Here is a 252,918-nt window from a genome sequence, read left to right as displayed (position 1 = left end):
ATCGCGGAGCTCGTCTCGGAACCTCGGTGATGCTGTTCGGGTTTTTCCGTCAAAGGTCGAGAAAAAAAAGGAAAAGAGTGGCAAAACTTTGCAAGTGAAGGTGAGTAGCTGTGCTTTTTATTTTTATTTAATGTGCTGGTTCATTTAACTTGGCGTCCTCTGTCCGAAATAGCTGTTCTGTCCTTTATTTTAAGTTGTCAGTGTCACGAAAGCAGTGGAGATGTGGTGTGGACCCAATTGCAGAGATGAGGGAAGCCGGTATGCAGACCTCAGACAGATTTATTTTCCTCAGAGGAACCCAGGGAACTCAGAACAGACAAACTAAACTAAGGTACAAAATGATCCAGCAAACAATGAGTGAACATGAGTGGTATAAATACACAGGAAAAACCGAACGAGAAACAGGTGAAACAAATGAACCCAGGTGAACCAAATCAATGAACAGGAACTCTAAGAAGCTAACCAAGAACCAAGACAGGACAAACTACAAAATAAAACAGGAAGCCCAAAAACAAAGCACAGAAAAACCCAAATCATGACAGTACCCCCCCCCCCCCCTCAAGGGCTGGCCACCGGACGGCCCAAAAAGTTCAGAGTCCAGACACGGGTGGGAGGAGGGGGCCCGGAGGAGGGACCAAGGGAAAAAAAAGTGCAGGGGCACAGGACCGGGGGAAGAATCCAAACGGCCCAGCTCAGGAAACAGTCTGGGGGCAGCCTCGGCTCTGGAGGACGGCCGGGAGGCCCAGACGACGGGGGCAGCCTCGGCTCTGGAGGACGGCCGGGAGGCCCAGACGACGGGGGCAGGCCTGGCTTAGGATCCCTCACGTTGGACACTGGAGGCGGAGGAGAAGGAGCGACCTCCTCGCCGGACACTGGAGGCGGAGGAGAAGGAGCGACCTCCTCGCCGGACACTGGAGGCGGAGGAGAAGGAGCGACCTCCTCGCCGGACACTGGAGGCGGAGGAGAAGGAGCGACCTCCTCGCCGGACACTGGAGGCGGAGGAGAAGGAGCGACCTCCTCGCCGGACACTGGAGGCGGAGGAGAAGGAGCGACCTCCTCGCCGGACACTGGAGGCGGAGGAGAAGGAGCGACCTCCTCGCCGGACACTGGAGGCGGGGGAGAAGGAGCGACCTCCTCGCCGGACACTGGAGACGGGGGAGAAGGAGCGACCTCCTCGCCGGACACTGGAGACGGGGGAGAAGGAGCGACCTCCTCGCCGGACACTGGAGACGGGGGAGAAGGAGCGACCTCCTCGCCGGACACTGGAGACGGGGGAGAAGGAGCGACCTCCTCGCCGGACACTGGAGACGGGGGAGAAGGAGCGACCTCCTCGCCGGACACTGGAGACGGGGGAGAAGGAGCGACCTCCTCGCCGGACACTGGAGACGGAGGTGAAGGAGCGACCTCCTCGCCGGACACTGGAGACGGAGGTGAAGGAGCGACCTCCTCGCCGGACACTGGAGACGGAGGTGAAGGAGCGACCTCCTCGCCGGACACTGGAGACAGGGGAGAAGGAGCGACCTCCTCGCCGGACACTGGAGACAGGGGAGAAGGAGCGACCTCCTCGCCGGACACTGGAGACAGGGGAGAAGGAGCGACCTCCTCGCCGGACACTGGAGACAGGGGAGAAGGAGCGACCTCCTCGCCGGACACTGGAGACAGGGGAGAAGGAGCGACCTCCTCGCCGGACACTGGAGACAGAGGAGGAGGAGCGTCCCGACCTGGGACCCCCTCGGGAACTGGGGATAGAGGAGGAGCGTCCATCTCCTGGACCCCCTCGGGAACTCGGGACAGAGGAGGAGCGTCCATCTCCTGGACCCCCTCGGGAACTCGGGACAGAGGAGGAGCGTCCATCTCCTGGACCCCCTCGGGAACTCGGGACAGAGGAGGAGCGTCCATCTCCTGGGACCCCCTCGGGAACATGGAGCAAGGGATGAGCGTCCCGTCCTGGGACCCCCTCGGGAACATGGAGCAAGGGAGGAGCGTCCCGTCCTGGGACCCCCTCGGGAACATGGAGCAAGGGAGGAGCGTCCCGTCCTGGGACCCCCTCGGGAACATGGAGCAAGGGAGGAGCGTCCCGTCCTGGGACCCCCTCGGGAACATGGAGCAAGGGAGGAGCGTCCCGTCCTGGGACCCCCTCGGGAACATGGAGCAAGGGAGGAGCGTCCCGTCCTGGGACCCCCTCGGGAACATGGAGCAAGGGAGGAGCGTCCCGTCCTGGGACCCCCTCGGGAACATGGAGCAAGGGATGTGGACGAGCTCTGGGCGCTGGCGTGGGAGCCTGCAGCGCCGGACGGGTTCTGGGCGCTGGCGTGGGAGCCTGCAGCGCCGGACGGGTTCTGGGCGCTGGCGTGGGAGCCTGCAGCGCCGGACGGGTTCTGGGCGCTGGCGTGGGAGCCTGCAGCGCCGGACGGGTTCTGGGCGCTGGCGTGGGAGCCTGCAGCGCCGGAGACGTGGACCAGGGCGGGGACACTGGAGACGAGGGCCTCGGAGCAGGCGGGGACACTGGAGACGTGGGCCTCGGAGCAGGCGGGGACACTGGAGACGTGGGCCTCGGAGCAGGCGGGGACACTGGAGACGTGGGCCTCGGAGCAGGCGGGGACACTGGAGACGTGGGCCTCGGAGCAGGCGGGGACACTGGAGACGTGGGCCTCGGAGCAGGCGGGGACACTGGAGACGTGGGCCTCGGAGCAGGCGGGGACACTGGAGACGTGGGCCTCGGAGCAGGCGGGGACACTGGAGACGTGGGCCTCGGAGCAGGCGGGGACACTGGAGACGTGGGCCTCGGAGCAGGCGGGGACACTGGAGACGTGGGCCTCGGAGCAGGCGGGGACACTGGAGACGTGGGCCTCGGAGCAGGCGGGGACACTGGAGACGTGGGCCTCGGAGCAGGCGGGGACACTGGAGACGTGGGCCTCGGAGCAGGCGGGGACACTGGAGACGTGGGCCTCGGAGCAGGCGGGGACACTGGAGACGTGGGCCTCGGAGCAGGCGGGGACACTGGAGACGTGGGCCTCGGAGCAGGCGGGGACACTGGAGACGTGGGCCTCGGAGCAGGCGGGGACACTGGAGACGTGGGCCTCGGAGCAGGCGGGGACACTGGAGACGTGGGCCTCGGAGCAGGCGGGGACACTGGAGACGTGGGCCTCGGAGCAGGCGGGGACACTGGAGACGTGAGCCTCGGAGCAGGCGGGGACACTGGAGACGTGGGCCTCGGAGCAGGCGGGGACACTGGAGACGTGGGCCTCGGAGCAGGCGGGGACACTGGAGACGTGGGCCTCGGAGCAGGCGGGGACACTGGAGACGTGGGACTCGGAGCAGGAGGCAAAGGGGAGCAATGTTGTTTGCAGTCCCGCCTCCTCCTGGCCATCCCAGCAGTCCATTTAAGCCCTAGCGATGGAGGAGACCAAATAGCCAATCTGGACCCCCAGTATGGATTGGGTGCTGGCTTACCCCAGCTTGGAGAGTTCATAGCAGCCCGTCTGCAGAAGAGCTCATATGGGGTAATTTTCTCCGCTGGGTCCGCGTCTGGCTGGATCATTCTGTCACGAAAGCAGTGGAGATGTGGTGTGGACTCAATTGCAGAGATGAGGGAAGCCGGTATGCAGACCTCAGACAGATTTATTTTCCTCAGAGGAACCCAGGGAACTCAGAACAGACAAACTAAACTAAGGTACAAAATGATCCAGCAAACAATGAGTGAACATGAGTGGTATAAATACACAGGAAAAACCGAACGAGAAACAGGTGAAACAAATGAACCCAGGTGAACCAAATCAATGAACAGGAACTCTAAGAAGCTAACCAAGAACCAAGACAGGAAAAACTACAAAATAAAACAGGAAGCCCAAAAACAAAGCACAGAAAAACCCAAATCATGACAGTCAGAGTACGTAAACTTCTGTTAAGTTAGCGATCCGAAGACGCGATTATATCTGTTATGTTCGCGTTGTGTTTCCTTTATGCAGAAAACAGATATGTGTTTAAAATAAATAAATAAATAAATCGTGACAATTTTATGAGAGCGATAGTATTGTAATATGCAGTATTCGGAGTTAATGGTGTAATGTGCGTTGTGCAATGAATGAAACATGGCGGTCAGTAACGGGAAAAATGTAAACAACAGCTAAGTGAGATTGCGCTGCTTACAAATAAAGAAAAACAGCCCTAAGACTTAAAAGATATTCACGTTCCCTATGGAATTATGAGAAAATGTGTCTACATATTTTACTGGTAGTGTATATTACACATAAGAATCTTGCATCATATATACTCTCTGTATATGTATAAATACAGTTTTTGAGACATTTTACATCACTTTATAGTGAAAACTTGGCTCAAAATCCTGTTAAACACAATCTGATTCATGTCTTATGTCCCTTACTGGACACCCAGAAGCATATGATTACACTATAAGAATTTATACATATCACATGGTAATAAATGATAAATATCTCTACCACTTTTTAATGGGTGATAAGTCTAATTACACTTTGACTGCTGTGCCATAAAGAGTTAAAGAATTTAACAAATTTACAGCAAGTGTAAGATTTTCTTATTTTCACTGTATTCATGTTGTATTTTGATGAAGACATTATGTCTAAAGTCTGTGCTATCTTTAGATGACGACCAAGGGAAAATGGGAGATGATGAGCGGATGACTGAGGACCTTTGCCAGCACCGGAGCTTGGCCCCCAGGAGCCGGCAACAGGCCAGCACTACAACAACGCAAGTGGTATGACCTCTGGAGGTACAGTAAATGACATTTGGAGTTTTTGTACATTGCATCATCTGAAGAAAGCGGGTGCTGTGATGATACAGAGTATGCTCATGTCAGAAAGAACTGAACAGCAGGTTTAGTAGCATTTGTTGTTGTTTCAGATAGAGAAATGCCCCATGCAGGCCCGAGGGCAGTCCGGTCTGGCCAGACCAGGACCTGGAGCTGTGGGTTTCATTCCAAGGTGATCCAGTTTAACAATATAATCTCATTTGTAATCTGGCATCACGTATGTGCTACTGTGCTTTTGACACCCCATGTCACTTTTGTAGCCTGCTACCCAGTCATCTCCCTCGTCATCGTCTGCAGCTTCAACATCTGCTCCTGAGGACGCACCACGCACATTTATTCGAGCCCCTCTGAGTCTGTCTATGGTGAATATTATCTTGTTTATTACTGTTTTGGATGGATCATTCTCTGCTTGCTTTAACATAATTTTTATCATGTGCTCACAACACAGTACAAGTATGTTTTTATTCAGAAATGATGTGATAAGTAATTACATGCACTGTGTCCGTCTGATTTCTTTTTTCTTTTCCAGGAGAGCTTATTGGGATAGACTACATGTTGAGCCAGACTGGACAGCCCCTGGACAGGGTTTTGAGGAAGACCAAGAGTTGGAATTAATCACACCAACTCTTCTACAAGACCCAAGATTTTCAAGCACCTTGCCAGTCTGCTGCCCTTTCCACATCTGCCACCTTCCTCCTCCTCCTCAGCGGCTGCTCCATCCCTTCATCCTGCCTCCTCCACCTCCTCCTCTGTGGCTGCTCCCTCCTTGGACCCTTCCTCCTCGTCCTCACACACTGGTGCCTCTGGTGCTGACTAACTGCCCCTGCTGGATACCCCTTCAGCTTCCTGTGATCTTGGGGTAAATACAACCCACTGATGTCTCAGTAAATAAATCCACCCTGCCTGCTGACAGTCAGACCTCATAGATTTTTATTTGGTTTTTCAGGTTGTTGATGAGTCCAGCATTCCGGGCATGGACAGGGTTGGCAGCCTGGCAGAGTACCTGGTTGACCTGAGGAACCAATCCTCTTTGGCGTTCAACAACCAGCAGGTTATTCATTCATTCAGTCATTCATTTTCCGAACCGCTTATTCCAATTCAGGGTCGCGGGGAAGCTGGAGCCTATCCCAGCCGGCTTTGGGCGACAGGCAGGGTACACCCTGGACAGCTCGCCAGTCCATCGCAGGGCCACACACAGAGAGACGAACAACCACACTCACACCTAGGGGCAATTTAGAGTGACCAATTAACCTATCATGCATGTGTTTGGATGGTGGGAGGAAGCCGGAGTACCCGGAGAGACAACCAGCAGGTTATTAACATTTATTTTCTTTGTATGACATATGGAATTGGTTTAAAAATACTTTTCTGATTGTCATGAAAATACTGTGCCATTTTAATCATAATTTTTGTCTCTGGCTGATCTGATGGGCTGTTGTTCTGTCTCTGTTTAGGTGAGCAGCACTGTTGCTCTGTGGCAGAACTTTGGATTTTGACAAGCAGAAGGTGGCGTTTTCTGCCAGATACCAGAACAAGCTGGACACGGGAAGGTTTAGGTCACCCAAGAAGAAGCAGGAGTTCACACCATAGGTAGAATAAATGTGGGCAGTTTAGAACAGCAGCAACTGGGCACAGTCAATACAAAAGAGTTGTTTACTGCCTCTCTGTAGAGACTTTGCCCAAAGAGCAGTGGTTGGAGAACATTAAAAAAAAAAAAATGACTGTCACTTCGGTTCTGTACATAGTTCTGTTTGTTTTGCATGCATGTGTTGTTACTTATGTATAGATTTTTGTATTAAATTATGTTTGGTTTAATAGTTTTGTCATGATTTGGGTTTTTCTGTGCTTTGTTTTTGGGCTTCCTGTTTTATTTTGTAGTTTTTCCTGTCTTGGTTCTTGGTTAGCTTCTTAGATTTCCTGTTCATTGATTTGGTTCACCTGGGTTCATTTAGTTCATTTGTTTCACCTGTTTCTCATTCGGTTTTTCCTGTGTATTTATGCCACTCATGTTCACTCATTGTTTGCTGGATCATTTTGTACCTCAGTTAGTTTGTCTGTTCTTAGTTTCCTGGGTTAAAAATAAATCAGTCTTGAACCTGCATCCCTGTTCCCTCGTCTCCGCGTTTGGGTCCACACCACATCTCCATTGGTTTCGTGACAAGTTTAAAAAAATGAAAGAATGTTTGGTAGTCCAAAGCCTAACTATAGTAGTTTTAAAATAAAAATGTGTGTATATATATATATATATATATATATATATATATATATATATATATATGTATATATACATATATATATATGTATATGTATTTATATATATATGTATATATACATATATATATATGTATATGTATTTATATATATATGTATATATATATGTATATATGTATATATATATACTGAGTAGAAAACATGATGCTGTAATGTCAAGTATTGCTAACATGGGTAACATTCAAACAAAATCTGTTGTGTACATTCCAAGAGAAAAGGTGATTGCACCATTTAGTGGAGATTCCGGAAAAGATGCCTACACTGTAGATGAATTTATAGAGGAGGTAGAGAGGGCAATGAGAACCAGGGGTTTGCGGGGAGAAGAACAAACAGACTTTATTCTCTCGCTGCTAAAGGGTTCTGCCTTAGAGGAAGTCAAGTTACGTATGGGTGGGCAGGTGAGGCAATCCAGTGATGTCTTTTCATATTTGAAGGAAGCGTTTAGAGAGAAGCGCACCACTCCACAGCTCCTACATGCTTTCTATGCTCGTCGGCAACTAGATGGGGAAGACTTGCGAGATTTTTCACATTCACTCTCTCAGTTACTCAACTCTGCGCTACAACAGTCCCCTACCATAGTACCAGACACACAGCAAACACTCCGAGATCAGTTCATTGAAGGAGTGCGTGACTCCATCCTCCGACGTGAGCTACGTAGGCTTATTAGAGAGAGGCCTGAAGGTAACCTCTTTGATGTTAGGGAAGAAGCGATAATGTGGACTATGGAAGACCGCCCACGAAACACTAACGTGGCGAGAAATAGAAATATAGTAAGTGACCGACCAGATGACAGCCTGAACAAGACAGACTCTACAAGGAATGAACAGACAGACTTGACGTTTACTCTGCAAGAGGTTGTTAAGATAATTACAGAACAGGGTAAAGCAATAGGAGAGTTAACCAACGCGGTGCGAGGGCTCACAGCTCAAGTTGCCAGCTCGGAAGATGGTAAAAGTGTTAAAACTAAAACCAAACCCAAGTACACTAGAGATGGTCAGCCTATCTGTCTGCGATGTGAAGGGGTGGGACATATGGCCCGACACTGCAGTGCCCCATGGAAGCCCTCAAATCAGTCTGCAGGCATGCCCAGTTCTGTGGGGCAGGGAAACGGGAGCCCTCCATTGCCGTGAGCCGAGCAATGCGAGGCAAGCCAGAAGGCTCAAACGAAACTCTAACCAAAGAACATTTTCTGGAGCATGCTGTGGGACAGTGCCCTGAAGTAAATATCCAGATAGGGGGTATTCCCCTTAGATGCTTACTTGACACCGGTAGTAATGTAAGCACCTTGACCGAGAGCTTTTTCAGAGATCACCTCAATGGAGAAGACGAGGATATGCACTGTACTGCCAAATGGCTAAAAATCACAGCAGCTAACAAACTGCCACTCCCCTATTTAGGTTACGTGGAGCTCGATGTACAGGTGATGGGGCTTACTATCCCAGAGTGCGGGTTTCTGATAATCAGAGATGACAAAACGAAGAGGGGCAACCCCAAAGAGTCAGACCCATCCCCTCCTGGCATTATAGGGATGAACATTGCAAAACGGTGTAGACAATTGGTCCTTTCAGAGTTTGACACCACACTTGGTGGGGAGCTAGATTCCAACTGGAGGGAGGCCTGCCACCGCGTACAAGAAGCTGAGCTTGTGGAAAGGGTGTCAACTGCACGTGTTGCAAGTAAATACAAGGTGCATGTCCCCGCCTCATCAATCGCTACTGTTTTTGTACGAGGCCATCTCAAACAGTTCGAGAACATGTTGTTTGAACCAGGAAATGCTCCACTGCCAAGTGGGTTGCTAGTGATCCCAACCTTTGTGTCAACTAACAGCCTAGTGTTCCCAGTGCAAGTGGCTAACCTCTCCCAGGAGGATGTATGGCTGTCACCCAAGGCAAGACTAGGAATTCTCAGTCCGGGAAATGGTGTGGAGGGTGACCCCTATGAGGTGAAATTTGAACGTATTTCTGCCCACCACGAAGAAGTAACCCTTAACCAAAGAGAATGCCAAGGGACCAACAGTGATGTACAGGACTTGCTAAGCCGACTACACATAGGAGGTGAACCAGAACAGCAGACTGAGGTGAAAGATCTCCTGAGAAAATATGCAGATATCTTTGCTCTCAATGAGGAGGATTTAGGATACACTGATTGTGTGAAACACAAAATTTCTGTTGTAGATGAAGCACCTGTTTCTCAACCATACAGGCGTATACCACCTAATCAATACAAAGAAGTCAGAGAGCACATTTCTGAACTGCTGAGAAAAGGGGTGATTCAGGAGAGTTCCAGCTCCTATGCGTCACCAGTTGTTCTGGTACGCAAGGCAGATGGAAGTCTTAGGCTGTGCGTGGATTACCGCAGGCTAAATGCAAAGACCAGACGTGATGCGTTCCCACTCCCACGCATAGAGGAAAGCTTGGACGCCCTGGGTGGTGCGAAGTTCTTCTCCACCGTTGATCTGGCAAGCGGCTACCACCAGGTGGCAGTACACGAGAAAGACAGAGACAAGACCGCATTTACAACACCATTTGGCCTATATGAGTACTTGAGGATGCCTTTTGGATTGTGCAATGCACCGGCAACGTTTCAACGTCTCATGCAGGCCACATTGAGTGACTTGGTATTTCAGATTGTGTTGATCTACTTAGATGATCTGCTTGTTTTCTCGGCAACTTTCCAAGATCACTTCGTGAGACTGGAGACTGTCCTGAAGAGACTAAGAGAAACAGGACTGAAGGTTAAAGTTGAGAAATGCCATTTCCTTCAGCCCAAAGTCAAGTTCCTCGGCCATGAGGTCTCAGCCCAGGGCATAAGCACCAATCCTGACAAGATAAGTGCTGTGACCACATGGCCCGTCCCTACTGCGGTGAAAGAGTTAAGGTCCTTTTTGGGATTTTGTAGTTATTACAGAAGGTTTATAGAGGGCTTCTCTCAAATCGCCGGACCACTTCATGACGTGGTGAGTGTCTGTAATAAAGAGACCAGTCAGGTCAGGGCTAAGCAGCTGTTTGCTTCAGCCTGGACACCGCAGTGTCTACAGGCTTTTGAGCTACTCAAAGAAAAGTTGACTAGTGCTCCCACTCTTGGCTATGCTGACTTTAGCCTCCCTTTCACTCTGGAAACGGATGCCAGCAATCTAGGATTAGGTGCTGTTCTATACCAGACGCAAGGGGGGATAAAAAAAGTTATAGCTTATGCCAGCAGGAGGCTCAGAGGGGCTGAAAGGAATGATCAAAACTACAGCAGCATGAAGCTGGAGCTCCTGGCATTAAAGTGGGCAGTCACCGAAAAGTTTAGGAGTTATCTACTGGGCTCCAAGGTCACCATCATAACTGACAACAACCCACTGTGTCACCTGTCTACAGCAAATTTAGGAGCCATTCAGCAGCGATGGGTTGCTCAGCTGTCTGTGTTTGACTTTGATATCAAATATCGCCCTGGTCGTTGCAATACTGCCGCTGATGCTCTTTCCAGGAGACCAGCGGTGGCAGAGCCGGAACCCGACAGCGACGATGCTGAATATGATGGATGTGTGGCCATATGCAACATGCTCAGAGCTGATACAAATCTTGGTGTAGATCTAGTTGCAGCAGGAGTTGAGGTGGGTAGGGTTTGGCTTCTGCATGCATCTGAGGCAGATGAGGATGTTGTCATCAAGACTGTGCAAGACAACACTCCAACCATGCCTGGTTATTCTAACACAGAGCTACAGAAGTTTCAGGCATCAGATCCAACACTTGGTGTCTTGAAGGAGTTTTGGTGTCGTCAAAAGAAACCTACTTACCGAGAGAGAATGAGTCTGCCCAAACCTGTGCAATCCCTATTGAAACAGTGGCCCCGGATCAGGGAAAAGGATGGACTTCTGTACCGTGTGACAGAAGATGCACATCTTGGACAATGCCACCAGCTGCTATTACCTGTCTGTCTCAAAGAACAAGTGCTCAAAAGTGTGCATGATCAAATGGGGCACCAGGGAATTGAACGGACAATGGGGTTGTTGAGACAGAGATGTTTCTGGGGAGGGATGTATGTAGATGTGGAGCAGTGGGTGAAGAAATGTCAGAGGTGTGTGCTAGCAAAAATGCCACAGCCTAAAGTGCAGGCACCCCAAAACCCCTTTTTGGCTACTCGCCCCCTTGAAGTTGTTGCTGTTGATTACACCACGCTGGAACGCGCTGCTGACGGTCGCGAGAATGTGCTTGTAATAACAGACGTGTTTACCAAGTTTAGTCAGGCTTTTGCTACAAGGGATCAAAAGGCAGATACCACTGCCAAGCTCATCCTAAAAGAGTGGTTCATGAAGTATGGGGTACCAGAACGCCTTCATTCAGACCAGGGCAGAAATTTTGAAAGTGCAGTAATTGCTGAGTTATGCAGGTTGTATGGGGTGAAGAAGACTCGGACAACACCCCATCACCCCCAGGGTAATCCACATTGTGAGAGGTTCAATAGGACCTTACACAACCTTCTGCGCACGCTTCCCCCTGAGAAGAAGCGGTGCTGGCCTGAGCACCTGTCAGAGCTGGTTTATGCATACAACGTAACGCCACACTCAACTACAGGATACTCACCCTTTTACTTACTGTTTGGCGTTCACCCACACCTACCAGTCGATGCATTGCTGGGCCAGGAGCCAGTGAGAGATGACAAGCTGGACTGGTTAGCAATACACCGGGAGCGTCTCCAAGACGCACATGCCAAGGCCAGAGAGTATGCTGAACGGAAAGCTGCAGAGAGGGTAATTCAGCAAAAAGATAAGGTTTTCTGTCCACCTGTAGACGTCGGACAGTTGGTGTATCTCCGTTACCGACCACCAGGAAGGAATAAGATTCAAGATGCCTGGGCAGCCACCATGTACAAAGTGGTTGATATTCAGGGAACAACATATACAGTAGTGCCTCTGGAAGGAGGACCAGTGAGAAGAGTGCACCGATCTAACTTGAGACCATGTGTGGGGCCTGAACCTGGACCCAGGTCAAGACAGCATGGCAGGAAGGTTAACTCTGCGGATAAGTGGCAAGAGTGTGAGACTGAGGATGAACACCCAGAATTCCTACTGGTAGAAGAGGTGCAGTGCCCAGTGGGACAAGAAGCAACTCAGGAACCTAGAAGCTTGGATCTAATGGTTGAATCAGGAAGTTGCTCTAAAAATGGAACTGAGAGTGCGGAGAGTGAAGATCTGCAAAGGCAAGAGGGACAAAAGGGCTCTGATGATGAACTTGAAGAGGAGCCAAAAGAATACCTCTTCCCAGGGCCAGGAAATGCCAGCTTACTTGAGGAGGAGTCTCAAAAAAAACCTGTGGCAGCACCAAGGAGAGGGAAAGCTAAAGCCAGTCCACCCACACCTGCCCCACGCAGGAGTGTGAGAGAAACAGCAGGCGTACACTCAAATCCATTCAATCTACCCAGATCGACATGTAATGCTGTGTCCTTCAATCCAGATGTGCTCTCCCAGGTGTTGGCTGGAGTAGTTCTTTACAGTACCAAACTAAAGGGACTGATGGATGAGCAGGGAGTCACCGAGGACGTTGACTCGTGGCAGGGGAGAATGTAGCCAAGTGGACAAGTGTCATACCTTTTAGTATGAAGAAATAGTGCTTATTGCGTTTTTAACTGATTATTTCTTCACATAGATCTGTTTATAAGCACCTTTTGTGATGTCTTGTCTGGGGTATTTTGGTGACGCTGTCCCTTTAAGAGCAGCTCAAGGCTTGAGTATGCATGCGCACAGGTTCTTTTCATGCTGCGGGCTGCGAGCGGGAGTGTTACCACATTGTGAACCGCAAGCGGGTTTGTGTGGCTCGGAAATCGCCATTTTGCTGACACGTGCACCGTGTGTGAGGGTCTGCCACGATTGAAGCAACTCAGAAGAGCGGGTTGGCGTGAGTTATGGCGTCCGGTATATTTTAAAAGTCCATCTCATTCCTACATAATTTGTGCAGCTTGTGTCTCTGTTTGACTCAGAGGGGAGATATTTTGCTGCGTTGGTCCCTGTGAATGTGCATCCTGATGTACTCTGGCTGCATTCTCTTATGCAAGTGAGTTCATTGTTTCATTTTTGGGTGCATGGAAGTTTATGAAGGGTTACAGTACGTTTAATTTGTTAACTCAGGGTTATTCTGTAACTAATGCACACGTGAAATATGTGAAATGCACATGTGAAATTTGAAATGTGTAATATCAGGTCACATATTTACTTGTATTTTTGTTTTGTTTTCTATCTTTGTGTTAGAAAGCCACTACTGTTGTCTATCGACAGGTTTAGGTGTAACTAAAAACTATAAAATTAATACTGTGCTACTAGTGAGTACAGTCGGGGAATAAAAGACCCACGAAAAAAAAAGAATACTTTGTGTCCTGTCACATCCTTCCTGATTGGGTCACATATATATATATATATATATATATATATATATATATATATATATATATATATATATATATATATATATATACACATATATATATATACACATATATATATATATATATATATATATATATATATATATATATATATATATATATATATATATATATATATATATGGGATCTGTGCTTGGGGACGGCCACCAGCTGCTCCTGGCCTTCCTCTTGCCTGTGTGTGGGCGGGGCACATTGGCACGATCACTCTTCTCTGAACACGTTCCACTCTGTATGTTCTGCATGTGACACAGTCACTGAGTAGTCTGCAGGTTCATTTACTAACAACGGCTGGTTTTCTTCCTGTGTGTCTGATCTAGCTTGTGAGCTCTGGGTTTTCTTGATAGTTGATGGCTTCGTCCTCCCGCAGGGGGAACATGACTCCAGTGTGTATAGGTGTATGGATGTGTGTGTATATATAGGCAAGTGTGTATGTGTGCTTATGTACATGCAAATGTATGTAGGTTTTTCTCTTTCTCATTCTTTCTTTTTTTTCTTTCTCTATTTTTCTGTCTACAGGGTGTTTTTCTGTTTTCTCTTCTTCTGTCTTCTCTTTCTGTCTCTCTTCTGTCCTCTCCTGTCCGGTCCAGCAGTACAAACTTTGTAATACAAACAATTATGCAAAATAAATAAAAAAATAAAATAAGAATTCAGAATATCAAGGGGAGCATTATGTCTATAATTTGCCCAGCAGAACACAGCATCCAGAAAATCATTCTGCTGCTTAAATGCTGGACAAAAAAAAAAAAAGAAAAAAAAAAAAGAAAAAAGAAAATGAAGCAAAACCACTGGAAACCACCGGGGGCAGTGTTGAGTTGTATGGCTGACACACAACCAGCAGATTTATTTTACAGCTTTCTAGTATGCATCTGCGCTTCCTGTGGAAAACGAGAGATTTACAGGCTTACAATGGTAGAAGGAGGTAAATAGAAACAGATTTCTGAAATGAATGAAAGCAGAAGCTCAATATGAACTTATTTCATCCAGTAGAAGAATGTGAAGTAATAGAAACATATGTAAAACTTAAATGCAAAGATGCAAATGAGTTAATCACATATCGCAGTCAAAGCCCTCAAGCATGATGGAAAGTTGTTGTTGCCGTTCTTTGTTTTTCCAGGAGTAAATTCCATCTTGGTGACGCATCGTCCTGCCTGAACTTGAGACGTTTTCACTGCCAGACAGAAAGCCTGAAGAAAACCTCCTGAAACCAGAAGGAAGTCGTTGTGGATATCCAGTGTTTTACGTATGTACACATTCTATTTTTTCATAATGGTCTGAAAGATGTGCTGAGAGAAATAATGGTTTTATGTATTCAGTTCAGGAAGAAAGAAAATATTGTTAGTAGGAAGACAATGAGCAAACACACACACAAATGTAACCAAAGGAGGAGAATGTAAATGAAGTTAATGTGCAGAGCAGACGGTCATCACAAATAGCTTCTGAGAGAAACTCTGTAAAAGTCACTTTTCTACTCTAAGCTGCTTCCAACGCCGACCAGCTTTGACACTCAGCTAAAAGTCATTTCAAAACCTTGACATGAAAACTTCCTTTTAATAACATTCTTTTTTTTTTTTTTTTTTTGTGCAGACCAGTAATCAGGAACGGTACCAGCGTTGCTGCTTTAATGCGTCTGATATGATCTATTGATGATGCATTAAATGGTGAATCATAGAAGATCCTGCAGTACCACCTGTTCATTTCTCCTGCTTATGTACTGTCAGGTGGCGCCGAAACACCTTTAACACTACAACGACCAGCTTACAAAATGCTCGTAGGGCTGTGGTCTATTTACACCTCATCATCTACCTGTTCTAAATTTATGGAATGAAGACTTTACACAATTTGCATACATCCAGTTGGCTCAACCACCAGAAGACCCCTCATCCAGTTTCTACCTTTCAGATCAGCTGTTTGTTCATCCACTGAGTGCAATTATATGTGTAAATACTATAGGACATTCTACAGGAAACTACAGGAAATACAATATAATCCAGAAGTTATCTGCATCGTCAGATCTCTGTACCAGACTATGACGTCACTGCCAGCATGTATGAACAATTTCTTCATCTCAGTTTCAGAGTGAGAAAATAATGAAAATAATGAAATCCAATAGAAAACCTGAAATTCATCTAGGTATTATCTACGTACTACCAGGAATATCCAGGAACTACCGGGTACTTTCAGGAAGGGTGAGGGGCTGCCGGGTGATATGTAACCCTGCAGCTGAATCTGAAGAAAGTCGTTTCTGTCTTGATTGTTTCATTTGTTGAGTTGAAAATCAAACAGGATTTCCTACAATCAGGAAAATAACCTTCTCATGCTCTTTACATGTGCAGTAATAAAAAAGTCATGATACACGGTAATTCATGAAATAAGTTCTACAATAAAAACATCAATGAGTTGACATTAACATGTTCACAGTAGTGTAAATAAAACATCCACTGTGAGCTTTTAAAGACAGAAGTTACAGAAAGTATTCGTTAAGAAAGATGATAAGATCAAAGTCTCATTTGGTTAAGATTCAGCTGGTTAAGTCTTGGTAGGTTGGTTAGTTAATAGATACTTTACTACCATAATCTAGAGGGAAATCCAAGTGAGTAGCAGCTACATAAATACAAAACCAAAAAGGCCTGTTAGAATAAAAACCTAATCAGACCTGAACTGAAGGGAAAGTTGGGAACATCGTGTAATCTGGGTGGAGGAGCAACATGCAGACTAGTTTAAAAACAAAGTAAGTGCAGTAATTAACTATGGTAGCAGGAGGGGGGAAATGTAGGAGAACCAAAATCCTGTTCATGTCATGCTTTGGACTTTTTGTGTCTTAGTTTTACTGTTTTATTTAGTAGTTTTTCCTGCTTAGCTCCCTTATGCCTTGTTTAACTTTTGTTTCTGTTTTAGTTCACCTGGGTTCATTTAATTAATTTGTTTCACCTGTGTCTTGTTGTGTTCAGTGTATTTATACCCTCGGTTTCAGTTCTGTGTTTGCGGATTCATTGAGTTAGTCACTCCCCTGTGTGCCCGGTGTCCTGTGTTCCCGCGGCTCAAGAAATAAACCAGCCTTGACTCAGCATCTCCGTCTGCTTCTCTGCATTTGGGTCCACACTTCATCTCCACCAGCCGTGACAGTTCATTTTGGTGTTATACCTTCTTTTATTCCACTGGACACCTTTCTGCAGAAGCTGTTTGGGTTTCAGTGCACTGCTGTGAATGGCCCTCTGGGTGGGTTGTTTGCATATTTCCCATCCTGCTTTGTGCTTCTGTTCTGGACTGTGAGTTCAGCATTTGTTAGCCTTTTAAGCCTAACCCACGCCCATAAGTAAGATAAGACTAAGTGGTTGACTGTCAGCTCTGATTTCTCTCTCTGATAAACTCATGACAGGTCAGATTTACGTCAGTCTGATGTGAATCTAGCGGGGACATGTCTGTACACCAGTCTGTGCTGGGTTCAAACCATCCAATCCAGAACGTCACAAGTCAAAACACGGAGCTGCACAAAGTCCTGAAAACTCTGAAATTGGTGACCTGTGGCTGATGTAAGTAATAGTGATCATATTTGCACTTCTCCTTACATACTAAGTATTACAAGTAGCATCAATGAAAATGAATGTAGTTTTAGAAAAAGTCAGGGTGCAGCAGCGACAATGTGTTCTGTGTTTTAGAGAGCTGTTTTATTTCAGTTCAGCCAGAGGGACTGTAGTACAATGAGACTTTCTGATTATGCGACGGTATTAACACATCTCGTCCACATCAGAGCTAATAGTGTCATTTGGATGGTACAGTATCATGAGTCAGGATTCAAGTATTTTTACACCTGTGCTTTATGTTGTTGTTGAGTTTCCATGCAACGATTGTTGTGGGTCGGACCAAGTCAAAGTGTAAGGTAAATTTGTAGTCCCAGTCCATCCCTCAGTGGAAAAGCGATGGAAGGAAGAACAAAGTCTACATTTATGCCTGCAGCAGAAACCAAATGGCTTTGACAAGCAGAGCTGTGAAGTGAAACTGAAAGCATAATTTTTAACTGAGTTTAAAACGTGGAAGGTTTCCAGAACAGCCGAGAACAAAACTACACATAGAAAACAACTACGAACTGAAGAGATTTCTTTAAAGCAGGTCACCATGTTAAAAGAACTCATTCCACCATTATTTTCCTCAGTTTTATGTTCTTCTGCAGAGAACGGTTACCTGGAAGCTGGATAGGTTGGTTGTCTTGTTGTTGTCGCATGGCCAGTAATTAGTTTAGAACTGACTGACACTTAAACTACTAAAATCAATTTAAAAATGGTTAAAAAATGTATTAAAAAGACTGACAACACCAAAAATACAGTGTTGAGCTCCAGGGCTTTAACCTGCGGGTTCTTTTAAAAACCAGGGTGAGCAAAGTTAAAAATTGGTCAAAATACTAGTTAACAATTTATTTACCTGCGATGGACTGGCGAGCTGTTCAGGGTGTTCCCTGCTTTTCGCCCTAAGACTGCTGGGATAGGCTCCAGCTCCCCTGCAACCCTGAATTGGATTAAGCAGTTTGAATGATGGATGAATGAATGAATTTATTTACAATAAATTGGGACTCTGGAGGCAGCTTATGGGTACCGGCGGGCTAAGCGGCATGCGGCTTCGGCTGTCACCAAGGCAAAAACTCGGGCATGGGAGGAGTTCGGCGAGGCCATGGAGAAAGACTTCCGACAGCTTCGAGGTGATTCTGGTCCACCATCCGGCGGCTCAGGAGAGGAAAGCAGTGCTCCGTCAACACTGTGTACAGTGGAGATGGGGAGCTGCTGACCTCAACTCGGAACGTTGTGGGTCGGTGGAGGGAGTACTTCGAAGACCTCCTCAATCCTACCAACATGTCTTCCGATGTGGAAGTAGAGCTAGGAGACTCAGGGGTGGACTCTCCTATCTCTGGGGCTGAAGTCGCTGAGGTGGTTAAAAAGCTCCTTGGTGGCAAGGTACCGGGAGTGGATGAGAGCCGCCCGGAGTTCCTTAAGGCTCTGGATGCTGTGGGGCTGTCCTGGCTGACACGCCTCTGCAGCATCACATGGACTTCAGGGGCAGTGCCGCTGGATTGGCAGACTGGGGTGGTGGTTCCCCTTTTTAAGAAGGGGGACCGGAGGGTGTGTTCCAATTACAGGGGAATCACACTCCTCAGCCTCCCTGGTAAGGTCTATTCAGGGGTCCTGGAGAGGAGGGTCCGCCGGATTGTCGAATCTCGGATTAAGGAGGAGCAGTGTGGTTTTCGTCCTGGTCGCGGAACAGTGGACCAGCTCTATACCCTCTTTGGGGTCCTGGAGGGGGCATGGGAGTTTGCCCAACCAGTCTACATGTGCTTTGTGGACCTGGAGAAGGCGTTCGACCATGTCCCCCGTGGGCTCCTGTGGGGGGTACTCCAGGAGTATGGGGTACCGGAGCCCCTTGTACGAGCTGTCCGGTCCCTGTATGACAGGTAGTAAGTCGGATTCATTTCCGGTCAGGGTTGGACTCCGCCAAGGCTGCCCTTTATCACCGATTCTGTTAATTGGGGTTAAATAAAAATAACCGTTGAATCCTGTGAGTTCCTGCGCAGCCATTGTGTACAGGTTATTAAAATGTCCCAGTGACACTAGAAGCTATTCATTATGTCTTTAAAGGAGGACAGCTCGCTGAATGTTCTGCAGTATAGCACCTGGTGTTTGATACACAACACGTTACTGGTAACTTAATTCCCTTCAACAGTAGTTTAAAAAAATGAGCTTGAGAGAAGCAACTTTCAGAGCTTTGAAGCCAAACTGTCCATGTAAAAGACCTGTTCTGTCCATTTCTGCTGTAGAACTGCAACCTTATTTCTGCATCACTTCATGAAACTACGCAGACAGCACAGTACTAACCGCATGTTGAAAAGATGAATCTGTTAAAAGAAGTCTGTTTTGACGTGTTAGGGTTAACTTTCACAGCCCTACATGGAACCATACAAAACAAATGTAAAAGAAAACCCCAAGGTTCAACCTTTCCATTGAACAGTGAAACAAGTAAATCTAAAATTCCTACATTAAATTTCTATTCTATAGGATTATATTTCTATTATATAGGATTTCAGGCCAACATCTGCATTAGAACTTTAGGTGAACAAATTTCAGTATTATTTTATTTACTTTAACAATGCAATAGTCTGTTTTTACAGGACTTACATGACAAGTCTTATTCTTACCATTTTTTTAAGCAGTTTAAAGGCAGACTTTAAACCATTTAACAGACCTCCCACCAAAAGAAGATTACATAAATTCAACCAAAGTTTATCATCAAATGCACAACAGTAAACATGCCAAACACATTACCACATAACCCTAATAAACCTGGACGCACTTCTGTCAAACTGATAAAAATCTGATGTTACCGGCAGTCTCTTCATTAATGCAGGAAGTATTTCCATGTAGACTTCCTTCTCCTCAGCTCAGGTGTGCACACCAATCTGAGTGTGAGAACACCATGTCAAAATGAGTGTTGTGCACTTAACTGCCATGAAATTCTGCTCATCTGGTGTCAGTTCAGCATGCTGACAGGCGTATACCAGCCACTTCTTTTCCCCCACAACTCAACTGCTTTCAGGAGAAGGCTGATTGCAATGATGGGGCCTTTTGCCACAACACTGGATATGAAGTTTTCCTTCAAATATCACATTATTCTTCATTATTAAATCTCTTAGTTGCTGAATTTACATGAAGGGAGTAAAAGGATCAGCTGTAAACAGGAAAACAAGCTGATAAATGCAGTTTTTACCGACAACAGACATTCAAGGAACTGGACCCCAGGCATCCGGCTATCCCCCACGTGAACACCAAGGAATCACCCCCCATATATCTAGTCCACCCTTTAACCTCACCTAACCCCCTTGCCTTTCTGAGGCCTATTCCTCCAGCCACCAATCCAGATGTCTGTTAATAATATCAGGTGACATTAAGTCTGCAATGGAGTTCCAGTCAGTTGAATTTATGGACTAGATTATTTCCTGAGTGTGTATGCTGGGACTGATGTGTGAAACTCTTACTAACAGCTATAAACCAGATAAAAAAGATGACAGTTTTCCTGACAGTGCATTTAAATTCTAAAATGTACTTTTTCATATCGGACTTATGCCTTTTTTTTATTCTGTTTTACTTGTAGTTACCAAAATGAGCCAGTCAGTAAAGACATGGAGTACAGCGGACGTCCACCGGTGGCTGGTGACAGAGGTTCGAGTTGCTCTGGCCTGTGCAGACATTTTCAGACACGAAGACATTTCTGGAGACTATCTGCTCTGTTTTGAGAAGAAAGACATTTTAGACTTGGGGATAAAACGCGGTCCTGCTGTAAAAATCTCCAAATATTTAGAAAGTCTGAAAGCTGGATCGAAGTTTCAGTCAGAGTTTCCTGCATTTGTGGAAACATGGACAAAGCAGCAGGTGCGCCAGTGGCTGCTTGAACATGTGAAGGTTTACTACAAATATGCAGAACGAGTCCTTGAGGAAGACGTGTCAGGAGACTGCCTTGTCTGCTTTGGAAAGCAGGACTTTCTGGATCTCGGCGTGAAAAGTGGTCCAGTTGTGAAGATTCTGAAAGAACTCCGCCAGATGAACACAAAACCAGAACCGATGTTGCAAGCAAGTGTTCCGATCAGCACTGACCAGGAAGTTGATCCAAAACCTGCTCAAACTAAAGCCAACGTGGTTCAATCCAAAAGCAACCAACAGCCAGAAACCAGGGAGAAATCTCAACCAGAACCAGATGACACAACGGGAAGCAAATACAACAAGGCTCAGCTGCCAACTAGGGATCCTTCAGAGAAGGAAGATGTTCAGTCATCTACTTTGCAGAGCATCAGGAGGAAACAAGCCGTCAAGGTAATATCTGTTTCTCTTTTATGAAATCCAACCTGGTAACAGAGCCATTTGTAGAAGACATAAACTATTTCTATGTACTTTTTGCTTTCTGCAGACCACAGCTCCACAAGAGACCTGTCAGATCACTGTGCAGATCCAGAAAACTTTTAGCCACCTTAAACAAGAAGATTTTAAACTTTTTCAGTTTTACTTAGGAGAATCTGGTCCTAGACCAGTTTCTCAGAGTAAACTGGAAGGAAAGGACAGGATGGACACTGCAAAGATACTGACTGACCACTATGGGAAAGAAGAAGCCCTGCAGGTCACCATACAAACGCTGAAAGAAATTGGTCAGAAGAGCCTCGCCTGTCAGCTGGAAAACACAAGTAAATCAAACCAGACACGTGCACATCATTACTACTAGCTACATGTGAATTATCTGTTATGTTGAGCAGAAATTTTACCCATAAAATTTTACCGAGCAGCAGGATCTGAACATATTGTAGCCTTTCCAGGTGACAGGTAGACGCTGGCTGCTTTACCCAAGAATTAAAGTGACTTCAATCTTGATAGACACAGTATTTATTTCCCTGGTGGGCTGCGACATCAGACTCCAACGATGGGTTATGACCCTGTCAGTGGTTCTCTCAATGGATCTTTACTTTGAACACACACTGACAATCACCTTTACAGCTACACCAAAACTCTACTTTGGTAAAAGATTGGCAAGTAGATGCTAACTACTGCTAGGCTAATTTGTTTGCTTATTTATTACTGATTCACTGATTGCTTAGTGTGCTCTGAGGAAACAAATCACTTGTTCACAAATTTCCTGACTATAAAGTCAGTAAACAGGCTGTTTTTGACTGTTATTGATGTAGTTTTATGCAGCTTCATCTTTGCTTTTCTGTAGACTAGCAGTTACTGTAAACACTTACTTCAACAGAATTTACCAGCATTAAAATAGTTTTAACCAACTGTTTCCTTTCATCTCTAACTAACTATCAGAAACTGGGAGAAGGACTATCCTAAAGTATTTCATCTCTTAATGTAGCAGGGACAGGACTGCTACTGGCCCAAGCGCAGGGTGATGGCAATGTCATCATCCGAAGTGGACAAAACTCTCCATTTGCAATACAAAGGGATGCCATCAGACGGCGCAGGCATGCAGTCTTTGGACCACAGATGTTGGTGTTGCTGCATCATGGCCACATGGCCATGGTCTTTTGTCCATTTACAAACCCTTCAACTGGATGGAGTCTACAGACCCACTTCATGTCCATAAAGCCTCTTTTTGTCCATTTGGAATGGCTTGACAGGGCCTGTGCAAAAAGACTGGCAGTGGACATTTTTGCTGAATCCCATTTCACCTCTGAGCTGTACCACTTAGCTCTGCCCCTCTATTTTATTCAATTCAATTCAATTCAACTTTATTTATATAGCGTCAAATCCCGGCAATGCCATCTCAAGATGCTTTACAGACAGAGAAGAAAACATAATGAAAGCCAATTCATAACAGCCTATATAAGGAAACCAACAGAATGAGTTGGAGGTCCAACTCAATCTCCCATCCTGAGCAAGCACACTGGCAGAGTCAAATATTACTCCAAGGTTTCTCACTGGAAGCTAAAGTAATGCCATCCAGGGAAATTTAGCTCTGAGTTTTTCAGATCCAAAGAGAATTACTTCACTCTTATCTGAATTTAAGAGGAGAAAATTTCTAGACATCCAACTCTTTATGTCTATGAAACAATTTTGTAGCCTATCGGGCTGATTTGTTATATCTGAGTATCATCTGCATAACAGTGAAAGTTTATTCCATGTTGTCTAATAATTTTGCCTAAAGGGAGCATATATAACATGAAGAGTATTGGTCCAAGTACAGAACCTTGAGGAACTCCATGACTTACTGTAGTTTGTGAGGAGGACTTGTCATTTACATGAACAAACTGAAGTCTATCAGATAAATATGATTTAAACCAGCTTAACGCTGTACCTGTAATTCCAATCACCTGTTCTAGTCTCTGTAACAGAATGTTATGATCGACTGTATCAAATGCAGCGCTAAGATCAAGTAAGATAAGTATGGACAGAAGTCCTTTGTCTGAGGCCATAAGAAGGTCATTAGTAACTTTCACCAATGCCGTCTCAGTGCTATGATGAGCTCGAAATCCTGGCTGAAACTCTTCGAATAAATTATTTCTGCTTAGGTGGGCATGTAGCTGAGCTGAAACGATTTTCTCCAGAATTTTGGACATAAACGGGAGATTAGATATAGGTCTATAATTTGCTATCACCTCTGGATCCAGAGATTGCTTTTTAAGGCTTGATTACAGCAGTTTTAAATGATTGTGGTACATATCCTGTCACTAAAGACATTGATAAGATTTAATAGAGATGTATCAATTAAAGGGAAAATGTCCTTAAAGAAGCTTGTTGGGAGAGGGTCTAAGATACAGGTGGATGGTTTAGATGAAGCTATTATTTTAGTTAATTCAGAGAGTTGGACAGGACAGAAACTATTTAGACACAAGTCAGATCCTGGTTCTAAGGATGCTTCAGAGACCACAACAGGCTCAACATTATAAGTAGTAGGAAGAATATTGTGGATTTGATTTCTAATAGTATCAATTTTATTCCTGAAAAAATACATGAAATCATCACAGCTAAGTGAGAAAGGAATACATGGCTCAACAGCGCTCCGGCTCCTAGTAAGCCTGGCTACAGTGCTGAAAAGAAACCGAGGGTTGTTTTTATTTATCTCTATCAATGATGAATAATAAGCTGTTCTTGCCGTACGTAAGGCTTTTTTGTATACGATTTAACTTTCTTTCCAGGTTAAGCGAGACTCCTCTAATCCTGGTGATTGCCGTTTGTTTTCCAAACGCCTTGATGCCTGTTTTAGAGCTCGAAGCTGGGAATTAAACCAGGGAGCCTTCATAATCTTACCCAATTTCTTCTTCTTTAGGGGAGCAACATTATCCAAAGTTGTACGAATTGAAGCTGTTATAGTATCAGCATGTTGATCAATCTGAGCAGGAGTAAAGCTTAAAGGGGGACTCTCAGTCATGCTAACACATGGTAGAGGGGAAAAAATTGATTCAACACTGTTCAAAGTCACAACCAGCTGGGCTCCGCCAGACCCTCTGGTTCTGGGATCCCCGGGCCCCATCAGCAGCGGCCGGGTCCCTGTAGTCACATCTGCATATCAGGTCCTGCTCCAGTACTCAGAGCTGACACAGGAGGGAGGTGGAGTGTTGTAGTATGTTGTAGGGACCGTTTCTGCTCCAGTGTCCTGACTGACAGCATGTGTGACACCCAGAACTCTGCAGTAGCCCAGACCAAGAACTCCCTCTTCCCTAGTCCACCCCCTGAATCCCCCTCGGGCATGATAGACATGTTGGGGTCCCTGTGCAGACCATAGTGCATGCTGAAAAGGGTTAAAGGGGCGGTGAGCTGCCGTGGTCGACACCGTGCAGCAGACGAGCTTCTGAGGCTGCATCTGAATCATTTAGTCATGTGATTATAGTCTCATAATTATAATGTTCTTCTGTTGAATACTGTTGCAAACATATCATGTGGACCATGTTCTGTGCTGTGAAAATCCTGGACTCTGGATTATAACTGTATCTGTGTGAGACTATAGTGGCAGTGGATCCAGAAGTCAGTGTTTTCCTGGGAAAGCTGAACATGACCTCGCCAAGAAGATAACGTGATATACGCGAAGATAATGTGATATACATGTACAGAGTATCACCAAATTAGCAGGTTCTGTAGCAGCAAATTGGAGTAAAAATAAATAAATAAATTTAACAATATATGCATACCTTTATGTCATAGCCGAATGTTCATGTTACTTTTTTAATGTCTCAACAAACCTAGCAGTGTCCTGAGGTGATGTAAACTCCTTTGTGACACAGTTACTTGTAATCCTGAGGTGAGCTGGATAAGCGAGACTAAAGCGAATGCCTGGGATATCTTTGAGCTGGCGCCGCACTGTGTTAAAGGGGGCCTGGGCCCGAGCTGTCCGCGGTGTGAGATCTGGAAAGACAGAGAGTCATTTCTTGGATCTTGATGCGTTGTTGGGCTCTGGCGCGCTGGAAGATCATCATGCAATCCGCATAATAATGCATAATAATAATGCAGGCGGGCGATTATGGGGCGGGGACGGTCACCAGGTCTTGGTCTGGACTGTAGGGAACAGCGGGCTCAATCCACCATGGGTTTCTCATCCAAACCAAAAGCCTCTTTTAGCAGCGCGGAAACTGTGGCTGCATTAATCAGTTCGCTATAGTCCTCATCTACTCCTAAAATCCTGATGTTATTGCGGTGAGAACGCACCTCCAAATCTTCACATTTATTCTCAACTGCTATAAGTTGAGTAGATAGTTTGTCCACTTTGCTTTGCAGTGAGACAATGTCATCGGAGCAGGCTGACAGAGAGCCCTCCATGTCAGTCACAGTGCCTCTCAGCTCACTCACCTCCGAGTTGATAGCCGCTATGTTAGCGGTCAATTCGGCTTTCACAGATTGCAGCTCTGACTTGATTGATGATAAGTTTTCCGACATGGCCGAGTGAAGTTCTGCCTTGAAAAGTCGTCCCATTTCTTCCCACAGAGCAACTAGCAACTCAGTCTTGAAATCATCAGGGGAAACAGTTGGTCTCGCTGAAGCACCACCTGCAGCAGGTGAAGGGGAGTCACTCCGAGGCGGGGAATTGGTACGGGCAGCAGGCCGTGAAGGTGGAGCTGCAAAACTGCTTGTAGATTTGGATTTTGCAGGCATCTCAAGAAGTAAAAGTGAACAAAATGAACTTATAAAACAAAGTACATCCACACAGAGTCAGTTAAGGCATCCTAAAGGAGTTCTGAAGTATGTTTTGGAGGAGAGCCAAAAAAACACGTCTCACTCCATCAGTCACTAAGCCGGAAGTCCATTCTATGCTAATGTCATGTAGCAGACGTTTTTATCTAGTGTCTTACATCTGAGAGTGAGAAGAGCACAAGTAAGAAATAAAACAGTAGAGGACATTATAGGTAGGTGCTGGTCAGACTGGTGCAAGTCCAGTTGGATGCAGGTGTTCACATGTCGTGCTGGAGGTGGAGCAATCACAGAAACACAGAACAAGACACTAGGGAACTAAACAGGAAAGACTACAGAGTAAAACAGGAAACCAGAACTAAAGATACAAAACACACATTATGACAATATGACTACAAAATCATGTAACTGAGGCCTAGAGTGAATGAATCCCCTCAGACTAGTTCTTTCAAATACGATGCGCTTAAAAGTAAAAAAAAAATGGGGTAAAAAATGGGCAGAAATGCCAAGATAGTGGACACCCCGTTGCCATGGCAACAGGTGACTTTTTGCTTATCTTGGGGTGTTACACGTGTACCAAATTTTGTTGTCCTATGTCAAAGTAGATGTTCAAGACCTGGTCTGGTCCAGCAGAACCATGTAAATTCTGTAAAACAAACATTTATTAAAAATAAATAAGATTTCAGATTATGTTTATACCTACGAAATTCCTCTTGGCAAAGCAAATTTGATGGAAACATCACAGCAGCCAAGCTATACTGCTGCTTTTATGCTGGACAAGTATAACAACAAACAAACAAAAAAAAAGAGGTGGTGGGGCGTACACTTTAACTGCTGTTCAGTATGGGGATTTGGGTTAGGTGATAAGTATAAAAGCTGTCCGAAGAGCTCAATTTCATAAGCCTTTAGGCAAAAAGTCTTAGAGAACCAAGAAAAGGAAGTTGCTGTCTTTTTACATAATACCCTACATAAAACTCCATTATCCATCTTTTTGAGTAAAATAGAGAATTTATTCATTTTCATCAACTCTGGTCACTAGACTAAAGCATTCATTTAATGTACAAGATGTATAGTTTCATTCATTAAACTATTTCTTTTCATATTCATACAGGTCAACTGGAGCAGCAGCATCTTTCAAGACAAGTCATGCAGAAAGAAGCTAATCAGGGACACAAACTGAAGACTTTGTTAACTTGTGGTGGAAACTCTCTTGACAACTACGACAGATTTGTTGTTGTTGTGAACAGGAGCAGTCCAGAACAGGTGCCTTATCTCCAGTTTCTGAGTAAGCTGAAATTGTTCAGTGTTTTGGACTTTGACCCAAACTCTACTGTTCCAGGTGGACTCTGTCATTCATACAGGAATACGAGGGTAGCTAATCTGCACACACCAACACAATTTCAGGGACAGATTGAGGCAGTGAGAGAAAAACTTAACCTCTACAAACAGACCAGCTGGGTATTCTGTAATGGCAGAAATGACCTTAGTAGTGACTCCAACAAAGAGCTAGATTACAGAAACTGGTTAAAGAGGTCTTGCAAAGATGTAGAACAGTTGGTTTCATTTATCTGCAACCCAGATGTTTTTCTTCATGGTAGATGGCTGATCATATTCCTCCTCCTGTCCCCTGTGGAAACAGATAAAGACCCAGTTTTCATGACCTACATGTCCTTTGTAAAGCACACGGAGGAGGAAAACATCATCAGTATTTGTGAATCTCAGAGTACATATCTGAAATGGAAGGAGCTGATACAAGAAAAGTGTGACTTTAACATTGACCATCTGTCCATAACTGAGCTGACCTTAAGTGAGATAAATGGCACCATCATGGGTCTGGGACCGCTTAACCAGACTTCTGGGAGGTTGCTTCCCTCCTCTGGTTCCAGCGCTGTCATTCTGAGACAGAAGGATGAAGATTTACTCACAGCTCTGGATGTTTTATGTCTCAATCAGTGTGAAAACTTTTATGATGAAAGCAGCTCAGAATTTGATGAGTGGAAAATCAAAGTTGAGGAGGAATTCTACAGAGGTGGCAAAGTTCGATGGTGGAACTTTTACTTCTGCGACAAAGATGAAGAGAAACCATTTATCAAGAGAGACCAGTATAAAAATGTCAAGATGATGATCAGATTACAAAGAGATTCAAACAACACCTGTGTCTTGCTGAATCTGTTTCATGATCCAGGATGCGGTGGGACCACCTTAGCAATGCATGTGATGTGGGACCTCCGTCAGGAATTCCGATGTGCTGTTCTGAAAGACAACAAGCTTCCCAAATCAGAAGTTGCTAATCAAGTCAGACACCTGATGACACTGGAAAGTGAGAAACCATCTCCAGTTTTGCTGCTGGTTGATGACTCAAAGGAAACAGAGAAGAATTCTGATCTTCTAAACTGTATACTTCGGGAAGTTGAAGATTTCTCCAATGTGAATGTGGATAATGCACAAAACTGCAAAGTCATCATTCTGAACTGTGTCCGTTCCCATAATCCGAAAGACCAATACAGGCAGTCCGATCAGACACACAACCAATACATAACTGCGAAACTGACCCAACAGGAGCAGAAGGACTTTGAAAAAAAACTCAAAGAACTCCAAGAAACTCATAAGACACCAGAAAACTTCTACAGCTTCATGATTATGAAGAGTAATTTTGATCAAAAATACACAAAAGATCTGGCTCGCAACACGCTGGAGAACTTTGATTTTAGCTCAAAGGAAGGACGATTCTTTGCCTTTTTAGCCTTACTGAACACATATGTGGCTAAATCAGAGATAGCTCTCTCGCTCTGCGAAGACTTTTTTCAGATGAAGATGATTCCCTGGCAGAGAGAAAGTGTTCTGGACAGAATGAAGCCATGTTCAAACTTTCTCATCATAGACAAAGTTGATGACCTGGGCGGATACAAAGGAGTCCGAATTCTTCATCATGCATTAGCATCTGCCTGCCTGGATGAGTTGGACAGAAGTTACTCCCTGAAAGTCAGTGATATTGTGATGGAGATGCTTCAATGCAATCTGTTTTTCAGTGACCGAGTTGTTAAATACAGTTTGATGAACTCAATTCAAAGAATGTTGATTGAAAGGCAACAAAAGAAAGATAGAGCTGAGAGAGAACAGTTTTCTCCTCTGATTGACAAAATCCACAACCAGGATGGGAGACAAACTGTCCAAGAAATCTTTGAGAAGGCTTCATCCAGGTACGAGACAAGCGCCTCCATTCCTCAGGCATTGGCCAGATATTTGTACATCAATGTGCGCGACTTCAAGGAGGCTCTCGTTTGGGCGGAAAGGGCTAAAAACATTAAAGAAAACCCATACACCTTCGACACCATTGGACAGGTACATAAAAGCTGTTTGAGGTCTAAAATTGACAGAGAGAAGCAGGAGACGTCTCACAACCCAGAAGATTTGCAAAAAAGCATAGAGATAGCTAAAAATGGTATGAAAGCCTTCCAAAGGGCTCAGGAGCTGGCTGATCTTACAGATGAACCACGAGAGGAAACACCAGACGACAACTCAGAGGACTTTCCCAGGAAGTCTTACAATGTTTATGGATATGTGCGCATGCTCGAAATCGCTTTCCTGGTCTTTGAGATACTGAGCAGGTTGCCCTTCTTTGACAAACGGAATCCCATGAACAAAATGTATTTGCAGGGTTTTCTTAAAGGAACAATCCCGATCACCAGCGTCTCCAGAGAGGACAATGAGATCAACAACCACTACATCCAGATCATCACAGAACACCTGCAGTTTCTCCTCACACTAAAATCGAAAGTCAAGGAGTTGTTTGATTTCCTGAACTGTTACTTCACCTACATCAAAGGAAGATCTGAATTTGACATGATGAATCACAGAACCATGTGTGAACATTTTCAAACGTATGTTGATCTTTTCTGCACAAATGCAGAAGAAATGAAAACAGAAAAAGAAAACAAATCTACCCTGAGTTGGAAAATGGCTATACAGGAGCGTAAACAGTTTCTTGAAAGAAATCAAGCAGATACTTTCTCAGGAATACTTCAGTATCTTGACAAATCTGCTGAAGAGACAGAGAGGATCACTGAATGCTACACATTCCTGCATAACACATCCGTCACACACAAGCTGCATCCACAAATAAAAATTAATTATATATTGTCCAACATTGTTCTTTACCACCTGAAACCAAACCGTAAACATTTGAATATTCACAGTAACCTATCTGTTCGACTTCAGGATGTCCTACAAGATGTAGGACTTCAACATCCTTTCCCAGACCCGTACTATCTGGCCCTGCTGCTGTTCTGGCCGAGTTCTGCTGAGAAAAGCACTGAAATCTGTACATATGTTACCGCACTTCGCAGGTCATCCCAAAGGCACCTGTCCAAGTTGTTCCAGAAGAGAAGCACAATCGCCCATTTCTACCTTGGAAAAGAAGCTGGACTGAAGAAACTTGTCTCAAAACCATCACTCGATCAGAGTTTTCTCCCCAAGATGCGCCGCGATGCCTTGGCTCAACTTTGGTGGAACGGAAACATTTTCAAAGAGGAAGCAATCGTCCAGAGACTTCAGCGAGTCAGCGGCAGTGTCGAGCAGGGAGAAGTGTACGCTAACTACGGTTCCCAGAAGATCCCGATTCATCCGGCTCGCTTCAATAGCATCAGAAGCGGCTTCAGCACTGAAAAGGTCTCGTTCTACATTGGCTTTGCCATTAATGGACCTCTTGCATACGATATCAAGTATGAAAATTAGGATGTAAAACTCAACTAGCGGGTCCAGAATCACACAGTCCAGCTGCCAATAAATGACTCAAAAATCAACTTTTATGTAAATATTTACTGGTAAATCAAAATACGCTCATCTTATTAAATCATGGCCTTCTATCAACCACTTGAAGCGAGTTGTCAAATGGGTGATTTCACAGCTCTGTATCAAGAGGAGCAATGTGTCACCTAGCCCTGGAACTCATCATATCGCACTGCATTTTTCCCACTTCGCTGGTTAGTGTGTGGCCATAAAAGTCTTGACTCCTCACTTCTAAAAAGCAACTTACTTCCACGCCAGTCAGCCCATGGCAAAGAACAACTATACCAGGGTTAACCAGCATTCATCTAGCACTAGTTACTGCTGTGCCAGGTATGTTGTTTGAACTTTCAATCCGCAACTTCAGAACTTTGGAACTGCATCATCCCAACGCACATGTCAGTTGTCAGATAGCTTAGTCTGTTTCGCCATCCATGTCACATTCACAAATTCTCTTGGAAAAGTTTTATTTGGTCCCATACACATCCTGCCACAATTCCTCCCCCATCTACAGGTTCAGTTGCACTTGTGACACATCATCTGAGCACCAGTGTACTTCTCAGAGTTCTCTGCCACCAAAGGAGACACATCCCTCCCCAGCAACACTAGCTGATGAAACTTAAATACTCAGTCCTCATTGTTCAAAAACAAGAAATACTTGCCAGAGCTGAAGTGAACCTTAAAAAAAAAAAACTCCATCCAGTGGAGTTTAGCAGAAGATACCAGCTCTTCTGCCCTCCACTCAAGTATAAACACACACTCCATCTGTGTCATCTACATGGGCCAACCTATGCCGTGCCAGTATAAACTGGTCTCTAGTCAACCATTATACCTGATTTCACCAGGCTCCTCTTATTCCTATCCCCTATGTTCTCCAAACTTCTGGTCCTGAGTGACTTTAACCTTTACATTTATGCACCAAAATCCACCTTGGATGCAGAGTATCTGAACTTTTAAGGCTACTTCTCCATGACCCAGCAGTTAAATGGACCCACACATAAGCACGAAAACACTCTTGACCTTGACTGTAACATGTTGCCATCCACCCCCGCTTCTACCATCTCTGGATAAAGCCTATTCCATCCTCCACGAGAAGTGAGCATTTTTTTCTTGTTCTCGAGGCTCCAAAAAGAAAATGACGTCATTTTGTTCTCGCGGACGTGTTTGAAGACAGTTCTTGACACATCGGGCTGGCAGAACTTTTTTCTTGCGGGGCTCCGAGAAGTATCGTGTGATTGGTCGGACATTGGAGGTGGGCGTCGTTAACACAGAGAAAGCATGAAGCGGAATTGCTGCTTCTGTGTGCTTGCTGTTGCCGGCAAAACGGATTGTTATGATAAAACAGCTGATCGAGGTGGTGAGAAAGTACAAACATTTTTTACATGTAGCATTAAAACACTCGGACCCAGCTGCTCGTTAAATATGAAACTAGAAAAGCACGCAGAGAGCGGTAACCTCCGCCAAGCACAATGTTAAAGAATCCTTTTAAAACATTCCTGGATCTAAACGGTGATCCGATTAGATCCAGGAGATCACCAATAGAATTTAATCAGTTCTTCATTTTTACATTTCCAACAACTCTTGAAATATTCATAAAAATCCATCCGTAACCTTTTAAGTTATCTTGAGCAAAAAGACGCCGGGGAACACGACCTCCTCGGCGGAGGTAACAACCGGGTTCGCACATAAAAGCAGACATCGCCCCCCCGCAGTGATCCCTCCCCGCTGCAGACGTGCTTCTGCAGGATGGATGGACCTGCTGAACAAGACGTTTTTTCTTGTTCTTGCAGCCTCAAGAACAAGAACTCAGTTCTTGCATCTCGTGGAGGATGGAACAAGCTTGAGATGCTGAACTCCCACTGGAAGAATCTGTCCATGACTCCAACAGCATTCTGCAGGCCAGTCTGGATAAGTTTTCCCCACAAAAGAACCAACTGGTGTTCGTCTGCTGCGCTGCCTCATGGTACACTGCTCAGAGAACTAAAATCTGGGGGAAAGATTGAAGCCGGGTTTAGAAAGATTAGGCTAAGTTACTCATTAGCACTGAGAAGTGCCAGGGTGTCCTTCTACTCAGTTCTTATATATTCTGGCCACTCACAACAAAAGATTTAGTTTTCAACCATCAACCAGATACTAATGTCCAGAATCTCCTTTACTACTGACCCCTCAACTGATGATTACAATCGCTTCAAGGAATTCTTCAAAAACAAAGTTGAAACAATCAGAAGAAAAACTTTGTCTTGGCTATTTGGATTCCACACCCATCTATTCCCCCTATGCAGCTCCATTCCTCAAAGATTGCCAAGGTCACTCAATCCAAACTTTCCTTCATGGTACAGAAGATCAAATCTTCAAGTTGCTCCCTCAACCTCCTCCCAACATCACTCTTAAAGATGTCCCTTCCAGCCACTGTCCCCTCCACGACCTGGCTAATCAACCACTGGTGAAGTCCCATCCTTCCTCAAACTTGCAGCTAATGCCTGTGCAAAGAAAGCACAACTCGGACACTGACACTACGACCATTCCACTTCAAAGCTGCCTTTTTTAGTGGAGGTTTTGGAAAAGGTTGCTTCTAACCATCTGCATCAACACCTTGAGTCACACATTGCAGTCTGGCTTTATGCCTTCCCACAGCACAGAGACTGCACTGGTCAGGGTTCTGAATGACCTGCCGATGACTGCTGACTCCGGCTTTCCAGACTACTGATCCTGCTCAAACCTTTGACACAATCAGCCACAGCACTCTGTCAGCACCTCCACGAGGTAGGAGTTCTTCTGCACCTATTTCTCAGGGAGGCAGGAACTTGTTAAGCTAGGAAATCTCACATCCACCACCAGACTGGCTACCACTGGTCTCCCCCAGGGGTCAGTCCTGGGCCTCCTGCTCTTATTAATTTACATTTTTCTCTTTGTAGTGTTCCCTGAAGTCATGCCATCAGTTTTCATTCATATGCTGATGGTACTCAAATATACTTCCAGACCTTCCCTCACACTCCTCTCTCTCTAGTCAACTCAACATCTGTCACCGGATGTGCCAAAACTCTCTTCAGTTAAATGACAGTAGCCTGAGGCTATCCTCATCTGCAACATCCCTCCCCCCCCAAAAAAAACACAAGTTGGGATCACCACCCACATCACCTTCAACAACCATTCACATTTGTCACCAGCCTTGGTGTTTTCCTATCAATTTCTGCCCACATTAAAACAATCTGCTAAACCTCCTTCCATCAGCTGAGGAACGTCTCCAAACTCAGACCCTCACTCTCCAAACCGGATACCAAAAGACTAGTCTACATTATTACTACAATTGTAGTATTAATGTATTGTATTAATGTATTGTAACTCTCTGGTGGGAGGACTCCTCTCCAAACCAACCCACAGCTTACAATATGTCCAGAACAGTACTGACCATGTCCACACCACAATCTGAACATCTTACCACATCACCTGGTCCTCCATTCCCCCTCCCTGGCTCCCCGTCAGCCCCTTTGGCCCAACCTACCACCATGACCTTTTCTCCTTACAGTCCTCAACCCCACATCTTCACCATCCCCGCATCAAGTCATGAAGCCTTTTCAAAATCTGTGGAATCAGATGCCTGAATCAAGAAAACAGAGAAATCACCTCCGTTTCATTCCAAAGGAATCAATAAAACCTTTCACAGTGTTTATAACTCCGGAACTGAATAAAGGGTGAGGTGATCTCCCAGTTAGATAAGAAAGGGATATTAGACGCCTATGGTTTGAATAATGACAGCTTATTGTGTATAAACTCTTGTCAGAGTTGTTTAAATACTTACAGTAACAAGAGCTTACTGATGCTCCTTCATGATTTTACAGAATGTGAGTACCTGCTGAACTGTTTAATACAATAAGAAATTCATCTGTATCATATTTCAGATTTTATAACATTTATTTAATTTTTTTGTCAAAGTAAAAAGTTATACAGTTATTGAGTTTCCAAAACAAAAGTTATGTGTCAATGAAAATAGAGTAAAATGTAAAAACCTAAATAAAATAAAAGTTACCTCTTTACATTGAGGTTAGCAAATTAAAGCTATGTAAAAATCAAATTTAGATTAAAAATAATTTAAAAATTACTTGAATTACATTATAATATTCAAATATGCAAAATGTTACTCCTTGAAAAAAGAAGACTGAACTCCCACCAGGTTCACTCTGCCTTTGACAAATAGACGTGTAGCCGATCACTTCTACTGTTTTGTTATGAAATATAAACCTTTAATTTTGCAATATTAGAACTTTTATGTTTTATTATTTCAATTTTTTTTAACCTTTTTTATCATAGAACTGTGAAGCACCTTGAAATGTTGTAAGCTTTAAAAGTGTCCTGTACAAATAAAAATCTATCATTATTATTATTTACCTGCCACCTGAAGCAGCTGGTTGAATATTAACCAGCCACATCAAATTGTGAATTTGTTTAAGAAAAAAGTTTCATTAAAAACATTTTTATTGTTTTACATCCTAAAAATATTGATTTTTAAGGCATGAGTGGGTGAATTTAGTATTTCGGTAGTGAATTCGGTATTTAGTTATTTAGTAAAACTGTGCTTGTAAAACTACTTTGTTTTAGAGAAAAATGCTCCTGTTGTGGCTTCATGAGGAAAATTATCTGAAATTGTTTGTGTAGCTTGTTTTTATTATGTTTATTTACATCACAAACTCCAAATAAATGGTTTAATAGTTTTCTTTTCTTACTTATTTTTCTGTTGAAATCAAAGCAGTCTATTCAGACGTTCAGGTTTACCGAATGACCCACATGAAGGAAGACACAGAAATCTCCAGTTTGGGTTGCTATGCAAATAGCAACAGCTTGTTGAGCATGATGGGTTTATTTCACAGGGCAGAGTTAGCCAGATTGAAACTGAATCAAAAGGAGCTACATGAGGCTACAAGTTGGCTTGGCCCCTGACAGACATGAGGTGTGGCCAAGCAGCAACCTCCGCGGTAAAAAGTTAAGCCTATGCAGAAGTGCATAAAACTGCAGTTCCCCCTTCATCCACTAGGGGCTGCAAAACAGAGCAAATCCCCATAGACTTCCATGTTAAAAAGACCAGCTTCACAGCAGAAATAAACATGTTTACAGCAGGAATAAACATGTTTACAGCAGGAATAAACATGTTTACAGCAGAAATAAACATGTTTGCAGCAGGAATAAACATGTTTACAGCAGGAATAAACATATTTACAGCAGGAATAAACATGTTTACAGCTGATATGAACACATTTACAGCCTGGTACCAAAAATATTTTATGTTTAATAGGTCAGATTTATAGGTAACTTAATCTTGAAATTCAGCATAATTAGGGGCATCTTGTTTTGATTGAAGGTTGTAGAACAACCGCTGTTTTTAGCGGGTTAACAGCTGGATTTAGCTTTAGCCTGCTTACCTCCGTTAGTTGGTTAGCGCCACTAAGCTTGGTTAGGTCTTACCTACAGGCAGGTCTGGGTTCAATAGATGTCAATCATCCAACTCCACACTTACAGCCCTCCTCTCAGGTCTATCTCTTTTTGTATGTTCCGGGTGAGACGGCATGCGTGATGCTGCCAAGATGGCGACGGTGGGAACTGACGGTGGAGCTTTAATTCAGCTTTTCAGAAACCTTGCCATTTTTTTAACACTCTATAAGTGTTGGCACATTAATTTGGTAAATGTCATAATTCCATGTTGCATTCGTTATCAATATATGTTGCTGCAAATCAACAAATCAAATTTGTGCTCCGGGTTTACCTTTTTCAACTTTGTGCACCTGCCTCTCCAAAGGCCTCTGCACGGTCTTATCTATAAGACTTATTTCCCTGCTGCACTCCACCCCAACCGATGCCTTGGTTTACTTGTCTCTCGGTCTGACAGAGAAGCATCTTGGACACCGTTTTAAGATTCATCAGTTCACCATCAGCATCATCATCAAAACCTGGGTCCATTTTCTGCACACTACTTGCTGCATTTGGGACGTCTCCTAATTTATTTAAAACCACCACTTCATCCAGCTTTCACACTACTTCCTAAGGCTATCCTACTACTTCCTCCCCTCTATCCCTCTACTTCTACACCCAGGACAGGATGACGGCCTCAGGTGCTGAACTATTTCAGAAATCTGAGTTATGGAAACAGGCTCAAAACATTCTAAAACTCTACTTCCTCCAGCTATCCCCCTACTTCCTCCAGGTATCTAGCAACTTCCTAAGACTATCCCACTATTTCCTCCATCTATTATCGCATGTGAAAGATGTTGTTCCAAATCCAATCCAAACTTGTTTGAAAATATTTCAGTTTTTTATATTTTATTTTATTCTTTTTTGTTGAATCTTTTTAATAAATAAGGATACAAATCAATGGTCCACAGTTTTTTAACCTGCTTCCATGTTCATATCACTTGCGCCATTTTGAGCTCCAGCACGCTATGCATTGTGGTATATATTAACTAGACGGGTCCATATAGACCACAGTGTATCGATTCAATTCAATTCAACTTTATTTATATAGACGCTTTACAAGCAGAGAGGAAACCATAATGAAAGCCAATTCATAACAGCCTATATAAGGAAACCAACAGATTGAGTTGGAGGTCCAACTCAATCTCCCATCCTGAGCAAGCACACTGGGGCGACAGTGGGAAGGAAAAAACTCCCTTTTAACAGGAAGGAAATCTCCGGCAGAACCGGCTCAAGGACAGGCAGCCATCTGCCTCTGCTGTGTGGGGGGAAGAGGACAGAAAGACAACAGACAACAGGAACTGCTACTCCCACCCAGGGAGACCTGCTGAGACAGGAGACATAAGTGTTAATGATGCAACACTGTTATTGGGGCGGGGGGGGGGGGGGATAAAAGAGAGAGATAAAGAGAAAGAAGCTCAGTGTATCAGGAAATGTCCCTCAGAAGTCTAAACCTATAGCAGCATAACTAAGGGATGCTAACCATCTGAGAAGACCATATGAGGTCTTTGATATATAGTGGTGCCTGGTTGTGGAGGGCTTTATATGTAAGGAGAAGGATTTTAAATTCTATTCTAAATTCAACAGGCAGCCAATGAAGAGAGGCTAAAACTGGAGAAATATGATCTCTCCTGCTGGTTCTGGTCAGGACTCTGGCTGCAGAATTCTGGATCAGCTGAAGGCTTTTCAGGGCATATTTAGGACAGCCCAGTAATAGAGTTACAGTAATCTAGTCTCGAAGTACCTAAAGCATGAACCAGTTTTTCTGCATCACTCTGAGACAGAATGTCCCTAATTTTTGGCTATATTACGTAAATGAAAGAAGGCTGTTTTAGTAACCTGCTTAATATGTGGGCCAAAGGACAGGTCCGAGTCAAATATTACTCCAAGGTTTCTCACTGTAGCCCTGGAAGCTAAAGTAATGCCATCCAGGTTCATTACAAAACTGGAAAATTTAGCTCTGAGTTTTTCAGATCCAAAGAGAATTACTTCACTCTTATCTGAGTTTAAGAGGAGAAAATTTCAAGACATCGAAGTCTTTATGTTGATTTGGTTTTAGATGCTGGTCACATAGGAACCCCAGAAAGGCTAACCGTTGGTTGGTACCATAGACTGTATATAAAAGATGGACGGAGCCTCGGTGGTTAAAAATGAAGCCTGTGCGGAAGTGCATAAAACTGCAGTTTCCCCTTCATCCACTAGGGGCTGCAAAACAGAGCAAATCCCTATATATTCCCATGTTAAATTGGCCAACTTCACAGCAGTAATGAACATGTTTACAGCCTGGTTCAAAAATCTATTTTCGGTTTAATAGGTTAGGTTTACCTTGATGACAACTGTGGGGGGAGTCCATTTTTTTCTAACTCCCCCATTTAAAAGTAATTTAATCTTGAAATTCGGCATATTTAGGGGCGTTTCCTTTTAATTGACAAGCACCCGATCTCCCGCTTCAGGTAAGAAGAACATAAAACAACCGCGGTTTTTAGCTGGTTAACAACGTAGCTTAGCTTTAGCCTGCTTACCTCCCTTAGCTGGTTAGCTCCTGTTATCTCTGGTTTAGCTTGGTAAGCTCTTAGCTACAGGCAGCTCACAGTTCGCTGGATGTCAATCATCCACCATGACGCTCACAGCCCCCCTCTCAGCTCCACCTCTTTGCCCATATTTGTATTTTCCTGGCAAAACGACATGCATGCCCCTGCCAAGATGGCTATGGTAGTAACCATGGGCGTAGCGGACGCGGGGTACATGGGGGACATGTCCCCAGCACTTCCCGCATCTCTGTCCCCCGCACTTTTTACAGCCGTTATAACCACTTAATTACTTTTTTTAACATGCTGAAATGTGTTTTTCCGAGCCGCACCTTAACGCAACATGAGCAGGCAAAGCTACGGTGGCTAACAACAAACACCGCGTGGTAACAGAGAAGCCTGTCTTTGGTGTTATTCCCATCTTCTAACACAGGGGTCGGCAACCCGCGGCTCTGGAGCCGCATGCGGCTCTTTAGCGCTGCCCTAGTGGCTCCCTGGGGCTTTTTCAAAAATGTTTGCAGATGGAAAAAGATGGGGGAGGAAAATATATTTTTGTTTTGATAGGGTTCTGTAGGAGGGCAAACATGACACAAATATTCTTAACGTTTTCTAATGCTGTAAAAATGTGTAGAATAAATATTAAATTTCAACATTTCTGTTAAGGAAGATTTGCGTCATAGCCTGCAACACACGTAGACTATCTATCAGCAGGGCGGGATGTCAGGCAGGTGGCGTTGTAAAAAAAAACGGCAGTTGTGTATTGCGCTATGGAAACTCAAAGGGAAAAAGAGAAAATTAACCGAGGGATCAGAGGATTCAACGTTTCTTGGACCGAATCATTTGCATTTATTGCCAATGCAGAAGGATTGCCTGAATGTTTGCTCTGTAGCGAGAAGTTGTCAAATAACAAAAAGATTAGAAAGACATTTCCAGGGAGAGCATACTACATTTGCAGCCAGTACCCAGTTGGGAATGAGACAAAAAGTGCAATTGCATTACTTCTGGAGAAATTAGAGGAGCGCAAAAATAGATTTAAGAAGTGGATTGCATCTCCAAACTCCACTACTGCTGCAAGTTTAGTTGCAACCCGGGAGATAATAAAGCGTGGAAAACCGTTCACAGATGGTGACTACATGAAGGAGTCATTCATCAGCATATCAGAACACCTATTTGCAGACAGAAAATCAAAGACATGCCCCTCTCTGCTAAGACAGTGAAGGAAAGGGCCATTTAAATGGCAGGCAACATCAACGATCAGCAAATCAAGGACATTAATTCAGCACAAGTTACATCTTACATGCCTGATGTTGAGAAGCTGACCAGTGATGTCCGAAAACAGAAGTCACATTAAATGGGTAAGAACATAATCCTTCATACACACAGACTGAGTAACAAAGTTGCTGTTTTTATAAAATTATTTCTGATTTTTGTCCGTATATATTTGGAATGACACTTGGTAATGGTGCTCAGGTCGGAGGATAGCTGCGTTGGTTGCGTGTCTAAAGAGAAGAAGATGCTGCTGCGTTTTACCCTTGCACTGACTTGCATGGCATTTGCACAGAAATCAAACTTTATTAATTTGATTTTATATACTTTACCTTTTTAAAAGGCTGCTGGTTTATTTTTTATAAATGCAGTCTGCGTTTTATTGCACTCTGTTTGTTGCCCAGATAAGGGGCGCATTATGCACATTCCATTTTGTTTTTTTCGAATCCTCAAAATAAAAATGACATCAAAAATCGGATTTCTTTATTGCATTTCTTTAATTTCATCAAAGCAACAAAACATAACTCATTAATATAGTAATGAGGTTAAACATGAGACGGCATCGTACAACAGAGTAATCACGTGGTGCGTCATTCTCTACAGGATGCGCAGCGGGGAAAATAAACATTTTATCATTAAGGCTCATTATGTATTTGTAGCCAACTTAGGAACTTTGATAGTAGGCTAATATAGCTAATATAGATACATAAAGCATGTGTTGCCTTCATGATAAGGCTTATGTTAGGCTTTTAAATTTTTGTGGCTCCAGACACATTTGTTCTTTTTTTTTTTTTTTGGTCCAATATGGCTCTTTCAACATTTTGGGTTGCCGACCCCTGTTCTAACATGTTCACCAAACCAGCTAAGAGACAAAAAAAAAACTAACAAACCGCGTAAGATGATTCATGGCGCTGAATGTATACACTGTTCAGCTGAAACAGAGACGTTCTGTAATGTTTATGTCATGTGGATTTTGAAAGATGAAAGATAGATGTAAAGTAAATTAGCCAAGCTAACCAGTTAAGCTAGAGGTAGTTTCTACATTTACTTTAATAACCTTTCGAATAAATTGTACTATTGGCACTTGTTTTGTTGCAAAACTATTATTAAGTAAAAATAAGCTGCTCTTACTTAAGTAAAGTTAGGCTACTATTTAGGCCTCTCTTTGATTACTCACTTCTGGGTAGAAAATAAGAATGTAAATGTATTTTGTTCCTTTGACTGGTATATTTGTAAAGATTTAATTAATTTTTGTGGTAGTTAAAGTTTAACGTAAATGAGTTTTGTGGTTGCTGTTTATTATTTTGATTGAATAATTGGAATGATGTTATTTGATGAATAAAATCAGATGTTAGACTACACAGCATTTTAGTAGTTTTTTTTTTCTAGATACATTTTTTTTCTTACTCAAGTAATTATTTGGATGAGTACTTTTTACTTCTATGGAAGTAACATTGTTGTAAAGAAACAATATGCTTGCTTAAATTTTTGCTAATTTACCCCCCAGGAATGAACCTATTCCTTCTTCATTTCTGCACAGAAGTTGTTTTGCACATTTTTTAAATCTTTATACAGTAAAATGAGCAGGGTGAGGGTGGAGAAAGTGGTCCAGAGGCCAGCAGCAGGGATGGACATGGATGGTCTTCACAGCAGGAGAAATTATAACTAAAGTTCTGCCTTAGAATGACTTAGAATGATTTTGAGATAATTTGACAACAATTTCACTTGTATGTATAGTTAATTTATTTTTATTTATTTAGGTATAGCCCCCACTCAAACATAGACTTATTTATTTTGACCATATTACTGTTTATGCTAGCATGCAAAATTAAATTTAGAGCTCATGATATCATTTTGTAATAGTGTTTTAGCCTTTAGTCTTTGATTTACATGTTGATTTATTTTACCTGTACAACGCTTTGGTTGCTTTGTGGAATGTGACAGTGCTCTACAAATAAGGTTTTGATTGATTGATTGAATTGGAGAGGATGACAAATCATTCTATCGATCTAAGCAATTTGTCCCCCTCACTTCTAAAAGGATGACTACGCCCTTGGTAGGAACCGCCCTCCAAGCTTCAATTCAGCTTTTCAGAAATCTATGGGTGACGTTAATGAGGCTCCATCCATCTTTATATATACAGTCTATGGTTGGTACCTGTTGTCGAGGTTTAAACTGGAGCTTTATCTAATTTTCCATAAATTTGTGAAGCTTAATGTTGGGCTGTATCTGTTCATGCAACCAAAACTTGAATTGTATGTGTTTCATTTGCTGGCAAGGTCCACATCCTGTATGTCAAACAGTGGGCTGCACACTGAACCTGCAGCTGCAGGATGTGGTTGAGGTTGAGCTTGGCAATTTTTTTTTACTTTGCAATTGGATTATATAAAAAGTGCTTCAACATTTTTATGATATGAGATGTGCATCATGCCCAACAAGGAACTAACGATATTAGATTGTTTTGCATCTTCCAGCCCACTGCAAAGGGAAGAGACTTGTTTCCATAACTACGTTATACACAAAAGGGTTGCCAGTATCAAATCAAATCAAATCAAACTTTATTTGTATCGCACTTTTCGTGCTTAAAAACAATACAAAGTGCTTTACATTATAAAACAATTTACATCAAAATAGATAAAACACTAACACACATACACATCCCCTTTCACCCACCCACAACCACCCTCACCCATGCCCTATTTGCCCTGTAACAGTTAAAAGAAGATGAATGAATGGCCAGGTGCATTTGCACCAGATGTGCACCAGATAAGGAAACGGTATTCTCAGGGAGCCTCTACACAAAGGGCTACCCCCAACCAAGACCACCCAGGCCATCACCATGGGGGCCACCCGGGTCCGGGCAGACAGGACCCACGCCACAACCGTAAAGCTGCAGCGCTGGATCCCGACCCACCAGACAGGGACAGCCCCCACAGCAACACCCATGCAGTCAGAGCAGGGGCAGCCCTCGGCGAAGAGGACCCCGATGAGGAGAGAGCTGGAGTGATAACTAAACAAAAATAAAATCCATTAAAATAAAATAATAAAATCTATACTATGTAAATCAATATATAAAATATATAAATAAATAAATAAATAAAATTAACTAAAAAGAAAGATAAATATGGGTTAATATAAGAATGTTAAAACTTAGTTATAAGCTAAACTAAAAAGGTAGGTCTTGAGCATTTTTTTAAAAACATCAACAGTCTCTGCAGCCCTGAGGCCCTCAGGCAGGCTGTTCCATAGGCGAGGCCCGTAATACTGAAATGTGGCCTCGCCATATGTTTTGGTACGAACTTTAGGAAGAACTAAAAGGCTGGTACCTGAGGACCTCAGGGTCCGCGAGGGTTCATACCTTAAAAACAGATCAGATAAATAAGAAGGCCCAAGACCATTAAGACATTTATAAACCACTAAAAGAACCTTAAAATCAATCCTGAATTGCACGGGGAGCCAATGCAGCGACTTTAAAACTGGTGTAATGTGTTCCCGCCCCCTGGTCCTTGTCAGAACTCGTGCCGCCGAGTATGGGCAACAATTACTTTCCTTGTGTTTTGCTCCATATTTTTGATAAAGATCCCATTATTTTCTGTGGAAAATTTGATTAATTTTTATGGATTTCTGGCTCATTGGAGAGTAAAATAGTAATGCAGATGGTGCCTCGTGGCATGCGGACCCAACCAGGTGCTTTCTTTCGTCTTGGAGAAGGAAAGTTTGTTAATACTCAAACTGTTAAGGGAAGAAAATAAATATTGTTCATGTCCTGGTAATAAACCCATGGGTTTGTAAGTTTACACATGAAAATTTTTGTCTTTAATAAGGTGCTGCTGACTTTTAGAAAGGTAAGCGCTACCCTGGATGGATAGGTAGAGTCCCGGCTGAGTCCTGGCCAGCAGAGTCCTGGCTGGCGGCATGTCATGCCCCAGAGAAAAACTGAGTTATTCGCAAAACTTCCTCTACATCGGCTGTATATTTTATTCAATTGTTGATTCCTTTACATTTTCATTAAAACTGACTATTAGATAATAAACCGTTCAATGATGCATTTTGTTTTCTGCCACATCTAACCTCTTTTACAAAAGCTGAAATCCCCGTTTTCCTCATTTTAATCTTTTCACAGTTCAGTTTAGTGGAAAAAAGTCATCGAGAGGTGGGATCATGTATGAATGTAGTCAGTCTTCTCCACTGGGAACGTTTTGACAGGTCATTTACTGTTATGGGGGTTTCTCGAGGATTTCACCACACATGGCTCAACTTTCTTGTTTGGGTTATCGTGATGGAAACCTGATCCTTCTTGGCAGCCACAAGTTTGTGTGTTTAAGCTCTGAATTCACTTAAATGAAAAACAATAACGATGCAGTTTAAAATAAAGCAGAAGCACATCAGCTATTTAAAAACTGTCATGTTTCCTTCCTTTTTAATCGGAGATGATTCATCCTCCAAGTTTATGAGTGGAATCATGTAAGACTGTACTATTCTTTAAACTTCAGGGGTTAAACAAAATAATTAACTAGCGCTTCAAAAACTAATTTATTCCTGAAATATCACTGGGTTATGCTTCTGATTTTTCATATTAATCCAATATAGTAATTATAATTACAGTCTTTAAAAACAGCTCTGCATAACTGCTCCGTTTGAGAAATAGCTCAGGTTATATCATTCCTACATTTGGCAAAAGATAAAAATGGCACGCGTGCAGAGGTTGTTGTTCTTGGAAAGCAAACCAGACCTCTGAAGTGTTTTACAGTCTGATCTTTGTATTATCCCGTCCTATGATCCAAAAAATCCTATTGAGCATTTTAACATTGTACCAGGGAGTCTGAAAAATTAATAAATGAGAAAGATTTTGGAATCTTTTGAACTTGAGATTAGATAGCTTGTTGCATTTAAGGATCTGACTCTCAGAGCCACTTGTAGTCACTTCAGTAATGTCTCTGAACTGTGAAGCATTCGTGCCTCTCTGCGTGGTGCATCTCAAACTCTATAAACTAATAAAGATTTGTTATAAAAACACAGAAATTCAATAACTTCCCTTGCTTAAGAAAATACAGGGAATGTCCCACACTACAATGAAAGATTTGGTAAAAAATATTCATATTTGAAAACATTTACACATAATACTCCTCAAGACATGACAGAACAAGTTCCAAGATGTCTTGAGTTGACAGAAATTGTATGCTGCTGTGGTGAAGGATTACACAACATCCTGCTGCACCAGACTAAGAAGTGAGTGTCGTTGGACGGGAAAACACTGCTTTAATGTTCTACAAGCTGCTTGTGGAAAGGCCCCCAATTTCACTGAGACAAAACTGACTTCAAGTGAGGTAAGAAAGGTTGTTTCTTGTCATAGCATGTTGTGTGTAATTAAGGTTTTGAAGCTGGCAGTGCATTTTGCCCATCTTTCTAGGGGTTCAGGTTTAAATAAGGCTTGTATGAAAATTAGTTTTATGGTAATTCTGCTGTAGTGGGACATGCTGCAGGCGATCACAAAGTATGTGATGTTATCAAACATTAAAATACTGCCTGGAAGTTGACATGAACAATTCCACACTGCAAAGGTGTTTACAAGGAGCAAGCCTTTTCATGTAGTGTTCCAGTGTGTTTTACAGTGTGTTTTTACCGTGTGTTACAGTGTGTTTTACAGTGTGTTTTTTCAATGTGTTGCAGTGTGTTTTTACAATGTGTTCCAGTGTGTTTCTATCATGTGTTACAGTGTGTTAGTGTGTTTTTACCGTGTGTTAGTGTGTTTTTATCGTGTTACAGTGTGTTAGTGTGTTTTTACCGTGTGTTGAAGTGTGTTTTTACCGTGTGTTGCAGTGTGTTTTTACAATGTGTTACGGTGTGTTTTTACCATCTGTTACAGTGTGTTTTTACTGTGTTACAGTGTGTTTTACAGTGTGTTTTTACCGTGTGTTTTACAGTGCGTTTTACAGTATGTTTTAGTATGTGTTACAGTGTGTTTTTACAGTGTGTTACAGTGTGTTTTTACAATGTGTTAGTGTGTTTTTACTGTGTTACAGTGTGTTGCAGTGTGTTTTTACAATGTGTTGCAGTGTGTTTTTACAATGTGTTGCAGTGTGTTTTTACAATGTGTTGCAGTGTGTTTTTACCGTGTTACAGTGTGTTTTACAGTGTGTTTTTACCGTGTGTTTTACAGTGTGTTTTACAGTATGTTTTAGTATGTGTTACAGTGTGTTTTTACAGTGTGTTACAGTGTGTTTTTACAATGTGATACAGTATGTTTTTACTGTGTTACAGTGTGTTGCAGTGTGTTTTTACAATGTGTTACAGTGTGTTTTTACAATGTGTTGCAGTGTGTTTTTACAATGTGTTGCAGTGTGTTTTACAGTGTGTTTTTACCATGTGTTTTACAGTGTGTTTTACAGTATGTTTTAGTATGTGTTACAGTGTGTTTTTACAGTGTGTTACAGTGTGTTTTTACAATGTGTTGCAGTGTGTTTTTACCGTGTTACAGTGTGTTTTACAGTGTGTTTTTACCATGTGTTTTACAGTGTGTTTTACAGTATGTTTTAGTATGTGCTACAGTGTGTTTTTACAGTGTGTTACAGTGTGTTTTTACAATGTGTTACAGTGTGTTTTTACTGTACTACAGTGTGTTGCAGTGTGTTTTTACAATGTGTTACAGTGTGTTTTTACAGTGTATTACAGTGTGTTTTTACAATGTGTTGCAGTGTGTTTTTTTATGTGTTACAGTGTGTTTTAATATGTGTTACAGTGTGTTTTAATATGTGTTACAATGTGTTGCAGTGTGTTTTTACAATGTGTTGCAGTGTGTTTTTTATGTGTTACAGTGTGTTTTAATATGTGTTACAGTGTGTTTTAATATGTGTTACAGTGTGTTTTTACAGTGTGTTTTTACCGTGTGCTGCAGTGTGTTTTCACAATGTGCTCCAGTATGTTTTTAATGTGTTCCAGTGTGTTTTTATCATGTGTTCCAGTGTGTTTTTATCATGTGTTACAGTGTTAGTGTGTTTATATCATGTGTTACAGTGTTTTTACTGTGTTACAGTGTGTTTTTACTGTGTTCCAGTGTGTTTTAATATGTGTTCCAGTGTATTTTACAATGTGTTCCAGTGTGCTTTTACAATGTGTTCCAGTGTGTTTTTACAATGTGTTCCACTGTGTTTTTAATGTGTTACAGTGTGTTTTAATATGTGTTACAATGTGTTTTTACAGTGTGTTACAGTGTGTTTTACAGTGTGTTTTTACTGTGTTGCAGTGTGTTTTTACAATGTGTTCCAGTGTGTTTTTAATGTGTTCCAGTCTGTTTTTATCATGTGTTACAGTGTGTTAGTGTGTTTTTATCATGTGTTACAGTGCGTTAGTGTGTTTTTACCGTGTGTTACAGTGTGTTTTAATATGTTACAGTGTGTTTTTACAGTGTGCTGCAGTGTGTTTTTACAATGTGTTCCAGTGTGTTTTTATCATGTGTTACAGTGTGTTTTTACTGTGTGTTACAGTGTGTTTTTACTGTGTTCCAGTGTGTTTTAATGTGTTCCAGTGTGTTTTTACAATGTGTTCCAGTGTGTTTTTACAATGTGTTACAGTGTGTTTTAATATGTGTTACAATGTGTTTTTACAGTGTGTTACAGTGTGTTTTACAGTGTGTTTTTACCGTGTGTTGCAGTGTGTTTTTACAATGTGTTCTAGTGTGTTTTTAATGTGTTCCAGTGTGTTTTTATCCTGTGTTACAGTGTGTTTTTACCGTGTTTTACAGTGTGTTTTTACCGTGTTTTACAGTGTGTTTTTACCGTGTGTTGCAGTGTGTTTTTAATGTGTTAGTGTGTTTTTAATGTGTTTGTGTGTTTTAATGTGTTACAGTGTGTTTTAATGTGTTAGTGTGTTTTAATGTGTTACAGTGTGTTTTTACAATGTGTTACAGTGTGTTTTTACAATGTGTTACAGTGTGTTTTACAGTGAGTTACAGTGTGTTTTTAGTGTGCTACAGTGTGTTTTTAATGTGTTTGTGTGTTTTTGTCATGTGCTACAGTGTGTTTTTTGTGCGTTACAATGTGTTACAGTGTGTTTTGGCCTCTTTTTTAAAATTTAATTTGTTCAGATGTGTCCTTTAAAGGATACTTTCGTGTTTTTTTCGAGAGTGGTCACTTGTTCCTTTTTCAGCTTTCCGCTTCAACTTTTAGTCATGTTGGGAACCGACTGACAGTCAGACTGACAGACAGACAAACCAACACGGCCAAACATGATCTCCGACTTCAGATAGGTAGCAAAAACAAATCCCAATGGAAATGTTTTCAGAACTGATAAAGATATTTTAGGTCTATTTTTGCATCTCATACTCACGTTAAAACGTTTTTCTTCTTTCCTCATCAGCCTACTCACAGTTCTCCATGCCGATAAATCAAGAGACAACTCTGCTTGATAAAACTTTATAAAATACTTGTCATCGGGGAATGGCACAAAACTGAGACCTACGTACAAGCCATCGTGGTTGGCCTATGCTGACTTAATTAATGGCGCTCATGCATACTTTTCCAGTCGTATGAGACAAAGATAATAAATATGGTCTTAGTTAAACTTCTAAATGGCTAAATGGGTTCTCTGGCTGCAGTGCTGGTTCATCCAACACTGTTCAGCATTGCTCAGCTTATCACTGTTTTGCCGCTCCTCTTCTTTCTTCTCTGCAAGCGCCTCACTACCTTCAAAGCAGCCATCAATTCCCATGTCTTTACTAGCATCTTCTGTTCCCCTTTCTGCTGTAAGGAGGAGACCCCACACAAGCAAAACAGACCCAGAAAATCATGTAAACCTGATTAAAGCATAACATACAGTAGAATAGAAGCTTCTCGATGTTACTCAGATTCTTTAATCTGAATCAGCTTCAGATAAGTGATTGAAAACTGAATAAAATGACCACATCCATGTGCTTATCTTGTTTTACATCTTTAGTGATCATGTGGACTTGATGATGGACCTGCTGCCTAACTAAGACCCATGTGGTTCATGATGTTTGTCTTTGCTAATACTGATATGTTGTAATGTTACACTAGTATTGAAAGGTTAATATATTAAATATATTTGATTGCTAGGCCATAAACCATTTTCTTGGCTACACCAACAATCACTCTACAACAATCAATCTACTCTGAAACTTATAAGATGCATGCTCAGCAGCTTTCAGATTTATTACCTTCTTTTCCAGTTGGGGCATTGATTGAAGTACTTTAGTAATAGTTATAAGACAGACCTTTTTCAATGCCAGATATCTTGTATAAGATCAAATCTGACTCAAATGTACCATCAGCAGAGGTTTCACTGATCAGACTGCCTTATTTCTTGTTTGTTAATATTTGGTTATTTCAAAATGATTGTAAATGATTTGTTATTACCATTACAGGTTTTGAGGTTCTGGTGCATATTTTTTTCAGATAATGTGATGACAGTGGCATTTTTCATAATTCTGAACTTAAAAAAAAAATCCATCCATCCATCCATCCATCCATCTTCTTAACCACTTAGTCTAATTAAGGGAAGCTGGAGCCGATTCCAGCAATCACTGGGCGAGAGGCGGGGTACACCCTGGACAGGTCACCAGTCCATCAGACAAAAAAAAATCCATTCATACCAATTATGTTATGACTGATTGCTGGAAGATAGACTAAAATACTGATACAAAGTTGAATTTTATCTTGATATTCATGAAAGTCGCAAGTGGTTTGTGCAAGCATTACTAAACAGTGATGTTTACTCCCAAACCCACCCCCATCCAACAACAACACAACTTCACAGCTTGTCATCAAGCACTCAAGAAAAAGAATTTCACTACCTCTATTAACTTGAAATATCCATTAATATGAGCGTTACTTTATTCTGCTTCTATTAGTGGTTGTGTGAGATGCTACCTACTTCACATGTACACGTGCCAAATTCAGTGCTGCTGGATTTAATTATAAAACCCACAATCCATTTGTTGGAGGGCTCAAAGTTAAATGTGTTAGAATAAAAAAAAAAACATGCTTTGAGTTTAATAATTTTCAGATTTGTGAGATTGGTGAAAATTAAGGGAAAAACAGATTTATGGATCATTTCTCTACCCATAACACTAGACAAAACTAGAGGAAGTTTAGAGAAACGAGCAGATTTTCCAGATGTGACTCCAAAATGGGCATTTTAAAGATACAAAAATGGGACAACAATGGGACATCTGAAGGAACCTGGAGAGTGCGGTCTGTGTTAATCAGAGATGTATAAAGTAGAAGTAAAAGATAAAGTAGAAGTACTGCCATGTTTTTGGATCTACCAAACATTTAGAACAGATGTTTTCACTAACAGGCTCATCTACCTTGCAGTGGTGCTGAGCTGATTAAATTCACCTGGTTTAGTGACTGGTTGGAAAGAGCTGCCGGACAGGACTTCTACTTTCTACACCTCTGGTGTTGATACACTACCTAAAGAACTGCATGCTGCGATTGACATTAGGTGTTAAGACAACATGGCGTACAAATGCCAGCAACAGAAAACACTACAAAGAAGCCACAACTTCATTTGAGTCAGAGCTACAGATTAATGAGGGAACAAAGCCTACAACCAGGTTGCTGGAATAGATTATGAGACACTTTCACCATCCAGAAGCCATGAAATCTCTTCACTGCAAATAGCAGCACAGTCTGGTTTTAGAGTTACACCATGTAGACATCAAAACTGCTTATTTCCTTCTTTCTACTGATGGGGAGGGTTATGTTGAGCAGCCTGAAAGATACAGAGCCACATATTACACAGCTGGGAAACTAAACTGATTAGACTGACGACTCAGGAGATGGGACCCTAAAGAACCAGGAGACCTCAGAACTGGGTCAAAGATTTTATTGCCGATTACTGGGGTCGAGGAAGCCGATTCTGGAAGGACTTGAAGTACCCTTTGAGGATCCAAACTGGGTCTGGCTGGTGACGACAGGATGGTTAGTGGAATTGCACACAAGGAGAATCCAACTCCAGGGAGATATGATGTCCAAGAAGACAAAAAAAAAAAAAAAAAAAGGGAGTTCCTCTCACCAGAGATTATTGAGGGTTTGTCCAGTATCCAAAATCCAAATCCAAAAGTCAGTCCAAGGTCCATGCACCGAGTTGACTTACGAGGGGAAGAGATAAGGGAAAACGCCAGGCAGGTAGGTACTCGGGAGACGGAAAAAATGGCAGGAATTCAGGGTGAACAAGAGCGTTAATGTAGGCTGGGAACGAACAGAGCACATCCGACAAACTGACAACCAACAATCCTGGGCTTGTTGCTTAAATAGAGGGAGGTACAGGTGGAAACCATCATCTAATCAGCACAGGAGGATGCCTTCAGGGACAGCTGGGAAAAATCATGACAAAGACGAGTTGAGAGTAAAAGTGTTTTTGTCCAGCAGATCGCTGCATCCTGAAATAGCTTCATTTTGTGTGCTGCTGAAACTTAGACATTTTGCAGGCATAGATTTTATTTAGAAAGAAGTTGCAGCGGAACAGAATGAGGTCAAGGTATTTCGCATACGTGTCAAACTCTGGCCCGGTGTGATCATATTTGCAGGGCGTCTGGGCTTACCCTTAGAGATAGTGTGAGAAGCTCGGTCATCTGGGAGGGGCTCACGGTGGAGCCGCTGCTCCATTGAGAAGAACCAGCCCCTTGTGAAGAGGAGACCCTGAGGAAGATCCAGGACACACTGGGGGGATTATATATCTGGGATGCCTGGGAACACCTCAGGATCCCTCCTGATGAGCTGGCAAATGTGGCTGGGGAGACGGACGTCTATGTCTCCCTGCATAGGCTGCTGTCGCTGCAACCAGACCCTGGATAAGCAGCAGAGAATGGATGATATTTAATCTGACATCCTGTTTGTGTCACACCGAGTCTCCAGTTACTGCTTGTTACATCTGCTCCTCGTTTGAAATTATGAGAAAGCTGCTCATTGCTTTCTTTTGTTCATCACCAGGGACAGTTGATTTAGCTGAGATATGTTGTTCATCTTCGCTCAACTCAACTGTGACCTGGTTGCACAACAGTGGATAGTGTGCTATGTTATGACATAAGTTACCATGGAGATTTACTCTGTGGATCTTAGCCTGTTCCAGACCAGGCTAAGATCCAAGATCTATTAAATCTCATTCCTGATTTTTAGTCAGCAGTCAACACAAATAGAAAGTAATATTTATTCCACTTTCCACGACACAATGTTGTATTTGTGTGTTTTGCAATGATCTGGCAACCTCCTGAAAATATTTGAGAGAGGCTTCTGTAAATAACAGAGTCTGTCTATGTCACACACCTCATGTCTGCATACTGAAACACATGCAAGACAGATCCATACACAACAAATGCACAGACAGATGCATGGACGCAGTGGCCTCCCGGCAGGTCTCTATACACACAATACACAGCACACACACATCATAACAAGCTAAATCTAATTTAAATGAAATTCTCTGCCATATTCAACGCATACTTATCAAGTAAAATCATTGAAGACATATTGGTTTCTGATCAGTAGATCAGTGTTGTTATGCAGGAAGAAGGCAGCACTGTCCCAGTCCACATGGTGGCACTTTGGGGGTCTTTTCCTTCCTCAGACAGGCTACATGATGTCTCCTGCCTGGCCTGACCCCTAAGTGATGAAGACGCTGAAAGAGTGCCTTCTGTGGAGGTCAGAGGTCATTTTTACCATGCCGTTGTTCTGGCATGGGTATTATTATTTCCCTGATGTGCTTCCTGAGGATCACAAACCATGTCAGGAGAAAAGGCTGGCAGGTAAACCCTCAGAAAATTTACCTGTGATTCCAAAATGCCATAATCATAACCTCATTCTTGACAGCTGTGATATTAAAAGTCAGATCTCTTTGCCAATTAGCCAGTCAGCTTTGCAGATCATCTGAAATGATGTAGACCAATCAGTGCACATTAACTGGTGACATGCCCAGAGTGTACTCATCCAATGTTTGATGGGACAGGCGCCAACTTTCTGCAACACTGAACTGGATGGATGGGTGAACATCAGCACTGCATGTCTTCATTAACCGACTATCTCAGACAGTCATGTTTACCTGAACATGAATGCTGTGAAAGGATTTTAGTATTATTTTGATGTGGCTGCAGTCCAGCGCACCAGTGATGCAATGCGTCTCCTGCTATAACTCTTCACACTTGTCCTGTAATTGTCATTTCCCTTTTATTTGTAAGTCTATAAACATCCTCTCTGATGTCATGGAGACCAGGGAAGGAGATAAAGACATGTGATGGTGCTCTGATAGCCAGACACACACACTCACATCTGCAGTCAGTTTTACCTGCAGCTTCATAATCAGGAGACAGCTTTGTTTTCAGGGAGATGTGAATCACTCGGATTGTACTTGTGATAGTTTCAGCCGTGTGTACTTGTGCACATGCTTCTGCATGCAGTCCAAAATCTTTCTACTGACTCTGTAAACAATGGTCCTCTAAAAAGATTGTCACCGAGGATTAATGAGAAACAGCTGTATGTACTAATAACACGTGAGAAACAACTTTCCTTCCATAAAGACACGATTGCCTGTCATGCACACAAAAACTGGGAGGTCAAGGTTGTTGGACTAAAACATAACATTGTTATGAAGTTGTATCACTGTGAACTCGCTGCACAAAGGCAGCAAATGACCACATACGCAGTACAAGCCAAAGCATCCACCAGATTTCATGTTGTTCACATTGACTGTACTGAGTTGTTAGCCAGCGCGGGGATCACACATCATTAGTGTGTTATGATAGCATCCCCCTACGTACTAACAGAGCCGCAAGGCCACGCCTGCTGCTCTTCACATCTTCACACAATCCACACTTCAGTTAGATAAGCTCAAAGTTGCACATAACTCCACCATAACTACCAGGAAAAAAAAATCTGTAACTTCAAATGTCCACTACGGAGGACATTGCTTCAACTTTTAAATATTGTGGTAAAATATAGTTATATTTATCTAAGAAACGATTTAATGTCTTTATAAGATATTCAATGAAAATATAACTACAAAATTTCAAGTAAAAATCAGCACAAAGAAAAGTATTATGCACTTTTGCACTTCCCATAAAACATGCTGGTTGCAATGGAGGCCATTTTTCTTGAAGAGAGAAAGACAGTTCACAAAGCCCCCCCCCCCCCCCCCCCCCCCAAATGAGGTACCATTTAAAAGCACTAAATGTCCTCTTTAAAGACCAAAAGGTGTCAGTTCAGTAGCATTCAGGGAGATGAAAATTTGGTTTACAAAGGTCCTCCACAGAGGACAAATGGAACTACTGGTAGTCAGGAGGACATGCGACATGTCTCATCAGAGTTGTCATGTACGTATGTTTATGTGTAGATAAGCAATGAGAAACGCTTGTGTGTTCAGTTCAAACGTGTAAATGTCTGTATGTCTTAACGGTGCAATCATTTCAGCCCAAGTACATGCAGAGTTTAAAAAAGCAAACCAAGCAAATAATCAAAGCTTAGATAAGTTAAAGCTCCTGTCTTAAACCCACATTTAGCTTCTTTACTTATGGAATTCAGTCCTCTTTACTTTCACATGACTACATCTGTATATACTTGACATTTGAACACTGTATACACACATACAGAGACAGAGTTCTGCTGCAAATCAACCCCTGCAGGATTTACAGCTGTGGATAAACAAAGACATCACAGCCGAGCCTCGAAACGTGGCCATCATTCAAAGCCATTATGTAGATATAAAGTTTACAAATTGGGATGAACTTACTTTTATCTCGAGAACTTTCTACATCAGTGTTTCGGTTGTTTTCCCGACCTGCCCACAATTTCAGTGATTAACTTTGGTCTGAATCTCAGAAGGCAGGACATATGTAGCACTAACTCATTCTTTTTTCTCCTTCTTCTCTAGTGGAGACATGGGGAAAGGCTTCTACATCAGCAAAGCTGTGGCAGTAGTGTGTGTGGCTGCGGCCGTTGTGGCGGTGGTGATCATCATCGCCCTCTCTGTGGCGTATGCTCACGAGAAATCAAAGAATCAACAGCCGGTACCGACGTCAACTGCGAACCCCAGCACTACATCTACTCCAAAAGAGCCTTGGCATCACTACAGACTCCCACACACCCTGGCTCCAGTCTCTTACAATGTGACCCTGCGGCCTTGGCTGAAGCCCAACGCTGAGGGTCTCTACGTCTTCACCGGAAACTCCATGGTGGTTTTCACATGCGTGAAGGAAACTGACCTCATCCTCATCCACTCCAACAAGCTGAACTTCACCCTTTTTGACGGATTCCATGCCAGGTTGAAGAAGGTGAAGGGGGGGTCTACACCCAGCCTGAAAGCCACCTGGTTGGAGGTTCCAACCCAGTACCTGGTGATCCAGCTCAACAGCCCGCTACAGACGGGCGAGAAGTACGAGCTCTTCACCCAGTTTGATGGAGAGCTGTCGGATGACCTGGGGGGTTTCTACAGGAGTGAATATGTTGAAGACGGGGTGAAAAAGTAAGACGAATGTTTCTTTCTTTCTTTCTTTTTTTTTTTCAGAAATGTAGTTTAGGAAAAGTATTTAGTCGTAGTTTAGTCAAATTTAAATTATTTAAACTAACTTTTAAAATCTGCGATGGACTGGCGAGCTGTCCAGGGTGTACCCTGCCTGTCGCCCAAAGCCGGCTGGGATAGGCTCCAGCTTCCCCGCGACCCTGAATTGGAATAAGCGGTTCGGAAAATGAATGAATGAATGAATGAATAACTTTTAAAATGGCATAAATTAGTTTGTTTTCTACCTCATGATGTTGACGATTAAACAAGAGTGCTGTTATTCTGTTTGTAACTAATACTTGCAGGTTAGTGTAGCTGGAAAAACAGCTAGCAGGACACTGTTAACAAACTGTCTCACCATTGGTCTAAATGAAGTAAAACCGGATTGCTGCAGCCTTTTACATGAGTCAAAGGGAAAATGAAAAATGATCACTTGTGATGGTCAAAGCTCATGTGGTGTGACATTGTACATATTGGCTACTGTTAAAAACAGATACAAGCGTTAATTTACCTGCTTCCTTTCTACATATTTAATTTTTTCTGTATTAATTTTAGACTTTAAAAGGATATGAGGATATTAGAAAGTAGTTTCACTGCATGTTGTAAAATAACCATGAAACAACAGTTGTGTTATTGTGTGTTTAACGCATAAACCCTGATGTGGTGGGGTACAACACATGTTACTGTCCTACAATTTTTTCATTGATCAGCTGTTGTTTTACACGATACAATGTCTTATGACTAGGTTACAATCTAGGCTGCATGGTGGTGAAGTGGTTGGCGCTGCAGCCTCACAGCTAGAAGGTCATTGGGTGGAACCTTGACTGGTTGGAGTTTGCACGTTCTCCCTGTGTGCGTGGGTTCTCTCTGGATACTTTGGCTTCCTCCCACCCACAACACATGCACGTTAGGTTACTTGATCGCTTCTCACGTGTAGGTTGCTTTGGATAAAAGCATTTTCCAAAACTTACTTTAAATAAAGCAAAAAATTGTAATATTTTTTGCACGTATATATATTTATATCTCCTATCAACTGCAACACAAGATAGATTTTGTAGACTGATCCATCAGTACATAAAATAAACTGAGCAATTAAACAATAATGATGTTTATGGAGCTGACAAACAAAATTTTTCTCGACTACACAAGTTTTTTTATAGTTATAAAACAGTTTATCTGCTTTATCCTTTTGAAGTTTACACTGAGCAAAAGCCAGATAAAAATGTTTTATTGCTTTTTTTCTTTCCCTTTGGACAACATAAATAAGACCTAATGCTTTGTTATTTTTTTGTTATTTTATAAATCAAGTGGCGGACGGGTAGAGATGACTTCTACTGGTTAACATCTCTGAAAACTTTGCTTTTCTAAATGGCGGAGCAGGTCGTTAAAAGGTTATTTATGTGTTTTCACTGACAGAAGACAACAGAAGTCTTACAGGATGTAAAACAGACCAAACTGTGTTAGTTCCCCCTGCAGAACGGTTACACAGCTGCAGCGCCACTTTACAGGGTAAAAACTGGTTTGTGGTTGCAGAGAAGATGGCACTGCTGAAGAGAATCCACGTGAACACTTACAAAGCTTTTAACTAGCTTTTATTGCAGCTCAAAAGTTCATATTCCTGCTCTACAGATGACTGTCTTTATCAAGAACCAGAAATTACATTAACTTACTTAGTTTCCATTTCCACAACTAAGTCACCTTGAGGCATCTTTAAAGGTTCATCACATCAGCTATAATCGACTAAAATCTAGCTGATTTTAGCAGATTTTTAGCGTGTCTTGACAGATTGTCTGGTGTGCTTTGGGAAATCATTTTATTCAAGATATTTTGACAAGAACAACTTCAAATTGTTAATATAGGCTGCAGTATTTCATTTTTCCTCATTTTCTGTGTGCCCTGTGATCTTTTCAATGGAGATAATGGACACTGCATTTATCTACATTAGTCCAATTCATAGTAAAAATGTTTCCCCCCAAAGTAAGAGTCATAAACATTTTTTAGGGGAATAATTAACTCTAAGATGACTAAATAATGGTAAATATACCTGTGAGGGACCGAGCAAAAAAAAACAAAAAAACAGAGAAGCACGAGGAATATTTTTAGAAAATTATGATGTCTACATTTATTTAACAAAAATATAAAGATAAATCTTTTAGTGCAATAACTTTTGGCTCATAAAAGAGGTCCAAGAAAATAAACTTCAACATCGACATTGTCATCAGGAAATTAAACACTAACTGACTTACCCAACGACACACAAGGGACACATAGATACACTGGCTGATCAGGCCATTTTGACACACAAGGAGGGTGTGGGGGGGGGGGGGGGGGGGGGGGGGGGGGGGGGGGGGCAATACAATACTCTATACCACAGGTGTCAAACTCCAGTCCTCGAGGGCTGGTATCCTGCAAGTTTTTGTTTTCTCCATGCTCCAACACACCTGACTGAAATGAATGAATAGGTCGACAAGAAGCTTTTGGATCCATTTTAATTGAATCAGCTGTGTTGGTGGAGAGAAACAACAAAAACCCGCTGGGTACCGGCCCTCGAGGACTGGAGTTTTACACCCCTGCTCTATACAAACGATGACATAAACTTAACTAATCAGTGTAGAGTTACATGTAACCTGTTAAGAAAATAAACTAAACTATCTGAAATCCCCAAATAATGCTAAACATAACTGACAAACAATCGATAGAAGAACCTAAGCCCCTCCTACACTTCCCTCCCAAAAAGATGGTACTGCTCAATTAGGCCTCAGCCTGATTTAAGGAGCTCCAATGCAGCCAGGACTCTTTTCTTTGGCAGGCTTGGGAACTCCAAACAGGAACTGGTAGCTCGAAAGGAAAGTATATTAACTGAAAGCAAAGCAAATTGACAAGGTGACAAAATAAGTTAACTAAATGTGTGCACCCAGTTAGTTAACCCCCTGTCAACCCAGTTAATAAAAATATGAAAAGTGATAGAGTGGCTCTTTAAAGAGTTTACACAACTAATTGAAAAAAACAAAAAAAAAAAAGAAAGTTACCAGACCTTTACTGTGCAGCAGCTCATGCAATATGAAAACACTGTAGTGCAGAGTTGTGCTTCAGGAGGACCTGAAAGAAAACTGGTTTGCCAAAAACTATTTAATCACCAGCTAATTACCAGGTTTAATGTCGGTCTAGTCATCCATTTTCTGCCTTATCAGAGTTGTGGCAACAACTCAGATGCAGCCGACGGATGCCAGGAAAGCCTTCCCCTGCTTTGATGAGCCAGCCATGAAAGCGGTCTTCCACATGACTCTCATCCACCCTCATGACACTGTGGCTCTGTCCAACGCCATGAACCACAGTAAGTTCTGCTCTTCTTCCAGTAATCAACACAGATCAAATAAATAAAATATTGCATTTATGAAGCTAATTTTCCGACTGTTTGGGAAAGATTCCATTTAATAGCTGTAAATCAGGGATTTGATCATATCGTCAAGTCTGATAGACTTCCAATAAAATCCTCAAAGCAGGGTTGACATGTTTAAAAGCAGAATGATGCTCAGTCTGTCAGTGGCAATGGCTTATAATGGCAACCACAAATAGAAAATACTGCTCTGCTTTACTGGTTTGTTTTTTTTTTGTTTCTTTGTTTGTTTTTTTAAACAAAATTTTACTGACTAAAGGTCATTTCAAGATATAAAAGCGGTACAGAACATGAACAGGGATAATGATAGGTGATCAGAGAATAGAGACGATAGAGGAACATTCAATAAATGTTGAATAGCAGACATAAATCAGTGGTTTTAACAGCTTTCTTGTCTTTTGAATGTTTTATTGTTGGGATGTATTGTTTGAGTTCTTTTGTAAAGATTAAAAATGAGGGTTTTTTTAATTTGAGAATTTACATTTATGGATGTGGTATTTTTCCAGCAACAAAATTAAATTGGTTATATAATATTGGTTTGATTTGGCAGGGTTAAAGGAAAAACAGCCAAACAATACATCTTCATATACAAGAGTGAAGGTGATTTCACTGTTTTGGGAATTAAAATTTACACACAATTTGCCAGAAAGTTTAGGATAAATCACAGGGCCAGAATAGATGATGTATGTCTTCGTTAGAGTGATCACAAAATGAGCAGGTGATTTCAGTATCCTTTCTGTATCTGATAAAAAATGTTTACAAGAATAAAAGAGATGAATAATTTTCATTGAGACTTCCTTGATTTTGTTCACAATAAAATACTCAGAAGAAAGATGCCAAATATTTTATTTTATTAGTTATTCCAGTAAGACACTACATTTGGAATAGAGACTTTATCTCTCTATTTTTCTTTTTAGTGGAAAAACAAATTTGACCTGTACTGGTGTCAACAGGATCCCAGTTGGTGGCAGTGGTTACAGCTGCAGCAGAACTTCTGAGAAGCATAATGGCACCAGATGGAATGGCATCAAAACAAGAGCACATTCTCTTGGTTTTATTGGGATGCCGTAGGTGTCTAAAAGTTTTTAGTATGACATCAAAACAGCACTGGGATTGAACAGCTGTTTAACTGACAGGATTTCATGCTTAAACCTATTTCATACATAATGATTTGTGTTTATACAAGATTTCTTTGTTGTTCCAAATGAAGTATAGATGGGGGGAGAAGTTGTGTTTATAGATCAAGGACCAGGAGAGAAGTATTTGCTTATGGAAATCATAGACTGTATAAAAAGATGGACATAGCCTCCGTGACGTCACCCATAGGTTTCTGAAGAGCTGAATTGGAGCTCGGTGGGCGATTCCTACCGTCGCCATCTTGACAGAGGCATGTGCGTCGTCTCACCCGGAAAATACAAATATGGGCAAAGAGGTGGAGCTGAGAGGGGGGCTGTGAGCGTCATGGTGGATGATTGACGTCGAACAAACTCCGACTTTTCTGTACCTAAAAGCTAACCGAGCTAACCCGGAGATAACAGGAGCTAGCTAATGGAGGTAAGGTAAGGGAGATTAGTACCTGTCAATCAAAAGGGCACGCCCCTAAATATGCCGAAATTCGAGATTAAATTGCTTTTAGTGTTAGAATAAAAATCCCCCCCCCACAGTAAACCTGACCTATTAAGCCGAAAATGGATTTTTGAACCAGGCTGTAAACATGTTTATATCTGTGCTGTGAAGTTGGTCTTTTTAACATGGGAGTCTATGGGGATTTGCGCTGTTTTGCAGCCCCTAGTGGATGAAGGGGGAACTGCAGGTTTTTAGACTTCCGCATCGGCTTCACTTTTTACCGTCGAAGGCTCCGTCCATCTTTCTTATGCGGTCTATGATGGAAATCTAATAGCTTTATGGCGATTTTTTGTAACATTGTAGTTACAAAGTAATAAGAATTTAATGCCACCCTCTGCTTTGCTGTTATTCATCCCACACAGACCCTGTCAACATCACTGTGGATGGCCAGCATTTAATCCAGACCAGCTTCGAACCCACTGAGGTCATGTCAACCTACCTGCTGGCTTTTGTCGTGTGTGATTTTTCCCACATTAAGATGAATCCAGATGCAGATGTTTTGGTAATTACTCCTTAAAGCACACAGAATCACAAAAGGAAATAAGTGAATTTCAGCACAACATTCTTACCATTTGATCAGCACGTCTATTTTCAGGCTTGTTTCTGATGAATAGCGTAGAACTGTGAGCTTTCCAGCTGAAAACCACTGAGCTCTGAGCTGCATCGCAGAAGAAAGCGATAACTGCAGCGCTCCTCTGCCTCTGAGCTTCAATGAGTCCAGCTGAAGACGAGGTGTCTTCCCTCTCACAGTGATGTCTGCTCTGATATCTCACACATAGTTTAAGCTGGTGAAATCACAGCTTAAAAGAGAGAAACAAACACTTCAGGGATTTTTAGAGTCATTATGAAGAATCCAAAGCACTCCACAGCATCAGACAGACAGATTGATCCTGCATTTGCCTTCTCTTCCCTGGTGGGCTCTTTGTTTCTGTGCTGCCCTCTGCTGGATGGCTAAAGCTGTTTCTTCTCTGCACAAGATAAGAGTCTGGGCTCGCAAGAAAGCCATAGAGGAAGGTCAGGGTGACTACGCCCTGGAAAAGACCGGATCCATACTAGCTTTCTTTGAGAACTACTACAACTCTTCATACCCTCTGAACAAATCCGGTAAGAGTCCACACACTCACACAAGCACAGCAAATCCAATTACAACCCTCAAAGAGTTATTTTAGCAACTCATATTTCTGCAAAAGCAGAGAAAATCTAACCAACATGGGTAATAAATGACCTAAATCTGATGGTTTTAGACCAGGTTGCTCTTCCTGACTTCTTTGCTGGAGCCATGGAGAACTGGGGCCTGATCACCTACAGAGAGACCTCACTCTTGTTCAATCCTCTCGTGTCCTCTAATGGAGACAAGGAATGGGTGGTGACAGTCATCTCGCATGAGCTCGCTCACATGGTATCACAGCTCTTTAGTCTTCACTGAAAAGTCGTAATGAATGAGAGGGACGACTGAAGCCGTGTGCTTTCAGTGGTTCGGGAACTTGGTGACCATGCGGTGGTGGAATGACTTGTGGCTTAATGAGGGCTTCGCCACCTACGTGTCTTATCTCGGAGCCAATTATGCCGAACCCACCTGGAACATGGTGAGTTTTACATGGAGATGAGTTAAACATCCTTATTGTAAAATGTGAGGTGGTCATGGGCTCTGTTGGTCTGCTTCATTTCCAGGCAGAATTATTTGTTCTGAATGAGATCCTCAATGCGATGGCTGTCGACGCTTCTGCTTTCTCCCACCCTCTCTCTTCCAAAGAGGAGGATGTCCTGATGCCAGATCAAATTAGCTCATTGTTTGATTCCGTCACTTATAGCAAGGTGAGTGGGTGGGTCCTGAGAGCTGCAGGTCAGCGGTTCGAGTCCTGCTTCCCCACGCTCACACACACGGTCCCTGAGGGTCGGTCCCAAGCCCGGATGAATGAAGAAGGTTGCGTCAGGAAGGGCATCTGGTGTGAAACATGTGCCAAAGGGCGACCGTGTGAATGGGGGAAGCTGATGATTCGCTGAGATGAATGCATGGAGGAGTTTCTGTCTTTCTGGGGCACAAAATTTTTAATTCTGTTGATGTTTCTGAGTCGCTAAAAAGCTTTTTAGTGACATCTTTCATGTGGCTGCTGAAAGTCAGATTTCACACAATCAGCATTTCAAGATTAAAAACGTGATTTTCAGAGCCAGCTGTTTGCCGGTTCTGACCCTCTTCTCTTTCCTCTCTTCTACCGAGCAGAAATATCTCTAGTTCAGGTATCAATGAAGAGCTGAAATGCCTCCCATTTGCTTCTCTTTACAGGGAGCTGCGGTCCTGAGGATGCTCTCAGAGTCTATCACAGAAACTGTCTTTTCCCAGGGACTCCATGTGCGTAGGGCTTATTAAACTGATTCTCTTTGTTTGTGAAGAATATCAGACCAAACAATAGCGTTTAATGTCATTTATGTATCAATAGTAGAAGCTTATTCTGTTCTTCACAAATATATAACAGACATAACTTAGCTTGTTATCTGTCTACAGACGTATTTGGAGGAGTTCCAGTATAAAAACTCAGTCTACCAAGACCTGTGGAGACACATACAAATGGTAAGATAGTAATGTTTAACATGCTTCATTCTTTAGATACAACAATGCCTTTAGAAAAGGTTAGAAGTTAGTCTTTCGTGTCCCATAAAATAATGACCTCATTAATCTGCAATCAAGAGAAGCAGAGAATTTTTTTCCTTTTTATTTGTATGACATGAGATGACGTCTCACACGGTGTGCAGAGACCAAAATAAGCTGTAAATATCCAGCAGAAGAAATTCCAGTATTTACTGCTCTGTTGGGCCTGAAATGGACCAGAGATCGGGACCTGCTTTTCACCCAGTGCTTGCTGGGATCCGCTCCAGCTTGATTTGGACTAACCAGTTAGGAAAATTGATGGATGGACAACTCTCTCAGCTCTGTTCTGGTCTTCACCAGTTCTTAGAGAAAAAAAAACCTCTCAAATCCATTTCAACCATCCTCTCCTTTCCAGTAATCTGCTGTGTTTGAACAAGTCAGCTTGATAACATGCAGCATGTGAAAGTAAGAAAAGGAGCAGAAGTAAAACCAGCTGAAGCTTCACAGGCTTTGACTGCATCCATCCCTTTTTATTCCTGCTAACGAGGACAATGTGTCACTTTCATGACGTGTATTCTAATGATATGAATAGAAACATCATGCGGAGTAGCTTTGTATTGTTTCTAAGAGAATTCGTATGAGATAAGATCTAATGTTAGCAGTCTGGCATTGTAAATACCATACCATATACCATATTTATTTATAAAGCACTTTAAAAACAACATACAGCTGACCAGAGTGCTGTACAGAAACAGCAAGTGAACTTTTTAATCTTTTAGAGCTTTTAAAAATGATCTCTCTCTGTTTTTATGCCCCGTTTTAACTTGTCTTTTATTGTGTAAAGCATCTTTTTGCTCCCTACAATCACTATATAAATAAACTTCTTCTTTTTCTTCTTCTTCCTTTTCTTCTTCTTCTTCTTCTTCGGAGCTTTAACATTATTAGGTAAAGCACACTTGAAATAAATGCATCAAACTGTGAAGTGTAAAACACAATTCAGCTGCATTTGGGAACAAAGACCTTCTGTTCTTGTTATTAGGCAGTGGAAAAAGCTAACATATTGCTGCCCCACCCTGTGGAGGTTATCATGAACCGGTGGATCCTTCAGATGGGCTTCCCTCTGGTCACCATCAACACCCAGACCGGACAAATCACACAGAAACACTTCTTACTGGATCCAGAAGCTGAGGGGATCAGACCGTCAGAGTTCAAGTAGGATCTGGTTTCTGATATTTCAGCATTCGAAACTCCTTTTCTATCTGTAAAATGTCTTTATTCTGGTGTTTGTGCGGCTCAAGCTATGAATGGTTTGTCCCCCTGACCTGGATCAAGACCGGCGGGGCTGAACAGCAGTACTGGCTTCTTAGCAAAGAAGGTAATATCTATTTCACCTAAGTGGGTGACGATGAACAGTATTTATAAAAATGCTCCTTCGTGTTTCCATCCAAACAGACACAAAGACAGATCTGGTTCTTCAAGACACTGATTGGCTGGTGGCAAACATAAACATGAAGGGCTTCTATCGGGTCAATTATGATGCTAAAAACTGGGAACGTCTCATTGACAAGCTGATCTCCAAACATCAGGTAAAACAGCCGTCACGCCTCTTCAGCGTTTCTAAACAACAACCAAAACCGCCGTTTTTTGCTCCTTCACTGATCAGGACATCCCAGTGATCAACCGGGCTCAGATTATTGATGATGCCTTTAATCTTGCGAGGTGAGGCCATATTTTTTTTAGAAACTTTTTCTGCTAAATGCTGAAAGAGAAGTCTGAAAAGTGTCGCGTCACTTTCAGGGCGGAGATAGTCGACCCAGTTTTGGCTCTGAGGACCACTCAGTTCCTGAATAAAGAAGTTGAATACCTGCCCTGGCAGATACTCAGACGCAATTTGGATTTTTTTTACCAGATGTTTGACCGCAGTGAAGTTTATGGACCCATGCAGGTTTGTAATGAACAAATCCCTGATCCATACCTGATTTCAGATGATCATACCGAAGGCGTATCTGAAACAAAGTGGTTTTGGAGAGTTTTATGCAAAGTCAATTCAGTGTGTTTCATCTTCATCCTTTAGGCTTACATAAAAAACCAGGTCACCCCTCTGTTTCATTACTTCAGAGATCTCACGCGCAACTGGACAGAGATCCCAGAAAAGCACACTGACCAGTAAGGATGTTGACACGCAGCTCTTTTTCAATCATGTCTGCTTCATTCTGTGAAACGTGTACGTGTTGCTGTGACCTTCGGGAACGTGAAAAACTGTGTTTTCTTCTTGTGACGATGAATTTCAGTCACAGAGGTCCCCACCTCCAGTCTTGGAGGGCTACCATCCTGCAGGTTTTAGTGTTTCCCTGCTGCAACACACATGACCCAAACCAACGACCCATTAACAGGCAGGTGCAGAAGATGACGAGTTTGTTGCACCAGAGAAACACTGATGGTAGCTCTCGATGACTGGAAATGAAGACCCTGCTGTAAAACTCAGTAAACCACCTCCAGACTGTTAAAGTGGGAATGACATATCTAGTAAAGAATATATGATTCTCTGGAAAATACAGTCTTCTCAAACAGCAGAGTCTACTTTTTGTTTTTTCTGTTTGACAGATTTACAAATATACAAAACAAATGTGCCAAAATTTTGTGAAACAGTCAAAGTCTCACCAGCAACGTTACTAGGTACACCTTGCCAGCGCAGGGTTGGGTTTTCCTTCAGAACTGCTTTGTTTTTTCATGGCATCGACTCAACAAGCTGTTGGAATCAGAGATTTTCCTCCTGATTGACACGAAGCTTCACACAGTTGCTGCACATCCATAATAAAACATAAAAGCTGCTCCGCTGGACTGAGATCTGGTTGGAGTACAGTGAACTTGTTGACATGTTAATGAAATATAAAAGCAGATGATGATGATTTGAGCTTTGTGTCATGGTACATCATCCTGCTGGAAGATGGTACGTTGAAATCATAAAGAGATGGACATGGTCGGCGACAGTCCTCAGACTGGTATTAATGTCATGCTGGTCCTTAGTACACAGGAAAATATCTGAAACGCAGCAGCAGCCTGAATCCAAGGCAGGATGGGTCCATGTTTCATGCTGTTTCCACTCATTTCTGACCATCTTCCATCTGAATGTGGAGCTAAAATGGAGACTCACCAGACCGGGAAACGTCTTTCCATCTCTTAATGTCCAGTTCTGTTGAGTCTCTGTGAATTGGTCTCCTGTTCGTAGCTGACAGGAGTGGAAAAACAGTTTTCTAAACCAGACAGCGGTGGCAACCAGCGTGGTCTTCTGCCGCTGTAGCCCATCTGCTTCAGAACAGGATGCATCTTGTGTTCAGAGATGTTATTCTGCAAACCTTGGTCAGATTGTTTTTTTTTTAAGAAACTGCTGCTTTTTTTTCATCATCTACAACCAGGCTGCTCATTCTTATTCGACATCAGACACCGCCAAGCCAACTTCTGCTAGCTGGATATTTTCTCTTTTTCAAACAGGAAATCCTGGTAGATCAGCAGTTCATAAAATACACGGATCAAAGTCACTTAAATCTCCCTTCATCCTCGTACTGATGCTCAGTCTAAACTTCAGCAAGTCGTCTTGACCACGTCAACATGAGTACTGAGTTGCTGTCATGTGATTGGCTGATTATCTATTTGTAATAACACGTAACGCTCAGGTGTACATAATGAAGTATCTGGTGAGTGTTAATGAACACAGTATGAGGTTGCATTTCCTTTAACAGTGCATCTCAGAGTTGACAGAAAGATTGGAACGTCTTTTACTGAGCTGCTCTATGACTGTAAATCTTCCCTGATCCTGTGTGTCCGCCATGTCCAGGTACAATCAGGTGAATGCAATCGCCCTGGCCTGCAGTACGGGAGTGGAAGAGTGCACAAAACTGACTTCCGACTGGTTCAAACAGTGGATGAAGAACCCAGCCAGTAACAAGTAGAGCATTGTTAGCTGTTCATGTCATTAAAAAAATGTTCTTTTTCCGTCTATCGTTCTGTGACCAGACATTATCCCTTCAGACCTGTTCTTGTTTTCACTCCTACCTTTCCTCTCTCCCACCATTATCAAACTTCCCAGCATTAGTCCCAACCTGAGGTCCACGGTGTACTGCAGTGCAATTGAAGCAGGAGGAAAGGAGGAGTGGGAGTTTGCCTGGAACATGTATAAGAACGCCACTGTTGCCTCAGAAGCTGACAAACTTATGGAAGCTCTGTCTTGTACCAAAATGCCCTGGCTGCTGAACAGGCCAGTTGCACAGACATCACGATGAATACTGCATTTGCTTCCATCTCATTAAAAGAAAATACTGCAATTCATGTTGTAGTTAAGCTGCTTTGTGTGTTTCAGGTTCTTGCATTACTGTCTGGATCCTGAGAAGATCCGGAAGCAGGATGTGTCGTACACCATTACTTACATTGACAGGAATCCTATTGGCCATTCTCTGGCTTGGGACTTCGTTCGTTCCAAGTTTTCCGAGTGAGTTTTCTCTTTTTGATCATACCAATCTATGTAATTGCCTAAAACTGGCACAGTCTCTCACGAAGAAACACAAATGACAAACTCTGATACTTGTTCAAGTTCAATGTTTTCTAAAATTAAAACAAACTTTAAGCTACAATTTGCTGTAAATCTGTTCCTCTTCATTTAACTGGACTTTTCAGTGGAAACACTTTTCACCATCTTCACTTTGCAGCTTTATTGTATTTAGAAAATGCAAACAAATGAAGAATTTAATCCAACATATAAGTTTATAGAGGTAAAGACGGAAACGTTTATGGAAAATACGCAACTCCATTCTCATTTATTTATCCAGAATCATTTATTCCTGGTCCTCCTCTTCCGCTCAACGAGTGAAAATTCAAGATGGAACATTTATTCTGTGAGCATTTATAGACCAAATTACACTGGCATCCAATCTTCCCTGTTTAGTGCCACTCTTAGTGGAATCCTTGTTTGAGTCCAACGTTCGCCCGACCATTACAGTGTGTATATGTGTGTTAATTTAACCCATAAAGACCAAAGGATAACTCCAACATTTTTCAAATGAGATCTTTATTTGCTCTTTTACCGAAATGTAAAATAAAGTAGCAACATTGGGGATATTTACAATTTAAAATGTTAATTTTCTGGTGTCCATTAAGAGGCAGAAGAGAAAAATCACATTGTGTTCCACAAGATTTTGAGCTAAGGTGGTACCATAATGTGATGTCAAATATCACAAACTGCATATATCTGATATGTCACACTGGGTTCTTGTGGGTTAACATTGATTGTTCTGAACATTTGCATCAATTTATCCAATAAAATGGCATTAATTCCCTTCACAGTTGTCTGCAAAAATAATGAAAAACCTTCCATTTGTGTCTTCAGGTTTGAGGATTTCCCATTTTCCATTGAAAGCATAATTGAAGGACTGACAAAACGTTTCTCCACGGAGTTTGAGCATAGACAGGTACATAAACATAAACAGGTACATAAACATAGACATAGACATAGACATAGACATAGACATAGACATAGACATAAACATAGACATAAACAGGTAAATAAACATGAACAAAAACATAAACATGAACAGGTACATAAACATAAACAGGTACATAAACATAAACAGGTACATAAACAGGTACATAAACATAAACAAGTACATAAACATAAACATGAACATAAACAGATACATACACATAAACAGTTTTAAGGGGCTTGTATTTGTTTCTACATCAGCATTTGTGATGAAAGCTAACACAATGGGATTTGTCTGAAAAGGAATTGTTCACAAAGATGCAAGAACTGATTCAGACTGTCTTCCTCTCCAGCTGATGCAGTTGCAACATGACCACACATCCCAGCTGGGATTAGCACATTCAACTGTTGAGAGGCTCCTGAAGAGAACCAAGTCCATAAACATAAACATGAACATAAACAGGTACATAAACATAAACAGGTACATAAACATAAACAGGTACATAAACAGGTAAATAAACATGAACAAAAACATAAACATGAACAGGTACATAAACATAAACAGGTACATAAACGTAAACATGAACATAAACATAAACAGGTACATAAACAGGTACATAAACATAAACATGAACATAAACACAAACAGGTACATAAACATAAACAAGTACATAAACATAAACAGATACATAAACATAAACAGGTACATAAACAGGTACATAAACATAAACATGAACAGGTATATAAAGATAAACAGGTACATAAACAGGTACATAAACATAAACAGGTACATAAACATGAACATAAACATAAACATGAACAGGTACATAAAGATAAACAGGTACATAAACATGAACATAGACATAAACAGGTACATAAACATGGACATAAAGATAAACAGGTACATAAACATAAACATGAACAGGTACATGAAGATAAACAGGTACATAAACATAAACATGAACAGGTACATGAAGATAAACAGGTACATAAACATAAACATGAACAGGTACATGAAGATAAACAGGTACATAAACATAAACATGAACAGGTACATGAAGATAAACAGGTACATAAACATAAACATGAAAATAAGCATTAACATGAACATAAACATAAACAGGTACATAAACATAAACATGAACATAAACATAAACAGGTACATAAACAGGTACATAAAGATAAATAGGTACATAAACATAAACATGAACAGGTACATGAAGATAAACAGGTACATAAACATAAACATGAAAATAAGCATTAACATGAACATAAACATAAACAGGTACATAAACATAAACATGAACATAAACATAAACAGGTACATAAACAGGTACATGAAGATAAATAGGTACATAAACAGGAACATAAACATAAACATGAACAGGTACATGAAGATAAACAGGTACATAAACATAAACATGAACATAAACATAAACAGGTACATAAACAGGTACATAAAGATAAATAGGTACATAAACAGGAACATAAAGATAAATAGGTACATAAACAGGAACATAAACATAAACATGAACAGGTACATAAACATAAACAGGTACATAAACATAAACATGAACATAAACATAAACAGGTACATAAACAGGTACATAAAGATAAATAGGTACATAAACAGGAACATAAAGATAAATAGGTACATAAACAGGAACATAAACATAAACATGAACAGGTACATAAACATAAACAGGTACATAAACATAAACATGAACATAAACATAAACAGGTACATAAACAGGTACATGAAGATAAATAGGTACATAAACAGGAACATAAACATAAACATGAACAGGTACATGAAGATAAACAGGTACATAAACATAAACATGAAAATAAGCATTAACATGAACATAAACATAAACAGGTACATAAACATAAACATGAACATAAACATAAACAGGTACATAAACAGGTACATAAAGATAAATAGGTATATAAACAGGAACATAAACATAAACAGGTACATAAACATAAACAGGAACATAAACATGAACAGGTACATAAACATAAACATGAACAGGTACATAAACATAAACATGAACATAAACATAAACATGAACAGGTACATGAAGATAAACAGGTACATAAACATAAACATGAACATAAACATAAACAGGTACATAAACATAAACATGAACATAAACATAAACAGGTACATAAACAGGTACATAAAGATAAATAGGTACATAAACAGGAACATAAAGATAAATAGGTACATAAACAGGAACATAAACATAAACATGAACAGGTACATAAACATAAACAGGTACATAAACATAAACATGAACATAAACATAAACAGGTACATAAACAGGTACATGAAGATAAATAGGTACATAAACAGGAACATAAACATAAACATGAACAGGTACATGAAGATAAACAGGTACATAAACATAAACATGAAAATAAGCATTAACATGAACATAAACATAAACAGGTACATAAACATAAACATGAACATAAACATAAACAGGTACATAAACAGGTACATAAAGATAAATAGGTATATAAACAGGAACATAAACATAAACAGGTACATAAACATAAACAGGAACATAAACATGAACAGGTACATAAACATAAACATGAACAGGTACATAAACATAAACATGAACATAAACATAAACATGAACAGGTACATGAAGATAAACAGGTACTTAAACATAAACATGAACATAAACATAAACAGGTACATAAACAGGTACATGAAGATAAATAGGTACATAAACAGGAACATAAACATAAACATGAACATAAACATAAACATGAACAGGTACATGAAGATAAACAGGTACATAAACATAAACATGAAAATAAGCATTAACATGAACATAAACATAAACAGGTACATAAACATAAACATGAACATGAACATAAACATAAACATAAACAGGTACATAAATAGGTACATAAAGATAAATAGGTATATAAACAGGAACATAAACATAAACAGGTACATAAACATAAACAGGAACATAAACATGAACAGGTACATAAACATAAACATGAACATAAACATAAACATGAACAGGTACATGAAGATAAACAGGTACATAAACATAAACATGAAAATAAGCAATAACATGAACATAAACATAAACAGGTACATAAACATGAACATAAACATAAACAGGTACATAAACAGGTACATAAAGATAAATAGGTACATAAACAGGAACATAAACATAAACAGGTACATAAACATAAACAGGAACATAAACATGAACAGGTACATAAACATAAACAGTTTTAAGGGGCTTGTATTTGTTTCTAAATCAGCATTTGTGATGAAAGCTAAAACAATGGGATTTGTCTGAAAAGGAATTGTTCACAAAGATGCAAGAACTGATTCAGACTGTCTTCCTCTCCAGCTGATGCAGTTGCAACATGACCACACATCCCAGCTGGGATTAGCACATTCAACTGTTGAGAGGCTCCTGAAGAGAACCAAGTCCAACATTAAGTGGCTGGCCCTGAACAAGAAGCGGGTGCTGGACTGGTTCATCAGTGAAACCAGTTAAAATGCACTTATCCAAAGAAAGCACCCAGTGAACAGTGTTTAGATGTACAGTAGATTGTTCTACTAAATGCAAACATGTTTTTCTAAACATTATGTTTATTCTGATTCTCATGTTTTTGTGTAAAACTTTTCATGGATTAAAAGAATTGGATACTTTAACTTGATTTTGTGTGTGAAATAGATGTTATGTACTAAAGAACATCAGAAAAAATATCGTAATGCCTGCTTGCCGGCATTTTTTACATATTCTATGCATGCAAATATGTAAAATCAGGAAAAGATAAAATGTTAAATTGCACAAACAAAAAAAGTTGGGATCCATTCTTTGTTTTCCAACACAAGCCAGGTTTTACATGGACAAACGTCTCCTAAATCTGACTGAAATCAGTCAAGCAATCTGATTAGTTTATTAAGCTCATGATGCTTTTGCTGTGAACAGTGTGTGCTAATTCCAAATCGGTGGATTGTCATACATACATATATACTACTACCGTATTCTGTGCTTCCAGGAAGAGCTGTAGTGTTTTACCAGCTTGTTTGAGCGTCTGATCAGCATGTTTAAGCATTAAAGAAGACGTTCCTACAAAAAATAAGCTGCTTCAGCATTACAGAATTAACTTAAGGTAACATGTGCTGGGTGGAAGAGGGAAATGACTTATAGGCTATGGGCAAGTAACATTTCTAGCACTTATATTTTTATAAAGTATTTCTGATTCTGAAGCTCCAGATCAATTTATGCCCCACCTCACATTAATCTACTCTTTCAAACCTCCACGTGTAACCTGAGCATTTACAGAGAAAACCAGACTTTCCTGGAACTTTTAAGTATGTTACTGAGAAAAAAGGCTGTATGGTACCCATGATGATGCAATATGGAGATGAACTCAGTAAAATCACAGTGCAAGAAATTACTATTATTACTATATTATTATTATTCATTCATTCATTCATTCATTTTCCGAACCGCTTATTCCAATTCAGGGTCGCGGGGAAGCTGGAGCCCATCCCAGCCGGCCCTGGGCAACAGGCAGGGTACACCCTGGACAGCTTGCCAGTCCATTGCAGGGCATTATTATTATTATTATTGTTGTTGTTGTTGTTGTTGTTGTTGTTGTTGTTGTTGTTATTTTATTGTTGTTATTACTATTATTATTATTATTATTGTTATTATTATTGTTATTATTGAGTATGGGTCACAGCTGATGACTCAGTACAGTTCTGGATCATGTAAAAAAAAAAAAAAAAAAAAAAAAAAAAAAGATGGGATAATGTATTTTGCATTCTGTGGCAAAATAAGACATTATTTTCTGGTATATTTTTGCATTAAGTTGTCTAAAACCATCAGTCATGCTTCCACTGGATGGAAAAAGTGCAAACTGGCTGGTCTGGCTCCACTTGACACCTCTCAGTGGGGGTCTTTCCTTAAAGACTTTAGAGGGGATGTGCTCTCTATTTAGCACCTCATTGCCCTGCTGACAGCTGTTTGCATGAGGAAGCAGAGGCCAAACCCATGAGAGCATGCACACTTTCATTTGTGCAAATGGTCACATTTGGGGAAATGAAGGTAAAAAATGTCAACAAATGATCTTAAAGTAAATATTTTTTATTCTATTCACCAAATAAAGCTTAATAAATACAAAATTCTATGTACAGACGCAGTTATAGGATAAGACATGCTTTGTTCAAAACAACAAAAATGATAACTATTGTGGTGAGTTGGTTTAAAAGTCATTGTTGCCATGAAATCGACAAAGTGGGTTGGTCAACACTGTCCAGGAAAGGTTAAAGGTTGGCGTTGTTGCTGCTGCATCCAGTACTGCTCACTGTTCAGACAAACGCCTGAAACCTGACAACAGAATACAGTAAAATTAACAACCTGTAAAGAGGAAAGGAGCAGCTTTCTCTGACTGACAAACGTACCTCATATGTGTGCTGCAGAGACGACAGCTGCTGCTTGCCAACGGAGTCACAGCTGGATTCCTGCGGTGTGTAGCTGGCTGCTTGCTGATTCAGGAGCTGCCTGAGGGTTTCGTCCTGCTCTGCAAAACCTGAGGATCTATCCTGTTCCAGCACCTCCTCGCTGAGGCCCAGCTGGGCGGACAGGTGGGAAATGTAGCGAATGGTGAGGCGCAGAGTCTCGATCTTGGTTAAGGTCTGCCCAGCTGGTGCCACAGAGGGCGGGAGGTATGTCCTGAGCTGATGCAGAGCTTTGGTCAGATCCCTCATCCTCAGCTTCTCCCTTTCACTGGCGGTTTGGCGTTTTTTACCCGGATACCTGGACCTGGACTTCTTTGTGGTGGAGGCAGTTACGAAGGAGGATCTGGAGCAGAGTAGAGTTTGAGGCTCCACTGGTTTGCTAAAGAGAAAGCTGTCCATAGCATCCTGGTCATTTCCCACATTTCCCTGTAAGGAAACGGGGGAGAAGCAGAAGGAGTCCACAGAGGAGGTGGGAGACAAGCTGCTGACGGCGCTGACGTAACCGGGGTCTGATGCTGCCTCCTGAGCCGGAGGTTTGTCCAGCACAGACTCACAGTCAAGCAGAAAGGTGTCGTGGAGGTGGAGAGGAGAGCAGTAGGACATCTCCATGGCTGCTGCTGAATGTCAGAAGGCTCTTCGGAGAGTTGTGGTCAGGCGAAGCAGGAACACGACAATGCAAAGGGGGACTGAGAGGCTGCTGCATATATGGGGTGGGAGGTGTGAGTTTGCACCTCTGCTCCTGAGAAGCTCCTGGAAGTGGGGGTGACACCTAAGCTGGGGGTCCCATGGGAAACCGGCATGCTCCGGGACAAGGTGTGACCTGGCATCTCACACCGGGTTTATAATCTAAACAGGTTCACACTGTAGACTCCTACTGCCTGGGAATGGCGCCCTGCCATTACAAGACCAAGACCACAGAATCTGGTTTTAGAATAAAACAGAGAAATGCAAACAGATAAATTATTCGTTATAAGAAATTTCTCCAAATAGCAGAGAAAAGTTCTCATGTAAAAGTGTGTCATGACTGAATGGCTGGATGATTGAAAGAATGGGTCGTGCTTCTCCTCATTCTCCAAGTATAAACGCTGCTTGCTGAAATATGGGAGGTGTGTGTGTGTATACTTTTTGTTAATCTCGTCGTCTTTGTGTGTGTTGCTATGGTTTCTTTGCAAGGCCTTGCTGGTAGAAGTGTGCCGAGTCAGCTGGGAGGTGTGAGGACGTTGCACATTGGACTGTTTTGACAGCAGAGTTTTGGGTAACTGGATAAAAAACTTCACTTTCATGACTTTTGCCAGAAAGCAAGCATGAGACCTCAATATGCGAATCATGAATAAAACATGTTTAGCCTTGTCTGTCTGGAGAGCTATGTTACACTTCTCAGTAACTTATTGATCTCCTGTTTTAATATTCATTGCAAATAAATGGTTTTTTTTTTCTAAATATCTTACATTTCCTACCCTGCAGCTGTTACAATAATAAATGAAACATGTATTAGTCCCATAGTCAGGTCATGTGAATAATGCACATTGATGAGTTTGCTTTAACTGGTGCTGTGGAGCTAAATTCAGAGCAGCGTTCCCACAAACCGCCGCGTCGCTTTTGTCTCCTGCCTCCCGGCAGACGTGAAACTTCGAAGCAGGAGGTGTGAACTGCGCAGCCTTTCAACGCGACACTAATGCAAGAAAAACTGGGAATTTAATTAAGCAAAACATCCAATCAGCGATGGGATTCCTCTGGAAGCATTAAATCCGGGTGATGCCACACTTGTGCTTTGTGAGTAGTAAAAAAACACAATCTAGACCTCACAACTCTTAGTTCTTACTGCTTGGCTTCTATTTTTATTTTAATTTGTCTCCTATTTGTCTATCAGCTTTGCCAGCATGGAGAAGCTGCTTTTATCTTTTTTGCACCTTGACATGCTCTTATTTCTGTTTTTAAAACTTTTCTGTTCATATTTATGTTTGCAGCTGGTTGATTTTTTAACATTTTAAATTACTTTTCTTTAATGAAAGATTTATTTGTTTCAAATGAGATAAACACAACCTCAGATAAACAACATGTGACATAAAACACCAAGTCATCATTCATTTAACTGAAACTATGACAGAATACAGAAGGAGAGTCAAAGACTGCAAGATGTTGCTGATAAGGTGTATTTAACTGATCCGCAGTATCTCTGAAGGGGTTTTACTGGGTTACTGGTATGGAACTGGTCCATAAGATGCAATAAGATTAATTTTTCATGTCCAGCATGTTGGATGTTAAAGTTCACAACGATTCAAATATAACAAAGGAGAACAGTTTGGAAAAGTTACCAGGAGACTTTTCTTTCTACACAGTTTAGGTTTAAAAATAATGTGAATAAACAGATGAGATGAGACCAAAGTGGAGATGGATGTTTGTGCTTTTATTGGATCCATCTCAGATGTACAGCACTTTGTGTTAGGGATGGCTGGTGTTCAAGCGCTTTGTGAATAAACTGATGATGATGTTTGGCCGTAATGCGCAAACTAAGCAAAACATCAAGCCAACTACCCCACATAGAGGCGCAGGACTGATGACTTTCATCCACAAGACCTGGACACCTGACAGCCTCTGGATCAACCATCAACTTCTCTGTTTAGGTTCTTAAGATTCAAAAACTAAATCATCTTTCTGATGGTTAAAACTTGGCTGAAACTGGGACGTGAAACTGGGCGGCTACAACAGAGTGGCTGAATGAGGAAGAGTTAAGGTGCTGTGGTGGCCTCGAGTCCAGGTCTCAGCCAGAACAGGAGCTGGAACTCATGGCTCTTTGGCTCCAAAGAGCCCTTCAAAAGACGGACTCTGTTGTGTTTTGAATGAATGAAATGAAATGAAAGAATGAAAAATACTTTATTAATCCCCAAAGGGAAATTCAATATTGTAGTAGATAATAATTAATTTGAGGAGGTTTTGTTCCGGAGGCTGATGGCTGCTGGCAGGAATGATCTTCTGTATCTTTCAGTCTTACATCAGACCTGAAGAAGCCTCTCACTGAACACACTTTGTTGTTTCATCACTGTGTTGTGGAGAGGGTGTGAAGAATCCTCCATCCATCATCCTCATCATCTTGTGCATCATTCTTCTTTGGACCATCAGCTCCAGCGGCTCCAGAGTTACTCTTATGTTAGTTAGTTATCTTAGTTAGAGATCTTAGTTAGTTTTATGCATTATTTTAAAAGACCAATGATTTAAATACAAAACAAACCCTGGAGCGACTGATGCACTACAATTTTAGTCGTATAAAACATGTTGCTGTTCGTCAATTATTTATTGATCCAGACTGAAATTATCTTTTTTGTTAAGACTACACTTTCCATTTCCTTTTTATTGGAAAAAGTTCGTCCAAATCATCCTTTGCTTTCTTTGACTCATCTCTTCACTGGCCAACTCAGTCTGTTGCAGCTCCTCCAGTTCTCCTCTACTCCATGTAGAGAAAAAAACACTTCTTACAGGGAATCGGTTCCCATCGTTCGCTGTGAAGAGCCGTCCAACAGATTCAGTTCGTTCATAAAGGGAGCGGACCTGCAGAGAGCTGAGCGTTAAAACAAGAGCTGCAAATCTTGAAACTGAAACAGAAAATAATCGTGTCTTGAGATGTGAAACCTTGGTGCTGTAGTTCTTATCTTTACGTGATCAAATGACACACACTGCACGAGTCCTCTCACACCTTAAACCTGCAGCTCCCTTATATGTTGCTTTTTTAATTCTATTGAAAACAAAGAATCTCATCTGAAAAAAAAGGAACAATTTTCCATTTAAAACTAAACCAGATTGCAGCTGTCACCCCCCCCCCCACCCCGCCTCCTCCCAATCAGGTGGACTCACTCCCTTCTCCTAATCCGCATTAGCTCTGATAGTGTTTACTCTAATGTAATGAGTGAATAATCAGCACTGCAGCGCTAACCCTTTCATCCCAAACCCTTTTAGCCCACAGAGTTTATTAGCTTTACTGTGATGAAAGACTTAAGTGAGTATATTAGGTTTTGTGTTGGCTTGCTGCTTGCATATCAAATGAACTGCATGTATGTGGCAAACAAAACACTCACTCCTAATTCTCCAGCCTGATATGCAAAGCCACACTCCGCGATGAATATTAAAGTCCTCTCAGTTGGGTTTGTAAGTAATAAGGGCAGGAGGTGAGAGAGAGGGAGGAAAGAGCAGGAGGGGATTGCAGTCTAGACTTTGCGGTGCCAAGGTTGCCTCTGTGTTTGCAGTGCTCCATTTACAAGGAAACTCTAAAATAAACCAAATAAGTTGTTGGAGAGGCTGCTCTCTGGCCTGCAAATCTGGCTTCATGACTGCTTCAGTCAACAAGACAGAGATGGCATAACTTATGATGAATGTCATGAATGCTTGTGGCTCAGCTTTAATTTAATGTCAGTAACATGAGTATCAATTAAAAGATGGATCATTTAATTGGATGAACTGGTGGTGGGTCGTTTCTGATTATTGTGTAAAAAGAAAATCTAGCAAAAAAAAAAAAAAAAGAGACATCAAAGAGAATCTGCTGTAAGAGTAGAAGCAGTTATAAAGTTTAGAAATAAATCTCTCATCATAGAGTATCCCAAATAAATCAACATAGGTGTGTTGTAGAAAGCTGCCTATGGGTTAATGGTGACTTTCTGGGCTCTGAATCACAATACCAACCCCAGTTTATCAAAGCCACAGAGTTCATTCATACCTGCAGGATTCCTGGTCTGGATGGTTACTGGCATCTTTTTTCCTGATGGTCATTTAGCATCAATCATTTGATGTAGTGAGAGATGTTACCTACCGATTTCACAATTTGCGTGGTATTAGAGGGTACCCCCCCCCCCCATAATAAAAACAACTTACTGACACACACATTAAATGTCTTAGTCAGTGTTACACCTTGTTTTTTATCTATCTATCTATCTATCTATTTATCTATCTATCTATCTATCTATCTATCTATCTATCTGTCTGTCTGTCTGTCTGTCTGTCTGTCTGTCTGTCTGTCTGTCTATCTGTCTGTCTGTCTGTCTGTCTGTCTGTCTGTCTGTCTGTCTGTCTGTCTGTCTGTCTGTCTGTCTGTCTGTCTATCTGTCTATCTGTCTGTCTGTCTATTGCATTAATACAGTTAAAATATTATAGTTTTTCTCAGTCCCTTTGATGCACTTCTCACATCACTATTTACATTTGCACAACAGTTAATGCATCTCTCCAAACAATCAGTACAAACTGCAAAACCTTGTTGATAAAGTGTCACTTGCTCAAAATATGTAGTTCATTCCTCAAAAGGAAGTGTTCGTGTCAATGAAAGTGTCACTGTCATCAAGATGAAAAATCCTGACACCATTGTTTATGAACAAGAGAATCAAATGGCTTTGTCACGTTTCCATTATCACAGTTTACTCTGTAAATGTTTTCCGAGGCACAAAAGTCAGATCTTTGTGACACGACCTGAAAATGCTCAAGACAGCACTGTATACTATACCATATGAAAACTACAGGAAAGTTAGACATTACTGTGTTTAGTGAGGTAACTGAGTCCAAGACACTGTAAATGTTACATTTTACTGCATATGCTCTTTGCTATTCTAATTTGTTCACAACATTGTGCAAAAGAAAAAACACTTCCTTATTTACAACAAACATAAACTCCCTTTGGGTAGATCTGTGCACAACTGTAAACAATATTGCAGTACATATATTGGAACTGAACATACAGCATATATAGAAAAGTAAATCATTCATGCACATTTAGACGTTCCTCTCTGTCTGGCCACAGATTTTCATCTACATCACAGCAAATCTCTAGCAATGCAGCAACATTTCCCAATGAAATATTTGAATAATTGAATTTACGGTGCTTCTCCCATCATTTGGCTGCACCCTTCGACCAGCTTCAGCCATTGTGAGGCTGTGATTGACAACATGATCCGCAATTGTAGCCCTGATTTTATCTGGAATCCACCTATGGACTTGGCCTCTTCTTCCTCTTCCGCTGTTTTGTCCTCTTCCCATTCCTTGCCGCACCCTCACCCCTCTTCCGCGAGGCTGTCCTTCCATTTCTGTGTCACAGTATTGTATAAGTACACGCTATGTCCTGCTTAGTTCATATATGCTTGTGAAATTGTGGTTTATGGGATTCAGCTCTGACTGTAGTGAAGTGGCTCATCATTGGTTGTAACTAATGCTTCAGACACCCCTTATCATCAGTGAAAGCTGAGGTTCCCCCGAGAGAAATTGTATAATTTAGGAGACATTTTCAGGATTAAAACAATTTAAAAATACTACAATTTGCTTGACCGATTATGACAACTTGTTCAACATTTTTGTATGTAATGACTCAAGCAATGAAATGAGGACTATTAGTTTTATACAGAATGACTATTCAGCATTCACAAGTATAGTTAATTTTGACTGAAAAATACTAATGTTATGAAACAGCAGAGAGTTGTATGAAAGCAACCGATGCATGTCCAAAAGCATATGCAATTTGTTGGAAGGAATGAGAAACTGCTACTACAATGTGCACAAGGGACTAAATGTTGTGGAGGTTGAACTGTTGTGCAAATGTAAGATATTCTTCAGTATTGTCGGTACAAAAAGGAAGAGGTTAAAAAACAAACATGTCTTCATGTTGCCTTCTCACAATGGGATGATTTCTTCTTTGCACTCTGCTTGTAATGCAGAAACAAGATCTCACCAGAACACATGCATCATATACAAACATCCAAAAAAAAAATGAGCACATATCATTTTTGACATGTTCTTTTCATACTTTTCCTATTAGATGTTACATATTGAAAGAGTTTGCCACATCTGAGTATGTCTAAAGAAGGGTTTTGGATTTTGTTATTATGGTTTCTTTAAATTATCAGATTCAATTGAAGGAATGATTGAGACAAACAACCATTTTTACACTCCAAACATTTTTTTTTTTTTTTTTTAACACATAATCCTTTTAAATCTTACAGATACACGAGGTGAGGGGAGTAAATACACTGAGCCTACGTGACCAGCAGAGGGCGCCGGCTATATACAGTCACTGGACTGGGAGCTTGCCAGTATACCAGCAAAGATTAAGTGAAATAAAAAACTGTTGAAATGATGATAAATAAATAACAGAAGACTGTGGGATGTTCATTTGGGTGTTTTCAGCCGCAGTATCATGGTTGCTGCTTGTATGAACGACGACCAGTGACGCATTTTGATGATTTATTATAAATAGTGGGATAGGGAAATATAAAAATAGTTGTTACACATATTCACATTTACAAGGAAGAGTCTCAGTAGAAAATAAATAAAAGGCAGAATAAGATATATTTCAAATAAATAAACCGATCCACAGTGAAGCAGCAGAAACACTGAAGCAGTTTGTGTTTCTGGAGGACGATCCTTCAGCGATGGAGAGCTCAACCCCAGTACTCTCTCTCAACCAGTGGGATGCAAAAGTCGTTGCCGCACATCTGTGTTTAAAAAAGAAAGAAAGATGGAATATGTATTAATTTGTAAAACAAATCTCAGGCTTCACAAACGCGAGTCATGTGCACATGTGGGCGGTCACCAACCTGACAGGAGGGCTGAGACGTTGGAGGCGACTGCAGAACTGCGTTGGTGTCTCCTTGAGGTCTTTCGCTGTACTGCCTCCCTAACTGGTCCACTCCAAAACTACAGTCCCCAGAATGCAGCAGTGCTCTCTGGCTGTAACACTGGCCTGGGTACAGGTTCTGGCTCAGATTCTGGCTCTCCATCTGTCCTCCTGTGGAAGCGCTCTGGAAGTAGCTGATGACATCAGGAGAGGAAGGGCCACTGGCTGAGGTGTCTCCTTGTTCCCTCCTCTGAAACAGCACCTCCTCGCTGAGGCCCAGCTGGGCCGACAGGTAGGAGATGTAGCGGATGGTGAGGCGGAGAGTCTCTATCTTGGTCAGAGTCTGTCCAGCAGGAGCCACAGAGGGCGGCAGGTAAGACCTGAGGTGGTGCAAGGCCTTGGTCAGGTCCCTCATCCTCAGCTTCTCCTTCTCGCTGGCGCTTTCCCTCTGCTTGCTCCGGATCCGTGTGGCTCGGCCCATCTTCCTGCCACGTCGAGACAGGGAATACGGAGAAGATTTTAGGCTTTGGGAATATCCACTCTTAGCTGCTGTGGGGGTGGACTGTGGAGGCTGCTGGTAGGAAGGGGAGAGGCTGGAGTCCATGGAGTGGACCGGAGAGAGGGTTTCTGGAGAGGAGAGGCTGGAGAGGTCCGAGTCAGAGTACCACTGGTACTGAAGGCTGTAGTCAAGAAGAGGGACCGAGGAGGTATCCATGTTGTGTGGAGGAATCCTGTGTTCTGACTGGAAAAACTGGGAAGCAGTGAGTGCTGCTCAGCTCTCCTTCACTGGTTTATAAGTCGGAGCTAGGCCGCAGAGGTGTGAAGTGACACCTCCGCAGATTCTTACAGAACACTGTCTAAAAGCAGAGGCCACTGCCCCTCGGCACACACACACACACACACACACAGTGGGACCCCGACTCGGTCCCTCTCCCTCTGCTCAGTCTGGGAAAGTCCAGCTACAGGAGTGGAAGTGTGAATTTTAACTCCTGCAGAAAACAATAAACATTTTTGCTTTTGGAGGAAGCCAGATGCATTCTGCACATGTTTAAGATTTGTTTTGAATGATCAGATTTCTTTTCCATCTTTTTTCCACATGTGGACGCAAAAGTCAGCAAAACAAAGAGAAAAAGGTGTGAAAATCCCAGTTTGGGTTCACCACCATTCACACATACTGCCTAATCCTGTTTAAAGGAACCTGTCTCACCCAAATCAACAAGTTAGCAGTAAAATAAGGAGTAAAAAAAAAGGCAAACTGACTATAAGCAGCTGCTGAATACTGAACAGGCTGCTTTACAGACACACATTGGTCACCACTGGGATATGCAACATTCATTCCAACTTTGAGCCCTACACCAGTTCCCATTATCCTCTCAATCTCCTCCAGTTTGCATCCCACCATTTCTCACCAGCAAGTCAGACATGACATGAGCTCCTGCTCTTTCTTTATCTGGATCATGGATGTGAAGCTGAAACCTGCTGTTTGATGTGCTTGTGGGAAGAAAATCCACATCTGAAATGAGGGAAAATGCAGATATAATGAAGTTAAATGAAGCTAAATGAAGCCTGATGTTGTCTGTTCAGAGCAGAGGCGCGATGGTTTCACACTGATGAGAACTGATGAGTCTGAAGGTGTCGCTTCACACCTTGGCTGTGAGAATCAGGACTGCCGGACTGGCTCCCCATCTCTTCTGCCTTCTCATGGAAAAGAGTTGGAAGTTTTTATGAAAGCAGGTTTTAAGGTACAGTAGAAAGTTTTGGATTTACATCTTTGTAAAGTCAAACCCGAACACTTTAGAGGAAAGAAGTTCAGCCCGCTCCAGAGAAAAAAAAAAATGTTTAAAATGCAACACGGCTACACAAGGTTTTGCTTACGTGCACAGATTCCAGTGAAAGTGATGTTTTTATGCTGAGCGCTGTGGTTTCACTGGCTTTTTCCTAATTTAGTCAGATTTCCTGCATCCTTTTTTCCTTGTCATCCATCACTTTATCAAGGTTAAAAGCCATAAATAATGACACAAGATATCTGCAGAAACGGTGAAATTGATTACAAACAGGAAAAAGGAACATAAATGAAAGCATATTAAGTTGCAATGTGATTGAATGGGAAGTAAAACGGTGAAAAAGTGTTGAAACGTGTTTGCTGTGTCAAGCCGAGGGCAGAGTGAACCAGGGCTGAACCCGCAGCTCGACCCTGCCAGCCACCCTGACTGAGGCGAGGTTGTGGGAGCCTGGCTGGGAGTTTGGCACCTCTGGGTGGACGCCCACCCACAGCAGGCTCAGACTCTGCCACCTGTCTGGGTCTTCTCTGTCCGTCAACCTTACTGTGACCTCAAATCTGCTCCGTTTTCATGGAAGGAGATCATTTATGTCTGGAAGTTATACGATATAAACGTAAAAATCTGACAATCTGGACACTGGTTTAATGACCTTGTTTTATCATTAAAGGTTTGTACGGTTAATGTGAGCTCTCTGTATAAGTGGGAAGGTTAAACTGGACCCCGGCTTTGCCAGCACATCCCACAGCACATGAAATGGGTTAATGACTTCTTAAATGGAGTCCTTTTCATAAAGACACATCCTAGAAGCCTTGCTGCTTTTTCCTGCAAGCCATTATGGTGTTGATCTATAATTTGGACTCCTAGTAGTTACAAAGCAATGCTGTATGCTTATTTACCATCTTATATCAGTAAATTGAGATATAGGAGTGTTAGCTTTCTTATTGCTTATATGAAATTGAGTGGATGCTTTAATCCACAGGTGTCAAACTCTCATCCTTGAGGTCCAGTATCCTGCAGGTTTTTGTTGTCTCCAGGCTCCAACACACCTGACCCAAATTAATAAATAGGTTGACAAGTAGCAGTTGGATCCAGCTGACTTGAATCAAGTGTGTTAGAGCAGGGAAACAACAAAAACCTGCAGGATACCGGTCCCTGAGGACTGGAGTTTGACACCCCTGCTGTGGGACACTCCACAATGCCAATGTAGCCATGTCGGCCTCATCTACGATGAGCTGCATATGTTGGTTCCTGCTGAGCAGTAGCGTGCTCTTAATGCTTCCAGTTCCATGTGATGCATGATGGTCTCTTTAGATAGACGCTGTGCATTGTTTCTGCACGTTTATAACGATTTAAGAAGTGAAAGTTTCAACAGAAAACGGCTGCATTATGCACCTCGTGTTTGGACGATTTAAACGTTTAAACTCCGGTCTAATGCTGGACCATTTAAACCCCTGCAGTCCTGAAGTGGATAAGCACTACAGAAAATGGATGGATGGACAGTTAAGGTGATTTTTTTCTGGTATTTATAAAGCTGGAAGTGAAGTTTGGCACACAAACTGAACCAGTGTGCCGGAACAGACTGGCCATTGGGTATGATGAGCATTTTCTGAGGCTGACACGTTTTCTGTTTATTGGTCTGATTGAAGCATAAAACTTGGTAAATCTGTGACCCAACAAATACTGGGCAACCCGCTCAAATTTTTAATCACCAAACCTCTCCACTGTGGTCTTGTACCTGAGTAATTCACACATCCAACCAGTCAGCCCAGAGCTTTCAATCTGAACCAGCAGCCCATGAAAAGCACTGATCTGCAGCCCATTGGTTCTGCTCTGAACTGACTTTACCGATCAGATAAACTCCATTTGGCTCTAATCCAGCGGATGCAGCTACCTGCCAGAGCCGAAAGGAGAAAACACTCAGGAGGATGATAGCACGTCAATAAAGCAGCTGCTTCACTGCACCTTTGTGTCCTCACATTTATGAAATGATTTAATGACGTAAGTTTTCCCACCAGGACAACGGCTGGTTAACTGGTTGTGTTGTCTGGTTATACAGCAGATCCTAAACATTTATATCTTCCTGAACTAAACTGTCTTATGGAAAGTGAGAAAATGATTTACAACCATTGTTGTTCAACATTAACGGCAAGTCAGCATCCCTCTGATTTTATTATCATTTGCTTATTAGTTGCAGGTTGAGAGTCAGATGCTTTTGGGTTAAAATGTTACGGATGGTGGAAGTGTGGACCCAATTGCAGGACGGGATGCAGAATCAAGATGTTTTATTCCAAAAAGCAAGACAGACAATTAACTCAAACACAGAAGACTGAGGATCAACTAACACAGAGAAGCAAACGCATGAAGATAACAAAAGTACAAGAACCAGCGACTAGGAACATAAAGCCATGGAGGGAGTATCTGGGAAAAGGTGAATGAATCAGAAATCATACTAGGTGAGCTAAAGAACAAGAAACTAGAGATGAGGGAACTAAACAAGGAAAACTGCAAAATAAAAACAGGAACTAAAAAGACACAAGAAATCCAAACCATGACACAAAACGTCTTAGAGGCAGCTGCTGCGTAGCAGTTTATGGACAATATATGTCATTTTTATTTATCAAAATTTATACTTGTAAAATTTCAAAATGCAATGTTTGTCTTTTTAACAAAGAACCATTGATTGATTGACCACTGATGAAAATACAAGCCTGGTTTGGGGCTGTACAGTGGAAGAGTGGTTAGTGCTGTGGCCTTCTAGCAAGAAGGTTGCTGGTTCAATCCTCAGCTGGGGGGGAAGCTTAAACAGAGTTTGCATGTTCTCCCTGTGTATGTGTGGGTTCAAAGACATACATGTTAGGTTAATTGGTTAATCTAAACTTTGCTTCTGCAGTGAGTCTTAGTGGTTGTTTGTCTCTGTGTGGCCCTGGCGCGTTGTCCAGGGTGTACCCTGCCTTTTCCCCAAAGACCCTTTGTCTGACTAAGCGGTTATGATAATGGATGAATGATCCTAGTTTAACATGTCCAGAAGAGAAGAACAGCAGCAGACACAGAGAAACTCCTAACAGAGTTTTCATCTGATCCATCACGTCTCTCTGCTTTCTGCTTTCTTTCTCCATCAAACATCTCGAATGTTCATCACTGTGGTGGAGTTTACATGTTTATTTTATTAACAAATTACACTTTCTGGTATCATTTAAAGTGTCTTTTCTCACTGATTTCTGCTAACTCACAGCATGGTTTTAGTTATTTGAAGAAGTTTCACAGCTGATATTCAGATATGCGGTGTGTATGATTGTGGTTTGTCTTGGGACAAATAGCCAGCGATGATTTTTTTTTAGTCCTTGTCCGTCCCAGTCTGTGTGTGTGTGTGTGTGTGTGTCTTATATTCCTTGTGCACTACTTTTTGTTGCTTTGTATAAAAGTTAAAAACACAAATGGTGACTATTTTTACCTCTGGCAGAGCTGTTTTTTTTAAAATCCCAGCTTTTAAAGCCCTGCTTAGCTTGCTGTGGATGTGAATTTGTTCTTATTTAAGCAAAATTAACAGCAGAGGAGACGAAAACCAGTGTTGGGTCACCACCTGATACTCTTTGGGTGTGTGAGGTGGTCTTTCCGTGTAGGCACCTGTCAGTCTCGCCTATCGTGGATTATCTCCAGATTTAACAACATCTGTAAAGATGTGAACATGCTTGACAGGATCCTTACAAACTCATGTTCTGTGAAAACATAGAAAACACCTGACTTCAATCTGTGCAAAAAAACAAGGTCTAGATCACTTTTTTCTGAAGGACCGGTATCAGATCCATCTCTGGCTAACTGGGAGTGTTATGGCTGCTTGTTTTCTTGCTCTTCAGCCTCCTAATTCTGATAATCTTCAGCTGGGATCACTTGCTCAAACACAACTCTGATTGCTGCCTCCTGGCTGGGATTGGTCCTACCCGTCAAATGCTCATCTCTTTCCTGCTCATTGGATAATTGGAACTCCAATCACAGCTGCTTCCACTAATGGCTTGGACTTAAAAGACACCTGGAGTCCTTCTCTGAACGGCAACCACTGGCTCAGTAGTGGTCTGCCCTCAGCTTGCGTTGGCGTTGGCGTTGGCGTTGGCGTTGGCGTTGGCGTTGGCGTTGGCGTTGGCGTTGGCGTTGGCGTTGGCGTTGGCGTTGGCGTTGGCGCTGGCGCTTTGAACTGTTGTATTTCCAGAGGACTTTGATAGAGATGTATTGTTTTCTCTTGTTTTGTTCTTTTTTTGCAGTTCTTAAATCTTGTTTGTGGATGTGAAACCAGTCATGTTACATCTGTTAGTTTTTTTTTGTTTTTTTTTTGAATGGTTAAACTGGTGCTGCTTTTGTTTGGAAAACCACTTTGAGTTTGTTTTCCTTTTGGTTTGGCTATTTTGAGGCCATTTCTGGTCTGTTCTTCCCCCATTGGACAATGAATCTGTATTGGTCCATGTGTACACCTTCCCACAAGTCTTTCTTTTGTACGGCTCAGTTGCCCTAGCAGAGTGTGGGTCGTAACGGGGAGCTTTCACCATGTTAGACCTTTAGAATCAGAGCACCAAATGCAAACAGGTGGCTGAGAGTCATCTTTCATGACGTACGTAACTTTTAATGCAGCATTGTGTCACATGGAATGTGTAAAGATCGTATTTGGGCTCCATTTGATCTGAGCATGCTTGACAGCGTCAGAGTAGATCAGTTAACAGATGAGAGAGCGCATCTGCAACAAACCAACACACAGCGACACAGTGTGCACGGGAACATGGAGAAGGCATATTGTTAGCCATCTTGTGGGGTTGACGGGAGCTGACTTCCAGGGGGTGTGAGGGTGAGCATTCAGCAAATTGAGGGAACTTCGTGGAAGTAGAGAAACGTGGCTTTTCCACATCTCATGTCTGATAATGTTACATATTTATAGGTGTTGTAAGCAAAGCCACGGCCTTTAAACTAAGACTTATTTACAAAGCTTATTTAAAAAGTATTATGCAAGATTTTACTTTAACCTTAAATGTTGTTAAAGGACAGAAACAGGAATATTCCAAGGCCGGGGTCTCCAAGAGAAAGATTTGGATTAACCCTTTAAAGGACACTCAATACCTTGAAATTAGATATATTCACCTAAAATGGTCCGTCTGGTGTGTACCAAGACCTCCATTCTGTTACTTTTTTTTTATTATTATTATTTGTTTTATGCTGAATATGAAAGAAAATAAAGTGATCAAAAATAGTCACTTGCCTGATGAAGGATCAATGATAGATAGCCTAAGGTTTATGATTTCCAGAGATGAAAGAAGCAAAACGCCCATGGATTTTATATAATGATTGCTTTTGTCTGGATTAATCCAGTTTCTGGGCCGTGGTGGTGCAGCGGTGGCGGACTGCTTCCAGCTGAGTTCAAGAGGTAATGGGTCCAGATAACTATCTGAAATCCTTCATCAAATCAAATCAAATCAAATCAACTCAAATGAATTCATAAAGCACTTTTCATCCCAAACAGCAGCACAAACATGATAACAGTGACTAAATATCAGATAAAACATAAGCTTTCACATACCCAAGTATATAATTTAGCCAAATTAATAACACACACCTAATCATTCATTGTTACTCACACATTTATACAATTAAAGCCCACAAACATCTCCCCCTTCCACACCAACCAATCTATTTTACATGAACAAACTCCAAAACCTCATATCAGACTTGATGCTGCTGAGAGGAAACAATATCGACATGAGTGTCACCGTATCCATGACCACATGAACTTCCCCTATCATGGCTGACTGGGTCCCACATTGCACCCATTAGGCTGCAGAACAGGATCCCATAAACCACCCAAACAAAGGCCGCCACAGCAGCAACTCTGCAGACTGAGCAGGTGTAGCCCCCCCGCCTGTCTGAGGAAACATTGGTCTTAACTAGAAGATGAGAAAAGAGTCCAGTTAAACGTATGGTACCAAACAGAACCATAACCAGACTGATGAGAAAGCACCGGCATACTGGGAGCTGCTGGATGTTTCAGTTGAATTAGATTAAGTTTATATTTATCTTCATATCTGTTATTTTTCCAGAATCAATGTAGCTCTGAATGTGTTGTATTAATTCCACCAGGATGGATCCAGTCAAATGACAGATTATAAACAACTTGATGTCCTACAGCATCACAGCGTCAGTTCAATAACTCAGTTTATTGTTGTTTAAATTCTGCAGCTTAATTTAAAAACATCTTAGAAAGGAAATTAAGACTTTATAACAACATCATGAAACCTCTGCAATCCAACTCAAAAGTTGTTGTCTTGTGTTTTGTAAGGTTTTAACCTTAGGAAATGCCTAATGGCGACATCCCCTCAGGTGCACAACCAAAGGAAAAAGAGGAGGAAGAAACACAGAACTCCAATATTGGCAGAGTTCTGGCCTTTCTTTTTTTAACTTACATTTCTTGTCTGTTTAACATGCACCGACACCTTTCCACGGACACCTTTCCCCTTTCTTACAGTTCACATCCCTCCACCAGTATATATAGACTGGAACTATATCCACTTGTACCCAACACAGGACTGTATTCACAATTACAACCATTTAAAACATACAATACAGCTTAACTCTAAATACTAGGGCTGTGACGATATGCTTTTGTCCCGATTCGATTCCGATTTTTTGGGTGCCGATTCAATTTAAATTGCGACTCTCGCAATTTTTCGATATTGCTAACTTTTGTGGAATAACAGCAAAAGAAAAAATGTATAATACTTTTGTTTTTGCTCGTCATTTCTCTTGATTTATAGGGCTATAAAGCCCTAGATGACAAGTTAAAAGATCAATAAAAAAAATTTTTTAAAAAAGACAGAAAATTTTGTAATGGATTATAGTTATTTATTTGAAAAAAAATCATTGTTTTTTTTTTTTTGTTTTTTTTTTTACAAAAAATTGATTTTAAAATTGTGAAGCAAAATAATCCCGATTTTCGATTTTTCGATTCAATTTTTCTACCCCTACTAAGGACTATAGAAATTGGCTAAATTACATCACACCTTTTGAATTTACTTTAATGATCAAAACAAGAAACACTAATAAAGAAAATAAAGATTATTACTTCTTTCCCAATCCCCATCCCCTCCCTCGGGCCAAGGTCAAGGTTAACTATATTTATATAGCACATTTCCAAACAGTAACACTGCTCCCAAAGTGCTGAACAATATAAAAGAACACACACAGAAAACAGTACAGTAATACACTATTGTGACCAACTAATAAAAAAAAAAAAAAAATCAGCCTGAACGCTTATGCAAAGAGGTATGTTTTAAGCAAAGACTTAAAACTCTCAACAGAAGTTGCGGCTCGTTTGTGCAAAGGAAGATTGTTCCAAAGTTTTGGGCCTGCCACAGAAAAGGCTCCGTCTCCTCGTGTCTTTAATCTGGACCTGGGACAATGCAAGAAGAGCTGATCAGGTGACCTCAGAGAGCTGCCTCGGTTGGGCAAAGTAAGCAACTCGTTCAAGTAGAAAGGTGCCAAGTTGTGCAGAGCTTTAAAAACAAACAAACAACGAAAGTTTAACTTGAATTATAAAAGGAAGGGGAAGCCAATGGAGGGACGACCGTACAGGAGGGATGTGTTCCTGGCGTCTTGTCCCAGTAAGAAATCACGCTGCTGCATTTTGAACGACTTGTAGTCTGTGGACAGAAGGTTTGTCGAGGCTGTAATGGAGAGACTTACAGCAATCCAGGCGTGATGTTATTAAAGCGCGAACCTCTTTCTCTGTGATTTGATGGTTGCTGTTTTGGAGTAGTTAAAAGTCTAAAAGGCCATTTTTACTGATGTCACTCCTCCACAGTGTTGTGTTGAGGTTTGTTTGTTATTACTCATCTGTTTAATCCTCCTGATTTTGCATGAATTTACAAAACAATGCCGCATCTTTTTCACATGCTTTTATGTTTTTATTTTGCACCTACATAAAAGTACAATGATGCTTGTTTTAAAAAAGGTCTTTAACTTTTTATTTTTTCTATTCTGCTTCTATTCATTAAAGAGTTTTATGTCATCTGGTCTGTAAGAATAAAGCTGTGTGATCATTTTTCCTGTGTATCGTTGAAGTAATTTTGATAATTATAGTGTATTTATATACATCAATTTATATACGTATTAAATAATGATTTCTGCTTTAGTTTGTTGAGAAAAAAAGAAAATAATTTAATTTAATTATTTTAAATAAATGGTAGAAGAATAAATCTGTTTGCCTGATTTTCACAAAGCTATAAATTGATAAGATGCTGATTTGGGCCTAAAATAAAGGCTAAACTGCAAAGACAAATTAAACTAACTAGTTTGCAAAGCTAAATCTTCGCTGTAATTTTAACTTACGACTTTGTACGAAGCAGATTTGGAATTTTTTAATGAACTCAGGTGAGTTTGTAAGAGGTGAGAACTTCACTGACTTTCTGGACAAACCGAAGGCTGCAGGAAACATCAGACTCATTCACAAACTGGTCCATCAAATGGTTTTTATTTATACAGTAGTTACAGCAATATTAACAATTAAGAGAGTAAAATGTTGTTATTAATTATTGTTAATAATTATGATTAATAATTAATTGTTAATTATTTCCAGTATTTATGAAAGACCTTTGTCCAGCAGCTCTGACAGAAGCAACCTAACGCCTCACACACCAACGTAAATAACCAACAACACTGCTGAGTAAGCGTTCATGTTAATAAAAGATTTATTTTTCTTGTTTGGTCTTATTTATCTCAGGTGTGTGTGGCAATGCTGAGTATGTTACTGTGTATGTGTATGTGTGTGTGTGAGTGTGTGTGTGTGAGTGTGTGTGCATGTCTGTGGGTGAAGAGGGGGCTAAGGTGGACACATTTTGCACCGTCGGTGTGAAACATAGCTGGAACTGGAGAGGTCAGCCAGAGGTGGACAGTAAATTTCATCCAGCTGTAAAAGTGTGGCGTCCGCAGAAAACCCGAACAAATAACTGTGAACACAGCGTTTTGGTCTGAGCAAGAAGAGTTGATGAGTTACAGCACATCGGAGGAACTTTTCGTGTTTCCTGTTAACATAAAACCCTGATGAGAGCAGCAGTGATGAGCCGAATCCCACGGTGACCCAAGTCAGGATGAAATTTACACAATGCAGAAAAAAACCTGTCACTGGTCTCTGCAGTCATTAGACATCCCGATACGCCTGCTGGACAGATCAGCAGAGTGTCTTTCACACCTCTGCCAGAGTAAACACATCCTCCTACAAGCAGCTCTTGCTCACACTTGTGTGCTGCCATATTTTTACAAGTCCTCCCATCACCCAGCTGCCTCTGACATGGGAACAGTTTGGCTCAGCTCCTCCCGTTCAGATGCCTGACAAAAAGCACGCTCCAAGGAAACAATCTGATCTGCAAACAGCTCACATTTATCTTCAAATATGTCCTGATGATGCAAAAACAACCACAAAAGTTTATTTATATGCAGCTAAATTTATTTATCTACAATGTTGATGCTTAAAAATCTTCTAGTGTTCATTATCTTATCATTTGTTCATTATGTAAAGCTCTTTATACACTAAACCTCCAAGGACTGTGTGAGATGTTTACTTCTTAACTGGCTCTTGACATATTTACATCTCACAGGAAAATCCTGCATGGCTGCTAATTTATTCCGTTACACTTTTCTTCACTCATTTATAACCTCACATCCAGGGGAGGAGCTCAGTATTTTGGAAAATTCATTTATTAACCCTGTCGTCATGAATAAGATGAAACTTACACCACCACAACAAAGAACTAATCGTGCACATGCTGTTAAACGAAATTCGTAATTCAATATCTCCTCGTTCATTTCAGTTTGGCTTCAGAGGATCCAGACTTTCTTGTGGTTCTTTAAATTCGTTGCTTGAGTCTAATTATTTGAACTTTAGATCGTATCGTTGGTTGGTTGCATGGCCTGGTTTTTCCTTCCCACTGTCGCCTCATGCATGCTCAGGATGGAGGATCAGATCGAAGTCAGGATTCGATGCAATCAGTTTCTACTAACAAGGATATTTATAAATCGGCTTGAAGTGATGTGTCTATGAAGTGCCCTGAGACGACATTGTTGTGAAGTGGTGCAATGCATAAAACACTGAAATGAAACTGAACTGAATGATTTGATCCTGTTTCTTTCACTGCAGAAATCAGATGCAGTTGTTGCAGCTGCAGAAAAATAAATGCATGTGAAAAGAAAAAAAGTTTTTTTTCCTACCAACAGGGTGATTCTTTTAAAGAGTCAAGAGGCAAAACCTTGGCATGATAAAGCATGGTGTGCAGTTTTTCTATAAAATGTGAGGAAATAGGACATGTGCAGGGCAAAAGAAAATGTCAGTGGATGAACTGGGACTGGAAGAGATGTCTCAAAGAAATAAGAAAAAACAATCAGCAATGGTCTTTATAACAGAGTGGTTGTCAATCAAGAAGCCTTTCTGATGGAAGGAAAATGGCGAAGAAAAGGATGAGATATGTCAAATGACACAAGAAGTGGAGGAAAAACCAGAGACAGCAGGTCTGGACCTCTGCACTGTTGAAAAAATGTGGGATCATCTGGACAGAAAACAGAACAAAAAGCAGAAAACATCCAAAGAAAACATCTTTGAAAAGTTCTTTAAAATGCATGTTGAACCCCCTCACCGTCCCTTGTTTTACTGTATTTTCATTTATCACAGCAGTTTTCTTGTTTTCATGGCAAAACTTTGTAGTTTAGTTCAACGTCAACATTAGGTTTGATGATTATTACAATCATTAGAAAAAAACTTGTAGCGTCCAAAGAAAACATTCAGTTTCCGACAAATGCGTGTGAATGAGTCGTTTGACTCAAAAACTAATGAACATGCAAACAGGTGGAAGCGAGGCATGAAGTTACTGGTGCTGGGAGCTTTCTGGTGTCTGGCTGCTGTTCATGGGACGATTGTTTTTATTTTAATCAGTCATGTTTGAACAGTCGACATAATGGCTGCATGCAGACATCATGCAGAGTGAAAACAGAGTTTATTATCAGAAAACATCTGATGATGAAGTAGCTTTTCATAAACTAAAACTGGAGTCGTACCATGATGGCGACTGGCCCTCTGAACAGGAAGTTGTCTTCCTGTTGCCGATGTGTTAAAAATAAAGATAGACGATGAAAGTCTGAATTGATGAAAACACACAACATTTATCTTTTACCTTAACACACTTTTAAATCTCATTTTGGGGTAAAATGAGGTGTATTTTTAAAGCTTGGTATGGCTGCACGGTGGCGTAGTGGTTAGCACTGTGGCCTCACAACAAAGAAGGTCACTGGTTTGAGCTTCGGCTGGGTGAGAGGCTCAAACGGTGGCCTTTCTGTGTGGAGTTCGCATGTTCTCCCTGTGTATGTGTGGGTTCTCTACGGGAACTCTGGCTTCCTCACACCGTCCAAAGACATCCATGTTAGGTTACCTGGTTACTCTAAATTCACCCTAGGAATGGTTGTGGTCAATCTGTTGCCCTGACAACAAGTCCGGATTATCCAATGGGCATTATGGACAAAGGCCCACACCCATTGGGGGACCATGTAGGGCAAACATCAGCATTTTGGACATGAAACAAAATGTATTTTAAAGCCAGATAGTTACACCACAGTGTCTAGTGTATTGCTACTGGTACCACTGGCTGAGAGATGTTAGAAATGTCATTTCACTGTGTATCATTCACAATTTTCACAATGTTATGTTGTGGAACGGTGCCCCTGGAACTCTCTGGGCCCAGGGGTCTGTGCACTTTTATCCAGCCCTGCTTGGCGACCTGTCCAGGTGAACCCTGCTTCTCGTCCAATGATTGCTAGGATAGGCTCCATCTTCCTTCAACCCTGAAATGGACTAAGCAGTTCAGAAAATGGATGCATGACTTGGCTGTTTTAACTTTTTTGGCCTTTTTTTCATTTGTTCATAAGCAGTAACCCCTCATACCTCGCTTCTACAGACCCTCCATGCAATCAGATCTAAGGTTCAGTTCCCCAAATATCTGGAATATAAATATAAATCCAAAGTGTGCAGTTTGTACGTTTCATTAAGTAGGAGACTGAATCACAAGCCCTCAGCTTTATTCAAGTCATGATGCAGCTATTATGGTACAACTAATATACACAGGTCTATATGTACAACAACAAATACAGTATTGATAGTCAGACCGAGTGTCAGTAAAATTCACAGACGTGTGGATAAGAGCCATACACATTCACACACACACACACGCACACACGTTGCTCAATCGTGTCAAAAAAAAAAAACAAAAAAAAAAGTAACACGCTCCTTAGAAATCATGACACATGTTGTCAGGAACGCAGATTGTTCTGCAGCGCGGTTCTTCATCAGAACGTTAAAATGAGAGCATCATATCAAAACATCTAATCTCACACTTTTCCTTTTTTTTGTTTGTTAGAAAAAGACGAAAACAAGTCAAACAACAGTTCCTTACACTTTTTTCATGGCAGGTTGTGACAGACAAGACTCTTATTCTACATTATCAACCTACGAAACGCATCTCTACAGATGAGATACAGACACCGCGTCTCAGTCGAGGACAAGACAAACGCCTGGATGTGGATCAGCAGGGAAAACCTGAACACGGGCGAGTTAAATAGAAAAAATAAAGACTGTCTATGCTTAATAAACTGGTGGATCCAGGTTTATGCCTGGAGCGACAACTACAGAGGACTACAGACATCACAGGACTGTGCAGAATAAATAAAGACGGGGTGAATGAAAGAGGTGTTTCCTCTGAATAATAATACGTCGCTGCTGGGCCTCACCGTTAAGTACAACAGAAGTCTCACACAATTCAAGTTATCGCTATAAGTCCTCTCTCTTCCTCCAAGAGGGAATGAAATCAAAGCACAACATGGTAACATGAACTACATCACCATTCAACACAGTTTCATCTCACATTAATCTTTTACACAAAGCTCAGACAACACAGATGTGGCTACGCTGCGTGTGAGCACACGATGGGATGACGGAGGATGACAAAAAACTAGATTTGTATGATTTGTATCACAGAAACGCTGGGCGGCCGGGGCAGCCTCCTGGAAACGGAAAGCAAACCTCAGCTTCGTGTAGGCATCCAGACGGGTTTTCAGCTTTTATTAATCATACAGCTATAACACACTCACAAACACAATTCACACAACATAGCCTCTTTTTTCTTGTCTTTCTGTTTTCAGTTTCAGCTGATTCCTTCCCCGGAAACTGTTTCTCTTCCCCCCATTTAGCTATATTGTGTTTGGGGCACCGAAGCAGCAGGAAGTTTGGCTTTTCAAGAGAGGATTTTCTCCCGGGTTTCGGGCAGCCTCAGAGCCACCAGACCTCCACAGACCAGGGCGGCGAAGGCCAGGAAGATGGGGATGATTTTAGTGATGCCGACGAAGGCGGCGAAGATGAAGCTGGCAATGATGGCTGCGAACTTGCAGAGTCCGTTCAGGATACCAAACGCTGTCCCTCTGCAGAGAGACAAAATGGAGACAGATTAGAGCTCTAACGTGATTGAATAAGAGGACGACCGGTCTGATCACACTGGAGATTTTGGTGCAGAAAGCAGGGAAGATTTGTTTGTAGATCTTTTCAGATGTTACTGTAGTTAAAATATCTGTTTATGACCAAAACACAAAGAGTCAGTTCGATAAATATCCTGTACCATCCTGTTCACAGCCTTCTATTAGGTGTCATGAGAGGCAGCAAGGCTCAGTAAAAATGTGTTTTTATCCATTTAATGTGTTTGGTTAGATCAAGTAAAACTTATGCAGTGCTTGCATTGTCATTTTTTAAAATGATGACGCCTCCGTTTTGTACTGGAATCGATCGACAGTTTTCAGCTTCCAACCAGCAACCAGTTATTTTCCACTAATGAAATGAGCTGATTAGCCAGCGCTGACTTATTACTGAGGATGAGTTTTTATGGTTGCATCTGACAAAGTTCCAACAAGAGGTAGACATTGACCCCAGTGTTTGACTTGAACTGGAGCCTGTTAAAGCAGATGCAAACAGCAACAGACACTTTGAGGAGTCAAACACAAGCTGGTGCGCTATTTGCTCGTGTCGAGGAAATGAAGAGTAATCATTTTGTTCAACAATAAGAAAATGAATTAAGCATATCTGAAACCCTTTCTCTGACTTGTTTAAGGTGAATGAACCAAGCAGAGTCATCAGAAAATGGCCACGCTGGCTACGATGCTAGTGGTCGCCGTTCAGCAGACGTAGCTGCATTCAGTGGAAACAAACCTCTGGAGGTAAAAAATATCTACTGGGGTGGGCATCTGCAGGAAGAAAATCAAAAGAGCTCTTCTTACAGAATTGCTCTCATCTCTGTATATCTGCGATTTAGCATCATATCTGAGAAGTCACGCTAGTTTATAGTTTGTCGGCTCTAACTGGAAATGATTTAGGTCTTTAGCTGAGACATTTGCAAAGTTGTTTTCAGTTCATTTGTGTGGAGTCCTCCAAAAAATGCAAAAAAAATAGAATAAGTTAGACTTGCTTTCCTGTTAGTGGAGATTTTTTCGTTAACCTGTTATTATTATTATTATTATTATTATTATTGTTGTTGTTGTTGTTGTTATTATCATTATTATTATTATTATTATTATTATTATTATAATGATTATTATGATTATTACTTTCTCAATTCACCTGTCGTTATAATTCTGACCTCTACCAAACAGATGGTGATGGTTGTGTTTTTGCCTGTGTGTTTGCATGTCTGTTTGTTTGCCTGTTAGCAACTTTACATAAAACCTACTCACTGAACTTTCTTGCTGTGTTTTTTGGGGAATGGGTCTTGGTCTAATTTAGATTTTTTAAATGTTGGAAGTGATCCAGATCAGCATCTGGATCCAGAAATATTTTAAGGATTCTTTATTATTGCGAGATAGGGCCATTTTTAGTTTATATGCATATAACTTCGAGGTGAATGATTTGGGTGTTTGGCCAAAAAACACGAACGTTCCCAACAGGTTTTTACAGGTTTTTAAGATATTAAGGTAACTCATGTTATAAATACTAAAGATAGATCTGGATTCAGACAAAATTCTGGATACCACAATCCAGAACATGAAAAATTACAGAATACTTTGACTTTTCTTCACTGCAAGAGAAAAAATCAAGATAGAAACAACTTTTTACTATCATAGGAGGAGAAGAACTGTCCCATGCACACCACTCAAGCTCGTGAGTTAGAGAGCTTTAGATAAAGACTGCATTGCACCTCAGAGGAGGATATACGTACCTCTTAGAAGAGGGGTAGAGCTCCACCGAAATGACCTCTAGTCCGTTCCAGGCTGCCACGCTGACGGCATAGAAGAGACACTGCCAACATATAACTGCTCCTTGGCTGAAACTTAACAGCAGCAGGAAGGTGCAGGCAGACGATGCCAGCATAGAACCACCTAGACATAAACACACGTAGATCATGGATGTACTCACAGCTTTCACTGTTTGGTTGGATTTAGACAGAAATACTACTTCTTTAGATTAAAGGTGGAGTATGTAAGATTTTCAATTTTTTCAAAATAAATTAACTAATAAAATAACTACAATCATAATAATTAGAGAGTTTTTTTAAACATGTAGGTTCCAGTCTGTCCATATTTGATGCGTTATTAAATTACAAGTTTAATTAATGACAAATGACAAAAAACACTTTTTTTTACTGGTAGGCAAACATTTAAGAAGGGTCTTTGTCATTAATTAAACTTGTAATTTAATAACGCATCAAATATGGACAGACTGGAACCCACATCTAATTATGATTGTAGTTATTTTTTTAGTTAATTTATTTTGAAAATATCGAAAATCTTACATCCTCCACCTTTAAGGAAAAGATCATGATGTGGGTTTAAATAGACCCACAGACATAAGAAAATGTGCTGTAAAACTCTCCTTTTCTAGGTTAACATACACAACAAATGATGAAAAAATAAGCCTGGAATTGCTGTCATGTGCTGATGCTTTCTGCTGATCTCACCTATTATCCTGATTCTTCCTATCTTGTCCATGAAGAGTGCTGAGATGATGTTGCCAGGCAACACAGCCAAGCTCCCCAGGAAGCTGACCATATAGATGACTATGTCATTTTCCTCTTGGAAGTTTAAATGACAGCCTTTCTTCGGGTGGAGGAAGGTGGTGTTTTCCATTCGACAGTCTTTAAACTTTTCCTGCCACAAGTCTGGAAGGAAAACACAGAGTTTTAAAGGACTGGCGCGCCGTTTTCGGTGAGATATTCCTCTGGACTGAAGCTTTTCTCATCTTGTTGGTACCTGTGTTATAAAAGACGGTGTTTTTGATGGTGCAGTTCTCAAAGAACGTGTTGGTTGACTTAACATCCTCGAAGTAGCAGTTCTCAAAGAGAGAATCTTCAAACTTCACAGACTTTATCTCTATGTTTGCAAACCTGAATGAAAGAAGAGATGCAACCTGTTAACTATATTTGAGGACCTTTACGTGCGGAAGGAAAAGCATTAGCAGGTTGAGGTAACACACTTGTCGTGGATGTACTCTCCTTCACGATGGACTTGGTTCACCAGAGAGAAATTGAAGTGGAAGCGTTCCACTCGTTCTCGGTGAAACACTCGAACCTTGGACTCGTACTCTTCATACTGCATGTACTTGATCATATCTGGAAACCACACACCCAGCCCGTGGTAGCTGATACAAGCAGAAACATAAAAAATACGGGCCTGTTAAATCAAAGTGATCCAACGAGGTGAAACAGTGTGGAATTAGGGATTAATCTGTTCTACTTGTGAGCTGATCGTGGATGTTTCGCTACCTGAAGGCCATGCAGAACCACACGATAACCAGGAAAAGACCTTGAAGTCTGAGCTCAGGAGCAAATAAAGACATCACATTGGCCATCACCTTTAGGAGACAGAAACAGATGATCAGGCTTGGCATGTTTTGCTGAACCAGATCTCCCAGTAATATGAGAAAATAACCTTCATTTCTCCATTTTAAAGATGATCTTGTTTTCACGCCACTGTCATTCAACCCTCACAGAGCTTCCAACATCTAGTCATGAACCAATAAGGTCTTCTCAAGTGTGTGTGTGAAGCCGGGTTGTGTTAGGTCAATGGAACGGGAAAACAAATGCAAAGTGAAGCTCTGCTTTACCAGTTCAGTTGTGGTTTATTGGAACGGAAAGCTATTTTCAGACCTGCTGCAGCATGGTCATTTTTCGGACAGTCCAGCGCTGAAAGGCAGTTCCAGTGTCGCTCTGGATCTCGATGAACTCATCCTCCTGAGTTTGTGGAGTCTTGATGTTGGTCACCTGCACATTGAAAGAGGAAGATGGTCTTCAGGTCTGTTTCCAGGGCTCTTTGTCTGACTGGGGGGTTTGCAAGGCAACAAAAGAGACCATTCACTTTTCTCACTTGCCCAGAGCATCACACTAGAGCTGCATTTCACCTTGTGGAGCTGCATCTCACACCAGGAGGTGGACCGCAACACACCAGCACTCTCATTAAGAAATGCAAGGGGAACCTTGTAGCTCAGAGAGGAGGCAGGATGAAAGATGGATGCAGGATCGCTTTGAGATGTGAGAAATGACCTTGTAAGGCGGCTAAACTCTCCAAATGTGCATCTGTTGTGTTTAAGCTGCTTATACACTGCAACAACTGCAAAAACTGAAATCTTAGTAAGATTAAAAATCTTAAATTGAGTAAAGGTAAGATAATTCTTCGTTTTTATGCCAGAGAATTCCTCTCGTTTTAAGAGTATTTTTACTTTGTTTTGGGAAGTCTTTCTTCTTGTTCAGTTGGCAGATAATTTATCTTATTTTAAGCAACATTTACCTCATTTTTGTATATTTTTTCTTGTTTTTTTAAGGCTGAGTTTTTGCTCTGTATAAATACAGGATTAACAAAAAGTTAAACAAATCTAATAAAACTATCATCCATCCAACCATTTTACAGCAGTTATCAGGCGAAAGGCAGGGTAAACCCTGGCCAGGTCACTGAAGGACCAAAACACCTGAGCATATCTATATTCAGCTGGCTTACACCTGCTCTCCTCTGTCATGATTTATTTCATGGTTTTATTCATTTTGCTATGGGTGATGAATGAATTTCATATTTCTATCGTTGCCCACTTTAGTTATCTCACTCTCTGATTTGTTCCTTTCACATGTATTCTGTTTATTCCCAAAGCAAATCTGTGTGTTCTTGAGGTTTATATGAAAAGATTATCTTTGTTGTTATCGCACATGTTCAACTAAATTTAAGTGCAGATAAGAGAGCTTAAAGGAGTTGCAGCCATAAGCAGAAGGCAGGGAATGTGTGAATGAACGTATTGCTGACGGTAAACTGACAGATGACAAAAATGCAGCCGTTTTGCAGAAAGCATATGTGGAAAGCATGAACTGGCTCTTACACTTTGCTTTATGTTGTGTGAACTGTTATTTCTCCAGAGCAGTGGAGAATATGAGCGGACATTCATGTACTGTCCTATTTATTCTGTCCTTGAGGTGCCACTCAGGCATAGTGGCCATTGCGACGATAAACAACGGCTCATACTCAGGAAAAATAAAATGCAAACCCTGTAGAGCTCCATCTACTACGGATTTAGGGAAAACATCCTCCAAACAGACTGGAGTGTTTTAGTAAGCATGGCTAAATGTATAATAATATATATATATATATATATATATATATATATATATATATATATATATATATATATATATATATATATATATAATAAAAATTATGCATTTGTAAATATCTTTGTGTGCATCTGCAGGAGACCAGAAGGATCCTGTCTGACCCACCAGATGCTGTTACTTCCTGTAAAAACCCACTGATTCCCCTGAGTGCACTTAACCGTCATGATGGTAAAACTTTGGGTCAGAAATCCTTTCAGATAATTGATTGATGGTAAATTGAATAGACTACCAGGAAACGTAAATCATTTTTACACCCAAATCAAAACATGTAGAGTCACTGTTCAGTCTGTATGCTATGAATTTTATGCCTTTTATTTGGCTTACATAACTTCTGGTATTATGTTTCCTAACTGGGAATGCAAATGATGTGCTTAATGTTTGACTTCTTTTAGTCCAAATGAAGCAACTTGTTATTCCATCATATTTACACAAATGATAAGGTGCATAACTCTGGTGCTTTTAACATTTATAGGTCGGGGTGTAATCAGTAGGAGGCGGACTACGAGATGGGACCATCCACTGCATTTATTTTAAGGTGATGCTTTCAGATTGTTCAACTTAATGGTTGGAAAACTTGTCAAACTTAAGCGTTGGTGTCGGTGAAAAGCCTTACAGTGAAGACTCTCTCTGGCTCCCCCTTGGCTTTCCAGTTGGTGTCATGAACTTGTCGCAGTATCATCCACGCCTCATCATGTCGGGCATTCTGTAAACCACACAAACACACTTATATATAAATACACACACACAATTATACATATATGTATATATATATATATATATATATATATATATATATATATATATATATATATATATATATATATATATATATATATTTATATATATTTATTTATTTAAAAACCATCATGGCCTGTGGAAAGTGTTGCTGAAAATTACACGGTGCTCTCAACTATATTTAAGAACGACTCTTTTAATTACGGCTCGCAGTTTGATCAGTAAAACTTTCCCACATGCAGCTCTTCCACTGCCAGACACACCAGCAGACTATCAGCGTTCCCATTCCGCCTGCCTCTTATCAGACTGGGTGATGTGTGATAACTTGGGGGTGTGTTGCAGCAGTAACACACAAATACAATACCACATGTGATTCGGGGGTTGACATTGTCCTGGATGGGAAACAGGGGTGGGTGGCGTTCTGCTGATGTCTTAGCAGCTCTTTGCTACCTTTGCACAGCAGTGGGATGTTCCTGTGGTAGATGGTGACTCATCGTTCCTAGCCAATCACGGCTCGATGTCTAATACTGTGCATTGACAATGAATATTAGGATGCTGCTTCATTTTGGATGTGTTGCGGTTTTAATCTGACCTCCAGCAGGAAACGTGGACTCTCTGGCATGAAGACGACTCCGATGAGCGCAGCCAGTGCAGGGAAGAGACACACAAAGATAAACAGTCTCCAGCTGTGCATCTGCAACTGTGTACCGATGGCAAAGCCCCAGCCTGTAAAAGGTCGAAAACACAAATGAACATTTCAAGAAAATACATTTTAAGCAATAAAATCCAGGCAGATGTGGGTTTGACTTTAATATACAGATCAATATTGTTTAAATTTGAATAATTTACTATTGTACCAAATAACAGCTGTGAAAATGTCTCTATATGAGCCAGTTTGGCAAGAAGCAAGTAATTATTTTAATTCAGCTGCATCTTGCAGCTAGAGAGGGGGAAGTCCACAACAATGCTCCAGCAGTGAATTAAACTTGAATGAAAAGTGAAACAACAAGCTTTTCTTCTTTGTTAGAATGAAGTTGTTTTTTGCATATTGTGTTTGTTTTTGTTTACTTATGAGAGTTAGCGTCTTACCGTAGTGAGGAATGATTCCCCAGGCGGTGAAGGAGGCGTACAGGCCTCCCAGCATCCAGAACATGCAGAGCCAGCTCAGATGTTCTCCACGTTTATCCATCTGCAGGAACTCCGTGTAGTATGTATACACGATTGGGATCGAGCCGCCGATTCTGCAGCAGAGAAACACTTTTATTATCCCTATTTTCCTCAAATAAATTTCAATTTTATAATCCTGTATGTTCGTCGTTACTGCAGGTGTTTTGTCAGCTTTGATTTTATGATTCAGAAGGATTCAGTTTCCCCTCAGTTCATTTTTACTTCATTGACTTGAATTTATGTTGCTCAAAACAGTAAAATAAAGGAAATAATAACTATTTGGCTTCCTTGTGTCTTGATCAGCAAACATGTAAGTTATTACACTGAACGTGGAAAATAAAACATCTCGTATCCGGATTTATTCCAAAGTTAGAAGAGCAGTCATATTAGAAACTTACAGTTAAATTAATTTTGGTATTTAATGAGAGAAAAAGTACTGGTGCAAACTGAATATTTCATGCAGCATCAATGTTTGATTTCACGTCCATATTTCAGTCCAAATCTAAATTCTGTTTCTTCTTTCAGATGTTTTACATGATGACAGTCCCTGTTAAACTTTTGCTGAAGCTGGAAAAAGAAAAGAAACTGGTTTAAAGAGAATTTTTTTTTTCCATGTACGACTAAATACTAGAGTTCAAAAGCTCTTAACATCAATACCGCGCAACAGTTACCAAAGAAATGCACACAAATAACCTGAGGTTACACTTTTCTCATTTAGCACTAAAAAGAAATTTTGTGTCTATTTAAATAAGCTCTAATTTCTAAATTCAGAAATTAAAATGTCTAATTCATCCGATCAACATAGACTGAAAGATATGAATGCCTGCAGAGCTGCAGGATGTAATGCTGCATTCAGCTGCCTGGCTTCAGTCTATTTTCAAAATGACATAAAATATTGCAAATAACAGCCTTAAGAAACAAATAAACAGTGTATATGTGCGTATGTAGTATATGTGTGCTTGATTATGAATAAATATAAACAAATAAACCCACTGTTCTGGACATTTCTGACTAAAGTTTCCAGCATGCAGTTCCAAAACAATCATTCTGTTTTAATGGAAGTGCTGCCTCTCACTCTTAAACCTGTTTCCATTATAGGGTATATTCGTAGAAAAGGTCAGTCATTACAAATATCCAGCGGAGTTGCCATTTATTCAAGCTCTGCAAATACAAAGATGGGATAAAAAAAGTGCGTCTCACCCAAAACCAGAGCAGAACCTCAAGAAGAGGAAGAAGCCGTAGCCCTGGGCAAAGCAGGACAGGAAGGAGAAGACCAGGTCGATGGTCAGGACGTAGATGAGACACTTCCTCCTGCCCATTTTATCACACAGACCGCCCCACACCAACGCACCCACCATCATGGCCACATACACCAGCAGACCTGCAAATACACATGGTGATGCTTTATCACAGTGAAAGTGTCAGATTTTAAAGATCAACTCTGAAGTGAACTTGCTAATTGTCTCCACCAGGGGTCTCCCTTTACCCTCGTATGAAAACAGAAGAGCACACAAATCCTCCACCCTTCCCATTGCATATCAGTGTGATGCATCCTTTCATATTAGGTCTGATCAACATCGGATATTTATGATTATGTATGAAGAAAAATACATGTAGGCTGATAATAGCCCTCCCTGAAAGATTACAGAGAAAGAAAAGGTCACAATCATGTTGACGCATCTCCAGGAAGAGCGTCTCTGCACCTTCTTACAGCTTTATTCACATGTGACAAGTGTTGCTCCAGCTGTCTTTGTGTTTTCTGGGCTCTCTGCAACATTTCATTGTTGCCATGAATACGAGATCCTCTGAGTCATCGCAGTCTGTAGTCAGCGCCAGCATTCAACAGGCAGCTGGTCTAGTCTGGCACTCCTTTTGGTTTTAAGTCAACATTTAAAGGACAGCGATGTCTTCCTCCTTTTTTTTTTTTCTTTTTTTGTTGCGTCAGGATTTAATCACACAGCTTCGGCGGTCCACGCCACCGGGTTGTTTAAACCTTCAAACCCATACTTCCTGCCTGCTCCGTGTTTTTACTACACAGCCCTAATTACAGAGGGCCTAAGCAGCTTACCGGCACGTGGAGCCATAGTGTGCACCTTCCCTGCGGATTACTAAACTATCCAAATGCCCTAACGCTCCACACGCCAAGCTGCACAACCCATTCAACAAGAGACGTCTCGGGACAGCAGGAGCCAAAGACTCAAAGTCATCATGTCACCAAATATCATGGCCTGGGTGACGTCTGAAGGAGTGTGTACGTCTTTGGTATGTGCATGGACAGGCTCATAGGAAAAGCTTGCGATTAGCAAGTCTGTCCTTCTGGTGGAGGCCCAGAGTCTATCCCAGCAGCAATAAGCGTGAAAAAAAAAACAAAAAAAAAAACAGCATCCTTGAGCCCAGTGAGGATACTGAATACCTGAAGGGGAAGGAGAATTTCTTTCTACCTTGCAGTATTAAAAGTGAAAGCACTTTAAGTGCATTTATCACCTCTAGAAGAGGAGACGAAAAGATGCAACTGTGGCTGCATTAACCACACAGCACACGCTGAGTGAAGCAGCCCTGAGGGCCAAAACAGACACAGATATCATGATGATATAGATAAATATGTAACTCCGCTCACATTGATGATAACTTCCATTACCATGGCGATTATATTTATGAAAAACACAACGTGAGGGTTGGTGTCAAACATGAGCTTGATGGGTTTGTGATGTTAGAAAAATGAAATGTTTCACGCTTTCTTTCGCCTGCATGAATGCTGCCAACTCTGAAGTACGTTAACATGGGAGCAAGATCAGTTTCAAACAAGCAATAACTGTATGGAAACACAATTAACATAAAGCTAGAGTTAAAAATGGCTAATATCACCAGTAGGTTTAGGCTCTCAAATATTTGTTTAGAAGCTGATAAAATTAAAGTTTTAGTCGAAAGCCAAGGTTGAATCAAGTTTTTACACAAACCATCTGATATTGGAAGCTATTTTGCATCACTGTGGACGTTTTAAGATGCTTCTGTAAACAATACATTGGGTGTGAATAAGTTTCCGAGGTCATCATATGTTTATATTATTTTCACAGTTTCTGCTGAAATGTTTACAATCTTATATACAGCGGAAAAAACTAGTATTGTTTGTATCATTCAGGATAAAATATTCTGTTTTAACTCTTGTCCCTTTAAAGGAGCAGAATGTGACTAACCTTTAAGTAATTTTTATGGCACATTGATATTATTTATGTGCACTCCTGGAGTCACAGTTGCCCTATAGCATCTCCAGGCTGCGAAAAGATCATTTGCAACTTTAAGTTTCAACCTGTAACATCGCGTTACAGCTGAGTTTCACTTTCTGCTTCACAACCAAACACTGGCCCTTCATTAAAGAAATACAACAGCACATAATTAAAGGGAAGATAGGAAAAGAGAGAGAGAAAATAAGATGTAAGATGTGAGTCAGAATTGGGCTGACTTTTACTGAGTGGAGAGAGCTCAGAGTAGAGGAAGGATACAAGATGGATGCTCAATTAAAACATCATTCGGGGAAATATGACTGAGAAAATCTGCCAAAGTCCTAAAGTTTTTCTTTATGGACCAAAGATCTAGATATAAAGGATATGTTTCAGGCAGGTTTATTTGAAATAGAAAACTGTGAAAAGAAAAACATCCTCTTCAGGATATCTTGTATCTTCAGCCACAGTCAACCAGTATGAGAGAGACTGCATGTTACTGTGTTTGCCATGGTGATGTTTACCTTGTAAAAAGAGAGTTTTCTAGCCTGAATATGATTATTTCAAGTGATGCACCCAAGCTGTTACCCTGACCGAGAGTTGCTACTGTCTCAAGCCAACCAGGGAATGACAGTTTAATTGCAATGTATTGTTTATTTGTAACTAAGGCAACCAGCAAAACCGTGTCTACAAGGTGACTGGCACTTTATGGAAAAACATTAACAGTGAACCCTTGCTATCCTTAAACAAATAATGTTGTCTAAGCCTAAGCAGGAAGTAACAGGAAGGTTTTGATAAAAACAGACGTTGGCCTCGCTCCTATGTCACAGAAACACGCGCCAAGCATCCATTTTTCCTCAGTTTTTAAGCGTAAGACCCAATAATGATGTTTTACTTTAAAGTGAAAACATTCGTATGAGTCTTATTTTCCTCCTGCTGCTGTTTGCCAGGATTGTACTTGACAGTGCCGTGTTATGGTTTGCATAAAAGGCGATGTAAAAAGTTTTCATGGTTGTATCATTTGGAAGACTTGCTGATTATAAAGTGCTTCAGAAGGACGTTCACTAAAATGTATAAATGAAAGACATTGATAAACAGTGTGTGCTGGCAGCAGCTGCAGCAACAAAATCTCATAAAAGTGCACTGCTGCCTTTTTGTGAGCAAGGTGGGCGACAAAGTACAGCGAGATTAGCAGACACAGCTGATACTCTCGCTCTCAGCCTCCAAACCAGGCATGGTCCAGGTATTCATGGCAACCTAACAAGTGGGTTTTCCTAGAATTGGCTTGGGATGAAGAAATGGAGGAAGATCAAATAAGAAGTAAAGGCCAAGTATGTAGATGTGATAGTGGCGTGTTATTGGAATGGGTGGAAGGTGTCCCGTGAGTCCGTTTAGGTAGTTTCCACAGTGAACAATAAACCTTTGGTCCTGGCTCTTTTGTTGGTTCAGCTTCTGAAACGACTTATAAAATGTCCACTTATCAGAACCAAACAACATCAGCATAAACACAAAGCAGGAGGAATCCATCATAAAACCACCCTTTTGCTTCATTTCCTGGAATTGCCAGCTTGTTTTTCCCTATTGAACCTAAATTCTTTTGCCTGCTGCACTTTCTCCCACTGTTACGCTCTTTTATCTTTAGTCTGCAGAATAAACCATAAAAGCACCATTAAATGTAAACGCACCAAGCCTCTTGTCTTTAACAAAATGTTTGGGAGTCTATCTTCAATGCAAGACAAGAGGTAGGCTTGAAAACATTTCTGCTCCTGCGTGTTAGCTGAACAGAGCATGAGCATGCATCAAATACTATCATTCTGCAGATCTACTTCATATTCTCAGCCAGTGACCAGAGCACACACCTCCCGCCCTGCACAAACAGATGCTGGGATTTAATTTTCGCCAGGCCTTTGTCCGGCTACCACAGCCTGTCAGAGGCCTGAAGCGTATCTGACAGCTCTGCACCGGGCGCTGCAGGCCGCCAGGATCTCTGACTGCTGCAGCATGCTCCATATTAGCCTGAGAACACACACTGAATGCAATCACCTCCAGGTTCCTCATCAGTCTCTCGCAACGCTTCTTCCCAGGAGCCCGTTGTTAAGATGAAATGAGTGATGTGCAATCTGCCACCATCGCCTGGCTAAATATGAAGTCTGGGAAATAAGGTGAGCGACTTTAATTTGCAGCTTAGTTGTCTGTGCAGACGGCATAGAACAGCCACTTCTGAGGTACATTTCTCAGTAAGGTGCATCTATGCTGCATACAAATTTCTGCATCATCTTTTAATGTTTACTCTTTTAAATAAAACATGCACATCCAATAAGCCACAATATTCAACAAATGATCTATTTGTGCCTTAAGAGGAGCTAAAACCACTAAACAATGAAGATGTGTTCCTGTATGACTCCCTCACGTCGACTTAGAGACATTTGTAGCATCACTGCCAAGACTCAGTTGGGCTAATCTTGTTGCTCACGACAGACCAATTGTCTCTGAAAACACAATGGTGATTATTCTTTGTGTTTTGTGTTTGCCTGTAACGGATCCAAGCCTTTTCCTCGAACTTACAGGAGAAGGTGGAGGTTATTTCCATCTTACAGTCTGCAGCCATCAAGAGCTGGAAATGTGCAGGATTTTGTTTCAGCCAAGCACAACGACACATCGTTTCACTGATGAGTTCCTCCTCTCTGGGTAAACGCTGCAACTTACAGACAGATGACTGTAATTAGGGAGTACCGTGGGTTTCCTGAAGGCTGCATGTCTGTTTTAGAGAAACAAGTTTACTAAATTGATATTTAGCCATGCTAGCTAAATGGTTTAAGGAATGGTATATTAGCCTGGCAGTGTGTTGCAGGGAAATATCATCAACTGTTGAATTCTGTGTTAATTTTTTTTTTGTTTGTTTGTTTGTATTTTTATGGGGGGTTTTTTTTTTTTTTTTGGTAAAAAATAAAGGTGGGGGGTTGAATTTCTTTTTTCCCACTTTTTAAGATCAGGGGCTGTCATATATTTGTACTGACAGCAGTTATATCACACTTTCAGGGTTTTAAGTCAGAAACCTGGAGCTCTGGTCCAATCCCGGGCAGCCAGTTTGATTGAATAGCTGTGTCCGCACTCGGCCATGCTGGGATTCTGGTTCTGATTCTGATCAAAGACTGAGTGTTGCACTAAAGTGCGTAGTCTGCGCACTTCGAGGTGTGCAGACCCTGACTTGGGACCCAGCTATTTTCATATTGTAAGCATTTGTTTACTTTTCTGATCAAGTTTAGAATCTTGTATCATTCATTCATTCATTTATTATTCTAACCGTTTAGCCAAACAAACGGTCGCAGGGAAACTGGAGCCTATCTCAGCAGTCTTTGGGCAAAAAGCTGGGTACGCTTTGGACAGCTCGCCAGTCCATCGCAGGGCCACACAGAGATGAACAACCACTAACACTCACACTCAGTCCTAGGTGCAATTTAGAGTAACCAATTAACCTAATATGTATGTTTTTGGATTGTGGGAGGAAGCTGGAGAACCCAGAGAGAACCCATGCATACACAGGGAGAACATGCAAACTCCACACAGAAAGGCCACTCTCCAAGCCTTGCTCCAGCTGAGGATAGATCCAGCGGCCTTCTTGCTGTGAGGCCAAAGTGCTAACCACTATGCCACCATGCAGCCCATATTTATCTTTCATATTTCCATCAATGGTGTGCACTTGTCTCTCCATTTCTACTTTTCAGTTCCTTTTTGGTTAGGTTTAGGCAACCAAACAACAAAGTTAGGTTCAGGAAATATCGAATAAGTGATTTAACAAACATTTTCATTTTCTTTTCTTTTTTTTTTTTAGATTTGCCATACCATCTTGCAAGAGGGCTATAACCTGCAGATGACCTTTTTCTAAGGTCTTGTATCCTGAACGATACAAGAAGTTGTGAAGATAACAAGTTTAGCTTGAGATGTGCCAACTCCCTTGACAAACAACTAGTATTAACATTAAACCTGTCTGTGTTTTTGTGTTCTACTGCAGAACATTGTGGCTGACTGGAACACATGAACTTAGCAGAAACCACTGCTGTTTTCACAACTTTGCTGCTACTAACCCAGTAATCCTTTGTCAGCGTTGGATATGCACATGTCCTTTTCAGCACTGGGCAGGACAAAGCCCACCACAAAGCCGTCTACGCCATCAGCCATGAGTGCCAGGCCCAGCACAAAGAAGAGCATCCACTGGAAGCGCCCGTGGCCACAGTCCTCCATTATGGTCTCATACTGCTCAGGCAAGTTTTCCTCCTCCTCCTCCTCCTGCTGCGCAGCCAGACGGGCTTTCCTCCTGGCTTCCAACCGAGCTGCCCGCCGTGCCTCCTTGATCTCATCAGGGTGGGGGATGCCCTGGTACTCCCCTTCATACATTTGCTCATCGTCATCTGCGCCCTCAGTAGCATCACTGGCTGCATCCTCATCCTGTGGGGGGTAGTCTGTCTGGTAAGGGTAGCCGTCTCGACCTCCTCCGTCTTGAGTGTAGGTGTAATCCCCACCCTCTGTCATCTGCTGGTTCACATTGTTCTGATAGGGGTCATCCATACTTTCTGCTGTGTGTAAAAAGAGCAGGAATGACTTTGTCTTGTAACTGTGGTACGCTGAGGAAGCTCAACTTGTCAGCTATAATGGCATAATCCTCCCAAGGAGCTGAGGTACTCCCAGTGCTGCTGCAGTCTCCTGGATACCAAGAAACGGCAGGTCTTCTGTGGTTAGAGTGTCACCGTTAAGGCCTCACGAGCTGCGTTGATAGACTGTTACCTTCCTTGATTTACACAGTGCTGCATGCTGAACCTGAAACACAACGGAAATGTCAGTCAGCTTAACAACAAAGGATAAAGAACGTGTAAAGCAGCACATGGCTATGCTTCAATGCCTTTTGTGACCTGTCAAGTTGGGCCCAGACCACAGTTTTATAAGACTTCATAGCAACTGTGGGATGAAAACATGAAATTCACCTCAAACTAACACAAAAAAAACAAAAAAAAACAGAAAGAAATATAGAAAATAGGTAATTTATTGCTACATCTGTGTATTTGTTTCATTTTCCGTCCTCAGTGAATGTAGATTGTTTTGTACAGTTTGCTCTTGCCTGACATTAGTTTTATCATCATGGCTCATTTCATCATGATTGTTTTCACTTTGAACATATTTGCTGTTCCAATGTAAGCTCTGATTATTATTCCAGAAGAAAGAAAAGTGTTTTTCAGTAGGACAGAGGAAGTTCGGCGAGCTGGCTTCCCCTTAAGGCTCTTCGTCCTTCTGCACAAGCAGATAATCTCGTCCCCTCGTTCAAACGCTCTGACGCCATTTTGATCCATCACACGGCGTTGCTGTGACAATGACACATTCAGATCTGTCTTGGTTTTTATGGTGACCAGAGGCAGCCAATGCTGAGAGACTCACTGATTCAGATTCTGCAGCATTTTCAGACTTTTACTGTCACATCAATTAGTGGGAAGACTGAAGGACTTACACGGTAAACTCAGGAAGGAAAAGCTAGCAAAATCAAGCAGTATTTAATCTCCGGCTGCATTTTGCCTACTTGTTGACATGTTTTGCATCAAACAACAAGCAGTTCATCGAAATGCCTAATTCAGTTTGGTTCTCCATCTCTGAGAAGTTCCACCAATAAAGTATTGAATAACTAACTTCAAATTAACCTTCATATGATTAATCTGAACTAACTAATTTACATGAACTTTCTAGGAGTCTGCTTTGCTTTTGGTTTTTCTGTAGGAGATTATTACTGTCATTATCCTGTGACAAACACATCACATTTGGCACCTTCAGATGGGAAACAGCTTTGAGCCGCCATCAAAGCAGCTTAAATGCACCTTTACCTTTATGCTATAAAGCTATGGACTGTACCAAAGGGAAAGAACACCATTATTCCAAAAGATCTTTCCTCAATTTTGTTTTGATGATGGTTTGTTTTGGTGAAGAGTACTGTCTAAGATCTCAGAATAGAATCAGTCTTGATCATGGCTGAGATGTGGTGACTATGAAATCCACAGTACATGATTAATTTAATTTCCATAATTATCAAATTGTTTAAAAAGCCCAAACTTCCTACGGGCCAGGGCTGGAAGGGTTTATTGATGCAAATGAAGTGATTGTGAACAACATATTGGCAGTGACTTAAGTCTGATAACGTGGACCTAGAAAAATGTCCTGTTACAGTATAACATTCACTCAGTGCCCTCAGTGACTGGGCTAAGTATTCAGATGTGATCTGTATTTTTAATGGGAACCACACCTGCATTCACCTACTAGAATACGGTGACTCATCTGACCCTGTCACCTAATTCCACGCCTCTGTAGACCAGTGTTTATGGATTTTCAACCACTGAAGTGTGAGATGTACATTGACTTTTTTAATGAAGGGTGTACCCACTGCACCTAGTGAAATCCCACTGAGCAAATGATGTTCTTCCTGCAACTCTGCATTAGCATTCAGCTGAAGACGAGGTGCTCTTCTCTTGGAAATGTGGTGCACTCTCAGCCACAAATCCATGTTATCTGACATCTTTATCTATTTTTTTTCATCCAAATGTTGTTGTTCCTGTCGAAATGGCGGCCTACCTGTGTGACTCAAGTTTCTGCCATCCAACATTAAGCCACAAAGAGACTGAATTATTTTCCTCTTCAAATCTTTCTGCAAAACCAGAATCAGCTGAGCTTTTATCAGTAATTTTGTCAGAGTTGGAATAAAAACCTAATTGCACCATACAGCACACCTGCATAGAAACATTTGTTGTAGTCTCAATTTTCCTCATGCTTTATCATTATTTTGTCATCCTCCTGTTTATTCCACAAATAAAAGAGAACTGCATGACATCTGGTGGCTTGTTGACACCAGACCATTAAAAATAAGCTGTCTCACCAGAGAAAGCTAAATCTTAATCCATGTTCCATGGCACATTATACATGAACATTACTTTCTATGCTCTGCTTTCTGTTCCTGGTAATGTCACCTAAGGGCATTTTTCTGTACAAAACTCCTTCAGCTGAAGAACCATTCGCTACCACCAGGTCAAATTTTGCCGAGATTCTTGATACTCCTTCTGTTACAATTTTAGCAACAAAAACGGTCACCATTGAAAATTGTGCTAATGATATGTTGTCACAGTATGATAAAACTAAAAAGGTTACTTGTTGATATTATATCCTAATTAGTAATCATACCATGACATCACATTTTCATTTAGCTTTGTTCCAGCCCTTTAACCTCACCGGCTACTGTTAGCTCTTACATCCACATGCATGATCTTCACTGGGAATTTCAGCCAAATTCCCAACAAACATGCTCTTATACACATGTTTTTTCTCTTTCTGCTGTTGTTAGAGGATCAAAAATGTCTTGGTTTGACAGGAAAGTGTTCAGCCATCAATTCAAGGGATGTATGGCTTCTTCTACTGCTTTAATGAAGCACAGCATCATCTGACGAAACCACGATAAAGACACTCGTGCAATGCTTTTAACAATATAACTCGTAGCAAAATTTGAAATATTTTGGAATGTAATTGGTCTCTTTTTTTCCAGCTAAAATGGAAATAAAAGCTAAGATTAACTAAGGAGGTTAGCTTAGTTTAGCTAAGCTTAGTTTAGCTGTTTAAATGGTTAATTTTAATGTTGTTTTTGCCAAAAACTGTTGGAAGATTTTCACACAGTTAGTAGTTTTAAACATTATATCCCGAGATAAAACAATCAAACTAAGAATTTGTTGATATAACAAACACATAATATAGAAGCTGTAAGCTAACTAGCTAGCTAGTTTTTTGTTTAAGCATTGACCACAACTAAGACGTACTGACTGATCACGTCGTTTTGCTTGCTGTGATGTGTTAAAAATGTATTTTATTTCTTTCTGAAATAGTTTTGCTTCTTTGAAATGAGGGTTTTTATACAAATTTTTGGGATTTTAGGTAACATGGCTAAATGTCCAGCCGACTGAGCCTCTGAAACACAGCAGCTTCCACCAGAACTGTGATGCTTTTGGAGGTGACTTTCTTCCTGCTGCTGTGCACCAGAATTATCCTGCAATGTTTGGTTTTGGTTGGTTTGTTCTGGTTTGAAGCCAGCATGACGAACACTGTTATTTAATCCAGATTAAGGCTGCAGGTTTTTTTTTTTATTATTTTTTCCATTTCGCCCTTGGTGCTTAACTTTATTGTTTCATCATGAAAGTCATCAAGGTGGCTGATAGCTGTGGATTACAGAGTCTAAGCTGAAGTGTTGAAATGTATTGCTGCTCTCACTTGTGTGGTTTTGAAATCCTAAAGTCACCACTACAATGTATGCATGGATCAGTTTTGTTGCCTGGAGGTACTGGTGCTCCATGATATGATATATATATATATAAATATATATGTTTTTTTTTATTCCTTTTGTGTTAGTGAATAAAACATGAGCAATTCAGTTGAGAATTACACAAAGATTGATGCTCAAGTCTGGTTGAGGGAGCTGATGTTGCTTTCATCATCACACTGCAGCTTCTTTAAACACAGCTGGCACTTACATAACAGTTAGGCTGCCTGCACCCAGTCTTTTACCCTCCATCTCCCTCTGCTGTAGTTGTATTGATCCCTGTTTGTGTTCACACCCATAATACGCACACACTGATTCAGATGTCAAACTGGCTTTTATACCAGTTCAGATTTTGAATAGGTCATGAGCTGCGTTCTTCTGAGAGTGCCGAAAAGTCAGTGAGTCCCTTTGAAATCATGAAAATCAATGCGAGTCTGAAGCTGAACAGGAAACGAAGGACAGCATAATTTACTGAAAGCTATTTCAATTTCACAAGTGAACTTTTAATGTTCACATCATTTATTAGTTTGACGGAGCCAAACTCTGCTGTCTCTGCCTGATCAGTGTTTGTGTCTCATTCGCATATCTGGATGTACGAACATGCAAGCAAAAAGCTGTTTTATTTACTGCCGTAACACTGAAATCCAGAAACCAAACCTAAAGACAAACACACACAATTTTCCAGCAGCATTTCTCATCTTTAATTTAAGCTACCAGTGAGACTGCAGTCTTGTGCTGCAGGTCACAGAGCAGCTCCACATACGTCTGTTTAGAGGCAAACACCCTGCACATGAGCTGCTCTCCTTACTGATCTCCTTCAATCGTATTTTCTCAACCCGTCTAACCTCTTTCTCTTAGAATACCTTTAGGAGTCAGAGCTATGGATGCACAGTCTAAGTTACTTTAGTTATCTGCAGGGTGTCAGGAACCTTTTCAGACCTATGCTAACCTGAAACATGTACGTGGTTAAGTATGCATGCTCCCTTCTCAGCAAATTCTCTTTCTTTGTTCAGGGTGAGATGTTTCTTTCTTTTTTTTTTTAATCACCCCCTCGTGTTTACAACATCACACCTGCAGTTTGCCGTTTTTATATCTCGATGTACTCTCACTGATGTTTGCATCTACATATGAAATGAACTTATGACTCACTCAGAAGAGCTGATTCAGAGAAAAAGCTGTTTGATCCGAGGCTGGCAACCCCTTTGCTTCTTCGAATGATAGATAACGCAACATTTGTTCTGTTTAAAGAGGGCAGAAATGTTTAATTTCTTATCAAACTTTTTGACTTGATGATTAAAAATGTATTTTGGTGAGGGGTTTGGTTGCTATCAGAGATTAAATTAAAATGCATCATAGCTCTTGAAAATCTACAAAGTGCATCTGTTGCTGTAAATGTTTTTTTTTTCTTTTCTTTAAATAACTGGACCTTCAAGTGAGTTAGATTTAATCTGGGTTCTTCGGTGGTTTCTAGAGGTCAACGGACAATCTTGCATGATATGTGAAAAAAAGCCTTCCTGTTATCCTGTTAAATATATGGTTAAATAATAACTCTAACACTGTTGCTATTCCTGTAAAGGAGAAATCCCGCCAACAGGTAGAAGGTAAATATTAAAGCTGGTTTGAAAGGATTTTCCCTGCTGAAAGATCTGATTCTCAAGAAAAAATACAACTAAATTTGTTTCCTTTTCCCTTATGAAAGCTGATGCAACTTGACACAAAGCGATCATGGAGAATTTTTATACACTGAAATGATTTCAAGCTCAAAACAAGCTGTTACTCTGTTCAGATTGCTGTTGCAACATATAAACCATAAAACAAACCTTTTTTATTTGCGCATATAAAAGTATTAACTGCAGTTTTTTTTTTTTTCTATGTCTGTTTATTCGCTTCCTCACTTGTTGGATGAAACAACTTGTAAAACATCATCCTGCTGCAAAAGAATAAACAAAAATCAATAGATTTTCTTACCAGAGTTGGCATTCCTGTTAGGTTAAAAAAAAACTTGTAAAAGAAAGAAACAGGAATACATATATACATAGATGTAGATATATGTATATGTTTTAAAAAAATGTTAAAATCCAGGTAGCATTTTCAAATGTTCACAGCATACATGACAGTTTATCTCAAGGCCGTGCTGCAGCCAAAACCTGAGGGATTAGGATCCCAGCTCACGACCCCCCCCCAACGTCACCCACACACACACATACACACACAGGCCAAGTACTCTACCCCTCCTACACACAGCTCATCCCTACAGGAAACTCCCCGGAAGTAACCCCCCCCCCCCCCCTCCCTCTGGCGTCTGATGGTACAGTCCCAGAGGTTTAAATAGCAACAGGCTGTCCTGACAACTGCCTGCGAACTGTGTGGTCACTACAGGATGTTTCTGTCGTCTTGCTGATCTCTGTGAGTGATCCCCCACAAAGAGGTCAGAGGTCATTGTTTGCTGTCAGAAGAGACATTGTCAGTCTGTTTTAGTTTTTTCAGGGTATATGCTTGCTGTCATGGAAACTTGAGCATTGACCTTCAGTGGGAAACAAAAGGTCATCAAGTGTCCAAATTTCAGAATTCAACAAAACAATACAGCAAGTAGTTTTCCCTCCTGGTATCATATCAGGTTAATTACTGGCTGTAGAAGCTTTTTGTCCCAGAAGCAGAATAGATTGAATGGCGTGCCAGGGCGTCCTTGAGTGAGACATTGAATCGCCACGGTGACTGTTCATCCATCCTGAGTCTGTCTCTGGATGAGCACATCAGCAAAAAGGGCTGAAATATTCACCTTCCCTTGAAGCAGAAGGAAGGGGCAGCATTTTCATCTCTTTTGGGTGTGGATGAGTGTGGAGGTGATTATGGTTCTGTCTGAGTGGCATCTTGTGCAGGAGATGGATAACCGCAGCGCTCCTGCACCACCCATCACTTCTCCGGTTTACACACAGAAAAAATACAGAATATACAGGGCCGATGGCACAGAGAGAAAAGCAGTTATGGATTATGGATTGTTTAGGAGATTGATGCCAAGATGTTCCTAAAGGATAGTATATCACACAGTGCATGTTAAAAAGAAAAAAAATAGTTTTAAAATCACTGGTAAGTTACTTTTGCCTCAAGAGTCCTCTCCCCAGATCCTATCAACGGTCCCAGAGAGCAAAAAATACCTTCACATAGTGGGTGTTTATGCATCTTGTATGCATAAATGTAGCACTTCATTCCTCTAAATGTTAGGAAAACAGTAGCTTGTCTTTATGGAATAAACCACTGATATGCTAATTATTTGTTGCAAACATTTTTCGAATTCCTAAATTTCCCTTAATGACATATATTTTTATATGCATCGCTGGCAGAGTCATTAAGCTGCAGAACTCATACGTCTGTGAGATGGAACAATTTCTAAATATCTGCATCCTAACCTGCACCTGCAAGTTTTCTGTTTTAATTATAAACTCAACATAATAATTCACCAAAAGTGTGTGTGTGTGTTTCAAATTAATAATAATTTATTCTCACTCTCTGTAGTGCTTTGGATGAAAGTGGCTGGTATCCTCATATTGCAAGACATATAATCCCTTGCAAACACGCACAAAAATAAATGACTAGGGTTGTGTAATTAAAGAAATTATATGTATTCATTAACCAATGGATTTCCAATCCAGATTTGTTCTTTTCAGGGGTGCAGAAAGGTTGGAGCTTATCCCATCTATCAGGATGGATGCTGGACGGGTTGCTAGTCCATCATTAGACCAACACAAACAAGCAGTTTTCCGGTCAGTTTGGAGCCACCAAATAACCTGACATGAATGTTTTGTGACTGTGGGAGGAAGCTGGAGCACCCAGACATCTCTGACTTCCATGACAGCCTGAATTCTTTGAGGCATGAACTTCACTAATGGAAAACAATCTTCTTCATCAATCAGAGTCCAACTTTCTCATATAGTGGTTGACAGATCAGTTTTGCTGGATGGAGTCTTGTCATGGACCATTTTTCTCAATTTCCACCATAAATTTGCGACTGGATTGAATCCAGATTGATGTGTCACTGAGTTTATCAGCATTTTCTGAAGAACAACTTGAAAGGTCTTTGTTCTCTGGCAAGATGTTTTATCACCCTAAAAGATGACCTGGTCGTCCCCAACCCTGCTGTTTGTTCATGGACAGCAGAGGTAATGACTGCCATCTCCTCTGGTCCTTCACATGGCATCAAGCCCATGATTGGGAGAATTGGTTTGGTTTCTTTGGGCAATTACCATCATACCATTCATTTAAAATGCACCACAAAATATAAAACGTCATCTCTTTTCCCAAAGTTAATTCATAAATCATCATTAAATATCACATTTATCCAGTTAACAGACCGTGGCTTTAATTCATCTCAATGCAAGCCTGGTTTCTAGTGATGTTTTCTTTTTGTCTTTTATCTTTGTAAATCAAGTTTCATTCAGCTAATTTCACACAGTTTGGACATAAATACAAAATAATATTTCTTCCCATTGGTTTTTTTATTTCTTTTGTTGTGTATTTTGTATTTATTTGTAATTATTGAGTTCCCTTACCTGGTGCCTTAAAAACCTTTTACAGACCATCTGTATATGTCTGTCCTGCAAACCTCCCATTTAGTTTGTCATAAAGCTGATTCACTTTGCACAAGTGAAAAACCTTCAAGATAGAGTTTTATTTATTGAAATTGTGTCACTTCTTTTCCTGGCCACGTTTTTTTTTTTCTCTCAATAAGGGAAGTGGAAAGGGTGCAAATATTTCAGACTTTACACTCATTTGCATGTTTAAATGTGTCTTTTTCTGTTTTGGGTGCAAGTTACAAGGTGATTCATTGTCTTCTTTCTTCAAATTATCTAAAAAAAAAAAAAAAGGCCATAAGAGTTGTTTTTATGTGCTTTAAAGTGTGAAAACTGAGAAAATTACCATAATGTGTCTCGTAAAGATGATAGCTGAGAGGGAATGCATCTTCCTGCATTCACAGTGTATATCGTAACAGCGAGTATGCAGATAACACCCCCATCTGAGGACATGGTACGGCCTGCTGTGGACATCATTTTAGAGAGTAGATGTCTTGCATAGAGGCAAAGCTCTCTAATCCGAAGGCCAGATAATTCGAGTGCAAAGAGGATTAGCTCCACCCCAGCAGAGCCATTGGCTAAATTTAGCCCCCATACTCTCTGTCTTCACCAGTCTGTGTTTAACCCCTCCTCCAAGCCACGCCTGTCACTCGTGTTACCCCTCCATACAGGGACACCGTCTATAAATCACACCCTGCAGTTTATCATTGCCTTCATGACATTTTTCAACCAGCGCAGCCAAATAATCCCGTTTCTCTGCCCCACCTCCCATCACTGTTAATGATACTGCGCCAGAGTTGGACTCCTCAGTTGGAAAGGCCTTATTTTGTTGCAGTCATGAAGATGTGAGTGATTCTGTGGTGAAAATGACTGTTTGGGTTCAGTAATTCTTGCCTCTCTGTCCTCCATTTGCAGAGCTCTGTCCTCTGGCAAGCACACTGGGATTACAGTTGATGGAGCCTGCTATAGCCCTGCCCCAGGAGGAGGGGCAATCCCCCCGCAATGCAATGCAGAGACGTCTCATGCAAACAGTCAGGAAATTAATAACATCCAGGGGGAGGATTCTGGGAATGAGTGATAAACCACTGTCTACTACTTAGCTTTATTATTCTTCTGGCAGGGGAAACAATCAGAGCTGCTTCTCTATTTCTCTTCCTGATCATCATCAACGTTGTGTGAAAACTACCAAGTTTTCGTCATTAAATTTGGGTAGACTCTAGATCCCTTTTTTTTTTCTACAAAGCAACAAAATATAGCATTGATGAAAGCCTGAAAGCAGAATGTTTGCACTTCTCCCCTGTTTATTCAGACGTGTCTGGTTAAGGAAATGTTTTCTACTCCGTCATCTGTTTTTGTCTAAATTGAACAGTAGATGCTGTTAGTGGTTTGTTTACACCCAGATTCATCTACGATATTGTTTTTAAGTCCCTCAAGGTTTTCGCAGCACATCCTCAAGAGCCATTTCTTTTCAGTTCTGCAGTTTCATCTTGTTAAGTATCTCATCTTCTATATGTGGGCACAAAATAACTTGAAGATAACAAGGCGGACAAGAACGCAGCAAATAAAACCCTGCTGATACAATTACTGCTACTGTTTTGTAGCATTTGTCCTCTGCTGTCTGGACCTTGACAGAGCGAGCATTACATCGTTTAGTCTCAGGTTTAAAGCAAGTTCATTGTTGACATTTTGCTGTGGCTTATTTTCTTTTTCTTGCTGGTTCATTTATTTCTGATATCTGTGGTTTTCAGGGTCACAAGAAATACATTTTAAAAAAAGTAAGGAAATGAAAAAACTTCAGTATGATAAATGCAAATGATAATCCAATTAATTTTCTTTCATCTCCACTGCAGGAACATATATATACAGTTGTGCTCATATGTATTCATACCATTTCATTAAAGAAAAGGCTGAATTTACAACAGTCACTCAAATAAATGGAGACTTAAAAAAGTAACAAAAACAAAAAAATGTGCAAAAATATAATTCAGAAATATAAGACACTGGTTTTTTGTTTTTTTTTCATTTAATTGAGTTGAAGAAAGAAAAAAAACAAACAAACAAACAAATTGGTCCTGGACAAATTAGAGCACTTTTCTGTTGAACAGTGGGACAAAATACCTGTCAACAGGTGCAGAAGTCTGACTGAGAGGAACAGAAAACACCTGACTGGAGCAGAAACATTAAAGGATTGTTCCACTAAATATTAGTTTATGAGAGATGTAATATGTATTAAACTATCTTATTTGTTTGTTTTTTTAAAGAAAATATTTCTATTGAACCAGAATTAGAAAATAATTTCATGATTTTCATGAAATTTCTATTTATTATTACTTTAGTCAATTTCAGCTTATTTTATAGGCAGCTGTTTTTTTCCTTCTTTAATGAAAGGGTATGAATAAATATGAGCACAACTGTATATGTAGTGTGTGACGCTTCTCTCCTGCACTGAGTAAACATTGTTTGAAGAGGTATTTCATAGAAACCACTACATGAGTGTCTTTGCATACAAATGCTCGGATGAAACCCAAATCAGGAGCTGTCTGTTTATTTACCCAGCCGTGCTTCTTTTGAGCTATTACTGCACCTCCACACCTCCTGTTTGCCCCTAATTAAAGAGGAGGGATCTGAGGGAGTTAATCTGCCAAGCTTTAGTGAATGGAGGTGGGCTGTTGAGGTACGTGGGAGGCGACGTTGGTCCAACCTCCCGAAATCCCTCTCATCTGGTTGGATACGCCAAGATTGGCTTAAGTCACCTGACCTCGTCTCTGGCCCACATCCAAGCATAGTAGGCATGGACAAAGTATGCATAGATGTTTGGACAAAAGCTAAAATGCTGGTAAACATTTCATCTGAAGACAGGCAAACTGCCAACAGTGTGGGCAGCATTCAGTCTTAGGTTTGCAGCTCTAAAAACCATTTGGTTTCTTCCATTCTTGGGTCTGAAAGTGCTCTGATCATGTTGTCTTGCAATCCAGGATGATTGGTAGAACACGTGCACACACGAGTTTGTGTGATAGTGATTTGTACTGCGGTGGGTTTAGACTCTAGAGACGGTAAATCCTAACTGATGGGATCAACTGGACTTACTGACCTGCAGGACCGCACACACTGACATCTTGTGGATGTTTGTGGGACTGAAAACACTTATAAGTGCATTTAATTAAAGTCTCATTGCTAATTTACCTAACACTAATGTACAGTGAACTTATGTCAGACTGCAAAAGCAATACAATTTGATCTTTGTGTGGGAATCGATGACACAAAAAACTAAGATTATTCCAAGATTTTTTCCTTTAACAGGAGCACACACAACAAATGTGTTCTGACTGACAGTAGCGAGGTGGGTGTTACCTGTGCAATTATACCCCAGTATCATGATAATTCTGAGGTACGTTTTCGTGCTCTGAGATATTTTTGCACAGTGAGATGAAGAAAACGAGGAGCTGTGTGAAAAATCACACATCTAGAGTCAATTTAAAGTTGACAGTTACAGGGAAATGGTGTGAAATACCCCGAGAATTGTTGTACCTGTATGGGAAGCATGTAAAAGGCTGCGCTGTAACAAATGTTGGGTGGCAGCTGAGTGAGCTGTGCTGCCAAGAAAACAGACAGCTTCAGCCTAGAGGAAGCTTTTGTACAGCTTTTTTGATCTTTATGGTGTCAGAGCTTTTTAAGCTGAACATGTATCAACTTTGCCAAAGTGGCGATGATCAGAAACTTCAAAGTACAACACTCAGGGTATCCAGTTTCATGATATTTAGATTCAAGTCACATATTCACATAGAGACATTAATAGACTTTCAGTTAATTAAAGCTGCACTAATTGATACATTAGCATTAACAGTGGATCTAATGACTATATATAATGTAAGATGGATAATTCATAGTGATGAACCCACAGTTAATTATCACCCTGGCTGTGCAATTTCCCTCAGCTAAACTGTGATTTACCAGTTTTTACTATGTGTTTTGGTTTTATGGCCTCTGAAGTCCCTGCTTAGTCTTTTCAACCTGCCAAACACCAGCAGCAAAACAGCCATGTTAAACTACTTTTTGATACCTGACAAGAATTAAGTCATAATGCTGGCACAGTCGCTAAAATAGTTACTAAATTTAAGCTAAAGCTAAATGTTTTGTCTCTTTGTTTTTAGCAAAAAGTATTAAAGCTGTTTTAGGCCAAACACAACAGAAGCAACTCATACAATGATAAATACTCTATTTTTCATAGACAGGTAAGTGCTAACTGTGTTTTGTTCTTTTAGCTTGGAAAGATACATCTTACTAGCAGCTAGCATGCAGTAGACACAAACTGGGAGCAGCCCACCTGAAAATAACTAAATTACTTAGTAAACTTTGTTTACTCTGCACCCAGTAACTCTACCAATTAAACTCGTAGAGAAGAAAAATGCTCCAAACTAATGTTAATGTTCAACTCTGCCTTGAAAAGTTGTGAAATACTAAACGTGTGAGGTAGCTAATGTAGCTCGAAAGCTACATAGCATCAAAGCACCATAGCTGAATAGCTACATAGCTCAAATACTTCACAATAAAGAAGATGAGGGTTTGTGGAGGGAAGTTTATGTAATTCTATATGTCTCATGTGTGCAGAATAAATTTTTGTAACCCCCCCCCCCTTAGCCGGCCGTTCTGCAAAATGATCCATTCAGCCTTGGTGAATCTACTGCAAAAAGGAAATGGCAACTTTCTCCTATATTATTCATGCTCTCTTCTGATTTCTGACCAATCACCCAACAGCTGTCAGACACTGCAAGAGAAAAGTTATACCCAGATAGTGTGTCAGATAAAGACTGCAAGACTCAATCCAGGACGTCCGCCCCCACACAGAAAAAGAGAGGGAGACAAGACATCATTCTTTTCTTTCAGAGAACAAACTAAATATAAAATAAATAAATAAAATTTTTTAATACAAAATAATAAAAGAGAGAGAGAATAGGCTACTCTGTTTTTGCATAGTATGTATGTAGTCATCCTCAAATTTATTCATTCCCTCTAATTAAAGAAGAATAAAAGCTGCCTGTAGAATAAGCTGAAATTGACTAAAGTAATATTAAGCAAAAAATTTTTGAAAGTCATAACATAATTTTCTAATTCTGGTTCAACAGAAATATCTTTTTAAAAAAGCAAACAAATATAACAAAATAATATATGTTACATAATTCATAAACTAATATTTAGTTGAACAATCCTTTAATGTTTCCGCTCCAGTCAGGTGTTTTCTGTTCCTCTCAGTCAGACTTCTGCACCTGTTGACAGGTATTTTCTACCACTGTTCACTAGAAAAGTCCTCTAATTTGTCCAGGACCAATTTGTTTGTTTGTTTGTTTTTCCCCTTCAGCTCAATTAAATAAAAATAGTGTCTTATATCATTAAATTATAATTCAGCAAATTTTTTAGTTATTGTTCCTTTTTTCAGTCTCCAGTTTTCTGACGATTGTTGTAAAATCAGCCTTTTCTTTAATGAAAAGGGATGAAACAACTTGAGAACGTAACTGTAACTAGATTTACTTGCAGCCGAAGCTGAGGAGAGTAAACTCCTTATTGAGCTCTGCTTCAAGTGGCTGCAGAAGGATCACAATTAGCTCGCAGTTGACTAACAAACCATACATAATTTGTTTAGTTAAGGCAAAACACTTTTGCTTTTTTTCCCATGATGCTGCTTGGACTGCAAAAGTTTGCTGCTGCGGCAAAGAAAAACATCATCCTGGTCACTTGGACGGAGTGGGAAGAAATTCAGACCGTTAAGCTGAGCATAAGAAGCTTTCTTAACTGTGAGACATTATATTCTAAAGGTACTTCAACCAAATGATATGCCTCTGGTTCTTTGTAGTTCTCTCCAACGCTCCCCCATCTCTCCTTTTGCAACTTGTATGTTTTTGTCTCTCTATCCAAGTGTTTACCCTGGGTGAGGCGTTTTCAGAGCTATCTTCTCCATCCTTTTCCATCCAAGGCCTCTAACTTACAAAACCTCCTTTTATCACCACACAAAGGCAGCTATGTAGTTCTTTGTGTCTTGCTTGTTATCCAGTCTCACTTATGTTCTGGCAGTCAGCAGACCGCCCTGCTTCATCAGTCCCCCCTAAATCCCTCTTCTCATCCTCCAGACAGCAATAAAGCGTCTAAGTGCAGCTCAGCATGCTGGTGTGTGGGGGACCTTTTTCAGAGCCACCTGTCATTTATCTAACCCCCGGTTGGTTACAGTGGAGGGAGACAAAGCTCAAAGCTTCGATGCTTGTGATGGGTGGATGGCACAGTCACCTCCTGGGCCTCCAAAACAACTTTTCTATGGTTCAGCTTTGCACACAGCGATAGAAAGAGCACACCTGGCGTGTTTGTGACTGCGCGTGCCTGTGTTTGATGAAGTACCAGATGGCAGCCGGTGGTTCAGAAAGGTGAGGTTTAAGGACAGTGATACATATTATTTTGGTAACGTGCTGCTGACTTGCACAGAAAGTCACTGCTAGGTTTAGTAGGAAACATTTTTGCAATTTAGTCAGTCTGCGGGTTCAGAAGTTGTTCTTTCTTTTTTTTTTTATTATGTTTTGTGCAGACACCAGCAGAGTGAAGGAAGAACCAAAGATTTCCAGAGCAGGTAAAACAGAAAATCCTTTAGTTTATTTTGTGTCTCTGTATCTGTCAGACTCACCATGAGTCCTCTGTTGGCAAACACACCCCTGCTGAAGAATACACACATTTATTTTTCTTTTTTAAACATTCAAAAAGGCTAAAAAACAGCAGCAGAGCAATGTAATTTATTAGTGATGCTTTGGTCACAGATGTGGCCCAGAACACCAGATAGGAAGCTGGGAGAACAAACACTCTGTCTGTAAGTCTGTTAAGTGAGCAGCCATCAATCCCAACAACACACATGCCTCATAACGTCATCCAAACACAATACTAAACATTATTATTTGAATTATTTTTAATCAGGATGTGCAGGAATCGTGATTCCTTGTTTATCTCCCCAGGGATCTCTGGGACATCTGCAACAGTGATTTCATCTGGAAGTGTGAGCTCACATGCTCATGAGGCTCAGCTGAAAACCGCTGAATGTTTTTCTTTCTCTTTTATTCATACAGTGAATGCATAATGAAAGCTTAGTTCAGTTTGAGTCACTCAAACAGATCCAGAGAAGGATTTAGAGATTTTAAACACATCTGTTCAATCTGAAAAAAACTATTCGCAAGCTATAATTCCTTTATGTTGATGCACAGAAGGCAAATAAAACATAATTACTTATCTATACTAAATCATTCAAAGTAAGAGAACAAGAACTACTCTTCCCTGTGTCCTAGTTTACATTTATATAGTCCTCTATAAAAATTAGATAAATGCAACCTCATAACATTTGACCTCATGTCATTATTTCACTAAAAATGTGAGCGATTCAGAAGAAGTAAGAGAACAACAAAGCACATTCTTGCTGCTTCCATTTCAACTAAGATGAAGAAAGACTTCCGCAATGATTGTACAGATTCAATTCTTGCTTTCCATCATTTGTTCAAATGATTAGAAGGTAATTTCCAAACAATTTGTTCATCACTCCTCAGAGTCATGTGTGGGACAGCTGACATTCTTCCCACACTGCAAGTTAGATGAATAAATGAACACCAAAAGATAAACAACAGCTACATGTCCGACTCCACAGGCCTCAGTTAACATGTTGCATGAGAGAGTTCACGATTATCTCATCAGAAAAAGACTGAACATGTATCACTAGCGTGGAAGTGTTGTCAGGAGAAAGTTTTTTTCCCCTCTAAAATAAAAACACAGCGGCACAGCTGAGGTTTGCACATTTGCATCTGAACAAACAGCAAGACATCACGGACAAAATGATTTGGAGAGATGAAACCAAAGTAGATATTTGATCATTATGCACAGATTGCGTAAAAACTAATTGCGGCATTTTGCCACAAAAGCCTCAAAATGGAGGAGGGATGGTGATTTGGATTGAGTTGCAGGCATGGTACCTGTACACACTGCAGCCCTTGAATCAGCCATGATTCAAGCATACAACAGTCAGATCAACAGAAAGGCTGAGGAAGCAAGAACAATCAAGTCGTTGTAATGATCTGGTCAAATACTGTGGCTGGACCTGCGAGAAATCTGTTGGTAACATCTCGATGAACTTAAAAGTAACTTAGCAAAGAATAGTTGGTCAAAGTTTCTCCACAATAAGCGACTACAAACGGAAAAATCCCTGCTTCTACAGCTGGTTCTACATGCTACACTGCAAAAACTGAAATCTAAGATTGAAAATCTTAAAGTGAGTACACATATGCTTATTTTTTAAAGGTAAGATGATTCTTAGTTTTTATGTCAGATAATCCCTCTTGTTTTAAGAGGGTTTTTACTTGTTTTGGGAAGTCTTGACACTTTATCTTATTTTAAGCAACATTTACCTAACTTTTGTATATTTTTTTTCTTGTTTTTTAAGGCTGAGTTTTTGCAGTGTACTGGATCATGCATCTACACATTGATTCAGCATTCAGGTTTACTTTTTGTTTAGGAAACACAGAATAAAAAGTCACAGGTTGTTTCTCAATTTAAATTGTAGAAATCTAATTTAAGAGCCAGTGTGATTTTGCTGATCTTTAAACAATATAGTTGAAAGAAGGTATAAGTTCCTTCTTTGTGTGTCTGTGCCTTTGTATGTAACGTAGTTATGTTGCGTAATGTTATTTTAAACAGCTCATCCTTTAAAAACGCATACGCATCATACACGCAACGCAACAAGACGTGGTGTCGTCTTTGTACAGTTTCATCCTGCTGACAGATGACATGTGAATCTCATTTCATGGGCTGCAAAGAAAAACAAGCATTTAGGAGCTGCTGACAACTTGTTTTCCTCCTGAAGTGCAACAGTCTTTCTCTTGCTCCTGCTTTTCCAACATTTTGCGGCTGCATTTTCCAAAGATGGCAAATTGCATTGCGGAGTCATTATGGTACAAAATGTGTTGCCACTTATAGAGATCGTTGTGGAAGGCCGTCCATGCCAGCAGATGGCAGTTTAAGCCACAGGGTTTGCCTTTACCCTACTTATCTAGGCGTTGTATGCAGTCATGGTGAGACGTCAGTGAATGCTTCTTATAGTCCCATTCCAAACACCCACAAGTGTTTGCACCACCAGCCAGTGGAAGTATGTGATTCAGGCTTTAATGATGAGTGGTTATAGTTTCCACCTCTGCTTATACTAAAAGCTCCAAAGCATAAAGTACTTCATATTAAACCACAGAATATAGATCCATACTTTCATACAACATTTAAATTGTAATCAGGGGGATTTTTTTTTAAATTGGCTGGTTTACAGCTTGTGTAAAATTTAATATTACTACTGACAAAGTGTGCTGAAGAGTGAAATTTATAGTGATAATACAACATAATGCTGTATCCTGAGGTGATTTATAGAAGCTTTTTGAGAACTGAATAAAGTAGTTATCAGCAACGGTGGAAGAGAAATGTGCAGAGCTGGTGGAAATTGTTCAGCGGTGCTACAATGTGATGCCAGAATGAATATGAATAGCTGATAAAGGTCATTGTAGTTTAGTGAAGCCTTGACAAAGACTGAACAAAATGTGCAACCACTTCACAGTTGTGTTTCCACTTTTTCTCTTCCTTCTTTTCTTCTGGGAAGGGTGATAGCTCTCAGCAAGGGAAGCTCTGCTTTCACTTGAATGAAAAAGCTATGTTCTTCTGAATTAACAAGGTTATTTTTAAACAAAAAATTAAACAGAAATTATTAAAAAAAAAGTTTTTTTTTCTGAATGAAAGTGATTTAAAAAAAGAAACAAACAAACATATGTATGAGATAAGTGTTCTTTGTGGCTGCATCAGTAACAAGACTACTTCTAAACAATAATCTTTTGTTTCCCCCAGAGAGGCTGCAACATGCCCCGCTTGTTGAGTTTAATTCGGTTTACTTTGCTTTGGCTTTGAGACATTGCAAGACACTCTTATCTCTAGGTCATGTGGATGGTACTGTTATTAGTTTGTTGGCTTTGTGCAGGCACCTGAGAAGTTGAGGTTGTCCCCCACTATGATGCACAAAAACCTTAGTTTACCTACAAAATAAAACGCATGCACATAACAGTGCAATCAGCTTTCAAGCCATCTGCTGGGGCAGCATCATCAGAACCAGAGGCCTAAAGTACAGACAATAAGCTATTTCTGTGTTTGGGGATATCTCTGGAGTCACTGGAGATGATTGTCCAGAAAGACATGCTGCGCAAGCTGCTGAAAATACTGGAAGATTGCTGATCTACACAGCGCAGTGAAGGAACAACAATGTGTGTTCAGTAAGAGACTTCTTCACTTCCAGTGCAAGACAGAAAGGTACCAGAGATACCTTCTTCTTATCATTATAATTAATTATTAGGGTTTTTAAGAAAGAAATGAAGAAAAAGAAAGAATAAATAAAGTATTGTTTGGCAAAAAGATGTCTCCAATCCAATATTACTAATGTTTGCAGTACAGCACAGGAATAAATCACAAGACATTTTCACTTCTTGCATGTGAGAGAAGTGTTGAGTTTCTTCTTCTTGCTCTTTTGTTTTTGGTAAAATTATACTATTTATTTTAAAAGAAAACAAATAGATTTTAATGTATTTGTAAAGTTGTTTTGTTACTTCAGAAAATAAACCCTTTTTGTTCCATTACTTACATTTATTTGTGATCTTGATGACAAAAAAAGACCACAAAAAGTATTAGGGGAATAGGAAATATCTTTTGTGAAATTATCTAAAAAATATTATACATTAATGCAAAAATATTTTGTTAATTAATTATTAATTAATTAATTGATTTATTAATTAATTAATTATAAATAATTACTTATTATTTATTGTTAATTAATTATTTATTAATTATTTATTAATTTGTTAATTAATTATCAACATAATTCTGATGAACAAATAAAAAAAATTAGGAGAAAATTTATTTCATTAAGAAAAATCAAATGTTAAATATTTTTTGTAAGGTAATCTCATTAAAATATTTTTATTTATTTATTTATTTATGTATTGATTCACAAATCATTTATAACAAAATGTATTATTATTTATTTTTAGTCGATTGATTATTATTTTTCTTGCTGTATACCTTCTCGTCTCTCAGCAGATCAGTTCGTGGCTGGGATTTTTATGGTTTGGTGTAACGCCTTCAAAAAAAAAAAAAAAAATCAAATTCCAAAACAAAAGCTTAACAACATGTTTTTTACACAAAAGTAAAAAAAAAAAAAAAAAGTTAACTTGATACCAGCCAATTTTTGTTTACTGCAGAAAAACAATAATTCATAGTGAGTTGAAAAAAAGTGAAGAATTCACAAAAAGAGCAGCCTGTTTCGTGATTGAAGCCAAAATGTTGTTTAGTTGTGAAAATCCCAGACCGGAAGTTAATATTTAGCTAACTATATCATGATTCGTGACTTTATTCAAGAAAGACAACTTTTAACATTTCACGTCAAGCTGTTAGTTTGCATCTTTAGGGAGGGAAGTGTAGTTAAATGAGCCTGCATAACTTTAAATCAGGAACTTCCGGTCTAAAAGAGAAGTTTAAGAAAGGACAGCAAACACGTCCCGTGCAGACAGTCCTCGTGCAGACTCCTCCCAGTGAGTTGTCCTGGGAAACACTAACAACTAAGAAAGTCAGCGAGTCCTGTTCTTCAACCAGAGGACCTATGAGAAGGAGAACTACTCTGCCGGCCATTTACTTCACTTTTAAATTAATCTCGTTCAGAATAAATATAAAAACGGGACATTTTGACCCAGCTCCAAACACACTTTAGGAGGATTATTATGCGTTCAAAAGCTCCTGCCTTTTCACACTGAGCTTCAGCTGCTTGAGGTAAGAGGAGCATTTTCCACGCCTGTTTTGTGCTTTTTCTGTTTTCTTTAACTTTTTCCCTCAAGCAATACAACCTGAATATAGCCTTGTGTTGCTGTGCAATACATTACTGAGGAATTTACATTGAGATAAACAGTGAAACGCTGCTTGGCGCTGGGGTTTAACTTGTTGCTCGGTGGCCATGACATCCCCGCTTGGATCCTGCTCTGCTGGGCCTGTGTCGCTCCTTCTCACGTTTCTGTGAACTCACAGCTAGCTAGGAAGTCCAAGCACCCCTTCAAAATGTAAAATGATACTGTATAAAAGAGGGGAAGAACCATGCTTGCATCTCTTGCAACTTTCTTGTTTGCACTTAATGTTGAGCTGTTTTAAATAATCTCTAAGTGAGTTTGAAAGTAGTTATAAATGAGATTATTGAGAAAAAAAAATGTTCTAATAATATAAAAATCAGTTGTATATAACAAGTCATTCAAGGAAAACTAATACTGTTCTGTGAGATTAATCGGTCATAAACATCCATAACGTGACATGAAGTTACTTTTTACAACTGCAATGGTGCCCAGCCTCAACAGTTTACATAAGAATAATTACAATGACTTTGATCCAATAACACCTCCATTAAACACTCTGAAATGATTATAGTCACTGATGAGAAGCAGATACACAACTCAGATCCCCTTGTGACTGTTTTTTAAAGGAGCTCCAGCTGCAACAGTTAATATCGCCTCATGCTTTATTATTCATGCTTGTAAGAAGGTCTGCAGACTTGGAAGGGAAAACAGTACCCTGCTAATTCATTGACACCCACTTGACCTCATCCACTTAAACACGTTCAAAGGACCAGGCGCATTAACATGGCCGCCCTTTGGCTTCCCTTAGGTTTGCTCTGAAGTTTGCATTACAAACCTCATCTCCTGCACATCTATAGTTATCTGGGCTTAGTCCCCTCTCTGCCAGAACTTGAGTTCAAACCACAGCTGTGAGACTGATCTGTGGTCTGCACACACTGAGTCAGCCAAATACTTTAAGGAGGATTAGAAACTGTGTTACACGTTTCTGTTGTCTACTAAGATGATCTCCTTTCTCATCAGCAACACCACAGTGATAAGTGATTCTCTGTTATTTAAATACCAGTATTAGAGCCCATGCTGATAATATTTGATCCTATTGTGTTTCACTCAGTTTTAAGACAAAACAAGCAGTGCATCTCTGAGCATTTAGGCCATGCATTCATTGGGAAATATGACACTATGAAAGGAGGAAATTGATCTGTTTTGACTATCCTGAAACGTCTTACATAGAGGGTGTGTCGGTTTTGCAGTATCACTTCATCTATTCTCATAGCTACGGTTTAATGTCCGTGTTAAAGAGAAATTTGTCTAAGATTACAAGATAACTGTTCCAGGCTGGTGCCTATAGGTCACAAACACATAGGAGAGATGTGCCTTGGTCTTTGGCACTTTGGTCGTCAGCTGTACAGGCATTTTTTTTTTTTTCTTTTACAATGACACCGCCAACTTAAAGACAGCCCAATAAATTTAGGGAATTCAGGGACCACCAGCCTCTCAGCTTGTGAGCTTCAGCATGCCACATATAGATCCCACTTTTGGCCAGTGAATGCATGCTCTTGTGTCATTGATTTATTTAAAACCAACATATCAAGACCACTCCACTTAAAAGCTCCAAAGGCTTTTGTGTGGCTGAAAACAAAGTTTAGTTTAGAAATATTGTAAGCTTTAATATTAAGCTTTGAAATTTTCAACTCATTCTTTTTAAATTGAGAAACAAGGGTCTCCTGTTAATTCAGCTGATGCTATTAACCATCGCAACAGAATGTGAGCACATTTGGTCAGACTGCTGTCAAGTTGTTTGGCACTCCAAAGACCGGTAGATAACTATCAGCAATTATATTTCTGTTCACAATCCTGATGAATCAGGAAGGTTTTTGTCTGTTTACATCAGATAAAAGCTTATTACTCTGCTCTTTGTGTCTCTTGTGGCAAAATGCTGGCTCACTGGTGAGGCCTACCAAGACAGAAATATGTATTTAGCTCCAGTACAAGAGACAAATGAAAGAGGAGTCAGACTGGCTTTTTTGAGGACTGTAAATTTCCATGAGGATTCTGCTGGCTCCAAGCTGAACCCAGCCAATTTTTCATCTTCACAAACCCCCTAATTTAATGATGATGGAGGATACACACATTGTCGGCCTTGTAATTACACAGTATTTACTATAGAATAGAAGCATTAGAGCAAATCTTATAGGTACTAGTTCATCAAGTAGGGAAGTTGCACTGCATTATGGATTGGTTTTGGTATGCTTGGGAGAATGACTGCTGAATTCCCTGCTGATATTCACACTTAAGCCTTGACTTAGTTTTTGTTAAGATGGGAGTCGCTGGAAACCACTCAACACGCTACACAGCAGCTGGTCTTGTTGTTGCAAAGCATTAGCTATCACCACAGCTTCTTCAGACCTTTTGCTCTGGGGTTGAGTTTCTTTGCGCCAGGAAACATCAAGGACACCTTATTGTTTTTTTGTTTATACTTTAATTTCTTTTTTTTTTTTTTTATTTCTCACATGGCCATACAAAAGGTAAAATAGGACTACAGTACAAAAACAAAACCATACAGAGCACCATGCTTGAAAAGGAGCAGGAAAAAGAAAATTTCTTGTAATATCTGCCCCTTTTTTTTAATTGTTAACTTGCTTTTGCCATGTCCTTGATGGTTCCTTCCTTGACATTTAAATGATACGTTAAAAACCCTCTGGTTTCAGGGATTGCTGTAAAAGTTTTAAAATTCTGTCACATACTATAACCTATGCAATTGTATTCGAAGAAACAAATAATTTATATTGTTTAATGGCTAAATCACATAAGTTTTTACAAAGGTTTTTTTTTATTGTGTGACAACACAGACTCAATAGCAGGGCTATTGTTTTTAAGTGCAACTTTACATGAAAGTTTTAGTTTTGGTATCTAAGTGATGTTTATTGTGTAGGACTGATTATTTTATATTTTTTTATTTGTGGACAAAAATATTGAAAGCTCAGGTGTGTGTGCCACTTATGATAAATATATAGGGTGCGGTGGAAAGAGAATAAGCCACTCTTTTAGTTCCAAGGTTGTAAATAACAGAACATACTAAAAAAAAAAAAGTCTTTACTGGGTCAAACTCATCACATATTGAACTGTGACATCATTTATCTAACATATGAGTACACACTTGTTGTTTCACTTGATTAATTGAGAATCAACAAGTGTGAAATCTTTAAAGAAAAGCAGAAGCTCAGACTTTTAGAGAGTTTACTTGTTTGGAGTGTTTGCGTTGGTGTTAATGCAGTGTCAAGGAGGAAAGACATCAGCAATGATCTTAGAGGAGAAATACTTGCTGGCTGTTAATCTGGGAATGGTTTAGAGGCCACTTCTAAATAACTTGTAGTCCATCACTCCACAGTAGAAAAGTTGTATTTACAAGTGGAAAACCTCAAAGACAGCTGCCAGTCATCCCAGAAATAAATGTCCCAGCATGTTTATCCCAAGTTCAGAGTGTGCAGGGCTGAGGGAAGTTGTAACAAGTCTTAAAGCTACGTCTAGCTAGCATGTTAATGTTGAAAAAGAAAAACTTAACAAGTGTGGCCTTTTTGAAAGGTTTGTTTCTGTTTTCTGAAGACAGCATGGCAGCAACTGAACAAACCAAAAAGACCTGGGATGTGGTTGTTTGGATGGATGAGACCCAAGCAGGTATACTGATGCAAAGAGTCATGTAAAGACCAAACACCGAACACCAGCACAAACACCTCATATGAACTGTCAAGCATGGTGGTGGAGGGGTGATGATTTAGTTTGGGTTGCAAACTTTCAGCCCAATGAATGATTTGACAATAAACCGTTAATACCAAAATATTCCAGTCAAATGCAAGTCTGTATGTCAGCTTCAACAGAACAATGATCCACAACAAAAAGGAAATCTAAACCCCAATGACTAAAGGTATCAAGGTATTACAATAACCTAGTACAGGAGAAATGAAACACTGTGGTGTGACCTACAAGCCTCAGCAAAGAGGAAATATAAAGTCAAGAAATTCTTCCACAACAATGTGACAGACAAAATCGTACAGATAGAGAATACTTCAAGTTACTGCATGTTGAAAGATGCCACATGTTGTTTATCTGTTCATCTCAGGTTGTATTTATCTAGAGGATGTACTTCCTTTACATGATTGTACTACTTGCGCTGGAGGTGTTATCCTTGTCACTTCCGGTTCTCTAAATCCGTCGGCTAACCTGTTAACATGTTGTCAAATTGGCCGGCACCTGTATTTGAGATTGTTTGTTAGACAATAAACAGGAAGGAATAATAAAGCGAATGCGTGAACAAAAGCTGACTCAGTGTATACAGCGCAGAAACACAAAAGGTGGCATGGAAACACAACAACTACACAAAAGGGGTTCATCTGAATTATTTTAAAGCTATATTTAGAATATTTTCATACCTCTATTTGTCATCAGGCAGTCTTTTTCTTCTCACCTTAGCAACCAGACTACATGCTAAACAAATGTCAGGAGTTTAACAGTGAAAGTAAGTTACTGGCTTTTTCACTGACACACCTTCTAACGTTGGCTAATTGAGTATCCATCTTGCATCCTAGCTCTGTTCTGAGCTCTCCAGCCAGTCAAAGTCAGCCTGATGTTTGCTCTTGTTTAAGCTCTTACCTGGTTGCTTTCTGCTTTCTCTTTTTCATTCAATTTCCAAAAATATCTTTTTGTGTTTGATTGATAAATCAGCTGTGACACACATTCAAAATGTTGATATCCAGTTGCTAGTGTGTGACATGGTGGTGTAAAGCAAAATGCTACAGTAACATGTGTCCCCTTGCTATCAAAACAGGTCAGGAACACTTATTCTTTTGGATCTGAAAGTTGCATACTGCTCCGGGAAAATAAAAAGTGCAGTTTCTCGGCTACTGAATACTGCTGGGCAACGACAGCTCCAGGAATGTACACAGTAAATGTCCCTGTGCAAAACTAGTCAGAAACTCTTATTTTACAGATCTGAAAGTTACATGATGCGACTTTAATACACAGCGTTTAAGTTAAAACTCACAGTAATGCTAACAAGCTTAAAGGGTAAACAGAGGCAGAGTAACATCTCTGGTATTTGTGAAGTAAAAAATAAGTATTTTTGTCAGTGTAGTCTGGAAGCTGTAAGATTAACAACAGCCGTAGCTTGTCTATAACAGTTGCTTGGCAGCAAAAATCTGTAGGTAATATAGTAAAGATAATATTTTGATAGGATATCCTAAAATATTGTAAAAACAACAAAAAACGGTAAAATGTGCTTTTAGCAAATGTTTGTTCTCTTATTGATGTTCTGATCAATTAGATTGAGGTTTTTTTTTTTGTTTTTTTGTTTTTTTTTTAGCACTTTTACATCTCCTTAAGTAATGATTTGATATTTCAGTGGTTTGAATTGGGGTTGTTCATCTTCTTTAGCTCTGTAACAGAGTAGACATATGAATATTAGAATCATTAGAAAATGTTGCAGGTTTGTCTGACAAAACGTAGGAAGGATAAATAAGAAGACGGCGACACACACTATCCAAACTACATGCTGTTTGGAGCAGACACCTGACCTGTGGCCTGTAAGCTCCACCTCTCCTCGCTGACATCAGGGCTTTGATCAGCGTCCTGTCTGTGTTAGCACAAAGCCATATTTAGCTCAGTGTAATCAGTGTGGCGAGAGCTTGCATGCCTACCGAGGATACCTGCCTACTATAAACACACCTGCTCACCGATAGACTTAAAATGAGTTTAATGTGCACCTGAGGGAGCCTGCACACAGCCGGTGTCATCAAACAGACTGTGGGTAAGGTTTCATGTGTGGTTTGGTTAAATGTTTTCAAAGTTGCTCCATAGTTTGAGGTGATGGAGTTAAAATGGTGGCAGAGTTGCACGTCTTAGATTGTGGATTGTGATGTCCACTTTGTTATTAACGAAAGTCGTGTATTTTATTTGGTTTTTTTTTTTCCCCTCATGCTATTTCCTGAGGCAAGGCCTGATTGTCACGCACCTCCACCTTGCTGATAACATGGCATTATATTGTTGTAATTGCTCTGTCCTTATGGGAAGTAATATGTTTTATCTCTGCAAACACACCTCTTTTAGAGACATCTATTTTTTATCTTTCATAAACATGTGAATTATTCCCCCCTTTTTGCACATAAAACTGAATGTTATCGTAAAAGATATGTGATGGAATATGCATACCCTACTTTTTCCAATTCTTTTCAGTAACATAAAGGGATACCTACTTTTAGACCAACAACGTCTAAATGATGAAAATTAGCTTCATCATTTACATTATCTTTTATTTTGAATCCCCTACACTTTTTCAGATTTGTCAAAGAAAAGTTCTGCTTCCTCAACTTTATCTTTGCTATTAATTTTAGTCAAATTCCTCATTCTGAAGCTGTGATTGGTTTTGCTCAATAAATGCATTGAAAAAGGAGAATAATTTGTACCTGGAAGAAAGTGATACTGACTTTTGTTCACATGTAAATAGCTCAATCCAGCAATACAAAGTCCAGTATTTCCCATAATTTGGTAGGAGGTGGATTAGTTACTGAAAACCCAGTTCCACACACAAACTCTGGTTTTAGTGTCAGGTTTCTCTGAGGCTTGGTCATTTTTCAACCAACCGTAAACGAACAGAGAGTAGGTTGACAACAATGTGTCACTCAGTTGTTTTGGAACTCACTGGAATGACAGAAGAGAGGTCGAGAGTTTATCAGAGGGTAAATACTCATAAACACATGCATATTTGTGGGTAATTTAGAGTTTTTGATTGACCGCACTTCCTTCTGCTTAATTTCACAATGTAGTCACAGTAGTAGTACTTATGACAAATAAAGGTTTGTGAGTAACCATACTTTTATCAGTCTTCATGCTTCATTGTTTACTTTGGTTTGTTATCAACACCCACGCTTTGTGATGCGGTTATCTAAGAATACACATCAGCCATACTTGTTGGGAGGGTGATAATAATCTGATCAGACCCGCTGTGAAGGCTGGGTTAGTGTTCTTTTGACTAAACCTCTTACCTCCCAAACCAAACTAAGAAACACTTTCCCTGTCAAACTTTCCTTTTTCTTTTTAAATTATACCTCATCTCATTTTATGTCCTCTCAGTGTTAGTTTGCTGCGTGACACACCATGGGTGAGTGATTAGGTACAGTAATTTGACTGTGAGATGTCATATTTTCACAATTTTAAGACATTTTGTCTCCTTAAATTCTATCCAGTGAAAACCCACTTCATGTTAGGAATCAGGACCCTGTCTGAGACTGAGCTGTGTATTTGAAGTGCAGATTAATTCAAGGAATATGTTGTACTGAGCTTTCAGGAACTTCGGGACAGCCTTGAAAGGTCCTTTTTTTTCCCTTTATGACATCTGACTCGGGAGTGATTCATCCCCTAATGTTCCACTATTCCTTTAAAGGTTTTGTGGTGTGGAAACGGAGGAGGAGGAGGGGGTGGCATCAAATCTGGGGCAGAGAGTTAATCAAGGCCCAGGCCCTGATTACAGGCTGGCCCCCAGTGTGCCTCAGAATAAGATAATGCTATCTGGGCCCACAGGTATTTGGTTTCAGTGGAGAGGGTAATAACACTGAGGAGACCTTTCATCCCCAGGCCTTGTGTTGTCAGCCAGCGTTTGTGTGCAGTCTCTGCACAGAGGCAGCTTTTGTGTTTAAGGGTGAGGTCGCATCACCATGATGGTCTCATATCTGTCCATAGAGACAAAAGGAAGGTTTGATTAAATCAAAATAGCCGTGACTATCTAAATGGTAGTCAGCACGCTGTGTCTGAGTTACTGTGGTGGTGTTGTTGAGGAGGTGACGTAGCTCTGACTAATTTAGCTGTGCCTCAGAGGAGAGGAGCTGATAGTGAACCGTAACAAGATTCAGACGGGGGTTCAACACAAAGCAGGCGCACTTTGCACTCTAGCTCTGCCTCATTTTTTCCCTCTCCACTTTCTGTGCATGTTGCATGGACGTCATGTTGAGGAGATTAGGCCAAGTTGTCCACTGCCAGAAGAGTGAGTGAGAGGTTAAACAAGTGGTTTAGTTAAACATCAAACCTTGTTGAGCTACACTTTCTGTGTGGCACTTTTGATGGGTTTGTGATTGCAGATTTTATATTTTAGCTCTGGAAACCAACAGCGGGCCTAAATGTAGCCGTGCATTCTTCACGAGTGATGTGATCGTCTAGAGCTTTACAAGTCTTGTGTGATGACTCAGACAGTGTCAGGAATGAAACCTCTATTTGGAAAGACATGGCATACCACAGGCGGGATTTGTGTCTCCCTGGTTTTATTCGTAGTTTAGTTTAGTTTATTTAGGATCCCCATTAGCTGTGGCAAGCTACAGCTATTCTTCCTGGGGTCCGGCGCAATTATAACATCTAAAACAAAAACTTGTAAACGTTAAACAGGACATCAGCACTTCTGTTCAGTCATGGAATACAAGCTATTTACATAGTCAAATCCATCTCTCTACATCCATTTTTACATAATAAATGCATGCATGTCATGTCCATTCATGTTATATCCAGTACTTTACCATAATACATTGTATCATATAAACAGTTTACTGTAATACACACCTTATTCATGCACAAACTTGCTTGCTCATAATTGAAATCAACATATATATTTGACTGTCTATAATACAAATCTTCTAGTACACCTCTATCCACATTATCAGTTTACTCTGTTACTTACATTTGTATTTATTATACTTTTATCACCAAACCCTTATAATTATGATTTATATAGATGCCTATACTTTTGACAAATAGTCTTTTGATAATATTTTGAATTTTTTTTTTTTTTTAGATCAGTGGTTAATTTAATGTTTTACAAGAATGATATAATTGCTGAATTTCTATTGAAGTCCATCTTGAGCTTCAACTCATCTGTATTTCACAAACAGGAGAAAAGAGTAATCTAATAACCGGATGATTAACGGTTCCAGCCCGTTTTTAAGTTTTTAAACCAAACTTCACTTTTTCCAAAACAGCACTGAGTGATTCATATGTCTGATTACTTGTCTTTGTTTTCTAAAGTTAGCGAAGCTTTGATTCTGACACTTTCATAAAAGTGTAAACAAAAAGTTAGTATTGGGAGTGGGAAGATGGTGGGTGGGGCTCGTTTCTTTCATTAACTTTGATTTTTGTTTCATTATAGACAGTAGCAACCCAACATATTTTGTATTTTGTCTCCAATGCTTTATTTATAAACATAACACTTCCTGCCCACTTTTTTAGCATAACCATCTTTAGCTTTAATTACAGCAAGTATCTGCTTTGTCATCCTTCCCATAAGCTTATGAACATTTAGAAAATCTTTTCTGTCCAGGGCTTAATCATTATTTGATCAAACCGGGTCCTTTGCATATTAAAGTATTCAGCTGTCCTTATTGTTTTCGTACTGGTGACTTTGCTAAACCGAGACTTGACCAACCGAGGCAATCCCAGATCATTATACTGAACACATCACAAAGACATGGCTGCAAAAGAAGAGGGTAGTGTTATTGGACTGGTCTGCCTACTGTTCAGACCTCGCCCTATGTGTGAGAATGTGTGAAGAATTTGACAAGGAAAATGCATTAACAAACCTGGTATTGTTATACATGTTAAGATGTGTATGCAAGAAGAATGGGTCAAAATAAGACCAGAAAGTTTTCATCACTTGGTTTCCTGAGACTAGAATTTTCTTGTGAGGAAGATGGGCAACATTACAAATTGGTAAAACTTCTCCAACCTCTTTTTTAAATGTGTTGCAAGCCTGAAATACAAAAATATCACACTTTTGCTTCATGCAGGTCAATCATAATATAAAGTATCAAAGCTGTAAGCCAAGCATGACCATTAACTGTTCATTTCTTTGACATACATAGGAGACTTGGGAAATGGACAAAGAGAATAAAGGACTCCAGGTTGGGTTTTTCTTGTTAAGTCAATATTAGAGGGGGGTAACACCTGCACAGGTGAAACTCAATGTGTGTTCACTCTCTTAACAGAGGCCGAGCTCTGGCCTGTGTTGTCATCAATGAGGCCTGGTGTTGGATGACACTTCAGGTCTATTTTGGTTTTCCGTCTCTTTTTAAATCTCTCCTCCATGTCCTTAATGGCAGCTCTCTATGCACAGCCAAATACAAAAAGCTTCATGCGGAAGCAGCCGCAGGGAGCTGCTGTCCCCATAACAGGGATACACATTGACATTCCTCAAGTTAATTAATGGCCACTGGGAGGTTTCTGACCTAGAAAGACTGCAGAATGAAGCTTTGAGGCTATTAAACACTTACGTGAAGTTTTACATTGCTTGTTGTGATCATCAAGCTCAAATGATGTGACCCATTTTATTGAAGTCAACCAAATTCTGTATGCTGCTGTCTTCAAATAAATGTGTGCGCATGCATTACATATATTTATTTATTTGTTACCAAGCAAAGGTTTTATGCACAGGGAACCGTTTAGACTTTGGACCTAAGCTTCACACACTTTGTTTCTATCTAAATAGCATTTTTTTTCCAATAGATTATTGTCCTTTTTTTCCCTCCCTTTATTTAAAATGCTCTGTTTATCAGTGATATGCTGCTCCAGGTCTGGTTATCATCTGAGCTGTTTCAAAAATGGCTATTGCTTCCTGACATATTGTCAGCAATTCTTAATCACACTCTTAAACAATGATGAAACATGATATATTCAAATTACACCCCAAACCAAACATGAAGACACTTAATTTAACTAAATGTTGTACATTTGGATTATATGTGAAACCATAATGTTTTTATTTCCAGAAGCGACTTGCTGTTGACATTGTCAGTCATTTCCTAAAAACCGCCTGAACTTTAAGAAAACATTTACGAAATTTTATGTCATAAAGCTTCAGCCTTGTATTGTGGAACTCAGACTCCACTGGAAGCCGCGGAGGGAGTGAAAGAAAAGATTTTATTGATGGCATCATACACATCTACACTGATGTCTAATATGCTCACATTTTATTGAACTTAACTGGTTTTACTGTAATTTGGGAGAATTTTTAAAATTGACCTTCTTAAGACAATTCCATGCCACAGCTCAGTTAAACTAATCATATGGATATGACGTCAGGATGATACTACTGAGGCGGATTGCAGGATGTTGGGCATCATGTAGTGTGGATGTAATTCTTAACTGCTGTTTTGTTTTCTTGGTTTGATTTGTTTTCTTACATTAGATTTACAAACATGATGTGTTCAAAGCCATGCTAGTTCAATAACGTGGCTTTCAGATCATTTCTTTAGCGTATATTTAGCTGACTGATGTGTGTCTTTCCAAAGAGAATTGTCATATTGTTTGTGGCAGTTGCCTGTTCAGCCCTGTAAAAGCAAAGATGCCTTTACACAAGCAACATCTGTGTAAGAAGAATGCCAAATATTGACTGATAAAGAATTGTTGTGTGAATGTAAGGAATCCTCTTCTGATTATGAGAGGTTGTAGGAGACAGTCCGATTAAGGACTTGTGAAGCTAATCACACTCCTCCTCCCATTCATGCTGCAGTCACATGGCTCTTATGGCTTATTTTGATAGCCAAGGGACCTGCGGAAGCCATAATGGTTCCATTCGTATCCTGACTTGGCATATCACCTCTCCAGATCCAGCAGTAAGGGGCTTTTGTAGCTTGATGTATTGATCAATTTATGCTAGATGTGCACTTCAACGTGGCTGATGCCTTGTGTCTTTGTGGCCTTCTTGCTTCAGAGGAAGGAAATTCTCTCATAGTGGGATTTCAAAGACAGTTTGTTTTTTTGGCCATAATGGAGACTCTTAAGAAGCTTGGCTGAAAGCTGGCTGCACCCAGTGTTTCAGATGGTGTTAATGGGTTGTGTAATCTCCATAAACAGGTGTTGGGTGGCCATAGGCTGAGCTTAGGGGATATTATTTCTAAAGGTTCTTCTGTTACCAAAGAAAGACTGGTTGAAATTGTTTTTTTATTTTTTAAACCTTTTAATCTCATTACTTGGATTTATACCAGATTTTTATTTAGAAGTAATCAGATTGCAAAGATTAAAAACCTGTGTGTTTGATGGACTGATTTGTCACAGTTTTTGTAAAATTCACTGTATCTTCCTGTCCAAATAATTTACTCGCCTAGAAGGGGAAACTGTGGGATTTTCATTTTCACACTTTTGTACTTCAGAAAGGTAGAAAAAACCCTGTTTTTAATGATTGTTTTTTTTTTTTTTTTTTGCGTTATTGATAAGATCTGCAATGCAGGCAAGTTAACATCAAAGTCCAGGTATTTAGCACAACTGCTGAAAATCTTGTAGCAGCAAATTGCGTTGAACTTGCGCCCTCCTTGGCTGCCTTTGTAATACAAAATGTGCATTAAGGGCAAACCTTTTTGTAATTTCCTACAACAGGACATGATCTCAGAAATGTCCCACAGATGTGCAGCTATTTCAGAATTCCCCTGTGTCCTCTGAATGATTGTTGCTGCACAAGAGGAACTGTTAGACCGGATGATCTGTCACACCCACTATACTGCGTGACCACAGGGTCAAAGGGAGAAAATATAGCAGTGGCTGTCGGGTGAGCAGATATCAAACATCCATTTGGGAATAGTTTTACATCTCATTAACATAGAAACAAGTGATAACTTGTCCTCCAAGTGAAAGAGTCTGTTGTAATCATAAACCCACAGAAAATTGCTGCCCAGTTCTGGAGCCTCTTTTTGTCTATTGCTGAAATTTGGGTTGATGCACTGTTTACTGAATCCCACATCTTTCGCTCAGTCCTAAATAAGTAAGTAGAGAAACAGTTCAAGAAGACAAAGGTTTGACAACCTCAATGTGTTATAGAAGTAAAACATAAACCAGTACAGTCAGAACCAAAATTGAATTGAATTGAATTTATTTCAAACATGAAAAGGTACATAATAGTTATACAGTATTAACAGACAAAATAGTAGTGCTTGGATAAAGCAAACAATACTGACATAATTGACAACTACATATTCTCTTTACATATCCGAAAAAAATGGGACTGTGGTTAGAAAAACTGGTCTTTTTCTCAAGAGTTTCAGAGAACCAAAAGTGTTGTCTGCAATGTTTAAAGTTGACAATTTTGACAATTTGCTATCATCCTGATTTGATTCGATTCGATTCCGATTTTTTTGGATTCCGATTCCATTTAAATTGCGATTCTCACAATTCTTCGATGTTGCTGATTTTTGTAGACTAACAAAAACAACAAGAAAAAAAAAAGTACAAAACTTCTTTTGCTAGTCATTTTTCTTGATTTCAATTAGGAAAAAAAACACAGTAGCCAGACCATCATACTGCTGCTATGAGGCCAAAGAAGGCAAGGGAAAAAAATCATTAAAAACAATAAAAATGACAAAGAATTTTATAATGGATTATTTATTTTAATTTATTGGAAGCAAAAAAAAAAAAAAAAATCATGATATTTGATTTTTCAATTCAATTTCCCACCCCTACTTGAAACTTTCTGAGCAAATGGACTCTAATTAAAATCAGAAAGGTGGATGTGAATCTGCCCTAAGACTAAAACACAAAGTACACAGTTATGTGTCATTTGTTTTAATTTAAACATTTTGCATATATAACAACTTGTTAGTACAACAATTCTCTTTGTGACGCGTTTATTTGCTGATATGTAACATGTTACATTCTTAACTTCCGGTTGGTTTTATATGAAGCCTCAGAAAAGCCTCTGTTAATTAGGTGTATATGCTGTACAATATGCCTGACAAATACACGACTGGGTCCTGTTGTGAAGCCTCCTAAAAATAATTTAAAAAAACACAATGGACCCATTTGGAAAATATGTCAGCGTGATTACACAGGCCGACTCAGGTGCCAGGACATATTTGTTGTTATCTTGAGAGTCACACCCAGAGGGAAGTTGAGAAGTTATTGCGTAATGCACCACAACCCTGCCACCCTCATCCTCGCATCCAAAGCAAACAGTAGACCAATTACACTCTGACATGATGTGGTAAATCTGAGTCAACTTCCTTTTTTTTTTTTTTTATCATATCAGGAAAGAAACCTCAGAAACAGCAGTGAGAACAGGTGGATAGTCACATTTCCAACCTTTAGCTTAAATAAGGCGGCTTGTTCTGAGCAGGGCAAAGGTCAAAAGTCCTGCAAGCTAATGTTTTCCTTGCTTGCATGTTTAACAATGAATGCCCAGTAGGGATGTTCGATATTGGCTTTTTTCTTCTACTGATATCTGATATGCCGATTTAGTTCAAATCTTAATTTCCGATACCAATATCAACTGATACTGATATTTTTTGGACTGAGTTGTGCCAAAGAAACAAACATATCTGGGCAAACTATACATAAAATCTCTTATATATTGTCATTTAGAGTTAAAGGAGATGTAGCTGAAGAGTTTGATATATCATATGTGCATATTGTGTAAATGTTGCATCATTTACAAAAAGTAAAAACCGATACCCTAATCCTGTAATTTGTGATATTGCATTTTATTGCCAATATCGACAAATAGAACCGGTAGTCCAATAATATCATACATCTCTAATCTCCAGTGAATGTTTTTTAGCTGAATGATTAAGTAGTTTAACGACAGAAAGTCAGTATGAGCAGGTATGTTACTTATTCTAAATATCTGACACATTCCAAATTCTAAACATTTCAGAAACAAGTTTTTTGCAATAGGGAGGAGATGGATTCAAAAAAATGTCAAACTCTCACAGAGATTCAGTTTCAGATGTTGTGGATTAAGTCTGGCTGGTTGGGAAATCAGTTTCACAGGGGCTTTCCTCTGCCTTAACAACAGCGAAAAAGTGGCCATTACAGTGGCAGGCTAAGCTGTCGTGAGCAGCTTCCAGGTGTGAATGTGTTTAGAATATAAAGCAGGATGGTGCTGATAAAGGGCACAGGAACCTTCTTTGGCTGATTAAATGTTATCAGTCCTGTTCTCAGCAGTGAAAATTGTGAACACATTTATTTCCTATCAACTATTTCCTCATTTTGCAATGAGTTAGATCATTTAGTAGTCTTTACCATGCCATGAAGGTAAAATAACTAAGACCTTGAGGCCTCACATTTTGTGCAATGGTTGTTAGGTGAAGCAGTAGCTGACAAGAGTTTAAAATATGAATATATAAAAGAAGCAGAGGATCTGTTGCAGACATAATGGGAGTCTTATAAGTTAAAGTTGTTCGTGTAGTGAGGAAGCTGGGCCCTGGCCCAGTGCACTTAAGGCAAGAGGATTAGACTCCAGAGTATTATTAGAGCTACTGATTATCCCCTTACCTGATCCGCCTAATTCTAGCTCGGGCCTATTTATTTAGCAGAAAAGTGGAAAAATGTTAGGATTGGGTGGCAGAAAGTGAATTGGCAGTGCTGTGCTTCAGCGCTCTGTCGAGTCCAACATTGACTCTTTTGGAGTTCTCTGCTGAACTCATTAGGTCCTGGCCTTTTGTCGCCGCCTCCCCCACTGTGGCGTTTGTGTGATTAATGCACTGCTGACCACTGAGGCCAGAAGCAAGGACTTGTTTTAGTGCCAGGGAACAGCAAACAAAAGAAAATTGTCTCTGCAAATAACAGAGAATGCAGGGCTTCAGAGCTGACCAATCCCTTGACTCATTGATGATTGCAAGCAGACCAGTATCTCTTCAGGAAAGATCAGCAAAAAGGTTTCCAATCCATTTATTCTAAAGTATATAGCTGTAAGACATTGGTTTGTATGTAATTACACACTCACTGGCTCTGACCTTGTGTCCTGAAAATGGCTTTAAGGCTTGAATCCCAGACTGAGAGTGGGAAATCAAACATGAACATGAGCTATGAAAACCAGCCAGCTGATCTTACCAGCATGTAAACCCATGCAGAAGAGGTAAAGGATTTTTTTTCACATTATTATCCAGCAATAAACACACTTTAGGATCTTTAAAGATTCTAAAAAGTTTGATGTTGGCCAAACACAGAAAAATGGCGTCTATGGCTTAACAACATATGTGTGACTGTTTGTGAGTGTGCCCGTGCTTGATCAACCACCTGATGAGTGTTTGGACTTCTGCCAGAGTCAAGCTTAACTGTCACCCCGTCTAAAACAATGTCCTGGTGCTACGAGAGCTGATAAACAATGTGTGTGTTTTCATTAAAAGAAAGCTGCCATAGTTTGTTTTTTTAAATTTATTAGTCAGATCTTTGCAACCTTTTTATTAGATTAAACCAAGGAAGTCACTGCAGCAGTTTGTAAATAACATTGGTTGTTGGGAATGTAACTGTCCCAGTTTTAAGACTGCAGTAATGTGTTGGTTTAATAAGTGTAATAATTTAGTCATTTAGTTTGCATTGCATTCTCCAATACTTCACACTGGTCATGTAATGGCTGCTCCAACATCTCAAAAATGAATAATAATAGTGAGATATTTTTTGCTTTATTATTCCAGATTGGGAAACTCAGCTCTACATTTAATATATTTCTAGATGTACTCGAGAGGAGAGGGCGACCATGTTTCAGCGCTCAGGGAGCTGTTGGGAGGGGTTAAGGGCTTTGCAGAATCAGAGCTCTTTGAGTGCTTCTAGTTATATTAAAAAAAATCCTATAAAAATAAACCTGCATTATTTTCTTGTCAGGTTTACCACTGAGGCAGACTTGATTACAGTGTATGTTTTACATTTAATTTTATATGTATTTTTTCTGGATTGAGTGGCAGTGTATTGGCTGACTCACTGATGTCCATTGAAGTCGCCAATATACCATCGACACCTATGAATATACTAGAAAAACACCTTTATGTGGGTTTCCATTATAGTGGACACTAGGGCTGCACAATTAATCGGATTTTGATTGTGCTCATGATTTTGGTGGCCACAATTAAATAAACCTAATTGTCAACTATATTTTCCAAATGTAAATTTAGGATCCAAGCTCTGCTGCTGCCAGCTAAGTATGGTTGGATTAGTTAGACATTTGAGGTGGGCGTGGTTAACACGGAAAAGCATGAAGTGGTAAGAGGCTGCTTCCGCATTTTACTGAACAGCTGATCGAGGTGGTAAAAAAAAAAAAAAAACCAAACATTTTTACAACACGTGGCATTAAAACACACAAACCCTGCCGCGTGCATCGTTAATAAAGAACTCAGGATGTTAACATGCTCTTCAAAACCAGTGGACTTCAAACTGAAAATGGAAGTGAGGACACAATGCAACATATATTGCTGAAATGTCAAAGGGGCAGGATGCACATGCTTGAATTATTGAACCAAAATCAAGAACAGCTTTGGTTTCCTGTTAGACACAAATGCAAATATTTAAAAAAAAAAATTAGTTATTGTTTAGCATACAAACCGAGCTTTTCCTTTTAGTTAGACCAAAAAGGAAAAGTTGAAATTAAACCTTTCTAGGAGAGTACACTAATAATAGTTATTTTTCTTTGTTTCTTTTAAAACAAAAAAGCCACATCAGTTTTATAAGATGCTAAAGCAACAACAGTATTCAAAAGCTAGTTTGAGTGTATTGTTTTGTGAGAGAATGGAGACGCAATAATATATCTACCACCAGCTTTAACCTTTAATTTGCTCTTTTCTTTTCAGTGTCCAGGGACATGAAACTCAATCCACAGCAAGCTCCATTATATGTAAGTATCACTTATCACAAAAGGACTTGGATACAATAGAGGTTATTTCTCCTGTTCATCCAGTTGTTTATGTTTTGTTTTTCCTTTTCTTTTCTATTGCACACCATTTGTCCACCCTAAGTGGTGTTTTTACTTTTCATTACGAAGTAGGAGTGTTGCGGGGTGTAAATGTCATTCTGTTGAACCTGTTAGAGCAGCACACTTTAATCTCTTATTACTGGTAGTATTTTGTTTGATGACTTGGTGTCATTCTTGGAATAGCTCCACAAGACTTCAACCTGAGAACAGAGCTTATAAACTGGAATAACTAGAGAGAACACTAGTTTCTGGACAAAATTAGACAACATGCAAGTTCACTTTACGATTAATGTTTGCTGACTTGCAGCTTTTATTTGCAGGGAATTTTTTTTTGTTTTACAACACTGCTCCATTTTTTTTTTTTTTTTTTTTTTTTTTAAAAAGACATTTGGCTCTTGTGAGGTCTTGAAAAAGTTTCCAGCCCTGGAAGTAGTCTGTTTCAACCATTCGTTTTAATGGAGGAACGCATCATTATGTTTAGCAGCTTTAAAAAGTTTAGCAATGTTTTAATTAAGATTTTAAATGCTTCTAAAATACAAACAGATGATTCCTCCTTTTTCGGCTTCTTTCTTTGTCTTTTTGGGAGTCTTTGTGATTGACACTGCCCGACCAGTGCTCCATAATGACTTCATTGTTTTCAGCTGACTCTGATGGTAGTCTATTTGCCAGGACACCTCTGCTAGTGCTTTCAGCAGACACTATTATGTGTCTGTCTGCAGAACCTTTCTAGAGTCTCAGAAACCTGGTGCTTTTTGGCAAACCAGGTCACATTCAACAGCAGTTTAACAAGCTGGCAGACTGTACTCCTCGGAAGTAAACAAACTGGATATTTGCTCATGAAAGTTGATGGTGGAGTCATCAGGCTCCATTATAACCTACAATTGCAGCTTCCCAAAGTACACTTTTTTCAGAGATCTGTGCAAATGTAGTGACATGTTGAAATGTCAACATGAGCTCATATAAATGTAGCCTACTGCAGTTTAAATAGGTTGCCAGGCAACATAATAATGCAACAGGTATTAGCAGGTTGAATTATTACAGTGCTTTATCAACCTTAATTAAACTCTCTGCGCTTTCTTTTTAATAAGTGGTATGCAGTCCACGCCTCCCACTTGTTTGTTACTTGTTTGGTAGTTTCTTTGGTTATGGCTGCAGGGTGGCTAAATTGTGCTTTTCTGTGACCTGGTTTGCAGGGAGATGTCTTTTAAAGTGGCTTTATTATGAACATTTCAGTCATTTATTTTAATATGCAAGTTCAGAATGGCAAGAAATAATCAAGCAGTTTTCACAAACCCCTTTATTCATTTTGTATTGATCCTGTCAGATCGGCCTCTGCCAGAAACAAGTGAACAGAGAAAGCTCCGCCCAATGTACTGCCTGCGGGCTGCATCTGATTGGTCAACTGCTAGGAGTAGTTATACTTAGCAGTGAAGGCGGGCGTGGCTTTCTTCTCGTGGACGGGCATAACCTAGAGAAGAAGACCAATAATTGAGTCCCTCCCCGGGGACGTCACTAAAATCTCAAAGTAAAAAAAAAAAACTCTCTAAAACCAATTGTTTCTGTCGCCATGGAAACCAAAGTGGAAAATGTGTTGAGATGATAAAAAAAAAACGAAAAACAAAACGGCGCCGTTCATATGTCAGATGACTATTCAACACTATAACACCGTATGAAGCTCAGAAAACTAGAGATGTCATAAAAAGGTCCCTTTAAGCTGTTAGCAGCTCCAAAGATGAGCATATTACACCACATCCACTTTTACCTCAGTGTTTTTATTGTTTTCAGTATTCCCTCTTCATTTGCTCAAACTGATGAATTATTTTCTGTTCGTTGGGTAAACTCAGATTTTGAACTCTGTTGACTTCACTGTTTGCAAAGAAAATCAACCTTTTTTGGTTCAACTTCCAATCTGAATTTTCAGGTATTGAACCTACTTTTTTCCACCAGCGCCTGCTGGTTCAAAAGTATGTTCAGGCACTCTCACAGAGCCCTGCCAGGGGAAAGGCTATGGGTGGTCCAGAGATCCAGACTACATGTTTCCATTAACATCATTGCTTTTGTTCTTGAATAAAATTTCTCGGAGCACCAACAACATTCAAAGTATAATTAAAAATACTTTACAGGTACACAATTTACTGAAATGATTTGTCGATTAAAATCTTTGATATTTAGCAGACAGTTGGCTGGAATTTCAAATTATTTTATTAAAAAGAAAATTAATAAATTAAAGTAAGGTCAGGAATTATTCTTAATTTTATTGAAGCTTTTTTAAAAGACAGTTTAGACGCAACCCTAAACGATGCTTTTCCTTTCACCTTTTCATGCCTTCACTAAGTTAAAGAAAGAGAGAATGTTACTTTGTTTATTTTCCATGTGTTTGGGAACGTTATAATCAGGATGGGAAAGATGTAACTTTCTGCGTAGGGTGCCGCAATTCTAAAAAGTAATTGTAAATTATCCACACGTTAGGCTTCTAATATTTACAGTAATTGTTCACATACAGACACAGTTTAGAGACTGACAAAGGGAAAACACCAGTCAGGGTGAAAATTTTTACAGTCCACACCTGTTCTATTGCAACTATCTGTGTGGACTATGGATTTGAAAAGTAAGGCAAGGCAAGTTTATTTGTACAGCACCTTTCATGTACAAGACAATTCACAAGTGCTTTATATGAATTAAAGCATCACAGAAAAAAAGCATAAAAGAAAATACAAATAACAAAATCACAATAAAATCATAAATTATAATAAAATAATTAAAAGCAGAATTAATTAAAAGTTACTGTGCAGATGTCATGCATGGGAAAAGAGATGTTTTTAACCTGGATTTAAAAGTTTCTAAATTTGGTGAAAGTAGGGATTTTGACTCGTCGAATTGGGTGTGTCTTTTTATTTTAACATGAAAATATGTGAAATTTTCCTTTTTCTGTACATGATAATTGACAGCCAAGCCCAAATTCCTCTGGTGCTTTCTGTGCTATGAGGACTTTTTACATGCTTGCACATGAATATTCAGCCACACATCACCTGTGATGATTAATGGCAGCGCCGTTATTGCATACCCTGTAACATGCAGCAGCACACCAGCAACACAGAACCCTATGCAAACATCAAAAACAGACTCCGTTAGACCTGCCACAAAGTTTTTTAACTCTCCAGTGTTCAGTTGTACTTTAAGCTAATGGCATAAACGGCTCATTGGAAAATATGGTTTACCAAATGAAACTTTTATATATTAATAATAAAACACACCCGTAGTTCCATAGGCCACACAAGAAGGAGTGTTTGCTGCTTAACAACCACACACAGGTAGATTCAGCCCATGCAGAACTGTCCCATCACTGTGTTTTATGATGATCATAAGCGCCAGTTGGCTTTTTGCAATCTCTCACGTACTCATGGACACGTTCAGAAATTCTTGCTAAAATAATAAACAAAGCAAAACAAATCAATGAGCATATTTGCAAGCTGCAGTGGTGCTCATAATTGCAATATTTGGCATCTCATAATGGAAATAAAATGCAATTAAATTGCTGCTGTGTGCAGCCCTGTGGTCTTCCACCCATTCATTTACATGTGATCATTCAAGTGGAGAGGAGTCTGCTTGTTGCTTAACTCCTCTCATATTGCTGAACTATCTAGAGTGTAAAGTAAAACGTGTCAACAACCCTGAAGAGTTTATAATGACCATTTATTGCTCCTTTTAATCTCTTAATTACCCTAGATTACAACATGCCTCTGCCAACTTCATATTTTGTCTTCTCAGTTTGGTCTTTGTGCATAAAAATGACTTGGATAGATGCAGGTGCTCTCATGGCTCCTGCATTATTTAATACATATTTAATGATGTGTGTGTATTAGGGAATTGGATGAGCAAGTGTGTTTGTGGTTCCTCTGCTCCCCCATCGCTCGCAGGTGTGGAGGGCACACAGGAAATTAGATAAGCTAGAGATGTGCGTTTGTGTGGATGCGCACGTTTGCATGTGCGTGTCTGTCTAAAGGCTCGACTGGCTCAAACTTTAATCATACAGAAAACCTTATCTGTGATTTACAGTCAGACTCTTCATTGCAACCAGGCAGGCAGTCAGGCCTCATTAGACATCAGATTTTAGGCACTTATCGCAGCCGTTCACAGTCAGATAGCTCACAAGGGTTAAGCAGCCAGCCTGTAATTGCATCTCAACAATAAAGACCCGGTTTGTAAGGGTATAGATCACTAATTGCAGACACAATCGGTTTTAAAGAAACTGGAGGTCAGTGCCTTTATGTTGCAGTATCACTGCTCACAGAGGGAATTTTAGTGAACAAGCAATGGGTCAGAAATTGAGTAAAGGCAGATTTTATTTTAGAGCGCAGAGGGAGAGTTATGTGATTTGTTGGGCTGAGGATATCTTGTGGAAAATGGGGTTATGTTCATGAACAACAAGAGGCTCTGTTGTTCTGGCTCCGAGCAAACATGCTATTTACATTCCTGGCATTTAGCAGACAATGTTTTCCAGAGGAGTTTACAATTAAATGAGCAGGTAGGGGTTCAGCCTCTAACGCAGGATGCATGACTACTGGCATGCTTGTGGTTATGTGGACTCAACCTGGAAAGTCTCTGTGAGGTGATGTTCAGTTTTACTTTTACTGGGAGAAAAGATGTTTAGCAGCTTTTTTGTAAATTGGGAAATGTGTGTGATTTTTTTATTTCTCCAGGCAGTTAAACATTTTGGTATCATGCGTAAACAGGAGCTGATGGTGCTGTAGCAGTAATATAAGCTGTTGTATTATCTGTGTGAGGATCTGCCAAGCAGGGCTTGGAGTTTAAACTCAATTTTGAATATAATTGATAGAAAAATTAAAACCAATACTGCGTATTCAAGGAAACGTATTATATTTTTCTAAGAAATTCCTAAGGCACATCCATAGACATGTCCTGGAAGAGCGCTCATACGCTCATACACTTACATTTTTGTAAATAATTGATACCTCCCTTCCAGGACCTGTGATGGAGTGACATTGTGCAACAGCATTGATATCTAACTAAAATACTTAACCATTTATGTGAGGCTTTCTGTTCCCAGAAAGATCATCTTGACCAGAGCCACACAGTGTACCACAGGTGATCTTGATAAAGATAGGTGTGTTAGGTGTCAAAAGGAAAGTTAATTAGGGCTGCAGGTGCAGTGGTGTAATCCAGATCTATATAATCTTTGTGGTATTTATATTGTACTGCCCTGATTTAGAATATAAAAAAGTTTCTTCTTCCCAATCTATCAAAATTCTCTAACATTTTTTAAAATTATTTCCTTTTCAAACTTTTATTCCCTACATAACCTTACTTAAAAACTAATAATAATGAACATTTCTGGTGCCTTTATTGCCCATTAGCATCCAAATGATCAGAAACTGTACTTCACCCTTTCTTTTTTTCTGTCCAGGCACAGCTTAAAGCAGCGTTTTGCTTTGTGACTCTTGCTGGCAATTGAATATCAACACACTGTTCAGCCTTTTTTTTTTTTTTAAACCTGCCCCACAGATAATTCAGCAAAGAAAGCCAGGAGAGCTTTATTAAAGGATGTGCGTGAAAGAGATGGAGAAAGTAACAGAGCAAAAGATAAGAGTCAACATTGGACTGACTTTTACCTATTTGCGAGAGTTCAGAGAAGAGACTAGATGCATGACTGATGCAGAATTAGCCTTTGCTACGGTAGGTAGCCTCAGTGAGAAAATCTGTTACAGCAGTCTAGCTTCATATTAATCTGAAATGGAAGTAGGATTAATATTCAAACGATTCCCAACCCACATGCTAAGTAGGCTTCATCACTTGTAAAAAATATGTCAGCAGATTTTAGTTACTCTTTCAGGAAAATGTATCTGTAAATCTTCAACTTCATCTGGTCATCTGTTTATGGAAATGTATCAACTTTGACACATTGACCAGGTAACAGGCAGGTATTTCTTATTTTTATTGCAGTTTCTGTACAGCTGGAAAGATGAAAGTTTGAAAATGTACTTTTATTTTTTTTTTTACACTAAAAACACACTCGTATTAAAATTTCCTTTGTTTGTTTGTTGCGTTGCCCCCCCCCCCCCCCCCCCCCCCCAATGAAAATCTGCTACATGAAAATCTGGCTCAAAATTTTGCTTCAGGGCAGAAATAGTCTGGAAACGCTTCAGCAGTTTAGAGCAATTTAAAGTGTTGACATCAAGTCTGATTTGGGGTAAATCTTCAAAGTTAACAAACCCAGCCATGATGACACAATATAAACTTTAATTGTAAAGTTAGCTATACAATGTGTAAATGTTTAAAACCAGCTATTGCTTAACTTGTGTAGATGAGACCCACACAGCAGCAGGATGTGAAGAAAGGGCCACACTCACGCACACATGTTCACAAAGAGGGGGTTGGGTTCATAGCCTCCAGCTGTGCTTTTCATGTTGCTAAAAAGCAGCTTCTTCCTTGTTTAAACCCCATGATTAGCAGGTCAGTACCTCAGCTGGTCACTTTGTTCAGCTCTTCTAACCAGCAGTCGGCACAAGTATACAGAAGTAACAGCTTTAAAATGATGGTTTCTTATTTGTTGTTTTTATTTAAGCTGGAAAAATAAGCCCGATGAAGTTTTCCATCAGTGTGTGTTGGTTATTGTTACAGGGCTTCGATGCGTGTCTTCTTGTTTGCCTGTTTTGCAAAGCTCTGTGTGCAGCTTTGTTTCCTGCCGTCTCCAGCAGATGTTTCACATCTCTGTTTCTCCACCTCCACCCCCGTCCCTGCCAACACATTTGCCTCCAAAGAGGCTCACAATGATCTTTATTCAGTTCATTTTCTTCTCCGCACTCTTTCCTGTTTAAATAAGTTTCAACCAATTAGAATGCCGCTTGTGTCTCGAAACGATTATTATAAATTGCATTTATCGAATCTGTTTTCAGGTGATTTTCTGCCTGAGAAAATGTCTTGCAGCGTTCTTCACGATACGCAGATAGTAATTTGGACTTAGTGAGAGACTGCTGGGGTTCTACCAGAAACCTCAGCAGCTTCTGTGTCAACATGCAACAAGTTGGTATTCTGTCTGAGGTGATTTGCCACCCGCCTACAGCAGTAGACTGAAAACCATTTCTCTTTCAACTTCTCTTTTGTTCGCTTTTAAAAATGTGGAACTTATTTCACACTAATACGTTTTCATTTTCCTGTGGAGTACGAACTGCCAAATCCGCTGAGGTACCAATCTGTTCTGTAGCAGCAAGCCCTAATTTCCAATCGTAGCTCAGGATAAGAGATGAGTTTTTAATGGAGAGAATGTCATGCCTGCTGGCTTCCACCCGTCCACAACTCATTTACTTCAGCGCCTCTGCTCTGCTTGTTAAAGCCGATACTGTGAGAGCATTGCTAAGCATGCATCCTCCACACTGCAAGTCAGGGCATTCATTTTCTGGGTCTCAGAAGGTTACTGCAGGCTGCCTCCTTGCCTCTGGCCTCTGGGTTGACTTTGGACACACTTTTTCCCCTCTTTATGTTGAACGGCATCACTGGCTTGCCAACCAGAGGCCGACCAATCCTGAGGCTTCTGGTTGGCCTCGGTGCTGCCCTCCGAATAATCTCCACAAAGAAACAAATAAGAAACAAAGTCCTAAGTCTAATGCTTTATAACGAGGAGGGGAAGTGCCTTTAACCCTGTTAAGCCCAGCCCGTCACGTCAGGCTGCCCTTGTTAGACCAGGCTTGTGAAAAGACAACAACACTGGCCAGATTAAGTGAGATGAAATGTCCTATTATCTCTCTGTGGTGTCAATAAGCAGCAGTCCCCCAGTGGAAAACAGCTCATTTCAACAATATCCCTTTTTTATGCTACTTCCCCTCCTCTTCAGTCTGTTTTCAGAACCCACATCATTACCCAAAATGCATTGCAACAACTTGTGTCATAGTCACTACAGATACAGTTTGCTCATATGTATTCATCCCCTTTCATTAAAGAAAAGGCTGAATTTACAACAGTCACTCAAATAACTGGAGACTTAAAAAATGAACAATAACTAAAAATTTGCAAAAATATAATTTAGTAATATAAGACACTGTTTTTTTTACATTTAATTGAATTGAAGAAAGAAAGAAAAAAAACAAACAAATTGGTCCTTGACAAATCAGAGCACTTTTCTGTTGAACAGTGGGACAAAAAACCTGTCAACAGGTGCAGAAGTCTGACTGAGAGGAACAGAAAACACCTGACTGGAGCGGAAACATTAAAGGATTGTTCAACTAAATATTAGTTTATGAGTGATGTAATATGTAATAAATTATCTTATTTGTTTGCTTTTTAAAAAAAAAAAATTCTATGGAACCAGAATTAGAAAATAATGATTTTCATAAAAGTTTTATTTATTATTACTTTAGTCAATTTCAGCTTATTTTATAAAAGTGTATGAATAAATATGAGCACAACTGTATAGTGGATACTACAGTAACTGCTTTCTTGTACTTTTAGGCATTTAGTCTTTGTCTGTTTGCTTTTCATAAAGAAAAATATATATCCGGAAGCTTTTGGCATAAGTTAAAATATAGCTGTAAAACCTGGAAGCTTCACCCTACAGGCTCCAAAAGACCCCAAAAGAAAAAGACGAAAACATGGACTTGGCCACAAGATGTCACTGAAATAATTTGCCATGTGAATATCATATGAATGTTGTAATGAAGAAAGCAGTAACGTGCTAATTAAGAAAATGTTTATTGTTGTAAGGACACACAAATGAGGAGGTTAATTTTGTCATTGACCGCTACAGAAAAGACTTTTTATTTCAGTCACTGGCTGCCTCCAGAAAGTAGGGCGTAGAAGTCAATGTATATTATATTACTCCACAGGAAAATGAAAACGTATTAGTGTGAAATAAGTTCCACATTTTTAAAAGCGAACAAAAGAGAAGTTGAAAGAGAAATGGTTTTCAGTCTACTGCTGTAGGCGGGTGGCAAATCATCTCAGACAGAATACCAACTTGTTGCATGTTGACACAGAAGCTGCTGAGGTTTCTGGTAGAACCCCAGCAGTCTCTCATTAAGTCCAAATTACTATCTGCGTATCATGAAGAACGCTGCAAGACATTTTCTCAGGCAAAAAATCACCTGAAAACAGATTCGATAAATGCAATTTATAATAATCGTTTCGAGACACAAGCGGCATTCTAATTGGTTGAAACTTATTTAAACAGGAAAGAGTGCGGAGAAGAAAATGAGTGTTGCTTTACCAAATCAGAGGTTTTGTTCATCCTTTAAATTCTTTCTGTCCACTGTGTTACCACTATCTTCCTTTTTCCTGCATTACATTTAAATAAATTTTGAACATAAGTGTGACGAATTTTTCACCTTTATTTCAGTACGGAAGACAAAATTTAAATCCTACTTCAGCAAGCATTTCCTTTATCTGTTCAGCTTATATTGTTACTTCAGATGCCCTACATGGACTGGATTCTTGATTTAAGGCTAATCAGATTGCGCAGAGTGAAGTTATGTTTTCAGTAGGATTTCTAGAGTGAGAGATTTTCAAAATTCAGGAAATAATGGCGCAACACGACATTGAGGATGTGGAAGTTGTGAACATGTTAGGCTTTATTTTATTATTTATTTATAGTTTGACAGTGATGTTGCTAACGTTTAGCTTGTAGGTGTTAGCTCGTAGAGAGTGAATAGGCTAGTTAGCCACACTAATGTTGTTGAAAGGACATTTAATTGTTTTATTTATCTATTTTTCTTAAGTAAGGTTAGTGTGGTGGTCAGCACAGCCACATCAATGTAAGCATCAGCCAACATTTTACATAATGTTTAATACGGATCCTGCTTATTCTGTTTGAGCATGGCTTGTTTGACAACTGTTTATTTCTTAATGATGTAATGAGGAAGACAAAACTGTTTTTTCTGCTTTACTCTGTTGGACTCAACTGGTGTGATACAACTGGTTAATTCCACATGGGCATTTTTACCTGTTGATTTCTGGTGTCCAATTTTTAATGAATTACCAAAGGTGTTGCAAACTGTCATGTCTGCACCTGGCGTGACCAAATGAGATTAATATCTACATTGTTATTTCATACATTAATTCACTCTTTAAACTGCTCAATCAGAGTTGTGGGGAAGTGGAAGTCTATCCCAACAGTTTGCAGTATTTTTTATTGTGTATTTGTTTGAATCTCAGGCTAAACAAATAAACTGATGTTGTTGGAGAGTAGGATTAAGTTTGATTTTATTTCAATACCTTTATTAGTATTTTTTTTTTTTTTTTTAAATTTATTTATTTATTTTTTTTACACATTGTTAAATCTTAAATGGTTTCAAGGCTATGTTTATGTTCTCAGTAGAGTCTGTGTGGATGCAGGCCTGATTAAACCACATCCAGAGAACTTCATAGTTTATCTGCTGTCTATTTTCCCCCCCCAGTAATTCTACATTTAATGCTTGCACTTAGCGTGCACGTGGTAATTTTATAAACACATGCACATTGCTACATGTAGTTTCCTCCACATTATTTACACACAAAATGGGGATTTAGACAGATTTGACTTGATGAAATTTGGTTCTTTTCAACTCTTCTTTCATAATTTCTGACTCTTCCTTCCTCTTTCTGTTGCCTAATGTTTGCAGGGTCATTGTGTTGTCACAGTGCAGCTCGCTAATGAAGAGCTGGCAGCAGATGATGAGGGTGTGGACTACTTCCTGCTGTTTGCTGGCAGCACACAAAAGCACCTGACCAGCACCCTAAGGAGCAGTCATGACACCTTGCAGGCGCTGTGTCCTGGTAAGCCATCCCACCCACCATGCTGTACAGCCTTCTCATCCTTTCTAAAAGGAAAACGACTACAAATAGAATATTTAACACATGTTAAAACCATATGTCCTTTATTTATTTATTTTTGTTCACACCATTAACAGAACGGAAGTTTAGCTTACATGAATACAATACAATCTGTTGGCTGAATATTGGGGAGACCCTCTACTATGATGCAGTCCAGTACACCTTCACTGGCCAACTAGTTGGATAGGTTGCATTCAGCCATAGCTGGGTGTGTGCTTCACTGATGTATAAAATAGTCAAAAAACAGTCAAAATGTTTGTATTCCTTCATCACCACCATATTCTGTAGCCTTGACATTAATAAGGCGAATAAGCACATCGAAATACACTGATTCCAACACAATGAATGTATTAAAGAGGTGGATGTTGTTATTTTGTACTCACATCACACAGGAAGTGCTGCATGTTCAGAAGTTATTATTGCCTTGGAATGGGTTTAAAGTTAATAAAGAAAGAAATAAAGAAAAATAAATGAAAGAAACAATTATTTATATCCTGCCGCTGCCCTCATTTTTCTATTAATGTTGGGTTTTGTATAGACGGAATTCACTTCTTTTCAAGTCCAACTCATTTACCACTCCTCTAGAAGAGCAAATACCGTCATAGCTAAGAAAATTAAAATTTAGACGGTGTTTGTCAGAGAAGCTCACATTTCTCAAAATACATGGTTTTTTTTTGCTTTGTTTTTTTTATTTATTTATTTATTTTTATTTATTTATTTATTTTTTTAACCAGGTCCTTGTTACATTTCATCAAGATGTTGGTGAAATAAAAACTCTTCAGAAAGGATTAAAGCACCCTGTGCACAGTTTCATTGGTTAAACTAGAGCATCACTTGGTCAAAAGTAGAAACATACATTAGTAGTATTTACTTTTTTAAAATTTTATTATATATATTTGTTAGTTATAGTTACCCCCCCCAAGAGAAGCAGCATCCTATGATGACATCCTTTGACCCCACTTTGCTAGTGCGCTGTTGATCCCTACTTGATTTTGTGTAGATTGAGGTGGTGATTGGTGATTTCTCCAGTGAAGATACTTTGAATAAGGTGTATTATGTATTATGTGTTATATGTTTTAGCCACTGAAGGCTAAAACATATAACGCATCTAATGAATTAGGAGAGATTATTTTGCTATTGGGACTAAAGTGGCAACAACACAATGCTTAATGTAATTATTTTCTCCATGTTAGTCTTAGATGTTGGTAAAGCCTGATTGGCTATAGAAAACACTTTAAAGGCATTGTTTTTGTTTTCCTCTTCCAGACAGGAAAAGAAGAAAAACAGCAGGACATGATAAACTGAGTTATCTTATTAAGAGCGCAAGTGAATTACACGTACCTGTTAGGGATTGTCAGGAGGTGTTACTTTCTTTTAACAACTTTGCTCTGCCTCAATGCTTCCTCCATCAGATTGCTCTGACCTCCAAAGGACAGAGCTTGTGAGACAGCAGAAGGTTGCAAGATATATTTCCCAGAAGGCCTGGAAAAAGGGCTACAGAGCCTGGCCTGTATAGCGATGCCCTGGAGGAAGGCATTAATATTGAGCTTGCTAGCGGCCATCTGACTGTGTTTGTGGACGTATACATCAGAACTCTCATGCAGTGGGTACATAAATGGGTCTGACATGAGAGGGATGTTGTTCCTCATTCATTTGGCTTAATACGTCTTAGAAAGAAGTAAATTAATGCAGAATATCCATGTAATCCCTAATAAATCAGGAGCAAAAGTGTGTTAGCACTGCATATGCTATGAATTTTGTATGTAGATGAGTTTGTGATTCACTATATTGTGAATAAAGTCTTTTATTTAAAAAGATTTAACAGCTTCCCGCACTGCAAACACCATACTATGTAAATGACTACAGTATTATTGCTGCAGTGCGGGTATTTCACAGCAGCCTCCGATGATATATCATATCAACTTTATTTCCATCCGTCTCACTGTCTAAATATGATGAACAGGATTCACAGGTGTATTTTTACATTCGGCATTCAGTATATATTTTTGCACCATGGCTGCTCGTCCCACTTTCCAAAAATCTCGTTATGAATGAAGATATGCTGGCACATAGTGTTGCATTGTCGTTACTCTCATTCAGTGGCCTAAACTATAAAACATGAACTAACACACAATCACAATGTTTGCCACAGACTTTTTTTTATATACAGGAATATCTGAGAAAATGAGAATATTCTCAAAAAGTTCAATATTTTTCAAAATGTTAAACCTAATATATTTTATAGATTCATTACACATAGAGTGAAACATTTCAGATATTCAATCCTTGAAATTTTGATAATAGGGGCTTATAGATAATGAAAACCCAAATTGCACTGTCTCAGAAAATTAGAATATTACATAAGATTAATGAAAAAAAGGATATTTTAAACAGAAATGTCAGGCTTCTGAAAAGTATGTTCATTTCCATGGACTCAATACTTGGTTAGGCCTCCTTTTGCATGAATTACTGCATCAGTGCGGCGTGGCAATTGAAGCGATCAGCGGGTTTCACATTTTGAAATGAGTGACGAAAAATATAGAAGTTTTTCTTAATATTTTAATTTTCTGAGATGTTCCTGTAGATAAACGTAGATAAAGACAAGCTGGTCATCCTTGACATTGTTATTGTTGTGGCTTTCTGGTTGCTTTTGCAAATCTCTAATGTTTATAAAAGTATTTGCCGGTGCTTGTTGTCGTTGTTTTGTTGCATTTTTCCTGTAAGGGCACACACTCCTTGTTATTTTTAAAATGATGGCAACCCAACCCAGATTTTTTGTAACCCGAACCCGTTACACAAATACTTTATAAGGTTGCTGTTGCTAAATTTGGCAGCAATCATTCTGCCTCTGGAAACTTCAGCCCTGCATATCAGATAAGTCACTGTTTTGATTTTCTAATGGGTACAAATGCCAGTTTACCAACATCATGTTACTGCTAAAAGTTAGCACAGCAGTCACTCACATGCAGCTGCTTCTCCACACAACAACTCAAAATAATCATTAAACAAGATAGTGGAACGTCCTGGGTCAGTACGAGGAGGTGTTGGGCAGGATGAAAACGTACTGTATTTTAATCTCCATGGTAACGAATGATGATTAGATAGAAACACTCACTGATCCTCTTACTTTTGGCAGCATCGGCAAGTATTTTCAATGCTAATATCTGTAATTAACATTTTGGGAACTTTTTGTAATAAACTTGTACAGAAATTGGTTTTGTGAAATTATTTATGCATGCCTATTTTATCTTTTTTTTTTTTTTTTTTTTTTTTTTTAAATTTATTTCACAATGAAAAAGTTTGCAGCATCTATGTGGGTGTTGTAACGGTGTTGTACTGGTCAGATGATACAAACCAACTTGGAAAAGTCCACTTTATTGCAGGGTTATAGAGGAATACTGTGGAGAAATGCCGAAGGACCTGGATATTTTCTTATACACTGTATAATATGCTGACCTTGATTTCACTGTGAAAAAAGAGGCAAGAAAGAAAGTTTCATTTCTCCTTAGGCAGGTCCCCTGTCACCTCCGCTTTTTTCTCCTCTAACCCTTTTTTGTTTTGCTTCCCCCCTTGTACCATCCTGTAGCTCACGACTGCTGTGAGGTGGTGTTGGTCACCTTGTGTTCTTTCACACGAAACATCTCTGACGCCTCAGAGGACCCGAACTCTCGTCCAGGTCGCGTGGCTCCGTTGGCGGAGCATCGATTCCGCTTTGTCCAGGATTTGGCTTTCGACATGGCCCAGTTCCTGGTGAGCATGATGAGGCCTCTCCACTTCACAGCCTCAACTCTCCTCCTCTGAAAGAAGTTGACCCATCTCTATCGTCACCTTCCACGCAGGTGAGCACAGTCGGGCGGGTTGACGGCCTCGACGGGGTGCTGCTGCTGGACAAGTGTCAGATACCCCTGCAAGAGTGCGAACGTCTGGATGAGAGCCTGGCGCTGGCTCTGCACCACATCACTTTACCTCCAGGATGGAGTTTACTGGGGAGCAAGCAGACCAACAGCACAGGTGAGACTGGAGGCTAGAGGTCTGTTATAAATAATGTCAGCCAGACTATGTCTCTGCAGAGCTGCAGAAACATAACAAGTTATAGCTGTTCAACACATTATCAGTGTTTATGTGTCTGGTGTGTCACATGCTGTGTTTTTCACATTGCTGGCTGTGTCCTCTACACTGTGTCCTGTAGCTCAGGAGGAAGAGCAGTTGTCCTTCAACTGGTAAGTTGGGGGATCGATTCCAGGCTTCCCCTGAAATGCCGAAGTGTCCTAGGGCAAGACACTGAACCCCAAACTGCCCCCCGATGTGCCTATCGGGGTATGAGTGTGTTGAGTGAGTGTGTGTGCGAATGGGTGAATGTGACAAGTAGTGTAAAGCGCTTTGAGTGGTCTGTATGACTAGAAAAGCGCTATAGAAGTACAAGTCCATTTACCATTTACCATCTTTGAAGCTCGGAAGATGCGTGACACATTTCACAAGTGTGTGCTAAAACTAAGCGCCTGATAGGAAGTCAAACAGCATGGAGATTACTTTTAGTTTGCAATAGCCTCTGATTGTACATCAGTACATTAAGTTATGCTGACATGAGGCCAGGGTTAGGGTTAACCCACCAATTTTCCACCAACGAAACTATATGTCACCACTGAACTTTTAAATAAAGCTTTAAAGAAAGCTAAATTGTGGGAATTGATTGCAGGGTAGAGTATGCACGACACAACAGGAAGATTGAAATGTGAGTTTGTCTAACTTAGTAAGGACTAAGACGTTGCAGAGTCGCACTCAATTTTTCAATTCAATTTGTTTTTATTTAAAAGGGACAATGCCATGTTGTCCCCAACAGATGTTCCCTAAAATTACAAAATAAAACATTGTAAAAGCATATTATTCAATTATTAAACAGTCATTATTATAAAAGTCATTACATTAGTTAATACACTCAACAGACGTGCCTGAGTCCAACCATAACAAAGTGCAGTCAATATAAATAACATTCAAAATAGCAGTGTTTCAGGGTGAAATACAAAATGCACGTATCCTGAGTTTCTGCCGGCAGAGAAAGCGTTCAGCTTATTATCTATTTCATACAAACGGGCTATAATAGTAATAATCGAAGTCTACAGGTGAATAAGTTCTAATAATTATCAGTGGATTCCCAGGGAGAGGCTGGGACATAGCTGACATGTTTCTCTTCAGAAATGTAACGCTGCACAGAGGTACTGCGCTACAAGATGAAGAGCGATAATGGCTGGAGAAGCCGAAAAATATCTTTTCCAGGCAGGACTGGACATTAGTCTCTGGTCATAGACAGTCAAGCGAGGTAGATTTAAGTTGCTGGAGTGGGGGAGTTCTAAAGTACCAGGACTTAGTCCATGTGTGGAAGGAGCGAGGGTGGCAAGTGCAGCCATTTCCTCTTTGAGCTGGTTGGTGCAAACTGCTTTGGTGGTGTCATGGAGAGGAAATAAAAACCCTGAGGGCAGGAAAGGATTTGGTCACCAGGCCAGAGGATGTGGGGTTTACTGGCTGAAACCCTCCATAAGAAGAGAAATCCAACGGATATAAGGTCAGCAACATCCTTGGATAAGAGCCATAATAAAACTTTTAGCCTTTTCAGTTAATCTCTTAGGCATCATTGTCTGTCATTCTGTTCACAAATATTTACCTTGTTTCCATAGTTGGTAACATCAGCATTAAAAACTTATTTAATTCTATTGGATCCCAAAATTAAAATGATGCGGAATTCAAGCAAATTCGTGAAAAAAATCCAGAGCAAGCACCTTGTAGGAAGTAATGTTTCCTTGTTTGTGTGTGTGTCAGCAGTATGCACAGATCCACAGTCGTTTTCAGCTTTTCTTCCACTTTTTCAGATACTTTTAGGTTAAATCTCATCCCAAAAGCAACACTTTTGACACACTTTGCTTTGTTTCACTTTAGCACCATAATTCCTTACACAGATCATGTCCGCATGTTGTCTCATGGTTTATTATTTTTTGCCTGCTGCTGCAAATTTTATCCAATGCTATGAAGTAAACTTTACTTTAACACAGTACCATCTGCATTGATGCTTCCACCATGCATTGATGCTTACATTTCACAAGAGTAATCTTTTTTTTCACACCCAGATGCTTTGCACAGTATTTGTAATTATTAAGAAATAATTAATTAGTTTATTTTTGAACAGAAACTCCTAAAAGACTCATGGGGCTTACACGGTTAAATATTATGTATGTTTAGTTAGTCATTTGACTCTGTTCTGCAGCTTCAGCAGGAATCAGTGCGGGTTGATAGAAATGGCTGCGTCAGTGTTAACAAAGACACATTTTTGTGAAATGAAAGTGGCAGTTTTCTCCAGCTGTTGACTAGGATGAATTCAATCAGTTAAAGGAAGCTAAATGAGCAGATATAGATGATAAACTCAGCAGAGTAATTGCTCACTGCGAAGCAGCATAAATAAGACTTGGGGGAGTAGTTAGCGCACTGCCTCCGCCTCTGGCTATTGCTGTGAAAATAGCTCATGTTTTAACTTGGATCCTCATATCACAGCAAACCAGAAGAAGCAGCAGAATTGTAGTTACAAGCGACGACTGAGAAGCGAGCTGACGAGGCGCAGGAAGTATGCAGCTGAGATTAAAGCCCACACACTCCTAAAACATGTTACATTCATTGTTAGTGTTGAGTCGAAAAGAAACTCATCAAGTCAAAGTTTTTAGTAATGGCCTCTCTCCTGATTAGATAAGATCCACTTGTTACTGTGAAAGGCTTTTTGAAGATGGACACACATGCATCACACACACACACACTCACAAGCTCCTTTGCGTTTAAATCAGTTGCCATGTTGATGTGGAAGGCGGCGTCCTGCTGTGGTGAGTGATGTGCGCTCTAATAGGCTGTGCTTCGCATTATGTCAGCGCTTCAATACAAGACGTTCGGCGGTGGTGAACTACGGGGAGCGAAGAGGAGCGTGACTCTGCTCTCCATTTATCAGATCTGTTGAATGATGGATAGCAGCAGACTGTAGGTGGAGGGGACGGTGGTTTATCTCAGTCATCCTTCACACTGTGGGCTCGCAGCAGTCAATGATCTCACCATAGCGAGCCATTTATTGCTGTCGGAGAAATTCTCCTCACCTGGAAGAAACGTGCACGTCATTAGAAGGTGTTAATATTTCCAAACTGGTCTGAACAGGAATAATCTGCAGTCAACCAGAAGATGTAAACCGACGCCCAGCCGAGCTTAGCAGGGGTGGTAAAATCAAATCGAAAAATTGAATATCAGGATTCTTTGGTTCACAATTTTAAAATCGATTTTTTTTTTTTTTTGTTTGTTAAAAAATATCTATCTTTTTTTTTTTTTTTTTTAAATAAATAAAATAATCCATTATAATTTTTGGTAATTTCTTAAAAATTATTTTTATTAATTTATTATTTTTATTTATTTATTTATTTTTATGTTATTTATTATTTATTATTATTATTGTTATTATTATTATTATTATCATTATCTTTATTATTATCTTTTTTTTATTTTTTTATTGAATTTCCCTTTGGGGATTAATAAAGTATTTTTTATTTTCATTCATTCATTTCATTCATTTTCTTTTTTTTTTATTGATCTTTTAACTTGCCTTCTTGGGTGTTATAGCAGCAGAATGATGCTCCGGCTACTGTGTTGTTTTTTACTCAGTGAAATCAAGAAAAATGAAGAGCAAAAAAGATTTTTGTACATTTATTTGATCTACAAAAATCAGCAATATTGAAGAATTCTTAGAATTGCAATTTAAATCGAATCGTCCCCCAAAAAAATGGGAATCGAATCAAATTGTGACAAAAGTATATCATCACAGCCCTAGAGCTTAGTGTGTAATTCTGTAGCTAAATGATGGAGTCAGAGTCAGGAAGTTTCTAATCTACTTTGGGTTGAATTTTTAAAGAACGTTGACAAATAGTTGGACTCTAACAGTTTGACTTTCACAGAGTCACTAAAACATTTCATGGCAAACAAAGCGAACCACCTGGTAACTTTCTGGGAGCTTTCATGAAGCAGTGGCGCTGCTTTGTGGACCCACGGTGAGTGTATCTGCTGTTGTGTGTGTCTCCGTGCCGCAGCACTTGGCAGAAACTGCACATTTATCCACACTGACTCTCACAACCGGAAAATGACATAGCTGGAAAAGCAGCCAGCTTTCAGAAACCACCAACAAACCCAGCGGTGGAGCATTTCCTGCTGCTGTTTGGCATCTCACATTCCAGCTCGACCAGCTAGATCATTGTATGACCAATTAGCTTTAGGTTGGCCCGAGGTAAACGGACCGAAACCACTCATCAGCAGTTATATCCGGCATTATCATTTTTGCTTAATGATTTAATGATTCTACTTATTTTAAAAAAAAAAAAAAAAAAAAAAAAAAAAAAAAGGGTTCTGTCCATTTCTTTCTATAAACTCCGTGGTTTTCAGCATATTTTTCTGAAGGACCCCTTCATGCAATGCCAACCCTGAACCAAAACCATGCTGGCATTTGTTCTTAGCTTGTTGAGGTAAATGATGCATTCTCAGTACTTTCTTTCTGTCTGATAAAAGCAAAGTTTAGGTAACTATCAACATTAAGCCTTACATTTCTTTTTTTTAAAATGTATTTAAATCCTCTTCACTGTGGCATTTCTGAGAATAGTTTCACAAATGAAATGGGGCAGGAAAAAAGTTAAGCGTCAGGTTAAACGTCAACGTTACCAGGATTCCACGAATCCTCATTGACCTCACTAAACCACACAGTACGTGGATGAAAATTGATTGGATGCTCAAGGTGTGTCCCACAAAGTAGCTTCTTCTTGTTTCTGACTGTGAATATATGACATTAAACATGGTCATTGATGTTGTTTACCCCATTTATTCACCTGGCTCTCAAAGGTTTATGTTTTCAGGCTCCAAACGGTAGATCCAAGTGAACCAAAGTTTCACACAGTTAAAAACTCAGGCTTCTCTGTGAACATGTCTGTCATTTCAACAACCACACCTGCCCTTAGTGGACCCTTTAGGGCAGTCAGGGACCCCAAGTCCAGAAACACTGTCCTGATCCAGTTTACATAAGACAAAGTTTAGTCTGCTCAGATAAGTTGCTAAAACAGGAAAAGAGAATTTTTTTTAATGAATAAGTATAAATCTGGAATGAAAGTAAATCCTTCCTCCCTTCATGCTTCTAAAAATAACCACAGAGCAGCTGGTTTGATTAGTCACATGACTCTGTGTTTATTTCACCGACACTCTTTTCCAAAACTCATCACATCCACATGGGCTTGAAATTTTTAGAAACGGTCTGTTCAGTGTTTTTACAGCATGCATACTGTTACTGCACTCCAGGACTTGGTTTTATAACGGCATCATCTTCACAAAGTTTTCAGAGAACAGTTTAAACGAGTTACATCGAGGTTTTCATGGCTCCTCCCAGTAATAACAGAGAGGTAAATTTCCATACATTCAACCTGAGCTGACTGAAAAAGCAGCTAGCAACCTCTGAGCCTGGCTTTAAGGCCAGAGGGAGCCAAACAAGCAACCTGTTGCTGTGGCAGAAAGATGGAGGTTTGTGTACGTGTGTGCGTGAGAGTGCATGCCCATGAATCTCGGTTATTGTCTTTGTGGATGCTTAAAGGAGAGAGTTCTAGTGTTTTATGGTGTTATTAGGACCTTGACTGATATAGTGAGCCAATAATGGACTAGATTAAAAATGGGAGTGTGTTGTGCTTCGTGTGTGTGTGTGTGTGTGTGTGTGTGTGTGTGTGTGTGTGTGTGTGTGTGTGTGTGTGTGTGTGTGTGTGTGTGTGTGTGTGTGTGTGTGTGTGTGTGTGTGTGTGTGTGTGTGGGGCACACCTCTGGTGAAATGAAATTGTTTGGTGTGATTTAGTTGCATCCAAACCGTTTTGCTTGCTTTGATTTTCTGGTTTTATCATCTCATATAAGGTACTGCTTCTAAGGCTGAAAGGAGGAATTTTATAAAACATCAGGTTAGTTTAAATGACGGAAATATCCAAAACTTTTTCCTTTTTTAAAAATTTTTCATTTCTTTTGCCAGCCAATGCATGTGTTTATCCATAGCGGGAGAAAAAAGCGGCTATTTATCAGTCTGTAAATATCCAAAGGTCTTCTGCTCTCTGGGTCAGCGTGGATCACTCACTGGTTTCAGCAGGTAGCGTGTGCTGTTGCCAAGGTGATGTTACGTTGGTTGATGTAACACGAATCAGTTGCATGGACTTCTGCATGCTTCTCTTTCTCACTCCTTGTTTTTTGCATCCATTCTGTCTCCTCCTCAGACCCGAGTCCGCAAGAGACTCTGCTGCATTTCTCGGCACGCCGCGGCCTCTCTCGGGTCACGCGATTCCTGCTGCGGCAAAGTGGAGCCAGAGAAGCCCTTCGATTGGCCAACAAAGAGGGCCACACTCCTTCGGCTATTGCAGCTTCACGGGGACTTGAAGGCCTCCACCAAATTCTCACAAGGTAGGAGTTGGTTTGTGTAGTTTTTTTTTTTTTTTCAATGAAGAATCATGCAAATGTTTCATATTTAAATCAATGTTAAAAAGCAGCAGATCTTCTTCAGGAAACTTGTGATACTGTAGAGGTTTGAGCCTCTTCTCATCTCTTTTATTTTGCTTCCAAGCCGCCATGTCATCATTTAAAGCGGTTTCGGACAACAATTCTTCAGACTTTCTGAAGGTCTTTCAAAGTTTTTTGGGCATTAGCTTCATTTTTACTCTTTTTTTTTTTTTTTCCTTTTCTTTTTTTGTTTACTCATTTAATGCAGAGTTATGAATCATTCAAGCTTCAAAAGGGCACCTAACTCAAGGGTGAACACATATCGTCTCTACGCATGGCAGACAACTTCGGAAAGAACCAATTCAAGCATTTTGTTGTAAAAAGACACAACTTGTTCCTATTTCTTCAGCTACAGTGATGAAAAATGTGAAAGGTAACACAACTTGACAGGCATAAAAGAATATTTTGCACCAACCAGGCGGGGAAACTGGACAAGTAGAGGACAAAAGAGGAAGTGGCAGGCCTAAAATATATATGTCCACAGCAGATGAAACAGGAAAAAATCCAGCAAACACCTGACACAAGAGCTGAGAGATGCCTCTGACTCTCAAGGTTTGTCCATCTATTATTCACTGAAACTTCATCAGTAATGGTCTCAGTGGAAGGGTGGCTGTCAAGAAGGCATTCCCTTAAGGAAAGTAAACGGCCGAAGTATCCCAAATGACTCAAGAACTGGAGGGAAAATCAGTAGCAACAGACCTGATGGAGTGATGGTTCCTCCCCTTAGCCCACAGACCTCAACATGACTGAAGCAGTGTGGGATCATCCTGTCAGAAAACAGACCAAACAGCTGCTAACATTCAAAGCAGAGCAGTGAAATAATCTGAAGAAATGTTCCAGGAGACTGAAGCTTGTTACATACTCCACGAGACGCAAGCACTGAGTTCTTGTTCTAGAGGCTGCAAGAACAAGAAAAAACGTCTTGTTCGTCAGGTCCATACATACTCCACGAGAAGCACGTCATCATCGGGGAGGGGTCACTGCGGGGGGCCGATGTCTGCTTTATGTGAGATGAACCCGGTTGTTACCTCCGCCGAGGAGGTAATGTTTTCCCCGGCGTCTTTTTGCTCAAGATAACTTAAAAGGTTACGGATGGATTTTTATAAATATTTCAAGAGTTGTTGCAAATGTAAAAATGAAGAACTGATTAAATTTTGGTGGTGATCAGGATCACCGTTTGGATCCAGGAATTTTTTAAAAGGGTTCTTTAACATTGTGCTTGGTGGAGGTTTCCGCTCTCTGCGTGCTTTCTAGTTTCATATTTAAACAGCAACTTCGTCCGCGGCAGGGCGGGTTGTGCACGCGGCTGGGTCCGAGTGTTTTAATGCTACATGTGAAAATGTTCGTACTTTCCTCGATCAGCTGTTTTATCAAAACAATCTGTTTTGCCCGCAACAGCAAACACACGGAAGCAGCAACTCCGCTTCATGCTTTCTCTGTGTTAACCACACCCACCTCAAATGTCCGACCAATCACACGATACTTCTCGCAGCCCCGCAAGAAAAAAGTTCTGCCAGCCCGATGTGTCAAGAACTGTCCTCAAACACGTCCGCGAGAACAAAATGACGTCATTTTCTTCTCGGAGCCTCGAGAACAAGAAAAAAGTTCTTGCTTCTCGTGGAGTATGTAACAGGCTTTACAGGAAAGCTCATTTAAGAGCTGTGCTGAATAAAAGTTCTCACACCAAATATTAACTTGTAAACTCCTTATAATTGTCTAAAATCTGCCTTGGCCTTTTAAGCTGCATTTCTATAAAAGCTTTTGCCCAGTTTAATAAGCATCTGTGTCAGACTGTCCTGTGATGGTTACACCAGTTCAGAGTTTTAGTGAACTTTGGCCTTTTCTTTGTACAAATATTTTCCTGCCAATATATCACTTTGTCCTCCCCACTTGACTGCGGTGTCGTTTGCTGCCTTCACAGAACTATAGATGTGTTCATAAACGTCACCACGAAGCCCCGCTGCAGCCGAGCTTAGCTCTTCCAGCTGCAGGCTGATAGTTGAGTGCAAATGGAAAAGTCGCGGGCTGAGGAATCCAGAGGGATGGGAAACTATTCTGCGACAGAAAAGCCTCAGAACTGTGTCCACTGACCTGTAGTAGCACCTTTCCAGCATCTCACTATGTGCAGCTTCACTTTAATCCAAACACGCTGCAGAGCTGTCTCTGTTAAGTGGGAAGGGAATGAACAAACGTTCTGTTTGAAGTTGTCAAGTATTATCCACAATAATGCGTTCTCGCTGAGAGACTAATGAGGTCAAATTCTCTCGTTCCTTTATACCCAAACATTAAACTGTGAGGGGGAAAAAAAAAAAAGCCCAACTCTTTAGTAAATGGACTGAGACACAGCTTAAAGTGGAAATGGACCTCTTTTATGTCTTTTAAGCACTCTATGTATTTGTTGCAGAATAATTTTCACTTAAGTGAAAATGAGGACGCCACGAGCTGAAAGACGACTACCACTTAGCGAGCTTCCCTGTTGCCAGGCGTCGCTTAACAACCTGCAGCTTTCTCTTTATGTGCTGGTAATTACATTTGGCTCATGAAAAGTGAAGTCACTCGCAGCCTTCTCGGTGACTTCAGCCACCAGGCCTTGTAGCAAAAGCAATCCACCCAGGATTACGCAAGCAGATGTGAGGTGGGAGGCGGCACTATCTCTACGAGGAGAAAACACTGAACATACTTTAAACTTTAATCCCTTAAAGCAAAGGAGGTGGAAGAGTTTTCCTTGGATGTTTATCAACTAGGAGTGGCTTTTTTAAGTATGATATCGCAGGATGTCTTTTACTGCATTTTTTTGTCAGACTGGCGGCAGGGTTCAGATAGTTTTCATCGTGTTTATTTCATGGCAGGGCTGAGACGGATGCAGAGACAGACAAGGGCGCTGAGACTGCCCAGCTGGCCTCTACGGATGCTTGGGTGTCTTGCCACTTCCCCACGCTGAACACACACACCCTGACGGTGAAAACCCACCCTGGCTGCGACGCTCCAAACCTTCAGCGAAGCGTGGAGCATCTGCTGCACCTAATATGCCATCTTCATGCCAAGGTGAGTCCCGTCCCTTCGCTGCTCTTCCAGTGAGCTAAACTCCTGCTCATGTTGGACTTTTGCTGCTCCTGGAAGTTGTGGGATTGTTTGTCTTTTCACCGTCCTCATTTTTTCTCTCTAAACTTCAGGCTTAGTTTGTTTAACCAGTGGAACACCTTATGCAATCACAGAGTTGGCTGTTGATAAGAAGGAGAGAGCAGCGCTGTTGGTTCTTCCAGAGGAAAGGGTAACATTTCTCCTCCTCTCTGTTTGCTTTCTGCAGGGAGTTTCTGTGCTGGAGCTGAAGTTGGACTCTCTTCACACTGCTGCTGAATGTTGTGACGGCGTGGAAACAGACTTAACCTGTCAGGGGCAACTCCAGCGGGCCGCTTTGGCGTCAGAGCGCCTGAATCCGACAGCTGACGGGAGCGGGGGAGAAAACTGTACGACAGAAAGTGGCGACGCTGTTGACTGTGGGCACGGGGAGATCGGGAATGTTGATGAAGACTTGAGTTCACTTTCGAGTACGCCATCCTCAGAAATACGCCCCCAGGAGCATGGCCTCGGCCCCCCAGAGGACAGGGTGTGTCTCGGTTCAAACTCTGAGGGACAGCTCTGCCAGACGGAGCAACAGGAGGAGGAGGAGGGGAGGGAGCGGTGTGTTGTTTCCAGTCAGAGTTTGAGTTTGTGTGACGGGAGCGAAGGAGCACGGGGTGAGGCTGAAAGGGAAAGTGCCACTGTGGGAACCCTACCAGCCGCACGCTGTGGTAAACAGGCAGAGGAAGCTGATACGGGAAAGGCTGCGATCCGGGAAGAACTGGGAGAGGAAGAGTCTGAGCAGGAAGAGGAGGACAGCACGGCCAGGAAGAGGGAGGAGGAGGAGATCAGCTCAAAGTCAACAGATCTAATAGCCGGCAGTGGAGACGGGAACGCTTCAGCCATGGGTCAGTCTCCGTCCTCCGAGTGCTCCGACGGTTCGGACATCTCTGATTCTGAAACGCAGGAGAGCTGTCAGCAGGACCAGACTGTCCAGGAAGAAGTAAGAAAACTCGTCCAGGAGCTCTGCGACAGACTCGTTCTGGAAGAGGAGGTGGAGAGGGAAGGGTTAACAGACCCCGTATCAACCCCAAGAGACCTCCCCAACCCATCTCCGACAGACTGCGCTGACGTAACCAAGGAGCCTCAATCCGCCGTTCCACGCGTCTTGATAGAAGGCCTCCATGAGGGGGAACCTCCGCCAGACATAAACAGCAAGGAACAAAACCAGGAAACAGCTGGTGGGGATTATACAGCCCAACAGCAGCAGGGCTTGGCTCCAGAAACCAGTTGTCATTCTGGGAATTGTTCTGGAGCAGCGAGCAGTGAAGAGTCAGACGGTGAAAACAAACCTGAACACTCTGGTTTTCAAAGCACAGTTTTTCCTGCAGATGAGCCTGAAAACGGAGCTTTTCAGACTGCTGGCAACTCCGCGCAGGAAGCGAGGAGCGATCCGTTAAACTCCGAGCTGTCGTCTGGAAACATGCCGACAAAGAGACCGGCCCGCGACCACGATTCAGGCGCCGTTCATGGCCTCTCCAGCGACGACGAAGACAGTTTCCGATCGTTTGGAGGCTCTTCTACCGAACTGTTCCATCCCACTCAGGACTGTGGCCTAATGGAGGTACAAGAGTTGCTTCAAACCAAGGTTGGAGACGTTTCTTTAGCAGGAAGCAAGACCAAGGACCCAAATGATGTGGAATTGAAAGAAAGCAATGAACACTCCTTAACTGTCGATGCGGGGCTCGCTACTATCGGGAGCCTGGATTGCAGACCAGACAGCAACCAAGCAGAGGAGACTTCTAATCCAGAGAACAAGCGGGAACTTACCCAAGAGCTTTCTCAGGAGGATTCATCAGTGAGAAAAGACTCTGAAGTCCATGAAGGTGAAAATAAAGAACCCAACAGCTCAGAGTTAAATGTAGGCATGGGGCATTGTTCATCAGCGCCGTCTCCTGTGGTCCAGTCTGAACCAGATCAGCCTGTCAGTAATGAAAGCAAAGCCGTTCTTCCAGTTGAAGGAGATGATCCCCAGACCGGTGAGACATCTGTGGAAGTGGGAGCAGACGAGTGTGGAAATGTGTCTGAGCAGCCCAAACAACATGACTCAGATGAGAAAACAGCTGAGAAACACCTCTGTGTCGGCTCATCAGAGGCTGCAGATGTAGGTTTTTCTGAAGTAGATGGACCTCCTTCCAACAGTGAAGCATCCACAGAGCCTCGCGGTGAAGATCAGGCGGCTGAAACCCCAAACACTCATGACTCAGTGGATGGAGCCTCAGAGAGCTGCAGCGCAACCCGAGGTGGGTAAACACTGATTTATTTCCTTCCCTCCATCAGCTTTATTTCAGGTCCACACACACTCATGCATCACAGGGAGATATGTTTGTCAAAGTCTCATTCCTGAGCAAATAAGCTAAATCGAATTCATTCCTCTTCTGGTGATTAATAGCAAAAGCTGCACAGAGTTAAATGCCATGTAGCTCACTATAATTGCGCTCAGAGAGGTTTTTAGCTTTTGTCTGACATCCTGTTGTGATATATAGCTACTACAAAAACATGTTTTGCTCGCTCGTCATGCTTTTTAGGGCTAGTTGTCCTTCTAATTAGGATTTAGCATCTCGCCATCATTGTTAAAAATGATTTATTTTTTCAAAAGAGTCTATTTGCTGAATAGTTTCAGCTAAGTTTGGCATCAGCACAGTAACTTTTGACTCATTATTCAGTGCTGAAAACATGCGAGAGATGGTGACTTATCATGTGCCAGTATCTCAAATATCTAAAATTATGATCAGTCAGATAGTTTCCTTTTGTATTCATAAGTTCTGTGCACATCTCCTACATATAAACATGTAGTTACAGAATGTCACACATGTCAGCAGACACAGTCACATTACCAGTGCATGTGACCAGGTCTCAGATCCACAGCTAGAAGGCTGGGTTCTGGAAAACAAACACACAAGCCAGTCCGTGTCGAGCGTGGAACAGGAAGTGAGACTTGCAGAGTCTCTTATCTCGAAGCGAACTTGCAGCAGTCCTCAGTCTGCAATTTTTATTAGGCTGAAATAACTGTACAGGACCCAAGTTAAATACAGAGAGGTCGAGGGCAAGGTTAGCGCCGTGCGTCACTCAGAGAGCGGCATGTCACTGTGAATCAGAGAATATATTTACGGCACGACAGCCACCTTGTACCTTCTAATATCGTGGGCAATCACTGGATTGGCTTTCCCCCTTTTTTAATTTTTCCCCTGAGGCTTCATGTAAAAAATGCAAATTTCTTATCTCAGTCAGGTCTGTTTACATGGAGCCTTTCCCACTTTCTCCAATATTCATCAAAACCAGTTGGCTTATGTAATCACGCCGAACCAGTAAGCTCTTGATCCATAATAATAAATGAAACAGAAAATATTATTATTATTGTATTAGTGTTTATTATAACAGAACAACTTGTTTTCTTACATCTAAGCAGCAGCTCTCCTTGTGGGAAATGCTACTTTTCTACAAAATTTAAATAGTAAATAAATAGGCTGAGGAAGCTACTTTGCACCAGCTATAACTCACCAGTATAAGTGTAGTGAGGACACACCAGTCTCGTTTATTCATGCTAAACATTTATTCCTGCATTTTGAAGAGTTACTGTTGAACTGATTTTATTGTGTTGTGTGTATTTCTCCAGAGGTGCATGTCAACAAGTCTGAAGACACTGCTAGCGATGCAGCAGAGGAAGAAAGCATCCCGGCAGAGGAAACAGGCTCAACGGTACGATGCAAGCCTCTACTGTACTCATCAGGCTCTGCTTTGCTGTCGATGTGGCTTTGATAATAACGCTTCTTAGATAGTCTTTGTTTGTCGAAGCCGTGAAACACGCTAAGTAACTTTTGGGGGAAAAAAAGGGTTTTCCAAAGCAATGCTATGCAAGCTATGGTGGTATTTGATGTTTGAGACACTCTTTAAAAAAAAAAAGTTGTCTTTTGCAAATGGTCAGAATAGTTTGGGCATAAAAGGAAAAGTAGATTGAAAATAAGAAAGCAAAAGGAAAGGCCAGTTTGAAACACCAGCTGGAGATTTGCAGAAAGTTTGTCAGGAATGCTGCCTGGAACTTTCTTCCCTTGAGGAGTAATTCACTTTTTTTGTTAATGCAGCAATTCAACAAGTAAAATATCATCTATTGAGGTGAGAGGACGTCTGCAGACTGTAAGATCTGATAACATGTGCCCGGCTCATCCTGTGAAGTTGCTTTTCTCCGTCGGCTCAGCCACACAGCACATGGATGCGATCTGTAGTCGACGAGGCTTTTCTCAGAAATGTTGCTGACTGTCGGATTCCTCTGCAGCCAGAGACTGGAGTGGCTCTGCTTATTCCTGGGTTGTGGTCTGGGTCAGCGGCTTGTTCTGAATGCCAGATGTTTGACTACAGGAGGATAAACAAGGAGCATGCAGGGCAGTGGGGGTGCCAGCAGGGGGAGCTGCAGCCTCGGTGGCATCACTGGAGCGTTTCCTTACCATGAGTTAATGGCCACTCATGTGATCCTGGCAAAAGCAGCAAATCTAAAGTGCGTTGAACAACAGATGTAAAGAATGACCTGCCTCTGCACATAAATAAGCTTCTCTACAGCAGTTTTAGGCAACATGATCTGACTGGAGGCATTATTTAGATGCAGGGTGTGTAAACCTTCTAATACAGTCGTGATTTAAAGACGCATTGTAATGAATGTTATTATTTAAATTATTATGTTGAAGGATATAAAAAAATTACATTAAGGAAGTTTGAATGAAAAATGTACGTAGAGTGTGGGTGAAATGGGCAACAAAACTTCACACAACATCCAGAGCTGATAAGGTGAGAGAATCTAGATGAAAACTGCAGCAACAGCTAGCTGCATGAAGGGAGATGGGAGGTTAATGAAGTAATTAATAATCACAGAGAGCGAGTCTGGGTTGCGGCTTGATGTAAGCTGTTTTGACAGGAGATGATTTAGCCCTGCTTAAATCAGCATGTGTAATATATGTTTGCATGTCATACTTCAGACTTTGGGTGCGTGTGTTTAGCCATTCTGCACGGCAACACTTTGACCCATTGCACTGGTGACGCTGCTCAAATGACTTGTTAAAGTTGCACACATAGTTTACACTAACAGCCGAGAGGCCTACTGAGCAGCTTTTAATACCAGAGCAACTTAGATCACACAGATTTTCTTTTTTCTTCTCTTTGTTTTCAACCAAATGGGATTCAGATGAACTCCAGTGGGTTGTGAGTCTGGAGACCCTGTCTGTGAGGTCCTTAACACACACCTCTGGAACAGTTTTCCTCATATTCCAGGAAAGGCTGAGTGGCATTTTCACAGCTTTCATAGTGGACCCAGCATGCAGGAGCTGGGATCTGATGGTGTCTGCTGTGCCAGCTAGGGGTGCTGATGGACACCAGTGATGAGGGAAGCCAACAAGCTGAAAACGAAGACTTTGTGGACTTAGATGTCCCTGGTTCTAAATGCCCTCCTTCTGGGAGCCTGTGACTTGGTGATCCCAGTGTCACCTGTTGCAGCCATTGTTGTAGAAGCTAAACCTTGAGCTTGATAAGATATTGGCGAGGCCGTGGAGAAGGACCTTCAGTTGAAGAGCTGGAAAACCATTCAAGAGCTTGGAAGGAAAAACAGGGTCTGTCCCTGGTAGTTCTTGGCCTCTGTGAAAAAGGGACATCTTCCAGCCATTCTGTCCTCCACTAAAGAGGCTGAGTTTAAATATTTGGTGGAAGACATGCCCCTCATCTTAGCAGGGGTAGTTAAAAAGCTCTCTGGAGCCAGGGCTTCAAGGATGGACGAGATTTGCTGAAAGCTTTGGATATTGTGGGGCTGTCTTCTATGACATGCTGCTAGAATGTCGCATGGAGGTCCAGGGTGGGTCTCTAAGGATTCTGTAAGGGTGCCATGAGAGAATAGGTTGCAGACTGATAGGGGTCTTTGCAAGTCCAAAACAAGAGCCACAGTTGGTCTGCATTCACAAAACGTAACGTTTTCACAGTTCGTGTTTGACTCCATCAAGGCTGGCCGCCATGCCTGTTTGTGGTGGTCATGGACAGGATCTCTTGCAGGAGGATATCTGGTTGAGCTGGTTGGTTCGGGAGCCTCAGGTTTGCGTCTATCCCTTTTTGGAGGTAATGTGGTTCTGTTTGGTTCTCCAGGCCAAGAAGCCACCGGAGAGGGTGTAAAGTTGGGAAGAAAGTCAGCTGCTTTTCGTTTGTTGATGATGTGATGTTTCTCAGCTGAAAAGGGGGTGCGAGCTTTTTCTGGGTTGTGAATGAGTCGTTGCCTCCAGCAGAGGAGTGGATGCAGAGATCTTCACAGGTGATGAAGAGATGGAACAAGAGATAGACAGACAGGCGGGAGCTTTAACTGTAATAAAGGAATAAAATGATGATGGAAAAGATTTAGATACAGAAATAAATTAAAAAGATTAAATATTTTCACAATTTATTTTCATATAAATTACCTTTTTTTTGTATTTTCTGTATTTTTGTGTTTATTTTTTTATCTCTTTAACTTGTTTATTTACTTTTCTATTATTTCCCTTCTTCTTTCCTCTTGTTCTTTGCTTTTCCTCCAACAGTCTGAGCTGATAAAATTTAGGCACAAGTTTGCTTCTATGAGCTACGCTAGTTGTGGAAACACTTATTTAGCCATAACTGAGCATTAAATCTGTTTATTTGAAGAATGAAACAAACTCCTTACATGCAGATTTCTCAATCATATCACATCTACAAGACTAAAGGGGACTTGGCACATTTTTAATTACGGTACCTTAATATTAGCTTTGCAGCTATCATCATTTCTAAAGTTTTGTGATTATTTTCTCCTCCTGAGAATGAAAGGATGTGGAGAATACAACCTTTAACTATATTATTTCCCTAAAGCTTAGTGAGAGGTGGGAAAATGGTTGGCGATTTGTGGTGATCAGCACTACTTCAACTATTATATAAGGGACAACCATGACTTCACCGCATGTCCAGCTGTTCATGTTGGAGCCAAAGTTAGATCCAGAATATGAAGGAGAGCATCAAATGCAGGACGTCTGTTTGCTAAATTAGCCGGTTACCTGCAGTTGTGTAAGATTACAGATTGTTATTCAGTAATACATATTATATAGATTTTTCTCTTTGCTCTGGTTTTAATAGGTGCAGATGTTGGAAGTGTAGCTGAAGCAAAAGAGCCAGAATGATAATGATGCTTACATCCTGTTGCTACTTCAGCCTGTTGCTATTTGCTTTTCTTTGTACATAATATACTGCAACTACAGCTGAAACTACTTCTGTCTGAGTTAGATCATTTGGGTTTGTGTTTAGTAAACATTTGTCTAACAAGTTTAGTAAACAAATCCAAACATTTTTGCAGCTGCGTTGTTGATCAAGAACAACAAACAATATCCATTGATCTCAGATAGAAAAAAACACATCATGGATTGTTATGGCTCAGTAATGTGAGTAATAAGTACAATAATCATCTCATTATAACAACAATAATGATATCATTAATAGTAGATTTAACAAATAGTGATAATATCATTAACAATGGTACAAGACTATGAAAATAATAAGAATAATAAGAATAAAACAGATAAATGTCTGTATATAAAAGCATAAATTTTAAAATATAGGAAGAGCATCTATGACTGATGTCAGAGTGAGTATGTAGCACAGAGGTGTCCAGAATTGACCCTTAAGGGCCACCGTCCTGCAGGTTTTCAGAGTGTTCCAGTTGCAACACACCTGATACCAAAAAAATGGATGCAACAGCCTATAAACATCGACACAGTGACTCATTGGAACCAGGTGTGTTAGAGCATAAACACATGGAAAACCTGCAGCATTGTAGCGCTTCAGTAGCAGAGCTGGACACCCATAAGCAGCATGTGTTACTTTTCCCATCACATATCATCATCATCCCACTGCCTGAAGAATATGACAGTACAAGTAATTTGGGAACCATGACACAATAGTGAGTAGATGGATAAAAAACAGTCTGACGATGAAGCATTTAAGGCAACTGGATAAAATAAGTTCCTTCTGGCTGGACATTGTAAACATACATATTTGAGTTTAATAATGACACATTGTAGAAATGTCAGAAAACATACAAAAGCATAACGAGGCTGTTTTAAATCAGAGGTTTATCCCAAATGTAGAGGGTTAAAAAAGACCTTTTTCATATCAATCCTGTGACTCTTCAGGTCAGAGGAAACAAAATCAGAGTCCTCTCTGAGGCTTCTGCTTATTAGCCATGGAGTAGGCTGCTTGGATAGATGCAATAACGCCTCCTGTTTAAAAATGGCTGACTGTTCTCCAGTTACAGTGGCTACATGAAATCTTGATCCCCCTCCTCCCCCCTCCCTCCAGACTCAGTGTTTGATTTGTCCCTTTTAGGCTACTATAGTGACACAGTGGTGCCACATGGCAGAGGGGTGAGACCTGTAGTATTTGGATTCAAACAGTGTTTGCTTTAATCAAAACAGCAGACATTGGATAAGAGCAGCCCACCGCCATCGTGATACTTTGCTGGAGCCTGACTTAAAGTGGTCCCTGTAGCAAGTATTGATCCATCCACGGGTCCATCCATTTTCTCTGTTATGAGCCATTATAATTTCATCTGCCCATAAAATCTCTCAAAAATAAGCCTTCAGCTGTTTTTGTCCATCTGTTTTAATGTTTCTCATAATCTCTTTATTCATTATTTTTCGGCTACTTTACAATTTTGGACTTCTTAGTGTCAGTAGATCCCTTTTCTTGGTTGCTTGTAGCAACCAAGCGACTTGACTGTCGGCCACACCCTTCCTAAATACATAGATACGTGTTTATAAATGGTGAGGGCTTAGAAAACCTGCTTAGAAGTAATAATAAGGTGGAAATAAGCAACATGCATGATAATTGTCCTTGCAGTTTATTGGACAGTTGGTTTTTAACCCACTCAGGGGACTATTTAAGCTGTAAACTGTGAAACATTTGGTTCTTTGTGAACTCCAGAGTTTGTTTGTGGCTTCTCATCTTTGTGCTGTTTGCTAACTAGCACTGGGGTCATGAGGTTAGAGCTGGGTTTTCATGTCAGAAACATCATCCTGGCCGTGCAGAGAGGAGCTAAATATCTTTTAGAAGATGCTCAGTCTCGGCATTGTAGTGCTTTAAAGAACAAATTTTCTCTTGTATTTGTAATTGGAACCATTTTTTGTGCTTATTGGACAAACTGTGGCTTATGTAATTCCTCTGCCAAAGTGAAGCAAATCCAGTTTGTGGTTATTTTTGAGCAGATCAATGCCGCAGTGCTTTGTGTTTAGTAGACTGCTTTGCCTCAGGGACCCAAACTTCTTAGGAAAAAGATTGCATTTGAACTAGGAGTCAAAAGATACATTTTATACACACTCATCAGCCAGAACATTATGACAACTGACAAGAAAAGTGAGCAGCACCAACCACCCATCACGCTGTAGCAGCAGGGCGGTTTTCTGTTGGGGAAAACCTGCATGCTGACGTTTACATGGAGGCTGCTCTGCTGATTAGTCCCACCTCCCCCCATAGCAGGAGCCTCCACCAGGAGGTCAACGAAAAAAACCAAAGAAAAAAACATGTAAAGGTTCAAAAAGCAGAAGAAAGAGTGGTGTGTTCACCAATCTTCATGTTCCCCTAAAACCAGTCTGATAGCATCTGTAGAAGGCAACCCCACAGAACAAAGACTTCCAGATGTTCCTTCTCCACGTCCTAACTTGTCTGTTGACGACATGAGGACGACATTATCAATATAAGACCGGTGGTCATATTTGCTTTGGCTGATCATCTATTTATCTTGTATTTTTCAACCATGTTATCCAAAGAAGACATGAAATATATAATAATACACATGTACCGCGTTGTGTCCCGCGCTTGCTTCCCACTGCAGCAGCGGAGCTTGTGTCCTGTTTGCACATTCACATTATGCCACCTGAGTAAAACAAGTTAGGGGACTGACCTGTGGCCATTTTTTATTTTACATGTATGAGCACATGCCCGGAAACTTGGAACTATGCAGCATATTAAAGTGATATTTTTAAATGCATGTGCATCAAAACGCAGTAGGATTGTGTTAGTTGATAGCTTGTTGGGACTTTGTAATTGCACGAGGAAGCAGTTAAAACAGTCCATTGAGTCAGATTAAGTGGAGTAAAAATGCCCTGTTGTCTGTTGGAGAGTAACAAAACAGTACTTACTGACTGGTTCACAGGATGAGAGAGACTCGCTGAAAGAGAGAGAGAGAGAGAGAGGGCGTGAAGGCACGAGTCAGGCTAGTGAAGTTGAGATGACAGAGGACAAGAAGACTGAGAAGGAAGGGAGGGAAGAAAAGAAGGAGGGAGGGAGTAGCGGACTGCCTCTCTGGCCAGATGTGAAGCTTAGCAGACCGCCTCAGCTCTCCTGAACTGTGCTTCAACAGTGGATTCTTTTTATGTTGTGTTCAGTAAATCTGCCCTGGATATTTATTAGAAGATGTACGAACGACACAAGCGGAGGTACAGTTTCTGTGCCAAAGGAGAGAGGGCCGTAGACGTGGTTTTGATTAAGGTAGGCAACTTATCCGCACGTTCAAGCAAAGTTGTTTGGTATGACGATACGCCCAGTGCCGCCGTAATAACAGTCATTTGACTGGAGGCTTTGAAAACTTTGGTCCTAAAGTGCTACAGACAGATAATAAATAACGGCAAAAGCAACAAAAGGAAGGTTAGAAGAATGAAAAGCAGGAGTTAGTTCATTAAAGTAAACCATAAAAAGGAGGTCAGAGAGAATTAATAACATAATTGCCTGAACTTAAAACTGTTCGGTGGAGTTCTGTGGTCGAGCATCTTAAGTTTCCTGAGCTGGGCTCACATCACAGGCCTGATCACACTTATTCAGTAAAGCTCTTCAAAAACTGCTTTTTGTAAAAGGACATGTTATCATAGGAATCAGAAATGATGTTGGCACGCTTTGGAAAAACCCAAAGTTTTCTAGCAGAGTTGTTTGTACGGCTTTCGCTGTGCTGCACCCTGGAGGATGATTGCACGCTTGTTGATAGTGGCCCTCCAGACTCTAGAGTGCTGATTATTTTGGGGTGGAGTGTGGTGTCTGGATGTACACTGCTGCATGGCGTTGCTCTATGTGACACAATGACAGATGCCTGCTCTCAATCGATCTCTGTGGAGCAACTGTGTGTAAAAGTTAATAAGGCTCAAACGGTCTTTTCAGGGGTGTGTGTTGAGCATAGCGGGTGCTTGTCTAACAAACTACACAACTAAAGCAGAATATAAACATCTGAAAAAGTCTTGTCATAGTGAATTTTCTCCTCCGTGGACCTAGAGTAATGATTTAGCATAAAAGCTATTTATTCAAAGTGAGAGCAGGTTGGACTCTTTCTGAATGGGATCTATGTAACACCCCAAAGTGGTTCTATTTAGAGCTCTAATGTCCTTTTCCCTTCTCGACGTATAAAACTTTTTATAACATTTTCCCACTGTGGAGTTTTCCCCTGGCTGCCGTGCAGCTCATATTCCCATCCACTGTTGATTAAAACCTTAAAAAAGCTGTTCTATTAATCACCATAAATTCCTGTTTAGTGAAGTTAGTGAACCTGCTCCAAGACAGACGTGCACTGCTCTGTAGTTTCTGCAGTTGGACCACAAGTTACTCACAAACATGCAAGTAAAAATAACTTGTAAGCTCTAAAATCTGTGGTGCAGAGCTGGACTAAGGCTCAACCAGTCTGGTGCTTCCAGTCTGAGGAAACTTTTTTTTTTTTTTAATAATTCCTGTGACTTTTCCACTTCTTTTCATTGCCTTTATCACATGTACTGAAGCTGATTGTAGTTCAGAGCGTAGCACACACACAGGGTCTTTTTGTCCCCTGCTTTGCAGTAGGACACCTGGTTGTGGTGGCTGGTTGACGTGTAGAACATGCAACTTGGACTGGTGAAGCTCCATGATGGGGCTCAGAAAATGAGCTAGAATCAAGCAATTCTTACATTGAAGGCTAAAAAAAGCAATGTTTTTGTTTAACCTGTGTTTATATGTGCATCCATCGCTGTGTGGAGAATAACTGCATCTGGCAGACACAACATAGATGGGTCATATCCTGTTGGGAAAATGTGTACTCTGGTGCGTTAAAGACCCTACAAGTGGACTTTATAAGCTATAATCAGGAGGATTAGCACCTGCTAGAGGGTTGGTTGAGCAGCCTACACAGGCAGGTAAACTAACTGGAACTCACTTCTGCAGGGAAACAATCAGAGCTTTAAGCTTTATTGCTTTATTTTCCCCCATATTTATTTCTGCTCATGCATTCATTCTTCTAAGTCTAGATGTTGTGACAACTATCCACATGGCACAACTTAATGTTAACAGATAACCTAACAGGTAATCTCCCCATTATTTTCCCTGGAACCCTGATAAGCTTCTGGTTCCTGCACTGGAAACAAGGGGAGTCTAAGTATTATTTTAGTTCCTTAAAAATCTAAAACTTCAGTCATGCAGCTGTTACATAAAGAGGTAAATAAATGATAGTCTGTTATGTTTTCACGTATTTAGCACAACAAAAAGCACAAAGGAGATGGGGGGAATATTTATCTCTACTTACTACAGGTAACATGACTTAGATAAACTTTCTTTATACTGAAGTGATCTGAAGGAGTTCCTATTATTTGCCATCATCTAATGAGGCTGGAGTGAAGACGATCATGCCTGAACTAAAGGATGAAGTTCCCAGCAGTTGGCATGTCTGACATGTTCTCTGTCTGCTGCTTGTGACATCCATCAGCAGGAGAATATCTGTGAAGAAGATTCCTCTGGTAAATGTAACACCTCTCTTCAGCCATTTGTCACTTTCTAAACTTGTTCTAATGTCAGCTCCGAGGGCTCAAATGGCAAGGATATGGATGTGTGTGAGAAGGACAGAGAGAGAGAGAGACAGAGAGAGAGAGAGAAAGAGAGAGAGAGAGAGAGATGATGTTGTGGGAAAAGGCAGCGCTGGACTAATGGTTTCCTCTTGCCTGGGATGGAAACAGGCATTTGGCCAAATGACTTCATTCCAACCAGTGTTTCACATCCCAGCATCTCTCCTGGCCTGGAGTCATGAAACACATCATCACTCTACTTACCAACTACAGTCACTGTGAATAGACCTTTATGCTGTACTAACAAACACCGCAGCACGCTTTCTAAATGCATTCAGCATAAAAGAAACTCCCCAATTCTTATTTCCCTGTTTCGGGCATCTTCTTTTTGCATTCTTCATTGTTTTCTGCTTGCAAGAGCAGCTGCAAACAGTGGCTTTGCAAGTCACTGGTTGCAGCCTCTTTAGCCAGTCGCTTGTAAATTTAATCTTTTTATAAGGACAATATGGAAAAAAGTCATTATGTGTGGAGTAATTCAGCAGTCCTCAAGCCAAAAGCACACTTCCAAGGTTCACCTTCGAATAGCTTCATCCTCAGGTCTGCTGTTGCCAGCAGTGGGGATCAAAGCGTGCCGTGGGTTCATGCCTGGCTGGAAACAGTCACTCTGTCCGCCACGGCATCATTTAGTGCTGCAGAACCTCTCTGGCTGCATGCCTGTTCAGAAACAAGGCAGCAGTCCAGGTCCTGCATGCACCACCGTACACACACTGACACACACACACACTTAACACACCAACCCGCCTTTTATTTTTAAACCAGATGTGTTTTTACTGGGTACAGTTTAGATTCCCCTGACACTACAAATATGCACTGGACTGTTGATAAATACAAGCTGCCAGCTATCGGATGGGGTGATTGGCTCCTCACTGGCTGGCTGGCTGGCTGGTTGTTCTGCAGGCCTTACTGGCTGACACGGTGTGCTTTTTGAATAAAACATACCAGGCACCTTAACTCCAAATTCTTTTCCCTTTATCCACCATGCTTTTAATAAGAGTAATCATTTCCGTGCAGGTGCTGCTGACTTTTTGACTCACTTTTTGCTGCTCATAATATTTCTGGCGGACGAGACGTCTGTCGTGCTACTTTGGGAGCTGTGCACCAGGTATCATTGCAATGATTTTTGAAAGTTTTGAGTCACAAAGAGTCATTTTTGGAAGTGAAATCAGAAAAACTTTTGGTTACATCTCTGCTGACCTCCGCTGCCAAAGTGATCCTTCATTAATAAGCCTTTTTCCACACGCCACGTATCAACTTTACAAGTTTTTGTTTCCTACCACAACATACCTAAATGTTCAGATCATTTTTTTCAGATCAAGATCAAGTTTTTCTGCTGGTTAAATGTTTAACGCTAGTAAAGCTGCTTCCTGTAATGTCTGTTTTGCCTCTGAAGTTCAGCTCCCACTCTTCTCTGAGGTCAAAGCATGTAGCTTTTCTTAATAAACATCATCACTGGGATCAGTTTTTCCCCCTCGTCAGAGCCTCTGCATACATTTACAGTATGTCTGAGTGTGCATGTGCGTTCCTCTGTGACCGGCTAATCTCTCCTCGTCAGCGTGTTTGTTCTCTCTCAGCGGGCCCCGTTTGATATCTGAACACAGCTGTGTGAAAAGAAGAAGTGTGTGTGCTCTGCATGTGTGCATGTGGGATTTTCCTTGTGCACGCGAGACTTGATGAGAGAGAAATCAGCAGCAGAAGTGTTTGTCACGCATGCAGCCCTGTTGGCTCACAGAAGTGCCTGAACATGGTGCCAGTCGGTATGCAGGTCGCCGTCGGTGAATCTGCAGGAATGCAAAAGTGCACGGAAACATTCACGCGCTCGCCGCTGCTCCCAGGCAGCAACACTGCCCAGTGTTTCTCTGGGTCAGTGGGTAGTAAATACTACACACTGGGAGAGCTGAGGGTTAGTTTCTTAAAAGCCTCGCTGGAGTTGACCTTGTTGGTGCTTTGGACTCTCACATCCGGTCTTCTCCTCTATTTTCTCCGTCTTGAAGTATCTGTTGGCTCGATCTCATTTCTTTTATTCAGCAGCAGCTGTGTGTTCAGTTTAGTTTAGTCCTGACTTCTTACCTCTCTTCATTCACAGCTTTTTATTTATTTCTATATCATGTTGTCTGAGGTCTGGAACTTGAAACTTCCATGGAAATGATAGACTCAGATAGTGACAGAGTTATAGGGCAATTTAAATATCTAAACAACCTTCTTCTGAACTGAATTAAAATATTTTATCTTACTTAGGTTAGAGGTATTGAAGTGCCATGAATGGCGAAAACAAAAAGTTGTGATTTCATGAGTCAGAGTTTTAAAATCTGCCTCTTTTCTTGCTTTGATTTATCTGAAAACTGAATGGTTTGTGATGTCCGCCTGAGCTGATGGGATGTTCTCGTAATGGTGACATTGCTTTGATTCGAACTTGTTCAGCTTTACATGCTGACCTTAGGGTTGTTTGTCGCTGGAATTTCTTTCTTTTAGTAAGAACAAAAACGACACCTGAGAAACTGAGAGGGAGTGAAAAAGCAGCCATGTTTAAAAACCTTTTAGAAAGCCTGGAGAACTCATGCTTAAGACCACTTTAGGATATTTAAGGAGAGTCTGACCGGTTGAAATCATAATATCACGAATTGATGTCTAGCTTTAGACTTTTTTGACGAGTCCTGCATGTCTTTATATTTAATGCACAGACATTAAACAAAGTGTTGCAGAATCCACTATAATGTCTATTAGAGCTGTGACGATATATTTTCGTCCCAGTTCGATTTAATTCTGATTTTTGGGTGCTGATTCGATTAAATTGATATTCATGATTCCTTGATATTGCTGAATTTGTAGACTAAAACCCCCCAAAAAAATGTCCAAAACTTTTTTGCTAGTCGTTTTCCTTGATTTCAATGAGGAAAGAATAAAATAGTAGCCAGACCACTATAATGCCAAAGAAGACAAATAAAAAGATTAATTAAAACAATGAAAATGACCAAAAAATTACAATGGATTATTTTCATTTATTTAAAAAAAATTGTGAAGCAAAATTTGAAAATTTGAGAAAATTTCCCCACCCCTATTGTCTATAATGTCAGGTTTCTGCCTTTGTATACATAAAGCACTGATTTGCAGCAACATTATCAAGACAAAGATGACAGGAAAGCTAAATTTACCACAAAGCACAGAAAGCAAACCTAATTATTAATGTTCTCGTGGGTCATGTAGTCTTTTTCCTTTTTTTTCTTTTTTTTTCCTTTTTTTTTCTTTTCTTTTTTTAAATCCTCCATAACTCTCCTGCGTCTCCACGTCCGGTTTGGCCGCAGCAGGCTAGTCATCATATTTTCCGTAGTTGTTGCAACACTGTTTTTTTTTTTTTTTAAATTAGAAATCAATCCATATCTGGATCGTATCACAAATAGCTGAAACAGCCTAAGATGCTGCAGTGGCCAAGCGTCAGTTTTCCATCTTTACCAATACAAATTCTTTATGTAAAAGCTTGAGAATGGCAAGGTAATGCTGCGTGACGCAGTTTAGTGTGACGTACCGAGTATCTCGATTGCATACAGTCTGTTTTATATCTGTATCCCTCTAAAGTGTCGTACTCCTATCAATAGGCACAGTTGATGCAATGCTCCTTGAGACGCTTACGGCTTTGTAGACTGTTTTGGTTCTGTGTTTGTAACCTATCCCGACATTTTGCTTAACTTTACATTTCCACAAAGTCATTAGCTGCCATACGAGCCACAAGAACCATCTTAGTTAAATGCTTTACTTTGCACCTTGTTATGTTCACAAACGAGAGGTTTAGTTTAGTATGATGCAAACTGTTGATCTGGTAAAAGCTACAGAGTCCATTCAGCGTTTGACAAACAGTGTTCAGACTGTTGTCTTTGTTTTATTCCACCATGTTCCTCTGCAGAAAGCAGATTATTAAACTGTTTATAATGTCTGGAGGGTTCTTTATAGACATGTTTCATAAGTTAAAGAGTCATGCTTATCTGTTGAGGTGAGTCAGCTTTAATCTGAGCTCAGTGGTGGTGGAAGTTTAATAGGACGAATTAGGAAGGAGCAGAAATTGTCTAAAAAGAGCCTGGAACAAAGAGCTAGCGGAGGACAGATCATCAGCATTGTGAATGAAGAACAATCTTTCCTCAGATATCACACTTTTGTGAGCTTGTAATGCTTTTGTAATGTAGGTTTCTGCTCCAGAATTTCTGTCAAAATGTCTTTAATAGACTATTAATCTACTTAGAAGTGCAGGAGGTTAATATGATGGGCTCATTCAAAGTCAGAGCTCATCATCTTTATCTACATGTCATTTATGGAATGTATTAAAACACACGGCGCTCCTCCGAGCTTGTGTCAGCTTTCACAACTGTCTATCAAATTTGTCTATCGGCTTTTGTATTGCTGTTGGGTTGGGGGGCTGTGGCTCCTACACTTAAAACCATCCCACTCCGTCAAACACACACACACACACACACACACACACACACACACACACACACACACACACACACACACACACACACAGCTGCTGTATAGACGTTCAAACCGCAGAGGAAGCGATGCGCACACACACTGTTGTGTGTTCACAACCAACCACAGATCTTTGACAAGCAGTGTGTGTGTGTGTGTGTGTGTGTGTGTGTGTGTGTGTGTGTGTGTGTGTCACTGTGTTTGAGTTGGTGTCAGTGTGACTGAATGCTGAAGGCACAGAGCCGACCAAAGTTAGATCTTTCCAGGCAGTTCCTCTGTGGGCAACGTGGAGCCTGGTTGTAGCTGTGAAACCCTGCCAGTACACTTGAGGCTGGCGTTATGTCTTCTCTCGTCGCCTCCCATCCTGTGTAGAGCAGCACTTCCTAACAGATATTATTATTTCTTTGCGGGTGACGATCACATGTTATTGAGGCTGATTCAGTGTCTTCCTGTTTCTTTGTAGATCCACCGAGACAGAGAGGCGTCGCTCCATCAGCCCTGCAACACTCACCACTCAGGTAAGAGTTACCGCTGCGGCGCTAGCCTTTCTAATGCAGTTGGAGTGCTCTTCAGTTCTTGCTTTATTTCTCTCTTTACTTTTTATATACTTCTATATCAGTCACTTCCTATCAGATGGGTCTTTTCTGTGTCAGAGTGTGCGATCTGAAACATGCTTATGTGACGGGACAACAAACTGGTTTTTGGCGTTTTTGCTAATTCTGACGTAAAACCAAGCTGCTTCCGTTGCTGGAAGAGCAACTTTGTCTTGTTTGATCCTAACCTGTGAAGGAGACTGAGCTGCCCGTCTTCCAAGTTTTTCTCTAAGAAGAGGAAATGCAGTCTACACGGAAACATCGAGCTGTAATCAGCTGATGTTTCTTTTTGGCAAGTTCACCATATTCAGCTGATTATAACGTGGTGACTTAAATCAGCTTTCTGAACAATTTTTTAAGTTCAAATTGATCACATTAAAATGATGTTGGACTCACTAAATCCAGACTTTAAATCATGTGGAAGCCGGTATATCATAAGGAGACACTGTAAACGCAGGTTTTATTCAGCATAGTTTGGTTTATGATTTGCATGTCTGCAAACAGAAGTTATCGTGAGCTTCAGTGAGGACTTCTTGTAGCTGTCATGAACATGAATAAATAGCTGAGGTTGCTGGTTGCTTTTGATCCTTGTTTTGCCTAAAGAAAAGATTTAATGAGCCGTTTGAGTGGTTACCATAGACAGTTTATAAAAAGATGGGCGGAGCCTACGTGACGTCATACACAGGTTTCTGAAGAGCTGAATTGAAGCTCGATAAGCAGTTCATAGCATCGCCATCTTGGCAAGGACATGCGTGTCATCTCGCCCGGAAAATACAAATACGGGCAAAGAGGTGGAGCTGAGAGGTGCGCTGTGAGCGTCATGGTGGATGATTGACATTGAGCGAACTCCGAGCTTTCTGTGGCTAATAGCTAACCGAACTAACTCGGAGGAAACAGGAGCTAACCAGCTAACATAAGTGGGCTAAAGCTAAGTCACATTGTTAACTGGTTAAAAACCGCGGTTGTTCTGCGTTCTTCTTACTTGAAGCGGGAGATCAGGTACCTTTCCATCAAAAGGACACGCCCCTAAATATGCCGAACTTTGAGATTAAATTACTTTTAAACGGGCCAGTTAGAAAAAAAATTCACTCCTCCCACAGTTGTCATGAAGGTAAACCTGACCTATTAAACCTAAAATGTATTTTTGAACCAGGCTGTAAACATGTTTATTTCTGCTGCGAAGTTGGTCTTTTTAACATGGGCGTCTATGGAGATTCGCTCTGTTTTGCATCCCCTAGTGGATGAGGAGGGAACTGCAGTTTTATGCACTTCCGCATAGGCTTCACTTTTAACCGCCGGAGGTTGCCGCTTGGTTGAACCATTAAAAAATGATTAAAATAAACTCAATAAAATAAGTTTAAAATAAACTGCACTTCCGTATAGGCTTCATTTTTAACCAACATCGCTTGGTGGTTACTTACCACTTATCCAGAGCGATCATCTAGAAGGGGGCCAGAATTTGTAACGGAGCAGGTTTCGTTTGTTTTTGTTATCCTGGAGCAGAGGCCTAAATCCGGCCCTGGAGATCTACCTTCCTGCAACTTTTCAATGCAAACCTTCTCCAACACACCTGGATCAAATGAATGTCTCGTTACCGGGCCGCTGCAGAGCTGAGTGACATGATGAGGAAATCCAGCCATTAGATTAAAGTGTTGAAGAAAAGTTGCATCTAAAAGTTGCAGGATAGTCGCTCTCGAGGACCGGACTTGGGTGAACAGTGTCGACTCCCCGACTCAACTACTTTGATCTGCTCCATTCAGCTGAGTTTGGGAATATCCACATTGGTTTTTATGATTCTCGTTTGTGTTATTCAGTTTTCAACAACACTCCTGTTTGACTTTGTAAAGCAGGACTTTGAGCTAATGAAAAGCTTAAAAGAATATTTCACGAAAGAGTGTGAAATGAACAGGACTTCATTTCATTGCAAATTATGTTAAAGTGCTTATTTCAGTGTGCCTATTATTCACCAATTTTTGTTTAGATGGAGTTTAAGTCACAAGTTTATTATTAGATTAAACTGACATGAGAATGCAGATATTACAACTTGTGCGTGATGTGATTTAGTTCCCATTAGCCAGCGATCGATATGTGAAGATTTAATGAAAAACAATCTCTTCCTTTTAACAATTCAACTGAATTATATTCAGTTCAGCTTAATTTGTACAGCATCAATTCCCAACAAAGCCATCTCAAGACACTGTAGATGTAATCCATGCTAGCCAATTCAATGTGATCCAATTAAAGCAAATCCATATTAATCCAATTTATGATAAGTGTTCATAGAAGCCAATTCATAAAAATAACAGCCTAGCTAAGTAAAATAGTCCATCGAGTGCCACATTCTGTATATTAAGCCTTAAAATGTCTGCCTGCGGGAAGTAATACCTATACTTTCAGACCTTAGTCATAACAACCAAGTTAGTAAAATCTGACTTTGTCAATAATGTCCTCTACACTGCTGGATATGTAAATTTTCCTCATGAAATCAAAGCGAGACATTTTTATATTCAATTTGAAGCAAATATAAACCACATGTTCTTACTTAAACGCCTCCCAAACTACTTACTGTCCCATTGTTTCGCATTTAACTTCAGCTAATTCTAAAAAAATAAAATACAACAACAAAAACAAAGGCTTAGTCAATTAAATGACAATTAGCAAGACCTTCCCCCTTCACAAAATTTCATATCAATTGATCAAGTTATTTGAGTTCAGACCACCCCGGCCCAGTTTCGGCTCTGTGGTTACTGTAGAAAAAGTACCCATGTGAATGTATTTTGGTCACTATATCAGTGTTAATTCTAAGAGAAAGATTCATCTAAAAATCTTCAGCGTTGACACGTATATGTCTGTTTAGGTGACAGCTACAGCAAGACAAGAGATAAGAGTTCTCTGACCACTTAAGATGAGTCTGTGTGCAGAGAAACTCATCTCAGGGGGGGAAAGAGAAAGAGCAGCAGATCGATGAGGCTGAGAACAAACTTCCTTTTATCTGCAGTGGAACACAGATGAAACATCAGTCTGTACGACGGAGGGACAGGAAAAAAGAGGTCCAAATGGATGACAAGACCAAAAACAGAGGAGCGAGAACACAAAATTAGGAAGAAAAAAGAAAAACGTGTCAGGCAGAGGTAGACTGGAAGGGAGGGTGAAGCTGGGATTTCCTTTGCAGCAGCTGGTCGACATCACTTCCTTGCTGGTGGAAATCTCTCCCTCCGTCTCCCTCTGGTTATTTATTTAGTGAGGTAAGCAGCAGCAGGTTGCAGCAGGAGCCGTGGCAGGAAACTTATTGAAAGGCTTTTAATCTAATCCACCATTTACCCGTAACAGCAGACTGGAATACAGTAGGGTGGACACTACATCAGTCTCATGTTAGGCTGTGGTTTACTTGCATTACTGCCCCTGATCGCACGTGTTCTGTCCACATACACCCATACAACCTAATCCAGCTGTTGTATCATGACATTCCTCTTTTAATCAAAGCTTGACTTTTATTTTAGAGTGTAAGTCAGCGTTACTGATGTTGAACTGTTACTGGCTTTGTGTGAAGCTTGAACTATCTCATGTGTTACTGAGTCACAAGTGCACTAAACTATGACATCCACATTCAGAGGCGGTCCAGACTGCGCGTAGCTAAAGCAATGTTTTAACATTGTGTGTTCACGCTGACGGATTGAACCACAGTGAAGGAGAGCCTACCTCACCGTTGCTCTATGTAAGCCAAGGAGCACGGGAGAAAAAATGTCATTCTCCTTGTAGACTGCACAGGAATTAGTTTTCCAGAAACACACTAAATATCAGATGTGGAATATTTGTAGTAAAAGAAAGACCTTGTGTTGTCTTTGGCTAAATGTTTGTCTTAAAGAAAGATCCAAAGCTAGAGGGCAGGTGTAGGAGGATTTTATAAGGGCTTAAAAATGCAAGGCAAGCGAGCTGCAGTGAGAATCATCACGTGGTTCCGAAGTGGTGGAATTATTTTATACAGGATGGTCCAGTGGTTCCTGTGTTAACTGGGATGATTCCCAATTCAGACAACTCTAATGATGGCTGTCACTTTGATGCTGCATGTTCATTTTATACTGTTGGAAACCTTTCTAAGACCGTCTGAATAAACCCCCCCTATCTGTGACACCTTTCTTCCTTCTCTGTAAGCTAACAGCTGCGACTTGCAGCCTCGTGCGGTTTAATTACAGCCAAGCTGTAAGAGAAACTAGGAAGAGGTTTGTTTCCGTTTACAGCATCATATCACAAGCAGTAACTGAACTTTTTCCACTTCAAGCTTTCGCTGCATGTCGGCTTCAAGTCAAATACAGAAATCTCATATGGGGGTTAAAGTTGATCCGTTGCTGTTGTAGCTCTGAGCCAACAAAGAGACCAAACACGTCAGCATCACACAGCTCGCCACACACTGATGCAAGCATCACCGCTATTTCTAATGTGAGTTAAAGAGAAGAAGGAACTGTGTGTTTGAGAGGATGCAGTATTTTTTGTTGAGGATGTGCAGTGGCACTTATTGACCCATCTTCGTGTCCTTCCTGTCACTTCCAACCAGCTGAGGCTGGTAACCACCATGCCTCTGCTTGTCCTTGCTAGTAGATGCGACTTTTTCCTCCCCACTGTCACCCACCACCCAGCGCAAGCTGACCAGGCGGGATTATAGAAAAGATTTAGTACAGTCTTATTTTCTTTTCTATGAATTGGCTTAAATGGCTTAAAGTTGTCTATAAATAAAACTAAACATTTAATTGATCCGTTGGTTATTATTGGACAACACATAAAGATACAACGGGAGCAATTTTACAGCCTCAAGATGACTTATGAATGTTTTGTTCCTCCACATTGAAAAAGTTTGAAAATAGCACCGCATCCTCACAAGGTCAAAGCTTTCCAATCATTAAGATGTAAATCTTTGATTTATTTATGAAGATATCTGCAAATCAGTCCAGACACTTATTTTTTTCATTCTGGTTTCTGAACAATCAGCCAAACTCAAATGAGAGACTTTCCCTCCGCTTTGCTCGTGGGATTGGTCTTTATCGTCATGGTGTCACCAGTTACATTTTCTCTTTTCTCTTCTGCTATTGGGTAAAATTGAATCTAATATTTTTCTTTCTTTAGAAAAGACAACAAATATGGAACTGACATGCAAATGATTCAGTGTTTGAATAAAACCTCAGTTTGGTGGAAACAACGGACTTGTACTAAACACTCACAAAATCAACAAAAACCAAGGGAAAAACGAGTGAAGCTTCTTCACATGCGCACAGAACTTGTTGTGTATTTGTGGCTTAGGACGGATCTGGACACACAACCCACGCTACGCCGTCACTGTTCATGCTCTGTTGGAGGACATGAGTTTGGGAAATTGCCAGTCTTCCTGTGGTTTCCTCGTCCATACTGAGTCACTCTGCTGCTTCATACTGCTGATTGGGATTTTGAGTTATAATACATTTATTATGGGTATAAGCCTCATCCGGTTCCGCTGAGCTTAATTCAGTAATCTTTTGTTTACATAGGAGGCAATATACCGGGTGTGACGGAGGCTCAAGGTAAAAATATTACATTGAAAAGAAGAATACAAATATCAAGGATAAAACATGGTTTCGCATTGATCATAGGATTTAAATGACACTTTTGTTTTAGTCTCCTCTCTAAACTGTCTGCAGGCAGATTTCTATCAGTGAATTAAACACAAGGCCATATGTCAGTGTCCTCTCCATCACATTGGATGCTGCATTTATTAATCCGTCTATTCACCGCTCTGCGGTGGTTGGTTAGATTCAGTCAGTGTGTGTGTAACCCAGCAAATTGACTGCAGATGGTACAATGATCACTGCTTATGAAATGATTCAGTTCAGTTTCTGTTGTCACAGCAACGGGATTGGGGGGGGGGGGATAAATAAAAAGGAAAACACAAGATGTTGCGCACACTTGAAGACGTCATCCAATGAGTTCAGCACAGAGTGGCTTCTCTGCTTTGCAGAAGACTGACTGGAATGCCAATGTGGGAGAAAATGCACCCAGCTGCACGCAGGACCTCGTATAGATTTAACGTGATACACAGAACAGGTGGAATATAGGCTGTAAGGAAAAATAAATAAGGTTTTATCTGTAAGAGCTGATTTTATCTGCAGTTAAAAGCTTAAAGTACGCTATCTAAGCCAGCGATAAAATGTGCAGTGAAGAGGCTTTTGATACCCAGCAGATTATTTATCTTGTGTCTTATTTCTTGTGAGGATGCTTGCTCTGAATTATTAGTTTGGATCGTGTCTGCTTTATGATTTTTTTCTTGTTTTGTTTTGCTGCATTTGTCTAACAACACACACCTAAAGAAAGCCAAGTCCTAAACAACAGAAACTCCTCTTTACATCTGATGGTTTTTTGTGTATTTAGATTTAATATCACATTCAGAAACCTACTGACTCATCAGAGAGCTTTCCCCTGCTTTACTGAGCTCCTTTGTGTGTGTGTGTGTGTGTGTGTGTGTGTGTGTGTGTGTATGTGTGTGCGTGTGTGTATATTGTGGTGGTATTGAGGGGGTCTGTTTACAACAGAGGGAGGAAGACAGCTGTCAAAGCTCACAGTCCCCTGCTAGTTTTGGTGGACAGGTGTGAAAGGGATAAGCTTCAGACCACCACACAGATTCCTTTTGTTTCACCAATTAGAGAAGGCTTAAATGTGTTTCCAAAACCACCTCAGTCAGAGTGTGATGAGGCCAGAGGTCAGCGTAGAATTCATACTCGGTGTGTTACCTCATTACCTGCCACGTTATATCTAGAAAGTACCTGATTGTGATGATGAAACGATGTGACAGCCATCGTAATGTGTTGTTGTTTATCTCTACAGGGTATGAGTGAAGAGGTTGGGGTTTAATGATTTGCTCGGTGATTGTTTGACAGTTGAATTTAAAGTCAACACAGCATTATCAAATCATTTAAAATTGTTTCCTTAAATGATGAATGAACCTTTGCTTATCATATTAGGATTACTTGCTGTTTCCCAGTTTAATATCACAAAGCGTAAAGAGACATGTTGAGCGTTGCATTTATTCGTGTCAGTGTTGTGGGTCTGATCTGGTCAGTGCTGGTAACTTAAGGACTGTTAGAAATACTGGCGAAAATACCAGGATTTCCTGGTTTACGATGGGTAACAAGTTGAATCTGGTGGAATGAAGTACAATTGCCAAATTTCACTATTTTGATCAAACTGTTATGAGAGTAATATTAGAATATGTAGTTTTAATGGAATCCGGTGGGACAGTATTAGCAACGAAGGTCACCAGACAAAGTGGCTAATACTATCACATCAAATCAGTTTTGTTTACTTATGTTTGGCATATCCAAGACTTGTGTTCCCACCAGAGTGCCATTCCCACAATATTTATTTTATAGAAAATATTTCATGGTTTGTAGGGTTTTATAGTGGATGATTAATATATAAAATAATTAAACTGGCATTTAAAGGGTTGAAAGTTTGACAGTGATTGAATGTTTGGTAGTTTGGAGAAGATCCGAAGGTGTTCAAACGATAGATGAAAAAAAGCAACAAAAAATATTGACATGTCCATTTAATAGCAGTTTTTGTGTGTGTGTTTTAAGCTCTTTCAACTGGCAATCAGGTTGATTAGGTCTGGACTTTGAGTGGATCATTGCAACATCTTGACTCTTCTCTTTTTGTCAGCCGGTCTGTTGTGGATTTGGTTTGTTATTTGGATCATTGTCCTTTTGAATGACCCAGTTTCAGGCTTTAGCTGACAGACAGAAGTATTCTGCATCATTTCGGTAAACCGCTGGCGACCTGTCCAGGGTGTGCCCTACCCCTTAACTACCTCTTCACTCGCAGATGCTGGAGTGTTTTGGGAAACTATGGAGTTAATCGTCAACACAATGGCTGTATAATGTTCAGGTCTTGCAGCTGTAAAATGAACTCAAACTTCAGCGTGTTTGACAGTTGCTATGTGATATTTGTGCTGATCTGCTGCTTGGTTTCCACCAAACTTTGGTTGCATCTGTCCAAACGACATCGTCCAGAAACCTTGTTGTTTGTTTAGATGCAGATTTATGAGCTTCAGCTGTGCTGTCATGTTGCTTTAGTGAAAAGAAAATAACACTTATTTAGTATTTCTCTAAATTGTGCTGTGACGAACATTAACATGCAACATGCTAACCGAGGTCTGGAGAGTGTGAGGTGAGGTTTTTGCAGCGTATTGCACTGATTGACCTTCAGAAGAATTTGCTGGGGAGGTTGGTGGGTTGTCTTGAATGTTTGCCACCTCTGAATTAGGGCTGGGCGATTAATCAGATTTTAATCTCAATTACGATCTGGGTTTTCAATGATCATAAAAATAAAGGGGTGTGATTAGTTTTCTCTTTGCAGTTTCCTCTCCTGCTGTCTTCAGTTGCTAATCGAGCGTCTCTGGCATTGCAGCGCTGTGCTGTAAACTCCTCCCACAGCTGCTTTGGTTTTATTCAGACACTGTTGCCAACTTGGCGAGTCTCTCGCTAAATCTGGCAACTTTTTTTTTGTTAAAAGCAACTAGCGACAAAACTGGCGCCTTTTACTGGAGTTATTAGAGACTTTTCTGGTGTTTTGCCGACTGACTTGAAGACACATATTGTTCTGCAGGTACTGTAAGGAACGAGCAGCGGGAGCCTCTCCCGTCCTAAAGCACTCCCAGGCGGCCAGTCTCAGTCGGCTCCGGCTGCAGGTCGATGTAGAATAACTGCAGTAGGTTGTGGAAGTTCACCACAACATAGTTTATACCATTGTCAGTGAAAAATGGCTGCATTGTTTTCGTATAAACGCACACGTAGTTCGGCGAGTTAAACGCTGTAATATCCCTACGTTATGGAGTGTTACCATAGCAATGTGTTAATCAGCTGGTTGAAATCAGCCGTCTGTTAACAGGTGAATGATAAAAACACGCTGCAGCCTGACAGCGGTTTATAGTTATAGTTTCTATATAGGCGGTAAAAGCAGATTAAACAAGTCGGAACCGTGCATTAGACGGTTATAATGCACGACATGGAGTCGAAAACACCACAATGCGTTGTTTAAAAATACTAGATAATTGTGTTAAATAATCGAGATCTCAATTTCAGTCAAAATAATTAGTCGTGATTATAATTTTTGTCATAATCGAGCAGCCCTACTCTAAATAATATTTTTTACTGGACAATACTGGACTTTGGTGTTTGGAAATAACCCTTCCCACTTTAATGGTTAGAAACAGTTCCCTCTCATGACTGATGTCTCTCCTCTTTTACATTTGCACAACATCGAAAGACTGACAAAACCTCACCTTTCGTAGAAGGGCTCACACCTAATCATCATCATCAGCAGCATCTGGCTGCTGCTTGCTCTGATGGTTTGCTTTCTTTCACACACACAGCTTCTGCTTTGTGGCGAAACTTGTCTTCAGTCCAAAATGACAGCGGAACACAGTGCATGCAGTTGTTCATTTCAGGTTGTATTTGGCTATTTTTTTTAAAAAAAAAACAGATGATTTCGTTATGATTCCCCTCATTTGTAAAACTTTATAATTGAAAGGAAGCATCCTTCATTTGACTGCCTGTTATTCTGTTGCAGGAAGTCTCCTCATTGTATCTTCAGAAACACTTACTGTGTTTCACTGCTTTCTGATGTTGATGTTGTTTGTGAACATCCAGCACAGAAGTGTTTATGTTTACGCGCCTCATTTACAGCAGCTGCTCAGGATTCAGGATCTTAAAGGATGAGCACATAGACACTCACGTCTGCCAAAGCCACTTCCTCTTGCTCTCAATAGTGCATTAAATGCAAAATGTTCCTCAGGGATAAAGAATGGCTTCCTCTTTTTCAGCTAGAAATAGACATCTAAGATGATGCACACCAAACAAATCTGGTGGATGATCTCATGCAGTTGATCCTGGCAGCTGGCTAAAGAAAGCCCACTGGTGTGCATGTGTGGCTGAGTACAGTCTTCCTCTTTTAGTCGGGCCTGGGATAGTATCTGTACATGGCCTTACATGTACAAAAAAACAGCAACCCGCAGCAAGTCGTTGCATAAGAGTTGAGAATTGTGTGCCGATTTCAGACGGGATTGTTTGTGATGAGGTGGGCGTTAAATAAAAATGGCTCATGGTGGGCTGTTGTTTGAAACTTACTATCGCTGAGGAGCGCTGAAACAACTAAACAGGATTTTATCACAGGATTTGGAGGTGAGGGATTGTTTAGTTGCTCTTGTCTCTAGGTGATGTTAATGGGATGGCTGGGATTCAGGTGAGGAAGTTGCGGCTTGTTCAGAAACACATTAGTGTGTCTAATGTTTGCTCATGCTGGGCTTGATTCTGCTATTTTTTTCCGAACCAAAACCTGTAAACAGAAGTGAAATCGACTTGTTATTGTAAAACTGCTGCAAACTACAGCAAAGTTCTTTACGACTGTGTTGGCGCCGTCAGGCCTGAATGCTGCTCTTTCATTTAAGCTGCTTTTCTTTACATCATCATCATCATCATCATCATCGTCAGTTGTCATCTTCTCTGCCTGAGACTTTAACTCGAGGCCTGACCTCAGACCCTTTTAAAACACACAAACATGAGTTGTTTGCTGTTCAGAGCAGACAGCTTCATTTTGGACAGTCAGCCATTGACGTGCCAGGCTTTTCACACCTTCTCAGATTCCCAGATCTCCTTTCACAAATGTCTAAAAGACCTGCCTGTGAAAAACAGAAGGTATGAGAAAAGAAAAGAGCTTATTATTTGGGCGTCAGGGTGAATTTAAGCTCTACTGCTAAAAGCTTTTTCTAGCAAATATTAACATAAAAGGCAGCTTTACTTACATTTTACCAGAATGTTTCTCTCATTCAGATTCAAGACCACAACTTCTTCTGCATTATTTCATTTTTAACACTTGCTGTTGTGTCTTTCAGGATCCTCACCATCTTCAGCGTTTCCCAGTTTGTCCAGCAGAACCAGCAGCACCACCAGCTGTCCCTCCTCCACTCACAGAGACTCTGGCAGTGACATTGAAAGCCTGCTGAACACAGAGACGGGATATGACAGCATCTTCAGAAAGGTTTGTAAAATTGCAGCAGTGTTACGGTGACCTTAAACCATCCAGTCTATTCCAGTTTAATCTGAAAGGACATTTTATGCCATTTTGTCACTAAAAAGTCTCATTCAGTTTATGATTTTACCTCCCACAGGTGGATTCTATCTCCACAGATCCGTGTTTATTTAGTTTTCCCTACAAATCGATGTCACAGTACGAATATTTGACTTAGGAAAATGTTTCAAACAGCAGTGTGTCCAACTCCTTTCCCAAATGCTAACTTATATCTATGATTATGATTTCTAAATGTCAGCTTTGTCTGTTACGTTAACCATTTAATGCTGCATGTATCATATTAAGTACATACTGTTTCTGAGACCTATTCCATGACCAAATGGGAAAAACTTTGCCCCAGACCCTGTGGGTACCCTTTCCACTTCTGACGTATTGCACACCTATGGTACAAATGGTACATAGCATGCAAATAGTTTTTTCATTAGTTTTTTCACACAAAATTTTTTTGTTCCTTTTATTTTGTCCGTTTACAAATATTTATAAAATATTAAATAATATTTAAAATATTTAATAAAATTATTATTATTATATTTTATTTTATTTAAAGTCTTTTAAAACAAACAAAAAAAAAATATATATATATATATAAAATATTTAAATAAAATAAAATATTTAAATAAAATATTTATGAATTTATGTATTTATTTATTTTTGTTTTGTAAAAGGACCAAATGAAAATTTTAGATAAAAATTTTTTGCATTTATTTATTTATTTATTTATTTATTTTGTAAAAGGCCAAATAAAGGTTTTAAAAAAAGAAGGGATTTCCTGCCCATTATATTCTTGGATCAGATGTTAAAGGGTTAAAACACCAAATATTGTTTACAAACAAAGCTGCAGACATGAAATAGTGATTGTGAATGCTGCTCTGTGTAATATATTTGGATGTAGACTCTGAAACCTTTACAACATGCTAAATATTCAGAAAACATCTGAGTTTGTGTTGAATCTCAGCTTTTTGTTGTTTTCTACCAAATGAAGACTTAAAGACTTTAAACATGGCGTTTCCAGAGTTTTAATTGGCAGGAAGAACTGGTTCTAACTCCGGCTCTGAACTGTTGTGGTGATGTGTGTGTTTGTGCATAAACCAGCTACAGGATGAAGGATCAATAAATACATTTAAAAATGAGACTGAATAAATGTAGAGCATTCACTCTGATTTAGCAGTGAAGTCAGTGTTCCTGCAATCCTTCACTGGCTGCAGTCCAGCCGAGCTCGCTCGTGTCCATGATTAGGACTGTATTCGGTCTGCCTCGGCGACTACGTCTATAGATGTAAAACAGCTAGTTTTCTCATTCTGAGGAAGGTTTATTTCTCAGCACCCCGGGGCTGAGATGCCAAACATAAACTAAGCATCTTTTAAAGGCGGCAGCTCTTCTTTGCTGCATGGAAAGTGCACGTTGCGGTCCCTGCTGTCACTCTGCTGCTGTTGAACGTCTGTGTGGAAGCCACGCAGATGAAATACTCTCAGCATCTCTCAGTATAGTATCTTTCTGCTTTGTTGAGCTCTTGAAACATGATCACAGTAATGCCAACCATATGTCCTGTTTGTTGTAAACAACAATGAACAATGAAGTTGTGGCGGCGAACATCAGCTGCCTGGGAGTGTACGCTGTGATGCTGAGCGTGAGGACTGCAGACAGGCAGAGATGGATAAAATGTGGCACGAAGCTCACAGGCTTTGATTTCAAACAAAGGCCACAGAAGCTGAATTCTGAAAGGGAGGATTATCGTCTTTGCTGCTCTCTGAAGAGAAATTTCTCTCTCTTTTTTTTTTTTTTTTTTTTGGAGATGCAGTTCTGTGAATGTGGAAAAATGGGTAGAGAAAATGTTTCGTAACTCTAAAAGGTCATGGCGTTGATCTCAGTAACTCGTGAGCTGAGGATGCATCATGTGCCCTTGGGAAAGAAAGCGTAACTTTAAACGCTCATTAATTATTCCGTGTGAGGAATAATATTGAGCCTGAAATATTAAAGTTTCAAACTAGCTGACTTTTTTCTCTTAGCTCCAAAGCCAATATTCGCTCAGTCACGTGCACTCCCTGCCCCAAACTGCACACACACATACACACACACACACACATCCCCTCACTCCCAGAGGAAGTTGTGTTCGCAGCATAAAGCAGATCTTTCTTTCCCAGCTCTCTCCAACAGAAGCAGCTCTATGCTCAGCACTTGCACTGCAGCTGCCAGCACAATAGTCCCAGTTAAAGCTCACACCTACAAATTAGCTCTATATGTACTTTCCCCAACCTGTGTGTCCTTGTGCACAGGCCCGTTCCCACCAGTCCTCCCAGTGAGCAGTTCAACCCATGCACTTTGTTTTTTTTTTGTTTTTTTTTATCTCATCCAGAGCATAGAAATCCAAACAAATGTCTACTTTCCATCTTAAATTTAGCATCATCCTTATTATTTTGCAAAGAGGGATATTTAGTTTACAAACCCGACGGATCCCATCGCTCCGTTTAACGTGATCAGCTCTCTGACTTTGACAAAAAGATTTAAAAGATGTAACTCAGAGCCATCTGTGAAAGCTTTGTTTAGCCTCTCATCGTTTATTGGTGTTTGTTATAATGTCAGTGTTGCTGTAAAGTGGCTGTGGCTCGTTACGCTTAAGCTCTACCATTTGGTCCTCATTATGCTCCATTCCTGCGGATTAAATGGCTCTTCCAGCCATCTCTGAATCCATCGCATGCTTCAGTGAAGAAACGCTGATGGATGTGCAGTGTTGCAGACCAGGTGTTTAACATTGATTTAAATGATATCTCTGTTGCACTTTGTCCTGTTTTGCCGAGTCATATTTGTTCTTTTCTGCACTTTTTAATGTAGCCTCATTAAAGTAAAGTGGTTTTCCTGTGGTTTTGGGTTGAAGGCTCTGCATCCTGTGCTGCTCTGTAAGCAGGAAAAGATTCTTCATTGTCAGGTTTAGTTGACTCGCTAACTAGACTGCTACTTGATTAAATCTGGAATGGAAGTAAATATGTGAAGAGATAGAGCTGCACATGTCGGCTCCTTTGACAACGTTGGGAACGTGACAAACTATTACTTACTGCTTCTTTCTTTGACAGTTCCAGTAAGACGCACAATGCAGTGCAAGGCAGCGATGCTCGACAGTGATTCTAATGCATTTTGTGTCCACAGAACGATGAACCAGTGACAGGTGGAGACAGCGCCAGCGAGGTCTCAGTCTCCTGCTCCTCTACAGACGACACCGCCAGCGTGGGCCTGTCCAGTTCCAGCCCGGAGGATAGCCAGGGGCTGGGCTGCAGTTGGAGCCCAGAGGAGGGCATCCAGGCTGCTGCTGCAGACGTTTCAGGCCCGGACGGCGGCGGTAGCAGCAGCAGCAGCGGAGGAGGGGACGTGGAAGAGGAGGCAAAAGACAGAGTAGCTGAAGTGCCAAGGCGTTCTTGTCTCTTCCGCAGCAGCAATCGCTCTCTGTCGCCTCTTCGCCGCCACAGCTGGGGTCCAGGAAAGAACAACGGAGTAGAGACGGAGATGAACCAAAGGAGGTGAGAGCGGGAAGGAGAAACAATGGCAAGTGTTGAAAACTGAGGATTTTAGTTGTCCTTGTGGATGGAGTTGATCTGAGCACGAGATGAGCAGGACTGGAGTCCTGGACACCCGCTGCTGGTGTTAGTTAGCAGATGCCAGTTGCCCTGATGTGTGCAGATCACATATAAGCATTATTAAAGCCCGTTGATGTCACTCCCTCTGCGCCATGTTGGGAATTTCATCCCCTTGCTGTGAGCAGCTGTGTTGCCATATGTCTGGCGACTACAGGGATCTGTACACAGATGCGTACACAGAGACACACTTCCACTATTAAAGCCACACACCCCACATGCTACCGCATGTACAGACGTTGTTGTGAGCTAACACACATTAATTCACACTCACACTGGCTCATCAGCAAGGCGACCATGGCATCTCTTTGTCATTATCAGTCGCACTGGTTTACAGCTGGAAGTGTATGTATCTTTCAATATTTGTCAACACTTATTGTGTGTTACATAAAAAGTATGAAATATTTATGGTGATACAGTCCACAAAGCTGGAGTGAAGACAGAAAAAACAACATTTATTAGCTGCTTGTGTTGTGGCCTAGCGGCAACCTCCGGCGGTTAAAAGTGAAGCCTATGCGGCAGTGCATAAAACTGCAGTTCCCCCTTCATCCACTAGGGGCTCCAAAACAGAGAGAATCTCCATAGACTCCCATGTTAAAAAGACCAACTTCACATCAGAAATAAACATGTTTACAGCCTAGATTCAAAAATCTATTTTTGGTTTATAGGTCAGGTTTAGCTTCATGACAACTGGGGGGGGAGTGAATTTTTTTCTAACTCGCCCGTTTAAAAGTAATTTAATCTCGAAATTCGGCATATTTAGGGGCGTGTCCTTTTGATTGACAGGTACCAATCTCCCGCTTCAAGTAAGAAGAACGTAGAACAACCGTGGTTTTTAGCTTGGTTGGTTTTTAGGTTGGTGGCTTAGCTTTAGCTCGCTTACCTCCGTTAGCTGTGTAGCTCCCGTTATCTCGGGGTTAGCTTGGTTAGCTACAGGCAGCTTGGAGTTCGCTCGATGTCAATCATCCACCATGACGCTCACGGCTCCCCTCTCAGCTCCACCTCTTTGCCCATATTTGTATTTTGCGGGCGAGATGCTGCCAACATGGCGATGGTAGGAACCGCCCACTGAGCTTCAATGTGTGACGTCACAAAGGCTCCGTCCATCTTTTTATATACAGTCTATGGTTGTGGCATACAAGCAAAGACAAGCTTTCATCTTCTGGTTAACCTCGCGGCGTTGCTAATGACTGAGAGGAATCCTGCTTTAACTCAGTACGCACCTGAAAATAACAAAAATACAAACAAAAATAAATAAAACAACAAAACTGGAGCTGATAAGAAAGATGCAAACAACAGAAAACTGGTGAGATCCTGTGAAGTTGTCAGAAAGGGAACGGAACAAGACTTAATGAGCGACCATGTCGTCATCGCCATGTCCTGTTTGTCCTGTTTGTTTTGCTCGGACTTGTCGTCTTTTTGGTGACATTTTAAAAGAATCCTTTCTTACAAGGAGTTTCTGGGAATTCCACATTAATGTGACATATTTGTGGTGCAACGAGGCGATTGAAGAGTTTTATTCATGCAGTCCACACTGACTGCTTCCTCTGTTCAGAGTCAGCTGTCTGTCCGTCTGTCAGAACAGAGGAGCCGCTCAGACTGTCCTCGGCAGGCTCAGTGACAGAAGTTTGCAGGATTAGGAGGAGGTACAGTGTATGACGTACAGCGTCAGGTTAAAGAGCTCCTACCTCTTTACAGGAATGTGTAAATACACACTCTTCCAGGTTTTTTGATTGGTTTTTAAATTGGAAATCAAAGCAAAAAGATTCAAGATTTACTTAGTTTTATTTGTTTCTATGTTTTCTTAATGTTTTATGCTGTTTTAATGTTTTTTTGTGTTTTGTTGTGAAATGCTTTATGATTTTTATCTTGAAGGGCGCAATATAAATAAAGGTTTACTTACTTACTTCCTAAGATACAGTAGCTTAATGCAGCTGAAATATCAGCGAGCATCACTTCTGTAAACACAAAGATCCACATAGCGGCTCATCTGAAGCTTACTAAGGGAAAGCTGTGCTTAGACAAGGGACATTCACATGACCCAGGGTCTGTTTGACCTTATGCTGGAACTTTCCTTTTAACCTCTTTAAGTCTGCAGCTTGAAGAGAGTCCAGAGCAGGGGTGCCCAGCTCCGGTCCTCAAGGGCCACAGTCCTGCAAGGCTTCCATGCATCCCTGCTTCAAAACGCCTGACTCAAACTAATCCGTCATTGTGCAGAACCTCATAACCTGGAGGTGTGTTGAAACAGGGGTACATTGAAAACCTGCAGGACAGAGCCATGGAGGACTAACATTGGCCATCCCGTCTGCTCTAGAGAGTTACTGCTCCTGGTCCAGACATAGATCCCCGCCTTATGTCCAGAATAGCATCTATTTTCACTCCTAACTGCGCACATATTTTGTTTTTGGCTCCACTGTCAGGAAAAATGAACATTTCTGTGAGTGATATCATTTTTTTTTATTCAACTCTCAGCTTCTAGGTTTGATAAGTGTCACTCCTCCAGCACAATAAACAATCTGTAGCGTCACATTCTGACCTCCTAACAGCTTCATGATCTCATCATCATGTGAAAATGTTCTTTTATTCACTGATTACATCATCTAACGTCACCCATCTTCCACCGCTTCTTGTCTGTCTCCATCACTTCCAGCTCCATTCGTAGTCCTGGTGAGGGGAAGCCGGCCTTCCACAGGAGAAGGTACCAATCTTTCCCGTTGATCAGCTCATGTGTTGTTAAGATTGACTTTTTTGTTGATGAGATTCAGTTATAAAACTTCTACAGGTGTGGGCTTTGAAAAGCTTTTCAATCTAAGCATGCTGCACTGCTCTGGCTTTCTGCTGCATCCCTGCAGGCAACTGCACTGAAAAATGATCCTTTCTTTTCACCCCGGTAGGAATGTACATAAAATGCTGCGGTAAATAAATGGTTGGGGTGTTTGGGATTGCAGTGGTAATAACAAGCAGCCACACATGGAAAAAAAGGAGTTTAGCTCTGCAGCCTGACGGAGAACCGAGTGTTTTAGGTTTTTCTAATGTAAGATGTTTGTGTAGAGAGTTTTTCAAGGCTAAAAAACACATCAGAAGTCTTTCAGATTTAGTCCTGGAGAAGAAAATGATGTTCCACTGTGGTAAAACCAAGTGAAAGTTGTTCTAACGTCATGGTGGTTTTATTGATTCTCTGAACGGCTCTTTGACCCAGAAGGAGGCAGGAAGGTAGTGATGATGAGGGAGTCGGCGTCTTCCACAGTTAAACACAGTTTGGACGCACTTTCAGTTTATTGGCAGATTAAATGTAATTTTTGTGCTTTAGTCCTTTTATTTTTATTAAATCTGTGAGTTTGTCCTCCATAATGTCCCAAAATGTCATGGTTTTGTTTTATATTCTTTTTTTTTTTTTTTAATCCTTTTTTAAGACTAAAGTTTAGGCAAGATCAAGCCTCAGTGATGTTGATTATTTAGAGATTTTTACTATTTTAAAGCTGTTTTTCTTTCAGTTTTTTACTTTTACTTTTAATTTTCATTCTTGAATTGGGTTTATAAATATATAAGATGTTATTTGAGATGGATGTTTGCTTCAGATTCTTGTGTCCTTTATCTCCAGACCAAAACACGATATCGTTTCTCACTTTGAGCTGTAAAACAGTACAGTAATCCCTCCTTTGTATCTGTTATGTCTCGCGTGATCTTTTAAAAGATCCTTACTGTAATCATTTGGCCACATATTTAATATTGAGGGAAGTAGCTGCTGCCACAGCCATGTTCCAGCCATGTTTAGTGTTCAAGTTCTTTCTTTGTTTTTAGAAACCAGCTTTGTTTCACTTTGATTGCTTGCATGCAACTGGTTTAACTGCAAGTCTGCAGCAGGAAATAAACCAGAATTACAATGTTTGTTTCACAAAGGGAACCATTGTGTTGCTCATGTTCTGTCCTCAGACGTCCCCGTAACTCTTGTCACTCCACTCCTCCGCTGTCTGCTTCTCTCTGCTTGTCCATCATCCCATCGTGCCACCTTTAATGCAACCTCACCTCTCTCTGTTAGCATCAGCTGGTGCTCTCCTCAGGCTCCCTACAGCAGCAGTGATGAAGTAGTTAGTTTCTGCAGGTACTGTGTTTTAGAGTGTCATCTTTACTTTTTTTTTTTTTTCCCCAAGAGCATGCAACCTTCTTTGAATAGGTTTTATTCACCTGCTGCTTGATTTGCATTTGCCGTTGTGGGTGTGTGCGCTTTTGTTTCTGAGTGTGTATGAATGCCCTGCACCGTCGGCCAGTCAGTGCCTTCCTGCAGCTCAGAGCTGTAGTAGCTGCAGGCGTTGTTCAGCATGGACGATCTGCTGGAAAAGTGTGTAATAACACTGCCAGGAAGGAGACTTTAACATGACAGATATAGCCATCTACATTCCCAGCTTTGAGGATTGGTGAGTGCTGCTCTGCACTGGTCACTGATGATTCTTTTAGTCCAGTCTTAGTTAGTGATGCTTGAAAGTGTTGGACTGATGATTTGCTGGATAATGGAGTGTCGCACAAACTCAAAGGCTGAAGAAAAGAAAGATTTACTGCTGGGATTTCAACCCTCACTGAGCCCATCCTGCTGCGGATAGAGCTGCGGCCTGCTAGCATAGCTCATCCTGAAATGTAGTTGTACTTTTCCTCCCCATAATCATCGTATTGGATTTTTTTTTTCAAGGCCTCTTATTCCCAGTCATAGATCGATGTAATTGGGTTTGTAAATCACAGCGGCGGAGCTCTCTGCGCTGATGCTGATGTTGGAAGTCATCTGCAGCTGCTTCAGCTGTAAATCTGCACAGGAGCTTGGTGATAACTCAGACGACTAAACGCTGTGCGGGACCAGCTTTGTGTGTGTGTGTGTGCGTGCTAGTCAACAGGTGTATGCGTGCATGTCTGTGTGTGTTTGTGCTTGTTGCAGCAGCAGTTGTGTGTATCCAAAAAGCTTTGACGTATAGTCCAGAAAGACCATTGCAGTGTGTGCAAAGCAGTCATTTTTCATTCGCTGAGGTCACCTTTGCTTTCTGTTTATCCACACAGCTACAGCTTGGAGGGGCTCAGTGGGGGCCGAGAGGAGCTGAGAGGCTCCATCGCCCAAGGGCCCCGCATTATGGAGCCACTGAGGCTGCCCCGTCAGGACAGCGATGACAGGGGCTCCTTGGTCTCTTTAACTGAGGAGCAGGAGGAGCAAGAGGAGCATGGCAGACTGCATGACCCGGTAAACTAAGTCACACACACACACACAAGCGTGTCAAGTCATAGGTGTCACATCCTCCTCATGTCACCCACATCGTCAGCCTAATTCATGAGAGGCAAAATGAATTTCTAAAGCTTGGAGATAGATAAGATTTTTGGTCAGGGGAGATCTGAGACTCGTCAGGTTGGGGATTAGTGAGAATTAATAATTATCACGCACACACACACACACACACACACACACACACACACACACACACATACACACACACACACACCCTCAGGCAGTTTTATTCCACTCTCATTGGCTTAAATCACAAATTAAATATCTGGTTTCCCTTTTTACTTTCTCCTTCCTGTTTCCAGTTTAGTGCCAGGTCATGGTTTGTTCCACGTTTTTTTCTGCCTGTGTGTCCTCCTTTTTCCATCGTCACGCAGCTGATTGGATTAAACCTCGTGTGTAATGTTGCAGAAATTAAGGCGGTATCGGCCTCTGCGAAACAGCTGCCAATCCATGAGCCTGCCCCTCACCAAGTCCGTGTCCATGCTCACCATCAGCCATAAAGACATCGATGGTGAGAACCTCATCTATCACATGTAACCTACTCATTGTTTAGCTTGTCTGGACTTTGGTTCAGTTGATTTTATTTTTGTTATCATGTTTTGACATTTATGTATATAAAAACCTGCTTTGAGATTTTATTTTTTTAGGTTTTGGGTTCATCTCATGTTTGTACCTTTTTAAATGGAAGAGAGTTTATCAGCCCAACATGCCGTTAAAGTGCCGTTGTGCATCAGTTCTTTCACTGAGTTACTTACCATCCTGATTCCCACCGTCATCTGGTGTTCACAGTTTATTTCTTTTTTAAATAAATGATCCGTGCTCGTCATGGCTCTTTTTTTTTTTCCCTCCCTGCCCTCCAAGCGGTGGCATGCCTGAGACGTAAGAGGCGAATTTCCTTCTCTTTCAACCTTTCCCCCATCCTCACCAAATCTAAGTCTCAGTTCATTTTTGGGGACTCCTCATCAAGCGATGATGAGGATGAGGATAACTTCAGTAAGTACAGAGATACAAACCGTTTAGCTGCTGTAGAAAGTAGATGTTGTATCAGAACTGGACCAGTAGCAGTTCCCAGTAGAGCCCCGGACCCTCCCCATCGACTGCAACCACATTCGCTGGGGCACAGTGTGTAAAAGTAAGACTGGTCACAAGCTGTGCAGCCAAACCAGATCTGTGCTCCAGTGAAGTGACGTCATTGAATTCTCAGACACACCCAAATGTAATGAACTGGTAACTGAGCCAAGTACTCAGACTGGTGTGCCCAGCTGTGACTGGAAGTTGTGGCCCCCTTTTTTGTGAAGGAGCAAAAAAAATCGAATGGAAAGGACGAATACAGTATTCGGTCTTTTAATTTTTACAATTTTGCACTGAGTGAGTACTCCAGTGTTGGAATGGCACAACTAAATGCCACTTAGTGCTGAAAGCCAGTGAAGCTTGAACACTGTGCGGCAATAAACTTGCCATAAGGAGACCACTAATTACCACTGGTGTTAATCTGTTGGCAGTGTGATTGTGCATTGGAATATGCTTGGAGCAGAACTGCTGGCCCTGAAATCCCCTCCTTTTACTTCTGGCAGCACTTCATAAGACCTCAGCTTGCCTCTGACCCCTGCACAGCACAGCATTTCTATGACCTTTACATAAACTGGCCTTTCTATAGTCTCTTTGGAGAGGCCCAGACACGCTCACCAGAAAAAAGAGGAAAACAATCATCATAAACACTGCTGGTAATCTGAGGAAGTGTTTTTGTCTCTTCAGATAAATGGGAATCAGACACCTTTAGTGACAGAAATCCAGCTTCCCCCTTCCTACCCGTTACAGGCAGGCCAGAACTTTGCTCTCATTGTCATGTTTGACTTTCTGACACAGAGCTGGCTAGCAGGGCTCTGCATGTTTACATACGGGTTAAATGTGATTGTTTGATAGGAAGCTCAGTGTTCCCCAGAAAAGATGTCTTCCATTCTTTATGATCACTTGTTGGCAAAGTCCGTATGAATACATGCTCTGTTTGTACATCTTCATATATTTGTAGATGTTTGTTTATGAAATGTAATCAGGTAAGAACAACACATTTTAGATTTTGCTTCTCTTCTGCGCCGGTGTTTTGCAGAGTCAGCCATCCACAGGTTAAACAGACTGCTCAAAGGCATTAAAACGAGCTCCTTTTAGCCTTGCTAAATTACTGCAGCGACAACCTTTGGCTTAAAACAAAGACTTGATGGTGAGCCCGTGCGTTGTCGTCTGTATCTTCAGTCAAAGGTGTGTGTGTGGTTAATGTGGTCAGAGACGATCACAGCTAAGAACGAAGCACAGAGCAAATTTAAAAAAGAAAAATCCTCCCTCTGCTCATGTTCGCTCCTTTTCCATTCCAGGTACAAAGTCGTTTTCCAGCACGTCGGGGTCACTGGCATACAGGTCAGTTCAACTCATACATTTATACACTTATCAAGGAAATGCTTCTTTAGGGTTTCAGAGCTCTTACGACGTTTACAATCCCATAAAGACCAGTGCAGAGAAGCTGCCAACTGGTTCCACAGGACAATGGAGCTTTAAGGGTGCTATAAAGAACGGTTTCATTGCTTGTGAACAGGTATGTTTTATGAACGCAGCTGTTGGAGAATAACCTCACTGTGTGTGTGTGTGTGTGTGTGTGTGTGTGTTCGTTCTAGTATATCGGAGGAGGAGCCTGGGCCTCTGCGGAGCGACACAGAGGGAAAGAGCGGGACAAAAGTCAGCCGGACCTTCAGCTACCTCAGGAACAAGATGTACAAAAAGACAAGGGTGAGCAAATGCTGAATTTTTTTTTTTTTTTTTTTTTTTTAAATAAATTTGATTGAAAAGAGAAGATTTTTATGAACTCTTGCTACACTTTATAGTCTACTATACACACACACACAGCCTATCCGAAGCAAAAGTCACATGCCTCTACGAGGTGTTTTCTGTTTTCTCTTCTTTTCGACTCTCTTTCTGTCCCTCTTCTGTCCTCTCCGGTCCGGTCCAGCAGTACAAACTTTGTAATACAAACAATTATGCAAAATAATGAGAAAAATAAAAGAAAAATCTAGAAGATCGTTATATCTATGATGCTTCCTTTGGCAAAGTAAATTTGCCCAGCAGAACATAACATCCAGAAAATCCATTTTGCCTGCTTAAATGCTGAACAAGACAAAAACAACAAAAAAAAGTCACATGCTTTAATGTTCCGTTGGCCGTCGCTTAGGCTCATTACAGCAGCTAACGTTATGTTAAACCTCTACAATGTCACGTCATTTCTTTCCATCCAGAGCTGTATTCATTTTCTCCAAGAGCTTGTAGTGATGATGTGGAGGGGGACACGGCAGAAAACCTTCTCCTAAACATCCAGAAATGTTCAGTGAGGTTCAGATCTGGACTTATATGTAAAAATGTCTGGTCTCATGGTCTCTGAACGACTCTTTCACAGTTTAGCCAGATGACTTCTGGGATTGTCAGCTTGTATTATCAGGAAAGACCAAATCCATTGGTAGAATAACCTGGCGGCATCACTCCATCTTCCTCTCTTCTTACCCTGATATTCCCATTACTCTGGAAAAGGGTAAATCATCAGACCACATGACCTTCTGGCATTGCTCCAGAGTCCAGTCTTTATGCTCCCCAGCAAACTGAAACCATTTTCTCCGCTTAGCCTCACTGATGAGTGATTTTCTCATGGCTGCACAGCTGTTCAGCCCCAGTCCCTCCAGTTCCCTTCACATCATGTAAGTCCCGACAACATTTCTTCCTGGAAGATCTCTACCGTAAAGTTTCCAGTTCTTAACCCAGTTTTTATCGTTTCTGCATCTGCTCAGATGTTGTCTCTGCATGGTGCTAAAAATTTGACCCTTCTGAAACATATTAACGTCTTTTCCACAGACGCCTGTGTCGCCTGACATGGTTGCTTAAGAGAAGCTGCTCACTGCTTCAGTTTGGGTTAAATAATTATCCAAAGGGAAGCTCGTATCTATTTGAGCAGTGAAATCCTTCCCTGATATTTTAGTATAAATGTGCAGTTGGGTCAAACCTCGGCCATCTTTTTTAGCCTCATCTTTTCCCAGCCTTCTCCTTTCAAACCAGGATGAATGAGTGCCAGGCTGCTTCTGGGCCTCATTCTGCTTCACTGCTGCACATTTACATCCATACTGAGATCTGCTGCGTGGATCCTCTCCTGCTGCAGGCCTTTGAGCATCAGTTGGGGCATACGTCTTGCTTCAGGGTTTTAGACTTACCCTGCTCGGCTGTCCCTTGCAGGGTTGCTTTGTGAGTTCAGAGCATTTTCCATATATTTTGTCTTCTCTTTTTGTGGAGAAATATTACCACAGAAACACAACAAGTTTCTCCTCAAGTAACAACTTGTGTAGTGATGCGTCTCAGAGATATACTCAGTATTTTTTGTAGTTTTAAACACATGTCTAAGAGTTTAAAATTGAACTTGTACTAATGAATGCTAAAGTGAGTATTTAAAATGTGTGTGTCTGTATGAAGCAGGCGGCCTTTGTACAGAAACACTGTGGGGTGAACAGGAAGTAAAACAGGAAGGCAGAGCTAGCTGTGGTTTTCTAATCTCCTCTCTTAAGCTCTGACACTGCTTTGCTGTTAAAGTGGCAGGAATCACAAAGAGCCTGGTAAAGGTCAAAATGTTTGACTAACAATAAAAACCTTCCTTTAAATGAGCTGATTTAGTTGCAGCAGCACCTTGTTATCTTTATTATATTTCATCTGTCTCTTCGGTGACAACCGCTGCGATCGGCTCAGTAACTGTACAGATAACTTATTGCTAGAAGTTATTCTTTGACATCTTGTCTGTTTTGGACTGAAAGAATCCCCCAGCTGCAGTTTTTGCTTCATAATGAAAGTCTGAACGCTGTGCAAGAGGATCTAGTTGTGCAGTTTTGTCACAGCGTCTGTGCCAGACTGAAGGGTCATTGCAGAAATAGCACCTCCTGCAGCGAGGCAGTCACTTCCTCATTGCAGCGTTCCTGATGGAGCCTCAGTGCCGGTTGTAGCCGCTTCAGCCGCTTAGCCGCAGCCAGGGATGGTCTACAGGAGGCTGACAGGGAGCCATGGCTTCTCCCTGAGATGGAAAGCTTGGCTGGAGGTAGGCTAAGAGAGCAGACGCTGCTTCCCCGGTCTCTTTATGATCAAAGTGTAGCGGCTGTCACAATATCTTGTTTCAAGCGTTGCTTTGTTGGCTGATCTGCTGTTTTTGTTGTTGTTTTCCTTTCCTTCAGTGAAGTCACAGCTTGTTTAGAGTTTGTGTCATGCTAACGGCTCTTTGTTGAAATCTTGGGGTTAGATGTCACGAGTGATAGCGTCTGCTGTTAAAAACCCTCCGAATGGCTGAGAATCAGCTTCTCTTTGTTTTGTCTTTAGTAATAAGTTGAAGCGTCTGTGTTTTGTGGATGAAAGTGTTCCTGTGTTAAAAGGTACTTTTCTTGGTAGAAGTCTTGATGGTGTGTTTTACTATTGGTTAGACAGTTGTTGTTGCAGGAAGTGAGAATGAGCGCTGTGTGTTGTAATGGCTTTGAAACATGCTGTGGTCCTGTCAGCCTTCTGGCATCTTAAAAACCGAACAGAAATGAATTCTGGTCTGTCGGAGCTTTGTGGTCCTCACAAACCATGAGGCCCAGGGCTGGCCATTAAAATGAGCTGGAAAACTCCTTTTTTCCCATTTCCTCTGGGTTTGGGTGGAGGCTCTGTGATGCAAATCCAAGAGAATAAGAGCTCTGTTCTCCTCTGCGTGGCTTTATGGGATTGTGATTCAGCTCGGTGTGTAGGGATGACCGACTGCTGAGGATGAGCTTGTCCATTAATGCAGAGGCAGCAGAAAGCCCGGCCTGTTTGTGAAAGGTCGCGGATGTGATTCCCAGACGGCTAGTCTCTGTCGGCATTCCTGTCCTCCTGCAGATGTGTCACTCCTTGCTCCGTCATCGTACAGTGAATAATCAGAACAACTGTGTCCAAGCAGTTGAGTCTATCCAGCATATGAGTTATATGACAATTAGCTGCCCTTTGCTGTATTACTGTCCTCTTACACATTAAACACTGACCAATAATCCTATGAAAACAAGCAAATTATCATTCTGAGACAAACCAAAACACTGCCTGAAACAAAAACACTACATTTAAAAGGGTCCTTTAATGAGACACTTTGTTGCCTGCATAAATAATGCATCACTTAGTATGCAAACACCCCCTGCTGTCTGCTACATCCCAGTAATAATACCGCTCAGTGGGACTCAGATTGGAGTTTAACATGAGAAACTGGCCTAACGCTGAAACGTTTTGCCAGTGTCTAGCATGTGGTCTGCTCCACTCACAACCAGGCTCCCTCTCCCAGTCTCGCTCGCTCTCTTCTAATTGGACTTTTAAAAAAAAAGCCAAAGTAACCTGACAACTTCTTGTTTGGGTCATGTCTTCTTACAGGAAAAGGATCGAGAGAAAAGGGAGAAAGACAAGGAGGGCAAGGAGAAGGACAAGAAGACGGTGAATGGCCATCTTTTCACAGCGGTCGGCTCCAGCCAGGCTGGCCAGTGCTCCCAGTGCAATAAGGCTTTTAATAGCAAGGAGGCTCTCTTTTGCACATGTAAGTGTCTTTTACCCCAAACTTCTTACTCATACCATTTCTGATCTGAATTAATCTGATTTATTGACGTGATCATCTGTTAAAGACTTATTATACTCTCATGTTTAATGTGAAGCGACGCTAAGCTGTTCACACAACCTCGGACAAACAGAAAGAATGTGGAAAACGTCCCCAGTATGGATACGTTACCAGTCATGACTCATTCTTTACAGCCGGTCAAGCTGACTTACAGCTACTCTACGTCTCTGTCTGATCCATATGGTCACTTATATATGATAAAACTTAGATTAAAAGTATTTGTTTCTCAGCTGTTCCTGATGGAAAACAACCCTGCTAATGTTGTTGCTGAAGGCAACATCATCAGGATTTGTGCATAAATTAAATTTCTAGCTCTTCAGGCTCTCCTCACACACCTCATATCTGTGGTTGGTTAACTCGCTGGGGCATCTGGATACTTGTCAGAACCAGCTTCGTGATCTCTTAAGAAGTAGCGAAGCTCCCTAAAGGACTCCTTCTAATGCAGCCCAGTCAGGCTGTCAGTACAGACAACAAAGCACTTTTTGAATTGTTTCTCACTGGAGCAACCAGCAAGCAGACCTAAAGAGGATGTAGTTTGTTGCGCAAGGCTTTTGGCACAACCCCCCCCCCCCCCCCCCTTTCAAAACTCGAAAAGGAGAAACGGGCTTTGCAGTTTTACAGCCATCCTCTCTATGGTCACATTCTGCCTCAGATGCTCCAGTCTGACGATTGTTAGGCACAAACAGGCTGTTTTCAGGAGGTTTCTGCTCGCAGATGTCTGGCTGGTGTCCACTCGCCAGACAAATACAGTGATCCTTTGTCTCAGATTGGCTGCTATTAGTTAAGCGCCACTGGGGGAAAGAAAAAAAAAAAAAAGGTGAAAAACACCCAGTTAACCCAGACGATGAAGAGCAGAGAAGGAAGATAAGCAAATCAAGTGAAGAAAGGGAAGAATTTCAGTCAATGAGTGGAAGCCTTACAGTATTTGGTGTTGGTTTCTCACAATGATTCAGGTTTTAAGTGACATGATGTAATCCTGGAGGCGGAAATGTCAGCATGGACGATAAGGTCTGATGGTGCGGTTCCAGTTTTAACTTGTGCAACTTTTTTTTACACTTTTGCTTCAGTAGGAAGATGTCACTATGTACATTTGTGGAAACATTGTGTAAGTTTACTTACATATTCTTCCACTTCCCGATCGACCAGCACAGTTTCTTCTGTTTTTCTTTGCATCTTCGTACAAAAGCTGTTGACAGAACGAAACTGTGTTGTGGTTACGTAGGACACTTTCACATCAGCCTTTTTCTTCGAGTCCTGCTCCGTTTGTTTGGAAAGCTCACTTCGTTTGAGGGAATGGAAATGCGCAAAACAAATTCTGATTCTGATCAAAGAAGCAGACTCGGTCCAGGGTCTCGGGCCATTTTAAGCCGACCAAATACAGGAAGTGGATTTCAAAATGATGTGCGTTGTGGGTTCAGCGCACAATCTTTACCCACTTCATGGTTAAACTCAACAACAGCCGGTTCTGGACAGGAGAAATAGCTGGTCTGATCAACCAGACCACTACGTTCTGATGCAGACCCATTTATTTTTTTTGCCACTGATGAGAAGGAAACAGGTTTTGTTCTAAAACAGTCTGATTTGTTTTAGAAGTGCTGCATGACCATTACAGGTGGGAACATTGAATCGAAAAATCGAAAATCAGGATTTTTTTGGTTTACAATTTTAAACTCGATTTTTTTTTTTCATCAAATAAATAAACAAATATAATCCATTACAAAAATTTTTGTCATTTTTTTTGTTTTTATATATCTTTTAACTTGTTTTCTTGGACATTATAGCAGCAGAATGATGATCTGACTACTGTGTTGTTTTTCCCAATTGAAATCAAGAAAAATTACGAAAACAAAAAGATTTATGCATTTTTTTGTTTTTAATCTACCAAAATCAGCAATATCGAAGAATTGTGAGAATTGTAATTTAAATCGAATCGGCACCGAAAAAAAAAATCGTAATCGAATCGGGACTAAAGCAAATCGTCACAGCCCTAGTGAACATATTAAATAGTTGTAAACAGTTCTGCCTGCAGCGCTACATGGCAACACCTGCGTCCAGCAGTCTGACCAGCACTTATCTATGATGTCCTTACTGTTTAATTGCTTGTGTTGTTCTCAGTCTTAGTGTAAGTCACTTTGGAGAAAAGTTGCTGCTAAATGACAGCAGTACAGGATAGAACTGAACCGATGGCCCAGTTGGACCGAGTCTAGCGGACTGCTCTGGTGGGAATACACCCTAAAGAAAACTGGACTATCTGAGTCAGAACAGATAGCAGATCAGATCTTATTTTAGCAGGCAGGAGTTGTGACTTTTGTTCCTAAACGGTGATTTGGGAATGTTTACGTAGTTGAATTGTTCCCATGCAGTGCTGTGTACATGTGTGTGTGTGCGTCATTCCACAGCCTATCCCTTTCTTTCCATTTGTCCACAAGCGGTATTACCCCTCGATTGCATCACATGCAGAGTTCCAGTCTGGCTTTCATTAGCGGGCTGGTGGAGTTTCCTGGCTGGCCATGAAAACCAGTCAGAATTTCTAACCCCCACCTTTCCACACACCCTTGCTGGCCCCAGCACCACCCCCACCCCCACAGTGCTCACTGCTGCCTCTCTTTTCCAGATTGTAACGCTTCCGTCCACAAGGGCTGCAGAGACAGCCTTCCTGTTTGTGCCAAGGTGAAGATGAAGGTAAAACTTCCCCCACAGTTGCTCCTCTGCTGACTCTAGTATTCTGTTGTCTCTCAGCCGACATCAAGCTGCTTTTTACTCATGTTGTTTTTCTCTGTTTCTCTGTTTAGTTACCCAAACAACAGTTGGCTGTACCAGAATCAAGCTCTTTACCTACAGTCACAATGAGGAACAAATGTGAGTGTCCATTTAGCCTGGGATTCCACCAATGTGACCAGTAGTTAAGAGTTTACGGTAGAGATGTAGTGATTTGTATATGTGAAAGTTTAGATTTGCTTTAATTGATATTTCATGACTGAGACTCACATCTTATGAGTTGTTAATAGACTCAGTCTTCATCTGTTTGGAGGATACTTCTGTTACACAAATTTCTGGCTAAAACTTAGGCTTTTTATTTATTTATTTTTTTTCCCCTTTTTCTTAAAAACACCTTTTTTTTAGCTGTTTGGCTTTGAAGTGTTGTTCCTCTGTTATTTTACAGTACAGGTTTTGTATTAGATCAAACTTGGGCAACACTTATGGCCAGAACACTTCTTTCTCTGACCTAGAAATTAAATTAAATTAAATTAAATTAAATTAAATTAAATTAAATTAAATTAAATTAAATTAAATTAATTTTATTTTATTTTATTTTATTCTATTTTATCTTATCTTATCTTATCTTATTTTATTTTATTTTATTTTATTTTATTTTATTTTATTTTATTTTATTTTATTTTATTTTGTTTTGTTTTGTTTTGTTTTGTTTTGTTTTGTTTTGTTTTTTGCTTTGCTTTGCTTTGTTTTTGTTTTTGTTTTTATTTTATGTATTTTATTTTATTTTATTTGAAGTTTAGTTTAGTTTAGTTTAGTTTAGGCTGTGGATTATATGACTGTTACCATTTTTAGCACAGTGGTCTTTAAACTGAGGGCCCCCGACCTTCATGAAGGTCCATAGATTAAAGGGTCACCATGTAATATTAAAAACAAACAAAGGCTAAATCTATACCATGCACACCAGAATCTGTGTGCATGCTAAATGTCGGTCATGTCCATCCATCCGGGTTCATCTTTTTATGTTCCTAAGAAAAGTTTAGACTTCTTTTCTGTTTTTTTGTTCAGCTGTTTTTGTTAATTCCTTAAAAAGAATAATACCAAGTTACCGACAGAACTGCCATCCTAATAAAATCTAACATTCAGGTTCTTTGTTTGTTTTTTTTTTAATGCAGCTGATTTTATTTTAAGGAACTCCATGGTGTGAAAATGCTTTTAATGTATTTAAGCCTCATGGAAATTAAAAGAAGCGCTGAGCTCTGTTTCAGAGGTTGCAGGTTGCCAAACCGCTTGTCAGTGATCACTTGTTTATGTTTAAGCCCATCATTTTGATGCCAAATTTAGAGGAAACTCAACTTAAAATCATGGATTTATTGGGAAGTGTCACATCTGGATATTTCCCACTCTCTTCTGATGTTTGCTGTATTTGTTTTCATATGATAGTTTTTATTTCTTTATGTTAAAACATCACTTTTAAGTTCCTGTAGCAGGATGTCTCATTTCTACCTGTGCAAGCTTTAAGTTGTAGGATGATGCGCTGATGTTATCTAAAATATGCCGGGCTGGACAAGCAAACAGTCACAGAAGCAGCCGAAAAGGTGTGCAGTTCCTTTTAGGAGTGTTCTCAGGTTCCCTGTGTGAAATGACCTGTCTCTGCTCCAGCTGGTGGGACGAGGGAACGCCCCTGGTCAGCCATCTTGTCCCCCGAAGACCATTCTTCCCTGATGATGTCATCGTCACGGAGGCACACTAGCATCATGACTTTCCATGGAAACAACCTCTCAAAGAGCCTCTCGATAAGCAACATTGCTGGGTGGGTGTGAATGTGATGGTATGATGGTGTGTTTAGACTTTTGTTCTTTGTTTTTGTTTTGGGGCGGGGCTTTATGTTTAGTTTGCGTTTGGTGTGACATTTCTGCACCTCATAGTGTGTTTAAACTTTAGATGCACATTTAATTTTTTCACTTAATTATCATTTCTCCGTTCAGCCCAGTGTTGGATGAGATGCCCATTAAAGGCCTGCGGTATCTCTCTCAATCCACCGACTCGCTCAACAGAACCAATCAGGTTACAGAATCCATGGAATCGCTCACAGATGAAGGTCAGCACACACACACATACCTCTCCTCTCCCCACACTAAACGTTTGACTTAACCTCTCATGAATTTTAAGTCATATTGATGATTTAAGCTACTGTTGATTCAGGAACGGAGATGATGGACGGGCAGCTGATGGGAGAGTTTGAGGCGGAGGCCAAAGACCTGGAAGCGGACTCGTGGAGTCTGGGTGTGGAGCAGCAGTACCTGCAGCAGCTGGACAAGGAGCTTGTGAAGAGACAAGACGTCATCTATGGTTGGTAGAGAGATGGATGGATGGATGGATAAATACATACATGGATAGATAGATGGATAGATGGATAAATACATTGATGGATAGATGGATAAATAGATAGATGGATATAGTGATGGATAGATGGATAAATACATACATGGATAGATGGATCGATGAATAGATGGATAGATGGATAGATGGATAAATAGATAGATGGATAGATGAATAGACGCATGGATAGACAGATGGATAGATGGATAGAAAGACAGATGGATAGATGGATAAATAGATAGATGGATAGATGAATAGATGGATAGATAGACAGATGATAGATGGATAAATAGATAGATGGATATACTGATGGATAGATGGATAAATACATGGATAGATGGATAGATGAATAGATGGATAGATGATAGATAGACAGATGGATAGATGGATAAATAGATAGATGAATAGATGAATAGACTCATGGATAGATGAATAGATGGATAGATAGACAGATGGATAGACAGATGGATAGATGGATAAGTAAATAGATGGATAGATGAATAGATGGATAGATAGACAGATGGATAGATGATAGATAGACAGATGGATAGATGATAGATAGACAGATGGATAGATGGATAAATAGATAGATGGATAGATGAATAGACGCATGGATAGACAGATGGATAGATGGATAGATAGACAGGTGGATGGATAGATGGATGGAATGGTAGTTGGGTAGACAGATGGATAGATGGATTGATATATAGATGGATAGATAGACAGATGGATGGATGGAATGGTAGTTGGGTCGACAGATGATAGATAGATGGATGGATAGATGGATAGATAGACGGATGGATGGATGGAATGGTAGTTGGGTCGACAGATGGATAGATGGATAGATAGACAGATGGATGGATAGTTGGGTAGACAGATGGATAGATGGATTGATAGATAGATGGATAGATAGATGGATGGATGGATAGATGGAATGCTAGTTGGGTAGACAGATGGATAGATGGAATGCTAGTTGGGTAGACAGATGGATAGATGGATGGATAGTTGGGTAGACAGATGGATAGATGGATAGATGGATAGATAGACAGATTGATGGATGGATGGATGGAATGCTAGTTGGGTAGACAGATGGATAGATGGATAGATAGACAGATGGATGGATGGAATGCTAGTTGGGTAGACAGATGGATAGATGGATGGATAGTTGGGTAGACAGATGGATAGATGGATAGATAGATAGATGGATAGATGGATAGATAGACAGATGGATGGATGGATGGAATGCTAGTTGGGTAGACAGATGGATAGATGGATGGATAGTTGGGTAGACAGATGGATAGATGGATAGATGGATAGATGGATAGATAGACAGATGGATGGATGGATGGATGGATGGAATGCTAGTTGGGTAGACAGATGGATAGATGGATAGATAGACAGATGGATGGATGGAATGCTAGTTGGGTAGACAGATGGATAGATGGATGGATAGTTGGGTAGACAGATGGATAGATAGCATTTATTGTCATACTTTAGTACAAAACAAAATTTGTCGTAATAAAATTTAAAAACAACTCCTTAAAATACACTCAGTGACACACACTGAAAAACACATAAAAACTTATAAAAATGAATATCATACTAACAAAAGACATTGCACTGTGCTGTCTGTGTGCTGTATTAGAGCACACTTTAATTCAGAATAGCAACAGCTTTGGGAATAAAGCTGTCTCTAAATCTATTAGTTCTGGTCCGTATTGACCTCTAGCGCCTGTCTAAGGGTCATCCAGGTCAAACAGATGAAAGCCAGGATGTGTTGTGTCCTTTATGATATTCCTGGCCCTGCTGAGACAACGTGAGGTATAGATGTCAGATAGAGAGGGCAGAGGGCAGCTGATGATCTTCTGTGCAGCATTTACCACCCTCTGTAGCCTCTTGCTTTCAGCCAGTGTGTAGCTGGAATGCCAGACTGTAAAAGCGTCGGTCAACAGACTCTTGGTGGTGGAGCGGGTGAACGTCACCAGCAGCTGTGTGTTTAGGTGTTCCTTCCTGAGCACCTTCAGGAAGGAACACCTGATATTCATATATATTTTAGATGCTGAAATTAAATCTCAAAGAAGATAACGAATTTCCGGTCTACAATGTAAAACTACATTTCTTTCACATCACCTGAACCATTCACTGACTCTTTATGACTTAACTTTAGTTTTGTAGGATCTGAATCTGAATCACCTCGCAGGTTTAACTTGATTAAAACAAGCCCTGAAAATTCCCTGAGCTGCTCTGACTTTTAATTTCAATCTGCTTGTGGCTGACCTGGTTATTAGAAACTCCTCCCTGCAGCAGCAAACTAAACGATGTCATGATACAGGAGGTTAGCAGACCTCTGTGATGGAACGTGTTGCTTTCTTTTTCCGTCTGCAGAGCTCATGCAGACGGAGATGCATCATATCCGCACGCTGCGCATCATGTCTGAAGTGTACAGCAAAGGCCTGCAGAAGGAGGTGCAGCTGGAGCAGCAGACCATCGAGAAGCTTTTTCCAGCCCTAGATGAGCTCCTGGATCTCCACTCTCAGCACCTCCTGCGCCTCCTGGAGCGGAAGAAGGAGAGCCAGTTGGAAGGGGGAAGCTTCGATGGTAGCTTCATCATCAACAGGATAGGAGACATCCTGGTCAGCCAGGTCAGAGCCAGAAGATGCTGATGCGGTCCTGAAATGCAGTTTTACTTTACAGGAGTCCTGAGGGTGTTTTAGAATAATATCCTATTCCTATTCTTTGTTCTATTGTTGGGTTTGTGCATTCATGTCCCTCTCATCCTGCTGTAGTTCTCTGGATCCATTGGTGAAAGCATGAAGAAGGTTTATGGAAGATTCTGCAGCCGCCACAATGAAGCCGTCAACCTCTACAAGGACCTCCTGACCAAAGACAGACGCTTCAAAGCCTTCATCAAAGTAAGAATCAGCTTTCACTCACATGTCCATCACGTCTCCGTCTCATTAGTGCTGTAAACACCGTCCAAAATTTGGCTAATGTTTTGTTTTGCTTCATTTGAGTCAGAAAGTTTCTCACTGGTTATGTAAAGCTCTGCCACCTGTTGTGTGGGAAGGTTTTTGTGAAGCACCTCTTGTTTATCCTTCCAGAAAAAGATGAGTAGCAGCATTGTGCGGAGGCTTGGTATCCCCGAATGTATTCTGCTCGTGACCCAGAGGATAACAAAGTACCCCGTGCTGATACAGAGGATGCTGCAGCACACTAAAGGTTGGTTCATCTCATCGTGTAGGTTTTTACTTTTGGGCCGAGAGGAAATAGATTTTACTGGTTTAAATGGATCAGACTTTTACAGCAGAAAGTACATTATTTGCCTGTAGATAGTAGATGAATGGAAAATACGCTGACACTCGTTTTTTTTATGAATGCAAAGAGGAGAAGTGGATTTAAAATAATAAGTTTAAAGCCAATTAACAAACATTCAGGAATTAGGTTTTTATTTAAATACGATAAAGCGCATCTGCAGATCTTATCAAGATAAATCACATTTCAGAAGTTCCTATAGTTTCTGCGTTGCATTGACCCATGTCAGATTCATAAAATGTGCAGAAAGGCCAACTAAAATCACAACACCGTTACGCCTGTCTCACCTGGAGTAAATCCTTTATGTGAAACAGGGATGGAAAACGTGTAGAAAGAAAGAAATGTTCCCAAAATGAAAAGGAAAAAACACTTTCATCTCTTCAGAGCACAAAAAAATGAAATCATCCATTTCAGGAAGAGGTAGATACACATCCAGCCTAAACTGAACAACACAACATGACACTGTGTCCGTATTCATGTAAGAAAACCCAAGTCAAAGTGCACTTCAGTGTATTTATTTCCAAACAGATTTCGTTTAGTTTCCATGTTGTATTTCAGCAGACAGGAGAAAATAAGTCACGGTGCTCTGCATATCACCCATTTCTATTACCCAGTAGTTTTTTCCTTCAAACTTTGGAAACTTGTAGATTGCAGAGTGTGTATGTTTTCCCTGTGTATGCATCTCTAAGTTCTCCGGCTTCCTCCCAACATCCAAACACATGCATGTTAGGTTAATTGATTACTCTAAATTACCCCTCGGAGTGAATGTGAGCATGAATTGTTGCTTTTCCCTCTGTGGGATGGACTGGCGACCAGTCCAGAGTGAACCCTGCCTCTCACCTGATTGTTGATGAGAAAGGCTACAGAAGAACTGTGTTCCAGTTCTTCTGTAGCCGTGTCTTCCTCTTCATGGAAATCTTTTCTAAGAAAAAGTGCATCTCCAGTCTCCAGAGTACAGAGTACAGGCAATACTTATATCCAAGGGTGCATGATATGTTCTGGAAGTGTTTTCATTCCACTGCACACACAAAGCAATGCATAAAAGCCATCCTGATCTGAACATAACCCCATAAATCATTTTTGTCCAGATCAATTTTCCAATTCCTTTGAATTGAGGTTGTTTCTGGATACATAATCTAATCAGGTATTTTGATTTTAATACCGTTTTAACTTGGAATTAGATGTCTCAACATCTGTTGGTCTCAGGATGAGTACAACTGCTCCAAAAACTTTGCTTAACCGTGACCTCAATCGTTAACTGTGACCTCATTTGTGAATATATTAGGAAGTCTTTGCTTGAAGCACCGAGCTGAGCAACAGTTCCTAATTTTACATGATGTGGGTTTCTTTGGTCAGCCAAGGTTTTAGGGCCTTTTGGATTTCCAGGTGGTCTTCAGTTACACAAAAATCTATTATTTTAAAATCTAGGAAAGATCTAATATTTAAACTAATTGATTCAGATGACTGGTGACCTGTCCAGAGTGTACTTTGTCTCTTGTCCAATGATTGCTGGGAAAGGCTCCACCTTCCCTGTGAACCTTAATTTGACTAAAAAGAAAAGAAATGGATGGATGGATGGCTAGCCAGCTGATTGGATGGATGGATGGATGGATGGCTAGCCAGCTGATTGGATGGATGGATGGATGGATGGATGGAAGGCTAGCCGGCTGATTGGATGAATGGATGGATGGATGGATGGAATGCTAGTTGGGTAGACAGATGGATAGATGGATGGATAGTTGGGTAGACAGATGGATAGATGGATAGATAGCATTTATTGTCATACTTTAGTACAAAACAAAATTTGTCGTAATAAAATTTAAAAACAACTCCTTAAAATACACTCAGTGACACACACTGAAAAACACATAAAAACTTATAAAAATGAATATCATACTAACAAAAGACAGCTGAATGGATGGATGGATGGATGGATGGCTAGCCAGCTGAATGGATGGATGGATGGATGGATGGATGGATGGATGGCTAGCCAGCGGATTGGATGAATGGATGGATGGATGGATGGATGGATGGATGGCTAGCCAGCTGATTGGATGGATGGATGGATGGATGGAAGGCTAGCCGGCTGATTGGATGGATGGATGGATGGATGGATGGCTAGCCAGCGGATTGGATGAATGGATGGATGGATGGATGGATGGATGGATGGCTAGCCAGCTGATTGGATGGATGGATGGATGGATGGATGGAAGGCTAGCCAGCTGATTGGATGGATGGATGGATGGATGGATGGATGGATGGATGGATGGATGGATGGATGGCTAGCCAGCTGAATGGATGGATGGATGGAAGGCTAGCCGGCTGATTGGCTGAATGGATGGCTGGCCAGCTGATTGGATGGATAGATGGATGGATGGATGGCTAGCCAGCGGATTGGATGAATGGATGGATGGATGGATGGCTAGCCAGCGGATTGGATGAATGGATGGAAGGCTAGTCGGCTGATGGGATGATGGATGATTTGATGGATGATCCAGATAGTAGACATAAATTATATTTGTAAGATTCCAGTATTCTAGAAAACATCCTCAAAAGTAAAATTTCTGCCTTTTGAGTTCATATATTTTAGGAAATCTCAGACAGGCGTTGTATCCATGTTTTTTTCCAGGATAACAGTTCAAACAAACTTTGAGTAGCTGAAAAATTTCACACCATATTTATATCTGATTTAAAGCAGTTCTCATCAGCAGACCTCCTCCTGTGTACGTTCCCTCTAATCCTTCCCCAGAGCCTCTTTATGGTTCCATGTGGGAAGGAGGGAGCTCCGACTTAATCCCCAAGGTGCTTTAGAAAGACTCTTTCCTGCCAACTCTCTTATATACTGAAAGGAAAAAACGCAGTGTACTCACAGTTTTGAGATAATATTTTGCTGCGTAGGAGCATTGAAGTACAACAACAAGAGCGAAATATCCTACATCGGGGAAAATGTTTCTGTTTGAGTCCAAAAACTTAAATGCACAAGATCTGCTGCAAATATGTTTATCAGATACTGAGTCTTCTCCTAACTGTGCAGACTCACAACGCGGTTATTACACTGTTGAAAGGAAAACCATCTTCAGCCATCACTGACTCCACTCCATGTCTTAAATAAGGAAATTCGGGTGACCAAACGTCTTCTTGCATCTGGAATTTCAAAATCGCCAAGTTTTTTTAACACCCTAATCAGCCTCATATATGCTTACTTCACATTTATGTTGCATTTTATTCCCTACACTCACTTATTATGGTGATCCACTCTCTCAGACAACAAGCTACAGGAGATGAAGGAGGTGAGGAGGAAGCCGTAGCGCAGAGAGGCCAGAATTACCTGGTAATAATGTCACCTGGTCTCAGCCGGTCGGAAATATGAGACAACACGCCATAACTCTGAGTTTGAACTAAACAGCAGTGAAAGTGTGTGTGAATGCCCCTCCTCATCTTGTCTTGTGTGGGCTTTACACCTGCGGGGGATAAAACAAAACACTGGAACTTTTCCCATGGAGAGGTTTCAGCGCCCACCTCTCTGCACTTGTCCACGTTGTTGAAACTAATGGAAAACAAGACTCATGTTAAACTGATGGCTTTGACAGTTTGGGGGAAGAAGCCGTTCAGGAGTTTTACATCTCAGAGTATCTATGGAAATGGAAATGGAAATTACCAGAAAAACCTCAACAAAAGAAAACAAACCATATATTTTCATCTTGGTGGGGATGCATGTGAGCATGACATGCAAATCTGGGTGATGGAAGCTCACATCACTTCTGCAATAACACATAATTATTTGTTTATTGCTTTTTTTGTGTTGTTTATATTTATTACATTATTGTCTTTCGTCCCCAACTCCTTCGTCTTTGGTTAAAGAAAAATTTCTACATAATGAATTGAGTCAAAATGTCAAAAGATCAACGTAAAGTTGTCCTCTTCATCATACTGCAGAAACCTTCTATTGGTTATTATCCACACCGTCACAATGCCACACACTACACTATCGCCCCACTCCCACCCCCACCCACCCAACTAAGCTGTCCTCTTTTTCACCAACTAAAATCTGGTCATGCTCAGTAAAGTCAGTACGAAGCTGTAGTTTGCAACCGGTTATTCTAGCTAAGTCAGGACTTCACACTTCCACCACGCTCTCTCACTTGTTTTGGTCCAGTTAACATGGATTCTGGAGCTCAGTCTTTGAGACCAAACATCCACCAAACACTTCTGATTTCACTGTTTGACGTCGCTCCTTCGTAATATTTTGCGGATAAACTTTATTCAGACATTATTGCATGTTCTTCTCCTGGCCAGAACAATGATCCTCACCAGGTTGGAAGGACTCTCAGCCTCCAATATTCAGTCATTAGATCAGAGATGTGATGAGCCATCATCAGTTAGAAAAGATTAATTTCACCATCAGAGGATGTGTTGTAAAATTCTCTGTTCCCTAGCAACCATTCAACAAATTAGATGAGAGTGTGTCAACTTGTGATATTGATACATGTGTTAATATGTTGTCTGTCACCCGGTGACCCACTGAGCTGCATGTGTAGTCTTACAGTATTATTAATCTACTTTATATTCTCTTTATTTTGTGTTAAAGAACACTCATGATGATTTCTGACTGCGTTCATGTGAGATCTGGCATTAAGGGGTGGGATGGGGTGGGGGCAATGTTGTGTGTTTAACCCATAGACTGTATATAAAGAGATGGACGAAGCCTCCGTGACGTCACCCATAGGTTTCTGAAAAGCTGAATTGAAGCTCGGTGGGCGGTTCCTACCGTTGCCATCTTGGCAGCGTCATGCGTGTCGTCTCGCCCGGAAAATACAAATATGGGCAAAGAGGTGGAGCTGAGAGGGGGGGGGGGGGGGGGCTGTGAGCGTCATGGCGGATGATTGACGTCGAGCAAACTCCGACTTTTCTGTAGCTAAAAGCTAACCGAGCTAACTCGGAGATAACGGGAGCTAACCAGCTAACGGAGGTAAGCGGGCTAAAGCTAAGTCACATTGTTAACCAGCTAAAAACCGCGGTTGTCCTATGTTTTTCTGACTTGAAGCGGGAGATTTGTACCTGTCAATCAAAAGGACACGCCCCTAAATATGCCAAACTTCGAGATTAAATTACTTTTAAACGGGCAAGTTAAAAAAAAAAATTCACTCCCCCCACAGTTGTCATGAAGGTAAACGTGACCTATAAACCAAAAATGGATTTTTGAACCAGGCTGTAAACATGTTTATATCTGATGTGAAGTTGGCCTTCTTAACATGGGAGTCTATGGAGATTTGCTCTGTTTTGGAGCCCTTAGTGGATGAAGGGGGAACTGCAGTTTTATGCACTTCCGCATAGGCTTCACTTTTAACCGCCGGAGGTTGCCGCTTGGTTGAACCATTAGAAAATGATTAAAATAAACTCAAAGTTGGAGACTTTTAAGCGCTGGGCTCATAGCAGCTCAGTATTCATAAGGAAGACGATACACCGAGTAGAGTCCGTATCTAGTCATACACCTCTGATATTATATTTCTGTAAGGAAAACGTATGTAAATGTTCTCTGATACAACTTGGAGTGATTAGCTACACAGGTGAGAACGGAGGAGATATATCTGTCAGTGAAGTTTTGCTGATTTGTATCCCACCGTAGAGGCTCAGTTAAGTGACGAAGTTATGACTTTATCACCTGCTGTGTGTAAACACTTTCTCAGCCCTGCCAGACTAGAGATGCTAAATCACTAAATAAACCTGTCATAATATTACTGCTGCTGGTTTTCATTAGGTATGAGCTGATGCTTTCCCTGCATGTCAGACTGCAACTCTGTTTTCCTTCTGACATCTCGTCACTTGTTCGATGCAGAGAGCGAGGAAGACTACGATGACTTGACAGACGCCGTTCGGCTGGTGAAGGAGGTGATCGCGGCGGTCGATAGCAAAGTGAACGAGCACGAGAAGAGGCGGCGTCTGAAAGAGTTTCACAGCCGCATGGACACTAAGTCCATCATGATGATGAAAGGCGGTCAGATTTTTGCCAGGGAGGACCTGCTGAAGAGGAGGCTGATCCACGACGGAGCGCTGCAGCTGAAGAACAACCAGGGGAGGCTAAAGGGTGAGGAGATACTCCCCAAATTGTTCTCCTGTATTTGTAAATGTGGAAATCCAATCACACTTTTTGCTTACTAAACATTTTCTGTTGGCCTTCCAGAGGTCCACGCTCTTCTCCTGTCAGATGTTTTGGTCTTCCTCCAGGAGAAAGACCAGAAATACGCCTTTGCCATGCTGGTAAGTTCTTGCTGTCTGGTCTGTCTCTCTCTCACGTCCTTCTTCTTTTACGCCTTTCCTTGCTCCCTCCTGCTCCCTCCCTGCAGTAATGAAGATCTCGTAAGTGCAGCCAGAGAGGATGTTGTCATATTTTCCCATCCCACTGTTGCTGTTAGCATTAGCCATCCTGCTTGCTTTTCCCACTGTGCGATAATGCCCGTCTCTTTCTTGCACGCTAGCTGAACCTCATAACGCTGATCTGGCCCTAGGCTTCCAACCCAGCCGTGATGAATCACATAGGTTTTAGTTGTTTTTTTTCTTTCGTGTTTACAGGACTCACAGCTTCATGGCATGGTGCGCTCTTTCTGTCACACATTACAGGGAATGAAAACAGAGGCAGGCCTGTGGCAGGATAATCAAATCCATCAGAAAATAAAAAAAAAGGGGCTTGCTGCATTTGATTTGGGGCTGCTGACACTGAGAGGGGGGATAACACCGTTCTAAATGGATGACAGCTGTATTATCGGGGGTTTTGGGGTGTGTGCTGGCAGAAAGGTGTAGATAGGAGGTAGAACTTATTCTTCTGAGGTTTCAGTCATTCTGTGTCTTTCCGCTGGACACTGAATCTTTCCTTCCTCGTGTTTTTGCAGCAAATTCAATCTTTTTGTTTGGTAAATAGTCTTTTCTCTTGCTGCGCTGCAGTGGAGGGAAGTTGGAAATCAGGAATTTTGTGGGAGGGAAATAACTCTTACAGAATACCCACTTGATTTGATTTAAATGTTAGAGCAGGGTTTTAGGTTTTTTTCCATTTTGTTTCCAGTGTAGTCACACCAGGAAGAGAAACAGAAAAATCTTTAGCTGCTTTGTGAATGAGCGCTTTGCAGGAAAATGTAGGGATGTGGTTACAACTGAACACTTTGACTCAATGGAGCAAAAAATCAAACAGCGGTTTGTGTTGCTGCTGAACTGAAGATTGATTTTATTCCCAAAGTCACAATTTCTACCATTCGCTTTGTTTTCTGTCGTCTCTCTTTTTAAAAAAAATTAACCCTCCTTTTAATCTTTGCTTCGCTTGTTTTTGTCTCCTCCTCTTGGCCTGTAATTACCCCCCTCCCCTCTTGTGTTTTTTTTTTTTTTTTTTTTCCCCCATCTTCCTGCTTTTGCAATCTTCTCCTCCCTCTTGACCCTCCCACTATCTTCCTCTTTTCCACTCTCCTCCCATATCGTCACCATCAACCCTTCCCCTACTTCCTCACCCCTTTCCTCCTGCAGGACCAGCTCTCTACGGTCATCTCCCTCCAGAAGCTGATTGTCAGGGAGGTGGCTAACAAAGAGCGCGGCCTCTTCCTCATCACGGCAGGCATGGAGAAGCCGGAGATGATGGAGGTTCTGGCCAGCTCAAAGGACGAGCGCAACACCTGGATGCAGTACATCCAGGAAGCCATGCAGTCCATGTGAGTCGGATTCTTTTAGGTGTTCATTTCTTCCTGTATTTGAATGCATTGAGACTTGTTACCACAAAAACGCTTGATTGTCATGTACTCCAATGTTTCTCCCCCCCCTTTATGCTGTTTAACATTCAGAGCTGGCCTGTTCCTTCTGTGCAGTAAACCAGGAGTTAGACCCAGCCCAGTTCTCTGAATCATAATATGCTTTAAGTTGTGACAGAGCGCGGTGCCGTCAGTGGGATTAGTACTACTCTACCTGGGGTTGTGATGTACTCGGGGACAGTCTAATGCTGGATTGGCTTCAAGGGCAGCTCACTATAAGCAGAGGATTATTCGAATGCAGCCAGTGGGAAGGAGAGAGATTTAGAGCTCTGTCACAACCCCCTCCCGCTCTGACTTCTGTCAGAATACAAAACTGGGATCAAGCTATCGGCAGGAGCGGAGATGAAAACCAAACTGATTTTTTATGCCGTTGTCTTTACAATGAAAAGTATGCAGCGTTTTTTGAACTCTCAGGGTTATCTGTTGTCCTTCGACGCATGGGCTGGGTCTGCATGAAAGAACCAAAATCACTTCCGTCAGGAAGTTATCCGAGGTTGGTAGTAGTGAGTCAGAAATGTAACAAAATGCAACGGTTTTATTTAGAAACGTTTTCACCGTGACCTTTCAGAACTAACTGTGAAAACTTTCTGATGCGTTTTAAATGAGACTGAATTCGCTTTTTCAGATTCAAACAGGCTCACTGTGAGGGACGAGGATGTCACGTTTTCTGGAAATCACATCTGCTTTGTCTCTCTCCTCTCTGATTGGACAGGGAGAAGGATGAAGATGAAGGTATTCCCAGTGAGACGGAAGATGACAAGAGACAGTTAGAGACCAAAGCCAAAGAGATGAGAGGTGAGAAAAAAAGGAAGCAAGTGGGGGTCAGTTCTCTTGAAATGCCATTAGATATTCCCCTCACTAGTTTCCCATCTTCCTCACATCTATCCATATTTCTGCCTGCTCTGGCCAGATATGCTGAGGCAGAAGGATACAGAGATCATGTCTCTGCTTGAGGAGAAGGTGCGGCTCTTCAGAGGGATGTGGGAAGGTTTGAACCCAGGCGAAGAGGCCTGCCGGCAGGTTGAGCCTTTCTTCAGGTCAGCCTGCAGCCAGGAGCCACCCCGGGGGGCATCCATCATGAAAGATGCCCTGCAGGAAGGTAAGCCAGAGGAAAAGAGGGTTTATAACGTATAAGATCCAGGAGATGCATCTTTCGACTGTTGGCAAATTCTGAATACACACAGCATCTTGTCTCAGTTTCTTTACATACATTTTATGGCATCAAGAAACCCCAGAGCATCTCACCTCGCACTTTCTCATCAAACAGGAGGCAGAATATCCCAAATGGAACCGAAGTCAGACATCAGACACGCTGCATTTCTAATAAATCTGTCTCGACACAAGGTTGATTTGTATATTCATCCTTCAGACGAGAGCTCATCCTGTTTCAGAAGTAATTTGCAGGGGCGCTGCATCTCATTAAAGCCTGAGCGCCGACACAGGGCCAGAGTGTGTTTTGCCTTGATTTCTCTGGAAAAGTGTACAGAAAACATAAAAGGAGTCGAGATGTGTTTTGAGATCTTCTCCAAGTTCTTTTTTTTTTTTCTCCTTTTTTTTTTGCCGCCTTTTGCAGCCCCACTCATCAAATGTGCATTAGAGGAAAGCAGCGTGAGCGTGGAAGTGAACAGTGAGACATGCTGAGCTTTACATTGTGACTATGAGATGTGGAAAAAGATGCCAAGGCACCACATATTCCCCGCATACTGAGATCGCTTTAAGTATTAACAGCCATGTGGGAAGATTCAAAACACAAAACATCTGATTTGTGTTTTCTAAATGCATCAAACTCTCTGAGTTTATCCTCCTCCATGAGAGGGGAGAATATTTTTTCTTGTTCTTGAGACCCCCACATAGAAAACAACGTCATTTCGTCCCCGCGGATGTGGTTGAAGGCAGTTCCTCGACCTGGAAGAACTTTCTAGTCGTAGGTCTCCGAGAAGCATTGTGTGATTGGTTAAATGTGTGCAGTGGGCGTGGTTAACGTGGAAAAACAGGAAGCGGGCTGTCGCCATTTCTGCACTTTTGCAAGTTAAAGATGTTGTTTGAATAAAACAGCCGATCAAGGTGGTGAGAAAGTACAAAATTTGGCCTTTAAACGCACGGACCCAGCGGCGTGCACAGCCGTCCTGCCGCTTACAAAGTTTCACGTTAAACAATGCAACATAACTGGGTCCAGTGCAAATAAAAGCATCAGACATCAGACATCGGCAGTGATCCCATGTCTGGTCAACACTTCTCATGGAGAGTGTGTTGACCAGACAAAAAATAAATTTTTTCATGTTCTTATGGCCTCGTGGAGTTTGTAACAAGCTTTAGTGCAGCGGTGAAAGATTAGAGCTGCAGTACCGCTCCTGATTTCTGGCGTTACACAAAAACATGGCATTGCTTAAAAATACCAAGGATTTGTTTTAATGTTTGCAGATTCAGTGACTAAAAGATGGAAAGAGCAGCAGGTGTTTTCAGGATTCCTTTTAGAGCCTGGACCAGTCGTCGTCGTCCTTATTTGACATGTTAATCTGTGGCGCTGATGTGTTTTCTTACTTGAGGTTATGTTTTCCTGTTAGTTCGCATCCGCCGGCAACAGCTTTGATTCCTCTTATTTTCACTGGCTGCATCTCCTGTTGATGCTCTCAAGCTGATACCAAAACATGTGTCTTCCTCGAGTTTATCTGAATTTCATATTCCAATATATTTAAACTTTTAGTGAAGAAGCTCAGCGGATCAAACAGGTTGTCAATAGTTGCTTAGCAACAGCAGCCAGCACTAGGTTGAAAGCAGAAATGCCTGCCAGGAGTCATGGGTGCAGAGCTGAACTGTAACACAGTTAACTGGGATAATTCACTTACCGACCTGCACGTTGATGTGTGTGTGTGTGTGTGTCTGTGTGTGTGTGTGTCTGTGTGTGTGTGTGTGTGTGTGTGTGTGACAGTGGAAACGTTACAGGCTCTGGTGAACAGCAGTCTGGGAGGAGCAATGGCCAACGTCCATGAGGGCGGAGGTGCCGGACCGGTGTGTCTGCCCCGTCGGGCCGAGACCTTTGGAGGCTTCGACAGTCACCAGATGCACAGCAGTAAGAGTAAGACCCCCACTTTGCTGTGAATCCCACGCTGAACGTCCAGCTGCTCATCAAAGCAAACGCTTTAACTTAGCTGCTGGACAAGTTTTAAAAAAAAAAAACAAACTCTGGCAAAACAGCCAGCACTTCCCACAAAACTCCTGGTGGTGATATAAGAGCAGGCAGCACCACAGCCAGCACTTCCCACAATGCCCCTGTTCAGAGCAGCAGATGCAGCATTGCAGAAGGGTTTGGACAGCAGCGCTGAGGCTTCCTGAGGGAAACGTGGCCTGAAGCGAAAGCTCTCAACCGACTGGCTCTCAGGCTGTGATAGTAGGGCAGATACTGAACTGTAAAAGCTTCGTGTTTGTATCTGACACTTCCAAAAAACATTAATTTACTTTTATAATGTATTTGAACACAACTGATTTAAATGTCACACGGTGAAAGCATAATGGGTTTTTTTTAGAGATATGTGGAGAAATTAGATCATGTTATGGGATGCAAATGACAATAAAATGCCAAATAACAGCACCATCAGTACAAGATCACACAGATGAAGTTTTACATGATTTCCAGATGAGGATTCAGGTTTTAACTGATGCACAAACAGAAAGGCAAGAGCAGATTGATCATGAAGTATCAAAAAAGGTGAAAACCATCAGACTGATGGCTGCATAGAGGCTGCAGCCTCTGCAGGATGCCGATGGTGACATCAGTCAGTTGTTGACATGATGTCTACAGAAGCTCAGTTTGTCTGCAGTCCAAACAGCTTCCAGATCAGATCAATAGTTCTGCTGTTTCTACTGAACAGCAGAGACACTTTCCAGACACTTGTTAAATAATCTAAAGACATGATGGGCAACAATGAATGGCTCCCGTTGTATAAATGTTATTTTGCATGTAGGAGGAAACTGTATCACATCTGTTGGACCAACATGGTCACCATGAACTGTGAAACATAAACCTTTCTAGTCTATTCCTTGACAAACTTCTCTACCTGAACAGTAAAAATGATGAAAAACAAACCAGTATTTCTGTAAGAACACGATTGATTTTTCTCCTAGCAGGTGGGCGTCGACCAGCTGGAGGTTACAGCTGCAGAGCGACCCATTAAGTCATCTTAAACTGTGATCACTTGTCCTCCTGACACTGACACATTTTATCTGAAAGAGTTTATTTTTAAATAAATGGCTGTGTGTGTTTGTGTGTGTGTGTTTTCTTTCTCAGGTGGAGACAGAGACGAGAGTGAGGACATGGCCGGAGATCTGCGCAGGACAGAGTCTGACAGCGTTTTGAAGAAGGTTCGTATCTCGGTATCGGGTTATTTTTGCCCCTTCACGCCTCCGAGGAAAGCCCGAGGGCATGTGAGGGGCCACATTTGTCCTCCAACATTAACAAGCAACATTAAGATGAATCTCACTGCCTCCCCCAGTAAATTAGCCTCTTGACTCTTCCTGCCATGTCCCGTTGCCAGTGGCAACCATCAGTTGTGTAACTATCCAGCAGTGGATGGGAATAAACAGATCATGTTTAAGTAGCGCTATTATAGCTGTGCATCCAGCATCCTGTTCCTGCTCTTCAACAAAAGCGTTTTCTTCGTCTCAGAAGCAGTAACTCCTGCTCTCCGAACCCACCTAAAGGGAAGCGTTAGGTTCTTCATCCCGGGCGTTGAGCCAGGGTTCAAAGAGAGTGCAGCAGTAAAAAGAAGAATCATCCTGATCATTAAAAATACAATGCAGAGTTAATTCAACCGTTACATCTTCTATTGAATTCACATTTGTAAACGACCTTCTTTGAAAATTAAAGGTTTTTTTTATGTGTTTAAAGCTCCTTCAGGACTGCTGTGTTACTGCTACCATAAGTCACATGTAATCACAGCTACAATTAGCCACATGTGCAGCCACACACACACACACACACACACACACACACACACACACACACACACACACACACACACACACACACACCAGTCACTTGTGCACCATTTGTCACATCCATGCAGAAAAATGTGTGTTAAGCAGCCAGACACGCACCAGCAGATGCACGTTATTCACCGTGTACTAATGTCTGTGTGCAGGGAGGAAACGCCAACTTGCTGCAGCTGCTGAAGAGGAACAGTGAGGTAACGGCGACTTCCTGCATCTAATTCACTTTCAGCTTCTGTTAACATGGACAGAGTCAGAACTGTGCATCAGGATCGTAGTTAGCAGCATCAGCTGCAGCTGCTGGGAAACTGTACCTGACCTGCACAGAAGGAAAAGGCTCAGACTAAGAAAAGTCTCATGTAAGATGGAGAAAATTTCACATCAGTGCCACATAAATATTATATAGAGAGCACCTTGTGAATAATTAATGTGGTAGCACACGCACACACACACACACACACACACATCCAGTCTGTGCAAGGGCTGCAGTGTGTTGAGGAGCTTTTACTAAAAGAGTTTGTTTAAAAGTGTTTTGAACTTTCTAAAAGATGTCCACAGAAAGTCATTTTCCATCGTCTTCACACAAACTTTGCAGAAGTTTTTACTGTCTGTAAACCTGACAGATAATTAGGATATTTAGAGATATTTGGGAAAATGTCTGTAACGTCAGACCCAGTCAAATCAGCTTTACAAGCACATTGTTGACCAAAGTGCCACACAGCTTTACGATTAATAGATAATGCAAACATCTAAACCTAAAGAGGAAAATGTGACGATTAAACGCAAGTATGAAACAAAAAATCATCATAATGTTCGAGCCGGTGGAGAAACCAGATGTAGGGAGAAGAAACTTTAAAACTCTCTTAAACAAGAAAAAATGTGCTTGCTGTTGCACGTTGTCCAGTGACCAGCTGGTCATGTAACTGTGTCCACCAGCAGTGCACTTCACCCTCCTCGCCTCCAGTGTGGCGGCGCTGGTGTGTGAATGTTTCAGTGGCCACATTGTCGGCTGAAAAAGCTCCGTCTTCTCCGTGTTTCACCGTTTACTTCTGGACAACGAGCAGAACCAGATCAGCAGATCTCAGCTGAATTCAGTTCAGATCTTTATTTGTGAAGTCTCTGTAAAGACACTTTAAGCCAGTTCACACTCATCCAGAAACAAACTGGAACAAGTGCTGCGATGTATAACTGCAACGCATTGCCAAGCAAGAAGTAAATATTTGTTAAAAAGACATAAACTGTTGTCTAATAACTATACCTGGTAGGAGATGGTTGCCTAGTGACCATTGTCAGTATTGGCTCAACTATGATGGTAAGAGATCACAACGAGCTGAGTTATCACTCTTTTACTGCATGAATAATAACACAGACTACATCCCGTGTGTGTGTGTGTGTGTGTGTGGGTTGTCCTATTAATGTGTTTAAGGTAGTGTGTAAAACTAGTGAAACAACTGTATTTAGAGAAACAGGTTGGATTGACTCCAGAAAGAAAAGCTGTTCTCCCAACAGCTAATAGAGACCAAAATAAATACAAATCAAAGCTTTTAAAGACCAAAACAAAGAATAAAATCTTATAATCAACCCAAAAATCCTCAGGAGCCCTACAAAGAACCAAACACAGGTGTGATGTGAGAGCCAGGCAACGTTCAGGCAGCGGCCTGTTGGACCAGCAGCAGATGAGACTGATTCACACATTAGATTATTATCCAGTAAAAGAAATAAATCCTGAATATCTTTTTAAGAATCTGAGTCTAAGAAAAGACTTGACCGTAGAGAGAATTCTGTTTCTCACACAAGAAAAACACCCAAAAAAAGGGTTAAAATGTTATTTCTTAGTAGATTTATGAGTCTGAGATCAGCTTGCAGTCTGGAGTCTCATTTAGTTTCAGGACTTCCACAACTTCACACAGATAACAGTAAAGCGACCTAAACTAACCCTGAAGACATTTGCTTTGGGAAACGATGCGTTTTAGCAAAGCAGAGCGAATCTTAACATCCGGCCGTTTTCTTCAGCAAGCCTGAAAGGATTTTCTCTCCATGTGAAGCAACAAGAACTCAGCAGGATGTTTTCAGGTCATGTGACACTCACTCTTTTCTCTTTTTCCAACAGCAGGTCCTCCACAGCGTCTCCCACCTGCATCTCCTGCTCAGCACTCTGCAGGTACGCCGGCTCCAACGCCGCGCATCATGCGGCGCATCCACGCGCTCCACATCAGAACTGACACGATGCAGCTCTGTGAAGCTTTTAGCTGTCAGGGTGAATTTCAGCAGCGCTCCTCGTTCGAAACAGGAGGAGAAAAGATGAATAGAGATCATCTGGCGCAGTGTTTACTAGACGTACAGAAAGAAGTGATGAGAGCAGCATCCTCAGGAGGCAACTGTTGTAACTAACCAGTGTGTGTGCGTGTGTGTGTGTGTGTGTCCCAGGCGGTGGTGGTGCAGCAGGACAGCTACATCGAAGATCAGCGCCAGGCCCTGAATGAGCGCTCCTCCTGCGCGCTCTTGTCGCGGCAGTCCTCGCGGCCCAGCTCGCTGATCGAACAGGAGAAGCAGCGCAGTCTGGAGAAGCAGCGGCAGGAGCTGGCGTCCCTGCAGAGACAACAGGCGGCTCACGCTGAGGAGAAGAGGAGGAGGGAGAAGGAGTGGGAGCTCAGGGAGCAGCAGCTCTCTCAAAGAGAGGAGCTGCTACACTTCCAGGTAACTGCGCATCAACCAGCACTTTAGTTTCTCAGCGGTCTCTGGGCCGATGGAAGTCCTGAAATAACCGCAGCACGCGAAGCTCTCAGTTTCCCGCAGCGCTTTGTTGTAATCATTCATGGCATCCCGACTTTAAAACTACAAAAACTACTACTACTTTCGCCTGTGGTTTTAGTTTCTCTGTGCTGCAGAGACGATCTTGGAGCTTTCCGGTTCACTGACCAGTTGTTAATCATCGCATCTTAGGTCTACATTTAATGTCTATGCTTGCTTGGTTTTATGATTTTATTCAATCCTCTTGCCTGCACTGGCAGTGCGGGTGGAAATGCACGTTTTTGCTATAATTTCCTTCCTTCCCTCCGTCCAGCACTAAGCCCATCCCTGTCTCAATACAAAAATACATGTTTACATCATTTTCCTGCTGCTGTTGATTAACTTCTGCTGTTCCAATGAAAGAAACACATGAATAAGTAAGGAGGAGATGCTGTTTTGCTCCTGGAGTGGTGAGACAACAAGTTCACTTACATCCAAATCATAATTGATTTGTCAATTTATGAGCTTCAGAAACAATTTCCAACCTCACATGCTTCAGTCTTCCTGCTTCTGTTGTGAGCTGATGATGTCTGCAGCCGCATGCCGGCTCGATGCTGCGGGGTCTCCCACCCGCGAGCTGGCTTTCCACCGCGGTTCAGATTTACATTTAAAAGATGCGACTTAAAAAAGCTGAATGATCTGGTCTGGGTTCATGAAGCACGGCGCCAATCCCAGTTCCTTTACATCAGAACCACCACTCCCAGTACCCCCGCTGAATGTTCAGATTGCAGCCACGTCTTCATACCATCTGCCCTAATCTTTGTCCCAATCACTTCCCACCTGATAAATGTTAAAATGACTCAGCAGCTGAGTCATCAGATTTCTGTACCTGCTGAATGCATGAGCAGCGTAGCCGCTCACACAAGTTTACTGGATTCTTTTCACTCCAGTCAGTGGGAACACGTCTGACTCACATTTCTTTATCGTAACTTTGACTTCCTTTGCGTATGACAGGAAATCCGACTATAGACTGGAGCACTTGAATGCAACACATCAAATCCGCCCCTCGTCTCCAGAAACACACTCTCCAGCAAAATATAATCACACAAGGACTTTGGAAGAAGCCGTAGCTCTTTTATAACGTCTGCTGCCGCTTAGGTTCCGTCCATGCAGGTGGTACAGATCCACACACACGCACCAGTATGACCAGTTAGATCTGGTAACATCTGAATTCACAGCAGTCAGCAGCAGAGCAGCTGATGTGGCGTGAATGGGAGATGGAAACGCTCTGTGCACCACGAGAAGGTCTCATTCTGTAGGAAACACATCGGCCAGTTTATCACCTCTTCACCAGACTGTCTGCAACTTCTGAGCTACAAAAAACTTTCCATCGTTTGACCTGAGAGAAGCTCACACGTGCACAACCAGGTTTAAAGCTTTGGACTGAAATGGGAATGATAATGGCTTATTAATGATAATTACTAATTAATTAAAGACCACAGAGTAATGTACCTCTAAATGTAAAGTGGCAGAAACTGGGAACATCCCAGTGAAACAAGAGCTCCTGAAATTGGAAGTTTACTTGAAGAGACACGAGGAAACACTGAATAATTAACTGGGCAAAGTTTGGACCTCCAGTTCTTCCTCTGCTCACATTAAGGCCGAATTAATTTGCCTCAACAGAGCTGAGCTGCATCCTAAAAGATGCATTCACTGCTGAACAAGCCGAGACAAATAAATCAGCGTGTCCTCGCATGAGTTACAGCAATCAGGGAGTTGGTCGACAACCTTCCTGTTGTCCAGAGTTTCCTGTCGGCACCTCCAGTCGGGATCTTTTTTCTTCTTATTTAAATGAATCAAAACTTCTGCCTTCCCCTGCAGGAGGAGGAGATAATGAAGCTGAACAAGGCACTGGACGAAGAGAAACAGGAGCTGCAGGGTAAGAAGGAGGAGTACCAGAAAGACCTGGAGAGGCTGCGAGACGCCCAGAGGAAGCTGGAGCGGGAGAGGGAGGCCGTGCGGCGGCAGCTCGACAAGATGGAGGAGCTCCGACTGTCTGAGGTGAGCGGAAAAAACCCCAACAGTAATGAAACCCCCCCCCCAACCCCTGTGGGAATCAGCCTCATCTGTTGCCACGGCAACAACAGGTGAGCACTCAGCGCGCTGGAGGGGATTTGGAGGCTTCAACTCGGGGCCTCCTGAAAGGGAATTAAAGCAGATCCAAACTGGTTTTTATTTCTTCATAAATCTATTAAAGCAAAACATTAATTACAGTTAAAACACCAACATACACACTCCTCACACTCCTCACACACAGCTGTACACGCCATATGTGAGCTCTCATGTGTCTCATGCTCTCTCTTCCAGAGAACTCCCTCCACCACATCCGACGAGTCCCTGTTCCTCGGCAGCTCCCAGTCTCTGGAACTGGACCCGCTGGAGCTCTCCTCCTCCTCCTCCTCCTCCCTGCCGAGGCTGCAGCCTCAGCGGTCCAAGCCCAAAGGGAAAGGCCTCAACCCCTTCACCTCCTCTTCCACCAACCTGAAGGGCAGCGAAGCCAACAACCAGATTTCCAAGAGCTTCCTGCAGCTGGCCAAGAACAAGAACAAAGACGGGAAGAAGAAGAAGAAGAGCAAAGGGGGGAGCGCGCAGACAGCAGGTAGAGAATGGTGAGCGGGAGGCAGAGGGTGGATTCATATGAATTATTCAGCGTCTTACAGTGAGTCATTAGATTGAAGTGGAGTGTTTTATCGTCAAGGACTCTTCACATCAGACGAACAATGTCTGGTTTTTATTGAAAAGAAGGTGTGTGTGTGTGTGGTCGGATGGGTAATCAGAGATAGAAGAGAAGAGAGGAAGCTGTTTTCTGAAAGACACGCTGAACTCATGGTAGAGGGCCTGGCTTCAAGGTTTCCTGTACTGTCGTCGTGCTGCAGCCGGGAAAAAAAAATGTTTCCAACAATTAGCCCTCAAAGACGCATTCACTTCCGCGCACTTTGCTTGATGGATGTAAAAAAAAAAAAACTGTGATCTGTTTTCTTCTGTTGGCTTCTGTCAAGGTGGTGGAACAGTTTCTGAACAAGAAAACGTTCAGCTACATCAGTGTGACTCACGCACATCAGAGAAAATGGCAAACTCAAAGATGGAACGTCTCTGAACATTTTAGCTACGCCGAAATGCCAATAATAAAATCTTTAAAGGAGAGAAACCGCTGCATTCTTACACGAAATGCTCTGTCAAGTCTCTGCAGCTTTAAACTTCAGCGGAGGAAGGCAAAATTCCTCCGTCTGTACTCTGAGCAAAAGTTTATCTAAAGTCGACACAAAGCAAGTGAGAAATACAATTTTTAGTAAAACATAAAAAAATCTATTTTTGTAAAAAAGCTAAAGAAAACTGCCGCTCATTGTAAAGTGTGTGTTGTGCTGATGGGGGACGTTACCCTTGGTAACAGAGCTACTGTCTTGATTTGAGAAATTCAGACATTTGAACCCACAAATTAGTTTCTGGCAAATGTTAGAGTAGATTTTTCTGCCCCAAAGCAGCAATCAGGATCTAACAGCACATCTTTTCCATTGGAGGAGGATGAGGAGGGAAAAACTGCAGCATTAGAGACCTGCATCAGTGTTCACATGACAGACAGAAAAACACCTGATGTCCTGCAGTTCCAGCACAACAACCACATGGACCAATAGGCAGGTATTGATCAGATTAAGATGTTACTCTGAATCAAATCACCTGGATCCAAGCAGGTCCACAGTGGGAGGAACCCCACAGAGCTGTGTGGGGAATGCTTGTACACACGTTTGTGGTACCCTTCTGATGAAGGAAGAAAAGTCACTGAAATAACCTGAAACATAAAATTTCATTTCTAAAAACCACATTTCTTTTGATTTGTGGTTCAAAGAAATCCTTTTAAAACACATTAATGAAACTGGTCTGGACCAGGCTGGAATTTGCCTAAATGCATCTTGACGAGCCACTAAGAAGCTTCGTATAGAAAGTCCTCTGAACAGACGAGTCAGAACCGGAGCGATTTGACAAGTCCCACCAGCTCTGTGGATGCAAGAAGAGCAGCACAGAAAGAAGAGACGACTCTACCTGCTGGAAGACACGGTGGAGGGCTGTTTTGCTGCTTCTGGTGTCATAAATCTTAAGTTGAATCAAGTTTCAGGACTCCTGAAGGCGTTGTGTAGGCAAATGTTCTGCCCAGTGTGGGGAAGCAGGTCATTGGTCCTCCAGCAAGATATTCAGAATTAAAAGAAACCCAAGAATGGATGAGAACCAAACTATTCTCAAGTGGTTTTCTGGGAGCACTAAGGCACATTTTGTTGAATGTCCATGGAAGGAGCTGAAACATGGAGGGTGGAGAAACTGCAAACCTGGAGCCAACATACCTGTGGACCTCACTGTGTGGAAGAGAAATCACGTGAATGCAGGTTTGTAATGTATCTCTGTGTCAACACACCTGGCTCACATTACATGGCTCCATCAGCCTATGAAGTTCTGCACAGTGAGTCAGATGTGTTGGAGCAGGGATGCATGGAAAGCCTGCAGGATTGTGCCGCTGTAGGACCGGAGCTGGAATATCCTGATAGAGCTCAGCGTGACCGTTTGAGACATTTCGCTTCACTGCATGGTAAAAGAATTGGACTTTTCCTTCTGTTTAATGCGTGGAGCTCTAAAGGGTTCAGGAAACCTTCATTATTCACAGGCTGGGGGTCTCAGTATGTTTATAAATGATTCTGTTGAACCACAATTTAAAAACTTCTGATGTTCATTAATTTATTCTTTGGCATTTTTTTATGGAATTACTTGTGTCAGTTTCAAGTTATCTACTCTTACATGGAGCCAAAATGGCTTTTCCAACCTGTTTGGAGGTAAAAAAAAACAAAACAAAACAAGACATAACATGCATAACAAGTTAAATTCTAATACTGAGACATTGTTTGAGGTCATGTTGTATTTTTCCCTCCCATTTCAGCTGTGAAGACCCTGCAAAAATTCCATCTAAATATCACAAAAATATTTGTTATTTTGAGAATTCAGACCATAATCTAATGAAATATTCTGCAGTTTAGTTCATTTACTTCATTTTGGAAAGAATCTTAACAAAACCAGATCAAATATAATTTCAACTAAAAGAGTAAAAAGGATCAAAAAGAAGAAAATTCTTCTGTAAACGATAATATACCTGTTAAGATTTCCTGAAATGAGTAAAGGTTTTTGGGGAAAAATGCTGAAACATTCATTTCAAGTCCTTTATTTACAGCATTAAAACCAAACAACACAAAGAGATGCGAGTTTAGCACACGGTACAGTGGAGGGGTCAGTCTGCCTTTAGGCAAGGCACTTCCCCACCTTGCTGCCATTCTGGTGGATAAATGAACAAACGCAACTTCCATCTGGAGGAAATAAACCATGCGTTCAATGAAAAGCACTTTGGATGCCTTAAAAAGTGCTGCATAAATCTAGTTTCTCAAACCAAAATCTATTAAAAGCAGTTTGTAAATTCAGAAGAATTGTCTTGTTGAGCTGTCCTTCATTTTTTTTTTCTTTTTTCTTCTTGATTTTCTAGATTTTTTTTTTTTTTTTTTTTTATATAATGTGATGCACAGACAACTGAAGCACTGCCAGGATCCAGGAGATAGTTTTATTTATTTATTTTTTTGACATAATAAAGGACGAACAATGAGTGTTTCACTACTTGGGCTCAGAAATGTGTGACTTGCCTGAAGCCTAAAACCTTTTTCCTTATTCTAGACAAACACCTGCTTCCACCTTCATGCTCTGGCAGATTATTTCTCTTTGGTCTGAATCATCTTCAGTGTTTTTCATCATATTAGCATCTCGTCAACAGTTTAGTCTCCATGTGCGCAGCTCAGTGGCAGCATTACGTCTTCGCTGCCGTTCCATGTTGTCGTGTTTCCACACTTCTCTCTTCGTACAGAAGCCAGTTTTTTATCTGTTGCAAGATCAGTCTAAGTTGGCTCCAGCTGCAGTTTCCAAGCAGAAGAAGACGGGAAAAAGGGAAAAGAAAGGCACACTGCGATTGTTCTGTGATTAGAAATGTATAAAGTCGGTGGATTTTCGCCATGAAGGAGGGAGACTCATTAATCAGACTCTTCTTTTAATGGAAACGTCTTTCTGCAGCTGCATAATCACAATATTGTCTCATCATGTTGGATTGTACTGTCCTTAAAGCCCATAAGTTATCTGTTAGAAAGGTTTTCTCCCTGTTTTAGAGACTTGCTCAGCATTTCATCCGGATCGCTGACATTTGTTCCAAAACTAAATAAGTCAGGAAAGTAAATTATTAAGCTGTCCTACATTTCAGGCGGGGATTGAAGCGCTCTGACTACGAGTTTATAAAACGAGCTGTTTATTCTGCAGTCGTCCAACATGTCGCTGTGTTTACACTTCAGCAGTGCAGGAGGACAGGCACAGCAGAGGACGCCTTAGAAGCACATGCAATATTAAAAGCATGGAAACAGGCGGTAGTTATGGAGAGATGTCCGCCATACGAGCCAACGTTCAGCACAATAAGCCGGTTTTATTTTCACTCCTGCTCCTCAACATGACTCCTCTCCTCTCCTGCAGACTCCCAGCACGTCCCAGAGCCCCCAGTGGATGGAGAGATCTTCTTCTGCTAAGAGATACTGCCGTCCCTCCTCTTCTTCATCACTCTGACGGCCACGGAGGCGTGTGTTCCTGCCACATGCTGTACATACAGTGTGTAAAACTGCAGCGCACCGCAGGGCTCTTCTGGATCCGTTCGGAACCATCTCGAAAAGGCTTTTAATTAATTTTCCACATCATAACGTAAAGCAACTTAACATTACACGCAAGAAGGAGCTGAAAATGGGATTTTCTTGTGTTTTGAAGTGAAATATCACTGCTTTCAGCATGGGGGAGAGAAAAAGAGGGAGGAAAAAAAAGTGATTTAGTCAGTTTTGTTCTGTTGTGTTTGGTGGGATCCAGTTTCTGGTGTTCTCAGTCCAAACATCCTCTTTCCTTTTCCAAAAAAATGATTAGAATCCTTCCTTTTCTGTGATCGGCGCCCGCTGAGAGGCGTCTTGCAGTAAAATAACTCTTAAGCTCAGCCAAGCGTGTCAGTGTGCGTGTTGCCCCGACAACACTCCGTCCTGGCATCGAGGCCAGCCGCAGCCGGAGCTAAGGCCTTTTTCCACGGAAGCACAAGGACACAACTCCAATCCAAGTGCCACTCACATGCGAGCACGAACGTCTGTGGACTCCACGCGGCACCGGAAAGTCCTCTCTGCTAATCACATTCATTAGCTGTTAATTCAAGAGCTAAACCACTGAAGGAAATCTGCGTTGTCCTGGCAACATGTCTCCTCGCCTCTACAATGCCAGATGTGATAAAATCCACCTGTAGTTGCAAACTTTGGACTCCACGGTGATGAAAGGGTTTAGACACTCGCTCCGTGTAATGGTTCTGTTCAGATCCTTCCCGAGTGTTTCAGAGCCCTGGATGGATATTAGTCCCATCGTCGCGTTAGCTGCCTGCCATTATGGAGCCCTCATCTTTCATCATCAACACAGACAAGAGGGTTTTCTTTCTTTCTTTTCTAATCGCATGTAACTGTGCAGTTAGCGTACTAATAGCTTCTGTTCAGCTGGTTCCTGGTTTCAGCTCTGATTCAGCTCTGTAGACACACACACACACACACTGCTGATGGTTTAGGAGGTGGAAGCTGCTGATTTAGGGTTAAAAAACAACGTTAACTAAAGTATGTTTCTGATCATTTCATATTAGCCATCCCTCATCAGTGTTGTTAAGCACTTTGGTCCTGAACATTGTTTTTTTTTTATTTTTTTTTTTATTTTATTCAGTAGATATTCAGTGTTTTTTTTTTGTTTTTTTTTTAATTTCCATTTTGTTTTTAAGTCAAAGGCGACAATGATCCAAAGAGAGCCGACATGTTCAGTTACATAAAAGATGCGGCCGTTTCCTTTCTGTCCTTTCTGTACATGAGACGACAGAAGGATGCTGGCAGCTTTCTGGGAGCGCTTCCAGCGGGACTTAAAGCTTATGTTTTAGACCCACTCAGCTCACGCTTTGGGACACGTAACTACCTGCTGGACAGGTAAGAAGAAGGAAGAAAAAGGCAACCGTAAGACTGTTGAAGCTGAACAGGAAAAAACGACGAGCAGCATCACTGCACTGCTTCCTCGCTGCCTCTTTTGTCTGGTGTTGAAGTGCTTGTTTGTTAACTCGCTGTCTGTGTGGAGGATTTGACTTCATGTCCAGGCTGGTTTGTTATAGTGTGTCTTGTAAGAGGCTTACGCGGCCTGCCAATTAGTTGCTTCATGTCTTTTGTTTATGGCTTTGGTGTAATCCTTACAAAGAAGCAGAGAGGAATGGACTTTTTTTGTAGTCCCTTTTGGTTGCTTTAGGTGTGTTTTGACCACTAGGGAGCACTGCACCTACAACTAAATATCCCCCCCCCCCCCCCCCCCCCCCCCTCCCTCCCACAACAACAAAAAGAAACTACAAGACTATTTCCTTCTTTTTTTTTTTTTTTTTTTATCTTATTTGATGATTTTATATATGCACTCCCTGCTGAGAGAAAGTGGCATATTTTCCTCAGCAGGTCATCTCCGTACAGAGATAATGTGATGAGCGTGGGCTCTCACGCTCTGTGACATTTTCCCCACGGCATTTGTAATTGACTGAAGAAACAAATAAGTTGTCAGATTGTAATTGGTTACTCAGCGAAAGCAGTCGGCGACAGCTTTAATGTAGGGAGAGGAAGAGGGTTGGAGGGAGCGACCGGGCAGAACCACCAGCTTGTCTCCGTTGGGGACAATCAGCAGACGCGAGTCAGGAAAATAAACTCCCTCCACCATGATGATCAGCCTGTCCATGAGACGCGCGTGTCCATCAGGTGAACCCTGCGTAGCCTTAAATCGTAATGATAAAATGCACTAGAGTAGAACCCAGCGTCTTCTCAGGAGAGAGAGGAGAGCTTTCATACCTCGCTTTCACTCGAAGGAAATGTGTGTACTATACAAATGGTACACCGTCGCGTCACTCTCAACAATGTACAAAAGAGAAAAAAAAAAGGGCGAAAGTGTAAATATGGTTTATGTATAAAACAAATCACATGTAAAAAAGAAATTCTTCGATTTGTGATTTATTGCAGCATTTTGTAAGAATGTTTTATTTATGTATTATCCCCACCGACAGGGTGGTGAGCAATGTAAAGGCAAATTTCTCTCACAATAAAAAAAAAAAAAAAAAAAAGAGAATTATAATGAACATGGTGAGTTTCTGCTCAGTTAATGAACTTCTTTATGTTTTGTGCCATTCGCTCAGTGCGGCGACTATAAACGGCATCAGAGCTGAACGGAAATGTAAACAAATAATGACGTGAAACTGGAAGGCTCCAGTTTGTTTGCACCGACAACAATGGAAAGAATAAACGGAAAATGAAAAGGGCTTCGTTCTACATTTTACTGTTTTTAAACAAGTGAGTTTGTCGCACATCACACAGATGAAATCTATCTAGTGTTTGTTCCAGCTGCTGAACACAATACTCCCCGTGCTTCTTTATTAAAAACATCTCTGGTTTAATTGTTAACACAGAAAGTCAATCACATGGCAACAACGTCAAAACAACTTGCTCACGTTAAAACTGAGCATCAGAATGAGGATTTAAGTGACTGAATGTCACATGGTTGTTTGTGACAGACCAGATGATCCACTGGGATTTTCACACACTAACATCTGTAGGGTTCAGAGACAACGGTCTGGAGGGGAAAATATCCAACCAGCAGCAGTTGTCTGGACCAAACTGGTCCAGAGGAGAATGGGCAGACTGGCAGGAGAATGGGCAGACTGGCAGGAGAATGGGCAGACTGGCAGGAGAATGGGCAGACTGGTCGGAGAATGGGCAGA

General features: G+C 41.0%; 5 protein-coding genes across 8 annotated transcripts; 3 read left to right on the top strand and 2 right to left on the bottom strand.

The window, feature by feature from the left end:
• Window positions 1-20,622: 20,622 nt before the first annotated feature.
• LOC306769081 (sterile alpha motif domain-containing protein 9-like) lies at window positions 20,623-30,864 on the top strand (the record flags this gene model as incomplete). Its single annotated transcript, XM_079257588.1, has 4 exons — window positions 20,623-21,330; window positions 22,367-22,496; window positions 25,230-25,343; window positions 27,242-30,864. 4 exons carry the CDS (start codon window positions 20,623-20,625, stop codon window positions 30,862-30,864), a joined length of 4,575 nt encoding a protein of 1,524 aa, XP_079113714.1.
• A 14,551-nt stretch (window positions 30,865-45,415) lies between these two features.
• Window positions 45,416-73,882, top strand: LOC306768977 (aminopeptidase N-like; the record flags this gene model as incomplete). The annotated part of the gene is made up of 22 exons (XM_079257475.1): window positions 45,416-45,496; window positions 55,050-55,640; window positions 58,868-59,010; window positions 61,062-61,201; window positions 61,677-61,803; window positions 61,944-62,098; window positions 62,172-62,285; window positions 62,371-62,514; window positions 62,984-63,049; window positions 63,203-63,268; window positions 64,326-64,498; window positions 64,585-64,661; window positions 64,739-64,872; window positions 64,950-65,005; window positions 65,084-65,231; window positions 65,361-65,452; window positions 67,122-67,232; window positions 67,374-67,541; window positions 67,644-67,772; window positions 68,667-68,748; window positions 69,113-69,222; window positions 73,777-73,882. Exons 2-22 carry the CDS (start codon window positions 55,057-55,059, stop codon window positions 73,880-73,882), a joined length of 2,925 nt encoding a protein of 974 aa, XP_079113601.1. The 5' UTR covers window positions 45,416-45,496; window positions 55,050-55,056.
• Window positions 73,883-81,788: 7,906 nt separating this feature from the next.
• LOC306768888 (uncharacterized protein) lies at window positions 81,789-82,571 on the bottom strand (the record flags this gene model as incomplete). The annotated part of the gene is made up of 1 exon (XM_079257356.1): window positions 81,789-82,571. One exon carries the CDS (start codon window positions 82,569-82,571, stop codon window positions 81,789-81,791), a length of 783 nt encoding a protein of 260 aa, XP_079113482.1.
• A 14,367-nt stretch (window positions 82,572-96,938) lies between these two features.
• On the bottom strand, window positions 96,939-112,021 carry sv2ba (synaptic vesicle glycoprotein 2Ba; the record flags this gene model as incomplete). Its single annotated transcript, XM_079238183.1, has 12 exons — window positions 96,939-97,122; window positions 98,904-99,063; window positions 99,642-99,842; window positions 99,934-100,067; window positions 100,157-100,321; window positions 100,446-100,534; window positions 100,830-100,943; window positions 102,949-103,038; window positions 103,663-103,796; window positions 104,160-104,311; window positions 105,438-105,618; window positions 111,541-112,021. 12 exons carry the CDS (start codon window positions 112,019-112,021, stop codon window positions 96,939-96,941), a joined length of 2,085 nt encoding a protein of 694 aa, XP_079094309.1.
• A 19,992-nt stretch (window positions 112,022-132,013) lies between these two features.
• Window positions 132,014-251,472, top strand: akap13 (A-kinase anchoring protein 13). Of its 4 annotated transcripts, none has more exons than XM_079240865.1 (39): window positions 132,014-132,214; window positions 149,859-149,902; window positions 160,588-160,741; window positions 164,385-164,548; window positions 164,638-164,809; window positions 171,097-171,280; window positions 174,226-174,421; window positions 174,684-176,739; window positions 178,113-178,195; window positions 192,287-192,341; window positions 203,326-203,471; window positions 206,664-207,031; window positions 209,796-209,843; window positions 212,189-212,366; window positions 212,817-212,919; window positions 214,778-214,820; window positions 215,075-215,186; window positions 218,847-219,006; window positions 221,699-221,766; window positions 221,877-221,943; window positions 223,462-223,612; window positions 223,788-223,900; window positions 224,005-224,151; window positions 226,567-226,823; window positions 226,968-227,093; window positions 227,283-227,400; window positions 233,330-233,578; window positions 233,675-233,751; window positions 235,003-235,184; window positions 235,993-236,075; window positions 236,191-236,379; window positions 238,210-238,350; window positions 239,566-239,639; window positions 240,419-240,463; window positions 242,377-242,427; window positions 242,694-242,963; window positions 244,878-245,057; window positions 245,364-245,655; window positions 249,594-251,472. In XM_079240865.1, exons 2-39 carry the CDS (start codon window positions 149,870-149,872, stop codon window positions 249,644-249,646), a joined length of 7,188 nt encoding a protein of 2,395 aa, XP_079096991.1. In that variant the 5' UTR covers window positions 132,014-132,214; window positions 149,859-149,869; the 3' UTR covers window positions 249,647-251,472. The 4 variants fall into 4 exon arrangements, with proteins under 4 accessions (XP_079096991.1, XP_079096990.1, XP_079096989.1 ...); XM_079240864.1 differs by having other exon boundaries at window positions 238,210-238,356; window positions 242,380-242,427; XM_079240863.1 differs by having other exon boundaries at window positions 238,210-238,356.
• Window positions 251,473-252,918: the final 1,446 nt, after the last annotated feature.

Source organism: Telmatherina bonti, assembly GCF_933228915.1.
Source record: "Telmatherina bonti genome assembly, chromosome: 1".
Classification (NCBI taxonomy): Eukaryota; Metazoa; Chordata; class Actinopteri; order Atheriniformes; family Telmatherinidae; genus Telmatherina; species Telmatherina bonti.
The sequence above is the reverse complement of the archived record's forward strand: the minus strand, read 5'-3'. Positions and strand labels throughout refer to the sequence as shown.

Excerpts from the sequence above, each read along its gene's own strand:
- akap13 (XM_079240863.1), top strand. The coding sequence starts at position 149,870 with ATGAAACTCAATCCACAGCAAGCTCCATTATAT. Across the intron at positions 238,357-239,565 it reads CCAGATGCACAGCAGTAAGA|GTGGAGACAGAGACGAGAGT; the intron begins GTAAGACCCCCA and ends TTTCTTTCTCAG. Across the intron at positions 242,964-244,877 it reads AGGAGCTGCTACACTTCCAG|GAGGAGGAGATAATGAAGCT; the intron begins GTAACTGCGCAT and ends CTTCCCCTGCAG.